General features: G+C 43.9%; 1 pseudogene; it reads left to right on the top strand.

Annotated features, from left to right (window-relative positions):
- The first annotated feature begins 79,199 nt into the window (after positions 1-79,199).
- LOC134612709 (multidrug and toxin extrusion protein 2-like) lies at positions 79,200-212,771 on the top strand (annotated as a pseudogene).
- The last annotated feature ends 56,231 nt before the right edge of the window (positions 212,772-269,002 follow it).

The following is a 269,002-nucleotide window of genomic DNA, read 5'->3' as shown; positions in this document are numbered from 1 at the left end:
TCACACACATCATACACAGCACTCTCACACACATCACATGCAGCACTCTCACACACAGCACTCTCACACACATCATACACAGCACTCTCACACACATCACACTCAGCAGTCTCACACACATCACACTCAGCACTCTCACACATCACACTCAGCACTCTCACACACATCACACACAGCACTCACACACAGCAGACACAGCACTCTGACACACAGCACTGTCACACACATCACACACAGCACTCTCACACACATCACACACAGCACTCTCACACACAGCATCCATCACACACACACATACTGCACACACAGAACCCCCCCCCAACACACTGCACCACACACATACACAATACTTCCAAATATATATATATATATATACATACATACACACACACACACACACACTACACTCTTAACACACACAGTCTGGATCCCCTATACACACACTAGATTCCTAGTAAGCAAACACATACTACACCCCTTAACACACACTTTCTACAAACACTACATCACCTACACACACACACACACACTATAGCCTGTATGCACACACTTGCTATATCCCCTATACACACATTCTCTACAGCCCCTAGCCACATATGCATCACATAACACCACAAACACAACATGACTAAAACTAACCTTATTACACAATACCACACCACAATCAGCTCACTCTACACACACGCAATACCACAAGCAGGCTCCAAACACATGCACAGTACTCTTTCCTGGCATTTTTGTCTCCTGATATCCATTTATAGAGACACCAGAGACAAATTGCAAGGAAAGACAGTGCAAGCATGTTATTAAATTTGCTTGCGCTGTGCAGAACAAATACAGGGCTTTTTTTCTGATGCTAGAGCTCTTCAGAAGAGCTCTGTGCATGGTCTGCCCTGGAAGAGCATTGAACCAACATGCTCACTTTGAGAGGGGGCGTGCTTGTCATTGGTGATGACAAAACACACCTTCTTTGCCCCGCCCCCTTAGTGGGCCGCTGTGATAAAAAAATGCCCGGGCCGAATTTTTCTCCCAGTCCGGCCCTGGTGATATGTATGCTATGTGCTGGCTGTGTGTGACATTTGTAATGGGTGTATTGACTATGTGTGATATATGTGTGTATTGGTTGTGTGATATTTATGCTGGGCTTATTGACTGAGTGTGATGGGTATTTAATTCAGATACAAATATGCATGTAGGCCCATGTATGAATGCTGGTGTATGCTTTTGCTGTGTCGCGTGTACACAGTCTCACAGTCAAATGCACACAGTTATACACATACACTGTCAAATACAGCCACATGCACACTGCCCCAAGCACATAGTCACATACACAGTACAGCTATAGTCAAACACAAAATACAGATATAAAGTCAAACACAGTTACAAGCAGACACACACAGGTACTGGCAGTCACATACACACGTTTAGGGCACGCAGGAGATATTAAACAAGGATATGAGAGTAGTTAACCTATCAGACATCACTCTTACCTCTATCCAAATAGAAGCTCTGATGAGAGGACTCTCTTTTGTCCCAATCCCCCCATTCAACCATTTTGAATGGATTAAGGACGTCAATCTGTTTGGCAGGAGACTAGCCCTACATAAATTCTTTAAACTCAAAGATGAAAAAAGGGCGAAAGAACTGGGATTTAACCTAAGAGAGTACCAATGCTTACAGGAACTGGTCACCTTATTAGAGGACAATGATGATACGGTTATATCTACTCCATACACAAACCTGCGTCCCAAGAGTAAATTTACCCCGAATATAAGAGAGTTCAAGAATATTGACATGTTTGTAGAATCCACCACCAATATGATAAAATTGATCAACACGGATATGCTTACCATGAAACCCAAAGGTAACCTATCCAAGATAGAATGGAAAGCCCTCTGCAGCTTAAAAGAGAATGACAATATCATTATCAAGCCGGCGGATAAAGGCGGTAACATTGTGGTAATGAACAGACCGCACTATGTACAAACAATTGAAAATATCCTCCTGGACAATGAGACCTATAGAGTACTGACCAGTGACCCATCCATCAAATACCAAATGGAGTACAAAAAACTGCTGGATCAGGCATTTGACGATGGCATTTTGACGAAAGAAGAATATGGTAGTATCTTCATAAAATGCCCAACAACCTCAACTTTCTATGGTCTACCTAAAATCCACAAACAATATGAAACACTCACAGCTAGACCCATCGTTTCAGGGTCCAATAATTTCACTAGCAAGGGGAGCATATATGTGGACAAAATTCTTAGACCATATGTAGAAACCTTACCCTCCTACCTCAAGGACACAAAGGATACTCTAAAATACTTGAAATCTTTGACAGTACCAAGAGGGTCAGTACTCTGTAGCCTGGACGTAGAGGGCCTATATTCATCTATCCCACACTCAAGTGGGCTAGACCATGTGGGTTATTTTCTGGAAAAAAGAGGTCCAGAACATGACACCCATACAAAGTTTGTACTAGACCTACTGAAATTCATCTTGACTCACAATTTTTTCTTATTTCAGAACAAATACTACCACCAGGTGCAGGGGACTGCTATGGGGACATCTTGTGCCCCAGCATATGCCAACCTGCACCTGGGTTGGTGGGAAAGTGAGGTTGTGTTCTCTGTACAAAATTCACACTATACGGACCTCATCTATGCATGGAAACGGTACATAGATGATATCCTAGTGATATGGACAGGAACCAGACAAGCCTTTGAAGAATTTGTAGCAATATTGAATGTGAACAATATAAACTTGAAGTTCACCATGGAATTCGGTGATCAAGTCCTCAATTTTCTTGACTGTACATTTACAATATCCGAATCCCTGATGATCAACACTACCCTCTTCCGCAAACCCACTTCGACAAACAACATGCTTAGATGGGAGAGCTATCATCCCACTCCTCTGAAAAGAGGCATTCCAGTGGGACAGTACCTCAGGCTAAGAAGAAATTGTTCATCAACTGAGGATTTCAAGATAAAAGCCAGGATACTAAGAGAAAGATTTAGAGAAAGAGGGTACCCTATAAGATGCCTGAAACAAGCCTACCAAAGGGCACTAGATAGTGACCGTGAAATACTTCTGCAAAACAACAAAAAGAATACGGATAAACAAATCAGATGTATAGCCAACTATGATGCGGGCTGGGAGGAAGCAAAAAAGATCTTAAACCGATTCTGGCCACTCTTGACACAAGACTTACACCTAAGGGATATCATCCCCTCGAGAGTGTCCATCACGGCCAGGAGAGGTAGAAATATTAAAGATATATTAGTACCCAGCCACCTATCTACATCTAGACATACATCTAAGAATTGGCTAACGGTGCAGGGCACATATCAATGTGGGAGGTGCGTAGCATGTGTTTTCATCGCTAAGGGATCTAAACAAATCACTGATTCAACTGATACCACTACTATTCCCATAAAACAATTTTTTAATTGCAATACGTCTGGAATGGTCTACTTACTAACATGTAAATGCGGAATGAAATACGTTGGTAAAACCATACGTCCATTCAAAAAACGAATAATGGAACATGTCCACTCAGTGACATCAAGTAGGGATACCCCAGTAGCCAGACATGTTAGGTCCCAACATATGGACACACCCCGCTGCATCAAATTTGCAGGCATCGAGAAGATCCAGATGGGCAGAAGAGGTGGTGATCTGGACCAGGCCCTCAAAAGAAGGGAATGTTACTGGATCCACAAACTAGACACCTTATCACCCAAAGGACTCAACGAGGGGTTCACATTCACTCCCTTCATTAGTTGAGTGTACCTTAAGGATATCCATAATTGTAAATTTGTAAATATGTAAATATGTATAATTGTATAAAGAGTTTGTCTACTCGTGACATAATTCTACACCTAAGATATATGAGGGTTACAATACTTAACACAAGCTAACTCAAAATGTGATACTTTCTTAACATATAGATTACACTCCCAATTATGCAATAGGGCAGTATAGGAACTAATGGGAACCTACATTAAGTTACTATACAGTCTACAGGATTCTTTTTAGTAACTGTACCCTTAAAAAATGTAATCACGCCCTATCTATACTGCACCTCACTGAACCGTGTGTATAACACATATCTCCAGGACAACCACTATGTAATTATCCTTTTGGTGTATTCCCAGTAAACTGGGTGTTCAAGATATGTATAAGTTTAACACACTATTGGGAGTGTTAGTTATATGTATATGCAGACGCCCTCTATATATATATCTCAGCAATCAATATTATTCCTTCGAATGAGTGCATAGTGTACAGCAAGGATGCTTTACAATCCCACATTTGGGATGTAATCCATCCATCACAATTGATGCACTAGTCGCAAGAAGGATGCCCCGTAACCCCATACCTTTTTAGGTCATGATATAAACTGCATCACATGGTCGGCAGCATCTATACACACCCCCAATGACGTGGATGGGCGGAGCTATGACGCATAGACCGCCCATCCTAATTTTGGCGCGAGTGAATTCGAATAGATGCGCCCTGTGATAGGCTACCAGCCAAAAGTAAAGAGATATAAAAACGAGCGGGCGGCAGTGTCACATTTACCTTTGAGAAAGGCGCTTGCATAGCGCCGAAACGTGCGTTAGGTTATGCTTTTTTAACGATCACCAGCACTTTGTGTGTGTTCACTAGGTGGAGGGAGGTGGATGAGAATATAGGAGACTGATGCTGATATCAGATTAGAGCAATTTGGCGCTTCTCATAGTTAAATGGCCGGGAAGTTTCATTTGGTAACTTCTCAATAGGGGTAACAATGTTATACTTGCTCCTTAAGGCTGTGCTACAGGACTTTTTCTAAGAAATCATTATTTCTGTATGAGTTTTCTAAGATCTATATAAGCGATATACTAACCACTTGGGGGCATTTAGCTCCTTATATGGATAGCTTTTTTTAGATACTAGAGTGAAACTTAGTGGCTCTTCAATAAGAAGCAATAGCATGAATATCAGTTTTTCTTAAGCTTTGCTACTGAATCACTTGGAGAGATCACAAGTTCTAAAGCTCTGCAGAATAATAGATCATTATGAGCTTTCTAAGATCTATATAAACGATATATTAACCATTTGGGGGCATTTAGCTCCATATATGGATACCCTTTCTTAGATACTAGAGTGCAACTCAGTGGCTTTTCAATATAAGCAATAGCATCTCCACTATTTGTCTGAAAACAATATACTAAGCCATCGTTTTGGGCATTTAACCCCTTACATAGACAAGCTAGTCTCAGGCACTGTGGTGAAGCTCAGTATTTTGAAGCAATAGCGATCTATATCACAAGATTTGCTAGTTTTGGATATATATTGATACTCTGTCTAAGGCTTCAATGACTATCTGTATCAATCCTACTAGTAACTAAGTTAACAGGTCTATTTATAAGAGATACTATTTTTGTTCTTATCTCTCCCAAAGGCCTTATAGATCGCTCAAGCTATGATTATTATCTACTTTCTACACTAACCACATGTATAGTTAAAAGAAACCCTTGACTATACGGTTTCAAGCAGTGGACAGTGTAATATTCAATTGCTCACTCCTTTCTCTGATATACATATTACCACCTCCCACTTATTTATTAGATGTGTTAGCATTATTTATAAGTTTCCTTTACTTCTTTTGGGGAATTTGTACCCTATAATAAAGGTGTTTTTTATTTTCAGTCCAAAAAGAGTAGACTCATAGAATCTTTCTTGGTGTCCCTGAGCTCTTTTGGGCTCGGGTCCACCCCCAGTCTCTACACGTTTATATGTATTCAGTCATACACACACAGGTACAGGCAGCCACACACACAGCTACAGGCAGAGAGTGACACACACACACACACACACACACATACACAAACTTACAAATGTTTATCCCCAGTTTTACCCACAGTTACAGGCAGACAGACACACACAGTTACAGGCAGATAGTCTTACACATGCACACAGTTACAGGCACACACACACACAGTGTGCTCGTATGCAAATTGCAATGATGACTCTCTACATCTTACATAATTTATCACAGTATACTTTTTAATAGATCACTTTTATTTCTGTAGCAGCATTTTGCATGTTCATAGGGTCTTTATCCTTATAAATCAATAGACTACCATTCATTTTTATAGCAGTATCCTGCCTGTAAATAGGGTCTTTATTATTAAAAAAATATATATATTTTTATAGCATTTAGCACATTGTGTTTGCACTGTATGACACTAGACACTTTATTGTAATTTTATTATCATTGTGACACACTTTTGTCCACGTAGTAAAACTTATGGACTTTTAGGAGCCCTTATTCTTCAGCACTTTATTCTCTTTACTTGAAATTTTATTATGTGATCATTAGATGGCGCTGTTCCTTTTCATTCTTTTTATGGTGACACGTTCTGCTTTTATTACTTGTTTAGCCACTTTGTGGCACGCTTGGTCACTTTAAGTTATATTTTTTATTTGTTCCGATACAGTTCAGAAATATGTTTGCTAATGTATCCTAGGCACTTTTTGCTATTTGTCCTAGGGTAATGTTTTTAGATTATTCTTTTTGGATGCTAACTCGGAGTATGTTCTTTTTAATCAATTATACTGTTGGTGCCTGTTTACAATTTACCCTATACATGGCTGCTGATAATGAACAAATGATAAATCATTTATATTCATATCTATATTAATATTATGAATGTGTCCATCTCTTGATGATTATGATTATTCATTGTAAATTAAAATAGCACAATGGTTTATTTTTGATAACTTAATTTATGGAATGCTATTTTATGTAGCTATTTATGCATTTATTAGTATGTATTGTATGCCTGAACATATTTCATTGTTGGGCATCTTTTGATTTAGTTTCCACTGTTTCCAGTGAGGTCTTTTTTTTAGTAGTTGTGATCATGTGACTTTTATCCATCAGGCTGAGTGCTAAATTGTTTTTTTATTGTTTAGGCTGGGCACGCGCTTTTGCATCATCACACCCTTGTGGGGTGTCAAGTGACTGCATTGTTTTCAGGTGCTCAGTGGCTTTTTTCCTTAACCTGTAATAAACATATATATGTGGTATTTAAATCAATCAATTATGTAATGTGGTTATTTTCCATTGAGTTTAACCACTTTACATCATTATGGCATATTATTATGCCATAATTATAAGATCTGATGAAGCCGTGAGTACAGCGAAACGCGTCATCACGCAAATTACGCACCACGTGTCACGCACGATTGGAAGCCCCTCCTCCCGGAAGTCGGAATCAGCAATAGCGGCGAAAACAGCGGCGGAATACTAAGGGACTTGTCGACTACCCAAAGTATACACGACCCATTCCGTTTGACTATATACTGTTTGCAGAGGAAGGTGGAGTACTTGTGCTGAGCTGGGCATTAAAATACACGAAAATAATCTTTTGTCCGTGCTGTCTTTTTCCTTAAAAGGAAATATTTGAAGAAGCTGTTACAGTTGGAGCAGGCTTTTACTGCTCTATCTTTGTGAGTGAAAATTTTCTATAAACACCGTATTTATACGTTTTTTAAATAGATTTACACTATTATGTTTTCTTATCTCTCCCTTTTATATGTTCATTGCTAATGGAGAGGACGCATATATGTATGTATAAATTCGTTTAACACTTTAAGTGCACTTTATATATTTTTGCACTTTATCACATATTGCACATTTGCCACTTTTGAGATTTTGGTCTTAAAGACACAGCGCACCTTTATTTGGAATTGTTTTATATTATGCTGTTATGTTGGCATAATACACCGAAACAGTTTGCAGTCATTACTTACCTACACCGGCAATTCCACTCAGGAGCACTGACTGACAACCCAGGCAGTCCCATTGCTGCAAATCTGGCCCAATCACACGGTCGGATTAGTAGTCTGAATATATATATATATATGCCTACATAATATATATGTATTAAGGCCGTTTGGCTTGTAATTGTGGGAGGGGCTTATGTTATTTCATTCACCTATATAAGGTTGCCTTACCTGACTCCATACCGATCGAGGTCAGCTTCTGAATGCACTTCCGGTTCATCCAGTCGCCATTTTGGAATACTTTTTGCTTTATCACGAGGTCTTCTACGCTGAGCTGTGTCCAGGAATCCAGCCGCAGGCTTTTCCGTCCGACCAACTTCTTGCTTCTTTCCATCGCCGCAGATAACGTCCTAGTGACTCGCACACCGTAAGTTGACCTACCCGTTATGCCAGCCAACAGTCCCACGGCATCATTCAGGGGTCAGGTCTTCACTTTACGGTTACGTTCGGTTCTAACAATGCTACACTCTGCATGTACAGGCAATCTGTTTGTATATACAGCTGTTCATTTACACGGCCATTTCGTTCATATCCAGGCTCTATGTATTTAGCCCCGCTCGGGCATTCGTATACTCCCAAACAGGAAACATACTGTAACTCTTAATCAGGCAGACATCTCCGTTCGTGCATTTCAACCGCACGGACGGAATCCATGTGTTCAGTTTCTGAACAGCCTGTGTGTACAACCGAACAGTCATAACATGTGTCCCTATCTAAACTATAGATCTTGCCACACGCAGACTTTTCGTATACTCCCGTATACTAACGGATACATGCTGTATAGATCTTTTTCATGTAAAGCAATTGCCGTTTCGTGCAGTTCAACTGCACGAATGGAAAAACCTTGGGGTTACAATTTCTTTTCTGCAAAAGTGCTAGCATTCACATACTCCCGAACGGACACACTCTGTGCATATGATTTATGTAAAGTAACTGCCAATTTGTGCGGTTAATCGCACGAACGGGCAAAACCTGGGGTAAAACTTGTTTGCATTTTCTTATGTATTACCTGCCTTAAGGGAACAGCTGGTACCTACATATTGCCTAAATCAATCATGCAAGGGCTTCACATACAACCCTAACACAGGACTCATGTTAAATATACTGCATTAAGTACACCAGGCTACAATATTATTCGCCTAAAGCAAAACTCCTGTACGGGCTAAATTGCATGTTTAATTCATAAATGTTACAATACTCCAAGACCAACAGGGGCTCTACCGACACTGCCACCTACAGGTCTGTCAAATACATTGCTAATTTACTGAGATTTTACAAACATCATCTCCACTGACCCCCTACAGGTCAACAACCAAACAGCAACTTTTTACAAACCAATCACTATACTACCAAACTTATATACGTACACATATTCTCATAGAGTAGCCAATAAAATTGCACATATGTAAACGGTATTCCATACATATACAAGTACATACCACACGATGGCTTATCTACACATATATCTCCCCATAACAATACAACGTACACATATAAGGAGATACAACAATTTACTTCTACATACGGTATACAAGGGGTTAAAAAACCTGATACATTTTAAACACCATCATGGCTTCATTGTTAATATATTACACTTGTTAAAAGTATCATACTGCACATAAATTAAGGTAAACTTGGTTTGTGCCAGATTTCTCTATTTTCATACGGTCTCCATCTATTTAGGTTACAGGTACTACTGAAACCTATACGGATTGTCAGGTTTCAAAACCATACTTCCAGGTACGTACACCTGCTTACACAGTATATCCATATCTGATCTCCCACGGATTAGTAATAGCGTACTGGCAGTTAGGGTCATAGGGGCCAATAGTTATTACCCTCCTTGACGTCATATTCCGGCTCCCAGCCTCACTCTGCGGCGCGCGAGGGAGCTGAGCAGACAGCTCAGAGGAAGTGCTCCCTCAACTGCTGCCCGCCAGCGCCCCCCGACCGCCCAGCAGCCAGCCCATCAGCCCGACCCGAATGTCAGTTAGCCGCAAGGCTAACAAGACATTTGCCCTGGGCATTTCGTGGGCGGCGTTTTTTTTTGCCACCCCCTGGAAAATGCCGCCCAAGGCAAATGCCTTGTTTGCCTCTTGGCTAAAACATCCCTGAACACCCCACCTCACACTCGGAAGCATACACCCCTCGGGCCACTCGTGAGCTAACCGCCTCGCATGGTATCATAGAGAGGGCCTCACCTGTCACTCCCCTTCCTAATTTCTGGTTATGGTCACTGAGAGGCCAACATCCTGCCACTACGTTTGGTGGCCACAAAACCCCACGGCGCCAACGCATAGATAGAGCCTCTCAAGCCACTTGGCAACTAGCAGGGCCTCACCAGTCACCAAAAAACCATTAAGCATAATTGTTTTGCCTTACGGCATAGCTAGCAAGCCAGCACTAGACCCCTTGGTTCAAAATAATAATTTCTATCTAATTATTATTTAAGTATATCCCAAGAAGGTGGCGAAGAATTATCTCTTCCTAGCACCCCAGCTAGAAACGAGACACCTTCACGTAGGTGAGATGTTGCCAGTCCAGCATCAATCAAATCCTGTACAATCCCACGCATCACCACCGAGCTAAGGAGGCGACAAATCCCCTACCGTGCCTCGGCATGAAAAGCGGGGTTATTCACACTCCTCTGCACAGCAACGGACAAACGGAGGCAGGGGAAGGCCCCAGCAACACCAACTCGGGTGACATCCAGGTTATGCTGGCCTCGCTTATGAACTCCATGAGCAGGGTTAACGACAGACTGGCTAATCTCGAGGCAGTCACCACAGCCCTCACCAAGGCTGGCCTTCCTGATACCGCACAACCGGCACCAATGTGATGGAAAATAAAACTTAAATGTATGATGAAGTATCTGTGGTGGTCAGATCCAAGGACTCCAGGTTAAACCAGAAACTGAACATCCCTGAATTTGTTTTGGCATTTGATATATTTGGAGATGTCATCTGTGAAGTGTACCCTAATAGAAGGGAAGAATTCAACTGTTACATGCACAAGTCGGTGGACCTGGGAAACAAATATGGTGGTTTGGCTTTTTACGACTACCATAGGTCGTTTTCCACCAAAGTGTCTGGCGCTCTCTACCAGTATGGTACTCGTATCAACTGGAGCAGACTAGATACAGAAATTTTCTGTAGGCACTTCGCAGGTCTCAAAACACGGGCTTGTGCATCCTGCTCCTCTACTACCCACACTACAAATGTTTGTTCAAGCACGGCAGACGACCACAATCAGTCACCTAGCACTAGCAACTCTGGTAGAATTGAAAGAACCACCAGAGTCTAATTGGGTTGTCCCATCATTTTCTTTGGCAAGTCACAGATTTGCAATAATTTCAATGTGGGAACATGTAGTTTTAGTGCATGTAGATTATTGCATATATGTTCAAACTGTTTCAGGGCACATGCAAAAACCATGTGCCCAAATAAAATGTACCCAAAACCGTACATAACGTCTGTTAACATTCATGCTTTCTCATCACTACTGACTAATCACCCATCCAGACATTTGGTAGATTTTCTCATTTCTGGATTTTCAGAGGGGTTCAATACAGGCATCATACATATGCCCACAGGACATCTAGAATGCCCTAACTTACAATCAGCGCAACAGAACCCAACGGCCATAACCACACTCATAGCCCAAGAACTGGCAGAGGGGTTTTTGTTCGGCCCTTCAAAACCCCACCATTTACTGCATGGCGCACAAATCCCATTGGGATTGTCACAGAGAAATCTTCCCTTAAACAGAGACTCATCATAGACCTATCAGCCCCACATACCTCTACTACCCCAAGTCTCAACTCCCTCATTCCCTCCGAAAATTTTTCCCTACAATATGCCTCTATAGACCACGCCATTACAGCCATCACCCAAACAGGGGTCGGAGCCTAGTTAAGTAAGACAGACATTACAAATGCCTTTAAACTACTACCAATCTACCCTACACTCTGGCACTTACATGGTATCAAGTGGGCAGACAACTATTATTTTTTTCTCCCGCTTAACCTTTGGGTCAAAAAGTAGCCCCAGAATCTTCGACACATTTGCAGAAACACTTTGCTGGTTGTTACTAAACATCTCCAGATGCCCCATAGTCATCCATTATCCAGATGACTTTCTGCTGGTCGAAGATAACTCCTTTCCCCCCAAAAGCGTAAAAGAAGCCATTAGTCTGTTTGATCACTCGGGTGTCCCAGTATCCCCTAAGAAAACCAAAGGTCCAGACACCATCATTACATTTCTGGGCATACAACTTGATTCAGCATCCATGCAAGCAAGCTTACCACAAAAGAAAATTACTAACATTCTCAACAGCATCAATCACTACATCATGCTGGGTACTTTCAACCGCAAAGAACTACAATCTCTTCTAGGTTCCTTAAACTTTGCTATGCGCATCATACCACAAGGTCGGGCTTTCATATCCAGACTTCTTTGTCTTTTTTCACATTTCCGACATGACGACCATGGACTGTCCCTAGATATTTAAACCACAGCAGACCTGCACATGTGGAAGAAATTCTTAACCACATGGAATGGTAAAAGCTTTTTCCTCCCAGGATTGTCTGACATGTCACCAACCATATGTTCAGAAACAGCGTCTACCATGGGTTTCGCAGCGATCTTTGGGAACGAATGACTTTGGGGTAGGTGGTTGAAGAAGTCTATGACTTGGAAGGCTTTTTCACAACCTCAGCTCTTTTTGAGATCTACCCCATTGTAGCGGCTGCTGTGGCATGGGGGCATTTATGGTCAGGATTGTCAGTTCGTTGCTACTCAGACAACCAGGCCACATGTCACATCATTAACAAAGGCCGATCATCATCCCTAACAATCATTAGATTTCTCAGGAAACTCACTTGGTTGGCAGCATGTCACAATTTCTTCTTGGTTTGCGTTCATGTTCCAGGCATTTGTAACATAGCAGCTGACAGTCTGTCTCGTTTCAACTTTCAGACTTTTCGTCAAGCACTCCCTTCAGCCGTTAAAGCAGCCACAGCCACCCCTCCCTTCCAACAGCTAACCATGGACTAGAATTAATTAATCTCCCCATAACAATACAACGTACACATATAAGGAGATACAACAATTTACTTCTACATACGGTATACAAGGGGTTAAAAAACCTGATACATTTTAAACACCATCATGGCTTCATTGTTAATATATTACACTCGTTAAAAGTATCATACTGCACATAAATTAAGGTAAACTTGGTTTGTGCCAGATTTCTCTATTTTCATACGGTCTCCATCTATTTAGGTTACAGGTACTACTGAAACCTATACGGATTGTCAGGTTTCAAAACCATACTTCCAGGTACGTACACCTGCTTACACAGTATATCCATATCTGATCTCCCACGGATTAGTAATAGCGTACTGGCAGTTAGGGTCATAGGGGCCAATAGTTATTACCCTCCTTGACGTCATATTCCGGCTCCCAGCCTCACTCTGCGGCGCGCGAGGGAGCTGAGCAGACAGCTCAGAGGAAGTGCTCCCTCAACTGCTGCCCGCCAGCGCCCCCCGACCGCCCAGCAGCCAGCCCATCAGCCCGACCCGAATGTCAGTTAGCCGCAAGGCTAACAAGACATTTGCCCTGGGCATTTCGTGGGCGGCGTTTTTTTTGCCACCCCCTGGAAAATGCCGCCCAAGGCAAATGCCTTGTTTGCCTCTTGGCTAAAACATCCCTGAACACCCCACCTCACACTCGGAAGCATACACCCCTCGGGCCACTCGTGAGCTAACCACCTCGCATGGTATCATAGAGAGGGCCTCACCTGTCACTCCCCTTCCTAATTTCTGGTTATGGTCACTGAGAGGCCAACATCCTGCCACTACGTTTGGTGGCCACAAAACCCCACGGCGCCAACGCATAGATAGAGCCTCTCAAGCCACTTGGCAACTAGCAGGGCCTCACCAGTCACCAAAAAACCATTAAGCATAATTGTTTTGCCTTACGGCATAGCTAGCAAGCCAGCACTAGACCCCTTGGTTCAAAATAATAATTTCTATCTAATTATTATTTAAGTATATCCCAAGAAGGTGGCGAAGAATTATCTCTTCCTAGCACCCCAGCTAGAAACGAGACACCTTCACGTAGGTGAGATGTTGCCAGTCCAGCATCAATCAAATCCTGTACAATCCCACGCATCACCACCGAGCTAAGGAGGCGACAAATCCCCTACCGTGCCTCGGCATGAAAAGCGGGGTTATTCACACTCCTCCGCACAGCAACGGACAAACGGAGGCAGGGGAAGGCCCCAGCAACACCAACTCGGGTGACATCCAGGTTATGCTGGCCTCGCTTATGAACTCCATGAGCAGGGTTAACGACAGACTGGCTAATCTCGAGGCAGTCACCACAGCCCTCACCAAGGCTGGCCTTCCTGATACCGCACAACCGGCACCAACCGAACCTCGGTTCACTGGTACTATTAACTCTTCCGATACTCAGGACGTTAATCCTGCACACATGATCCCAGCACACATTAGAGATACATCCTGGAGGGTAAAGATGTCAACCTAGCATCTCTACTAATTGCCTCCCAGGATGTGATGGAAAATAAAACTTAAATGTATGATGAAGTATCTGTGGTGGTCAGATCCAAGGACTCCAGGTTAAACCAGAAACTGAACATCCCTGAATTTGTTTTGGCATTTGATATATTTGGAGAGGTCATCTGTGAAGTGTACCCTAATAGAAGGGAATAATTCAACTGTTACATGCACAAGTTGGTGGACCTGGGAAACAAATATGGTGGTTTGGCTTTTTACGACTACCATAGGTCGTTTTCCACCAAAGTGTCTGGCGCTCTCTACCAGTATGGTACTCGTATCAACTGGAGCAGACTAGATACAGAAATTTTCTGTAGGCACTTCGCAGGTCTCAAAACACGGGCTTGTGCATCCTGCTCCTCTACTACCCACACTACAAATGTTTGTTCAAGCACGGCAGACGACCACAATCAGTCACCTAGCACTAGCAACTCTGGTAGAATTGAAAGAACCACCAGAGTCTAATTGGGTTGTCCCATCATTTTCTTTGGCAAGTCACAGATTTGCAATAATTTCAATGTGGGAACATGTAGCTTTAGTGCATGTAGATTATTGCATATATGTTCAAACTGTTTCAGGGCACATGCAAAAACCATGTGCCCAAATAAAATGTACCCAAAACCGTACATAACGTCTGTTAACATTCATGCTTTCTCATCACTACTGACTAATCACCCATCCAGACATTTGGTAGATTTTCTCATTTCTGGATTTTCAGAGGGGTTCAATACAGGCATCATACATATGCCCACAGGACATCTAGAATGCCCTAACTTACAATCAGCGCAACAGAACCCAACGGCCATAACCACACTCATAGCCCAAGAACTGGCAGAGGGGTTTTTGTTCGGCCCTTCAAAACCCCACCATTTACTGCATGGCGCACAAATCCCATTGGGATTGTCACAGAGAAATCTTCCCTTAAACAGAGACTCATCATAGACCTATCAGCCCCACATACCTCTACTACCCCAAGTCTCAACTCCCTCATTCCCTCCGAAAATTTTTCCCTACAATATGCCTCTATAGACCACGCCATTACAGCCATCACCCAAACAGGGGTCGGAGCCTAGTTAAGTAAGACAGACATTACAAATGCCTTTAAACTACTACCAATCTACCCTACACTCTGGCACTTACATGGTATCAAGTGGGCAGACAACTATTATTTTTTTCTCCCGCTTAACCTTTGGGTCAAAAAGTAGCCCCAGAATCTTCGACACATTTGCAGAAACACTTTGCTGGTTGTTACTAAACATCTCCAGATGCCCCATAGTCATCCATTATCCAGATGACTTTCTGCTGGTCGAAGATAACTCCTTTCCCCCCAAAAGCGTAAAAGAAGCCATTAGTCTGTTTGATCACTCGGGTGTCCCAGTATCCCCTAAGAAAACCAAAGGTCCAGACACCATCATTACATTTCTGGGCATACAACTTGATTCAGCATCCATGCAAGCAAGCTTACCACAAAAGAAAATTACTAACATTCTCAACAGCATCAATCACTACATCATGCTGGGTACTTTCAACCGCAAAGAACTACAATCTCTTCTAGGTTCCTTAAACTTTGCTATGCGCATCATACCACAAGGTCGGGCTTTCATATCCAGACTTCTTTGTCTTTTTTCACATTTCCGACATGACGACCATGGACTGTCCCTAGATATTTAAACCACAGCAGACCTGCACATGTGGAAGAAATTCTTAACCACATGGAATGGTAAAAGCTTTTTCCTCCCAGGATTGTCTGACATGTCACCAACCATATGTTCAGAAACAGCGTCTACCATGGGTTTCGCAGCGATCTTTGGGAACGAATGACTTTGGGGTAGGTGGTTGAAGAAGTCTATGACTTGGAAGGCTTTTTCACAACCTCAGCTCTTTTTGAGATCTACCCCATTGTAGCGGCTGCTGTGGCATGGGGGCATTTATGGTCAGGATTGTCAGTTCGTTGCTACTCAGACAACCAGGCCACATGTCACATCATTAACAAAGGCCGATCATCATCCCTAACAATCATTAGATTTCTCAGGAAACTCACTTGGTTGGCAGCATGTCACAATTTCTTCTTGGTTTGCGTTCATGTTCCAGGCATTTGTAACATAGCAGCTGACAGTCTGTCTCGTTTCAACTTTCAGACTTTTCGTCAAGCACTCCCTTCAGCCGTTAAAGCAGCCACAGCCACCCCTCCCTTCCAACAGCTAACCATGGACTAGAATTAATTATGCAATATAGCAGAGATCTGTCCAAATTAGCACTATCACACTCGCAAAACATACAACAGAGCCTTCACACTGTTTACAAGATTTCTATCGGACCACGGCATATCACAAGCTTTTGTCATGACATCTATCATAGCCTTCGCTTCTTTTTGCCACCTTAAGTTACACTTATCTTACAACACCATCAAATTATATCTTACAGGCATTCAACATCACATGCTAACCCTCTGGCCTAATACACATAGCTTCATGTCATCTTATCAGATAAAGAACATACTCAGAGGTATTCAGAAATCCGTTCCTCTATGTCCCCTGCAGAGATTACCTATAGATAATACACTTTTCCAGTCATTATCCGACCTATTAGACTCCAAACCTTTCCACTCTACCACTAACTCAGTCATCAAATCTGCAACGTACAGAGCCTTCTACGGTTTCCTCAGGCCAAGAGAATTCACTACTATCACCACCACTCAGACAGACAGATGTCTTCTACGCACACACCTACGCAAACATATGGACCATTACATACTGGCACTACCCCAGTCCAAAACAAGCCAACACACACCTCCAGTGGAAATCACTTATTACCCTACCCACAACAAATAGTGCCCAGTGGCGACTCTAGATTCCTACCTTCTACATACCACATCACTACCATCTCAACACTTATTCGCACTCTGTACTCACTACCAATACTTTTATGAAATACATCACATCCCTGTTAACCATGCTAGGTTTTAACCCTTATACCTACTCGTGCCACTCCTTTCGTATAGAGGCGGCCTCTACAGCATCTAGCGCTAACATCCCAGTGCACATCATTAAATCATTGGGGCGTTGGAAATCATCCGCTCACACGACTTACATACCCAAACCAACACAGGAATTAAGAAATGCTTTCAAAGAAATGTCTGGTTAATTTGTATATATTTGTTGACTGTATTAAATCCTTTTGATTATTCATTTTTGCCCTCTTTAGTTACAGGCCTACCATATCGTCGGTCTCGGCACCCCACAAACCGACTTTGCTCTTTTATACTATCCTACACTCATATTGGAACCTTACTCCATATACGGCTAATTGCCCCTAACACAAGTATTAAGGCCGTTTGGCCTGTAATTGTGGGATGGGTTTAAGTTAATTGATTCACCTATAAAAGGTACTACCTTACCTGACTCCATACCGTTCGAGGTCAGCTTCTGAATGACCCTCCCACCACTCCTCAATTTCAACACTTTCTTTTTCCTTTCATTTTAAATTTTTTACTCCTTGGTGTAGGCCCTCTTTATTTACAGGCCTACCGTATCGTCGGTCTCGGCACACCACAACCAACTTTGCTCTTTTATACTATCCTATGCTCATATTGGAACATTACTCCATATACGGCTAATTGCCCCTAACACAAATGTATATATGTTGGAAGGCCATTTGGCCTGAATTTGTGGGGGGAGTTATGATCCTATATCCTATATAAACCCTGCCCCCCCTACTTACCTTTGTCGTGCGAGCTGTTTGTCTTCATAGTTACCTGCACTTCCGGTCATTGTTCCCACCAGTCCTGCCTCGAACAAACACTCTGTCTTCAGCAGCTCCTGCCGCCGACCTCTGGGCTCGTCCACCGGCTGCCCCGCTTTATTCCTTACTCGTTACCCGGCTTTCTTGCTTCCGGTCACGGGACCGGTATGCACACCTACCCCCGATGCCTATTCCCGACTGGATATTAGGTCCATTAGGGGGTGCACCCCGCCAACAACGCGCACCCCGGAGACGCGGGATCGACCCTCCACGGGGACCAGCGCCCCGCAGGCGTAATGCCCCAGAACCATTAGAGACTCCTTCCCCGGGACCTCTCATCCCGTGGCCCTCACTTCCTGGCCCGGCATTGTCCGCTTTCCGCGCTGCATGACTCCCACTGCCGCCTCCTGTGCTGCACTCTGGAAACACCTCAGCTTCTCAACCAGGGTGGGTAATCTCCTACATTGATACGGGTACAGGGGTTGACACCGCTGATGCCCTCTTTGTTCCGCATGGGCTTTGGGCGGGGATGCTGGGCTCCATTTTTATATATTGCTACCCGCTACTTCATCACATGGACAGAAGTCATAATGCGACCCCCAGACTTTCCTCAAGGGATTCTCACATGTTGGGTGGGAACACGGCTTGGGGGGGGACTGGGGGACTAAGCACAGTACGGAGGAACAGCTGCACATGGCACCCGACCCAAAGCCCACACCCATTGTGGCAGGGGATACATGTAAGACTATTGGGACTGCGGTCTGGAGGGGGCCTGTGGCGGGGTCGTGTCCCGGACCCAAGATGCTCATCATGACCCGTCGGCTATATCACTCACGCATGTATCCCACACTATGACAAACTTTAATGCCTAACTTGTTTCTTTGTTTGTGTTCTATGTCTAGATGCGGTGGTGTACATCCTGCCCGGTAACCACCGTGATCCTGCGGTCCCTGCGGGCAGGATTTGCCTCAATGTTTCTCATTGGTTCACATCCTGCCTGACCCTGCTCCTGGAGGAGGAGGGGGGCGCTAGATAGGGAGTTGGGAGACCGCTGCATTTACGTTATTTGGCACCCATGTCGCCTCTCAGAGGTACCCCGAGAGTTGACATTTGGGGGGCGGGGGGAGGTACGATGGGAGACTGGCCATATTGGGGCTCCTCATGGGAGCAGACACATACGAGACCCGCTTAACAGGATAACTTGAGGACGGAGTAAGCAATGTGGGGATGAGAGGGACGCTGACTAGGGGGGCATGGGATCTCGTGGGGGGAGGGCTGCGGGGAAGCTAACTAGGACCATTATGTAAACGGGTGACAAGCTATCCACGTCTCCGATTGGGAACCTTCTTGAAGGGGGTACTGTTTATCCTGTTATTGCCTGCTATTATTGTTACAACGTTACAGTGCACACATGCCATTTCACAACTTTTTAAAAGGTGGCGTCCTACGGTACTAAGGCCACAGGGGCCTGCGGTGCCGGCGGAGCGGGAACGGTGGGACACACTTAGACACCACATCTACTAGAATAATCCATCCCGGACTGGGGCGGACGTACGGATCCCTCATTAGGGTCGTGCACTTTTCCCGGACGGCGGAGCACCCAGGGGTACACACTCTGGTCTAGTTACCGTGGTGACCCGTGGCTGCTCGTGCCGTCGCATGACTATTCCCTCCTGGTAGACAGGGGACCCCGAGGTGACCCCCTATTCCTTGCATACTCCCGACTCCCGGGGGCACCTCCACTTGGGGAATTAGCCTCTTCCCCATCCTTATTTCCCACTGTGTCGTAAACTCACTCACCCCCCCTCTATTCCTTACTGTTTCTCCTTCTCTCTACGTGACCCCCTCCCGACCTACGTGTCAACTCCACTGACGCCACGCATCACCTACTGGGTATATTAAAGCTACGCACCACCTTGACGCTAACAAAGGCTTTACGACTTCCTACGAACCACTGACCTTGGGGTAGAGAACTGACACGCGACAAATCCCTAAAGGCTACTTTGCTGACTCCTTGTCTCGCCTGGGTGTGCGCCACCGACCCCTCAGCTCCGCTGCACCCCCGGATGCCCTCACCGAGAGTTGGGAGATGCGAGGGGGTATTGGGGGGTAACCACTTTGGAACGAGCGGGGAATCTGAGTGTGCCTGGGGACGCCCACAGAGATGTCTGCACCTTATCATGCTGCCCCCCTACGGGTATTAAGCCTTAACTGCCGGGGCCTGAACGTCCCGGAACGCCGCACACAACTTCTCCGGGACCTACGGAAGGAGCACATCTCGGTGGCCATCCTTCAGGAAACCCATTTCCTGAATGGGTCCACGCCGAAACTGCGGAATCGATATTATATGCACAACTTCTTCAACAATCACTCTACCTCACGTAAGGCTGGGGTAGCCATAATTTTGGCTAATGACTTGGACTTTAAGGAACTGGACATAATGATGGACACACAAGGGAGATTTCTTTTCCTGAAAGGCACCATCGCTGATAAACTCTACACACTGGCTTCGATCTATGTACCAAATACGAACCAGGCGCGCTTCCTGCAAGGGACGGTCCGCAAGCTACGAGGATTCTCTGAGGGAGCACTCATACTCGGGGGTGATTTCAAATCCCCGTTGGAACCCCAGCTGGACGCCTCCACGGGACGTAGTTGTCTACCACACTCCAGCATTCAATCCATATGTAAATCGCTAAACAAACTGGGGCTGTTCGACTGTTGGAGAGCGCTACATCCAGACGTCAAGGACAACACCCATTATTCAGCTCTCCATGATCGCTACTCACGTATCGACTACGTCATGATCCAACAAGAAGGCCTGTCATGCCTCCGCTCTTCTACTATAGGACCCGCGAACTGGTCTGACCACAGCCCAGTGCTGGTGGAATTAGAATCACCACTGTTTAAACCGGCACGCTGGACGTGGCGACTGAACGAGGCCTTGCTCCGAGACCCCGAAGTGGGGGGGGGGGAATCTCGCAGACCCTTGACCAATATTTCCGGGAAAATGACGCGGAAGGCACATTGCCGATCACGATCTGGGAGGCACATAAGGGCGTCCTTCGAGGCACACTCATACGCATAGCCTCCCGCAAGAGAAAAGCAGCTGTGCAAGAGATGACAGAACTCTACAGGACTATCCAGCACCTAGAACTCCAACATAAACGAACGCAACAGGCGACCACTTTTAATGACCTAACAGATGCAAGAAGAAAACTAAGGGATCTCATCACACGCAAATATCACCGCTCACTGCAATACTCAAGAAATGTCTTTTATCTCCACGCTAATAAGGGAGGCAAATACCTGGCTCGCATCCTGAAAGGGGAAAAGCCACGTACTAGAGTGCATAAATTACGCTTGTCTGGAGGGACAACGTCGTAGTTCCCGGAGAAAATAGCGCTCGAATTCCAACATTATTATCAGCAGCTCTACAACATCGCCGCAGCTTCTAACCCTGATGTCGCTGGGATCTCTGGGACGTACCTACAGAATAACGTACGCAAATGAATCAGTTCGGATGCAGCGGCCTTACTGGATGAACCTATCAGCACCGAGGAAGTGGCAGCGGCTCTGAAAAAAGCTAAGAGAGGCAAGGTACCAGGCCCAGACGGGTTCCCAACGGGCTACTACAAGGACTTCTCGGCGTCTCTAACGCCTCGGCTGACAAAAGCCATTAACGCCATCACAGGGGGGGGGCATCTAGGCATGGAGTTACTGGCGGCCACTATCACGGTACTGCTCAAACCGGGGAAGGATCCTGAGAACTGCAGCAGCTACCGACCTATCTCTCTGCTGAACGTGGACACGAAACTCATAACCAAAGTACTGGCCTCCAGAATACAGAGAGTATTGCCTAGTATCATCCATGCAGACCAGACGGGGTTTATCCCCGGGAGAGAAGCAAGGGATAGCACTCTACGCCTGTTCTCGATCCAAGCTAAGGCACGAAAAACGCCGAGAAGGCCTTCGACCAGGTAAACTGGTCATATATGATGGCCACACTGAACTCCATGGGCTTGGGACAAAAGATGTTATCATGGATTGCAGCAGTGTACGACAAGCCCCGTGCCTTAATGGCGCTCTGACCGATAGCTTCGAGATCAATAATGGGACGAGACAGGGCTGCCCCCTCTCCTCTCTCTTATTTGCAATGTCCCTGGAGCCTTTACTACAAGCGGTGAGACAAAATCATGATATTCGCGGATATACTTGGCAGGGAGTGGAACATAAGGTGGCCGCGTATGCTGACGACCTTCTCTTCTTCATCACCAATCCACGAATCACCATACCTTGCCTCTTCGCGGAGCTTGAACACTATGGCAAGATCTCAGGGTTCAAGCTCAACCAATCAAAATGTGAGGTGCTGAATGTGACCTTTCCATCACACGAATACTCTGAACTAAGTGAGAATTTCCCGTTCCAATGGCGCGAGGAAAAGATGAAATATTTGGGTACTTGGGTAACCTTCAACCCCCAGGATGTCTACCGACACAACTTCGCCTCCCTGCTGAGGACTATCACAACAGACTTGGAGAGATGGGCTTACCCACATGTCACCTGGCATGGACGTATAGCGGTTCTCAAAATGAATGTGCTGCCAAGGATCTTATATATGTTTCAAACCATCCCGCTGGCACTGCCAGCAAGCTTCTTCTCGACCTTGAAGTCAGCAATCATACGGTATGTTTGGAGAGGAGAAAGGTCTCGCCTACGACACGAGATACTATGTAAGCCCAGACTCAGAGGGGGCTTAGCGCTCCCCGACTTTCAAAAGTATCACCAAGCTACCGCTTTGCAACACGTCCTGGAGTGGCACGAAACAGAAGATCCGAAGCAATGGGTCACCCTGGACAGGGATGACTCCGGGGCCAAACTTAGGGCGACTGTGTGGCAAGAGAATTTAAGGCGTCGCAGAGGAACGGATGCTGGGGACCCGGTAGCCCAGACGCTGAAAGTGTGTGACTCAATCCGCACGCTGCAGTCGATCTCTCCAAGCCCTAGCCCCATGATCCCAATCACGCACAACACCAGGATTGGAGGAGGCATCCCAGCCAGGGCTTGGTCATTCCTCACAGATGTTGGATATATTCCTATCCGAATGGTATTGGAGGGAAACAAGATACGCCCACTGGAATCCATACTGGATGGACGCTCCAGAACACCCATGATGACCATTCAATAACTGCAATTGGCACACTATTATAACTCTATCCCTCACAAAGAACTCCTCTACAGGGAACTTACATGGTTTGAGGACCTCTGTTACAGAGGCGCCCGACTGGATAGGGCAGTATCCACGCTATACCAACATCTCTTGATAGGTGCTGACGCAAACAACATCTTCAAGGGTCGATGGGAACACCTTTGCGACAGGTCATTCACGATGGCGCAGTGGGACACAGCACTCTTGTGGCAACACAAGAGCTCCTCTAGCTCTTACTACCAAGAGGTCAATTATAAATTGATCTCTATGTGGTATAGAACCCCGGTAGCCCTACAACGGATATACGCAACGATATCCCCGATGTGCTGGAGATGTCAAGAGGCGAGGGGCACCGTATTACACCTGTGGTGGGAATGTCGAGCAATCACACCTAACTGGGAACAAGTTCACACAGAAACCATGGTTATACTAGGCTAAGACACAGAATGGTCGATGGAATTGGTCCTATTGCATATCACCACGCAGTCCATCTCCAGATACAAAAAGTCGATTCTTCGCCACCTATTGAACGCAGCAAAATCCCTCATCCCAGTGTACTGAAAAAAAACTGAAATTCCCACATTACCAGAATGGCTTCATAGAGTGGGGGATATACAGGCAGCAGAAGCCCTACAGGCATCCCTCACGGGGCGATCGACCAGGCACACGGAGATTTGGGGGCCGGGGTTCTTGTACCAATCCAGAGATTGACCAGCAAATAGTGGCGGACTCCTTAGAGGGTAGGGACGGTGGGAACGGTCCCACAGCTGATCCAGTTCGGAGCCAGACTCGGGGCGCACCCTCAGGCGAGATAGACTTCACCATCGGATCGTTTGCCCCAGACGTGAGCTACTTCGCATGTGATTGCGTGCTGGAGCTCGCAAACTAATACGCAACCACAGAACAGGGCGACCAGACTGGTAACCACCTAACCTGATGCTGTCATATACACACCGACACAAGCCATTAAGCTACTACTACCGACCGAGGGAAGCCATTAGTGAATAGGTAGTACACTACCTGCCCACACAACAATTATATGGAGAGGTGGTCGACGTGGAGGAGGGGGCACCTCTACACCCTTACACTCCTATTTCCCCCACTATCTCCTTCTAATCTTTAACTTTGTCTCCCTACGACACAATACCCAAACTAGACAGATATGGCTAACGTTTCTAGCTTGATGATCGGCACTAGCAATAGATGTTTCACGGAATCGGAACAATGATAGCGGGGAACGCAAGGGGATATACGCCTCCAAAATGTTTTAATGTATAACGAATAACCTGGATGTTACCATACCTATAACGCTACCACATTATTTCTTGCATTAATACCTGTTTCATGTTGTAGTACGTACAGTTTGATAACTCTCATATTCTTCTTGTCTTTATTATGTTATATTGCAAGGGCCTGCGTGCCCCACGTGCTTATTGCCTCAACTTAATAAAACAGATGATCCAAAAAACAAACAAACATTTTTACGTTTCTCCTGAGGCCTTATTCAGCCTCCACTGCCTTTTTTACTATCCCCTCCTACCTCCCACATTGGGTTCTAACTTCCCTCCATGTTACTATTATATTAATGTGTTAAATTTGTTTATCATTTCTACATATCATTACTTAGACCTGCACCATGTAGCAGATTCACTACGCCATCAACAAACCAACAGGCTACCAGGTCCCCGACGTTTCAGTATCAGGTATCATTAATCTTACTCACTACAATTACTTTCCTTCTAGGGCCTCACTTTGCCTTCGTATCTTTCACAAGTAATGCACATTTGTGGAAATCCAGGGGCTTGTCTCAAAATATTTGGACCAACGTTCAGGTCCCTCAGCTTACACTGGTTCTTACGCTACAGTTTCGCTGTTACACTTTCCATACGTTCTACATTTTTACACTTGGCATACCAGTGGCACGCCTCAGGCCTGCTAGCATCATTTTACCCCTAGGTTCCTGGACTGGACCTGTTCTTCGCAGTATATATATATATTTACATATATATTGAAGTCGCCCTGAGCATTGTCTAAATATACAGGACAAACACTCAAGGTCAGTATCTACATACGTTACATACTTCCTCTCTAGAGACAAGCCCCGTCAGGTTAGAGAACTGGCTTTCAGGGTTAGGCGCTGGCCCAAGCTTTCCCTAATAATACTGCGGTCCGCGAGGTCTACACCCCCACCTCATATACGGAGGATCAGCCCCACGACCAAATCATAGCTAGCCACCTCGCTCGCTCTTCTTTGGGCTACAGTTAGGGCTTCCCAAGTCACGGCCACACGTTTTGAATCTCTTACTGTCACTGAGAGGCCAACATCCTGCCACTTCGTTTGGTGGCCACAAAATCCCCTTGGCCCAAATCATAGGTAGAGCCTCTCACCGCCACTTGGAAATAGCATGGCCTCACCTGTCACTTAGTCCTAGGTTAATTCTTCACCTCGGCACTAGCTAGCAGGCCAGTTCTCCGGAGGTCTCATCCCCATCTCTACGACACCTTACTTATCCAAATCATTATATATTTTCAGAATGTCACAAGAATCCATCCCAATAATCGGTCTACTGTTGGAAGAAATACCCAGCACATCAGTCAGGCCTGGGTCTCTGAAAAAATCTCTCACCCTTTCTTTGTTCGTTCCCTTCTTTGTTCGTTCTATACATCCATACCCCTCATACAGCCCTATTTCGCCACCCAGCAGCTCAGGACTAACATTAAACACTCTGCTTTCCACTACAATACCTCTACACATGGCCCTCACCAAGCCTTCACTCCATTCGTTTACACATGGCCCACTATGGGCTCTATGCCAATTCCGGCCCCTCATTTGGGCAGTTACGTCAATTTCGGCCCCACATTTGGGCAATTACATACGTCTAATTTCTAATATACAAGGGATAAAGAATACAACCTTTCATACTACATTCCTAATATTAAGCACAACCTCGTTAGGCCCACGCATGTCTTTTCCCTCTCTCGGCACACACCCGAGAACCCGGTACCTATCACTATGCTTTTAACATATCCAGGCTTCTTGGGTCTGTCACAAATTTAACTGTTTAGTCCCTCTTACCACTCTTTCATCCCACGCACTAGACTGGGAAGCGGGCAGAAGGACAAGCGGGGCTGACCATTAATTTCTGGGCAAAGCACGGGCGAGCTATGACTTTAATGCTGGGGTATGCTATTTTCACTACATACAGGGTATCACCCATGCGCTTCATCTGCTCCAGAACTCACACCTAGTCCACATATACAGCCCATCTGTCACCCAAGATACGCCTAACTAGGTCAACATTGACATCCTGGTATACTATCTGCATTTACACCCAGCTGGGCATATGGTAGATTCTGATGCCGTGTTTCTCACAGAGGTCTCACACGGGCCTTGGCGCCCACCCCACGGATACACTCGTGTGCCCTAACCTAATGTCTACATCTATTGACCCACTTATGATGGACCACCTTCTGTCCACAACAATCATATGCGGATTTCACAAACGTCCCTTTCCGGTTTTCACGTTTTCTCATCTTAGTGTAACACTCCCATCGGGGTAGCCATTCATGGTACCCAAAGACGTTTGATCATTGTGGCGAAACCGACCTCGCCACGTGTCCTTGGAGGGGGCTGATTGCCCGCCTCTTGCCTTTGGACTATGGACCAGACTTTATGGGAATGTGATACCCCAGATAGCCATACCATGGAGCCTATTCATATAATGAAAGACTATGGGAAAGACTTTAGCTCCATGGCAATTGTACTGTGTGTTATGTGTAAATGTGACTTTATGTATTTTAAAGTGTTTTATGTTGTTTTGCAACCATGTGGTTAATGGAGTCTGCCTTTAGTCCTGGGTAATTGGATTACTTCTCTAATTAACTCCAGGGCAGAAGGGAGGAAACCAGGGTGCATTGTGGGGATGTTTTTCTGCCAGCCAGAAAGGAACAAAAGATACTTTTAGTAACTTTTGAACCCCTGGTCGGATTCATGCCATTTTTTAATATGTTGTTCCCCTGAATGGATTGATTGTGGATATGTATTTTTATGTGAATGTGATGTATGGTTTTAAAGTTATGAAAGTTGTGTAAAAGTATATTTTACACTGTATGCATAATGGGATTATGTGTCACACTAAGGGGAGGGGATGTGTGGGAGGTAACATCTATGTCATTGGTTCTTTTATGCCTCCCCCTGGGTGTGGCCTGTATGTGTGAGTTGGAAATAAAAGCCAGGCTGGATGAGCCAGTCCAGAGTTCCTGTTTTACCCTCAAAGTGATGTGTCGTCTCATTATTGGGGGGAAGGATTTATGGCATGCTGTTCCAGTTGACTGCTAGGAGTACAAGCCTATTCGTATGGTTCCTATTCAATGGTCTACGGCATTCATATGCTTGGGAGAATTTAAAAGGTTTCCCGGATTCGGTGATTGTGGTGTCTGCCAGAGTGCTTGGAGTCCTCAGGAAGCACTAGGAGCATCCATTAACGGAGGTACCCAGTCGGGGTGCCAGGCGATCCGTTACATTGGTGGCAAGCGGTGGGATGGCGTCCTAGTGCGAGGAGAAGCAGCTCAGAGACACTGGTAACGTTTGGAATTACAAATTGAGGGCAACGCTAGTATCCGTACAGCGCCCCTGGCTACAGCAGGATGGAATCAGCTAGTTTTTGGACAGCGTTCCATGATGAGGAGGAGGAGGCGGCCGTGGACTACAGGGATGCAGACAGAAAGGAAGTCTGGTATGATGCCCTGGAAGACGCCCAGTGGCGGCGAGGTGAGAGTCTCCCCAGTGATGAGCAGCGGCTACAGAAGCGTGTGGCGATGCGCATGTATCTATTGGGAGAGCAGCCCCTGGATGAGTGGGTGACAAGACTAGAGACCCTGGTATGGCGAGAGATCTGGCTAGACAACGCATACCAGGCCCTCTGGTGGCATACCATTCGACTTACCCCCTGGACGGCCGAGCACGACTTACCGGAGGGGGATGATTATGATGGCCCGGGTTTATTATGGGATGCCTTGGAGGACGACATTGATCTTGGCAGCACGGAGGGGTCTAGGTTTTGGGACATCTACGACTACCGGATGGGCATGTATGTCTGGGCTGACGAATGCGAGGTGAGCAAAGACATGACCCACCTGGTAACAAGGGAGTGGGAGCTGGAGCAGGACTACCAACACCTGCTCAGCTTCGTGCAGCTCCAACCTACCCGACAAGCAGAACCAGACCTCATAGACTGGTCCTGGAGAGACCCACAGATGGCAGGTGGAGATGGGATCGAGGTCTCTCTACTGGCCCTACAGGGATGCTGGGCAGTCGGCCCAGATCCCCAGCGGCAGGTTACAGTTCAGAGAGAGGAGCTTGTTACACCCTCTCTCCAGCGGCAGCCTAACCCACCAAGGGGAGACCGTAAGCCCCACACCAGCGCAGATGGGACCGTGGTCTCGGCGCCCAAGTTACAGGGAGCTGAAGGAGCCGTCCTCCCTCCCCAGCGGCAGTGTGATTTGTTGGGAATTGGGAGCCCGATCTCCATTCCCCAGCGGCAGAGTATCCAGCAGGGAATAGAGAGCCCATCCCCCTTTCCCCCACAGCAGGACTCTGTGCTGGGAGGAGAGACAGTCGGTCTCCCTCCGCAGAGACGGGAAGTATGCATGGGAGAGGAGATTGTTACCACCTCTCCCCAGCGGCGGATCATTAATGTACAGGGAATAGAGAGCCCAGTCTCCATTCCCCAGCGGCAGAGTGTTCTAATGGGAGAGGAGCTGGTTACCACCTCTCCCCAGCGGCAGCTTAATGTACCAGGGGGAGACTGTAAGCCCCACACCTGTGCAGATGGGACCGTGGTCTCTGCACTTCCAGCACAGGGGGTAGGGACGGTCGGTCCTGCCCCCCCACAACAGGGCTGTTTAGCCAAAGGGGAGACAGTCTGTCTCCAGCAGCAGAGTTGTGTAACTCAAGGGGAGACAGTCGGTCTCCAGCAGCAGAGCGGTGTAACTCAAGGGGAGACAGTCGGTCTCCAGCAGCAGAGCGGTGTATTTAAAGGGGAGACAGTCTGTCTCCAGCAGCAGAGCTGTGTAACTAAAGGGGAGACAGTCGGTCTCCAGCAGCAGAGCTGTGTAACTCAAGGGGAGACAGTCGGTCTCCAGCAGCAGAGCGGTGTAACTCAAGGGGAGACAGTCGGTCTCCAGCAGCAGAGCGGTGTATTTAAAGGGGAGACAGTCGGTCTCCAGCAACCAGGCTCCAACCAGACTACTCCCGTGGTAGTGCTGGCAACAGGACAGAGTACCGCTGGTCTCTGCCCCCTCAGCAACCTACCAAGGCAGCCTACCAGTCCCCCACACAGCCGTGGTGAGGCACCTGAACCTGGACAAGATTCTCCCTCACCCAGGTGTAGTAACTGTTTATTGTGGGTGGGCTGCTCTGCTGTTTCTGTCTTGTGGGTGGGCTGCTGGACTAACAAGGGCACTGACCGGCAGGAGGTCAAGTACCCTGTTAGTCTGGGGGGTAAAGGGGAGAAGTGTGGCGAAACCGACCTCGCCACGTGTCCTTGGAGGGGGCTGATTGCCCGCCTCTTGCCTTTGGACTATGGACCAGACTTTATGGGAATGTGATACCCCAGATAGCCATACCATGGAGCCTATTCATATAATGAAAGACTATGGGAAAGACTTTAGCTCCATGGCAATTGTACTGTGTGTTATGTGTAAATGTGACTTTATGTATTTTAAAGTGTTTTATGTTGTTTTGCAACCATGTGGTTAATGGAGTCTGCCTTTAGTCCTGGGTAATTGGATTACTTCTCTAATTAACTCCAGGGCAGAAGGGAGGAAACCAGGGTGCATTGTGGGGATGTTTTTCTGCCAGCCAGAAAGGAACAAAAGATACTTTTAGTAACTTTTGAACCCCTGGTCGGATTCATGCCATTTTTTAATATGTTGTTCCCCTGAATGGATTGATTGTGGATATGTATTTTTATGTGAATGTGATGTATGGTTTTAAAGTTATGAAAGTTGTGTAAAAGTATATTTAACACTGTATGCATAATGGGATTATGTGTCACACTAAGGGGAGGGGATGTGTGGGAGGTAACATCTATGTCATTGGTTCTTTTATGCCTCCCCCTGGGTGTGGCCTGTATGTGTGAGTTGGAAATAAAAGCCAGGCTGGATGAGCCAGTCCAGAGTTCCTGTTTTACCCTCAAAGTGATGTGTCGTCTCATTATTGGGGGGAAGGATTTATGGCATGCTGTTCCAGTTGACTGCTAGGAGTACAAGCCTATTCGTATGGTTCCTATTCAATGGTCTACGGCATTCATATGCTTGGGAGAATTTAAAAGGTTTCCCGGATTCGGTGATTGTGGTGTCTGCCAGAGTGCTTGGAGTCCTCAGGAAGCACTAGGAGCATCCATTAACGGAGGTACCCAGTCGGGGTGCCAGGCGATCCGTTACAATCATAGACCTCTTCGCACCGCCCTCTGCAGAAACCCTCTGCTGGCCACTACTAAATATATTCAGGTGTCCATCAGTCATCCACGTTCTGGATACATTTTTGTTGATTTCACGGGTTCACAAACACCTTACAGTATTCAGTGCCCATGCTGTATAAACTTGCATAAAGTGTGTTTTCTTTGAATATTCTTTTGCCCTCTTTTACAGGCCTACTCGTATGTTGGTTTCGGCACACCTCAACCAACTTTGCTTCTCCTTCTACATCCCATTACATATTAGATAAATTCCGAGCACAGGTTGGAAGGCCATTTGGCCTGAATTTGTGGGAGGAGTTATGATCCTATATCCTATATAAACCCTACCCCCCCTACTTACCTTTGTCATGCAAGCTGTTTGTCCCCACCCACCTACACTCATCTATATTAACAATTCACCTTTGTGGGCCCTCTTTTACAGGCCTACTCGTACATTGGTTTCGGCACACCTCAACCAACTTTGCTTCTCCTTCTACATCCCATTACATATTAGATAAATTCCGAGCACAAATATATATATATAGATATATATATATATATATATATATATATATATATATATATATATATATCAAGGAAGGCGCACTCACAGGACTGTAACTGTTTGTATTAAATTAGGTGATTCTACTGCAGATAGAGATGGACTTCAGCAAAGTGGTGAGTGTATAGAAGGTGTCTCTGTGCACAAGACTCATGTTTGAAGCATCTGGGCTCGGATTTGAAGAATTTGGTTTCCAATTTCAACTGTCTGGTGGTGTTCAGTCCTGCTTAAATCTGGAACAAATTCAGACTTACTCGGTGCCTTAATTGCAAAATCGGACAATGTTAAATAATGGGAATAATGTCTGGATATAGCAGTCCAAATGGCCCTGAATGAAGCCAGATAGTTTTGCCTCATTTTGTATGAGGTTATTCAGACTTAAGTAAATAGCCTTGCTAGTCTCACACTAGAATCAAAGACCCAGGTTAGGTAAGAGGAATTTGTCTTTCCTGATACCACAAACCCAAAAAGAAGGTAAATAGGTAGAATTGGTAAAAAAAGGAATATAGTCAGATGACTCCCTCCACTAGTATGCAACACCCTCCTATGGATTCATAAATATTTTAAAGTGTGCAGTGTGTAAGAATTAAAATGGGGTAAACCATTAAAGGAAAACTATAGGGTCAGGAACACAAACATGTATTCCTGACCCTAAAGTATTAAAACCACCACCTCGCCCTCCTGCCCCACCCTTCATCCCTAAATATAGTAAAATCTTACTTGCATTCAAGTCTGCAGCTGCTGCATCTGCCCCTGGCCTACCTGCTTACAGCTGACATCATCAGAAGTGATTATGTGAGACAATCACAATGTGTTCCCATAAGATTGGCTGAGACTATCAATGCATCTCTATGAGGAAAGTTCTGTGTGTGCATGTAGAGGGTGGAGACACTGAATGGCAGTACCGTACAGCGTGTAGCACTGCGCCAGGAAGCACCCCTAGCAGCCATCTGAGGAGTGTCCAGTGGAATTATCCCTAGGCCAGGGGTAGGCAACCTTTTAGCAGCACTGTGCCGATATAGGATTGTGATGTCCCGTAGCGTGCCGATCCTATTTTTTAAATTGAGGTGTGTATGCTGCCGTATTCTGCTTGTGTTATTTTTACTGTAATTGCTTTTTATCATTGTATTTGTGCGTATATGAGCTATTATATTGTATATGTTCATTAGTAGTTAATGGTATCGTGTATGATACATATGAATGTCGGCTGTGTATGAGGGCTGCTTGTGGAATTGTGTGTGGATGGATAAGTCACATTGTGTGTTTAGTAGTGTGTGGGGGCTGTTTGGGGTAATGCATGTGAGAGGCTGCATGTGGGGTTGTGTGCATGTATGTGGATTGTTAGTGGTGTTGCATTTGTGGGGATTGTGTGTATGTTTGTGTGTAGGCTGTTTGTATTATTTGTTTGAGGAAAGGGTTATTCTGCATTTCTGTGTATATCTAGCAGTGTGGGTGGCTTCCCTAGGTTCCAGTGGGGACCAGGCCGGCCAGATATATCTCAAGTATAGGAGCTGCAACAGCAGCGGCAGGCTGCTCTGCTACAGTGTGGATTCCCATTCACAAGTGCTGGGAGGAAGTGATCTATGTGCTGCAATGCTTAAATTGAGGATTGTCCTTCACCATCTCTTCGTATTAGTAGATATCTGAAGTTTTACTGGGACTCCTGATAGGACAGAGCCTGTTTGGCTCTAGCAGCCTTGAGTGCCGTGCAAAGACACCTCGAGTGCCGTGCATGGCACTAGTGCCGTAGGTTGCCTACCCCTGCCCTAGGCCATAATGTAAACGCTGCATTTTCTCTGAAAAGACAGTGTTTACCGCAAATTTCTAAAGGGAATGATTCTACTCACCAGAACAAATACAATAAGTTGCAGTTGTTCTGGTGACTATAGAGTCCCTTTTGTAAAGAGATCTGAAGCTAAGTTCAACATTTATAAGAACAGTCTGAGGATAATTATATACAATGTTGCCATATGGGCTTTTTTATTTTGCGTATGCTATTGGAAAACTCCATAATTGAAAAGATTATATGCAGACCTAGAATGTCCGTGTCTAGACTACGTATAATGGGCAAATTACATTACCAAGAAAATGCAATTCAATATAATAAACAGATACCCTCAATGAACAAATAGACAGAAAAGAGAAAATTACCTTTCAGAAGATATAGGTTAACTAAAGTCATCAGAAACTTCCCCTGCAATCTGTAGCAGTAGGTCCTAAAAGGACTAATACATGACATTGAAAGAAATTAAAAGGAAAGGTAAGTCAGGCAAGATGATAATAGCATTGACTAGAGTGTAGAGCGAGAATAAGTATTGTCTACTAAGTAGTCAAGAAGAAATGTTGACAGCTTTTGTTAAGAGGCAAAAATATAGCCAGAGCTTAAAGTGGAAAGATCAATACAGGTGCAAATCTGCTACTATATCTGCAGTTGCTTTAACAGTGAGATAAGCCTAATGCAAGCTCTATAACAAGCTTGACAGCTTACATACTGCACTCAAATCTGGAATCTGAATCAATTATACTGACTAATATAGGGCACTGGAGTTTTAAGCTACATCATAAATAAAAATTGAATACGTGTCCATATTGTGAGAACAATCCCCCCTCCCACTTGGTGCTATAAGGTGAATTATCATTTTAATTATTTTTTTTAGTAAGGCAATAGTTATCCTCAGACTGGTCTCATAAGTGTTGAACTTGTCTTCAGATATCTTTATTAATTGGTTACTTCACACTCTAAAGTTTTTATTGATCCTAAGGAGGGTGCTGCATACTATTGGAGGATGTCTTCTGACTATCTTATCCTTTTTTCTTCTTCTTTTTTTTCTTTTTGTCCAGCTGATTCCAGGTGCCCAAGATTTATCTTAGCAAGCACGTTTTGGTTTCATTTACAAAATGCCTGCCAATCTCCTATCTCCAACTCATAGTTTTCTCCAGTGTCCCTGCCAGTACAAGCTGATAGATACAGTATAAAGCTAAATATACTCTCACACATTAAAACTAGAAAAGCTACAATTTCTGGGGAAATTGTGTGAAGTGTTCTTGCCTCCACCAGTAGTCTACAACTGGAGTGGGCGGAGTAACTGTTATTATTTATTTATATAGCACATTTAATTGCAACGTTGTTGCCCAAAGTGCTTCACAGTTACATTAAAACATACATTTATAAAAACATTAGCAGGTGTACAAAAGGCCCTGTCTATGACATCACTTGCTGCTCCAGCCTGGCACAGGTCAGAGTATTTTGGCGGTTGCCATCTTCAAACAGTCGTATTTTAAAAACTATAAGTCCTACAGCGAAGAGCTTTATATTGTGAGAATCACAAGACCCAGACCTACATTTTGATGCATAGTATGTCTCTGAAATATTAACAATGAAGGCACAGTCGCAGTTTAGAAATTGCCCTTTAAATTTAAGCTGGCTGGAGTGGAGTTTCAATGGACATTTTTAGTGGCAGCAGGGATAGCTGAACATTTTGATATAAGATTTGTGTAGGTGGGCTAGAAAATGAAGGATTGGTGGCAGTTTAGAAATCATGTCCTGATTTTTCAGCTTTTGCAAGCTCCCACTCTAGTTTTAAACATTTTGCCATTCATTCCTATGGGACCAATTTCGCCACAAGAACGACGATATTCCGGGAACCATTTGGCGAAACGTTCCACAAAGTAATAGCAACCCAATCGGGAACAATCCGCACGTTTTGGTATATTATGGTCTATGTAGTGTAAAAACTGTGGGAGGAGTTAGGGTGGTAAATTTTCTATAATAATAATAATAATAATATATGTGAGATAACAGTATGTGGTCTTGCTATGCAAGAACACTTAATAAACAACCCATTCTATCCTCCACTCAAACACCGACGCAGTGAGGGCAAACATCCAGGATCATTGCAGGTCTTTCCCCTTAACAGTTGAAGTCAAAGTGTCCTGCTTAGAAGTATAGTTGTTGTATTTCTCCTACTTTTGGTCAGTTGTCACTAGATCTGTGCATAAAATTAACATTTAGTGACTGTGAACAAACCATAAATCTTATTTCAGTCACCTCTTGATTGGACAGAGGGTCTGGCTCACATGTTTGGGCAGACTACTTGTCCATTATGTCAAACTAGGCTACTTATTCAGCCCCACTACAAAAAAATGCCTAAAAGAAGTTAAGCAAAAATTGAATGTATCCATTTTTAAGGCACTTGAAAGTGGACACACCTGTATAGAGCTAGGGAAAGATGCACTATAGCATTACGAATATAGGTTTGCATGTATAGATAATTAGTGCAGCTGAAGAAAATTTATTCAAAATAAATTCATTTGCTTGTCCTGATTTCATTGCGATTTTAGAATTTGGTATGTTTGCCTTCTAAGTTTAATGGAATGGTCAGGACCCCTGATGACCTTAGTAATTAAAGGGACTTCTCCTTGGCCTCAAGTGTAATTTGATACTTGGTTAAAAGGTTTGTGAGGGACAGTGGCGTACACATGACCTATGGGGCCCCGGTGCGAAAATTGATCCGTGGGCCCCGCCTGCACGCTTACTCTGCGCGGGCCGGGGCCGCAACACATGGCGGCGGGCACCTGGTCGCAGGGGTTGCAGGGCTGCGACCCCTGCGACTGCGGTATGTACGCCAGTGCATGCAGATGCACACACACACTTAAAGGACCACTACAGACACCCAGATCACATCAGCTCAATGAAGTGGTCTGGGTGTCAGGTCCCTCTAGTTTTAACCCTGCAGCTGAAAGCATAGCAGTTTCAGAGAAACTGCTATGTTTCACTGAGGGTTAATCCAGCCTCTAGTGGCTGTCTCACTGACAGCCGCTAGAGGAGCTTCCGCGATTCTAAGACACTGAACGTCCATAGAAAAGCATTGAGTAATGATTTCCTATGGGTGGTTTGAATGCGCGCACGGCTCTTGCTGTGCATGCGCATTCGGAGCTGAGAGATGGAGGGATCCCCAGCGCTGTGGGGATATTTATGGGATAATAATAGTAAACAGAGAGAATTACCCACTAATTTAATTCTCAGATCCCAAAGAACGTATCGTTATAAGTGAAATGTAAACCATATAATTAAAATCACAAATTGTTATAAAAATAGATAATTTTTATTGTGACATTTTAAATAATAATAATGAGTAACATGCGTAACAATAATCAATGAATATTCAGTATAAAACAATATGCAATACAAAGTGGCAATACGTTTCCTGGTTAATACAGTATAGAATCTATAGCATTAGCTGTCAAGACGATTTACGACTTTCTTTCACAGAGACAAAGAAAGTTTCACGGGGAGAAGAGAATTCCTTAGAGCTGCAGCGTAAAGCCATAAAAACTTTCAGCTGGCAGTTAGAAATAACCCTTTCAATGCTGGCTAGACCTCCTAAGTAATTAAGATCTACTCTTATGTAATTTTAAATAAATTTATATTTAAACAGTCATTAACCACCTCCTTGATCCATCCAATTAAGAGAAAATCTTACTATGTTATATAAGCTGATATTTTAATTAATTTGTCTAACAGATATTTTATCTTATTTTAGAGCAAATCAATACAGCCGGATAAATGTCACGATGTGCTAACATGTGATATGTCACATAAATACATTAATGGCTATTATTAATCCCAGCTGCAGATGGGATGCTATAACCATATATATATTCTTTAGTAATTAAGATTTCTAAATATGAAATCTAATCGTGATTTATTCAGTCATATATCATGCTATTACATGTTTTTTTTTAATTAATTTATATTAATTAATGAATTCAGTATAATTACCAGTAATTAGATATTCTCACCAGATGTTCTCAGGTAGCTTCAGGAACTTGTTTGTCATGGGTCTCTTACTCTGCATTACCCCTCCTGGCTCTGCCTTGATCGATCTCTCAATGCCTCTTTGAATATCAATCTCTCTGAATGCTTGACTTTTTAAAGGGGAAACTTTGTCTGTTCTTCAGTTGCTTATAACCAATCACAACGCTGTAGGTGTGGTTCCCTTCTAGGTAACCATTTTAGTATTTGGACTCTAGATGTCAGTCTTGTCCCACTAAACATACCTATCCAGGAAAGAGTTAACTTTTCCTGGTGGCTATTTTGACGTAATTTACGTTATCTATATGGTGGCTATAATTTTACGTATCCTTTCACTTCAAATGGTCTTCTTGAAATTTCTTCAGACTATGCGTCTCCATTTTCTGTAATAATTCCTAATATGACAGCTTGTGAACTAAATATGAACTTCTACTCACAATGGGACTTTGTACATATAGAAAGTAAAAATTAATTATTTAATCTTCTCTGTCACCAGGGCCGGACTGGCCCACCGGGATACCGGGAAATTTCCCGGTGGGCCGCGGCACCTGGGGGCTGCAGAGGTATGTGCCACCGGGTGGCCGGTCCGGTGGCACACTCAGAGGGGGCCGGCCGCTTTCTAGGCTGGTGCCGTCGGGCCGGGTGGCAGCCTCGCCGGTCCAGCGGCACTTCTAATGCTGAGGACGGAGGAGCATGAAGGAGGAGGGAGGAGCATGTCTCTGTACCATGCTCCCTCGCGGTTCCTGTGCTGGGAATTGTGGGAACCGCGAGGGAGCATGGTACAGAGACATGCTCCTCCCTCCTCCTTCATGCTCCTCCGTCCTCAGCATTAGAAGTGCCGCCGGACCGGCGAGGCTGCCACCCGGCCCGACGGCACCAGCCTAGAAAGTGTCAGGATCGGGACAGGGATCCAACACGCAAAGTACAAACAGGACAGGGTACGTATACCGGACCTTAGTATCAGCCCCTTGTTTGGTCATATTGGTAATAGGTGCAATAATAGAAGAGTAACCCTTAATGAAGCGCCTATAATAATTGGAGAACCCAATAAACCTCTGGATAGCCTTGAGTCCCTTAGGCAATGGCCAATCTAGAATAGACTGGAGTTTGTCAGGATCCATCTTAAAGCCTTCCCCAGAAATCACGTATCCAAGAAAATCTATCTGGGTCTGGTCAAAGCTGCATTTCTCCAATTTGCAGTATAAGCCGTGTAGTAGAAGTTTGTGTAATACCTTTCTGACTTGTCTATGGTGGGTCTCAATCTCTCTAGAGTGTATGAGAATGTCATCCAGGTATACAATAACACAATCCTGTTGAAATTCCCTAAGAACTTCGTTAATTAGATCCTGGAATACTGCCGGTGCGTTACAAAGGCCAAAAGGCCTCATAATGCCCGTAGCGGGTATTAAACGCCGTCTTCCACTCGTGACCTTGTTGAATTCTCACCAAGTTATATGCCCCTCTGAGGTCCAACTTGGTGAAAATCTTAGAACCTTTTAGCCGATCAAAGAGCTCGGTAATCAAGGGGATCGGATAGGCATTCCTAATGGTTATTTTATTCAAACCTCGGTAATCAATACATGGTCTGAGTGAGCCATCCTTCTTTTTAACAAAAAAAAATCCAGCCCCGGCGGGAGAAGAGGATCTCCTAATGAATCCCTTGTCTAAATTCTCCTGAATATATTCCTCTAAAACAGAATTCTCTTTAATGGATAGAGGATATACATTACCCCTGGGGGGCATGGTGCCAGGCAAAAGATTAATTTTACAATCAAAGGTCCTGTGTGGGGGTAGTGTATCAGCGTTCTTCTTATCGAACACTGCTTTCAAGTCTATGTACAGAGGAGGTATCTGTCTCCCTGTAGACTGGGTAGAACTATCTGGTGTGTTAATCATAGCCAATGGAGACACCCTGCGTAAACACCTCTCCTGACAACCCTGGACCCATGAGATTATCTCCCCTAATTCCCAATCGATAATAGGGTTATGTCTCTTTAACCATGGGTAGCCCAGGACTATGGGAACAGAAGGAGATGAAATGAGCATAAGTGATAAGTTCTCCTCGTGTAAGATACCAATAGTTAAGTTAATGGGTATAGTCTCACGAGAGATAACAGGCTCAAGTAAAGGTCTACCATCTATGGCCTCAACGGCCAAGGGTGTATCCCTTAACTGGGATGGGATAGTGTGTTTAGTAGCAAAGACTTGGTCGATAAAATTCTCAGCAGCTCCGGAATCTATCAAGGCCATGGTCTTTAGCATTCCCTTCTCCCACGTTAAAGAAATTGGTAGCAGAAGCCTGTGATCTTTATAATTATGCGTAGAGGACAAAATAGAAACACCCAAGGCCTGTCCTCTAGAGAAACTTAGGTGCGGGCGTTTCCCGAGCGAGTAGGACAATTCAGACGCAAATGACCTCTGGCTCCACAATACATACATAAACCCTCCCTTCTCCTGTACTGCCTCTCCTCTTCAGAGAGGCGAGTATTGCCTATCTGCATAGGTTCAGGATACAGTGAGGTATTGGAATCAGGACTTTGAAATGTAGGGGCTAATTTAAAGGCAGGTCTGAAGTTCCTCTCTCTAGTATTCTGTCTCTCTCTTAAACGCTCATCAATACGAGAAATGAACGAAATTAAGTCCTCTAAATTCTCAGGAAGCTCCCTAGTAGCAACCTCATCAAGGATAATATCTGATAGCCCGTTCAAAAATACATCTATATAAGCCTGCTCATTCCACTTGACTTCTGCCGCCAGAGACCTGAACTCTAGTGCATAATCCACAAGTGTTCGGTTCTCCTGTCTCAGGCGCAACAGTAATCTGGCTGCATTAACCTTCCTACCAGGAGGGTCAAAAGTTCTTCTAAATGCAGCTACAAAGGCATTATAATTATATACCAATGGGTTATCATTCTCCCATAGTGGGTTGGCCCATCTCAGAGCTTTCTCAATGAGTAGGGTGATAATAAATCCAACTTTCGCCCTATCTGTGGGATAGGAGCGAGGTTGTAGTTCGAAGTGGATACTAATCTGGTTCAAAAAACCACGACACTTCTCCGGTGAACCACCATAACGTACAGGTGGGGTAATACGGGAAGAGGCACCTACAGTGGCTACCTCTAGACCAGAACTTACAGGAGAGATGGAAGTAGTACGGATCTCCTCAGGTGGGTTATTGGCACGAGATAATAGCGCCTGTAGTGCTAGTGCCATCTGGTCCATTCTGTGTTCCATGGCGTCAAACCTGGAATCAGAGGGACCAACCTGACTGTTTGTACCTGCAGGATCCATTGGCCCTGTCGTAATGTCAGGATCGGGACAGGGATCCAACACGCAAAGTACAAACAGGACAGGGTACGTATACCGGACCTTAGAATGGCCGGACTAACGTACGGAGAGTAAAGAGAATGGTCAGAAACAAGCCGAGGTCGAGGGAACGAGAGGACAGGTGAGCGAGGAACAAGCCGGGTCAAGGATACCAGAGGAAAACAGAGTAAGTCAAACTAGCCGGGTCGGAACCAAAGGAATAACTGAAAATGCCAGAGCACTGTGTGACTAGACAGGCTAGAACCACGACAGGGCAATGAGTGAATGGGAGAAACAGGTTTAAATACCCTGGTTACAGTGAGTATACCCGCCTCCGACGAGTCCTGAGTGGCTTCCAGTCACTTGAGTGACAGATCGGTCCGGACTGACGTCATGACGTCGGGCAGCGTGCGTGACGTCATAAAATGAGACGGATCCCTCGCGGCCGGCGTGAGAGTGTCTATGAGAGCCGCGAGGGATGGAGGAAGCCGACCTGCTGGAGGAGTAAACTACTAAGTCTCTACCTCTTTCGGAGGTAGAGGCTTCAGGTACCCTGACAGAAAGCGGCCGGCCCCCTCTGACTACTCTCAGGTAAATGGAGGGGATGGGGCACAAGGGGGGAGGGGGGTAATATTGGGGCACAAGGGGGGAGGGGGGTAATATTGGGGCACAAGGGGGAGGGGGGTAATATTGGGGCACACAGGGGGAGGGAGGGTAATATTGGGGCACAGGGGGGTAATATTGGGGCACAAGGGGGGGGGGTAATATTGGGGCACAAGGGGGGGGGTAATATTGGGGCACACGGTGGGAGGGGGGTAATATTGGGGCACAAGGGGGAGGGGGGTAATATTGGGGCACAAGGGGGAGGGGGGGTAATATTGGGGCACAAGGGGGGAGGGGGGTAATATTGGGGCACAAGGGGGAGGGGGGGTAATATTGGGGCACAAGGGGGAGGGGGGGTAATATTGGGGCACAAGGGGGAGGGGGTAATATTGGGGCACAAGGGGGGGTAATATTGGGGCACAAGGGGGGTAATATAAGGGCACAAGGGGGGTAGGGTAATAAAGGGGCACAAGGGGGGGTAATATAGGGGCACAAGGGGGGTAATATAGGGGCACAAGGGGGGGAATATAGGGGCACAAGGGGGGTGTAATATAGAGACACAAGGGGGGGTGTAATATAGAGACACAAGGGGGGGTAATATAGAGACACAAGGGTTGTAATATAGAGACACAAGGGGAGGGGGGAATAAAACAGAGATAGGGAAGAAAGAGACAGTGGGAGAATAGAGAGAGACAGAGAGGGAGGGAGAGCGAGGGAGACACAAGGGTAGAAAGAGATGTTAGAGAGGGAGAGAGAGACAAGGAAAAGGGGGAAAAAGAAACAGAGGGGAAGAGAGATACACAAGGGGAGGGGCGAAAGAGGCAGAGGGGGCAGAGAGTGACTGGGAAGGAGAGGGGAGACATGGACACAGAGGAGCAGTGAGGGGGAGAAAGAAACATAGATGTGTGTGTGTGATCCAGGGGGTGCAACGGGCAATTGCCCTTTCCCCCCCAGGCTGGCACTGTCCAAGCACCATGTGCCTTCACGGACCGGAGGGGAGATCAGAGGTCTCCCTCCCTGTTCTGGAGGCACCATGCAGGCAGCCGGCAAGGGAGGGAGGAAGAGAGGACCCGGGAGCTCAGCCTGCAGCTCCTCCGGGTCCTTCTTGCGCGAGTACAGAGCGTTGCCGCGGTTACAGTGGCAACGCTCCAGCTCTCGCGAGAGTGAACTCTAGCGCTGGAGCAACGGGCTAGAGTTCACTCTCACCACTGCGACCTCTAGCCCCATACACACACCTAGACCCCCCCATACACACATTGCCCCACACACACACACAGGCACCCAAACACACATTGCCCCACACACCCTACACACTGAACCTTTCACACAAACTGCACCCCTCACACATTGCACCACTGCTCCTATACCCTACTACAGCTCCATATGCCAGCAGACCCCAGGTAAGTTGTCAAACTGTTCTTAAACGGTTTGACTACTTACTCTGGGAGCGGGTCCGGGCACTCCTGGCACCATAACCACTACACAGAGCAGTAGTGGTTATTGTGCATGGATTATTTCTTTAAATCTATAAGTGCCCCTCCCGAGATCAGGCTCTGGATCCGCCACTGGTGTGGGTGTATATATATATCTATATCTATATCTATCTATCATGTATATTAATGTGTGTATTAGTTATATATATATATATATATATATATATATATAATTCTGCCTATTATATTTACACATATATTAATGTACATATATATATATATATATATATATATATATATACGTAATACACAGAGAAATGTAATTGATATGTACCATATGTAATGAGCAGATATTGGCCAAGTCTTGTTGCTAGGTGCATACTCCAGCACAATAACATATTTAAAGTGAAGAGCGCACCCACAGGACTTCAAACTAAACAAGATACCGTCATTTTTTACAGTTGTGCCCTACATACATTTACCATTTCAGTCCCATGACCAAGCTTTCCTTAATATATCATGGTAGTTGGACTGAAACATTGGTTATATGCAAAGGCACGTCTGCTTAAAATAAATCTGCACTCTTGGTTTTTTTGAAGCCTATATGTGCTTTTTTTTTTTTTACATTGGAGTAATAATTTTTAATCTTAAATTATCTTTTCTAACGCTGTATTTGCACATTATGCTGGCGTGACGCATTATGGGGCTGGTAAATAATTTTTTTCCAGGGCTGCTTTTAATTCCCAGTCCGGCCCTGTCTGTCACCTATGTCTGGGTTTAGAATTTATTCTATTCCATTAGCATTTTAGACAGTCTGTCCATCCCCCGTTCTCAATGTCTTATCTCTTTGGTTTGAATATACAAGACATTCTTAGCCCTGGCTCAGTTTTAGAGAAAGGATAGAAATTTTGTGTCTTTTGTTAACTTGAAGATAACAAAATGGAGTCTGGTCTGTTTAGATTGACTTCAGAATATATACTTTGTAGTTCTATCATAGCACAAAATGTCTGCCGATATAAATACCCTGACATAACCCCCCTTTAGTGCATATCATAGCCAAGTAATTGAGCTTATGAATAAGCACTATAGAAGTTACAAGACATATTGTGCAATCACATCATTTCTAACATGGGTCCTTGCATGGAATGAACATTTTTGTATATATTTGTACCTGTAAGAGTTTTGAACTTTACACTTAGTACAATCAACCATAATTTCATTATTATCATAACACACCCAATAACAATCTTAATATGGATGAACCAGTCAACACGATCAAAAAGGTCAGTATCTAACTCAGAATATTTAAATGTGTCCACAGAAATGTTATCTTTCTTGATTGACATTTGGATAGTGTGGTTGGGCTTATGGTCCAGCAAGAACTTTAGATTAGGATCTAGAGGGATATCTAGATTCTGGAAGGGATCCACCATCTCAATAGCACTTTCGAGGACGTCAGTGTACACTGGGTATAGCGTAACGTCACCGATGGTGATACGAGAGTCGTGGGGTACCTTGATCAGTGATACAGGTGCTGGTAAGGCAATTACTTTATTAGTCACCTGGTCCCTGCGAAAAACACTCATGTTTTTAAGACCCGTGCTTACCAACCACTTATCTTTCACTAAGATAGCATGTACTAACGCATTACTGTCGTTTTTTGACATAGTTACTTGACATGTTTCAGAGCCATGTTTAAGGTACTCGATCCCACACAAAGCATTGGTAGAATCGTACACAAAAGGTTTTCCATCACATTGGAAATTATTGTCTTTGAATTTTTCACAATCATTCAAAATGGGTATTGAATACCAATCTGGTATCCACGGTTGAAAAGCCAAAACGTCTGGGGTTTGGATTTTTACATGGATATTTTCCTTCCATGTACCAACGTTGTAAATTGTTTTCATTTGAAAAATGTTTTTGGGAGTTACATATGGTATGGCCAATAAAAAGCAAATCTCCATACGTTCCAGGTCAATTAAGAGAGGTAAAGCGCTCCCCATCTCAAAGGCCAGATTTAATTGCATAGGCTCAATTGTTTCTCCATCGACATTGGCAAGCATCGCATGAACAATATCTTTGGATACAAAATACAGAGGTATGTGTCCCCCTGCCAATTCAATCATTCCAGTTTGCACTTTGTCAAGAAAAGCAAGTGTGTGGAACAATATTGGGTCATGCAGAAATAGCTGAAATAAGTCATGACTTTGGTGCAACTCAGTGGATTTGGCAATTAACTCTGAATGCAAATTTGTTGTAACAACTGTGTCTTTCACAATAGTTAACACGTCTTGGAGAAGTGTTCTTTGCTGTTTTATCACCTGATGAATATCGTTAATGTGTTGCTTTAGCGCATAGATTTCCATATCCAGTTTTTGGACAGTAATAGAGTTGGCTTCAGACATTCCAGTTGCGACAACTGCACCGACAGTGGCACAAACTAATGCAACAATTATAGCGGTGAGGAACCTTTTGGGTCGGTTGCTCATCGAAATAGAACTGGATACAAATGGTTTCCGGGCTTGCTCCAAGATGTTTCGCACACGGTCCTGTGCTCTTTGGAGGTGCGTCTGGTACCAAGTCTGTAACTCAGGAAGCTGCATTGATGAAATGTTGTACGCCTTCTCGATGGAAATCTTAGGGTCCAAGCTGACGAACACACGTCGGGTAAGGATCCTCTTCTCTGTCAAGATGAACCCTGGTGTCTCTTGAATCAGGATGCCGGAGGATGGTCCCATCTCTGCGATCAGGTCGGTCCGTAGCTCTTGGCACAGGAGCAGTACGATCCAGAAACACGCCACATCCTTCTTGGACATCTTTCGACAGTCACGGATCAGGAACTCGTTTCAGACTTATCTACTAATGATTCAAGGTTTGTTAAGTATACAAACTTATAACAGTGTTACATCGTTTGGCCTAGGACAACACATTATTATGATTCATCAACATATGTATTCTCTCTAATTCTATTTTTATAACTTCATCCCTCACTACATTTATTACTGACTCCTCAGCAATATGTCTATAGCAGTTAAACAAGCTAGTAACCTGCTTAGAATATAGTTATTGGATGGCAAGGAAATGGTTAATGACATGAACATACATGAGATCATGGCACATCACAACATTTCACATCATACGATACCACGTGAATCAAGCATTCATCCAGGTTAGTCGTTCACCCTTCTGCATCCGAATCCACACCTATAATCCTTAATTGAGATTTAGGATGACAAGCACGCAACTGGTTAATGTGAACCCACTTTTCAATAAAATCACCATCCTTAGGAATTTTTATTTTGTACGCTACTGGGGAAATTTTGTCAATGATGATATATGGCCCTTTCCAAGAAGGTAAAAATTTATTTTCCTTGACTTGATTTCGCGCAAAATTATACAGATAGACTTGATCTGTTATCTCATATTCCTTTTTCGTGGTTTTTAAATCGTAATAGGTCTTAACCCCTGTCGCTGCTTTTTCTAGATTCTTTTGGGCAAAAGCAAACGCATGCTGTAAGTGCTTGCGCAAATCTTCGATATACTGATGCGTAGTGGCAGCATTGATCAAATTATGATCTGAAGTACGATATAGTAAATGCTGTGGTAAAACCATCTTCCTTCCTGTCATCAATTCAAAAGGTGACAATTTGGTAGCAGTGCTAGGTGTAGCTCTAATCGCCATTAAAACTAGGGGCAATTTAATGTCCCAGTCTTTACCAGACTCCTTAACGTACTTCTTCAGAATATTAACGATAGACTGGTTATATCGCTCTACGCCCCCGCTAGACGCAGCGCGGTATGCAATATGTAGCTTTCGTTTAACACCTAGAATATTCCACATCTTAGCCATTACTTCGCTGGTAAAGTGACTACCTCTGTCTGACTCAATTCTTTGAGGCAGACCGAACCTGGAAAAGACATGGTTAATCAACAAAGTGGCGCACACCCGTGTACCGTGTGCGCCACTTTGTTGATTAACCATGTCTTTTCCAGGTTCGGTCTGCCTCAAAGAATTGAGAATTACTTTACAAGGCAAACATTCTATCCACTTTGTGTACATACATGTAACAGTTAACATGTATTTGTTACCTTTTGAAGATCTTGTTACAGGACCTATAAAGTCAATTTGGATATCAGACCAGGGTAATGACACCCCCCTCTTCTGAAGTGGTGCACGATGGGTTGGACCATGGGGTTGATATTGCGGTCAAATCAAGCATCCCTGACAGTATGTCTTAACATCTCTTAACATGTGTGGCCAATATGCATAATCACGCAATATCTCATATGTGATCTTATCACCACGATGCCCAGATGTAGGTGCATCATGTGCTTGTTGGAGCATTAACCCTCGGTATACAGTTGGGACTACCCATTGTTGAATACCATGTTTAGAAGTTCTGACCAGCAACCCATCCATGATACTAAATTGGACTTTATATCTCATCAAGATTCGTAAATCTTCATTATCTTTGCAATCCTCATCTGTGATGGGATTGGCAGTAGGGTCTTCTATATGTTTATAGACTATGCCTATGACAGGATCGTTCTTCTGACTGGTAATCAGGTCCTCACTAGGAGCTTCTTGACTCCATTGCACGACATTTAAGTCGGCATTATCTCTAGCCTGTTGTTTAGTTATGGCTTCAACATGAATTGAACCCGTAAGATCATCAATGTTTAGGGTTTCACCATTGATGGCTGCTTGTTTTGCCAGTGAATCTGCTAAGTCATTACCATCCTTATCAATACCTTCTATCTTAGAATGGCCTTTGGTTTTCTTCCAGTATATGGTTAAACCATGTTCCTTAACCAACTCATCGATTTTACAAAACAATTTCCCATGTTTAACAGGTTTGTTATTGCTTTTCAGCATTTGGTTACGTTTCCAGCTAGGCAGATATTCAACGAAACTGTTGCGAACATAGTTGGAATCAGTTATAATAACAAATTCTGTGATACCATATTCTATTGCCATTTGAATGGTCTTATATACTGCACAGAGTTCGGCTATCTGACTGCTTTTGGGACCAATACTGTATCCTATAGATACATTGGGATAATCACCTATCCAGGCGATTCCGATACCTGCAACTAACTTCCGTTCAGCACCAGCAACGTGGTGATATGAACAACCATCAATGTATACCCACGGTAGTGGTCGACAGTATTCCTCGTCATAAACATTATAAGGGGATATTGCTCTTCTAGGAAGTCATCTCCGGTGTCATTATCATCCAGAGATGGAGCAGTACAGTCATGTAATTCTGCTAAACCTTGGGCAACTGGGCATCTCTTATTATGTTTATAATGGACTCCTATCGGCCATCCCTGTAAGGATAGAGTCCATGCAGTAATCCGACTGTTAGAGAGATTACCGTCTCTAATTATTTCACTCTGCAGATACTGTAGAGGTTGGTGAGCTGTTTCTACAATTATTTTCTCACCTTGGATATAGCTACGAAAAGTTTGTAGTGCCCAGACAGTCGACAATAACGCCTTCTCACACGTGTTGAATTTAACTTCAACAGGTGACAAAGTCTTGCTAGCATATGCAATAACTTTGTTTAAACTGTCCTGCTTCTGATACAGAACAGCACTGATGCTTAAATCGGTATATCCTGTCTCCAGATAGAAGGGTTTACCCCCCTCTGGGTATGCTTAACAGGGTGCCTGAGTGAGCTTCCTCCTCAGTTCACTTACCGCTTGGTCCTGAGGCTGCCCCCAGTTCCAGGTAGTTTCCTTTTTAAGCAGGTGTAAGAGTGGTTTCGTTATTTCTGCATAGTTATCTATAAACTTACGGGAGTAGTTAGTCATACGAAGGAGCGATCTTAATTCCCTGATGTTTGAAGGTGTTTTAGCCTTTAGTACGGCTTCAACCTTCTTCCTCTGGGGATTTAATCCTTCAGAAGTTACCTCATGTCCGAGGAAATTGACATGGGTGCGACACCATTGCGCCTTTTGTAAAGACAGTTTAATCCCTGCCTCTCTTAATTGAGTGAGAACATGTCTAATCTCTATGATATGCTTATCAAAGGAAGTGCTTTTCAGCAAGACATCGTCGACATATGATAACGTTCCTCTCTCGAGTGCGTCAGGCATAGCTTTATGCATGAACACAGCAAATTCATGACTAGAGTTTATGTAACCGAAAGGCATACGGGTCCAGGTATACTGCTGCTTTCCAAATGTGAAGGACAATTTGTATTGGTCTTCATTATGGACTGGTACAGTCCAATATCCCTGCGCACAGTCAATGGCAGTGAATATTTTGGATCCCTGCATTTGTACCAAACAAATCCTGGGAAGATTTCAGGCTGGCCTATCTCATAAGCTTCTTCAAGCCTAGAAGTTAGGTCAGTTCGGTGTTGACTTACCTTTTCTCTTTGGTCGTGATATTCTTGTGATTCCTGCTCATTGAGCGGATGATCGAAGGTGATTGATGCTTCTTCGATTTTACACGAGCCGTCTTCGACGTTGAAGGGATATACAGATAGGATAGTGAATAATCCTTCTGGGGAGGAATGGAATATTTGATCGACAATTTCGTCCTCAGTTAAGTATTCTTCAGGGATGAGGCCTATAATTTGGTTTTGGAAACCAAATGTATAGTACTCAGCATCCAATGCTAGACCTAATAACGTTCCTTTTGGTAAAGTAACACTATTGGGTGTAACATTGTTGACCATTATACAGGTGGGATTCTTACCAATACTTACCATTGGTGTATGCGTTACCACCATCCCTAATTGTTGTATCCTGTTGGATAAACATATTAGGGCATCAGAGTTTTCTAATCTCTGACCCTCCTTGACCTGTAGGGGTAAAAGAAAATTACTTGTCCCTTGTGGAATGGTTATGTCATCAGGAACTTGGATACTTACCGCATATTGGAGTACTTGTCCTGATTTCAGGGCGTTTTCCTCGTGTAGGTATCCACAAGGATTGCCTTTTAACCTTGTCCACAAGTTGGAATTAATCAGGTCAAGGTGTATGGCAAAGCGATGTATGACATCATTGCCAATCTAAACCTGATAGCGAGGTTCGTCTATCACTAGGAATAAATGTTTAACTGTCTTATTTCCAATGGAAATAGATAGTAAACATTTTGCTATCACATTGTGACTCTCTGATTCGCCATCAAGGTTCTGGATCCACCTGTCGTGTGGGGAAGCGTACCTGATCATTTGAGGATTAGCGATTTGTTTTAACAAACTTCTGCTAATATAGCTGTTCTCACTCTTTAAGTCCAGCTTTGCATTCCTATTTCTTCCTAAGTCATTTATCTGAATAGGAAAGAACAAGTTGTTATTAACCCTTTCAATTCTGGCAAGGAATTGAGCATGACCTGCCAGATCTACAGATTCAACATAGTCCCTGTGGAGAGAAATGGTTAAAACATCACCGTCCAGAGAGACATTCTGGATTCTCTCTGGAGCAATTCTTACGGAATGCTCATCTACAGGTGCGATTGCGTCATTCACCTGCAGGATAGTCACGTCAGGTGACTGACTATTCCTAAAATGTACCTCTATCGAGTCAGGTCTTTCCTCTATTACATGGCAGTTACGATCAGATTGTACATGTGATTTCTCATAGGGTATAGGAACCTTAGCTTGTGACCATACAATTCCATTCACACAGTCAATAATTGTGTTAAGTCTTCTGAGTATGTCTATACCCAGAATCAGTCGGTTATAGGGGAGATCTACCACTATCACCGGGTGTCTAAAGGTTTTGTTACCTATTTTAAACTTTAACCAGGTATTGCCAATAACATGAAGTGCATTTCCTCCAACACTCAACAGAGCATTGGGGAAATCTCTTAGCTTCGGCTTATCCGTTGCTAAGTCCATTACCTGCTGGAAGTAGGGGGGGATACTGACACCCTGCACCCGCACCCCTACCCCCCCAAGCACCCCTATCCCCCCAGCAGTACCCCTACCACCCCTTCCCCCCAGCAGTACCCCTACCCCCTACAACAGTACCCCTACCCCCCCAGCACCCCTATCCCCCCAGCAGTACCCCTACCCCCCAGAAGTACCCCTACCCCCCAGCAGTACCCCTTCCCCACCACAACAGTACCCCTACCACCCCCACAACAGTACCCCTACCACCCCCACAACAGTACCCCTACCCCCCAGCACCCATATCCCCCCAGCAGTGCCCCTACCACACCCATTAAAGTTAAGAAGGAGGGGGTTAGAAGGAGGGGGTTAGGAGGAGGGAGGTAGGGGGGGATACTGACACCCCCCAGCAGTACCCCTATCCCCCAAGCACCCCTATCCCCCCAGCAGTACCCCTATCCCCCCAGCAGTTCCCCTACCACCCCCAGCAGTACCCCTTCCCCCCACAGCAGTACCCCTACCACCCCCACAACAGTACCCCTACCCCCAGTACCCCTACCCCCAGCATCCCTGTCCCCCCCGAAGTACCCCTACTCCCCCAGAAGTACCCCCACTCCCCCAGCAGTATCCCTACCCCCACACAGTACCCCTAGCCCCCCAACAGTACCCCTAGCCCCCCAACAGTACCCCTACCCCCCAGCAGTACCCCTACCCCCGCCCAGCACCCCTACCCCCCACACAGCACCCCTACCCCCCACACAGCACCCCTACCCCCCACACAGCACCCCTCTCACACACACATTACCCCTCATACACACACACATACAGCACCCCTCTCACACACACAGCACCCCTCTCACACACACAGCACCCCCCACACACACACAGCACCCCCCACACACACAGCACCCTCCACACACACAGCACCCCCCACACACTTACACAGCACCCCCCACACACTTACACAGCACCCCTCATACACACACACAACACCCACACACACACACACACAGCACCCCCCCACACACAGCACCCCCCCACACACACACAGCACCCCCCACACACACACAGCACCCCCACACACACAGCACCCCCCCACACACAGCACCCCACACACACACACAGCACCCCCCCCACACACACACAGCACCCCCCCACACACACACAGCACCCCCCCCACACACACACACAGCACCCCCCACACACTTACACAGCACCCCTCATACACACACACACACACACACAACACCCACACACACACACACACACACACAGCACCCCTCACACACACAGCACCCCCCCCCCACACACACACACGCACCCCCCCACACACACACGCAATTGCCGTGTTGGCACTTTAAGGAAAAAAAAGTTGGCATGTATTGCGGTTTGGGCACTCGGGCTCAAAAAGGTTCGCCATCACTGGTGTATAGTATACAATTTCATGCACTGACTGACTAGCCATTCTAATGGTAGCTTACAATCATAATCTCTTGCTAGATTCATTTGTATGTTTACTGGCATGGCATGAAAATACAGATCTTTGAAATCTGTGCTTTCATACCTGGGTTTTCTTTGGGCCACGGTGTATGCATTTTTAAGAATTACTAAAAATTCTCTGGGGCTTTGATCTGGATGGCACTTTAAGTTATAAAGCGCCTTCTTTGCAGAAGCAATGGTTTTATACTTACCATATTCCATGATTATTTCATATTTCATCTTGGACCAGGACATTAACTGCATAGCTTGAAGACTTCCTAGATAAACACGGCACATTGAATCAAAGGTCCATGTAATGAACCATTTCTTATGAATGTCATCATACATGCCCAATGAATTCATAGCTCTATCATAATTTTCCAGATGTTCAGATATGTTTCTTGAACCTCTAGAAAATTGTGGGACAGTCTCTCTAAGGAACTTAATAACCTTTGGCGATTCATAAACAGGTGTCATTGATTTATGATCTCTGTTTTCCCTGTGTAAACGTCTATGCGATCTGGCTGCTGGAGAGGAATTAGACCCGTACAACAGTGCAGATGGCATATCAGTCACATGGCCTTCAGAGCAATCACTTTCACTCCCATCACTCTGAGCTTCTCGTTCACTGTCACAATTCTGATCACCATCAGAATCCTGCCAGTGTACAGAACCATGTCTGTTTTCATTCCGATCAACCTGAGTCTGATTCCTTCTGTCAAGTTTGGCCAGGACAGTCTTTTCAAACTGTTCTGCCCAAGATTGCCAAGAATCTACAGGTGTTTTCTTAGAATTACTCACCTCTTTTCTTAGAGACTGTTTTATGAAAACCTGGTCTGGTGTGGGAAAATCATAACAAGGAGGGGATTTATAGATAGTCTTTTCTTGCATTTTTGTGCAACCTTTTGGCACAGAATGATGGCTACCAACCTCACTGCCTGATTTCAGACTCTCCTCTTCTGTAACGAGAATATACCCCTACACGCAGGATCCAGCTAAACAGAAGGCAGAACAGAGGAGAGATACGTCTACCGGACCTTAGAATGGCCGGACTCGACGTATATAGGAGAAGTACAGAGTCAGGAACAATCCGAGGTCAAGGGCACAAAGAGACAGCGTAAACGAGGACAAGCCGGGGTCTGGTACACAGGAAACAGCAAGCCGGCAAACAGAACAGACAAGGATAAAGCGAAAACGAAGTCAGAATACAAAGCCAAGGTCAAGTACGGAGGAACACAACTGAACACAAGAAGCGCTAAAGGGAACTGAGCAGAAACCACGATAGGGCAAGGAACTAAGGGAAAATGGTAAGTATAAATAGGTTCAAAACTAATGTGATTGGCTCCTGTCACTTCCACACCCCCAAAAGGTAAGTGTATGGGGTGTGTGGGATGACAGGGGCCAATGGGAGCCTTTTGGCAATTTAGGCTCCCATTGTCTCTTTAAGAGCGCGCCCGAGACTCGCGGCGCGCTCTTAGATTCAGGCGGGACATGTGACCGCATCTCGCGGTCACTGCCCGCCTTCCTGCCTGAAGCGTCGGAGGAGCCGCGCGCGGCTTGAAGAGAGGACCGCGGCCGGCCCCTGGGAAAGGTGAGTAACGCTACATCTTCATACTCATCCAATTGTGTTTTAAGCTGATTTATTTCCTGTGCACATGTATCCATCAAGGCTTTCATTTCTTTTTCATGATCAGCCTGACGAGTGTTATGCTCAGCAAGTAAATCTTGGTATTTCCCATCTTGAATGCCAAATTGTTCACTGTACATGTCCAGTTTGGTATTCAATACCTTGTTTTCATCTAACGCCTTAAGAAGTGCTGTCATAAAGAAAGGCCAAGAGTGTATTATGAACCCCATTTTTTTCTCTATGTTCTTGTGTTCAGCAATTACTTTAAGATGTGTTAGTATGTGTTCATCAGTTATCATCGTGTGTTTAGCATCCCATTCTATACTTTTCAAACAAACATCACAGCTTAAATCATGTTTATGAATATGGATTAGAGCATTTTTTCTTAGGTCTTCAATTGTTTCACAATTATCTGTTACAGATTTATCGCTGCCGCTGGCCATATTTTATACAGTGATTTAATCTCAATACAAAACTCTTTTCTATATCAAGATTAATATTGCATGAATTACAAATATTATTATTTGTATATGGAATATAATTTCAAATTAAACGATCTCAGCAGCGTGCCTCCAATTTGTGGGGATATTTATGGGATAATAATAGTAAACAGAGAGAATTACCCACTAATTTAATTCTCAGATCCCAAAGAACGTATCGTTATAAGTGAAATGTAAACCATATAATTAAAATCACAAATTGTTATAAAAATAGATAATTTTTATTGTGACATTTTAAATAATAATAATGAGTAACATGCGTAACAATAATCAATGAATATTCAGTATAAAACAATATGCAATACAAAGTGGCAATACGTTTCCTGGTTAATACAGTATAGAATCTATAGCATTAGCTGTCAAGACGATTTACGACTTTCTTTCACAGAGACAAATAAAGTTTCACGGGGAGAAGAGAATTCCTTAGAGCTGCAGCGTAAAGCCATAACAACTTTCAGCTGGCAGTTAGAAATAACCCTTTCAATGCTGGCTAGTCCTCCTAAGTAATTAAGATCTACTCTTATGTAATTTTAAATAAATTTATATTTAAACAGTCATTAACCACCTCCTTGATCCATCCAATTAAGAGAAAATCTTACTATGTTATATAAGCTGATATTTTAATTAATTTGTCTAACAGATATTTTATCTTATTTTAGAGCAAATCAATACAGCTGGATAAATGTCACGATATGCTAACATGTGATGTGTCACATAAATACATTAATGGCTATTATTAATCCCAGCTGCAGATGGGATGCTATAACCATATATATATTCTTTAGTAATTAAGATTTCTAAATATGAAATCTAATCGTGATTTATTCAGTCATATATCATGCTATTAAATTTTTTTTAAATTAATTTATATTAATTAATGAATTCAGTATAATTACCAGTAAATAGATATTCTCACCAGATGTTCTCAGGTAGCTTCAGGAACTTGTTTGTCATGGGTCTCTTTCTCTGCATTACCCCTCCTGGCTCTGCCTTGATCGATCTCTCAATGCCTCTTTGAATATCAATCTCTCTGAATGCTTGACTTTTTTTTTTTTTAAATTCTTTATTTTTGTTGTGCGGGGGGGTTACAGACATATCAAACATACGCCACAATAGCGTGTCACGGTTTGCATATAGAGTAAACAATGGCTTGAAGATTCGCACATTTTTATAAAGTAGGTACGGTTAACTTAACAGTTATTTCAACATAGCGAAAAGTTGCTATAGAGGGTAGCATAGAAATGGCAACCTAGTTTAGTATACTTACAAAAATAACTTAAGGAAACGTGGTTTCTGTGAAATAGCATATGAAAACATATCTAACTTTGCTCCAGGTGTTGTTCTGATGCTATGCGCCTTGTGTGTCTTCTGGACCTAAAGTTAGGTGCGGCTGGTCTTTAAGTGGCTATAAGCTGTATACGGTAAGTTGGTCGGTAGGAGATAGGCTTATATAATATAGTAAAGCAGCCCCTCACAGGGCATCTGTGTTTGCTGTCGCTGTGTGTGGTTGATATAGTGGTTTCATCTCATGTGTATGCCTGTCTTAGTGTGTGGAACTATGGTGGTCTCTCAAGCTATTAGTCGCGCAGGGCGTAATTAACAAGCATTCGGTATCCTATGAGTTAATACCAAGTTTGAGCAATAGAAAAATGGTGAGGCTTGCCCAAAGCTAATACATTCAAGCTATACACTAGATGAAAGCTGGCGTTTGGAGGCTATTAAAAACAATTACAAATTCAAACTCAAAACAAAACAGTAACAGTGTCCGCTTGGTACCAGTGGACCGGGTCATGCCTGCGAGTCCGTGTTCGAGGGTATGCGGTATCGGCAGTCTATGCCTTGGTGTGGTAAGTTGTTCATTGGCAATGCGAAGTGTGGGTAGCGTCCGGCTATACTCGCGTCGTTGGCTGCGTTTGAGGGTGGTCTTGTTGTACCCTGGGTCTCTGGTGTCGTCAGAGGGCTTGGGTTCTTCTGGAGATGGGGCGAGTTCGGGTCATAATAAAGGGTCCAGGCAAAAATAGTAAAGCCGGTCTCTTGGGTGGTATAATAAAGGGTTTTGGGTTTAACGTAAGTTAATATAGGCTGATGGCTTTGTGGGGTACGGTTAGTTGCTGCTCCCTTCAGGTAGTTGCTGTTGCGTATGTATCTGCGGTGCTCCGTCGGGGGACAAACGGTGGGATGTTAGCCGGGTCCCAGGAGTGAGAGGGCTGGTCAGGTTGATTAGCTCGGGTGAGTGCATCCCGGGGGAGCCCCAGGGCCGGTAGTATTGCGGCAGCCTCTTGGAGGGTGGTCACTGTGTGTGGTGTTGCTCCCTGATGCACCAGCAGTGTGCGGGAGAGTCTCCACTGGTAGCGGATGCTGTGCTGCTGGAGAAGTGTCGTGAATGGCCGGAGTGTCTTTCTCCATGCAAGGGTGCTCCCCGAAAGGTCGGCCAACATTGTAAGCTGCATGTTTTCAAAGCGGTAAGGTGTTTGTCCCCTCAGGGCTGTAAGAATTGCATTCTTGTCTGACCTGCTATTAAAACGGACCACCAGGTCTCTGGAGGCGGTTTTCGGGGCTCTGGCGGGTTTGGGGATACGGAATTGGCCTTCGACTGTCATTGCTTTAGCCTGCCTGGGTTGTAATAATGCCCCTATCAGGCGTCTCACTAAGTGTGGGAGTTCAGCCTCCGGTATCTCCTCCGGGACCCCTCTAACCTTTATGTTGTTTTGGCGCCGGGAGTCCTCCTGGGCAGCAAGTCGGCGTTCATGCAGCTGGTTTAGGTGCTGCAGTTCTTGTACTGTGTGTTGGAGCGCGGTTAACTGCTGGGAGTGCTCTGTGGCGGTGTGCTCGATTTTATCAATGCGGCCTGTGAGGCCCTGTAGGTCCCCTCGGATCGTGGCTATGTCTGCTGAAATATGGCTTTGGAGTGCGGCCAGCATCTCCTGCAGGTCTGATTTTGTGACCGGGGACGCCTCTGGGCCCTGTGGTCTTTGTATGGGCCTCTCCGGTACCTGTGGATAGTCTATGTCGGCTCCCAGTGAGTCCTCGTCTGAGAAATCGGAGCATCCTCCTGTGATCGCGGCCATCTTGGGCCCGACATTGCCATGCGCCTGCCGCCAGAGATCTCCGATTGTGAGCCCAGGACTGGCCTTATCGGGTCTGGGCTTTTTCGTTTTCCGACCCATCTTGTTGTAGTCGACTAGGACTGTCTCCCGAAACACCGTGGGTGCCGGTAGGGCGGTTATTTTCCCCGTTTTTAGCTTTCTCGGTGAGGAGCTCTAAAAAGATGCGACCAGTCGCTGCGGCTGTCAGGCTCCGCCCCCCTGAATGCTTGACTTTTAAAGGGGAAACTTTGTCTGTTCATCAGTTGCTTATAACCAATCACAACGCTGTAGGTGTGGTTCCTTTCTAGGTAACCATTTTAGTATTTGGACTCTAGATGGCAGTCTTGTCCCACTAAACATACCTATCCAGGAAAAAACTTTCCTGGATAGGTATTTATGTTATAACGTAAATAACGTCATTTACGTTATCTATATGGTGGCTATAATTTTAAGTATCCTTTCACTTCAAAGGGTCTTCTTGAAATTTCTTCAGACTATGCGTCTCCATTTTCTGTAATAATTCCTAATATGACAGTTTGTGAACTAAATATGAACTTCTACTCACAATGGGACTTTGTACATATAGAAAGTAAAAATTAATTATTTAATCTTCTCTGTCACCTATGTCTGGGTTTAGAATTTATTCTATTCCATTAGCATTTTAGACAGTCTGTCCATCCCCCGTTCTCAATGTCTTATCTCTTTGGTTTGTATATACAAGACATTCATAGCCCTGGCTCAGTTTTAGAGAAAGGATAGAAATTTTGTGTCTTTTGTTAACTTGAAGATAACAAAATGGAGTCTGGTCTGTTTAGATTGACTTCAGAATATATACTTTGTATTTCTATCATAGCACAAAATGTCTGCCGATATAAATACCCTGACAGCGCCAAGGGAATCCGGCGCTGGAGATAGGTAAGTGCTGAAGTCACACACTCTCACGAACAGACGCATACACACTAGCTAACAGACACACACATTTACTGACAGAGACACACTCAGCGACAGACATACATACACACTCACTTACAAAACATACACTCTCACTGACAAACACACACTCACTAACAGAAATCAAACAGACTCACTAACACAAACACACTCAGTAACAGACACACACAGTAACACACTCACTGACACTCACTAGCAGACACACACTCAACAGACACTCAGTGACACTCACAGTAACACTAACACACAGTAACACACACACTAACACTCACAGTAACACTAACACACACAGTAACGGTAACACACACACTAACACTCATAGTAACACACACACTAACACACACAGTAACACTAACACACACTAACACTCACAGTAACACTAACACACACACTAACACTCACAGTAACACACACACTAACACACACAGTAACACTAACACACACACTAACATTCACAGTAACACACACACTAACACTCACAGTAACACTAACACACACACTAACACTCACAGTAACACACACACTAACACTCACAGTAACACTAACACATTTTTTTTTAATTTAATCCCCCCAGCCTCCTTACCTTTTGGAGTGCTGAGGTGATTCCCTGGGGTCCAGTGGTGCTGCTGGGCTCCTGGGGCGCGGTAGGCAGGCTGGCGGGTGCGCGAGGGAGCACTCTCCCCTGAGTGCTTCCTCTTCAGCTCCCTCGCGCGCCGCGTACTGATACCGGCACCGGAAGATGACGTCATCTTCCGGCTCCGGTATCATTGCGGTGCGCGAGGGAGCTGAAGAGGAAGCACTCAGGGGAGAGTGCTCCCTCACGCGCCCGCAGGACCAGCCGGCCGGGTGAAAGCAGGGTCAGCCTCGGGGGGCCCGGAGGTGGCCGGCTCCTGGGCCCCCCCGGAGAAGAGGCTGGCCCAGTGACATACATACCGGGTCGCAGGGTATGTACGCCACTGGTGAGGGACAATGTTTAACTGTTTGTGCACCCACTTTTGTCTCTGTAGTGGCCTAAGCTCCACGTGTGATCTTTTTTGTGCAGCCTGGTCAGCAATGTGTGTCATTTTATCTGTTCATGTGTGTCAAGCTGTGTGTGTCAATGTATGTCTAAAGAGTGTATCTATCTGTGTGCATCTCTGTGTGACAGTGTATGTGAATATATATTTTTGTGGTTATGTGCATCTGTATGTGTGTGGCAATGTATGTGTATATATGAAAATACACCAGCATGCAAACACCAACATCACATAAAAATGCATCCCTACATTCAAATGCTAACTCTTTACACAAATGCAGCCAAGCATTCAAATGGCAACATTAAGCAGCAACAAATCCTTGCATTTCAACACTAACACTGTGCAAAAGAGTAACCTTCAACACTATACATGAGCACACCCCTGGGTTCAAATACTAACACCAACATTACACATCAATACACTCCTGCATTCATCTATATACACAAACATTTACATACACACTCCATACAAAAAGAAGCCTACATTCACACAAAGTCACTGCACACATACAACTCTGGATGGACAAGTAATAGATCTACAGCTGACAAAGCATTGTCGGAGTTTCCCAACAGTTGAGATCCCTATTGGTATCTCTCTTTGACTTATTTCTGCTACCTGGACTTCTCTTGTCAAACCCCAACACCTACTCACAATTCAAGAACCAGAAGATATACATCATAAAAGAGATTGGAGAAGGCTGCTAAAATATAAGGGACAAATTGGCAAGCCTCTACCTGTGGACAGTATTTTTACTCTGTGGTCAATAAATAATTATTTTAAGTTTTTGTTTGGGTTTTTTGGTAAAGAGATGCCCTGTCCCAACCAATAAATTAACTTTTCTGTTCTATTGATAAACTCGCTATGTCTAAATTAATGTATTTGCTGATGCTCATGTAGAGCGTGTCTTGAACTTCTTTTATCTTTGATTGACAAACAAATGGGGTTTTATTACTTTATGATGAAAGTGCTGATTTCTCTCAGAAATCAACACTTTTATAAAGCTTATTTTAAGAAGTACATTTGATAAATTTCCAATTCTCACCACTAAAGCATTTCAGTAAACTTAAGTGCTTTATGTGTGTGGAATGGTCCCTTAAGTAGAATAATAGACTTGGACTTTCCCATTACAACTAATCTGATTAAAGGAATACTCCAGGCATCATAATAACTTAATTTAAGTGACTCCCAATCAAAAACTGGCTTGGAAAGAAACTTACCTTTTCCAAGCCAGTTTAGGAGTCAGTGATTGTCTGACAGCATCAGCTGACCACTCTCAGCCAATCAGTGGTGCTACTGCCCAGCAGCACCCCAAGCTTTCTTAAACTACCTAACTCCAAATATACCAACTGGCGATCTAGCTTAAATTTTACAACCATTTTAGTTGTTATAAATCAATTTTAGGGTGCATTTTTGCTCACCAGACAGGTTAAAAACTGCCTACCTAAGGTTAAAAACTGCCTACCTAAATTTGAGTTATAATCATCCAAAACTACCTTACTTGGGGGTTGGTTAACAGCAAGTAATAGCTGAGATTTTTCATAGATAGGCATTTGTTTATGGGGTGCCTTTGAAGGCACAGTTTAGGAAACTGCTAGGATTCTCCTTTTAGCAAACTACCTAATCACTTTATTTACTGTTTTCTAAACACCTAATTTAAATCTATAGACCCTCTCGTCACTGAACCTGCTTTGATCAAAATTCTGGTTTCAGTACAACTTACTAAGTAACTAAAAGATTCCTATTACATATAGATACAATTTACCTACAGTTATTGTATCAAGTTCAATAGCTGGCATACTTGTGAGTTATATTCCTTCCAATAGCTTATGATAAAAAAAAAAAGAAAATCCCCCGAGGCTCCATAGCGAATTTGTGAGCCTTGTATTGCTATTTTATTACATTTTTAGCAAGCTACTGAGTTTCTCATATTGTTATTGCATTTAAACTCTTTCTGTCTCGTTGAATTGGACTAATATGATATTATCACATTTTAGCAGATTAAGAAATTGATTTACCAGTGGCATACCGAGTCTACTGAATCATTGCTTTATTTAAAGGGACACTATAGTCACCAGTGCAACTGCATGTATTCCTGACCCTATAGTGTTAACACGACCATCTAGCCTCCCCCGGACCCCTCATGCCTCCATAAATATAGTAAAAATCTTACTGTATTCAAGCCAGAAGCTGTAAATCTGCATGCTGTTAGACTCAGGAAAAACAAGCAGTCTGCTGACATGTGATAGCCTGATCCAATCACAGTGCTTCCCCAAAGGATTGGCTGAGACTGACAAGGAGGACGTTTAGGGGCAGAACCAGCATAATTCAAACACAGCCCTTGCCAATCAGCATCTCCTCCTAGAGATGAATTGAATCAATTAATCTCTATGAGGAAAGTTCAGTGTCTGCATGCAGTGGGAGGAGATACTGAATCACAGGATGCTCGTGCACAGCAGATCTGAGTGGATGGAGACATATTATGTCTCCATCAACTCAGAAGTCCCTCTGGTTCACTCTGTGTGACTGCAACTGGAGGTGTTCCGAGCTTTCAATGTAAACACTGTATTTTCTCAGAAAATGCATTGTTTACATGAGAAAGGCTGCAGGGAGCTATACAGGGAGTGCAGAATTATTAGGCAAGTTGTATTTTTGACGATTAATTTTATTATTGAACAACAACCATGTTCTCAATGAACCCAAAAAAACTCATTAATATCAAAGCTGAATATTTTTGGAAGTAGTTTTTAGTTTGTTTTTAGTTATAGCTATTTTAGGTGGATATCTGTGTGTGCAGGTGACTATTACTGTGCATAATTATTAGGCAACTTAACAAAAAACAAATATATACCCATTTCAATTATTTATTTTTACCAGTGAAACCAATATAACATCTCAACATTCACAAATATACATTTCTGACATTCAAAAACATAACAAAAACAAATCAGTGACCAATATAGCCACCTTTCTTTGCAAGGACACTCAAAAGCCTGCCATCCATGGATTCTGTCAGTGTTTTGATCTGTTCACCATCAACATTGCGTGCAGAAGCAACCACAGCCTCCCAGACACTGTTCAGAGAGGTGTACTGTTTTCCCTCCTTGTAAATCTCACATTTGATGATGGACCACAGGTTCTCAATGGGGTTCAGATCAGGTGAACAAGGAGGCCATGTCATTAGATTTTCTTCTTGTATACCCTTTCTTGCCAGCCACGCTGTGGAGTACTTGGACGCGTGTGATGGAGCATTGTCCTGCATGAAAATCATGTTTTTCTTGAAGGATGCAGACTTCTTCCTGTACCACTGCTTGAAGAAGGTGTCTTCCAGAAACTGGGAGTTGAGCTTGACTCCATCCTCAACCCGAAAAGGCCCCACAAGCTCATCTTTGATGATAACAGCCCAAACCAGTACTCCACCTCCACCTTGCTGGCGTCTGAGTCGGACTGGAGCTCTCTGCCCTTTACCAATCCAGCCACGGGCCCATCCATCTGGCCCATCTGACTCAATCTCATTTCATCAGTCCATAAAACCTTAGAAAAATCAGTCTTGAGATATTTCTTGGCCCAGTCTTGACGTTTCAGCTTGTGTGTCTTGTTCAGTGGTGGTTGTCTTTCAGCCTTTCTTACCTTGGCCATGTCTCTGAATATTGCACACCTTGTGCTTTTGGGCACTCCAGTGATGTTGCAGCTCTGAAATATGGCCAAACTGGTGGCAAGTGGCATCTTGGCAGCTGCACGCTTGACTTTTCTCAGTTCATGGGCAGTTATTTTGCGCCTTGGTTTCTCCACACGCTTCTTGCGACCCTGTTGACTATTTTGAATGAAACGCTTGATTGTTCGATGATCACGCTTCAGAAGCTTTGCAATTTTAAGAGTGCTGCATCCCTCTGCAAGATATCTCACTATTTTTGACTTTTCTGAGCCTGTCAAGTCCTTCTTTTGACCCATTTTGCCAAAGGAAAGGAAGTTGCCTAATAATTATGCACACCTGATATAGGGTGTTGATGTCATTAGACCACACCCCTTCTCATTACAGAGATGCACATCACCTAATATGCTTAATTGGTAGTAGGCTTTCGAGCCTATACAGCTTGGAGTAAGACAACATGCATAAAGAGGATGATGTGGTCAAAATACTAATTTGCCTAATAATTCTGCACTCCCTGTAGTTCTCACCTGAACAACCTCATTCAGCTGAAGTTGTTCAGGTGACTATAGTGTCCCTTTAACTCTATACTGCTCTGCCAGATTGGATAAATACAGCACCATCAAATATGAGCAGATCAACACGTAAAATTACTTTTTCAGTAATTTAATTAGGGCTCAATAGTTATATACTAAGTCTCATCTATAAAGAACAAACACTGGAAGGAGATGGATAAAATCCCTCCGCCAGTGTTGTGGTGGTTATAGGATATAGTGGGGCTTGACCCCTGGAAATATATAGAAAGAAATAGGGCTACTGGTTGGCAACTCGAAACCGGATTGCCCTCCAAATAGACCTTATATCCTTATGGTACAGAAAGGCTTGTACTGCAGATACCCACTATGGGGAGTCTTTTCATGCAGTGAGCCAAAACAAAAAACTCTTTAATAATCCCTCTTAAGGAAAAGAAAACAAACTGTGTTATATGTACAAGTGTAAGTTTAAAAGTGAGGACCTAGTGGGGTAAGGATCATAGCTACGCCTGGCTTTACTGTAATGAACACATAAACTAAGGAGATATCAGTGTGGCTTGAAACATATGCCGAATACTCCACTAGAATATTTGTGTCAAAAAGACCAAGGGTACAGAGTATGCAGCAACAGTTGCTAAAACATCCGGTTATAATATGTATCAACTAGTAGAAGCTACAATATGTGCACCCAGAATTCCAAAATGCAAGTACAATAGTACCTAATACATGTTTAAATGTATTCCAGATTAGATATCCCTTATTGTGTGAAAGAAACGGGTACAATTGTAGGGAGTATCAACCTGGAAATAGCTTGAAGGCTGTAGACTGCAATGCAGTATAGAAATATATCTTTGAGCGCTATAGACTTATATCCAGTGCATAAAACAAATTTTCCAGTAGTATCCAGTGCATTTTAAGTATATTCTGAGTACATATCACTTTTTATGTGAGGATACCTGGAGATAGCTAAAGAGCTGTTAGGTTACAATGCAATTCAAAAATGGAGATATACCTTTAAATGCCATAAGTTTATATCCAGTGCAAGAAACAAATCTTGATTTTTAAAGCAAAAGTTATATAGAGACCCATATTAAATCATAAAGAAAGGCATAGTAATGAAATATGTAACCATATGTACAAAGATGCCTAAACAGCTAAATGAGATTTGGGGGTAGGAATCCCTAGCATCTTGTGCATATCATGTACATATATACTTAAGTGGTCTTTAAACAGTGCTCAGGATAATAGAGATGTCACAGCCCCAGAATTGTCCAAACAAAAAGTTAAATTAAAATAGGATGAACCCGCTCATAGAGAGCTGCTCAACGCGCGTTTCGGCGATACACGTCGCCTTTGTCAAGAGCCGTTTGTAGAGTGGACGGCGCCTCTTTTTAAATGAGTCTTAGGACTTCCCACAATATGACGTAAAACTCCCTGTCCAATCGGAGATTCCGTACGGACGGGAGGGGGCGGAGTAATCCCTTTACTAGGTACAAGGTCCAGCTTGCAGTTAACCCTAGTCGGGAAACAAAGTGCCGGTATAGAACACACCAATGACTCGGACACTACAGAAAACTGCAAGGGATTGATTGTTCTCCTGGAAAATCCCAAAAGATAGCAATACTAAGACACTGTTATGAGTCAATAGAGATAAAGGACGTCCTGAATAAACGGAACTAGTACTTAAGGGAGGCTGGAATAATCCAGTATATAAACCAGAGTACAACGAATCCAGTTATTATATAGGACAATATTTTTGCTATGCCATGATAAGGGACCGAACTGGAAGTTCTAAATATGTATAAAAAAAGAGGCGAAAATGGACATTTATAAAAAGATAAACAAATGTTCATTATAAGTTGAAAGAAGTAATAAGCTTCTAACATACAGAGAAAAACAGAGAATTTGTTGGGATGAACGTGTTGTGTTGACATGTATTATTAAAGGGTTAATAACTTAACCTTGGGTAGGTGAAAAGGGGGGGGGGGGTTTGTCGACCAAACATCTTTTAGATATACATACGAAATATTTACATAGTATTTACAAAGTAAATTTTGCAAATTTTGCAAAATGACCTGGCAGGATATTTGAATTGGTATTGTTTAGATAAATGGGGCGAAGGAAAAACCTTCATTGAGACCTTTTGGGTGTAATGTTTTAAGTTGGAAAATCCAAAAACTTTCCCGTTGTCTCAGAAAACGGTCGTAATTGCCCCTGCGTCTATCTTGCCCCTGCGTCTATCTCTGTATGTTAGAAGCTTATTACCGTATATACTCAAGTATAAGCCGACCCGAATATAAGCCGAGGCCCCTAATTTTTCCCCAAAAAACTGGGAAAACTTATTGACTCGAGTATAAGACTAGGGTGGGAAATGCAGCAGCTACTGGTAAATTTCTAAATAAAATTAGATCCTAAAAAAAATATATTAATTGAATATTTATTTACAGTGTGTGTATAATGAATGCAGTGTGTGCGTATGAGTGCAGCGTGTGTGTGTATGAGTGCAGCGTGTGTGTATGAGTGCAGCGTGTGTGTGTATGAGTGCAGCGTGTGTGTATGAGTGCAGCGTGTGTGTATGAGTGCAGCGTGTGTGTATGAGTGCAGCGTGTGTGTATGAGTGCAGCGTGTGTGTGTATGAGTGCAGCGTGTGTGTGTGTATGAGTGCAGCGTGTGTGTGTATGAGTGCAGCGTGTGTGTGTATGAGTGCAGCGTGTGTGTGTATGAATGCAGTGTGTGTATGAATGCAGTGTGTGTATGAATGCAGTGTATGAATGCAGTGTGTGCAGGGCCGGTGCAAGGATATTTGCCCCCCCCCATATGTCCTGACCTCCCCTCCTCCTCCCTCCTCCCTCAGTGGTCCTTACCTCCCCACCCCCGTGTTCCTTCACCCCCCTCCCCCAGTGGTCCTGACTCACCCCTCCCCTAGTGGTCCTTACCCTCCCCTCCCCTAGTGGTCCTTACTTCCCCCTCCCCTCCCCTAGTGGTCCTTACTTCCCCCCCCCTCCCCTAGTGGTCCTTATCCCCCCCTCCCTCCCCTAGTGGTCCTTATCCCCCCCTCCCTCCCCTAGTGGTCCTTATCCCCCCCTCCCTCCCATAGTGGTCCTTATCTCCCCCTCCCTCCCCTAGTGGTCCTTATCCCCCCCCTCCCTCCCATAGTGGTCCTTATCCCCCCCTCCCTCCCATAGTGGTCCTTATCCCCCCCTCCCTCCCATAGTGGTCCTTATCCCCCTCCCTCCCATAGTGGTCCTTATCCCCCCCCCCTCCCATAGTGGTCCTTATCCCCCCCTCCCTCCCATAGTGTTCCTTTTCTCCCCCCTCCCTCCCATAGTGGTCCTTATCCCACCCCCCTCCCTCCGATAGTGGTCCTTATCCCCCCTCCCTTCCATAGTGGTCCTTATCCCCCCCCTCCCTCCCATAGTGGTCCTTATCACCCCCCCTCCCTCCCATAGTGGTCCTTATCCCCCCCCTCCCTCCCATAGCGGTCCTTATCCCCCCCCTCCCTCCCATAGCGGTCCTTATCCCACCCCCTCCCTCCCATAGTGGTCCTTATCCCACCCCCTCCCTCCCATAGTGGTCCTTATACCCCCCCCTCCCACAGTGGTCCTTATACCCCCTTTTTTTTATTATTATTATTTTTATTATTATTATTATTTTTTTTTATTATTATTTCTTATTTTATTTATATTTGTATTTATTTTTCGTCCCCCCTCCCTGCTTGATACATGGCAGGGAGGGGGGCTCTCCTTCCCTGGTGGTCCAGTGGCAGTTCAGTGGGGGGGAGAGGGGGGCTGGCAGAGCTGTAACTTATCTGTTCTGCAGCTCCTGTCAGCTCTCTCCTCCTCTGCGCCGTCCGTGCAGCTCCCTCTGTCAGCTCCCAGTGTAAGTCTCGCGAGAGCCGCGGCTCTCGCGAGATTTACACTGGGAGCTGACCGAGGTGCTGAACGGACGGCGCGGAGGAGGAGAGAGCTGACAGGAGCTGCAGAACAGGTAAGTTACAGCTCTGCCAGCCCCCCTCTCCCCCAGTCTGTATTATGGCAATGCAAATTGCCATAATACAGACCTTGACTCGAGTATAAGCCGAGTTGGGGTTTTTCAGCCCAAAAAATGGGCTGAAAAACTCGGCTTATACTCGAGTATATACGGTACTTCTTTCAACTTATAATGAACATTTGTTTATCTTTTTATAAATGTCCATTTTCGCCTCTTTTTTTATACATATTTAGAACTTCCAGTTCGGTCCCTTATCATGGCATAGCAAAAATATTGTCCTATATAATAACTGGATTCGTTGTACTCTGGTTTATATACTGGATTATTCCAGCCTCCCTTAAGTACTAGTTCCGTTTATTCAGGACGTCCTTTATCTCTATTGACTCATAATAGTGTCTTAGTATTGCTATCTTTTGGGATTTTCCAGGAGAACAATCAATCCCTTGCAGTTTTCTGTAGTGTCCGAGTCATTGGTGTGATCTATACCGGCACTTTGTTTCCCGACTAGGGTTAACTGCAAGCTGGACCTTGTACCTAGTAAAGGGATTACTCCGCCCCCTCCCGTCCGTACGGAATCTCCGATTGGACAGGGAGTTTTACGTCATATTGTGGGAAGTCCTAAGACTCATTTAAAAAGAGGCGCCGTCCACTCTACAAACGGCTCTTGACAAAGGCGACGTGTATCGCCGAAACGCGCGTTGAGCAGCTCTCTATGAGCGGGTTCATCCTATTTTAATTTAACTTTTTGTTTGGACAATTCTGGGGCTGTGACATCTCTATTATCCTGAGCACTGTTTAAAGACCACTTAAGTATATATGTACATGATATGCACAAGATGCTAGGGATTCCTACCCCCAAATCTCATTTAGCTGTTTAGGCATCTTTGTACATATGGTTACATATTTCATTACTATGCCTTTCTTTATGATTTAATATGGGTCTCTATATACCTTTTGCTTTAAAAATCAAGATTTGTTTCTTGCACTGGATATAAACTTATGGCATTTAAAGGTATATCTCCATTTTTGAATTGCATTGTAACCTAACAGCTCTTTAGCTATCTCCAGGTATCCTCACATAAAAAGTGATATGTACTCAGAATATACTTAAAATGCACTGGATACTACTGGAAAATTTGTTTTATGCACTGGATATAAGTCTATAGCGCTCAAAGATATATTTCTATACTGCATTGCAGTCTACAGCCTTCAAGCTATTTCCAGGTTGATACTCCCTACAATTGTACCCGTTTCTTTCACACAATAAGGGATATCTAATCTGGAATACATTTAAACATGTATTAGGTACTATTGTACTTGCATTTTGGAATTCTGGGTGCACATATTGTAGCTTCTACTAGTTGATACATATTATAACCGGATGTTTTAGCAACTGTTGCTGCATACTCTGTACCCTTGGTCTTTTTGACACAAATATTCTAGTGGAGTATTCGGCATATGTTTCAAGCCACACTGATATCTCCTTAGTTTATGTGTTCATTACAGTAAAGCCAGGCGTAGCTATGATCCTTACCCCACTAGGTCCTCACTTTTAAACTTACACTTGTACATATAACACAGTTTGTTTTCTTTTCCTTAAGAGGGATTATTAAAGAGTTTTTTGTTTTGGCTCACTGCATGAAAAGACTCCCCATAGTGGGTATCTGCAGTACAAGCCTTTCTGTACCATAAGGATATAAGGTCTATTTGGAGGGCAATCCGGTTTCGAGTTGCCAACCAGTAGCCCTATTTCTTTCTAAGTCTCATCTATACTAAGACACAATAACATGATATTAAAGGATCACTATAGTGCCAGGAAAACATACTCGTTTTCCTGGCACTATAGTGCCCTGAGGGTGTCCCCACCCTCAGGGTCCCCCTCCCGCCGGGCTCTATGGGGAGGAAGGGGTTAAACTTACCTCTTTCTCCAGCTCTGGGCGGGGAGCTCTCCTCCTCCTCTCTGCCTCCTCGGCTGAATTCGCATGCGCGGCAAGAGCCGCGCGCGCATTCAGCCAGTCTCATAGGAAAGCATTTACAATGCTTTCCTATGGCCGCTGGCGTCTTCTCACTGTGATTTTCACAGTGAGAAGCACGCAAGCGCCTCTAGCGGCTGTCAATGAGACAGCCACTAGAGGCTGGATTAACCCTAATATAAACATAGCAGTTTCTCTGAAACTGCTATGTTTATATAAAAAGGGTTAATCCTAGCTGGACCAGGCACCCAGACCACTTCATTAAGCTGAAGTGGTCTGGGTGCCTATAGTGGTCCTTTAAGTCTTATCATACTTTCACTTTGTCTAACTATTTCTGTTCTGTCTGATTGGACTAAATATTATATCATATATGTAGAGCAAAAATAACGGGGTGCAAGAGTATACTGAGAACGGGCAACAGCTGGTTTTAGCTCATCTTGTGCCATTACAGAAAGAACATCTCTGAAACATATAAGATTGGTCCCACCCATACGGGCAGTCCAGATCCAAAATGCCAGCAAGTTCCCTCTGCACTAGAGACACAGCAACCCCAGACGATAATTTCAGCCTTGTAAGGTATCATCAGTGAAGCATAGCTGATATCTCTCATGGGCACCATGAGCAAGGGGTCCACCTCTGGATAACCCTTTAAGATTATGGAGCGCCTAAAGAATGGGGCGCAAGAGTATAGTTAAAATGGGGGTAAGAGTAGGTAAAGTGCCCTGCAAACAAATGTGGATAGGGAAATCATTTAAAATAACATAAAATACCTAAAAATTGAAAATACAGCTGAGCCATAAAATAGCACTAGATGGAATCTTTGATTTTAGCTTTGGAAGAACATAAATCAAAATCGAAAGCATGGCTGTCTGGAGGATTATCCATTTGAGAGAAGGTTGGAGTGCAGAGTATTCTCTTTCATTGTTCAAACTGAGCTCAACTCCTGATGCATGGAGAAAAGGCCATCACAAGCCTCTGCTATTGTGTACATAGTTTATACTACGTGACCCATAGGTTGAGGAGGCGGTGACCGTGGCGGTGTAGGTGGAAGCGGCGGTGGAGGAGGAGGAAGTAGCCAACACGTTTTTGTTTTTTTTTAAATTGGGGTAGCCCCCAAAATATTGGGACATATAAAAAAGAAAACAAAGAAGAAGTGCACTTGAGTATAACAATGACTGGGTGAGGCCGGTATAAATGTCTATTCTGCACAAGGTACAGACAAGTCTTGTGCTTCCACTGAGCCCCGCTGTCAGTTGGGAATGCCCTCAGCAGCATGTCCTTGTAATGGGGATCCAGCAGGGTGGCCACCCAGTAATCAGCACAAGTTAGAATGTGGGCAACTTGGCAGTCGTTGCGCAGGCACTGCAGCATGTAGTCCCTCATGTGTGCCAGGCTGCCCAGAGGCAAGAACAAGCTGTCCTCTGTGGGAGGTGTATCGTCTGTGTCCTCCGTATCCCCCCAGCCACGCTCCAATGATGCCCACGAGCTGCGTTGGGTGCCACCCTGCTGTGAACACGTTTCCTCCTCCTCGTCCTCATCATCCTCCTCCTCATCCTCCAGAACTGTGCCCTGGCTGGACAATTGTGTACCTGGCCTATGCTGGTGCAGGAACCCACCCTCCAAGCCACTTGTGAATGACTGGCCTGATAACCATGGAAATTACCCCTCTTCCTCCTCCTCTACCTGCTGTGCCGCATCCTCTTCCATCATCAGCCGAAGCATTTTTTCAAGGAGACATAGAAGCGGGATAGTAAGGCTGAGAACGGCATCATCGGCACTGGCCATGTTAGTGGAGTACTCGAAACAGTGCAAAATGGCACACAGGTCTCGCATGGAGGCCCACTCATTGGTGGTGAAGTGGTGCTGTTCCGCAGAGCGACTGACCCGTGCGTGCTGCATCTGAAACTCCACTTTTGCCTGTTGCTGCTCACACAGTCTCTCCAGCATGTGCAATGTGGAGTTTCACCTTGTGAGCACAACGCATATGAGGCGGTGAGCGGGAAGGCCGAAGTTACGCTGCAGCACAGACAGGCGAGCAACAGCAGGGTGAGAACGCCGACAGCGCGCACAGACGGCCCGCACTTTCTTCAGCAGCTCTGATATATCTGGGTAGTTTTTCAGGAATTTCTGCACCACTAAATTCAGCACATGCGCCAGGCAAGGGATGTGCGTCAAACCGGCTAGGCCCAGAGCTGCTTTCACCCATTATCACAAACCACCAGGCCGGGCTTGAGGCTAAGTGGCAACAACCACTCATTGGTCTGTTGTTCCATGCCCGTCCACAGCTCCTGCGCGGTGTGGGTTTTTTCCCCCAAACATCTGAGTTTTAAAACAGCCTGCTGTCGTTTTCCCCTGGCTGTGCTGAAGTTGGTGGTGAAGGTGTTACGCAGATGGAGTTGCGCAGTGCACACCTGATTTTGTCCGCCAATTGGTTTTGCAGGGAAGGGATGGCTCGCCTGGAAAAGTAGTGGCGGCTGGGAACCACGTACTATGGGACAGCCACCACCATCAGGTATTTAAAACTGTCCGTCTCCACCAGACGGAATGACAGCATTTCAAAGGCCACGGATTTTGAAATGCTGGCATTCAGGGCCAGGGATCGCGTGTGGCTAGGGGGGTACTTCCTCTTTCTCTCCAGTGTTTGGGAGATGGACAGCTGAACACTTCCATGGGACAGTGTGGAGATGCTTGGGACGGTGGCGAACGTAATGGCGTTGCTGCCACATCCTCTGTTTGCAGGGTGGCAGGTGCCGCTGTGACTCCAGAGGCTTAGACAGCAGCAGAAGAGGAATCAGGAGGGGCCTGAGACATTTCCTGGTTTTTGAGGTGCTTACTCCACTGCAGCTCGTGCTTTGCATGTAGATGCCTGGTCATGTAGGTTGTGCTCAGGTATAGCATGTTTATGCCTCGCTTAAGGCTCTGATTGCACAGCGTGCAAACCACTCATGTCTTGTCGTCAGCACATTGTCTGATGAACTGCCACGCCAGGGAACTCCTTGGAGCTGACTTTTGGTGTGCTCGGTCCCTGGGTGCACTGGGCAGTAGCAGGCGTACCGTCTAGGGGACGGCCGCTCCGCTTTTGCACCCTGCTCCCTTTTATGCTGTGCTGGTGCCTCTGTGCGAACAACCACCGCCTCTTCCTCCAAACTGCACACGTCACTTGCATGACCTTCATTCCATGTGTGGTCTAGGACCTCATCATCCTCCACATCATCTTCCACCCACTCCTCAACCCTGCCCTCCTTGCCGGTCTGAACACTGCAGAAAGCCACAGTAGTTGGCACCTGTGTTTCATCATCATCATCAGAGACGTGCTGCGGTGGTCCTTGCATGTCCACATCCTGACACATAAGTGGTTGTGCATCAGTGCACTCAATCTCTTCCACTTCTGGGGCAGGGGTAGGTGGATGGCCCACAGAAACTCCGCCAGCAGAGTCATCAAAAAGCATAAGAGACTGCTACATGACTTGTGGGTCAGACTGCTTGGCTGATTTGCAAGGGGGTGAGGTGAAAGACAGATGGCCATGGGCTGCAGGTGCCAACTCTGAGCTTTCAGCAGGGGACCGGGTCGGAGACAATGTGCAGGAACTGGAGGCACTGTCAGCCATCCAATCTACTATCACCTGTACTTGTTCTTGCCTCACCATTCGTAGAGCAGCATTCGGGCCTACCATATAACGCTGAAGGTTCTGTCGCGTACTTGCACCTGAGGAAGGTGTTTCACTTGTGCATGTAGCTGGCACAGATCGACCACGTCCTCTCCTTGCAACAGGAGCTCCACCAACACCAGCAGCACCACGACCAGGGCCACGTCCCTTATTTGACGCTCTCCTCATTCTTTGCGTTCACCCACCAAACTAACAGATGGTTTATGTCAGGCGACAATGTACTATTTAGCAGCCAAAAAATTTTAATGTTTAAAACTGCTATGTCACAGCACTATTTGACAGTTCTATTTGACTCTCAGATATGAAGTGCAGGCACCAAATTGACTATTTAGCACCTAAAGAATTAGAATTTTTACAACTGCAATGTAAGCACAATATTTGACAGTTCTATTTGACTCTCAGATATGAAGTGCACCGCAGGCCGCAAATGTACTATTTAGCAGCCAAAAAAATTAAATGTTTAAAACTGCTATGTCACAGCAGTATTTGATGCTTCTATTTGACTCTCAGATATGAAGAGCATGCCCCAAATTTACTATTTAGCAGTTTAGCACCAAAACAATTAGAATTTTTACAACTGCGTTGTAACCACAGTATTTGACGCTTCTATTTGACTCTCAGATATGAAGTGCAGGCCCCAAATTTACTATTTAGCAGATTAGCACCCAGCAAATAAGAATGTTAACAACTGCGCTGTAACCGCAGTATTTGACGCTTCTAATGACTCTCAGATATGAAGAGCACGCCTCAAATGTACTATTTAGCAGTTTTGTAGATTGTGCTCTGTGGTTTCCAAGGTGAGTTGATCTATCCATCTTAGAGACTCGTTGGTACGCTTTCTTGAGGATTCTGTTTGTGTACCCTGTTGTTTAAAACAAATTTGTAGTTTTTGCTTCTTTGAAGAAAGATTCCTCACTTGAGCAATTTCTCTTGGCCCTCAGATACTGCCCATTTGAAATTCCAGCCTTAAGTTTATAGGGGTGGTGGCGGTTCCAATGGGGAAGGCTATTACAGGAGGTGGGTTTTTCATGTACAGTTTTGTTTCTATCTCATCATCAGGTGCCAGTTTGATCGTAAGGTCCAGAAATTCAACTTTTTCTTTACTGATAACATAAGTTAGTTGTAAACCAAGTATTGTTAGTATTGAGTTTGGATACCATTTCCTCAAACAGTGATATTGAACCTGTCCAGAATAGGAGGATATCGTCTATGTAACAATGCCAACTTAGAATTAATTAATTAAACTTAATTGATAATGTTTCTTTAAGAACTGTGGTATCCCACCAGCCCAAATATAGGTTGGCATAACTAGGGGCACAAGCAGTACCCATCACTGTGCCCCTAGTTTGCAGATAGTATGTACCATTAAAAACAAAATAGTTGTGGCTAAGTATGAATTCTAAAAGTTCCATGAGAAAAGATCTTTGTGTACTTGTGAATTTTGAGATTTTTTCAGAAAACATTGAGTTGCCCTTAGACCAATGTTATGTGAAATATTATTGTATAGCGAAACAACATCAAGACTTGCTAAAAAGGTATATGGTGGAACAGTTCATTTTTCCACTTCTAAGCTGCCCTACATCGGCATAAAAAACATAGTAATATTACATTGGTTACATTAATATTATGCCAATTTTCTGCCTAATTACAAATACCTGATAATACAGAGAGGACTTCAATCAGCGTGTTATATTTTATTTAATTCATACATTTAATTGTATAATCAAATAAAGTTAAGTTTTACTTAGTTTTTATTTTTCTATTCTTTTCTTCTCACATTAAGAAGATACACTTATTGTTTTTTACTTTTTTTTTTCACAATTTGATTATCATTTTATATATTTTACACTGAATGGTTTTCTTAGCCCCTTAAGGACCAAACTTCTGGAATAAAAGGGAATCATGGCATGTCACACGTGTCATGTGTCCTTAAGGGGTTAAACGTAGCATAATAGGGAAATTTATAACCCCTGAGAGGCAGAAAGGCCAAAATTGGGTTGTGGCGGTAGGCCCACCAAAGGGCGTTTAAAGCTTATGAAGTGAAGGTCTAGTGAGAGCTGTGTAGAGGAGTAGAAGGCTGAGAGAGCTGTTTGCAATTTATGGGTAGCTGGATGGTCACGTAGGTGCAGTTTGATAAGTAGCGGATGTATGAAATGATAGGATGTGGGTTGATTAATGGCTGTTCACCTGTGGAGCAGTTGCAATTCACACATAGTGAAGCAAAATGGCGGACCTGCTCCATATCATAGCATGTATATAACCAACTTTACCTGCGAGAGGTCCATAATGACAGGACAATTAATTAGAGATGATAATGATGAGCCATTTGAGTTACATGGTACCACTGATCACAACACATGTAAATGTCCTAAAATGGTAGTCGCAGTAGGTTGCCCACTGATGGCCGTATGAAGCATATGATGTGGAGGGCCAAGTAAGGGCCTAATATAAATGTAAATGTGTGAGGTCCTTCATCTCTCGTGGGTTCTTCTTAATTCCACTTTACATGAAGATTGGCCACCATATTCATTACTGTGCATTATACATGGAGCCAAGGGTGGGCTTCAAAGTCAGTGAGTTACTTGCACACTTCTTTGGAGCCGTTGTCTATCCACTGTATTTAGAGTGTGCATAAATATTTATAATTTTTAAAAATTAATTAATTTATTTATTTATTTTTCAAGACAATTTTTGCATGAAAAGTTGTATTTTTTTCATACTTGTTTTGTTAGCTTTTAAATGGAGTTAAATGAATGTTTAAAATGTTTGAGAAGACCGCTTGCAATTTAGTATGGTTATTGGTGACACCCAAGTGGCAGACCTGGTTTGTGGCATGTCTTTATTTGAAGTTCAACAATAACATACTTAGATGAGGGACGTATATATGGCCGTATAACCATAGAACAGACATAAATATGACCAACATAATTTTAAAGAATGCTTGACTAGACCTGTGCTGATCCCAGAAAGGGCAATGTAAGTAGTGACGGACAGTGAAATAAGACAGAGTGTTAGCAGGCAGTACCATAAATGCTAATCACATGTAAAGGCCCAAGTTACATAAATTTAGACCATCAGTTGCAGCACCTAGCTATATAATTATAAACAATGCAGGTCCAAAGAGTGCCATGAATACCCTGAGGGCAGACATACTGATTACCTAAAAGTTGGTGAACATAATTACCAAATGTTAATCTGCTCAAAGCTGTCAAGTATAATCAAGGCTGTGTGAGCCGACAATAATAAGTTGCAATCATGAAAAACTGAATATGGCACAGCATTTATTATAACTTAAAATGTAGGCTGACTAACTGAATTGCATATGATGAAATACGATATGGCTTACTAAGTTCGAATACAGTAAGTAGAGTGCATGAACAGAATTGAGGTATCACTGTGATGCTATGAATGAATATGAACTGAACTGCAGTGCCACTATAGTTAATGAAAGGCTGAACGTGGGCTGAATACATGTTGAATGTCAGTGATAGTGTGGCCCAACGTGGGTTGAACAAACAAACCTACTGTTTTGTTGTAAGAAATAAAACAAGAACAGCAACAGCAAAAGCTGCCACGATGCCCCATGAGCTTTGAGGGAGGCGGTTGTTTTTACTCTAGTGAGATAAAATGAATACTTGCGTAGGCCTCACATGGCCAAGACCAGCTTGTTGGAGTTCAGGTAATTTGTGTTGACCTTTGAACCGGAAATAGATGGTTCAGTACTGAACCAGGAAGTATCTGCCTATCTTTGCAATTTATACACCTGAATGAAAAAAATAAAGACTGTGTTCGAAATCCATTTATAGAAAACAAATCAGACAAATTTTTTGAGAATCTGATCAATATAACTTCTGACTGTCAACTAACTCAAAAATGTCATGAAATTTCTCTTGTTGCTTTTTGGGGTGATTCACACAAAGGATACCCAGAATTGTTGCAGCTGGCAAGTTCTGCTGCTGTTCACCAGCATACACTTGTGTGAAACTAGATTCCTGTTTTACTCTGCAACAAAAAGGTAGTATCAAAACCGACCTGCTGCAACTGCAGAAATGTGAATACAATTGTCAATAATTAAACCAGATGCAAGAAGAATTTGCCAAAATTAATTGCTCATTAAAAGGTTAGTGCTGCGGCACAAATTTTTCTATTTTGGTTTCCACAATGTTGGTACACTATGTCAAAGGTTTCAAATGGAAAAAAAAATTTGGAAACCCCTGGCCTAAATAACCTGCATATTCTATAAAGGGAGCTCGCTGCCCTAAGCCAATAAAAATACATGTAACTATGTGAAAAAAAATCTATGCTGCTCTAACTAGTTTTAACATGAATGATTTATTGTATGCTACCTAGCTCCAGCAGCACTGCATAAAATGCTTGTGGGCATATAGAATTATATTGTCAAGAATGCAATTTCTGTAAGACTGATCTGAATCTGATACTAATTGAGCTATGACACTGTCCTACTAATCTGGGTGGTGAGCAGAAACCAACATATGCTTCATTATAAATACATACCTCCAGGCCCGGACTAGCCATCGGGCACACCGGGCAAATGCCCGGTGGGCCGCGGTGGCCATGGGCCGAGGCCGGCAGGGGAAGTCCCAGGATCTCCCCTGCCGGTCTATGCAGGGCCGGCACTATCTGAGCGCCGGCCCCGCTGTTTTCAATGAAGGGCCGGTGAGGAGATAAGAGATCTCCCTCACCGGCCCCCTTGGAGAGACCTGCGGCTGGGGAGGGAGGGAGAGGACCCGGCAGAGCTCTATCTTGCAGCTCCGCCGGGTTCCTCTTGCGAGATCCGGCACGTTGCCATGGCAACGACTGGATCTCGCGAGAGTGAACTCTAGCCTCGCAGGCTAGAGTTCACTCACCCACTGGACCACCAGGGATTCTGTGACTGAAACCCCCTTCCCACTCACCCCGTGCCGGTCCCCCCCTCCCAGGTTTAAGGTAAGAAGGGAGGGGGGGTATTATCACTGCTTAGTGTTTTTATTTGTTTATACACAATCCATTCTAGCATTCACACACAGCACTCTCACACCCATCACACACAGCACCCTTACACACAGCACACACAGCACTCTCACACCCATCACACACAGCACCCTTACACCCATCACACACAGCACTCTCACACCCATCACACACAGCACCCTTACACACAGCAAACATAGCACTCTCACACACAGCACTCTCACACCCATCACACACAGCACCCTTACACACAGCACTCTCACACACAGCACTCTCACACCCATCACACACAGCACCCTTACACACAGCACCCTTACACACAGCACTCACACACAGCACTCTCACACACAGCACTCTCACACCCATCACACACAGCACTCTCACACACAGCACTCTCACACCCATCACACACAGCACCCTCACACACAGCACTCTCACACCAATCACACACAGCACCCTCGCACACATCACACACAGCACAATCCACAATTATATCCACAATTGGACTACAGGGTACACTTTTTATGGTCCCCAGATCAGGTTATCATAGCTACCTCTGAGCCCACTTTTGCTGTATATAGTGTACATATTCAATAGCCCATTCCTATTGCACATATTTTGAGCATTCCCTTTAATATAATTGCTGTCAGTGAATGAGCAATTGGTTACCCAGGTTTCCCCAGAAGAAGCCACGGTTGATTTGGATAGGTTAGCCCCTATTATTATTTTTTCACAGTCTAAATGCTCACAGCATTTGACTTAGGCACCTATCCATGTGTAGCTTTAGTTCATCTACTAACAATTGCTAGATGTCATTGTTTCTATCACACACAATAGATGACACGTTATTGTCTCCTTATAAGTTTTTAGGATCAGAATTCTAATAAAAGTAGATTTTTAGTCACACTACAGAATTGTAAATTATAACACAGATCCCATAGGGACCTTTTCCGTGACCCCTGGCGGTTGTTCTTTCCCTCCAGGGATCATTCGCTCTATAGTTTATCACACATTTGTGAGGGTTACCCCCTGTTTTGTTCCCTACACACACCCACTGGTTCCCTTAGGGGCACCAGTATACTCTTCAGTTTGAGAGGGGGCGTGTTTGTCATTAATGATGACAAATTACACCCTCTCTGCCCCGCCCCCTTCTTAGTGGGCCACTGTAATAAAAAAATGCCCGGGCCGAATTATTTTCCCAGTCCGGCCCTGCATACCTCTATTGCAAGTATACTGACTGCATGTGAGTGACGCTTGTAGTACTACGGAGCAGATACAAAATTCTAGACACTCCTCACCCTCAGGCTGCTTTCTACAGTCCTGATCAACTTGAACTGCTGCGTGCAGAGTCTCAGTCTCTATAGAGTACCAGTCTGAGAGCCCAAGCACGTTCTATGGATGGGTTCTATAGAATCTGGGGAATAAGAACCTGGAATACTGTTAGGATTTAGAATGACGGAAGAGAAGACTCAGAGCGATGGGGACCGGCAGCCCCTGGAGGAGAGCTCGCTTCTCAGGGGTAAGTCCAGCTGGATCCCCCGGTGTCTCCGCCGAATGTTGCCTCCTGGTTTTCTGGATGAAATGAAGCAGCAGTGCGCGCTGGCTGGACCTGTGGTAAGTAGGAGAATAATTCCAGATATAGTAATATAGAGGTTAAATGCAAACAAGATCGGAGCATTTTTAATTTATTGCACACTGTGACCAGCGTGCTTTATTTCCCGGAGTAACCAATAACACGTTTCTTAAGTTTACTGTAAGAACAGGCTACTTCCTTTACATTTCAGAAGTGTTTGATCCCTAAATTGTGCCCTGCAACCTATCACTTTTATAAGTATAAAAAATATTATGCTTGTGATTTGCCTTGCAGAATTTAGAACACGATTTCGATTTGTCGATGTATTGATTTATTTTTAAACATATCATACCAAAATGTGTTTTAGTGATTTTTTAATTTTGGGTCAAAATATCCATTTTGGAAAATTTCTCATTATTTAAGCCTATATTTAGCAGGTACGTTTTCAATTCACTGCAGATTGCTAATTACTTAGTGAATAAACCACTTTGTGCCATGTATGTGCAAATACAGACAGGAAAAATCTGGTGTCCTTCATATACACAGTGGTTGTGTAATGCAGGGCTCAGCTGCCCACAATGTGTCCCATTTAAGTCTTCTTTGCCCCTGTGTGCCCATTGTACTTCTTCACAATGTGGTTGAGGATGAAAATTGTAAGTGATGTTTATTACTAGATCAAAAACATTTCAATAATTTCTGACATTTGTATTATATGTTTTATGGTATTTTAAAAAAAAATGTTTACTTACATTTTAGTTTCTTTGATTAGAAATGCCAATTTGTGTGCTAACTTGTGTGCCTGCATATGAATGTCTCTGTGCATGTAGCAAAGAATATTTGTGAGTGTGTAAAAGTGTATGTGGGAGAGTGTGTATATTGCATGTCTGCAAGTGTGGATTGGGACCCTGCAAAATGGTTTTCTAACACTGACAGTGAATGCCATGCTTATACTGCTGTTTAAAAGACTGTCAGTGATGTCAATGAAAAAATGTAGGCAACCAAAGTAACTTAACACCATCAGCATGCCTCTAGCTTAAATGTGTGCATAACTTTAACTGAACTTTTACAGATGAAGTATCTTGGAATCTGGTGCATCTGCCTCCAGTCCCATTGCAGGGATAAAAATATTCATTTTTACGTAGACATATTGTCAATTCTCAAATAAGGTATTAAGATATATTTTTATAAAATTATTTCAGCAGGAAGATCATATTCTTAAATCAGTACAGGATGCTAAGTGATGCAAGTGGCCCTAACCTCATAGCAGTGCCAGGACAAGACAAGTGAGAGGTAATTCAGTCCTTTCCCATTAGTAAAATTGTGGTAGAAGTGCTGAGAAGACAGCAAGAAAGCTCCTCTCCCTGAATATTATTAAAGGAGCTAAATTAATGGCTCTAGACGAACCGATCACAACACACGAAATAGCATGGGCCCTTAAAACGGCTAAACCAGGCAAGAGCCCAGGACCGGATGGTCTAACCATACGGTACTACAAGACCTACTCAGAGCTCCTTATCCCACGCCTCCTAGCGGCTCTTAACGCGATCCGCGATGGGACACAAATCCCGACACAAACCCTAGAGGCGAACATCGCCTTAATCCCCAAAGATGGGAAAGACCCTGAACTATGCACCAATTATCGGTCAATTTCTCTGCTCAACTGTGACCTGAAACTTTTCACTAAAATACTCTCATAGAGACTAAAGTCCTTCCTCCCGGACTTGATACATGGGGATCAAGTGGGTTTCACCCCGTACAGAGAGGCGAGAGACAACATGATCAGGGCACTAACCCTAATCCACACCGCAACGTCCAGAAATGAAGGCCTTCTCCTGCTCTCTGTCACGATTTGGGGAACCCAACACGCTAACACACACACACACACAGAAAAGGTGCAGTACCGGACCTTGGAGTGGCCGGGCTAAGCACACACATAATAGTCAGGAGACAAGCCGAGTAAGGGGAACCAGAAGACAGAATAACGAGAAACAAGCCGAGGTCAAAGGGTAGGAGAAAGTCACAAAGTCAGATAAACAAGCCAGAGAGTACGTAACCAGAAAACACAGGTTCAGTATCAATACTAGCAAGCAAAGACCACAACAGGGCACTGAGAGACAGAAAAGGTAAGTATTTATATCCTTATCTTAATTCTGATTGGATAACTTCCGATCAGAATTAACAATCACACATGGGGGATATCCATACTCCCCACTGTGATTGTTGCGCTGTAGCTTTAACGCCGGGTCACGTGAGTGACCCCGGCGTTCTGATATCAGTGCCGGCTCCTAGACATGCTGCCGCTGGGAGGAGGAGAGGAGGACGCGAACGGCGTGTCAAGGGGAGAGGACGCCGCTCGCTGACCGGTAAGAGGAGAGGGGACCGCGGGCGGCGACGGACCGAGGGTGAGTGCTGCGAGAGGATTGCAGCCTCCCCTCACAGCTGCCCGCGGAGCCCTGACACTCTCTACAGATGCGGAGAAGGCCTTCGACAGGATTTCCTGGGATTTCATGTTCCAGGTGCTGGAGGGGCTTGGGATGGGGCCATTTATGATGGCCTGGATCAGAGCGCTACACTCAAGCCCCACAGCGCGAGTCTGCGTAAACGGAGCCTTCACCGACCCCTTCCCGATAAAGAACGGGACCCGACAGGGCTGCCCCCTCTCACCCCTCCTCTTTGTGCTGGTACTGGAACCGTTCATGAACTCAATCAGAAACAACCCGCTTATCCCGAGACTAGAGATAGAGACGCGAAAACATTCAGTAGCAGCATACGCAGACGATTTATTGTTCTTCGTAACCGAACCAAATAACGCGATGCCAGCAATACTGCAGGAATTTGACGCATATGGAGAGCTTTCGAATTTCAAAATCAACTTCTCTAAGTCCACGATACTTAACATATCAATACCGGCGCGCGAGGTGGCGACACTGAAAAGGGACCTCCCGTTCCAGTGGTCAGACACCTCTATACGGTATCTGGGGGCGACGATCACGAAAGATCTCACCCAGATGTACGAGGCCAACTTTCACCCGCTGCTGCAAACAATCCAGAAGGAACTCAAGGACTGGGGGCAGGTGCGACTCTCGTGGTTCGGTAGGGTAGGTGTTCTTAAAATGAACATATTGCCGCGGGTGTTGTACCTGTTCCAGGCCATCCCCTGCGCCATCCCGGAGGCCTTCTTCACCTCCCTCAGAACCATGGCCCTCCGGTTTGCCTGGCAGAATCTGAAAGCGAGAATAAAACACGATGTGCTCACTCTCCCGAAAGAAAAAGGAGGGCTCGCCCTCCCAGACTTTAGGGGTTATTATAGAGCCACACATATCCAGCGAATAGCGGAGTGGACCAAGCCGGGGGTTGCTAAACCCTGGAAAGACATAGAGGCAGCACAGGTGGGTAGACCCATCTCTGTCCTCCCCTGGCTAGACCACCTGCAAGGCAGACAATTGGCGGCCCCACACCCTCTTATCAAAGCGACCATGCAGGTGTGGCACAAGCTAGCCACACCACTCTCACTCACCACCACACCATCCCCGCTGCTTCCACTAACCCACAACGACTCCTTCCCCCTAGGGAAGGAACCGAAGTCGCTAGCCCGTCTATTGGGACGGGAGATCCCACGAATATACCACGCTACCACCAACGGCAAACTCAGGACCTTGGAAGACATGACAGGGAGCACCAACAACCCATTCATGCTACAGTTCAGATACACACAATTACAAATGTTCACACACACAATCCTTCAATCACATAACACCTCCAGACCACTGACCCCATTCGAAGACATCTGTGTGGATCCAAATCCCCTAGTCAAGGGACTCTCCACGCTCTATGGCATGCTCATGCAGATGAGGAGACAACCACCCCCAAGTAGGGAAATGGGAGGTAGCGTTAGGCGCTACATTCACACCTGCCCAATGGGACCAGATATGCACCCTCACACTACACTGCGCACCGTCTAGCGGGATGCAGGAAACTGCCTACAAAATACTAGCACTATGGTACCGCACCCCGCAACAAACACACAGGTATGACCCCGTGTCTGATGACGTATGCTGGAGATGCACGAACCAAACAGGCACCTATCTCCACATATGGTGGGATTGCCCACTCATTCAACCATACTGGGAGGCCATATATAGGATCATCAAGAGATTCACTGACACCCCACCGCCAAAAAACCCTGCCACATTCCTTATTCACCACACCACGACAAAGGTATCAGCATACAAGAAATCCCTCACAATTAGGATACTTAACGTGGCTAAAAGCCTCATCCCCATCTACTGGAAAAAACAATCCGCCCCATCACTGGGGACCTGGTACCAACGCATGGAGGAACTCAGAGCACTGGAGGAGCTCTCCCTATTGGCAGAAGGGAAAACACAGACATACCAGGCGATTTGGACACACTGGATAGTAACTACCGCATGCCCTGACTTCCAGGACTTGCTACACTGACCGTGACGGCACGGACTGAACTATTGACGAACTGGAAAACGGAAAGGATAAATAAATAAATAAATAAATAAATGGGGGAAAAAAAACAAACATAAAACATCCAACTCTCCCCCCTCCCCCCCCCTTTTCCCCCTCTCCCCCCCCAGGTGGGCCAGGGCGCGGCAGCGAACAAAGGCAAAAGATGAGATTAGATGTTAAGACGCCACAGACAGGCAGGCTTGTGCACAAGATGCGGGACACATGACACCCATGAAGACAGATAATGGGAAAAGGGGGGGAAACCAATCGCACCGACAACAATTGGGAAAAAGCCACCAGATGGAAAACCTTGAGGTCACAAACTAGAGTGCCACATACACGGGGTTACAGGACACTAATAGGGGACCACTGGGCATAGAGCGGTTCACGCAGCACTCACCGCGCACAGACCCTGAGAGGGTGGACACACCATCACTATCCCCCATCCCCCACGATAACCGACACCTACCCTTAGCAGACAGAACACCACTAGGGACTACCGGGACGACTAATGGGACTGGGCATTGTGCCCTCTGGGGGACCCAGAATTACGCCCAGGGGCGGACTGAGAACCCTCAGGGCCCCCGGGCAAAATAAATCAAGGGCCCCCTTACATGCCCCACCCACGTTGCCGCAAGCCCCACCCTTGCCCCGCCTCCAGCCACACAATCTTTAGACACAAGGAACAAAAGTGCAATATGTTCTAAACAAGTGTCATTTAATTAACGAATGCAAAAACCAAACTGTGCAAAATAAATAACAAATGCACAAACAAAGACAATTGCATAGTTCTACAACATCTGGGTATCTACCTTTTGGGCACACCTGCTATAAACTATACAACATCCAGTACACTCACTCAGAAGCTTAAAAGTTTTTAAAAATATAATTGTTTTTAAAAAAAACACAGGAATGAAACAAAAATAGAGGTACTCTAGCTACAGTATACAATCATCTGCCTCAGCTTGTCACAAAGTCAATGTGTCCCATAATGTAAGCTCATTTAAGAGACTGCAGATTCCAGGTTTCATATATATGTGCTCCGTGAATGTTATAGGTGATTTTATATTTTTTTTATTTTATATTTTTCTAACAAAAGTTACTGTAATGCATGGCTTTATAAATTTGTTTGGAATCTAGGAGTCAACTAAAAAGTTAGGAGCCAGTCTTTTTTAAACGAAGAAAGCTTCATTTTGAACATGAAAAACACAATTCTTAAGGGGACGCTATAGTCACCAGAACCACTGCAACTTAATGTAGTTGTTCTGGTATCTGTAGCATGTCCTTGCAGGATTTTTAATGTAAAGACTACCTTTTCAGAGAAAAGACCGTGTTTACATTGCTGTCTTGGGACGCCTCTTGTGGCAGTCACTCACGCTTAGTTTCAGCCTCTGCATGGAGGCGCTGAATGTTCCCAATAGAGATGCATTGATGCTGATTGGCGCAGAACAGCCTTTTCTGCACATGCGCAATATCCTCCTAAAGCCTATGGGAAAGCATTGACTTAAAGATTGATGATATCCGCCATGGAGGAAGGACCAGCCATAGGGTCGGGACCAGCTGCGGCAAAACAGGCAAAGCGTAAGAAAAAAGGTGAGTAAAAACACATGGCGACCTGGGATTTGTCGAGCCCTGCTCTAATAGAAAAATACATTAAGTGTATAAATGCACTGAAGCACAGAGAAGCTCCCCTAAGGAGATTCTTATCCCTGAAATTCCTTGATCCCACAACAATGGACAAACAGCAGGAAGTGAAGTAGACTGATCTACAGGGACCTGGAGAGGGGTATATCTAACAGAGACCCTCTCAGTGTCTTTTAGAGAGTGTGTTAGAAAGAATCTCCTCCAGGCCCCATTAGAGACTACAATGGAGTCTAATAGGCTTGGAAGAGGGTCTTTCTAGCAGATGCTATCTCAGTGTCCTTCAGAGAGTGTGTTCGAAAGAATCCCCTCCAGGCCCCATTAGAGACTACAATGGAGTCTAATGGAGCCTGGAGGGGGGGTTTCTCCAACACTCTGGTTCCTATTCACAATACAGCAACACAACATAGCTCGCTGATACCTAGGCCAAGTTGGCTCCTCTTACCTCAATTACGGTTGCTGGTTGGCAGGGTGTGGGCTTGGTGGCTGCGGCTGGCAGGCTGTGGGCTTGCTGGCTCCGGCTGGCAGGCTGTGGGCTTGCTGGCAGGCTGTGGGCTTGCTGGCTCCGGCTGGCAGGCTGCACCTGGCAGGCTGTGTGCCTACTGGCTTTGGCTGGCAGGCTGTGTTGTTGCTGGCTGTAGGCCTGTGGCTTGCTGGCAGGCTGTGGGCTTGCTATAGGCAGGCTGGCTGGCAGCCTGTAGTGGCCGGCTGCTGGGCTGTGGGTGCCTGTGGCCGGCTGCTGGGCTGTGGCCGGCTGCTGGCCTGTGGGCGGCTGACCTATGGGCGGCTGGGCTGCTGACCTATGGGCGGCTGGGCTGCTGACCTATGGGCGGTTGGGCCGCTGACCTATGGGCGGCTGGGCTGCTGGCCTGTGGGCCGGCTGGCTTGTGGTGGCCGGCTGGCTTGTGGTGGCCGGCTGGCGGCCTGTGGTGGCCGGCTGCAGGGCTGTGGGTGCCTGTGACCGGCTGCTGGGTTGTGGCTGGCTGCTGTGGCCGACCTGTCGCCGGCTGCTGGCCTGTCAGTGGCTGGGTAGTTGGCCTGGGGCCTGTGGCTGGCTGGCTAGTTGGCCTGGGGCCTGTGGCTGGCTGGCTAGTTGGCCTGGGGCCTGTGGCTGGCTGGCTAGTTGGCCTGGGGCCTGTGGCTGGCTGGCTAGTTGGCCTGGGGCCTGTGGCTGGCTGGCTAGTTGGCCTGGGGCCTGTGGCTGGCTGGCTAGGTGGCCTGGGGCCGGCTGGCCTGGGGCCTGTGGCTGGCCGGCTAGTTGGCCTGGGGTCTGGGGCTGGCTGGCCTGGGGTCTGGGGCTGGCTGGCCTGTGGCTGGCTGGCTGAGGCCTGTGGCTTGCTGGCTGGGGCCTGGGGCTTGCTGGCTGGGGCCTGTGGCTTGCTGGCTGGCCTGGGGCCTGTGGCTTGCTGGCTGGCCTGGGGCCTGTGGCTTGCTGGCTGGCCTGGGGCCTGTGGCTTGCTGGCTGGCCTGGGGCCTGTGGCTTGCTGGCTGGCCTGGGGCCTGTGGCTGGGGCCCTGTGGCTGGGGCCTGGGGCCCTGTGGCTGTGGCCTGGGGCCCTGTGGCTGGGGCCCTGTGGCTGGGGCCTGGGGCCCTGTGGCTGGGGCCCTGTGGCTGGGGCCTGGGGCCCTGGGGCCCTTTGGCTGGGGCCCTGTGGCTGGGGCCCTGTGGCTTGGGCCCTGGGGCCCTGTGGCTGGGGCTGGCCTGGGGCCCTGTGCCTGTGGCCCTGTGCCTGGGGCCCTGTGCCTGGGGCCCTGTGCCTGGGGCCTTGTGCCTGGGGCCCTGTGGCTGGGGCCTGGGGCCCTGTGGCTGGGGCCTGGGGGTCTGTGGCTGGCCTGGGGCCCTGTGGCTGGGGCCCTGTGGCTGGGGCCCTGTGCCTGGGGCCCTGTGGCTGGGGCCTGGGGCCCTGTGGCTGGGGCTGGCCTGGGGCCCTGTGGCTGGGGCCTTGTGCCTGGGGCCCTGTGGCTGGGGCCTGGGGCCCTGTGGCTGGGGCCCTGTGGCTGGGGCCTGGGGCCCTGTGGCTGGGGCCCTGTGGCTGGGGCCTGGGGCCCTGTGGATGGGGCCTGGGGCCCTGTGGCTGGGGCCTGGGGCCCTGTGGCTGGGGCCTGGGGGTCTGTGGCTGGGGCCGGGGGGTCTGTGGCTGACCTGGCTGGTTGCTGGTTGCTGGGCCTGGGATGTGAAGAAGATGGCCGTCCCCTCATTTTTGTAGTGTGGATTCCGGTCCCGTGCAGGCGGCGCCCGTCGACGTCATCGCGTCACGTAGTGACGTCGACGCGCCTCCGCGCACAGGACCGGGCCCCTCCTCCTCCTCCTCCTCCTCCTCCTGATACAGCGCCGGGCCCGGGCCCCGATCTCCCCGATCTCCACACACTGAATAACTTTGCAGCCGTGCACATTATGTGCACGGCTGCGGCGGGCCCCCCTCCCGGCCGGGCCCTCGGACCACGTCCGAAGTGCCCGACCGGTCAGTCCGCCCCTGATTACGCCTGTCTTGTCACACACACATCAGGACCCGTGGGGTCACTATAGATGAAACATGTTTGCTTACGGGTGAACCCTGATGAGACAACATGTCTCATACATGCTTAGACATGCGTGCCCACAATGTTTGATACCCCCCCCCGGCTACCCTGACAAGTACTACTGTTAAGAAATGGGACCTGCGAGTCCAGTGCATCACGGTATACAATGAAACACTGTGACCTGTGCATCACCGATGTCTGCATGTATATAAACGTATTGGTTCTCGCACACTTTTAGTCGCTTTAAAAATGACCGATGGGACCTGCGAGTCCACACAGTGGTTTCTTTCTTTTAATGGTATTCTAGACAAGAAAATTCTCAATAAAAAGATATTTACAAAAATAATTAATGGCTCTTGCTGCAAATAATTTTGTTGGTACCGAATATCAACTTCCACCAATATATTCTACTAATTTTAAGTAGACTATGACATATATTTCCGGGCACAGATCTAAGAGTATAGGAACCACATGACTTATGATAACCCTAGCCTTAAAGGGACACTATAGTCACCAGAACAACTACAGCTTATTGAATTTGTTCTTGTGAGTAGAATCATTACCTTCAGGCTTTTTGCTGTAAACACTGTCTTTTCAGAGAAAAAGCAGTGTTTATATTACAGCCTAGTGATAACTTCACTAGCCACTCCTCAGATGGCTAAAATGCATCCAAACATTCAGTATTTCCTCCCTCTGCGTGCAGACACTGAACTTTCCTCATAGAGACTAATTGATTCAATTCATCTCTATGAGGAGATGCTGATTGGCCAGGGCTGTGTTTGAATCATGCTGGCTCTGCCCCTGATCTGCCTCTTTGTCAGTCTCAGCCAATCCCATTGTGATTGGGTCAGGCTACCACTTCTGATGATGTCAGCAGACTGCTTTTTTTTTTTTTAAGCAAACATCAAGCAGTTCTACAGCTTCTGGCTTGAATACAGTAAGATGTTGCTATATTTATGGGGGCTAGATGGTGGTTTTAACACAAAATTCTATTACTTAAATATAAAATACATAGCACTGTTTCAGCATTTTATTAGGCTATTGATTAATTTTAATTTTGTTTGGTTAACTTTAAAATATCACTAACATTTTGCCACAATAAAACAATGGGTGCAAAATTACAACGTTAAAAAAAAGTATTCTCTCACACAATGTCTGTAAACACCTGTTGTAACTATTCCTATTTTGATTGTCAAAATGGTATTTAATAACAAAAATATATGAATTTGCTTGAATAGCTATATGTTGTAACATTTACATTATGATAACATTATACAAATATATTCGGGGCCAATACAAACCATTGTGTGGAAATCTATTTACAAACCGGACTTTACATAGGACACGAGGTCATGCGTTTAGAATAGAAGAAAGAAGATTTCGTCTAAGGCAAAGGAAAGGTTTTTTTTACTGTAAGAACAATCAGGATGTGGAATTCTCTGCCTGAAGAAGTGGTTTTATCAGAGTCCATACAGATGTTCAAACAGCTACTAGATGCATACTTGCAAAAACAGAATATTCAAGGATATAATCTTTCAATGTAGGGTAATAACTGCTTGATCCAAGGATAAATCTGACTGCCATTCTGGGGTCAAGAAGGATTTTTTTTCCTAGCTTGTTGCAAAATTGGAGGTGCTTCAAACTGGTTTTTGTTTGCCTTCTTTTGGATCAACAGTAAAAAACATATGTGAGGAAGGCTGAACTTGATGGACGCAAGTCTCTTTTCAGCTATGTAACTATGTAACTATGTAACTATGTAATTCAAGTTTTAAATGATCACTTAAGACTGATCCTTTGCATTTTATTGTCTATGCTGTGTCTAGTCCTTGTGCCATTGTCAGTAACAAAGCTGTAACTCACGTTTTTCAAGTCACTACGTTTTTCAAGTCACTAGTATGTCACACACGTATTATTTGCATTCCTTTCTACCACCATATACTGTTGGAATAGTGATATATTATATATTTCATTATACAATTGTGCTCAAAAGTGTGCATACCCTGGCAGAAATTGTGAAATGTTGGCATTGATTTTGAAAATATGACTGATCATGCAAAGTAATAATAATATTACTTTTATTGAAGGATAGTGATCATATAAAGCCATTTTTTATCACATAATTGTTTGCCTCTTTTTAAAATCATAATGATAACAGAAATCATCCAAATGGCCCTGATCAAAAGTTTACATACCCTTGAATGTTTGGTCTTGTAGCAGACAAACAAGGTCACACACACAGATTAAAATGACAATCAAAGGTTAATTTTCCACATATGTGGGTTTTTAAATTGCAATTAGTGTCTGTATATAAATAGTCAATGCGTTTGTTAGCTCTCACGTGGGTGCACTGGGCAGGCTAGATACTGAGCCATGGGGAGCAGAAAAGAACTGTCAAAAGACCTGCGTAACAAGGTAATGGAACTTTATAAACATGAAAAGGATATAACAAGATATCGATAGCCTTGAAAATGCCAGTCAGTACTCTTCAATCACTTATTAAGAAGTGTAAAATTTGGGGATCTCTTGATACCAACCCAAGGTTAGACCAAGAAAGATTTCAGCCACAACTGCCAGAAGAATTGTTCGGAATACAAAAAAAAACCCAACCAAAGGTAACCTCAGGAGAAATACAGGCTGCTCTGGAAAAAGAAGGTGTGGTTGTTTCAAGGAGCACAATATGACGATACTTGAACAAAAATGAGCTGCATGTTTGAGTTGCCAGAAAGAAGCCTTTACTGTGCAATGCCACAAAAAAGCCTGGTTACAATATGCCCGACGACACTTTGACACGCCTCCCAGCTTCTGGCACACTGTAATTTGGAGTGGCAAAACCAAAATAGAGCTTTATGGTCATAACCATAAGCGTTATGTTTGGAGTGGGATCAACAAGGCCTCTAGTGAAAAGAATACCATCTACACTGTGAAGCATTCTGGTGGCTCACTGATGTTTTGGTGGCATGTGAACTCTAAAGGCATGGGGAATCTTGTGACAAATGATCGCAAGATGAATACAGCATGTTATCAGAAAATACTGGCAGACAATTTGCATTCTTCTGCACGAAGGCTGCACATGGGATGCTCTTGGACTTTCAAGTATGACAATGACCCTAAGCACAAGGCCAACTTGACCCTCCAGTGGTTACAGCAGAAAAAGGTGAAGGTTCTGGAGGGGCCATCACAGTGTCCTGACCTTAATATCATTGAGCCTATCTGGAGAAATCTCAAACATGCGGTTCATGCAAGATGACCCAGGACTTTGCATGACCTGGCATTTTACCAAGATGAATTGGCAACTATACCACCTTCAAGAATTAAGGGCCTCATAGACAACTATTACAAAAGACTGCACACTGTCATTGATGCTAAAGGGGACAATACACAATATTAAGAACATAGGGTATGCAGACTTTTAAACAGAGGTCATTTCATTTTTGTATTTGTTGCCATGTTTTGCTTTGTGATTGTGCCATTCTATTATTACCTACAGTTGAATATGAATCACATAAGAAATAAAAGAAATGTGTTTTGCCTGCTCACTCGTGTTTTCTTTAAAAATGGTACATATATTAACAATTCTCCAAGGGTATGAAAACTTTTGAGCTCAGTTGTATGTATATTGGAAGGGTTAATGGTATTTTAGTGATAAAAAGTAAGATTAAATATTTGGCATTGCATTTCTTGAAAAGTCAAATTGGATTTTTTTCAATCTTAAGTATAATTATCCAAATTTTGCAATTTATATATAAATGTTTTAAATACAGATTTCTAAATAGATTTCTTATCCCTTTTGTATAATTATGGATAACTTCCTTTGCATTCTAAGCTAATTATTCAGATCTAACAAAATTAAGAGGGATAATAAATAGGAGATCTAAAATGAGAGTGGAGAGAATGAAAAGCAGAGGTAAAATTTAAATATAGAAAAAAAAGTTGGATTTGGATGAAAGAGAGATGAGGGAGAATAAAAGAAATGTGAAATTAGGTAGAAAAATAATCTCTCCCCTTCCCCAATATTGATCTCCAACCCCCAATTATCTTATTCCATCCCCCATTGTGTTTCCCCAGCTATCCAATATTACTTTCCCATTCCCACTATTATTTCCCTCAGCACCCACAGTTAACTCTGTATTTCACGAATCATGGCTGAGCTGTCAGCTCGTATCTTTTATCAGCAGTCTAACCACCTGCGACAGGCGTCAGAGAGAAATGGATACAGAAACTGCTTCCATCAGCTCGTGGGTTTAAGCATACACAGGAAGGAGACAGACTGACAGCTCACCTGCATTGCAGAATAGTTTGGTGGCAAGATTTAGTATAGAAATGGTTAACTAATTACTGATTGCTTGTGAACTCTGCAACTGGCCTACCCATCTTCTAGTAGGTTGTGGGCTTGATTCATATGGTCTTTAGAAAACATGCGGGCTTTCTGTTTCAATAATCCAAATATAGAGGGCCCAAGGGGCAGATGCTAGAGAATATAGAACCCTGGGAAATTATTAATTTGCCCTTAAGTGAACATGCCCCTAGCAATTAGGATTGGGAAATACGTTCTTGATAACTGGAGATGAAATGGAAGTTAAAATTAAGAGTGGCAATTAAAAAAAAACTGAAGGATGGCAAGATGGAATTTGGGAATAAATGAATGATGGTAGCTATATAAGTAATTTTTAATATTGTATCTATCTGTGATATATACGATGAAAGTAGATAATTGTGTGTGTATAGGTGTGAGTAGAGTAAAATCTTACGAGGAAAAGAGAGTGTTTGCATGTGGAAAGTATATCTGATATGCACATTGTCTTATGTGGCATCTGCAGGAAGAATGCCTTTGTTGGTATAGTGTACCAAAGATTAACCTGGTAACTGGTTTGGAAAACAAGCTTATGGGAGTGCAGAATGCAGTAAAATGACTGTGTTTGAGTATATGGTAGGGTATGAAGGATAAAGATGCTGATGGGAGTTTTGCATATATGGTAGAATATTCTGATATTCTGGAACCAATACAAAATCACATAATCTTGTATTTTCTTGTTTTAGTTCCTGGGTCAAACATTGGTATTTTTTGTGAGTATTGTAAGCTCCATGTTCTGCGGACATTTGGGCAAGATCGAGTTGGATTCAGTTACACTTGCTGTTGCTGTAAGTATCTATTTTTAGCTAAGATTCTGAATTTACAAGATGGGTCTAGAATCAGATCAAGCATGTCAAACTCAAAGGCTTGCACAGGCCACATAAACAAGGTTTAAGTTTATGTGGGCCACCAAAAAAACAAAACCTTACATTTTCATCAAAGCATAGGTTTGTTTTGAAAAATACAGTATAAAAAAAAAACATCCCCCTCTACTAAACCCCAGTCCCCCCGCCCGTACTAAATCTCAGTCGCCCCCCCCCCCTGTACTAAATCCCAGTCCCCCATCTGTACTAATTCACAGTCCCCCCCTATACTAAATTCCAGTCCACCCTTTATACTAAATCCCAGCACCCCCTCTATACTAAATCCCAGCACCCTCCTCTATACTAAATCCCAGCACCCCCTCTACTAAACCCCAGCCATTGTTTAAAAAAAAACAAAAAAAACAATATTAGCCAACAAGCTGACTTCACTCACATTGCCGCTGCCAATATGCGACTCCGGAGTCCAGCCTCTGGTATACCCCCAATGACGCGTTCACATCCTGTGCCAAACGGATCTTCCCCTACTCCTTGAAAACCTGTGAAGGGGGAGCATGTTGACATCACGTCAGAATGCAATATGGCGTTGCCTGCCTCTGTGCACCTCCAAGTCCTCCACTGTCCAGCAGCGGCCATCGCAACACTGACCAACACACACTGACACATACACACAGACACACTCAAGACGACTAACGCTCTGGCGGATTCCTTCCCCTAGCCCTGCACAGTCTGATGGCTCCTTCACATCGCAAGAACCTGACATAAGAGAAATACTCAGACAGCTGCTCTTGCTGGGTAAGCTAGAATCATTTCAAGTAAAACTGGATACGCTGGGCTCAGTCATCCACCAAATAGGCCGCAGATTAACAGAACTGGAAGAAGAGAGGGACATGACCCACTTCTAGATTCTACAATTATCCTCGATGCTTGAGACGCAATCGCAGTTCCTGACATCTATCCAACTCTCCATGGATGACCTCGATAATAGAGGTCGCCGGAATAACCTCTGGATATGCGGATTGTCTGAAACACGATATGAGGACCTATTTGCAACTCTCATGGAGCTCTTCACCATACTACTAGGAGAACCCAGCGATACTCCTATCGCCTTTGACAGGGCTCACAGATCTCTTAGACCATGGAGTTCGGCTAAAGAAGCACCATAGACGAAATCTGTCGCGTTCACTACCTCACAGTAAAGGATCATATACTGCAAGCTCTGAGAGTCACAACACCCCCTTGCAACTCCACAGCAACACAATACAAATATATCCAGACCTATCCTGGCTCACACTCCAAGCCAGAAGAGCACTCAAAGCCATCTCTGAACAACTCCGAAACCGCAATTTAATAAAAAAAATGGAGCTTTCCTTTCGCACTCACTGTTAACCACAAGGGCAATACTCACAAGTTACAAACTTTTGACTTATACAACGCATACAGTGAGTTAAAAAAGTATTTGATCCCCTGCTGATTTTGAACATTTCCCCACTGACAAAGAAATGATTAGTCTATAATGTTAAGGTAGATGTATTTTAACATTGAGAGACAGAATAAAAAAAAATAAAAAAAAAGAGAGAAAGAAAAACGCATATCAAAAAAGTTATAAAAGGATTTGCATGTCAATGAGTGGAATACGTATTTGACTCCTTCGACTTAGTACTTGGTGGGAAAACACCAAGCTAAGGGTTCAAGTTACTAATGTTGACAAATCACAGAGGTCAGACGTTTCTTGTAGTTGGCCACCAGGTTTGCACACATATCAGGAGGGATTTTGTCCCACTTCTCTTTGCAGATCCTCTCCAAGTCATTAAGGTTTCGAGGCTGACGTTTAGCAACTCGAACCTTCTGCTCCCTCTACAGATTTTCTATGGGATTAAGGTCTGGAGACTGGCTGGGCCACTCCATGACCTTAATGTGCTTCTTATTGAGCCATCCCTTTGTTACCTTGTCTGTGTGTTTTGGGTCATAGTCATGCTGGAATACCCATCCACAACCCATTTTCAATGCCCTGGCTGATGGAAGGAGGTTCTTACCTAAGATTTGACGGTACATGGCACCATCCATCATCCCTTTGATGCGGTGCAGTTGTCTTGTCCCCTCAGCAGAGAAACATCCCCAAAGCATAATGTTTCCACTGCATTCCTCCTCCTCCAAACAAGGTTGTTGAGTTGGTGCCAAAGAGCTAAATTTTGGTCTCATCTGACCACAACACTTTCACCCAGTTCTCCTCTGAATCATTCAGATGTTCACTGGCAAACTTCAGATGGGCCTGTACATGTGCTGGCTTGAGCAGGCGGACCTTTGTGGGCACTGCAGGATTTCAGTCCTTCACGGCGTAGTGTGTTACCAATGGTTTTCTTGCTGACTATGCCTTGAGATCATTCACAGGCTCCGCAAGCATAGTTCTGGGCTTATCACCATTTCTGGGTTCCTCACCATTCTCATGATCATTGAAACTCCAAGAAATGAGATCTCGCATGGAGCAGCAGACCGAGGGAGACTGACAGTTATTTTGTGTTTCTTTCATTTGCGAATAATCGCATCAACTGTAGTCACCTTCTCACCAAACTGCTTGGCAATGGTCTTGTAGCCCATTCCAGCCTTGTGTAGGTCTACAAACATGTCCTTGACATCCTTGTACAGCTCTTTGGTCTTGGCCATGGTGGAGAGTTTGGAATCTGAATAATTAAATGTTTCTGTGGGCAGTTGTCTTTTATATAGGTAACTCGTTGAAATTAGGAGCACTCCCTTTTAGAGAGTGCTCTTAATCTCAGCTCGTTACTTGTATAAAAGACAGCTGGGAGCCAGAAATCTTGCTGATTGATAGGGAATCAAATACTCATTTTACTCATTGACTTGCAAATCAAATTTTTTTTTTTTTTGACATGCGTGTCTCTGGATTTTTTTCCTTTTTTTATTCCGTCTCTCACTGTTAAAATACACCTACCATTAAAATGATAGACTGATCATTTCTTTGTCAGTGGACAAACATTCAAAATCAGCAGGGGATCAAATACTTTTTTCCCTCACTGTAATTTCCGAGTCTATAGGAACAGATTTTGTGCATTGTACGCTGTGATGGTAGTAGTTTATATCACAGACCAGTATTCCCTTTTTCCACATAAAAGAATATCCTAAATAATCCACAGGAATGAATAGCTCTGGTAACACGAAATAATCCAAACATGAGCCAAGGCTTAATGCTGGAACAAGACTTTACTGGAAGTAACAACAACAGGTATTCAAGCTACAGTTTCTTTTATGCCCTGCTCCCCTGCAGGGGAGGGACACACACGTTATCTACAGTAGCCAATAAGACAGAGGTTACAGCCCACACAAAATCCTCCCCTCTGCATGTGATTCAATTATCTTATACAATAGAAGATGCAATTATCACAGGCAGGAAAAATACAGTTTTTACAGCATATTCATAACTAAAATATACATCACATTCACATAAAAAATAATATATTCACAATCAATCCATTCAGGGGAACAACATATCCAAAAATGGCATGAATCAGACCAGGGGTTCAGAAGTTAGTAAAGTATCTTTTGGGGCCTGGCTGGCAGCATGGCTATCTGGCCCAAACCGGTTTTACAGAGCCCTCTATCCTAGAGACAATGGGGAAAATAATCCAATTATATCCAGGGATAGAGGCAGACTCCATTGAGCACATGTTACCAGTAAAACACAAAAGGATACAAAAATACATAACTCCTATCATACTGAATTGAACTGGCCAAATCTCCCAGGGTCCATAGTCACAGGGCAAGAAGCGGGCAAGCAGTCCTCTCCAGGCACAAGTGGCAAAGGGCACTTCATCACAGTAATAAATCCATGAATAAAGTAGCAGGGAGGGAAAGTACCGAATGAATGGAGGGTGATTCTTCACATACGCTTCCTAGACCTAAGGACTGTGAACAAGCTGACCCGATCCTGGGCATACTTTTCCCTCCCTTTCAGTAAAACCTATCACCAAGTCATGCATCTACCTATCCTTCGACCAAGCAGGGATAGAACTGAACACATATAAATAATGCCTTCACTTGTACGGCCACAGCTGAATTGCCAGATCAAGAACCACTGGGTATCTAACAACACCCTTACGGTCATATGATTTGAAGTGATGCTTTGATTTTTATATACATTTTCATGGATATTTGTATGGCTACCATACATTAACCTGCCGTACCTCGATTGCAGTAATATAGGCTGCGGTTGGTGGGCACTCACTAATGACCAAGTAGAGATTACCCTCTCTCCCCCTTTGCCCCCCCAGGATCACAGGAACAGACGAATACACCTGGAGACACTCCTACACGCAGAAGAGTCTCCCCTCCATATTCCTAGACAACTTACGCAATAGTAATATAGAACTGATAAATCCCTACTCCACCACCCACACATATGTGGACGTGATAGCCCTCATAATCTCCCTAACGAAATCATATCTATACTCAGGATTCACCCTGAATCGAGTATCGTTTATTACTATTTCCCTGCTTTCCAAACCAGGGAAAGACCCTACAAGCTACGGTAGTTATAGACCCATTTCACTAATAAATATAGACCTCACAATTTTCACAAAAATCCTGGCAATAGATTGAAAACACTGCTTCTGGGACTAGTCCACCCAGATCAGTCGGGCTTCATGCCAGACTGGGAGGCCAAAAATAACACCAGTAAACTCATAAATCTGATGCACTGGGTGAGGAAGACCAAGATGCCAAATGCTTTACTCAGTGTCGATGCTGAAAAAAGGAACTAAATAGGGTGGATTCGTCCCTGTTGCTAGCAATGATACAATGCATGGGCTTCAGTCCACACTGGACTAACTGGTTGAGGGCTGTATACTCATTGCCCCTCCCTCCCCCCCCCCCGCCCACTTGCATATTAATGGACAACTTTCCAGTCCAGTTAAAATCTCTAATGGCACGAGACTGGGGTATCCCCTGTCCCCTCTCAAATTTATACTATTGCTTGAACTGTTCTTGCAGGGTATCAGGGACAACCCACAAATCCGAGGCTTTCAATGAAGGGGGAAGAGTACAAGGTCACATTTGCGGATGATCTTCTATTCATAATCTCTGACTCATTAAACACACTCCCACATATCCTGAAGGAAATGGATACGTAAGGCTAACCTATCCAAATGTGAATTAATGCTGCTAAACACCTCCCCAGACACCGAAACTTCATTGAAACAACACTTCAATTTTCATGGGCAAACACAGACATCAAATATATAGGGGTGTAATCCCGCAGGATTGATCGCTTGTATGAGCGTAACTTCCACCCGCTACTAACTGCAATTGCAAAAGACCTAAAGACATGGCACAAACCAAAATTTGGCTGGTTCTGCAGACTCAACATCCTTAAAATGAACGTGCTACCCCGCTTACTGTAGTTCTTCAAAACAATCCCCATAGTGCTCCAGAAAGTATTCTTTAACCCCTTAAGGACACATGACGTGTGACATGTCATGATTCCCTTTTATTCCAGAAGTTTGGTCCTTAAGGGGTTAAAGGAACACTATAGTCACCTAAATTACTTTAGCTAAATAAAGCAGTTTTAGTGTATAGATCATTCCCCTGCAATTTCACTGCTCAATTCACTGTCATTTGGAGTTAAATCACTTTGTTTCTGTTTATGCAGCCCTAGCCACACCTCCCCTGGCTATGATTGACAGAGCCTGCATGAAAAAAAAAAACTGGTTTCACTTTCAAACAGATGTAATTTACCTTAAATAATCAATCTCTAAATTGAACTTTAATCACATACAGGAGGCTCTTGCAGGGTCTAGCGAGCTATTAACATAGCAGGGGATAAGAAAATCTTAATTAAACAGAACTTGCAATAAAGAAAGCCTAAATAGGGCTCTCTTTACAGGAAGGGTGTATGGAAGGCTGTGCAAGTCACATGCAGGGAGGTGTGACTAGGGTTCATAAACATAGGGATTTAACTCCTAAATGGCAGAGGATTGAGCAGTGAGGCTGCAGGGGCATGTTCTATACACCAAAACTGCTTCATTAAGCTAAAGTTGTTCAGGTGACTATAGTGTCCCTTTAACACCACTAGGAAAATTCTCACATTGTTCCTCTGGTCATATCAACACCCACGCCTTGCATATTCACTTCTCACTAGACCACAAACAGAAGGGGGACTAGGACTTGCCAGGATGTATGAGTGTACAGAGGCACACTCGACCTACGAATGTGTCAGGATTGAAGTATCTTTCCTCAAGGTCCCCATCTATACAATCCCGTGGCACAAGTCTGGCCACTCGTTTGTTTGGCACAAACACCCAAACATGTCCGCCATGCTCATAGTCTGGTAATCCATTAGACAATCTAAATACTTGTCCCCCTACCCCTCCCCTATGTACCCGCTCACACACAACCCTCTTCCAAGAGTGGTTGTCGGGTAAAAAGTACCAGCTCTATCACACTACACCTCCTCTCATGCTTCAAACAGTATTACAAAAGAATGGAATTAAACTATTATCCCAAATTCTCACATGACAACCCCACACAGGCAACCAACATCTTGAATACCCACAACTGGTCCACTTTCTTCAATGCATCAAACCTAAAGGCAACATAGATCCCACCAAATATGAACAGCTGTGCCTACAACACTGAAAAATAAACTTCTTTCCTCCATGCATGACCTACTTTTATCGACCCAAACACAGGTTCTCCCACACTTCACAGAGAAGTGGTCAGAGAAATTACAAACACCACACCGAGCCAGTGGAAAACGATATTCCTACAGGCACACAAGGCTTCCACGAATCTTGTCACTCAGGAAAGTAATTGCAATTGCCTCACGCGCTGACATTACACCCCAGCAAAAATTCACAAACTGCTTAATATGACAACAGATGAGTGTTGGAGATGCCACTAAGCCAACGCACACACATCACACATATGGTGGCAATGCCCCACAATCCATACATTTTGGATCACACACACTCATACAGGCAATCACTTCATCGAAAATCTTGTTCTCGCCAGACTAGATCCTGTACCTCTCACCCCACACAGACCTAAGGACACACAGGTCCAAGTTGATCACTCAGCTACTCATTGCAGCAAATCAACTCATTCTGGCCCATTGAAAACAGGCATTCCACCCCTGGTAAGGGATTGGATACAAAGGGTATAAAAAGTAAAACAAAATGCATAGGTATATCAAGGTTAGCATTAACAACACTGTTATACCTGTTACCCTACTCAGAAAAACCTGTTTAGTAGTCAGTAGATAATACTTTTTCGTTACTACACCATGGGTTGTACAATTTGCCACGTTTGCTATACATCAGAAGTATGGATTCAATGTCTCATCTAATATATAACGTGTACCACATATATTGTGCCTAGACGAACCCTGTTAGCACATATTGTTGTTCAGATCTTGAATGAGACATCTTCTATTTCTGTAACGCAAATCAATGATATGTACAAATGAATGTTACCTTGTTTATGTGTCATTATATGTAATCACAAGTGAAAAACAAATTAAAAACAATATATATAAAAACCTATTGTGTTTTTCAGTTTGGAATGCCCAGTTAATTATAGTAATTTAGGATAAAAGTGGGATGTTGCTTGGAGTCTACATTAAAATATTTTTTTTATTTTTTTTTAAAGTCAAGATGTGCATGCTGAAGTTAGTGCATTTCAGGAGTTGTAGGAAGAAAGAATCAGATCAGTTTGTTGCAAGAGTGTGTAGATAAATAATCACATGCTGGGTAGGAATGGATAACCCCCCCAGCCTGCAAAATACCATAGGAAGCCACAGAGATTACTGGATTTCTTTCTATTTCCTTGTGTCTCAATTTGAATTGAACATTTTACCATGGACACCGACTACCATGGTGTCCTAACCAAGATTCAAACCTGGGTTTCCCAGTTCTTAGGCAGTGCCGTCACCCCTAACATAACCAGCTGACAGTAAGGACAGTGTTTGGGGTAAGCTAAACATCTTACATTGGTAATTTTGTAAAACTGTCATGTAACACATTTTTGTCTTAAAATCTTTTTGTGTTCTGTGTCCTTCTTGCAGTGCAGAATTCCTGATATATGCATGTAGGTTAAATCCATTCTGAGTTAAGTTTATCAACAAACATAAATTACACTGTGGTATTAATCATCAGGGTGTGTGGCCATTCCAAAAGGCATAGATTTATTAGCAGGGTATGGAAATATGGAGCAAGCTTTAAAGCTTTGAGAAATGGCATGGAATGTAACCTTTCTTCCCAATTTCAGGTCATTAACGTAATTGGCGTATCAGTTGGTACTGGATTGTCTGCAGCATGTGATACTCTTATATCTCAGGTATGATTACAGAGGAACTTGATATATATTTTGTTGTATAACTTCCTGAATATATTTGGATTTAATAGCTGTATATGAAAGATATAGCACCATCATGCAGATATAGCACCATCAAGCATTATTTAAATAACACAAATTATTTAAATTTTTAACCATTATACCAATGGCTCTTCATAGTTTTCTGACAGGGACCTTAGATTGGTATCTGATTTTTCAATGTTAAAATTAGATCAGAGATTTATTCTTTAAAGGACAACTGTCATCACATTTTGACTTCTCGTTTTTTAAAAGATTATTATATTTAACCCCTTAAGGACCAAACTTCTGGAATAAAAGGGAATCATGACGTGTCAGACATGTCATGTGTCCTTAAGGGGTTAATAAAGGTTAATAATATTTTGTAAATTTATGTACATTGGTTTTTATTTTAAGAAAATGTCACTTTTTTTTTATCTGGGGGAACAGCCATGTTGTGTCACACTCTATGTCAGAGGTAGGCAACCTACGGCACTAGTGCCATGCACGGCACTCGAGGTGTCTTTGCACGGCACTCAAGGCTGCTAGAGACAAATAGGCTCTGGCCTATCAGGAGTCCCAGTAAAACTTCAGATATCTGTTAATCCGAAAAGGTGGTGAAGGACAATCCTCAATTTATGCATTGCAGCACGTAGAGGAAGTGATCTTATATCACTTCCTCACAGCCCTTGTGAATAGGAATCCACACTGTAGTAGAGCAGCTCGCAGTTGCTGTTGCAGCTCCTGTCCTTGACATATACCTGGCCGGTCTGGTCCCCACTGGAACCCAGGGAAGCCACCCAGACTGCTAGATATACACAGGAATGCAGAATCCTGCATTCCTGTGTAATCCCTCATACAAATAGTATGGACAGCCCACACACAAACATACACATAATCTGCATAAACGCAACACCACTAACAATCCACATACATGCACACAACCCCACATGCAGTCTCTCACATGCAATACCTCAAACAGCCCCCACACATACTACCAAACACACAATGTGACATATCCATTCACACAATTCCACAAGCAGCCCCCATACACAACTCACATTCATATGTATCATATACAATACCATAAACTACTCATGAACATATACAATATAATAGCTAATATACGCAGGGCCGTCTTTAACGTGGGGCAAACTGGGCAGCTGCACCGTGAGCCCCGCTGGCCTCAACTATTTCTAACCCCCGGGCGGTAATCCGCACACTAAGGAGGCCCACCGGGTGGCCTGTGCACAAAGGGCCACCCGGTGGGCTTCTGTCAGCAGGGTCCCGGTGGCGCACTTAGGCGCTTTAACAGTGCGAGCGGGCCCCTTGCTTTTTGGCAACAGGCTGGGAGGAAGTGACGGCCGTGCATCACTTCCTCCCACAAAGAGAGGAGCGTGCGGGAAAGAAGAGTAGGCAGAGTGGAGGGGGGCTGGCCGAGAGAGCCAGACCCCAACTCCCAACACCTTCAGCCACCAGCAGGAAAGGTAGGAAACTGGAGGGTGGGTTGAAAATTGTAATTTTTGTGTGTGTCAGTATATCTGTATGTGTGTATGTCTGTGTCAGTATGTCTGTCAGTGTGTGTGTTAGTATGTCTGTGTGTGTCAGTATGTGTGTGTCGGTATATCTGTGTGTGTCAGTATATCTGTGTGTGTCAGTATGTCAGTGTGTGTGTGTCAGCATGTCTGTGTCAGCATGTCTGTGTCAGTATGTCTGTCTGTGTGTGTGTCAGTATATCTGTGTGTCAGTATATCTGTGTATGTGTCAGTATGTTTGTGTGTCAGTATATCTGTGTGTGTCAGCATGTCTGTGTGTGTGTGTGTGTTAGTATGTCTGTGTGTGTGTGTGTCAGTAAATCTGTGTCAGTATATCTGTGTGTGCAGGGGCGGACTGACCACTCGGGCAGATCGGTCATGGACCGAGGGCCCGAGGCAGTCAGGGGCCCGGCAGGCTGCACTAACATGCTCTGGCTGGGGAGATCAGATCACAGATCTCCCCAGCCAGAAACAAACAGAATTACACATATTCTAGGGATAGGTTGCTCCTGCTTTCTGTTTCCCCCCTCCACTCCCACCTTCTGAGACCTGGCAGTGATCCTGCTGCTCCTGCCAGGTCTCCTCCATTCAATGACTGCGGAGCTCGTGTGAGGGGGAAGAGGCGGGGCCGAAAGAGGGGAAGTTACATCACTTCCTGTCCTGCAGAATCTGCTGAACCCAGGCGGACAGCAGGTAAGTAAATATTACTTTTTTTAAAGCTAATATCCCCCTTCACCCATCCCAGCCCTGTGCCCCCCTTCACCCATCCCAGCCCTGTGCCCCCCTTCACCCATCCCAGCCCTGTGCCCCCCTTCACCCATCCCAGCCCTGTGCCCCCCTTCACCCATCCCAGCCCCTGTGCCCCCCTTCACCCATCCCAGCCCTGTGCCCCCCTTCACCCATCCCAGCCCCTGTGCCCCCCTTCACCCAGCCCCGTGCCCCCCTTCACCCATCCCAGCCCCTGTGCCCCCCTTCACCCATCCCAGCCCCTGTGCCCCCCTTCACCCATCCCAGCCCCTGTGCCCCCCTTCACCCATCCCAGCCCCGTGCCCCCCTTCACCCATCCCAGCCCCGTGCCCCCCTTCACCCATCCCAGCCCCTTTCACCCATCCCAGCCCTGTGCCCCCTTCACCCATCCCAGCCCCTGTGCCCCCTTCACCCATCTCAGCCCCAGTGCCCCCTTTTTACAATCCCAGCCCTGTGCCCCCTTTATCCATCCCAGCCCCTGTACTCCTTTATCCATCCCAGTCCCTGTACCCACCTTTTCCTATCCCAGCCCCTGTGCCCCCTTTACCCATCCCAGGCCCTGTTCCCCCTTCACCCATAATACCACCTGTGCCCCCTTCACCCATTCCAGTCACTATGCCCCTTTATCCATCTGAGCCCCCTTTCACAGCCCCTCTGCCCTCTTTATCCATCTGAGCCCCTATGCCCCTTCCCCCACCACAGCCCCTATGCCCCTTTACCATCCCAGATCCCACTCCCCCTTAACCCACTACAGCCCTATCACTCTCATTCCTATCCTTCCCTGTACCCACCACAGCCTCTTTGCCTTCTTGTACACTCCTCAGCCTCTCTCTCTCCCTGTGCCCAGCTCACCCCTATGCCTTCCTGCACCCACTACAGTCGTCATCACTCTCGTCCCTATCCCTCCATGCACTTACTACAGCCCCTATCCCTCACTGCTCCCACTGCAGCCGCTATCCCCCCACCGTCCGTATGCCCCCTGCACCTACTATAGCCCATATCCCCCTTCATGCACTGCAGTCACTATCCACACACATACTGAAGCCTCTGTATCTCCCCCACACAGTAGAGCCTCTAGTATCATACAAACATACACTACAGTCCCAGTATCCGCTAGCTGCCTACTAAACCCCCTATCCCACACACACACACACACACACACACAACAGCCCCTATCCAGACACTCTCTGCAACACAACCAGCCCTCTCCACTAACATACGACACTGCAAACAGCTCCATACACACACACAAACCCACAAGGAACCTCACTGTATGCACGTAATCCCACAAACAGCATTCCCACACATTCAATACCACATGCAGCCTCCCTACACAAACATTACAACAGGCATCCTCAGCATGGCAATACTGCATACAGCCAGGGGAGGGCTGGCAGCCTTAGGCCTGGGGGGCAAAACCAGTCAAGAGGCCCATTGCGCCACCAAATCAGTTCACCATCCATGCCCACCTTTTCCTGGTTTTATAACGGATATTGATGTTATGCTAATCAGTAGCTCTTTGCCATACCCGCTCCTTCACGGCTCTGACTTTCAATGTTGTCAGAGCACAGGCTGAGAATCTCTGAGCCTGTGCTCTGACTCACTAACTGAGCGCTGGAACCACGAGGGAGAGGATATGATCTGACTGCACCTACTGCTGGTGCGCACCAGTGGACCACCAGCAAATCGTTTAAATTAAATATGCTGGTGTACCCAACTTGTGAGCTGTGTTGGCCGCCGGGCGCCTCTGTTGTCATGGCACCCTGCGTGACCGCACAGCTTGCCCACCCCAACGGCTGGCCCTGCTGACACACACTGATGTTACTTAGACATCCCTCAATATTAATAGAGATGAGAGTAAACACCAATAAACTGTGGAAACAGAGCTGATCCCCCCAAATTTATAAAGGTTTGCTTAGAGGGTTTATTCAAGATTAAATCATGCCTCCTCCTCTCTCCCCCATGCGCTGCTCTGTAGGCTGGGAGGAAGTGAAGAGTAATCACAGTCTCCCAGCCAGGGCCGGACTGGGATAAAAATTCGGCCCGGGCATTTTTTTTATCACAGCGGCCCACTAAGAAGGGGGCGGGGCAGAGAGGGTGTGTTTTGTCATCACTAACGACAAACACGCCCCCTCTCAAAGTGCAGGCCAGGGCAGACCATGCGCAGAGCTCTGCTAAAGAGCTCTAGCATGAGAAAAAATCCCTGTATTAGTTCTGCACAGTGCAAGCAAATTTAATAACATGCTTGCACTGTGTTTCCTTGCAACTTGTCTCTGGTGTCTCTATAAATGGATACCAGGAGACAAAAAGGCCAGGAAAGAGTATTGTGCATGTGTTTGGAGCCTGCTTGTGGTATTGTGTGTGTGTATAGAGTGAGCCGATTGTGGTGTGGTATTATGTAAAAAGGTCGGTTTTAGTCGTGTTGTGTTTGTGGTGTAATGTAATGCATATGTGGCTAGGGGCTGTAGAGAATGTGTGTATAGGGGATGTAGCAAGTGTGTGTGTGTGTGTGTATAGGTGATGCAGTGTTTGTAGAGAGTGTGTGTTTAGGGGTGTAGTATGTGTTTGCTTACAAGGAATCTAGTGTGTGTATAGGGGATCCAGAGTGTGTATGTCAGGAATGTAGTGTGTGTGTGTGTATATATATATATATATATATATATATATATATATATATGTATGTATACATATATGTATGTACATATGTTTGGAAGTATTGTGTATGTGTGTGGTGCAGTGTGTTGGGGAGGTTCTGTGTGTATGTGAGGGGTGCAGCATGTGTTTATGATGGATGCTGTGTGTGATGTGTGTGAGGGTGCTGTGTATGATGTGTTTTGTGATAGTGCTGATTGTGATGTGTGTGTGAGTGCGATGTGAGTGAGAGTGCCGAGTGTGATAGTGCTGTGGATAATGTGTGTGAGGTGTGAGGGTGCTGTGTGTGAGGGTGCCGAGTGTGATAGTGCTGTGTGTGATGTGTTTTGTGATAGTGCTGAGTTTGATGTGTGTGAGAGAGTGCCGAGTGTGATAGTGCTGAGTGTGATGTGTGTGTGAGTGCCGAGTGTGATAGTGCTGTGTATGATGTGTGTGATAGTGCTGAGTGTGATGTGTGTGTGAGTGCTGAGTGTGATAGTGCTGTGTATGATGTGTGTGATAGTGCTGAGTGTGATAGTGCTGTGGATGATGTGTGTGAGTACTGAGGGTGATGTGTGTGAGGGTGCCGAGTGTGATAGTGCTGTGGATGATGTGTCTGAGAGTGATGAGGGTGATAGTGCTGTGGATGATGTGTCTGAGAGTGCTGAGGGTGATAGTGCTGTGGATGATGTGTGTGAGAGTGCTGAGGGTGATAGTGCTGTGGATGATGTGTGTGAGAGTGCTGAGGGTGATAGTGCTGTGGATGATGTGTGTGAGAGTGCTGAGGGTGATAGTGCTGTGGATGATGTGTCTGAGAGTGCTGAGGGTGATGTGTGTGAGAGTGCTGAGGGTGATAGTGCTGTGAATGATGTGTGTGAGAGTGCTGAGGGTGATAGTGCTGTGGATGATGTGTGTGATAGTGCTGAGGGTGATGTGTGTGATAGTGCTGTGGATGATGTGTGTGATAGTGCTGAGGGTGATGTGTGTGAGTGCTGTGTGTGAGAGTGCTGTGTGTAAATGTTATGGATTGTGTTTTGTGGTAAATATACAAATAAATAAATCTAAGCAGGCATTATGTCCCCCCCCCCTCCCTTCTTACCTTTTAGCCTGGGAGGGGGGGACCGGCATGGTGGTATCTGGGAGGGGGTTCAGTCACTCGCCCAGCATCCCTGGTGGTCCTCGTGGTGAGTGAACTCTAGCCTGCAGGCTAGAGTTCACTCTCGCGAGATCCGGTCGTTGCCATGGCAACGCGCCGGATCTCGCGAGAGGAACCCGGCGGAGCTGCAAGATAGAGCTCCGCCGGGTCCTCTCTCTCCCTCCCTTCCTCCCCAGCCGCAGGTCTATGAAAGTGGGCCGGTGAGGGAGATCTTTGATCTCCCCACCGGCCCGTCGTGGCAAACAGCGGGGCCGGCGCTCGGATAGTGCCGGCCCTGCAAAGACCGGCAGGGGAGATCCTGGGACCTTCCCCTGCCGGCCTCGGCCCATGGCCACCGCGGCCCACCGGGCATTTGCCCGGTGTGCCCGATGGCCAGTCCGGGCCTGCTCCCAGCACAACGCCACCTGTGGCTGCATGGGGAACAGCTGTTTAATGTAATGCTTGCAGGACGGCCAGCTGCCGCAGAACCTCTTTGTTTCCGTCTCTGCAAAGGGCTCCAGGCACTGCTTTTTGTGAGTGTGAGCCACTGTAAATTAGGGGCAGAGGGCACTTGCACTGCGGTCAAGACGGGCCTGGGCAGGAGGAGAGTGCAGTGCAATCAGTGCACTCCCCTCCTGTGGGTCACCAGTAGACTGGTGCAGCTGCCCAGGATCAGAGCCGGTGCAAGGATTTTTGCCGCCCGAGACAAAATAAAAATTTGCCGCCCCCCCCCCCCCATGTGACATCACAATGCCCCATCCATATGATCTGCCATATGAACTAACGCCAGTGCTGCACACAGTGTGTGTTTACATTAAAAAGCCTGCAGGGACCAGCTATAGACACCAGAACCACTTCATTAAGCTATAGTGTCCCTTTAATGTGAGGTAAATTATAGATTAGTGTCACTAATAATATACTAGATTGCCTACTTACAATTAGATAAGGATGAAGATGGGCTGCAGTTTGGCTCCACTGGTCTGGTGTAGAACAGGACCTCTGGAGGCTGTTTGCAACTGTGGTCACAAAATTCAACGTTCTGGGAGAATTGGAAGCAGCTCCATTTTTTGGGGGCCTCTTACACAGCTCAAGGTCTGGGCCCCAGTGCCTGACGGTGAGTATGCCCATAAGGCCCACTCATAAGTCCACTTATTTGTTCCACCCACCCATGAGCTCGCTCACAGGGAGTGGAGTGTGTATGGGATGTGTTATGTGTTATCTAATATGTGTGCTTATGGTATGTAGTGTATAGGGATACCAGTTTGTGCAGGTGATGCAGTGTGTTTGTGTGTAGTGGAAGCAGTGTGTATTTGTGTATAAGGGATGTATTATGTGTTTCTGGTTGTGTGTGAGGGATGCATTGTGTGAATCTGTGTTTGTATGCATAAGGGATGCAAGGTGTGTGTCTGTATGTGTGCGCATTGAGTGTAAGAGATGCATTGTGTTTCTGTGTGTATGTAAGAAACAGTGTGTGTGTTTGCATGTGTGTAAGGGTTTGCATTGTATGTTTCTGTGTATGTGTGCAAATGATGCATTGTCTTTGTGTGTAAGGGTTGCATTGTGTGTGTGTGTAATGGATGCATTGTGTGTTTCTCTGTGTGTAAGGGAAGCATGTTCTGTTTCTGTGTATGTATAGGGATGCATTGTGTGTTTCTGTGTATGTATAGGGATGCATTGTGTATTTCTGTGTATGTATAGGGGTGCATTGTGTGTTTCTGTGTATGTATAGGGATGCATTGTGTGTGTGTGTGTGCGCGTAGTGTTAAAGAGCTCCCTGTCTTGCCCCCTGTCCTATAGAGCTGCCCCTTCTGTCCGTTAGAGCTCTACCCTGCCCCTTAGTGGTCTCTCCTCTCCCCCACCCTCCCCTAGCAGTCTCTTCTCACACTCACCCACCCTCCCTGTGCTCTTCTCATCCCCCCTCCACCCTCCCTGTGTTCTTCTCACTCCTCCCTCTGTGTGTTCTCACCCCCCCTGTGTTCTTCTTACCCCCCCTACTCCCTGTGTTCTTCTTACTCCCCCCCCCTTGTTCTTCTTACCCCCTTCTTCTTATTACTCCCCCCTTCTTCTTCTTAACCCTCCTACTTCTTCTTACCCCCTCTTCTTCTTCTTACCCCCTCCTTCTTCTTACCCTTCTTCTTCTTACCCCCCTTCTTCTTTTTACCCCCTTCTTCTTCTTACCCCCCTTTTTCTTCTTACTCCCCCCTCTTCTTCTTACCCCCCTCTTCTTCTTACCCCCTTCTTCTAATTACTCCCCACTCTTGTTCTTACTCCCCCCTTCTTCTTCTTACCCCCCTATTTTTCTTATCTCCCCTCCTTCTTACTTCCCCCTTCTTCTTACTCCCCCCCTCTTATTATCCCCCCTCCCCTCTTCTTACTCCCTCTCTTCCCTCTTCTTACTCCCTCTCTTCCCTCTTCTTACTCCCCCTCCCCTCTTACTCCCCCCTCCCCTCTTCTTACTCCCCCCTTCTTCTTACTCTCCCCCCCTCCCCTCTTCTTACTCCCCCCTCCCCTCCCCTCACTCCCCCCTCCCCTCCCCTCTTCTTACTCTCCCCCTCTCCCCTTTTTACTCTCCCCCCTCCCCTCTTCTTACTCCCCCCCTCCCCTCTTCTTACTCCCCCCTCCCCTCTTCTTACTCCCCCCTCCCCTCTTCTTACTCCCCCCCTCCCCTCTTCTTACTCCCCCCCTCCCCTCTTCTTACTCCCCCCTCCCCTCTTCTTACTCCCCCCCTCCCCTCTTCTTACTCCCCCCCTCCCCTCTTCTTACTCCCCCCTCCCCTCTTCTTACTCCCCCCTCCCCTCTTCTTACTCCCCCCTCCCCTCTTCTTACTCCCCCCCTCCCCTCTTCTTACTCCCCCCCTCCCCTCTTCTTACTCCCCCCCTCCCCTCTTCTTACTCCCCCCTCCCCTCTTCTTACTCCCCCCTCCCCTCTTCTTACTCCCCCCCCTCCCCTCTTCTTACTCCACACCCCTCCCCTCTTCTTACTCTCTCCCCCCCTCCCCTCTTCTTACTCTCTCCCCCCCTCCCCTCTTCTTACTCTCTCCCCCCCTCCCCTCTTCTTACTCTCTCCCCCCCCCCCTTCTTCTTACCCCCTCCCCTGTAGGTGGCCGAGATGCACTCCGGTCCGCGGTCCCGGCCGGAGTGATAGGAAGGTGCTCAGTGTGCACCTTCCTGTCAGTCCGGCCGGGTACAGGAAACAGAAACTCCTGTTCCGCGCGGAACAGGAGTTTCTGTTTCCTGTACCCGGCCGGACTGACAGGAAGTGCACACTCAGTGTGCACCTTCCCATCACTCCGGCCGGGACCGCGGACCGGAGTGCAACTCGGCCACCTACAGGGGAGGGGAGGGAGGGGAGAAGCAGCTGCAGCCGTCTGAGCGCTCTTTACAGAGCGCTCGGCGGCTGCAGCATTTAAAGGGCCGGCCCGCCGCGGCCGGTCCTAAAATAATTTCGGGCGGCCTGGGGGGCAATTGCCTCCCTGCCCCCCGGCCCAGCCCGCCCCTGCATACAGCCTCCTTATACACACACACACACACACACACATATCACAAGAGGCATCCCCAGCATGGCAATACTGCATACAGCCTCCTTATACATACAAACGCAATTATTACAATTACTTATATAGCACCAATATATTCTGCAGCGCAGTACAATAGGTAAAACAAGTCAAACAATTAATTCTAATTCAACATGTTGACATACAGGAACACAAGCAGCACCCCACACATGCAACCACACAAGTAGCCTTGGAGGCTGCTTGTATAGTTGAACATGTGGGGTATGCTGCTTGTGATGTCACCAACAAACACAGAGGAAGTGTTTAATTAAATTTGCTTTATGTCTTTATTTTAATGGGGGGGGGGGAGCGTAAGGCAAGCTATTAAGGGGTACTCCACTCAAAAACAATGTTTTATGAAAACACTGTTTTTGGTTGGATTAACCCTTTAAAGTATATCTGACCCTGTTTGGGGGACGCCATGACTCACACAGCCATGCTGGGTAGCGCGCACATATCTGTATGACAGCTGCACAAAGACCTTGCACCGGGAGGGGGGCCCTTGATCTCCTATTGACCGAGGGCCCTATAAGTTGTCAGTCCGCCCCTGTGTGTGTGTGTGTGCGTGTCAGTATGTCAGTATGTCTGTGTGTGTGTGTTTCAGTGTGTATATATCTCTGTGTGCGTGTATATGTGCATACATCTCAGCATTCACACATTAACACTACACACAAATACACCCCTACATTCAAATTTCAACACTACGTACAAACACATGTCTGTGTTACACACCAAAATTATATGTAAATACACCCCTGCATTCAAAAACCAACACTACACAAATACATGCTTGCAGTCACGCCAACACCACATATTCCATACAAAAACCTGTTTACATTCAAACACACAAAAACCGCTAAGTGCTAAGACCTGGGAACATGGGTAAATGGTAGAGCCCCAGCACTCAATGCATTACTGGAGTTGCACGACAGATGGGGATCTACCTGTTAATCACTCGTGCAACAGGGAGGCCCAAATAAATTCTTGCACCTCTCTACTTTAGGTCCGCCACTGCGTTGAGGTGGAGGACGTGATAGCACGCCTGGGGAGGGGGGACATGGTCCAGGGGGCCCCAAACAAATGCTTTGCCCAGGGTCCAGTCAATATTAAAGACGGCTTTGCATATACGCACAAATACAACGATACAAAGCAATTACAGTAAAAATAACACAAGCAGGATATGGCAGCATACACACCTCATTTAAAAAAAAAAAATAGGACCGGCACGCTACGGGACATCACAATCCTATATCGGCACAGTGCTGCTAAAAGGTTGCCTACCCCTGCTCTATGTTATTGACCAACTGCTGTTCAACCTAGGGTGCCTGCTGCTGTGATTTCTCCTTTTCCAGCAATCACCTTAGTTTCTAAAGCAATTGTATTGTGTGTAATGGGGACTGCTTGTGGTATTTGTGTCCACACAAAATAAGGTATGAGGAACTGGATGAAAAAATCCAGATATAGCAAAAAAACATCAGAAAAAAATAGTACTCACAAATGCAGCAAAGCCTCTCACTGCTGCTCAAACAGTGACAATCCACAGTACAAATCAAACAAATAGAGGCTTCGCAAAATGTTGCTATGTGCACAAACAAAGTGCTACCAAAATTTATTGGAGGACAAAATAATAAACAAACGTTTCGGGTACAACCCTTTCTCAATGCACAATTTTTCAATACCATGTGGTATTTGCGTGTTGCGTTTATGGTAGGGCTGTGTTTCATGTGTGGGAGGTGGCCTGGTGGCATAGTTGATTCCCTGGTAGCTCAGTGGGCTGCTGGTGCTGCAAAACCTCTGGTTTGAGAAACATGGCTCCTGCTCTATGATTGCCTCACAGAAAACCAGAACTGCAATGAACCACGGACCACCAGGAAAGGATTTCTAAAGATCCACTGGTGAAGATGAACCCTAAAGGTATACCAGCAACAGCAACCTGATATCTTAACATAATTGCAATGGAGTTGTCATCTTGGTCAGAGTGTTCCTCAGGCCTAAACAGGCAGAGATTCAGCAGATTCTCAAGTTAGTGAGTGAATGTACAGAGTATGTGGGGCATTTGTTTCTTTTTTAACATGTGTTGTATTGAAAATATTGCATTTACAAATCCTACAGCTTGGAAATTACTTGCTTTGTAAGAGGTTCTTGAACTAAAAGTGTACAGCCAAGTAGAGCAGACTTAATGACTCCCAATATTTGATTAAACGAGAAGCACATTGAAGATTTTGAAAAAAATATTTGGAAAATACAAAACATACAGCCAGACTTAATAGTAAAATGCAGATATTTTTAAGTCTCCATGGATGGAGAGATGATCATACAATGAAACAAACAACATAAGGATATCTATAAAATGCATAGATCTGAGTATAATACAGAGATAATCATACCACAATCAGAGCTGAGAAAAAAATAGAGATGTAATACATTGGATGCTGGGAACAACACAAAGATATCTATACAATACACAGCGCTGGATAGACTACAGAGATACCTATAAAATAAGCAGGGCTGAATAAAATACTAAGATACAATACACAGAGGTGGTAAAATAAGGAGATACTCGTGATTATCCCACACAGCCAGGATCACAGTGATGGATTACACAGAGCTTTAATACAGAGATCCCCACACAGTACATGTCTCTGTATAATGTTACATCTCTCTCTCTGTCTTTCTTCCTAGCCCTCTCTTAGCTCTCTCTCTCTAATGATCACATCTTCAGCAGTGCTATTTTAGCTTTAGTTTTCTATTAAATATTGCTGCTATTGTGAAACATGTCAGCTACTCAAATAGCTCTCAGCACACAGTGTGCACATGGTTAAAGCATCAAGATACTGATAGACTCCAACCATTTCAGCTACTCCTTACTCACCATTAGCTCTCAGCACACAGTGTACACAGGGTTAAAGCAGCAGGATACTGATATCCTTCTTACCTTTGCAGCAGGAAATATAATTAAACTGCAGTGGTAATGTGTAGCCAAGAAGTAGCTGACATCAGTGGCGTACCTACCACGGTCGCAGGGGCCGCAGCTGCGACCGGGCCCCTCACTGCAGGGGGCCCGGCCACAGCCATGACCCCTACGACCATGGGCCGCCTAGATGCTGCCCCCTCTGTGTTCCCCCCGTTCATAGGGGGACCCAAGAGGTGGCCCGCTGACCACCTAATAGACCCCCCCAGCCTGCGGCAGAGTCTTCTTTATGCCATTTGAGAAATCCTATATTGGTGAAACACATAATGGTTATTTTATATTGTGTATTTTTGATCACTTAAAGTTTTTTGGTTACTTTACTGTGCCAATTCTCTTTTTATTGCATTTCTATGCAATTTTACTATTTTTATTTTCCTGGCTTTTTACTGCTGTTCCTGAACTTAAAAAAATCCGATGTGGGGATCATACCGCCAACACCTTATTAACAGAGCAGTGTTTCTGCTCTATGCCTGTGAGTAATATTTTATTTACTTTTACTCAGTTTTATCCAATTGAGAGCACTATTGTCGCCTCTTTTTATTACCTATTGGAGCTGTGGATGACCAGACGGTGCTGACAGACGCATTATCTTCACATATCCCGTAAGCGGGGATTATATCGCTGTACGCCCCTTACACCAGAACTAGCCATAGCTCTTTTAAATGTGAGTTCTCTACCTCCTATGACTATTTTACTCTTTGGATTTTAGACTTATTGCACTATTGGCTGCCCTTGTCTCTCTTTTTTTTTCTATATATATGAACACCCTGAGACACTAGGACGAACCCACCCCCATTGAAGAGTCTACTTATCCACATTCCATCAAGCACTCTCCCTCTAGTGAGACTCTTTTGGACTAGTTTACGTTATCCTATCTCTCTACTAGCGCAGCCCTACCCTATTTTTTGTATTGTTTTATCTATTTGTTGAAGTATTTAAGGGGTCTCCTTCATTTGGGTTTCTACCCATCCACATATTGTCTGTTAATTAGCGCTGATTTCCTGTTGTATTTTGTGCATTCATTTTAATCGCTTTAGCTTGTTTATATGGCATTAGTTCGGCAAGGAGCCATCTGATGTAGTGCGGCATTTCATCCACGCTTACATCTGTAGGGATGCCCCTTAATATGTTGTGGCATCTTCTCTGATCCTTCAGTATCTCTGCTCGGGTGTGCGTAGTTCGCTGAGCCCGTTAGATCTCCTCCAATTTATTCTCCTTTGAGGTCAGCCTAGAGTCTTGAGCACTTGTTGTGGTTTCCAGCAGTGTGATTCTAGTGGTGAAACTTTCGATGGAGGGCTTAAATTGTGAGATGTCTGCAGCTATACCTGTGCGTAGTTCTCCCAGCATAGTTTTGAGAGCAGCCGCTATCATCGGCTCCTGATCTTCTGCAGGATTTCCCCCAGGCATTGTGCCATAGGCTGTGCCTGCTTCTGTGTCCTCTATAAAATCCTCTGATGAGAAAAATAAGCCTTCATCAGGCAGCGCCATTTTGGGCCATGCAGCCTGATGCGGGCGCTGAAGGAGATTGCTGATATCCCAGCTATTCTGCGTCTTTTCTGCCCTGGATTTTTTTAGTTTTGCGGCCCATGGTCGTTAATACCGACCCAGGGGTAAGTTCCACTCCATCCGGGTGAATAGTATAGCAGAAATCTGCAATTTTCCGTTGTTTCTCAGCAGAGCGCATTAAGCTTGCGACTGCTCTGTTCCGTTGCTGGCTCCGCCCCCCATATGTGTAAGCTTTTATATGCTTCAGGTGCACTATGGGAAAGTGTGACTTGAACTAAGTAAAATTATAAAATTCTTAAATTATTTTCGTAAAAAAAAACAAAAAAACTGCGTAGCTTTCACTGATTACTGTTATGCAGAACACATTTTATAGTGGATGATGTATTTCTATCTCGTTAATTAAGAATGCTCTACCATTTAATTGTTGCCATTAGTGGAGAAATGTGTAAAAGATTCACACAGAAAAGTGGGGAAAAGTTCCATGGTGATTTTTCCACTTTATAGAATGTTCCCTCCTTTGGGGAAACATTTAACTCTTTAACATTTAACTTAACTTTTTTTTTTTAAATTTCCTCATAAAAGATCATTACGTTAAAGAAAAAGTTACTAATTTCTGGTACCTGTAATATTACTAATTATTAGTAAATGAGAGATTGTTAGATTTAAAAAAAAAAAGAAGTAATTATCTAAAAGGTATCCTGTCTGTCTGTCTTCATATGACTGTAACCAATAATTAGTTTTTTTTTATCAAATTTCAATTATTGCTTTTTTTCTTTCATTTCATTCCTTTCAGACATATGGAAGTAAGAACTTGAAACGCATTGGGACTATTTTACAGAGAGGGATTATCATTCTAATGCTGTTCTGTTTCCCCTGTTGGGCCATCTTCATTAATATTGAACACATCCTTCTGCTCTTCAAACACAACCCGGACATTGCCAGGTTAACAATGCAATAATTTTTCTTTTGTGACACATCACATTTGTTTCACACTTTACAATCCAGTTGTGGCAAGACAAATAGTGCATTTTGACAAGTTTATTGTATTTCTGTGACTAAATATGTTGGGGCATTTCATATTGGGTATTTATCTTCATAACTCCTTTGTTTATTGTTTACATTTTTTTAGGATTAACCCCTTAAGGACTGGACTTTTTTTGCGATGTTGTACATTTGCGACCAGGCATCTTTTTACACTTTTGTGGTGTTTGTGTTTAGCTGTAATTTTCCGCTCTCTCATTTACTGTTCATATACAAATTATATATTGTTTTTTTCAGGACAAAAGGGGCTTTCTTTACATACCATTATTTATATAATCTCATGTAATTTAATTTTTAAAAAATGAAAAAATATGATGAAAAATTGAAAAAAATACATGTTTTTTGACTTTTATGTGAAAAATCTTTTATTCATCTACAAAAGCGAATGAAAAAAACTGCTAAATAGATTCAAAATTTTGTCCTGAGTTTAAAAATACCCAGTGTTTACATGCTTTTTGCTATTTTTTTGCATGTTATAGGGCTATAAGTACAAGTAGGATATTGCGGTTTCAAAACATATATTTTTAAAATTTATCAATAGTGACATTGTAACACTATTATCTGTCATAAATCGCTGAATAACACCCCACATGTACATATTTTTTTTAAAGTAGACAACCCAGGGTATTCAATATGGGGTATGTCCAGACTTTTTTAGTAGCCACTTCGTCGCAAACACTGGCCAAAGTTAGCGTTCATATTTGTTTGTGTGTGAAAAAAGTAAAAAACTAAATTGAACGCTAATTTTGGCCAGTGTTTGTGACCAAGTGGTTACTAAAAAAGACTGGTCATACCCCATTTGCAATACCTTGGGTTGTCTTCTTTCGCAAATGGTATGCCATCATGGGGGTAATTCTCATTCCTGGGCTACCATACGCTCTCAAAGGCAACGTAACCAACCTGGTCATTTTCAATGTAAAAATATTTGACCCATATATTTGACCCTGTAACTTTCAAAAACGCTATAAAACCTGTACATGGGGGGTACTGTTATACTCAGGAGACTTTGCTGAACACAAATATTAGTGTTTCAAAACTGGAAAATGTATCACAACAATTATATCATCAGTAAACGTGCTGTTTATGTGTGAAAAATGCAAAAAAAGTCACTTTCACTGACAATATCATCGCTGTGATATGTTTTACTGTTTTGAATCACTAATATTTGTGTTCAGCAAAGTCTCCCGAGTAAAACAGTACCCCCCATGTACAGGTTTTAGGGTGTCGTAGAACGTTACAGGGTAAAATACAGTGCTAGCAAATTAAATTCTCTAGACTTTTGGCCTGGGTTGGCAGGCAGGTCCCTTAAATTGCAATCAATAAAATAACTTAATTATGTAAAAATATTACATAAATACGCACGTAGAATTTAAATATATATGCATATGTATATATTTGAAGTCTACGTGTATATTTATATAATTATTTATGTCATTTTGTATATGGACATATGAATAGTTCGTATTCTTTTTATTTATTTATATATACATAGATATATATACAATTTCATTCTAAGTGTATTTTGATATAAATATATATATATTAATATCAAAATACAGTTAGAATAACATTTCGTATAGATATATAATTTTTTTTTAATTTTTATTATTATTTTTAATTTTTTTAATTTAATTTAAATTATTTATTATTCGTATTTTATAATAATATATATATACAATATATATATAGTTATTATATATATTATATATATACGTGTGTAAATTAATTATAAGTGTATTTTTATATTAATATATGTACATATTAATATAAAAATACACTTAGCATGGCATTATATATATGATATATAGACATATATTATATAGGTATAATATATGTCTATATATCATATATATATACACATATATAATAATATTTTTTTTTTATTACCTTTCACTTTAAATTTTTTTATGATTTTACAGTTGCAGGGAGACTGCCTGTCAGCACAGACAGTCCCCCTGCAGGCAGAGTCTAGGACACCTATTGTGACCATGTGGTCGCCCTGTTGGGCGATCACATGGCCCCAGGGGTCCTAATCCGCCATGGGGAGACTGTCTGGGCTGCAGGCAGTCTCCCCACAACGGGAGCAACGCCGATCGCCGCCGGGGGAACGACGGCGATCGGGTAAGTACATTTTAAATTTAGGACGGTTCAGGACCGTCGTCGGTCGGCAACGCAAAAATGCCGATGACGGTCCTGAACCGTCTTGCGTCCTTAAGGGGTTAATTTATTAAGTGAGAATTTAAAGTGAATATCAAATTTAAAGGAAACATAAACGAACTAGAAAAAGTATCTAAGCAATCCGTGCTTCCAAGTCTGCCTTTGGTCTTAAATTTTAAATTTACTAACAGTTCACTTTGAAATCTCATTTTAGTAAGTAACCCCGAGAGTGCCAAGGCATCTGCTGCCTGGCTCATAGGAAATGTAACTCTGTAACTCCTTAAAAAAAGAAAAAAACACAAACTTTTAGATGCAGAGATAAGAAGGAAAAAAAAAACTTAGTCACACACACACACACACACACACAGTTACAGGCAGACATTCCCAAAAGAGTGACTGTCTCCCTGAGTCTGTGTGCGACTGTCGGTGACTGTGTTTGTGTGACTGTCTGCCTGTAACTGTGTGTGGGTGACTGCCTGTATCTGTGAGTCTGTGTGTGACTGTTTGCTTGTAACTGTGTGTGTCTGCCTGTAAATGTGTGTGTGACTGACTGCCTGTGACTGTGTTTCTGTGAATGTCTGCCTGAAACTATGTGTGTGACTGCCTGTAGCTATTACTTTCTGACACAACACCACGGGGCCATGCATGTGTGAACTATGTACTGCCATGGCAGCCCTACACCTCGCACACCCCTAAAGCTGGCCCTGCCTCCAAGACTTTCTATATAAGTTCTGCTACTTATCCTGATCAGTTGCAAGACTCCTTTTCATGCAAAGTGCCTTAGATCAGTAGCCAAATTTCTGCCCAGTTACATTGTGAACAGTTTTTTGAAAATTTAACAAACAGGTCACAAGCAAGTTTTATTTGCATGACAATTATTTCAGTTGAGGCAATTCAGTAATTGCCAGATTTTGATAAAATCTATTCTAGAGAACATAACTGTATTCCGACTGCAATGGCAATTCTAATATTTACTAAAGCTAAGTCCAGTCGGAATTCAATCAGGCCAACAAAATTGGCAACAATCTGCAAGATGCTTTAGTGTGTGGTTTAAAATCTGTGCTTCCACATTAGAAAGCTATAAGAAGTATTGGATGCAAAATATGTACAAAGTTGCAATTTTAAACTAGATTGGGAAAGAGTACATCCACCAGGATGCACATTTAAAAGTTATCGTTCACTTGCTTTTATTCAAACAAACAAGAGTTTGAAGTACTATTGCCTGCTGGCAACAGCAGCATGGACTACTGCTCACTGTAAATAAAAACTAGCAACTTTTTTGTGTGACTTATACACCCCATCCCATGGGAATGGGGATAGACAGATGACAAAAAAAACAAACCCTTCGGGTGACTTGCTTAAAGCAGCACTGTCACCCCCTCTACCTCCACTCCAAAATGAGTATTTCATAAAGATAGAGTCTTATTATTATTATTATTAGTGCTACTACTGTTATTATTGCCATTTATATAGTGCCACCAGATTCTGTAGCGCTTTACAATATTATGAGAGGGGGGTTTAACTAACAATAGGACACTTACAAGAAAACTTAGAGGAACGATAGGTTGAAGAGGACCAACTTTACACTGTGACCTTACATACAAATAGATACTAACTTTACACTGTGTGACCTTACATACAAATAGATACTAACTTTACACTGTGTGACCTTACATACAAATAGATACTAACTTTACACTGTGTGACCTTACATACAAATAGATACTAACTTTACACTGTGTGACCTTACATACAAATAGATACTAACTTTACACTGTGTGACCTTACATACAAATAGATACTAACTTTACACTGTGTGACCTTACATACAAATAGATACTAACTTTACACTGTGTGGCCTTACATACAAATAGATACTAACTTTACACTGTGTGACCTTACATACAAATAGATACTAACTTTACACTGTGTGACCTTACATACAAATAGATACTAACTTTACAATGTGTGTCCTTACTTGGATACTTATTATTTGCTTTGATTTCTTACCTCCACTTGAAAAAGCCTTTTAAGGTGAAACACGTTGTGGTTTTTATCTGGAAATTTTATTATGTATGAATAAAGGTATTTTGGTTACTTCCTGTGCCATTTTACTCTTTTTTATTCTACATTTTTTTTAAAATTCTTTATTTTATTGTGCAAGAATTAACATACATGCATGTAATGCCACGACAGCATCAACAAGCTTAATAACACAGAGTGAAACGTATGTGACATTTGAGATAGCTGCACATTTTTGTTTTATGGATCAAGATCAATACGTAGTGTGAGTATAACCATTGAGCGTTCTGAAAAATGAGTAGTCAACTAGTTAAACATATATGGTCTACATTTTATTTTTGTTACTATTTTATTATTTTTATCCTCTACTGCCTGGCACCTGATTTTATTTCCAGTGAACATTACTTCCCAGCAATTTCCTCGGTGGAGATTGTTCCACCCACGCCCTATCCATAGAGCAGTTTTCTTGCTGGAACAAGTGAGTAAAATATTCGCTATATATATATTCCTGGTATTTTAAACTGTGAGCACTATTTGTCATTCATTTTGATATTTTATGGTCCTCACCCAACTGAAAAGCTATATTCACGTATCCTTTAAAGTGGGGATTGTACCACTGCACACTATCTATACTGGAGTTAGTTCTAGCTCCATAAAACGTAAGGATATCTATTTTATACTCTCCCTACCAGTACATACTGCACCATCATCTCCTTTCTTTTTCCATATATGGATCCACTGCTGATTATCTCTGACATCCCCATAGAAGAATCCTTTAAAACCTCCGGATATCACCCCTGGCTAATGTACATTTGCATCCATATTGGAATATTAGTTTTGGACTTTTCCTACCTCTGGTATTTCCTGTACCTTAGGTATTTCTACTCTGTGGCTCTACCTCTTCTGTTGTTTTTACTTTGTTTACTGTCTCCATTAGCGGGGAAGAGGGATCCCTACTTTTGGGGTTAGATGCCTCCCAATCAGGGCCGGATTAACATAGGGGATGATGGAGCTGCAGCTCCAGGCTCAGGCCCATGGAATAGGCCCATTTAAAAAAAATATATATATATATATTTTTTTTTTTTACTCTTTTTTGTTTTGTGTTTTCCACACTACTCTTAGGTTTGCCACCTGGCTGGTATTTTACTGGCACAGCCGGTATTTGAGTCTGCCTGGCCGTGCCGGTATTGCAGTAATACCGGCAATACAAATGCAGGTAATTTTCTTAGTATAAACGGACATTACTCTGCAATACCAGCACCGGCCAGGGGTCACTGTGTGGGGAGAGTAGGGGTCACTGTGTGGGGAGAGAGGCAGGGATAGGAAGTTACAGCATATCCCTGCCTCTCTCTACTACTCACTGATCCATGGGGGAGCAGCTACACAGCACAGAGAGTCCAGACAGCAGCTCTACGGCTCAGGTGAGGGATAGGGTGAAAGGCTGCAGGGAGACCTGGGGACACTAAGATACTTGGGGACACTGGAAAACATGGGGACACTGAGACACTAGGGGGCACTGTGAGACATGGGGACGCTGAGACACATGGGGACGCTGTGAGACATAGGGACATTGGGAGAAACTGAGACATTGGGACACGGAGATTCTAGGAACACAGTGTCCCCATGTCCCCCAGCCAGTGTCCCCATGTCCCCCAGCCAGTGTCCCTAGTGGCTCAGTGTCCCCTGGCTCTCAGTTACCCCATATCTCTGTATCCCTATAGACTCAGAGTCCCTATGTCTCCCAGTGTCCCCATGTCTCCCAGCCAGTGTCCTCAGTGTCCCCATGTCTCCCAGTGTCCACAAGTCTCCCAGTGTCCCCAATTGTCCCCAGGTTTCTGTGTCCCCATGTCTCACTGTGTCCCCTTGTATCCGTGTGACACACTGTGACATGGGGACACTGGGAAAATGGAGACACTGAGACACTGGGAGACTAGGGGACTGGGCTACATGGGGACACTGACACTGTGATACATAGGGACACTGAGACACTGGGTGACTTGCGAGACTGGGAGACAGGGAGACACTGGGAGCAATTCCTCTATACAGCAGAATCAAACTGTGAGTAGTTTGTTGGTGATTTTACAGAATTTTGTCTTATGTCACTCCTTGTGATTTACATCATGTGATGTCACGCATAACTAATTAAAGGGACACTATAGTCATCTGAACAACTTTAGCTTAATGAAGCAGTTTTGGTGGATAGAACATGCCCCTGCAGCCTCACTGCTCAATCCTCTGCCATTTAGGAGTTAAATCCCTTTGTTTATGAACCCTAGTCACACCTCCTTGCATGTGACTTGCACAGCCTTCCATAAAAACGTCCTTTAAAGAGAGCCCTATTTAGGCTTTCTTTATTGCAAGTTCTGTTTAATTAAGATTTTCTGATCCCCTGCTATGTTAATAGCTTGCTAGACCCTGCAAGAGCCTCCTGTATGTGATTAAAGTTCAATTTAGAAATTGAGATACAATTATTTAAGGTAAATTACATCTGTTTGAAAGTGAAACCAGTTTTTTTTTCATGCAGGCTCTGTCAATCATAGCCAGGGGAGGTGTGGCTAGGGCTGCATAAACAGAAACAAAGTGATTTAACTCCTAAATGACAGTGAACTGAGCAGTGAAATTGCAGGGGACTGATCTATACACTAAAACTGTTTTATTTAGCTAAAGTAATTTAGGTGACTATAGTGTTCCTTTAATAATACAAATGATTAAGGCTGGTATTTTGTTCCCCAAGAAAGGTGGCAACCCTAACTACTCTTCACATACTCTTGCTTATAGGAACACTATAGGGTCAGGAACACAATAATGTATTTCTGACCCTATAATGTAAAAACCACCATCTAGCCCCCCTGGCCCCTTCTTGCCTCCCTAAATATAGTCAAATCTTACTTGTATTCTGTAGTCTGCAGCTGCTGGCTCTGCCTCTGAACTGACTCTGTCTGCTGACATCATCAGAAGTGGTGGTCTGAGCAAACTGCAATGCTTCCCCATAGGATTGGCTGAGACTGTCAACTAGGCAGAGCCAGCACAAGTCAAACATAGTCCTGGCCAATCAGCATCTCCTCATAAAGATAAATTGAATCAATGCATCTCTATGAAGAAAGTTCAGTGTATGTATGCAGAGGGTGGAGACACTGAACGACAGTGCTGCACACTAGGCAGTACTGCCCCAGGAAGCACCTCTAAGAAGCAGCCATCTAAGGAGTGGCCAGTGGAGTTATTTTCTCTGAAAAGACAGTGTTTACTGCAAAAAGTCTAAAGGGAATGATTCTACTTACCAGAACAAATACAATAATCTGTAGTTGTCCTGGTGACTATAGTGTCCCTTTAAGTTTGGAAGTTTAAGAGGGATGTATGGCAACAAAACTTGTGTGGACTGGCTGACAATAAAATTAGGTAATTAGGTAATGCAGACTTTGGTTTCTCTAACACTGTGGCATGTCCCCTTTCTTCTACACTCACTATATACACCTTTACTCTGTCCCAGACTATATACCAGGAACTTCTGCCTGCTAGTAAGATGATAAGGAGACAAGTGGACATGTGAGTGCTAGGGGACAGTCCTTAGAAAGCGTGGAGTAGGTGCATCATTTGATGCATTTATGTCAAGCTCTGGGTGCTGCCTGCATAGTATGTCCTTAGTTGGACAGCATTCATACCAGGCTGGCCTTCCACTTCTTTGGACCGACATGCCCCATTTTTGGGCATGTTCACCCCTTTTGGCAGGTCTGGTCATGTGATTTGCGTCAGTGGCACACCCTTTTACCCTTCCCTTTGACTTCCTGCTTCACTGGACACTGCTGTTAGGGGTTCTGGATTTACTTGAAAGATGAAAGCATAAATTAGAGAGAGATTAGCATAGAGTATGTGTTTTTATATAGCTGCATCCTTTGAGTTTCCCTCCAACACTATCTCCATCAGATACATGACGCTTGGGAGGTAGGACTGTTTTAGTGTTTTTGGTCGATAAGATTCTGTAATTAGGCCCATCATAATTGTCAGCTCCAGGCCCTCTGGGCTCTTAATCTGGCCCTGCTCCCAATATATTATTTCTAGCAGGTGTTGTCAGCCCTGTCCCTTTCTCTATATCTCTTATTTCTCTGCTAGTGCCCTAATCATTATGCCAAATAACATGTATTTATGACAGGACGGGTTTACATCCATTTGATTAGGGTGTTATTGAGTATATTAATACCTTTTTCTATTATTCTCTTATTTTAAAATCATACAAAATTCAATAAAGGTTATGTTATAATATTTACTTTTCAAGCTGCCTTTTGCTTAAATTGTTATTAGTAAGTCATCATTTAAAATGTTGAGAGGTATGCTGATATTGTTGCTGACCATGTGCATCCATTTATGATCACGGTCTACTCCTGTTCTAATGGATATGTCAAGCACAATCAATGTGCAAAAGCCACATTATCTTGGGATGGATCTCTTAACATGACAATGAGATCAGTGTACCCCAACTGGCTGACAATAAAATTGCCAATCCAAATTAACTAGATCTGAAAAAACAGAGCACCTATGAGATGTGGTGGAGTCTGAGATATTCAGCAACATACACCAGACTCTGTAAGGAATGTTTCCTGCACCTTGTTCAGTTTGTTCCATTGGAAATTTACTATTCTGGAGGCAAAGATGAAGGTGGTGTTCCTACATAGTAATAGAAAGATATAGATGATATGTATATGGAGAAGATATTATTGTTTAAGTTTGAGCTTATTTCTAACCTGTAGTAATGAAAAACAAACCTTTAATACAGAGGTAGGCAACTCCAGATGTTGTTGACTACATCTCTCATAATGCTGGCAAAGCACCAGGGGAGATGTGGTCCAGAACATCAGATTGCAGTCCCCTGCTTTTGTATATGATTTATAAATATAATGTCTCTAATGTCTTTTTAGGTTAACACAGACATATGTGTTGATTTACATACCAGCTCTTCCGGTAAGTTCATTTGCATACCTCCTAGTTGTCCCTATTTAGGAGGGACTGTCCTTATTTTCCAAATACATCTGCCCCCAGTTTCTATCCTAATCCTCTTTTTTTGTAGGAGCTCAGCATTAGCAATAATACTCAAAGTAATGTGTCTTTAAACTACAATAAATGTGTTAACAATTTATGCAACTAAAATATAATTTAGAACAAGGACTAAGTATCTTATTTACACAGACTGATTTCCTATGAGGAAGTCACCTAATTTTTCTCAGGACAACCTCCCCTTGACCACACCTTCATTTACACTCCTAAAATGAAAATGATAGTTTCAAATATTGGTATGTGTACAATGTCCTTGGTGGTGTTTATATTTAAACAGAGGGAGGGGAAACGGTGCTCATGATATTTATAACATGTCTCAGTTGTCACTGTAGCAAAGGATTCACGGGAAACATAGTGGCCACATCAACACTGTGATACATTCTGAGAAAAACAGAATGCACTGGTGAGCCCTGCTATAAAAAAAATGGCCTGGTTGACCACAGAAAACAGCAGTGGTGGATGATCGTAGGATTCTTTCCATGGTAAACAGAAACCCCTTCACAGCATCCTGCTAAATAAAGAACACTCTCTCGGAGGTAGGCATATCATTAACCAAGTCCACCATAAAGAGAAGACTACACTACAAGATGCAAACCATTCAAAAGCCTCAAGAATACAACGGCCAGATTAGACTTTGCCAAAAACATCTAAAATAAATGCAGCCCAGTTCTGGAACAGAATTTTTTGGACAGATAAAACTAATATCAAGCTGTACCAGAATGATTTAAAAAAGTATAGAGAAGGCTTGGAAAAGCTCTGGAGCATACAACATCATCTGTAAAACACAATAGAAGCAGCAAGATGGCATGGGTATGCATGGCTTCCAATGGCACTGGATCACTAGTGTCTATTGATGATGTGACAGAAGACAGAAGCAGTTGGATGAATTTTGAAGTGTATAGGGATATATTGTCTGCTCAGATTCAGCCAAATTCAGTGAAGTTGATTGTATGGCTTTTTACTTTACAGATGGACAATGACCTAACACATTATGTGAAAGCAACCCAGGTGTTTTTAAGGCAAAGAAGTGAAATATTCTTTAATTGCAGCGCCAATCACCTCATCTCGAGCTGATCTAGCATACGTTTCACTTGCTGTAAACAAAACTAAAGGCAGAGAGACCAGTCTGCAAAGAATTCTCGACAAAGTATTAAAAATTTACATTTTATTTATGATTGTGTTACATTTGTCCAATTACATTTGAGCCCCTGCAATAAGGAGACTGTGAATGGTTGCAATTCATAAGCGTTTCATACAATATTTTTGTTAAAGCTGAAAGTCTGCACTTCAATTGCATCTCAATCGTTTCATTTTCACTCTAGTGTGGTGGCGTACAGAGGAAAAATTGTTAAAATTATGTCCAAATATTTACGGACCTAATTGTATGACTCTGTGTGATTACATTTGTTATATTTTATTGTTATTTCAGGCTGCATTTCTGTTCCAGTTGCTGTTGCGTTATTTACAAAACCAAGTATGTATTTGCCCACCTGGGACAACATATTTCTTACCACAGCATGTTTATTGAGATTCAAATCTTATGCTTTACTACCACCTCCACACACACATGCACACACACACACACATACATATAAACATTTTTACATCACTAACTCTTTTACAGTTTGGTGGTTCAATGTGTGTAAATGCAAGGGTGTATTTGTCTGTAGCACATCAGCAGGGCCGGACTGGGATAAAAATTCGGCCCGGGCATTTTTTTATCACAGCGGCCCACTAAGAAGGGGCGGTGCAGAGAGGGTGTGTTTTGTCGTCACTAACGACAAACACGCCCCCTTCTCAAAGTGCAGGCCAGGGCAGACCATGCGCAGAGCTCTGCTAAAGAGCTCTAGCATGAGAAAAAAGCCCTGTATTTGTTCTGCACAGTGCAAGCAAATTTGATAAAAATGTTCATTCAACATTCAATGAGCAAAATGCTTTTGGCAAAAAAACAAAGCATCTAAATGCCTAGTGCAGCCTCCTAACAGGCATTCTGTTCTTGCTTTAGGGAGTACTTCTAGTTCAGAAATACTTTTAGCTAGCCTCTCAAGCACTCAAGAAAGACATCATGGGGTTCAGGCCATGCACTGTTAAGCACTATTAAGGGACCAGACAAGCATTGTGGGCCACTAACATCCTTGCAAGTAAGGGATGATGACCACTGTGGAGGTGATGACCTAGCACCTTACTCACAGGAGCAACAGGGATCAAGATAATTAGATAATAGTCTAATAATAATCTTCCCCCCACAGAGTCATAGGCGTTCGCAGCCTATTGCTTAAGGGTGTGCACCCTAAAGCACAAACACACATGCCACATATATATACAGTAGTGTGTGTGTATGTATGTATATATATATATATATATATATATATATAAAAGAATTGAAGACAGGAGCACTCTCTGGGATTTTTCAAATTTGTATTAATAAGTAATCACCACCTCTACATCAACGTTTCGACCCATCTGGGCCTTTATCAAGACAATGACAGTGCCAAAACAATGCCTATATATACAGGAAAACTAAATGTATAACTTACCCCATCTGTGCGAAAAGTTTTCTATCCACTTCCGTGTTCCGTGATTGTGCGCATGCGTATGAACGTGTATCCGTGCGTACTGACGTGATCAAAGTGCGACCCGGTGCGTCTGCGTGTGAACGTGCAATCGTGCGTGCTGACATCATAATAACGTGCACCGGACACCTTCTGTGTCTAAACAACCGTTCCCATGGATACACCTCCGTGACATGTATGTTACAAGGAGGAAAAACACTACTATGTCCAGAATAGACCAGCCAAGTATTCTGTAAAACAATACCTCAAGGACTATATACCATGCCATAAGTTACTCATGCTCAAATAATGACTAAACAACTAACCTTAGTCCTAAAATTAACCTAGATAGTGTGACATACGTACCACCATACTATAGATCAAAATCTAAAATGGCCAAACAAAATGTGTATATATAACCATAACCACACTAAATCCTGAATGTAAGCCAGTGTCCACGTAAATCAGTGTACAGTGTATGTACATAAACCAATGATGTATATAAGAAGTGTTGCAAAAGTTTATGTGTATGTAACTAAACCCACATTAAATCCTAAATATGAGCCTATGTGTCCCATGTGAATGTGTGTACAGTGTATGTGCAAAAACTAATAGTGTTTAAAAATGTGGTGCACCCAATAAAATCAGTGACAATCAAAATAAGTGCCCCACACCCCCAGTGACCATCCAGTGTGCCCCTCTGGAGCCCATCCCCATTCAACCATAGTGAGTGGCAGTGTCCAGGTCTAATAAAATAACAAAAGCCAGATGTAACAGTCATACAGCAAATCATAAATATATAAACACTCACTCTACAAAATCCAACATATACAGACTAAGTCTATCCTGCCATCCTACTGACTGATGTTGAATCACTAACAGAAGGTAATATATTAAATCATACGCTGTCCTACATCTAGGACTGCGCTACATGAGAATGCAGTAACTGTGCATATTAATGAGTATCTGCCATTAAACAACCATTTTATCAACGAGTATCCAAAAATGAACTAAACGATATATACTCATTGAGCCCTCTGGGCTGAACAGTGTCCAATTGTCTGATCCAAAATGTCTCTCTCTGTAATAACAATCTGGAACGATCTCCACCTCTGGGTAAAACCGGTATTCTGTCTATTGCCATAAATTTGAGTGTGGGCAACCTATGATTATATTGCAGGAAATGTTTCGCCACCGGTTTTTCGGTCTTTCCATCTCGAAATGCTGTTGTGATGGCCGATCTATGCCCTCTGATCCTATCCCTTAGAGTCAAATCCGTTTTGCCAACGTAAAACAAACCACAAGGACACGAAATTAAATATACCACATGATCTGTCAAACATGTAATATAATGCGATATTTTGTAGCGCCTGCCAGAATGCGGATGACCAAAAGACGAGCCAGTGAGCATGTGTCCACATGTAACACAGCCTGGACAGCGAAAACATCCCTTTCTCTCTGATATGATAGGAACCAATTTGTCTCGTGGTAGATCCGTTCTCATCAACAAATCCTTAAGGTTCCTATTTCTGACGTGCGATACTCTGGGGGTATTGGAAAAAATCGTGCTAAGGGTTGTGTCCATGGACAGAACATTCCAATGTTTTCTAATGCTTCTAGGGGTGTGGGGCACTTATTTTGATTGTCACTGATTTTATTGGGTGCACCACATTTTTAAACACTATTAGTTTTTGCACATACACTGTACACACATTCACATGGGACACATAGGCTCATATTTAGGATTTAATGTGGGTTTAGTTACATACACATAAACTTTTGCAACACTTCTTATATACATCATTGGTTTATGTACATACACTGTACACTGATTTACGTGGACACTGGCTTACATTCAGGATTTAGTGTGGTTATGGTTATATATACACATTTTGTTTGGCCATTTTAGATTTTGATCTATAGTATGGTGGTACGTATGTCACACTATCTAGGTTAATTTTAGGACTAAGGTTAGTTGTTTAGTCATTATTTGAGCATGAGTAACTTATGGCATGGTATATAGTCCTTGAGGTATTGTTTTACAGAATACTTGGCTGGTCTATTCTGGACATAGTAGTGTTTTTCCTCCTTGTAACATACATGTCACGGAGGTGTATCCATGGGAACGGTTGTTTAGACACAGAAGGTGTCCGGTGCACGTTATTATGATGTCAGCACGCACGATTGCACGTTCACACGCAGACGCACCGGGTCGCACTTTGATCACGTCAGTACGCACGGATACACGTTCATACGCATGCGCACAATCACGGAACACGGAAGTGGATAGAAAACTTTTCGCACAGATGGGGTAAGTTATACATTTAGTTTTCCTGTATATATAGGCATTGTTTTGGCACTGTCATTGTCTTGATAAAGGCCCAGATGGGTCGAAACGTTGATGTAGAGGTGGTGATTACTTATTAATACAAATTTGAAAAATCCCAGAGAGTGCTCCTGTCTTCAATTCTTTTACATGTCTGCTGGGATGCACCCGGGTATGTGTCTGTGGATTACTACTATTGGAGGTTGAGTGCCAGAGGTTGGATCTTGTTTTATATATTATAGTGTGCTAGCAACACACTCTCTGCGCACCGCCAAGGTTTTTGACTACATTTTTGGTTATATTTTACCTATTTTTGTGATTAGTTCTTGGAACTTTATCAAGTGTTTTGGTGTTGTTACATGGAGGATTTTTTGTCAAGGGCGGGAGCCCTTTTAGATACGGCTGAGACACTACAGATTTCTGAGGCAGAAGCTGAGCATATTTTGTAGCCGAAATCAACTGATGAACTGAAACATGTGGATTCAATTAGAGATATTTACAATGAACTCATCAAGCTTAAAAGGAGGGAAGTGGATCTAGATCTTCATGGGACATTCATCTCAGACTATTACAGATCCAAGAGGATCCCTAGAGGTTTCAGGGTGCGCAATGCTCCAACGATTGGGAGGCCCAATCCTGAGTTCTGTAGGAAGTGGGCTAGTATAGCCAACAAATGTGCCCTGGATTGGATGATCATCACAGTGGAAGAAGTGAAGAGTGAACTGGCGGTGGTGAAGGAATCTATTAACAAGGTCGAGTCATCTAATACTCCTTTGCTCACAGCGGCATCATCCGCACAGCAATTGATTAAATTACAGGACGAGATCATGAGGTACAGAAACGATTTAATCAAGTTTAAAAAACAGAAGTTGGAAAGGGTGAATCATGACTACACACATCATCAAGTGTATCACTGGTTGAGTGGTGAGAGACGTAGACCACACTTTATGCGACAGAAATCAAAAATTAGAAAACCACAGTTTATGTCAATCGACACCAGTTCCGCTGAGTCCCAGTCTGAAACAGAAGGCATGGAAAAGGGAAGACTAGCTAGAGTTAATGCGAGACAGGAGTCGGCGCAGACTTTTTTAGGTGGCGATCAACACCCCAACGACCCTCCCAGAATACCAACAACTATGTACACAAGAGGAAACACAGACCCCGACCTATCAGACGGGGACAGAGAGGGAAGATCCATAAAGCTACGATCCAAACCCCCAATAAAGAAGAAATGAATCCAGTTTTCAATTTGTCTACTAAACAACTAACTGCTGACCATACTAGGATTTTATCCAAGGGGCTTACCTTTGTACCATCTTCTAAACCGGACAAATTTGAGTTGGAGGTAGAACTATTTAAGATGAACAGGACACTGAATCTCAATGTCTCTAGGGATTTATGGGGACAGAAAGAGAAACACCCGTTTAAACTCAAGAACACTTGGGAACCCAAAACCGCACAATCTTCGATTAAAACATTTGGGCAATTACTCCGGCATGATGTAGAACAAACTCTTAAACACCACAAGATGAACGGAGACAATTTGACTAAAGAAGAAAGAATTGCGTTGAAGGACTTGAGAGATGACACCAATATCACGATTAGACCAGCGGACAAAGGTGGTGCTATCGTCATACAGGATTATACAGATTATAGGGCAGAGGTGTTGAACCAGTTGAGTGACGATAACACATACAAATCACTTACCTATGATCCAACCACGCTCATACTCAACAAACTACGAGCGCTGGTGGAGCGGGGCATGATGGCAGGTTGGTTGGACGAATACACAGGAGCCTTTTTGGTGAATGACCATCCTAAAATACCGGTGGTATACACCCTACCGAAGGTGCACAAGGATCCAGTAAAACCACCTGGGAGGCCTATCGTCTCGGCCCGCGGAGGGGTATTAGAACCCCTTGCTAAGTTTGTGGACCATCATCTGAAGCCCAGTATTGAGGATATTCCGACCTGCCTGAGGGACACGCAGGATTTTATTTCCAGAGTTTGCAGATTGACGTTACCAGACACTCCTGTGATTTTTGCAACGATTGATGTGAAGAGTCTCTTCACAGTTATACCTCACAAAATGGGAATTGAGGCCATACGAATATGGCTAAGCGAAGGCAATAAATATCAGGGTCCACCTATTGAATTTTTGGTGGAGTGTTTAGAATTTCTGTTATATCATAATTATTTTAGGTTTGAAAAGACCTTCTATATGCAACTCAGGGGAACGGCGATGGGATCAGCCATCGCACCATCGTACGCCAATTGTTTCATGCACATTTACGAAAGAAGTAACATTCTACATACATTTGGCTCACAAATTGTGGCTTATTATAGGTTTGTGGATGACATCTTCATGATATGGTCTGGCTCAGAGGGTGAACTTATATCTATGATAAATGCATTGAATCATGAGGAATCTCCAATTAATCTGACCCTAAACTTTGACGTAGACAAAATCCAATTTTTGGATGTGGAGGTATATACGGTCAATAAGCAGATTGGTCATCGCCTATACAAAAAACCGGCTGACCGGAATACCTTGCTGCATTTCACTAGTTGTCATCCTCCGGCATTAAAAAAGTCCTTACCAATTTCCCAATTTCTCAGGGTGATGAGAAACAACTCGGACGACTCTACACGAGATCTACAAATAGAGAACATGCATCAAGCCTTCCTGGAGAGAGGGTATCGGAAGCAGGTTTTGAGGAAGGCTTTAGATCGTGCCTATGAAATTTTTGGACAAGGCACTTCTCGTACGGTAAGGACCCAGATCACTATACCTATGAGATTCCACTCGGCCAGTGATGACATCACTAGAAGCATTAGAAAACATTGGAATGTTCTGTCCACGGACACAACCCTTAGCACGATTTTTTCCAATACCCCCAGAGTATCGCACGTCAGAAATAGGAACCTTAAGGATTTGTTGATGAGAACGGATCTACCACGAGACAAATTGGTTCCTATCATATCAGAGAGAAAGGGATGTTTTCGCTGTCCAGGCTGTGTTACATGTGGACACATGCTCACTGGCTCGTCTTTTGGTCATCCGCATTCTGGCAGGCGCTACAAAATATCGCATTATATTACATGTTTGACAGATCATGTGGTATATTTAATTTCGTGTCCTTGTGGTTTGTTTTACGTTGGCAAAACGGATTTGACTCTAAGGGATAGGATCAGAGGGCATAGATCGGCCATCACAACAGCATTTCGAGATGGAAAGACCGAAAAACCGGTGGCGAAACATTTCCTGCAATATAATCATAGGTTGCCCACACTCAAATTTATGGCAATAGACAGAATACCGGTTTTACCCAGAGGTGGAGATCGTTCCAGATTGTTATTACAGAGAGAGACATTTTGGATCAGACAATTGGACACTGTTCAGCCCAGAGGGCTCAATGAGTATATATCGTTTAGTTCATTTTTGGATACTCGTTGATAAAATGGTTGTTTAATGGCAGATACTCATTAATATGCACAGTTACTGCATTCTCATGTAGCGCAGTCCTAGATGTAGGACAGCGTATGATTTAATATATTACCTTCTGTTAGTGATTCAACATCAGTCAGTAGGATGGCAGGATAGACTTAGTCTGTATATGTTGGATTTTGTAGAGTGAGTGTTTATATATTTATGATTTGCTGTATGACTGTTACATCTGGCTTTTGTTATTTTATTAGACCTGGACACTGCCACTCACTATGGTTGAATGGGGATGGGCTCCAGAGGGGCACACTGGATGGTCACTGGGGGTGTGGGGCACTTATTTTGATTGTCACTGATTTTATTGGGTGCACCACATTTTTAAACACTATTAGTTTTTGCACATACACTGTACACACATTCACATGGGACACATAGGCTCATATTTAGGATTTAATGTGGGTTTAGTTACATACACATAAACTTTTGCAACACTTCTTATATACATCATTGGTTTATGTACATACACTGTACACTGATTTACGTGGACACTGGCTTACATTCAGGATTTAGTGTGGTTATGGTTATATATACACATTTTGTTTGGCCATTTTAGATTTTGATCTATAGTATGGTGGTACGTATGTCACACTATCTAGGTTAATTTTAGGACTAAGGTTAGTTGTTTAGTCATTATTTGAGCATGAGTAACTTATGGCATGGTATATAGTCCTTGAGGTATTGTTTTACAGAATACTTGGCTGGTCTATTCTGGACATAGTAGTGTTTTTCCTCCTTGTAACATACATGTCACGGAGGTGTATCCATGGGAACGGTTGTTTAGACACAGAAGGTGTCCGGTGCACGTTATTATGATGTCAGCACGCACGATTGCACGTTCACACGCAGACGCACCGGGTCGCACTTTGATCACGTCAGTACGCACGGATACACGTTCATACGCATGCGCACAATCACGGAACACGGAAGTGGATAGAAAACTTTTCGCACAGATGGGGTAAGTTATACATTTAGTTTTCCTGTATATATAGGCATTGTTTTGGCACTGTCATTGTCTTGATAAAGGCCCAGATGGGTCGAAACGTTGATGTAGAGGTGGTGATTACTTATTAATACAAATTTGAAAAATCCCAGAGAGTGCTCCTGTCTTCAATTCTTTTACATGTCTGCTGGGATGCACCCGGGTATGTGTCTGTGGATTACTACTATTGGAGGTTGAGTGCCAGAGGTTGGATCTTGTTTTATATATATATATATATATATATATATATATATATATATATATATATATATATATATATATGTATAAATATATATATATATACACACATACACACACACACACACACACACTACTGTGTGTGTGTAGGGGCTGTGTGTGTGGACGCTGTGTGTGCGGGCACTGTGTGTGTGGGCGCTGTGTGTGTGGGTGCTGTGTGTGTAGGGTGCTGTGTGTGTTTGTTTGTGAGGGTGGTGTGTGTAAGGGTGCTGTGTGTGTGTGTGCAAGGGTGCTGTGTGTGTGTGTATGTAAGGGTGCTGTGTGTGTGAGGGCACTGTGTGTGTGTGAGGGTGCTGTTAGTGTGTGTGTGCGTGTGTGTGTGTGTGTGTGTGTAAGAGTGCTGTGTGTGAGGTTGCTGTGTGTGTGTTTGTGAGTGTGTGTAAAGGTGCTGTGTGTGTGTGAGGGTGCTGTTAGTGTGTGTGTGTGTGTGTGTGTGTGTATGTGTAAGGGTGCTGTGTGTGTAAGGGTGCTATGTGTGAGGGTGCTGTTAGTGTGTGCTGTGTGTGTGTATGTGTGAGGGTGCTGTATGTGTGAGGGTGCTGTTAGTGTGTGCTGTGTGTGTGTATGTGTGAGGGTACTGTTAGTGTGAGGGTGCTGTATGTGTGAGGGTGCTGTATGTGTGAGGGTGCTGTTAATGTGTGTGTGTATGTGTAAGGGTGCTGTTAAAGTGTGAGGGTGCTGTGTAAAGGTCCTGTGTGTGTGCTGTTTGTGTGTATTGTGTGAGGGTGAGGGGGCGTTTAGTTAATATCCCCCCTCCCTACTTACCTTTTGTAGAGAGGGTGGACCGTGCTTCGGCCATCCCTGGTGGTCCAGTGGTGAGTAAACTCTAGCCGGCGAACTGTTCGGGACATCTCTATTTGTAATTACTTTTGTCTATATGCAACCAATTATGTATTAAAATTGTGTAAAATTATTTGATCAGGATTTAAATTTTGCTAGATTTGCTAGGTACCTCTATAAGTTTTAATAATCTTTTTTTTTTTTATTTCTAGTATTCCATGTATCAACATATAAATGGTAAAATATTGAGTTCAAATATGTTACCTGGTATTTACAGGACTAACCACCAAGCTATCACATATTTGTTATGTTATTTATTTGTAATTATTTTTGTCTATATGCAACAAATTATGTATTGAAATTGATTTATTTTTCTTATTACATTTTAGGGCATAATATGGCCACAGGTGTTTATTGGTATTGCCGTAAATATCATTAATGTTATTATCAATGCCATCTTCCTTTTTATCCTAAATCTTGGGGTTGTGTAAGTAATTTTATATTTGAAATATATTAAAGTTATTATTTGAATATATTGTCAACAATAGCCTATTTATAAGCTTGTTGTTTTTTTTTTTTTTTTTTGTGAATTAAGTTTTATTCAGATTTTCAAGAATACATTTGCAAACAACAATAAAAGTAAACGTCTCAAATGTGGTTCGGTGAAACACGCAGGTTTCCAACAAATGGCAGATACAGGTTATGGAGCACATTGTTAGCGAATCTGAGGTGTCGGTATAATAAAGCAGGGAAACGCGCAGGTTTCCAGGTCGAAACATGTGTAGTTAAGCTTTCAATGGCATACCTGGAGTCTGCTGTATCCTGGTCCGGCTGCGTGGCCCGCAGGTCCACCCGGGAAGGGGGGTGGGGGGGGGGGGGGGGGGGGGGAGGGATGGGAGAAAAAATTAAGGGGGGGGATTCCTCAGCGTTTGAGAGAGCGTCCTCCCTGCCCTATAGGTTTGTGTGGTCCTTCGTCTCTGTCAGGGCTAGAATTGTCGTGTGAACTTCTGTCAGTGGTAGCTTCATGTGTGACGTGCGCTGTCTTTTCGGTCATTCCTTGTCACCCCTACCCATTGTCTCGGGTCATGTTCCCATTGGTGTCTACTCAGTCTGTGATAAGTGTCTGGAAGTCGGGTTTCGTCGTGGTCAGTATCCAGTGTGTCCAGGTCGTCATATACGACTGTTCCCTCCCCTCTGCGTGTGAGGTGAGTTCCTCTAGCGCCCTGAGCTCTTCCATGCGCTTAAACCAGGCCGACACAGGTGGTGGGGTCTTTTGTTTCCAGTATAGGGGAATGAGGCTCTTGGCTGTGTTTAAAATCCTGATCGTTAGGGATTTTTTGTAAGCTGAGCTACGGGTGGGGGTGTGGTGTAGGAGGAAGGCTGCTGGGTCTAAGTGGGGGGGAGTATCAGAAAATTTGGTGATGATCGTGTGGATCGCTGCCCAGTAAGGTCTTATCAAGGGGCATGTCCACCAGATATGGAAGAGGGTGCCTAGGGCTTTCTCACATCTCCAACAGTTATTGGTGGCGGTTGGATCGTAGGAGTGGGTGACCAATGGCGTGCGGTACCAGCGAGACAGTACTTTATAGGCCGTTTCTTGTGTGCTACTGGATGTTGAACAGTGAAGGGACAGGGTACAGATCTTTTCCCATTGGGCTGGCGAGAGTGTAATTCCCAGGTCGGTTTCCCATTTACTCATGAAGCTCGGTGGGGGAAGTCTCCTTGCGTCCATGAGGAGGCTGTAAAGAGTGGACAGTCCCCTGGCCAGTGGGCTTGGGTCATGGCAGAGCCTTTCAAAGTCCGTGAGCGTCCTGTGAGCATGGATGTCTTTGGTGATTGTTAGTAGGTAGGCGGATAGTTGTTTGTACCTGAACTGTACCATGAACGTCGGTCTCTCTACGGGCATCAGGGACTCAAGAGTCCGTATCGTGCCATTGGTGGTAGCGTGGCAGAGTCTAGGTAGCGAGTTTCCTAACATTTGTTGGAACGGGCCTGCGTCCAGTCCAGGTGGGAAGGCGTCATTATGTGTCAGGGGTAAGAGTGGTGAAATGGGCGTGGTGAGGGAGGAGGGTATCCCCACTTTATGCCAAACCATTAAGGTCGCTCTAATTAGCCGGTGTAGGTTAGCCAGCTGTCTGCCCTGGTGGTGGTCTAGCCACGGTAGGAGCCCTATTGGTCTGGATATTTGGTCTGACTCTATTTCTTTCCATAACTTGTGGACCTCCGATTTGGACCATTCCATCACCCTCTGGAGATGGGTTGCTTTGTAATAGACCTGGAAGTCTGGGAGGGCCAGGCCGCCCTTCCGTTTTGGTAAAGTGAGAGTGTCGTGTTTGACCCGTGCCTGTAGGTTGTGCCATGTGAATCTGAGTGCCATGGAGCGCAGTGTTGAGAAGTATGCCTCAGGTATGTGGATTGGTAGTGTCTGGAACAAGTAGAGCAGCCTGGGTAGAATGTTCATTTTTAACACTCCAATGCGTCCAAACCAGGAGAGACGGACTTTGGTCCATTCCTCCAGGTCTCTGCGTATTGTGGTTAGGAGGGGTTGAAAATTAGCGGTGTATATTTGTGACAGGTCTCTTGGTATGGAGGTGCCTAAGTATCTTATAGTAGTGTCAGACCATTGGAATGGGAGCGTGTGTTTCAGGGCTTCAACTCTATTGGGTGGGATCGAGACATTCAGAACCGAAGATTTGGCGAGGTTAACCTTGAAATTCGATAGTTGGCCGTAGAGCTGGAACTCTGCCATGATTGCTGGCATTGATGTTTCAGGCCGGGTGACATAAAACAGCAGGTCATCTGCAAAGGCAGCCACTACGTGTCTCGTCCGTCCTATTTGTATCCCACTTATGGCTTGGTTGTCCCGGACAGAGTTAAGAAAGGGCTCCAGTGCCAGTACAAACAGCAATGGGGACAAGGGGCATCCCTGTCTTGTGCCGTTCCGGATGGGGAACGGGTTTGTGAACAACCCGTTCACGCATACCCTTGCTGTGGGTTTAGAGTACAGTGCTCGTATCCAGCTCATCATGTGCGGGCCCAGACCTATCGCTTCCAATACCGCCAGCATGTAGCCCCAATCTATGCGGTCGAAGGCCTTCTCCGCGTCTGTGGAGAGCAAGAGGAGGCCTTCCCGACCGTCTTGTGCCCTGTGGATGAGATCTAGTGTCCTGATAGTGTTGTCTCTTGCTTCTCTCTGGGGCGTGAACCCTGCCTGGTCCCTATGTATGAGATCAGGGAGGTAGTTTTGTAGTCTGCGGGCCAGTATTTTTGTGAAGAGTTTAAGGTCACAATTTAGTAGGGAGATAGGTCTGTAGCTTGCACAGAGTTCCGGGTTTTTACCTTCCTTTGGGATTAGGGAGATGTTGGCCTCTAGAGTCTGCGTAGGTAGGCTGGCTCCGTCACGTAAGGTGTTAAGGGCAGTCAGGAGATGTGGGGATAATACGTCGGCAAATTTTTTATAGTATCTAGAGGGGAGACCGTCAGGGCCCGGGCATTTGCCCAATTTCGACTCTTTTATGGCCCAGGCTAGCTCGCGAGGTGTGATCGGTTCGTCAAGGGCATTCGTAGCTTCCCTGGGAAGTCGGTTATGTATGCGTGTGTGTAGGTATTGTCTAGTCTCTGATGAGGCGTCACCTTGGCGCGGTGGTTCCCTGTCGGGGTGTATGGCATAAAGCTCCGCATAGTATTCCCGTATAGCCTCCGCCATGTCTCCCGGGAGTTGTTTCAGTCGTCCGTCTTTGTCTCGAATTTTAGGTATGTAGGATTCTGCTCTCTTTTTGGCAATCATACGGGCTAGCAAGGTCCCGCATTTGTTGGCATGTGTGTGAAAGAAGGCTTTGGTGCGCAGGTGTGCCCTTTGGTGGTAGGCATTCAGGATGGATGCTAGTTCCCTGCGTAGTGTCAGTAGCTTGGCACCATCGCTCTGGAGCCGTGTAAGTTTGTGTCTTGCTTCCACCACCTGTATTTCCGTGATTATGGTCGCCAGTCTGGCAGCCTTTGCTTTTTTCATGGCTGCGCTTTTAGCTATGAAGTAGCCTCGTATAACGCATTTGTGGGCCTCCCACACGCAGAGGGGTGTCACATCTGGGGTAACATTGTCAGTGAAGTATTGAGTAAGTGTGGTTCGGGATTCCGTGGTTACTGTTAGGTCGTTAAGTAGGGCTTCGTTCAGTCGCCAGTTGCTGCACGTCGGCTTATAGAGGGGAGACGTCAGCGTCATGGTGAGTGGTGCGTGGTCTGACCATGTCGCGGTTCCGATCGTCACAGACTTAACATCTGTCAGGTAGTAGTGTTGTAGGAAAAAGTAGTCCAGTCTGGAGTACGTCTTGTTCGGATTAGAATAAAAGGTGAAGTCTCTGTCGTCAGGGTGTGTCGCTCTCCAACAGTCGGTCAGGCGTTGGTCTCTAAGGGTTTTGTTGATAGTAGTCAACACATGTCTGGGTATCGTCGAGGTGCCCGTAGAGGTGTCTAGGCTCGGTTGTAGGGCCACATTAAGGTCTCCTCCCATGATCAGACAACCCTCCGTAAAGGCCATGATGGCTTTCAGTGATTTAGTTATAAAGCGGTGTTGCGCAGTGTTAGGAGCATACAGGTTTGCTAGCGTGTACGTACGGTCAGCTATCGTTCCCTTAATGCATATATACCTTCCCCAGTCATCTTTCAGGGTTGCTGTGGGAGTGAAATGTAGGGATTTATGAAGGAGGATGGCCGTGCCTTTGGATTTCCCTAAGGGGTTGTTGCTGAGGTAGCATTGGGCGAACCTTTTGTCAGTCATTCTAGGTGTCAGACCTTCCTTGAAATGCGTCTCCTGTATGAATACTATGTGGGCTCTTTGGCTGTGAAAGTGGCGGAGCGCCTGTGATCGTTTCTCGGGTTGGTTAAGGCCCTTGGCGTTAATAGAGATAATGTTGATGTCTGCTCTGGCTAGCGGTTTCGGGGTCTGCATGACGGAGTTCCTGTGGACCACTCCGGGAGGGGTGGTGTGGGCAGATAAGTGGTGGGCCTACGGGTTGCAGTACTACTCCGGTGTTGGGTGGGTACAGGGGAGGAGCGTGTCGGAGGTACAGGGAAAGGGTGTTACCTGGACGGGTGGTCCTCAATAAGGCCCCTTCTCGAGTCCCCACGCGGGCACCGCAGCCGGACTTTGAGTGCCTAGGAGTAGGTACAGAGACAAAATAAAATAAACACTATGTAAACAATAAGTAAACAATAAACAATTAACAACAATATACAAAGTAATGGCTCGGGTGTAGGCCGAGGTGGAGTCGTCCCGTCCGTACTAGCGGTGCGGTCGAGTCCCCTTGCCTTTCTTCCAGACACCCCGACCAGGTGGGAACGTGGCCTACTGGTTACTAAATGCCTCTCGGATATACCCGGTCCCTCTCCGGGGTCCCGGTTCAGAGAGGTGAGAGGAAAGGGTAAAAACGAGAAAGGAAACGAGGTGTTTCCCGTGGGGTCACCTATAGCGGTGACAACGAAAAAAGAAAAACTCCCACGTGGAAGGCCTCTCTGACTACCCCCTACCCGCCCCGCCCAAAAAATATACTCTAGCCCCTAGGTTATCCGTGATCTTGTGAGTGGGGTATCTTAAAGATTATGTGTGTCGTATGGGCCAGGCTTCGAGCCTTGTGAGTTGTGAGAGTGTGTGTGTGTGCATCATGGCGTGTCAGGTTGTGTGGCGTGTCGTGGTGTGGCCTTGAGCTCTAGCGGCAGGCGTGTGTGTGGTGGCTGTGACCCCTTCCTGCCTACCCTTCCTCATGGTATATACCCATCTTCTTCAATAAAGGGGGAGGTTGGACCCTCCGAAAAAGACCCTATATCTCCGTTACTGGTAGTCACAAAATGTCGGTGGCACCGAGTCTCCACGTCTCTGCGGCTCATGGTTGGTGGTGTAGCAATGTCAATCCCTCCATGGCAGCGCAGCTGGTGAAAAGAATGTTCCCCATCCGAGTGGTAGTCGGGGCATAGCGTGAGCCGCAGAGTCGTCAAATCCCCCGTTTCAGCCCCCCACCCAAAAGTGAAACAAGAGCGGGAGTCCGGCAGTTCAGTGTGGTGTGTGGGATACCTTATGGGAAGCTCCCCAGCGGGTCATAGTTCATAGGCAGGTACTTCAAACTGTGGGACTCAGAGTCTCTCGGGGGCCGCGGAACTCAACGAGTGTTGCCGGCTGGTCGCGCCGTCTCCATTCTGGATCTGGTTCTTCTTTGTGGCAGCGGGTCGTCTCGTGCCGGCCTCGGTGGGCCAACGTAGAAGTCTAGCGGGTCCGGCCAAGGCATGTTGAAGGGTGGTAGCTGGAGCTCGATAGTGAGATCTTGCAGGTCCTGTTGGTTGCGTACCGGCATGGGACCGTTAGGAGTGTGAGCAATTAGGCCGGTCGGGAAAGTCCATCGGTATCTCACCTTCTGAGCCGTCAGGGCTCGAGTGAGGGGATTCAGGGCCCTGCGGTAGCCCAAAGTGGCCGGGCAAAGATCAGGAAATATCTGGATAGGGCGATCCTCATGGGTGATGGATCCCGCATTGCGAGCCGCCTGTAGTATGTCTTCTTTGAGGGAGAAGATAGTTAAGCAGCATATCACATCTCTTGGCGGCGCTCCTTCAGGGCCTCTGGGTCTTAGTGCCCTGTGTGCACGGACAAAGTCAATCGGCGTGTCCGTAGGACGGCCTAGAAGGTCGTTAAATAAGATGGTAAGTGTGTCAGTGAGCCGGGTTGAGGGTTCTTCGCCTTCAGGTAGGCCTCGGATCCGCAGGTTATTTCTGCGGCCCCTGTTGTCGAGATCTTCTACATGGCGCGCCATGGCTTGCAAGTGGGTAGTGTGGCTGTGAAGCGTGGACTCTGTGGTGGTGTGGGCCACAGTGAGGTTGTCCTGTTCCTCTTCCAGCCGCGCCATGCGGTCCGCCATACCCTGCATGTCTGCTCTCATCAGTTGAAGGTCGGCCCGGATCGAGGCATGGAGGGCTGATGTGGCTTGGGTCAGGTCAGCTCTGGTAGGCAGTGCTCTCAGCAGGGCCATCCAGTCTGTCGGCGGGTGTTCTGTGGGTTCTCCACTCGCGTCACCGGCCTGGGAGTTCGGGCTCATGGATGAGGCCTCCGAGTACAGGAAGGCCTCAGCGGAGGCCTGGGATGATGGGTCCGGCTGTGTGGTCATATATTGCCTGACCGATGCCTGGATTGCAGGTGGGCGGGTGGCCGCTGGTTTGGGGGTACCCCCAGCCTTAGTGTGTTTCCCCATATTTGCGTTTGGGGCAGCTTTCTAACGATTTGCAGGGCGAGTACGGAGGAGCTCAGAGATCAGGCAGCCATTCCGCTCCGCTGCTAGGCCACGCCCCCCGCTTGTTGTTTTTTAAGTCACATGGATGTCATGTGATCTAATAAAGATGTGTTGAATTCCAAGTACCATAAGTACTACAACGTATTGCAGGTTCCTATGTTTAAAATCCTTCCATTTGCAATAAGTTTGATAAAAATTAAGATTTCCTGACCTAACTCATATCTTAAAGATATCATAATTAGGGAATTCACTACCTCACTTATCAGCCAAAATTATTTACTGAAGGAGCATGTATTTTAAAGTCGCAACATTCAGTTAGTGATTGTGTGCATTAAGATAGAGGTAGAAACAACATATAACATCCATTAGGCATGTGCATGGGGAAAATATTCGGCTCGGTATTCCGAAATTCGGGACTTCATCAATTCGGGACTTCGACACTTCGGCATTTCGGGACTTTTGTTGCAGCCGCTTGGTAGATAACTCCCTAATTCCCACGGTATTAGGGAGTTATCTACCAAAAGGCTGAAAGACCTAAATTGGTCTTTCAGCCAATTTTACTAATACTAAGTAAAAATTACTTAGTTTTAGTAAATTGTGCCCCTACTCGCTATACCGCGAGTAGGGGCATGTCTATTAAACAGTGAGCAGCCTGTGGCTGCTCATTGTTAAAAAAATAAATAAAAAGGGTCCACCCTCGCTGAGCGGGTGGGGGCCCTAAAGTAAAAAAAGGGGGGAGGACCTATTGTCCTCCCCACCGGCCCCCACCCCTGAGTGGCGGTGGGGGTCCTAAATAAAAATTTTGGGGGGGGACTTAATGTCCTCCCCCATGGCCCCCACCCTTAAGCGGCGGGTGGAGGCCCTAAATACAAATTGTGGGGACCTAATTTCCTCACCCCTGGCCCCCACCCCTGAGCGGTGGGTGGGAGCCCTAAACAAGAATAAGGGAGGGGACCTATTGTCCTCCCCCCGGCCCCCACCCCTGAGCGGTGGGTGGGGGCCCTAAATAAAAATGAGGGGACACCTAATGTCCTCACCGCTGGCCCCACCCCTGAGCGTCGGGTGGGGGCCCTAAATACAAATGGGGGGGACCTATTGTCCTCCCCCTGGCCCCCACCTCTGAGCGGAATAAGGGGGGGGGGCTAATGTTCGCCCCCTGGCCCCCACCCCTGAGCGGTGGGTGGGGGCCCTAAACAAGAATAAGGGAGGTAACCTAATGTCCTCCCCCCTGGCCCCCACCCCTGAGCGGCGGGTGGGGGCCCTAAATACAAATGGGGGGACCTATTGTCCTCCCCCTGGCCCCCACCCACCGCTCAGGGGTGGGGGCCCTAAACAAGAATAAGGGGGGGACCTATTGTCCTCCCCCTGGCCCCCACCCCTGAGCGGTGGGTGGGGGCCCAAAATGAAAATGTAACCCCCCTCCCCCCAGGTGACATGGGGTCACCCAAAAAAATAAAAAAAATAAGAGGGTCCCCCCTCGCTGAGCGGGTGGGGGCCCTAAAGTAAAAAAGGGGGAGGACCTATTGTCCTCCCCACTGGCCCCCACCCTGAGCGGTGGGTGGGGGCCCTAAACAAGAATAAGGGGGGGACCTATTGTCCTCCCCCTGGCCCCCACCCCTGAGCGGCGGGTGGGGGCCCTAAATACAAATTGGGGGGGACCTAATTTCCTCCCCCCTGGCCCCCACCCCTGAGCGGCGGGTGGGGGCCCTAAATACAAACTGGGGGGGACCTATTGTCCTCCCCTCTGGCCCCCACCCCTGAGCGGCGGGTGGGGGCCCTAAATACAAATGGGGGGACCTAATGTCCTCCCCCTGGCCCCCACCCCTGAGCCGTGGGTGGGGGCCCTAAATACAAATTGGGGGGGGGACCTATTGTCCTCCCCCTGGCCCCCACCCCTGAGCGGTGGGTGGGGACCCTAAATGAAAATGTAACCACCCTTCCGCCAGGTGACATGGGGTCCCCCCAAAAAAATTAAATATTAAAAGAGGGTCCCTCCTCGCTGAGCGGGTGGGGGCCCTAAAGTAAAAAAGGGGGGAGGACCTATTGTCCTCCCCACTGGCAACCACTCTGAGCGGTGGGTGGGGGCCCTAAACAAGAATAAGGGGTGGACCTATTGTTCTCCCCCCTGGCCCCCACCCCTGAGCGGCGGGTGGGGGCCCTAAATACAAACTGGGGGGACCTATTGTCCTCCCCCCTGGCCCCCACCCCTGAGCGGTGGGTGGGAGCCCTAAATGAAAATGTATCCCCCCTCCCCCCAAGGTGACTAGGGGCCCCAAACCCCCTCCCCCAAAAAATAAACTCCTACCTACCCCCCTCATTTTTTTTATTATTTTTTTTATTGCGTCGGTTATTATGGATTTTTCTTTGGCCTTTTTTGGGGCTGAAAAAAGAAGATTTTAGAAGAAAGAAAACATTGAATGGTAAGTTTATTTTTATTTTTACAGGTATTTAGTTAAAGGTCCCCTCTCATAATTTTTAGGGTGAGGGGGGTAGGTAGGAGTTTATTTTTTGGGGGAGGGGCTGACTAGGGGTTTGGGGCCCCTAGTCACCTTGGGGGAGGGCGGTTAAATATGTATTTAGGGCCCCCACCCGCCGCTCAGGGGTGGGGGCCAGCGGGGAGGACATTAGGTGTCTCCCCCCAATTTTTATTTAGGACCCCCACCCACCGATCAGGGGGGGGCCAGGAGGGGAGGACATTAGGTCCCCCCCCTTATTTTTGTTTAGGGCCCCCACCCACCCCTCAGGGGTGGGGGCCAGGAGGGAGGACATTAGGTCCCCCCCCCAATTTGTGTTTAGGGCCCCCACCCACCGCTCAGGGGTGGTGGCCAGGGGGGAGGACATTAGGTCCCCCCCTTATTCTTGTTTAGGGACCCCACCCACCGCTCAGGGGTGGGGGCCATGGGGGAGGACATTAGGTGTCTCCCCCCTTTTTTTTACTTTAGGGCCCCCACCCGCCGCTCAGGGGTGGGGGCCGGGGGGGGGGGGAATAGGACCCTTTTTCTTTTTTTCTTTACAGTGAGCAGCCACAGGCTGCTCACTGTTTAATAGACATGCCCCTTCTCGCGGTATAGCGAGTAGGGGCATAATTTACTAATACTAAGTAATCTTTCAGCCTTTTAGTAGATAGCTCCCTAATACCGTGGGAATTGAGGAGTTATCTACTTATTCATTCCTGTCATTACATTGACTGGCCAAGTAACTTACATTTTATATGAATGCATGTTACTTGATTGTTGTAAGTGTTGCAAACGCTTACAGCTGAATCTTGTCTATGTTTGTATACTTTTTATTTGAAATTGTATACAGTGTAACTTTCTTTTTCTTTCACTGGGTAAGTATATTAGTAGTTAGGCAATACTGTGCTTCGGAACTTCGGAACTTCGGCCACTTCAGCAATTCGGCACTTCAAAACTACTACACTTCGGAAATTCGGTAATTTCGGCTCTTCGGGGCTTCGAAAATTTAGCACTTTGGCACTGTCAGGGTGGCGGTCCGGTGCCCGGGACCCAGACACTATCCGGGCGGCGGTGCAGGACCGGGACCCAGTATGCCTGATGTTTAGAGTAGGAGTCACAGTGTGGAGGTGGATTAGCAGGGTCTGGTGCAGGGTAACCGCACGCCCCCTGGTGTTGAGCACAAGCGATTGTGCAGCCACATACCAAGACCCTGAATCAGCTTCAGCGGATACCAGGAACTAGGAGCTTGGAAATTAAGCAGACCTCCCAGTAGCTGAATAGGGAGGCTCTGCAGCAAGAATGTATCCAGTACTAGAAACAAAGCAAGACTAGAGATAGGCACCAAACATGAAAACAAGACAGAACTAATAGAACCCAGAACCAGAGAAAGATAGTAAGCTAAACCCAGAACATATACACAAGACATGAGGAAAACATGAACATAACATGGGCATGACTGGACAGGACTGTACATGGACTGGGTATACAAACTAAAACAAGACAAGATAACATAGGCAAAACAAGAGGAGAAATAACTAAGTACTACATATGGAAATCATGGGGATTTTGTCACACTATATGATCATACATTGCATAAGCCTGTCAACAACGCCAATGTACCCCATATCTGGCAGGTCCTACACTGCCTAATGTATGTGAAAACATCCAAAGAATACATATATAGCACTTACCTGCAAGAAAGGGCAGAAGCCGTGAGCAGCTGCCTGCAGGACACTGAAACAAAAAGGAATGATGGAAAACAAACGGGTGTGGCAACATAAAACAAACATTTAAATGAATCCAAGAGACTGGGAAATCCAGGGACGGACTATAGGAATGAACCCAGAAATCCCAGCTTAAAGAAAACCAGACATAGAATAGAAAACCAAAAAAACAAGAAAAACTAAACAAGAATTGTAACAAGAGTACTGGATACCAGAAGCCATTGCCAGACATCTCCACAGAACAGAGAAGGACGTGACAGGCACTTCGGCAATTCAACTATTCGGACATTCGGAAGCACCCGAATGTCCAAATTAACCGAAATTCGGCTGAATTTTAATTCGGACTGAAACGAATTGCACATGTCTAACATCCATTGAGTCTCTGTCATTCCATAAAATACCACCTGTTACGGTTACTCCCAGGCTAGCTGGAAGCTGGACCGCTTGGATAGTCTGGATCCCAGCTTGGAGAGAGAGAGAAGCCGCTTTAGCTCGATATCCAGAAGGATCCTGTAAGTGTAGAACAATCCCACTAGCTATTTTACAGATAGGATATTCTTTCCCCACAAAACGATTCGAGGATGCGATTTGAAGGTCAAACAAGAACTGGTTTTAATGGCACACAAGGATCGGTATTTATGCAAAATCTCAGGTCCAGGGACAGCCCCCTCTGGACCTGATGGGATACAGGTATAACACAAGGAATATACCAATGGGAATGCAATGTATCATTTGAATTTGCTACCGCCCAGCTTGGAGATAATGAATCCAACGGTTACAGTAATACAATTATCTCCAAGCGCCCAAAACCCACGTTTATTTTACACACAGAAAACAGATTAAAAATACATAACACTAACAGTTTAATAGATATTTTGGTACTTTCACCACTCATTTTGTAGCTCCAGTCTGTGTGCACTAGTTCACCGAATAGCGACTCAAACTCACGAACCTGCTGCTGTATTTCGTCGAGAGAAAGTCTGTTCGTGTATTTGTGTCGCAGGCTGAAAATGGCGGCCATGTTTTTAGGTGCAACAATAGGCAGCCGGACCTTGGCGTCAACTCGTGGAACTAATAACGGCCAGAGTTGTGCCCGAATCCCCGCTGTCTGGCTGGATGTGGTCGCTGTTCGGTATACAAAGTTAGCCCTCCGTGAAGGGGCACTTAGCCTGCGGTTAACCGCAACGTTCTACATTCTAATTGAGGCCACACGCCAGATTGAAGGTGGTCCCCGTTCGTGCCTCTTTCGATAGTTTGACCATCGGTAGATAAGGCATGAACGGATATATACTGGGGCCATCAATTAGCCTGCGGTTAACCGCAAACCGCAACTCCCTGTGTGATCAATTGGTGGCACACGCTCTCAGCCGGGTGGTCGACCGTTCGGTAGTTTGAGAGGTGACCGGGGTTAAGTGGCGGCACACGCCAGGAGCCGGGTGGTCGGTTGTTCATTTGACGAACCGGGGTATATATAATCCATTCGGGAGAGGGTGCAGCATTCAAGTACCGAAGCCATAGTGTCACAAAATAGTCAATATAATCCGGGTTTGTAACAGTTTTGTAACACCTCCAAACTGAAACCTTCTTATGCCGTCCAATGGGCTCTAGAGTCTAATAGGTTCCTTGTGTTTATTTGGTAGTAGCAGAAAAGTTAATGATACTTGGGCTACAAGGAAATGGTTAATGGTGAGTTAGTAAAGCTAATGTTTGTAAAATTACGAACTACACACTTATTTTAATTTTCTGTCACCTGTTAACCAATTACTTTGTTTACAGGTTTAATAGTAGTACTAGGAGCTCTTCCATTGACTGCTGCAGGGATTATTCTACTAGTCCACGTGATTATTATTATTTTTCCATAGAAATCTACAAAGCATGTATGCATTTTTAGGTATAAAAAGTATGTTAAGAGTGACATCACATTCCTGTATGCTCATTCATACCCTTCATACATTGATTGACTGAAAAGCTTCTAGAGAAATATTTTACTCTTCTTTTATTAACAAATGTTTTTGTATAATCTTTATAATGCAATAAAAATACATAAGCAACCCCATCCTGGAGGATAGTGCAAGTAAGGCAGTGTGGAAGCTGTAATGGTTGCCACAGTGCTGGAGCAAAGGTGACCCTGAATGGTTTATATATTGTATTTAAAGGATCACTATAGTGTCAGGAAAACAAAACGGTTTTCCTGACACAATAGTGCCCTGAGGGTGCCCCCACCCTCAGGATTCCCCTCCCATAGCGCTGAAGGGGTTAAAACACCTTCAAGGACAGCACCTTCAGCTCCCTGGGGGGAGATGTTACGCCCCCCAACAGTGCAGATGGGACCGTAGTCTCTGCACTTGCAGCACAAGGGGTAAGGATGGTCGGTCCTGTCCCCCAGCCACAGAACGGTGTATCCAGATGGACAGTCGGTCTCCCCCTCCAGCAACCAGGCTCCAACCAGGCTACTTCCGTGGTAGTGCTGGCACCAGGGCAGAGTACTGCTGGTCTCTGCCCACTCAGCAACCCACCAAGGCAGTCTACCAGCCCCCCGCACAGCCGTGGCGAGGCACCTGGACATGGACAAAGTTCTCCTCTACTCAGGTGTAGTAACCAGTTATTGTGGGTGGGCTCTACTGCTGTTTCTGTTTTGTGGGTGGGTTGCTGGACTAACCAGGGCACTGACCGGCAGGAGGTCAGATACCCTGTTATTCTAGATGGTAAAGGGGAGAAATGTGGCGAAACCGACCTCGCCACGTGTCCTTGGAGGGGGCTGCTTGCCCGCCTCTTGCCTTTGGACTATGGACCCGACTTTATGTGAATGTGTTAACCCAGATAGCTATGCCATGGAGCCCATTTGTGTAGTTAAAGACTTCGGCTCCATGGCAATTGAACTGTGTGAATAGGATCTCAGCGCTATTTGGTAGTTTTGTGCGCTCAGATCCCATGTATAAAATGTGACTTTGTGTATTTTATTGTATTTTAATGCTTTGTGCTCACCATGTGCATAATGGAGTCTTGTCTCTGTCCTGGGAGATAATTGAATTACTTCTCAATTATCTCCAGGATAGAAGTCTCTGAAACTGGTCTGGGCCGGAAAGCCATGCTGGCAGGGGGTTTTAAAAGATACTTTACTAACTTTTGAACCCCTGGTCTGATTAATGCCATTTTTTAATATGTTGTTCCCCTGAATGGATTGATTGTGAATATGTAATTTATGTGAATGTGATGTATGGTTTTAGAGTTATGAAAGTTGGGTAAAAAGTATGTTTTAACTGTATGTGTAATTGAGTTTCCTCTCAGGATAAGGGGAGGGAATATGTGGGATGTAACTGATATGTGATTGGTTGTTTTATACCTCCCTGTGGGCGGTCCTGTATATGAAAAGACTGTAATAAAAACCAGGCTGGGTGTGCCAGCACAGGAATTCCTGTTTTAACCCTCAAAGTGAAGTGTTGTCTCATTCTTGGGGGGAATTTGACTGTATGCCGATTGCCAGGAGTGTAAGCTGTTCGTAGGGCTTTTCCTGTTCGGCTGCTTCCAGGGTTCGTGTGTCTCTGGTTCGGGAGTTGGTGAATACGTGCAGTTTGGAGTTCGGGAGGTTGGTGATTGCAGTAGCTGCTGGTCTATCTGGAAAGGGATTATCGCCTAACGGTTTTTATCCTGCTGTGGGCGAAACGGTCCGTTACAATGTTATTAATAGTCTCCGACTTTTCCAGAAGTAGAGGAGCGAGCTACTTTGGGGATAAACCATTTGTTAACATTTAACTCCATTTAAACATTTAACTTAAGATAGGATAGTGTCCAAGATGTCAAATTATGATAAATATTCATTTAGATTAGGTTGCTATGATGCCTGGAATGTTTCTTTTATATGCATTTAATACTTTTTTTGTTTTCTAATTAAAATGGTTATTGGAAATATTTCAATAAAATATCAATACATAGTAGTGAAAAAAGCATAGCCATGTTTACATAAAATATTTCTCCAGTTTAACCCCTTAAGGACTGAGCCAAGCTGTACATCAAAACAAAGTGTCAACAAACCACAGAATTTGACTATATATCTGTTCAACAATAATTTACCTCTTTCATACTAAGTGCACCCACACCTTTATATAATTTTGTTCAGGAGCTTTCATTTCATATCAAACATTCATATATGGAACTCCATTTTATATGATGAAAATCTAAAAACGTTTAAAAAATTAAGACATTTTGTTATTTTTCAAGTTCTACTTGGCATTTTAACTGTTAATGTCAGAATACTGTTTGCTTTTACTGCAATAAAACATACATATTTATATTCAGAAATGTCTCTCGAGTGAAGCAGTAACCCCCATGTACAGGTTTTATGGGGTTTTGGAAAGTTACAGGATCAAATATACGGCTTGCCGATTAATTTTTTTTCTACATTGAAATTTGCCAGATTGTTTTGCTGTGCCTAGGTTGCCTCTGAGACCGTATGGCAGCCCAGAAATGAACATTTGAAAAAAGTAGACATCCCAGGGTATTCAAAATGGGTTATGCCCAGTCTTTTGTTGTAGCCACTTGGGCACAAACCCTAGCCAAAGTTAGTATTCAGGTATTTTTTTTTTTTGCATGTTTCACATAAAAACTGTACTTTCACTGATAATATTATTGTAAGTATATATTTTACTGCCCTGAAACACTCCTAGTTCTGTCCAGTGATGCCTCACGAGCATCATGGTACCCTCCCATGTATATGTTTTATGGGGTTTGGAAAGTTACAGGGTCAAATATATGGCTTGTCCATTTATGTTTTTACACATTGAAATTTGGCAGTGATTTTCTGGGCCTATATCGCCTTTGAGAGAGTATGGCAGCCTGGGTAATAACATTTCCACTATTATGGCATTCCATTTTCAAAAGTAGGCAAGCCAGAGTATTCCAAATGGCATAATTTTAGATGTTTGGTCTAGCCATTTTATCAGAAATAACGGGCCCACATAGTGGTTATAGTTTTATTTGTGCTTTTCCACAGTGATGAACTCACTTTTCACAGGACATTTCATATTCCTGATATGAGTTATTGCAACAAAGCCTCACTATTTTAATTTAACATTGTATCCTGAATGTAAAAGTACCCCCATGTACCAGATTTTCTATTTTGTGGGTAAGTCACGGGGACAAAAATATTACATGTCCACTTCAAAGTCGGAAATTTGGCAAAGTGATTTTCTGTGCCTAAGTGGCTTTTCAGAGAGTATGGCAGCCTGGGTAATAACATTTACACCATTATGGCATACCATTTGCAAAAGTAGGTAAACCAGAGTATTCCAAATGGCATAATTTGAGATGTTTGGTCTAGCCATTTTAACAGAAATGCAGGGCCCAGATATTTTTACTTTTATATTTGTCTTTTTATACACATGAATTTCATTTTCACAGGAAATGTTATAATCCTGATATTAGTTAGTGCAATAAAACCTCAGTATTTTGATTTAACACTGTCTTCTGAAGATGACAGTATATGTACCAATTTTCCAGGTTTTTATTATATCACAGTAATAGAACAGTACCCCCACATACTTTGATCTGAAGGCAGAGAGAAGCAGAGAGATCTTTGATCTCACACAGATAGTTACTGTGTGAAAAGTAAATTTTCTTTGTGAAAATGGCAAACAGCAATTTTCCAAAATACTTTTCCTCAGAGAATGACAATCATCATTTAGGGAGCAATTTGAGCATATTGTCTGAGGAAGAAATCCAGGCTTTGCTCAATGATTGCTTAAACAAGGCATTGCCTAATGTGATATTCACAGGCAGGGCCATCTTTAATACAGATTGGACCATGGGCAAGCATTTGCTTGGGCCCTCTAGTCCCCTTTGCCCATTAATAACTATCACAGTCACTGTGTCTGAGTGTAAGTCTGACAGTGAGTGTCTCTGTGTTCAAATGTATGTCTCTGTGACCATGTGTTTGTGTCTGGGGCCATATATGTGTGCGGTAACTGTTTGCAATGTGTTGTGTTTGTATGGGGGACTGCCTATGGTCTTTGTGCATTGTGTTTATGGCGCAGCTATGTTTCATGACTGTGTGCGTATGATGAGTGTCTTCAGGGGGTGACTGTGACAGGGAGAGAAAAAAGGGGTAACTGTGGAAAGGTGAGTGTGACAGAGCCAGAGAAGTGAATACCACAGTAAAAGGGGCCCGGTCTGGGGGAATTTTAAAAGGACCACGGGCAAATTGTTGCAGGCTGAAGGTGCAGCTCCTTTTGGCCCCCCAGGAATAAGTGGGCCCGGGGCAGCTACCCCTTTTGCCCCTTGTTAAAGATGGCCCTGTTCACAGGTTTGCTCACTCTGTAGGATTCCATGCAGGTCTACTTGGAGCTGCCGAACCTAAATAAGTTGCACATTCCACCTTGCTATAAACTATTTAGGTATTGGATTCTGATAACACCAATATGTAACATTTGGTACTTTGTTTCTAATTTCTTCATGTTTTTTCCATATACTGAAGGGCATGAAAGAAAGAGAGCATGGAAGAGCCTTGTATATATTGTACTTTGATGTGATTAGCTTTTCTAGCAATTTATTGCAAGTTTATGGGTGCTTTATTTTTCAAGTTTTCAAGTTTCAAGTTTTCAAGTTTTCTTTTAAATTACAAGGTTATTCACTAAGGTGAAAAGTGTCTGGAAATAAAATTGAATTCAAAGTCAATGTCAAATGTAAAGCCAAAATAACCAAACTGGAAGCATGACTAACTAACTTGGAGAGCTTTTATTATTGTTTGTTTGGGTATTTTGGCCTTGAAATTAGTTTGAATTCCCAAGAATTCTCACTTTAGTGAATAACTCCGTTATTGTTTTGCTGCAAGTAACAAACAGTAACATAATTTTTACATTTTGTCCTAAAATATTTCTGTTTTCTTTAAGTAAAGGTTAGAAAAATATATAATTTTAATTCTCTACATTGATTACATCACAATTGGTATATAGTCTGCCCTACGTTGAAAGTAATGCTGGTATAAGGCATCATCAGCATTATAGACCACTTTAAAATACACTATACTTGCATTTTATAAAATACTAAAGTAATTAGTTTTAGAGATGCTAGTATTTCTGTGATATCATTTTATCTTTGTATACAACCATTTAAAGCATGCTGCTTTTTTTCTTTATTTTACATTTATTATAGTGAGCTCATATTTGATCTCAGTACTCCTATTCTACAAGTGTAACTTTAAAAATAGATCAAATGCAGAAATTATCTTGGTATATCATTTAATAGCAATATATTGTGTATAAACATCTATATACAAAAGTAGTTGAAATTAGTGAGCAGCGACTTGATAACGTCCACAGGTTCAATAAGATATAAAATAGAAAAATAGGACAAAAAGGAGGGAATATAGTGTAGTCAGTAGATACCTCTAGTGTGGCAAAAATGAAGAAAAACACTTACACTGTTTGGAGATGAATTCCCACTTGTGGATATAGGTCTGTAGTCTTGGTCCAATAGGGAATGGTTCAAATATGTTATACAAGCAGAAATACTAATATAGTGTAGTATGTCAGATATCCAGAATAGTGAATATAAGGTTTGGACTGGAATGATCCCTACTCTTGGATATATGTGCGGCCTTCTCTGTGAATATTTGAATAGGTTAAAAACCTCACCGTGGTTTATAAAACAGATAATAAAATATAGCGTACACTGTGTTGTTGAAATAAGATAAAATAACAGGAAAATATTTTTGCTCAATCCAAACGCATAACTGGCATGTTCTTCATCAAGGAAAAATATGCCCCAATGTCAGGATAATAAAAAGGTCCACAGATGATTATTAAGCATAATCTTTAGTAGAAAGATAGTAATAAAAATAATAAAATGGAACACAACATGTTTCATCCAATAATTAGGCTTTTTCAAGTGTTGCTTTTGCTTTTATACAAGGGTCCATGGGTTGAAAATGTGAAAATAACGGTCACTTGATGTCATAGGTCATGTGATTGTTTTTTAATAAACTTAATAACAAATTAAAATACTTAAAAATACTATGGGGATAAAAAGGGAAGCAACAAGGACGTATAGTTAAAAAATTAGGTCTATTTGGCTTTAAAAAAACTAAAACATTAGTCATTGGTGGTGTAGTAAGATGGTGGCCGCACTCCCAAGAAAGGGTGTATATATATATATAATTATTATTTATATCCTGTATGAAATATGAAAACAAAGTTTTTGTGTTTGTTTGTTTTTACAGGGGCTCAGCATGGGCAAATACAATTTCTCAAATATCAATGCCTTTACTACTTTTCATCTACCTATGGGCAAAAAAGCTGCATATAGAGACATGGGCTGGTATGAACTATATTAATATTCACTGATGCGGTTATATATAGATTTTGTTTTTATTTCAGTCTTGCATGAGATTTTTTTCTCTATTTCTTATCATTTTGTGCAATCAATGAAATGTTATAATTGATTTAATTTTATGTACCACGTGTTATTCTGATTCATATTTGTAATTATTAACCATCCATTACCATTCAGTGATTAGTTTACTAGAGCCTAACATTATTTTTTTCTGACGATGCAGTACATTTATGCCAACATAATTACAAGTTAGTATTTGTCTGCCACTATGCCAGAATTGAAAAGCTTTTGATTAACATGAAAAACCATTACATATTTGCTAGATGATGGTTGCAGTTTCCCATGTGTAAATCCTACATTAGTGGGACCAGGCATAGCATTATGGCAGCAAGCAGCAAATACTTTGTGGCTCTAATGCTTTCTCCTGGTGTCATGCAAACACTGAGTACGTTGCAGAAAAAAAGCTCATGCCAGAAGTGGCGTGTTATAATATACTTGGAATTCACCTTGTAAGATGAGTTTTCTGACTCCCAAGTGTAACTTTTTTTCTGTTAACTAGTAAATCAAGCAGTTAGTCTGCATTAATACCATTTCCTCCTGTGTGGTCTGCAATCCCATATATGTTGGGAAAGTCCCAGTTACAGGGTCCCAATTTATTTTCCTGGTGTAAAGCATCTGGAAGCATCTTCAGTTCAGTTGGTTGGCTTGCCTCTTTTTGTGAAGACTGGAAATTGTGGGCATCACCAGAGATGCAAATCACATCACTGACAAGGACCCCTTTCAGGTTCACCCATTCTGTCCTATCTTATAGGCATTGTTAGGGCTTCAAGCCAAATTACATTTTAGCCCAGATCCTTTACTTGGAAACATACTAGTGCTTTTAGCTTATTTTATATCAGCTCAATCAAAGCTGTTGTCCAAAGTCAAAGAACAAAGCATTTTAGTTTGTAATTCGACGAGCTAGTAGAAGGGAGGGAGCAGAGGGGGCATAAGCTGATAAAGACGCAAAGGGATGACAGAACAATAAAATAATTGGGAACGAAGAAGAGAGTAGTAAAGGGATTAAAGGGTTATGTTTGGAATTCGCATTGGATATGGCCTTGCATTTTGCTTTTGGATGAAAGCCTCTGTATGTTTTGGAACCTAGAAACACCCCTGTTCCTGACTGAATAATTTATGTTTACCTTTTGTTATACTAGAGTAGTGCATTTGTAATCTGTACTCTCGTTTCCTTTTGCTTTTACTTTCTTTGCAGGTTGGTCAAAAGACTGCTTCCAAGAATGGGGGATTTTTATACGTCTGTCAATTCCTAGCATGTTAATGATGTGTATAAAATGGTGGAGCTTCCAAATTGGAACATTTTTGGTCGGTTAGTTTACAATGTTTTTTTCTTTTTTTGCAAATCTGTTGTTGCTACTGTAGATAATGAGTTAATATGGATAACGAGTTATATTACACTTATTGAATGAATATGAATACAATTCTAACAATAGGTTGGCTAGGTCTTCAAAATACTGTATTTGGCAGAAGAACTTTTTCTTTCCTTGGCAATTCAGATTTCTATTTCACTTTAGGCCTGGTCAGTGTGGTGGAACTTGGAGCACAATCCATAATTGTGGTATTGGCAACAGCATCTGCAATGGTAAGATATTTAAGTAAAGTGGATAAAATATTATATATAATGATAAAATGTAAACCTATCTCCTTTTAGTAAGCAAAATTATAGAACAGTTTTATTTTCCTTAGTTTTGGAATTGCCCAGGACCTAAGAGTAAATTTGATGACATCTCTAATATATAATGACTTATGCCCCAAGCTGACCCCACATGCTTTGCCTTGGTTCAAGTTTTGACAACCTCGGACTAGACCCCACACTGTCTCATAATATATTCACTGAGGACACTGAGACAAAAAGGACACTGAGAGACATGGGGATACTGAGATACTAGGGACACTGGCTGGGAGACATAAGGGCACTGGAAGTGCCCCATATCTCCCTGTGTCTCCATGTCTCTCAGTGTTCCCTAGTGTCTCATTATCCCCATATCTCCCAGTGTCCCCTAGTGTTTGTATCCCCATGTCTCCCAGTGTCCCTTAGAGTCTGTGTCTCCATGTGTCCCAATGTTACTAGGACACTAGGTGTCACGTTTAAACATTTGTTATGAAGGAACACAACTGCAGATTTCTTATAGTTTGAATATTTATTATAAAAAGTAGAAGATATTGTGACGTTAAGTCCAATTTACAGGTACTGTAGCTTTAATTAGTAAACGATAACTGAAGTCCACAATTACAGGCACTGTAGCTTTAAGTAGTAAACGATAACTGAAGTCCACAATTACAGGCACTGTAGCTTTAAGTAGTAAACGATAACTGAAGTCCACAATTACAGGCACTGTAGCTTTAAGTAGTAAACGATAACTGAAGTCCACAATTAGAGGCACTGTAGCTTTAAGTAGTAAACGATAACTGAAGTCCACAATTACAGGCACTGTAGCTTTAAGTAGTAAACGATAACTGAAGTCCACAATTACAGGCACTGTAGCTTTAAGTAGTAAACGATAACTGAAGTCCACAATTACAGGCACTGTAGCTTTAAGTAGTAAACGGTAGTAATTAGCAGACACTGAATCAGAAAGAGTCTCTTAGTAGTATTAACGAATTAGGTGATAAGAAGTTACAATAGCTGTTCCATAGCATTTAACTGAAGCAAGACAGATGCAGCTAACTTGTATAGTGAATGAGTTAAAGATAGCTGTAACTGGGTTGTTTTATAGAAGGACTTTGGAGACAGGAAATAACGGCTTTGAGATGTAACGCTTATCACAGAGGTTTTACTTAGCTTCCGGCACATAGAACACTGTTTCCCGAGATCTCCTCAGAGGCGGTTATCATAAGTGAAGAGAGTTCAGCTTTAGTCGTGGATGAGGAGAGGTGAAGGGAACTTGAAGTGTCTTCCAGTCCGGTCCGGTAACAGAAGGCTTTCACAACGAAGTTGTAGCCGGTTCGTGAGTACGGAACGTAGTTCAATAATCCAGCGTCGATCAGCTGGTGCGGTCGGATTAAATAAGGAGACCGTGTCATAAAGGGGTGTGGCTAGGCTCCGTGGAACCAGGAAGTAAGAGGATACCATAGTTAAGGCATGACACTAGGGGACATTGAGAGACATTGGGACTCTGTGAGTCTTGGGGACACTGAGATACTGGGTCAGACATGGGGACACTGGGATACATGGGCACTCTGGGAGGCTAGGGACACAGACACTAGGGACACTGAGAGACACCAGGCACACTGGGATACACCAGGCACACTGAGAGACACCAGGGACACTGAGAGACACCAAGGACACTGAGAGACACGGGGACACTGAGACACTAGAGACACTGGCTGGGAGACATGGGGACACTGAGAGACTAGGGGCCACTGGGAGACATGGGACCACTGTGTCCCTAGTGTCTCAGGGTCCCTATGTCTCTCAGTATCTAAATGTCTCAGCGTCCCCAAGTCTCTCAACGTCCCCATGTCTCGCAGGCTTGAAACTGCTGTCTGGACTCTCTGTACTGCTCTCCCGTGGATCAGTGAGTAGAGAGAGACAGGGAGGGAGATGCTGTAACTTCGTATCCCTGCCTCTCTCCACACAACTAGCGACCCCTACTGTCCGGCGCTGGTATTGCAGAATAATCTCTGTTTATACTGAGACAGACATTTGTATTGCCGGTATTACTGCAATACCGGCACCGGCTAGGCAGCCTCAAATACCTGAGAAATACCTGGAAACCATAAGAAATACTTCTGAGAATTACCTGGCAACCCTAAAAGTAGTGTGTGTGTAAAAAAAAAAACAAAAAAAGAAAAACTTTTTTTTTTCTTTAAATCAATGGGCCTATTCCATGGGCCTGGGCCTGGGCCTGGAGCTGCAGCTCCATCAGCCTCTATGTTAATAGAGGCCCTGTTCGGTATATGGGGCTTACCAAACGGATTGTAGTTACTGAACAGTTGGACCACCCGCAAGTGGAGTGTGCAGCCCATTAACCTCCCTGACTTCTGTTTAACCGCAACTTAATTGGTGGTCGGCTGGGTGGTCGCCGTTTTACATGCAAACACATGGCGGCGGCCATCTTTAGCCGAAAACACATGCAGGGGTGTATGGTTGTCGAGTGCATCGAACTATAATCGGACACTCGACAGCGCAAATACAGCTGGGACTTCCATCTCTACATATGTTTGACTGGATTCGTATGGGAAGAGCGGCATTCGGTATTTTGACTGTATTAAGTATTCCCGAAAGAGGAACTGAATTCATGGAACTCTTTTGGGCAGGAGCCTCGTGTGTGCTCGGTCAAAATATACTTTCATGGAAATCCTGAAACCCTCAACCGATCTGGGTGATTTTTGAATATGTTGGTCACCCAGATCGGGGCTGTAACTTTTGTGGGGTTTCCATGGGTTTTAAGGATACTTTCGGGGTACTGCTGAAATGTGTGTTTTTGTGCCTGGAGATAATTAAGTTAGTACAGTTCCTGATCCAATAACCTCACAGGCACAGGGGAGGGATTGTCTCATTTTGTATGGGAGTGTTCAGGACCTGAGAGCCAATGTAATCGCATGTATGTTTTTACTGTAGTCTACTCTTAGGTGCAGGGGGGAGTGCCCCTTGCATGGGGAACTTGCATAAAAGGCCAGTTGTGACTACCAATAACCAGTTCTACTTCACCCTCAACACAGAGCCTCGTCTTGTGATTGTAGGGAACAGCTATACCAGCTATATCACTAGCTCTTGTAAGAGCTCTCCTGCTATACTCTCTGGGCTAGGAGAGGTCTACGTACTGGGAGCTGGATCCCTGACTTGGGTCCAGAGTGAGTGGAGGATGGCGAGACCCCAGCCAAGCTGTTACGCTGGAAGTGGGGACTACGGTGCTGATGGTGTCTGGTGCAGTGCTTGTGGTACACGGTAAGCACTAAGGAAGCAGCGATTGGCGGAAGCACCCAGTCGGGGTGCCAGGCGGTCCGTGAAATCTGGTGGCCGCGGTGGGATGGCTTACTAGTGCAAGGAGAAGCATCCTGGAGACACCGTTCTTGGATTTATAATTGAGGGCAACGCTAGTACCCGTACAGCGCCCCTGGCTACAGCAGTATGGAACCAGCTAGCTCCCAGACAGCGGTCCTATACGAGGAGGATGGCCCAGACTCGATGGATGCAGCCTGGAAGGAAGTCTGGTATGAGGTCCTTGGGGGTATACAGCATCGGCGGGGCAAGAGTCTCCTAAGCAAGGAGCAGCAGCTACAGATGCGAGTGGCGATGTGGATGCCTCTCCTGGGAGAGCAGCCTCTGGATGAGTGGGTGACAGAACTCAAGAGCCTGGTATGGAAGGAGAGTTGGTAAATTTGCATGTGTAAATTAACGTTTCTACCACACCATGGTCTTTATCAAGATCTTGATCTTACTTTACAGGAATTATAGAGTAAGGCTGTATATGCAGGGGAGGTGTTTCTAGTACTGCATAAACAAAGTAAATAAACTTCTAAATGGCAGCGAATCAAACAGTGACAGTATAGGGGAATGCTCTTTATACCAAAACTGCTTCTTTAAAAAAGTTGTCTTGGTGTTTCGAGTGTCCCTTTAACACGTAAGCATTTTGTATGGCTCTTTTCAATTGGTCCACATTTCAGTATATAAGTTAGATAGATATTAAGTATTGAAAAAAATCTGTTCTGTTTTGTATATTATCCATTCTTAGATTGATTTAAAGGGACACTATATTCACCAGAACAACTACAGCTTACTGCATTTGTTCTGGTGAGTAGAATAATTACCTTCAGGCTTTTTGCTGTAAACACTGTCTTTTCGGAGAAAATGCAGTGTTTACATTACAGCCTAGTGATAACTTCACTGGCCACTTCTCAGATAGCTGTTAGAGATCCTTCCTGGGTCATGGCTGCCTAAAATGCATCCAAACATTCAGTATCTCCTCCCTCTGCATGCAGACACTGAACTTTCCTCATAGAGATTCATTGATTCAATTCATGTCTATGAGCAGATGCTGATTGGCCAGGGCTGTGTTTAAATTGTGCTGGCTCTGCCTCTTTGTCCGTCTGAGCCAATCCTATGGGGAAGCATTGTGATTGGATCAGGCTACCACTTCTGATGATTTAGGCAAACAGCATGCAGAGTTACAGATTCAGGCTTGAATACAGTAAGATTTTGCTATATTTATGGAGGCATTAGGGGGCCAGGAGGGCTAGATGGTGGTTTTAACACTAAAGGGTCAGGGATACATGTTTGTGTTCCTGACCCTATAGTAATCCTTTAATCTCACTGTAAAGAATTTGGTATAGTAATAATAAAAAAAAAAAACTTGTTTTGTGTTAATTAAAAAAAGAAATAATAATTTTCCATCAGATATCCAGGGCCTTTGCTGTGTCTGCCAGTGTGAGAATAGGAACCGCTTTGGGAGCTGGTGATACCGAGCAAGCCAAAATAGCCTGGAAAGCTAAGAGGTAAGAGATAAGTACCTAGTTGACATTAAATATGGCTAATAAAGGATTAAAGGGAACTTGTCATGATTTACCTTACCCTCCACTCCTGTGCTTCATTGTCCTTACATAATACTTATGTAACACCCCCTGCTGTTCTGCCTTCGCTCCTCACAGTCTTTTTATTGATGACACCTCCTCATGCAGGGCAAACCACCTCCATGGTACCGACATGCTGGCTTCATTGCTAACATGGCGGCATCTGAATAGAATAAAGACACTCATGCTGTGCCTATACTCATTAGCCAGTGCTAACAGCATCAGCTATGGAGTTTCCATTGCAACCACAGCAGCACTGTACCTGTCATGCACTGAGAGCAGAAGAACCGCCTGTGAGAGATCTCTTCTGCTCTCCCTTATCAATCAATAAGTAGACTACTCTATGCCAAAGAAATTCCTATTTTTAAAAAATATATATTTAAAAGAAAAATATACCGGTAACTGCAAAAATGAAATTATAAATCAAATTTCAAAAGAGAAAAAGTAGTTTAGGGCATGACAGGTTCTCTTTTAAGTATTATTTATCTTAAAAATTTCCATTCTCTTTACATTTAAATACATTTTATGAACTTTACATTGAATGAAATAATACATTTTCTCAGTTATTCTCATTTTTTAGCAAACAAAATATACACAAGGTGTATAGTTGTGTAGGCGCTTCCAACTTAAAATAGACAATAAAAGTAAGTGTGACAGAAAGGTGTAATCCCTTAACACCTAAAGGTAAAGTGAAACAATTAAAATAATTCACACCCACTTAGAAAAATATACAGAGTAAAAAGGATATACCACCTATTGCAGATATAGATATGGTGGTTACATCTGTAAAACAAATGAGACATACATAGTGTTTTCCATATAGGTAAAAACAAACAATTGTATCATATGAGGATTGAACTCACAAGGATGGAGCCTCTTAGGCTCTATGTACTTCGCTCTCGGGTGCCTATTCAGGCTTTCGATAATTTTCAGTTGAAGACCCAGACTCCACGAATTCAAGAGTAAATAAGGGTTTATTAATTGATAAAATATTATATTAAAATATTAATAATATAGGACAAAAATAGGCAGATATATGTATAAAATACAGCGTGGTATGGTACTGCAATAATGGCCAAAATTAAAAGCAGCAAAGCACCACAGCATATACACAAAATAACAATACCGCCAAATGAAAGTCCCAGTAAAAAGTCCAGTAAAGTGCAAACGCGTTTCAGCCCTAGATAGGGCCTTCCTCAGTGCTAAATTCCTGGAGAACCTTCAGGGCTTAAGTAGCCCCCTTGATAAGTCCAACTGCATCCAGCTGTGCTTCAGAAATCCCGCCAGCCATATCACTTCCGGTTTTGGAAAAAAAAAAAATATTTTTTTTTTATTATTTAAAAAACATGTGACTTCCGGTTGGATGCGGTCATGTGATGTATTTGTGTTCCACCATGCGTTCCACACTCGGGCATGGTGGAATTGACTACAGAAAGTGTTCATATTGAAAGAGGGCATTTGCCCAAACAAATAATACAATAATATAGTAGAATAAATAAACAAATTGAGTAAGCTGTGAATAAATAAATCGGAATAGAAATATAAAATACAAAATATTTGTTAATATAGGTACATATAAAACATCATATATAAAATAGAAGAAATGTAACTCAGGGGGATGTGGAAGGGAGAGGAAACGTCCTAGAAGAAAAGATATTAATATAAAAATGTAAATATAATATTTAAAAAATATATAAAATATTATATTATAAAAAATGGACTAACTCAAAATCTATGTTGAGACCTTTAGGGCACATAGTGTCCAAAGTGAAAATCCATTTACCCTCTAACTTACTAAGTTCTCGGACATTATCCTCTCCTCTCCAATTCATCCGCTTCTTCCCAATAACCATAAAACTTAAGAGAGAAGTGTCACCATTATGAAATTCAATAAAATGTGCTGACACACTATGTTTAGTGTATCCCCTCCGTATGTTCCCCATGTGCTCCATAATGCGAGTTTTTAGGCTTCTAGTGGTCATGCCGACATACTGGAGCCCACAGGGACACCAGAGGAGATACACCACATTAGTGGAGTGGCATGTGACAACATCACGTATTTTAAAACTAGTTCCTGTAACATTGGATTTAAACGTGCTCTGTGTATCTTTCTTAAAAGTAGTATTCTTGCACGGTAAGCACATTTTACATGGATAAAAACCTGGTCTTTGGTTAAAAACATTCTTGTCTCCCTGTTTGCAATTAATAAAGCTTTTAACCAAGTGATCTTTAATATTTTTAGCCCCTTTAAAAATAACCTTCGGTTTCTCACCTATGATATCTTTAAGATCCCCATCCGTTTTTAAAATATGCCAGTGTTTATTCACTATGTGTTTAATTTGTTTAGAGTTGATATTATAATCCAAAATTAAAGGTACATACTCGTTATCCCTACTTATTGTATCTTTCTTTGGTTTAGGTTTTAATACCTCAACTCTATCCATGTTCTTCACTTGTTGAATCTGTTCTTTCAGGACTGTAGGATCATAATGTTTCTCTTTAAAAAATGACGTCAATGTGTTTGCTTGGTTATCAAATTGATGGGGATCTGTACAGTTCCTCAGCATTCTTATATATTGTCCTTTTGGCATGTTGTTGATCCAAGGGGCATAATGGCAACTGGTTGTGTCAATGTAACTATTGACGTCAACCAGTTTAAAAAACGTTTTGGTTTTAATACAAGAATCCTCTATATAGATAACCAGGTCTAAAAAATTTACATGGGAGGTACTATATTCACTGGTTAGAGTGATATTTCTAGAATTGTTATTTAAAAATTGAAAAAATGAAGTAAGGTGCTGTTCTCCCCCCCTCCAAATAAAAAAAATATCATCTATGTACCTGCGATAGAGGACCAAGTTCGCACTCCAAGGTACATCCTCTGAGAGGAAAGATTCCTCCCAGAAGGACATAAACAAATTTGCATAACCCGGTGCGAACTTGGTCCCCATCGCATTCCCAATCAGTTGTAAAAAATAAGAACCCTCAAACCAAAAGAAATTATTCTGTAAAATGAGTAAAATGCCCTCTATAATAAAATCTCTTTGGGTTTCTGGAACTAAACTATCTGATAAAAAGTGTCTAACTGAGTCACATCCTAGGTCATGTTTAATAATAGTATACAAACTATTAACATCGCAAGTTACTAATATGTGACCCTCCTCCCATGTTATATTTTGTAACTCTCTGATGAGATGGGAGGAGTCCTTAAGATAGGTAGGACGTGAAGTGACTATAGGTTGTAACAATCTGTCTATGTATTCAGACAGTCGACTCAATAGGGAATTAACCCCAGCCACTATCGGTCTGCCTGGTGGGTTAACCTTATCTTTATGGATTTTGGGGAGGGTATAAAAAACAGGGATTTTAGAAGTTTTAACATTCAAGTAATCATATTCATCTTTATTTAGAATTTTTTGTGTGCGTCCTTTCTCTATTAGTTTAAAATATTTATCCTTAATAGACTCCATAGGGTTACCCGGCAACTTTAAATAAGTGTTCGAGTCCCCCAGTTGTCTATAGATCTCTTTAACGTAGTCTTCCCTATTTTGAATAACCACAGCCCCCCCCCTTATCGGCAGGTTTTATAATAATTTGGTCATCTTTGCTTAATTCCCTAAGGGCTCTTTTCTCTATCGGTCGAAGGTTGTTCTCACGTCTTCCATATTTATTTTTGGGGATTTTTTTAATGTCCTCTATGACTAATCTCTCGAAGACCTCCATAGCACCACTGGAATGGTACTTAGGAAAAAATTTCGATTTATTCTTTAGTTTAGTATGTACCATATCATCATTCACATCTTGGTTATCTTTAAAATCTTTTTGAGGGTGTTTTAAAAAAAAAATTCTTTAAACACAGCTTACGATTAAACTTCTGTAAATCTATAAATGAGTTAAAAGCATCATTAGAACACGTAGGGGCAAATTTCAATCCCTTACTTAATACTCTGAGTTGATCTTCAGTAAAAGTTTTGTTGGATAAGTTAACTACACCTAAGTGTTTGTCTTTCCTCTCTTCCTCTCCTTTAAAGGGTCTTCCACTTCTAATTCCCCTTCTTCTTTTTTAAACTGGTTGACGTCAATAGTTACATTGACACAACCAGTTGCCATTATGCCCCTTGGATCAACAACATGCCAAAAGGACAATATATAAGAATGCTGAGGAACTGTACAGATCCCCATCAATTTGATAACCAAGCAAACACATTGACGTCATTTTTTAAAGAGAAACATTATGATCCTACAGTCCTGAAAGAACAGATTCAACAAGTGAAGAACATGGATAGAGTTGAGGTATTAAAACCTAAACCAAAGAAAGATACAATGAGTAGGGATAACGAGTATGTACCTTTAATTTTGGATTATAATATCAACTCTAAACAAATTAAACACATAGTGAATAAACACTGGCATATTTTAAAAACGGATGGGGATCTTAAAGATATCATAGGTGAGAAACCGAAGGTTATTTTTAAAGGGGCTAAAAATATTAAAGATCACTTGGTTAAAAGCTTTATTAATTGCAAACAGGGAGACAAGAATGTTTTTAACCAAAGACCAGGTTTTTATCCATGTAAAATGTGCTTACCGTGCAAGAATACTACTTTTAAGAAAGATACACAGAGCACGTTTAAATCCAATGTTACAGGAACTAGTTTTAAAATACGTGATGTTGTCACATGCCACTCCACTAATGTGGTGTATCTCCTCTGGTGTCCCTGTGGGCTCCAGTATGTCGGCATGACCACTAGAAGCCTAAAAACTCGCATTATGGAGCACATGGGGAACATACGGAGGGGATACACTAAACATAGTGTGTCAGCACATTTTATTGAATTTCATAATGGTGACACTTCTCTCTTAAGTTTTATGGTTATTGGGAAGAAGCGGATGAATTGTAGAGGAGAGGATAATGTCCGAGAACTTAGTAAGTTAGAGGGTAAATGGATTTTCACTTTGGACACTATGTGCCCTAAAGGTCTCAACATAGATTTTATATATTTTTTAAATATTATATTTACATTTTTATATTAATATCTTTTCTTCTAGGACGTTTCCTCTCCCTTCCACATCCCCCTGAGTTACATTTCTTCTATTTTATATATGATGTTTTATATGTACCTATATTAACAAATATTTTGTATTTTATATTTCTATTCCGATTTATTTATTCACAGCTTACTCAATTTGTTTATTTATTCTACTATATTATTGTATTATTTGTTTGGGCAAATGCTCTCTTTCAATATGAACACTTTCTGTAGTCAATTCCACCATGCCCGAGTGTGGAACGCATGGTGGAACACAAATACATCACATGACCGCATCCAACCGGAAGTCACATGTTTTTTAAATAAAAAAAATAATAAAAAAAAAAAATGTTTTTTTTTTCCAAAACCGGAAGTGATATGGCTGGTGGGATTTCTGAAGCACAGCTGGATGCAGTTGGACTTATCAAGGGGGCTACTTAAGCCCTGAAGGTTCTCCAGGAATTTAGCACTGAGGAAGGCCCTATCTAGGGCTGAAACGCGTTTGCACTTTACTGGACTTTTTACTGGGACTTTCATTTGGCGGTATTGTTATTTTGTGTATATGCTGTGGTGCTTTGCTGCTTTTAATTTTGGCCATTATTGCAGTACCATACCACGCTGTATTTTATACATATATCTGCCTATTTTTGTCCTATATTATTAATATTTTAATATAATATTTTATCAATTAATAAACCCTTATTTACTCTTGAATTCGTGGAGTCTGGGTCTTCAACTGAAAATTATCGAAAGCCTGAATAGGCACCCGAGAGCGAAGTACATAGAGCCTAAGAGGCTCCATCCTTGTGAGTTCAATCCTCATATGATACAATTGTTTGTTTTTACCTATATGGAAAACACTATGTATGTCTCATTTGTTTTACAGATGTAACCACCATATCTATATCTGCAATAGGTGGTATATCCTTTTTACTCTGTATATTTTTCTAAGTGGGTGTGAATTATTTTAATTGATTCTCATTTTTTAATAGGAAAATGTTGTTTTCCCGAGTCATTTTGTTTGAAAATAACCATTTTCGGCCAAATATCATTCATTCAAATCCAAACAAACAAAAAATGTGAGCAAAAATGGGACAATTAGTGTACTGCAAGTTATATACAGAATATAAATATTATATCAATGTTTTACACTGCACTTATCTCTTTCAGTCATTTGGTTCAAAGATCAAGTGACAAAAGGAGGGGATAAAAGGGGGTCTGTAAAAGTCATCTATATTTATTAAATATAAAATATATAAATTAAGATTTGTTTTTTTTTTAACTGTTCTTCCTTTTTTTCTCTCTACTGGTCACTTTTCACTTGATTTATAAATAAAATCAACATTTAGTGGCTGTCCCCTAGCCATCGAGTATCTTTTTTTATTCTTCCAAATCATAACTCAAACGAAGATCCTGTCTACAATAAATTAATTGAACTCATTATGATCTTTTTGTACTCTTGAGTTTTAATTGCTCAAGATTATCACTAGATGCAGTCTTAACATGTGGTCTGTTTATCTCCCATCTCTTTCTCTTGATGCCAAAAATACTTTTCACAAACTGACTTGGTCTTTTTATCACATTCAAGTTAGAGCATATGAATTGTTATTTTTTTTTGCCAAAGGCCTACTGGTCAGATTTCTATACTGGTAAAATTTACCTCTATGTAGGTTATTATGTTTAATTTTGATATGTTTTTCCTGCTAAGTTGGTGCATGTAATGTTTGGTTAAAATATTAACAATCACAGTTTTATTAATGTATTTAATGTTGTATCATCTTGATTCTCAGTGTTGTTTTATCTGGTGACCGGTATTTTCTGGACTGGGCTGAAAGATTATGTTGCATCCATATTTACCTCACACAGGTTGGTCATGCCTAAACTATAGCAAATACTTGTATGTAATAAAAATATTTTTAGCTTATTTTGACATGCAGTATGATCAAAGAATTTTACATTCCTCAGGAATAAGGATATAAGATATAAATGGCTGTTTCCGACGGCAATTATGGTCTTCTTTAAGGATAAACCACATACTTTCAGAGACAATCTGGCACTAAAACAGAAGATGATAAGTTTGGAACTCATCCCTTAGTCAAATCAAATTCTCCCTTCTCCTTTTTTTTTTTTTTTTTTTTTTTTCACTGGAAAAGGTGTTAAAAGGTTTTGGCACGGCGTATGAGTCACTCACTCAGGCATACAATGTCTATAAAAATAGAAGTCTATATAATTACAGACTGCCATACAGCACATATAGAGTAACAATGGTGGATTTGCATATATATTCACGTATGGGAATATGAGCACAAAGTATAAGTCGCATTTAATCTATAGCATAAAGTATAAGTTACACTTATTGCTACACTATAAAATGTATATGTGTAGCAAGGAATGAATTAAGTTAGTCTCACAATTGACACAACCTAATGATGATTTGTATATATAGCAACATAAGTGATATGAACATAAAGTATAAGCTACACTCTATAAATACACTAAAAAACGCATATGAATAGTAAGGAACGAATGAAACGTGTTTCACAATTGACACAAGTATGATGATTTGTATATAGAGTGTATATAGCATAAGCTACACTAATGGACACATTTTAAAATGAATATGTATAGAATGGAACGAGCGAAGTGTACATGCATAGAAAGGAACGAACGAGTGAGTTACACAACGGATAAAAGCTCACAATTATATAAAAGGAGGAGAAGGGAGACTATAGAGCAAGACAAGAGCCAGGGAAAGGAGTATTAGAGGACAAAACAGGAGGATAGAACTGCTCGAGGAAATACAAAAGAGGAAAAAGGGGAAAAAGAAAAGGGGAAAGAAAGGGAAAAAGGGGAAGATATATAATAGAGGGGGGATAGATTTTGTGCAGGATAACGAAAGAATACAACTAAGCCTTCAGAGACAGACTTGACAAAAAAGAAAGGGAAAGGGAAATGAAAAGGAGAAGGCAGAAAAGGGAAGGAGAAGGGAAGGGGATGGAAGGAAGCAGATAAAAGAGAAGAGAGAGAGGGAAAAGAAGGGCAGAACAATACGAAAGTTAGAGGGACCATAACAAAGAACAAAAGGCCCACTTTCCTGGTCCAGGGTCCTGCGACGGCAGCAGGGTTAAATATGAAGACTATCCAGAGTACTTCATATTATGGTTTTAATGAGGCATTAGTAAGTTGGAGTTCCACTATGGGGTCCAAATTTATAGGACCGACCGGTGGGAGTATGAATGAGGTTGTGTGTCGGATACTACGTGAGGGGAGGATAGAGGGGTCGAGGGTGTGGGGTGAGCTGCGGTAATATGTCATTAAATATACTAACTATTAACGCAAGGGGCTTAAATTCAGGTCAGAAAAGAGGATACCTGTATAAATTACTGTCTGACAACAAAACAGATATTGGTTTCGTCCAAGAAACTCACTGGTCTAACCTAAAGCCCAAACTATGGAATTATAAAAAATTCCCAGTGGTTCATAGATCCAACCTGGTGGGTAAGGGCAAGAAAAGAGGGGTGGCAATCTTTTTTTCAGGTAGATTAAAATACGAGCTGATACACGAGGAGACCGACCCGGGTGGTAGGTTCCTTATAGTGATTGTTCGCATTAATGATATTTTGTATACCCTGGTAAACGTCTATGCTCCAAACCAATCCCCATATAGGTTTTTGGGAAATTTGATGCAAAAGATAGACCGCGTGTCGTCTGGTAGCTTAATTATAGGTGGGGATTTTAACTGCATTTTAGATGATAAAACAGATAGGAATAGAAGCAAGTCCGCTTACATAGAAGGTAAGCAAAGAACAGGCTTATCAAAGATGCAGACTATTATGGCAAAAAACTGTTTATATGATGCTTGGAGAACGTCTAATCCAGACGCAAGAGATTATACGTTTTTCTCACACGTTCACCAGACATATACTAGAATTGATTATTATTTGGTAAAACCTGAAGTTCTGGAGCGAGTTAAGAAAGTGTCAATTGGACCAATAACATGGTCCGACCATGCCCCTGTAAGTTTAGTCATAAAAAACAACCCTGAATATAAATCTAGAGATAAATGGAGACTTAATGAAAATCTATTAAAATCAGAAATCAGTGTAGACGCATTACGTACTCAATCTAAAGAATTTTTTGAAAGTAACGACTCAGGGGACGTCTCCAATGCCATGCTATGGTGCACCTTTAAATCATATATTAGAGGATGCCTCATAAAAATGGGTGCTACTATAAAAAAACAGAAAGGAAAAGAGCTTAATGAGCTTTACATCGAGCTGGCAAAACAAGAACGGCTACACAAATCTACCATAGACCATAATATCTTGGAGGGCATTAAAGAGATTAGGGAAAAAATATTAATTAGAACTCAAGAAAGGATTGACAAAGCCATGTTAACTCTAAAACAGAGCTGGTACTACGGAAATAATAAAATAGGGAAAAGTCTTTCAAATAAATTAAAAAACAAAAATAAACTTCAATCTATAAATTATATAACCGTCGGAAGCAAAAAAATTATCTCTCCAACTCAAATTGCTAAAGCATTCGAAGACTATTATAAAAACTTATATAATATAAAATTTGATGAGCCATCCGAGGGTGAAACAAAACAGTTTTTGGAGAAATTAAGTTTGCCAACCATATCAAGGGAGAAATTAAGCCAACTAAATGCTCCTTTTTCCATTCAGGAGATTAGCAATACCATTAAAGTTCTAACAGCAGGCAAAGCACCAGGCCCAGACGGCTTTTCTTTAATTTTCTATAAAAAACTAAGTGGCATAATCTCTCCATATTTATTAAGAACATTTGAAGATCTCGCTAACCATAAAGCCATTCCAACGGAACTATTCCAGGCCACCATAATACCAATCCCTAAGTCAGATAAGGACCCTACGTATACCTCAAACTACAGACCAATTTCTCTCATAAATCTAGATATCAAGATATATTCAAGAATTCTGGCTGACAGATTAAAACAAATTATACCCAATATTGTACATAGAGATCAGAGTGGATTTGTAGAGGGCAGGGGCACATCTGATAATATTAGGAAACTACTGAATGTCCTATACCATGCAGATCAAAGCTTGTCTCCCTTTGCGGTGGTTACCCTCGATGCCGAGAAGGCCTTCGATCGGGTCAACTGGAAGTACATGGAAGAAGTACTGGGGGCCTTCGGCATCGAGGGTTTCTTCAAGGAGAGCACACTGGCGCTATATAAGGATCCGCAGGCAAAAGTATCAGGACATATGTTTCAATCAAATTGGTTCCCTATTAGAAATGGGACGCGACAGGGATGCCCTTTGGCACCCCTGCTATATATCCTGTCCATAGAACCGCTGGCAGCCGCGATCAGACAGAACGTAGACATCAGCGGGTTAAAGGTGAATAAGATCGAGAATAAAATTGCATTATATGCAGATGATGTCCTACTGACCCTGGCAGATCCTACCAGATCTATCCCAGCCGTATTTCGGCTTATCAACGAATTTGGTACACATTCGGGTTATAAAATAAATATAAAGAAAACACAGATTCTGTTAAAAGGCCTGAGTGGACCAGGTCTAGATAAACTTAAAAAAGATTTTAAATGCGACTGGGAAACAAATAACATAAAATACTTAGGGGTAAAATTTTCTCTAGATTATAGAGAAACTGGAGAACTTAACTACACTGATATTTCCACCTATTTCAGGAACACCTTAAAAAATTGGCAGGGATTGGAACTCTCTTGGTTGGGTAGGATCGAAGCAGTAAACTTTTATCTCCTTCCTAAGTTGACATACCTATTTAGTAATCTCCCGCTGAGGGTGACATACCAGACGATACGCGGTCTCCAAAGGCAACTATCAAATTATATCTGGCAAGATAGGAGACCTAGAGTCTCACTGGAAATACTACAGAGGGACTGGAAAGAAGGGGGGATCCGTTTCCCAGATATACAGAAATTATATATGAACAATATGGTGGCACACCTAATTAAGTGTGACAACTACACAACGGCTAGACCAAATTGGTTAGACATTGAAAAATTTGATCTTGGCGGTTTGGAACCTCTATCACTCTGGTGGTGCGACAGTGAATTTTTAAAAAATATAAGTTCTAGCAACCCAATGAATAATACAATGATTTATATCGTAAAGCACTTGAAAAAGAAATATGGAACAAAACATATATCATTAAACGCCCCACTAACAATCTTAAAATTCTATATAAAGGACATAAATATACAAGAATGGGAAAATGGTGGCGTAGAAAGAATAGCGGAACTTTTAAATAATAATAAAATGCTGCCATTCCCAACACTACAAGCCAAACACAATCTCCCAGCGAAGGAAATTTTTAACTATTTAAGAATAAAATCCTTCACTATGGGGAAGGATTTCTCGGAAAGCTCCCCAATGGACCAATTTATAGCATCTCACTATAAAAAAAAAATCGCTTCCAGATACAATCAATTTGCAAGAAGCCAAAGGCAAATAGACAAAGCGCCAGCAATGCATAAATGGGAGCAAGAACTTGATTTTTCATCCTCAGTGGAGGATTGGCTGTTGGGCCTACAAGCAGTAAAAAGATACATACACGGGGTGAATATACAGGAAGTGTACTTTAAATTAGTATACCGTTGGTACCTGGTCCCTACTCGTCTTCACAGATTTCAACCCACACTCCTACCAGATTGCTGGAGATGCGGTAGGGAGCTGGGTTCATTCTCCCACATCTGGTGGGACTGTGAGGAGCTGAAACCAGTGAAATCAATTGTAGTGGAACTGGCAGACTCTATGTTTGACGTTCGGACTGAGATTACCCCTCAAATGTTCCTGTTCCACTTAGACCTTCCAAAAAGCAATACAAAAGTAAAAATCCTTTGGATTCACATTTGTATGGCAATAAAAATAGTTATGGCCAGGAACTGGAGACAAATGGGCGGGTTAAAATGGCAGGAGATATGTATACAAATGGAATACCAACGCAACATGGAAGCTGGGATAGCCAAGATATCTAGAGAAAAATATAATGAAGTCTGGGCCCCTTGGGTTAGATTTATCAACCGCAATATAACCCCCCCCCCCCCCCCCCCCCACAGAGATAGCTATCCGTAGATGAGAGAATGGGTAGGAGGTATGGTTAAGGTTATGGAGATATGTATGTCTGTATGAATGTAAGGATGTAAGTTGCAAGATACAGCAGAATACTGTTCAATGAAGATGCTTACTAATGCAAGGTTTGACTGGTACTTGTGATTGTTGTTTGTTTGCCATTGGAAAATGGTTTCTTGTGCCGTGTTTGAGGGCTGTACAGTTGTGGGCTGTGTCGTCACTTGAATGAATTTGTTTTGGAAGAGGAAAGGATTGAAAGTAAAGATTTATATATGGAAAAAAAAAAGAATTTTACATTCACATTGTCATGACAAACTACATGGTTGTTTACGCTTTGGCCATATCATATAATAAAAATCTATTTTTTTTTTTTGTTAAAAATGTATACATTGTGCCAGTGATACCGGAGAAACTGACGGAAGCCAAGCACAGAGAAGTGGACACAGGTTTCTTCAGGAAGGAAGAGATTCTTTATTCGATTCACCGACCGGGGCTCAGAGGGACTAATGTCACCAAAATACAGCAAGATCTGAGCCCAGAACTGACTGTGTAAATGCATGATATAGACATATAGCTCCTCCTATAGTTAACTCTACCCACATATACTCTTTACACAATCAGCTGAACAAAGCCTAACTTCCCTTACCTGTTAGACCACATGGCTCACCCAGAACAATGGAGGAGGGGAAGTGTTTTCAGTTTCTGCATTCCTGCATTTGCTCAATACAGTGTTGATTGTATCTTAGCTACGTGTAACTAACTAACTGATACAACATTTACACATATGCCACATGGCAATCTTGTCCTAGTAAATTTATTTTTACTGAGATTCCACCACATTCCCCCCTTTGATGCTTCTGATATTTCACAATTTCAGATGCATCACTTAACCATAGTTTGCTTACACCTCAGGTTGCCATGAATCAGAACAGACCTCGTAAGCATCTTAGCATCCTTACAAATTCCTTTAGCACTCCTCATTCTGATTCTCTCTGGGCTAAGGGTTCATACTTGCAAACAGCCATTACATGCGCAGCTGGTTTCCTTTCTGTCGTGCTCTCTATGACACTCTGTATGGACCTAATTACCAATGGAACCAAACATGGTAGAAAGAGACACACTATAATCAACATGACTCCTCCTACCAATGTCTTGATCCCTCCAAGCTGCTCGTACCTACTTCCAAACCAACTACTAGAATTGTACCCGTTCCAGGCTTAAGTCGGTACATGCGTCAGTTTAGCCATGTGGCTTGTGAGATCAGCCACTGCCTGCCCTTCATCATCTATGTGCAGACAACAGTTGCTGAGATTGAACTTTCCACATACACCTCCTTCTATTTGCACTGGAAGTGAATGGAGGACTTTATCAACAGCCCAACTGGTTTACCTGGTAAGAAGGCTATGTGCTTTACAGAGGAATCCATAATTGCCTAATGGTAGAATGAGGCTTGAATCCCTGTATTAGAATACAATAACACTTCATGGGCATACAGTTTTGCTGTTAACCAGTTCCCTCACATATTACATCCCTCCTATTGGCAATGAAGCGCGCTAAGGTAGCCAGTGCCACTCATTATCTTCCCAGCTACCTACATTCAAGGATGCTAGCTTCTTTTTATGATTCACATCATAAACTTTAACTCTCAAGGTCTCTCCTGTTTCAATTGGCAACAAGAAGAAGGATGGTTTGAGCATACCTAATACACATGCCCCTTCCCAGTCCTGTGGTAACTCCGAATAGGCTTTCTTACCACAGATCCAGTACAAATTTGCTGGGGCTTTCCAACTAGATGTAGCAGATAGGTCAAACCACACATCCTTTAAATTGGTATAAATTGCAAACGGATTAGGTGGTTCTGAGACATTTGAAGCTGACCACCAAGTTGTATCTTTTGTACTATCATTATAAGCTTTTTGCCCTAGACAAGTTAGTTCTCCTACAGATGTGTTAAACATTATTCCTTTTCTTGCTATGCAAACATAACCTATAATGGAGGTCTTTAATCGCCACTCAAATTTACCTCTAACACTCATTTGATAATCGGCTTGAGAAGATATTAACTGTTCAACTGTCTCAGAACCGGAATACATTACCTCCTTTGCTTCCCATGGCCATTGGTCTCCCATGTTAGTACCTCCACACACATAGCAGTTGGTTACATTAAGACTACCATCAATGTTTTCGGCTAGATCTATAAATACGTTTTTAGCGTTATGGGGGATCTTATTTTCTACACTCATCTCTTCATAAAAAGAATGGAAAACCTGATGAGTTTGGGATGCTACGGTATCGGTCTCTATCCCTATAAATAATATTGTCCCAGGATCTAAACCCGTCCCATATATTTGGAACCCAAATAAGTTACCGAACCAAATCTAAAAATTGTTCAGGATTATTTATGAGTATATGGATTGGGTTGCATTCCCTAGACTTACAATATGGCTTTGTAGGCAACTTAGTAACAATCATATCCTTATTTGCTGTCTGTCCCCAAGTTGCCCACCCAACACAAGACCAATATGGACAATAATTATAATCCCTATCTGGGCATTTTGAGCTTACGTACTTATTTTTACTACTGGGACAAATATACTTATCGTTAGACCCATATGTTCTCTCCCACTTAAGATCCCCGCATACATTCCACGGTTTTCTACCACTTGATATCGCCTTACATGCATCAAATAGCAGAACACCCGAAGAATGTATGGTTTCTAATACAGTTTTATTTATTAAGGTCCCCTGTGGATCTCCATTCCTGAGGGTCAACCAAATTGTACGGGGTTGATACTCCGGATTGAAGCACTTAGGTTCTCCTACTCCTAAATGGCATACACTATATTCTATACCTAGATATATACACCTAGACACATCACCTTTACACTCATATTGTGAATGCCAAATTAGGGTCTGGGAAATATGATTACCTGTCTTAGTAGTCTTAATGCAAACCTCACAGCTAGGAGTGTCGGTACCTCTACCTTCCTGAATATAAAAAGACACAAAAATATACATTATCAAAAGCACTTCTTTCGACGTCTTCATCCTCAGTCTTCGTCCGTGCGATGGCACCTCAGCTTCCAGGTTGTAAGGGCTGCAGGGAATGGAGTTCTGCTCGTCTTCACAGGGGTCCATTCGAGACTTTCCTGGCTTTTAATAACACTTTGGTGAGCGGACAGGCGTTATTATGGCCGTAAAAAACACTCACTTGTAGATCTTTGTTGATGTTCCCTTTTAACAATATTATCTTCGCAAAAAACACTTTTAATCCAACTCGGTCACACGCTTCAACTGGATCTTGCAAGGATTCTCTGGATCTATGGTAGCTTGTCAGGAATCTGCCGCTGTTTTTTTTTTTTACCCTAGAGTGATGAATCCACGGAGTCACTTCTACAACCTTTACAACTGTTGGGGTAGATAAAAGAACAACATAGGGACCTCTCCACTTGGAACCTAATGGAACAGTGTTCCATTCTTTTATCCACACTTGATCCACTGGATGGTAAGAATGAACAGGTGGATAAATATTCACAGGTACTTTACACACTTATCCACATAGTTTTGTATATTTTCCTTAGCCCTCTATAATATATGGTACTAACTAAGGCTAACAGGATACGCTCCAAGCTTTAATTCAATGTGTATTGGTGGAATATTGCGAGCAAGTCCTGGAGGATTATTCTCTGTTCATATTCTTGAAATGTCAAATAAGGATTCATCACTCTTAGGGTCTGTATTTTTTATTATAGAGTAGAAGTGCCTTTCTTCTTCCCTTTGCACCGATACTGATATTATGCCTGGTGATCTATTAAACTTCAGAGACGTTGATCCGTTGGGTTTAAAAGTTATCTGGGCTTGAAGCTTTAATAATAGATCTCGTCCTAGAAGCTGAACTGGACACTCCAGCATATACAGGAACTGGTGCTTAACCAAATGGCCTCCTAGAATACAAGTATGACTCCTGAGAATTGGTCTAGCAGCGCTTTTCCCAGTAGCTCCTATCATAATTATAGTCTTCCTGAAGGAGGAGCAACTAGGTTAGTTACCACAGAGTACTCAGCACCAGTGTCAATCATGAAAGATCTCCTCTTTCCCTCTATTGATACATCGACCATAGGCTGCACTCGGCTAAAGGGGGATGGAGCCCAGTCGGTATCAATAGTCTTCCATGACAGTGTCAGCCAGACCGACAAAATCTCTTTCTTCTCTATCCCTTAATCTCTAGGTAGGGGAATAGTATCTACTTCCCTGAACACATCCTCTGTTACTACTGTCATTTCCTCCAAGACTTTCTCTATAGCCACCTCTGTAACCATCTCGTAACCTTCTCTCTTGTCTTATCTATAACTTGCTTTATATTCCCTCTGTGGGCAGTCACTTTTCCAATATCCTTCCTCTCTACAATACGCACAGTGATTCCTACTTCCTCCCTTACTCAGGCTATTCTCAACTCCTCTATTCACCTCCCTGTTCATATACACCTGACTTGCAATTTCCATTAACTGTGATATGGACATTCCTACAAATCCCTTTAACTTTAGCAATTTTCTTTTGATATCACCTTGGGTCTGGCTGACAAATGCTGAGTTGTTCATTCGAGAGTTTTCAGGGGCCTCTGGATTAAAAGGAGTATATAATCTATATGACTCCAGCAATCTCTCATAGAAAGCATTAGGTGACTCGTCTGCTTTCGTAAAGGAATTATGGGTCTTCCAATTAAACAGATCAGTCATGGTGAACAGGACATAAACAAATACAGGGTCTGCCAACTGTAATTGACCATTAATATCAATGTGTGGGGGACCAGGGGTAAGATGCAGTGGCATTTGTAAATGTCAAAGTTGGAGGGCACCGGTCATTTGTCAGGTTAGGGTGGGACTTAGATAGGGTTGTTTAGTCATAGGTTCCAGTCGGGGAGTGGTGAGGTAGGTGGAAATGGATAAATTAATTTTACTGGTCAGTAACTCGGTTAACAAAATGTTTCGGACAGGGCTAGGAGGAGCCTGACCAGTAACAAAAAATGGTAAAAGTGTATTCCAGCATCCTATACCATTGACCATTTCATCCAGTTGTATTTCAAAACTAATTTACTGTTACTAAAGGCACACAAGGCTCAGTAATTATAGTGTTATGTCAGTGGTTATGGTGTTTTCAGTGATTATGGTATTATCAGTGGTTATGGTGTTTTCAGTAGTTATGGTGTTTTCAGCGGTTATGGTGTTTTCAGTGGTTATGGTATTATCAGTGGTTATGGTGTTTTCAGTGGTTATGGTGTTTTCAGTGGTTATGGTGTTTTCAGTGGTTATGGTATTATCAGTGGTTATGGTGTTTTCAGTGGTTATGGTATTATCAGTGGTTATGGTGTTTTGTAATTGCTGAGAATTATCTGATTTCAGTGGATTCAGTTACTGTTATTAAGAATTCTCCTCACAATTTTGACTGCTAATAATAAAACTGAATACAAAGAACCAGTTGGGGGGGTAGGTAGGCACAGAAATAGGAGGGGACAGGCATCTGAGAGCCAGAGACAATTAGAGCACAGGGGGACATACCAGCTGCACCAGTTTTTGCTAAAGAATTTAGTTGAGGGATGGTCAGATGGGTCAGATTCCATTGGGGATGGATAGACTAGTTTTGATAACCATCTAGTAACACAAACTGTGTTAACAGTCAAAAACTGGTCATTCTCTACTACATAAGGTAGTCCCCAAACTCACACACATTATATCCCTTTTTAAAGTTATTTAGCATACATTCTAAGGGATCAACAATCTTTAAATTCCGGCGCTGCCATACTTAGCAACGGAGCGTCTAATTCAAAGAAACACAACAAACACACCTCTAACAGTCACACTCGTTTCCCTGGCAACAGCACCATGTGGCACAGTTACTAGGTCAAACTCATACAACAAAACATACAGGGAATTCCCGTACACACACAGCTGTTACACCAGTCACTAAGTAACTAATACTGTGCCCTTTGGCGAAACTATACAGTCACCGACGCTATTATTCCCTATATCTGAATTACCCGTCTATAACATACCCCAGTAACATCGTCTTTACAAACAGTAGAGTACAATTTAAGGTCACAATACAATTATTAGTGGTTATGGTGTTAGACATGCAATAGACGACAATTATTAGTACTTATATACAGTGTCAGTAAATATACAGGGTTATGGTACCGTGCACTATAATACAGCAACACACTATTAACACTCTCGCTAGACGGCAGAGCTCACGCTATCTAGCAAGATATACACGTTACTAAACAATCTTTATCACATATACAATTCCCAACTAATCTATTGGCCAGTACCTTGATGGACTACCTAAAACTATCTACATCCGTTTTGGTTAGCCACACTGCCCAAGCACCACATATAGCGAGCTAGAGGACCGAATTTACACAGACGCCTCTTAGTCGATTACTCTATCAAAAATTAGTGGGTTCCAAATTTACACGCCTTCCCACTTAGCCAAGATAGGTTGAGAGCTAGCAAACCGAATTTACACAGACGCCGCTTAGTCTCCCGGTCCCTCCGACCTAGCGAACAAAATATACACCCTAGAACGCTAGTCTAGACAAGACACCGGTGTCCGGCTAGGGCTATTTACACCAGAACCCCGCCTGACTAACCAAATCAAACGGTCTTACTAAAGAGCATTCGATTGAGCGGTGCGCCTTCGCTCCTTCCCTCCGACAGAGGGGGCAGATTCCATACACAATTCAAACCCCTTATGGGCCTACCGCACAATCGGTATACCCCTAGTGGGTCCGCCGTCTAAAACAGCAGTCGTCTTACCTCCTCGTTCCTGAACCTGGGTTCACACTCATCGACGGGGACACCCCAGCACTTACTACGTAGAGGCCGATGATCTCCTGGACAACAGACCAGTGGCGCCGAGACGAAGGGAGGTCCACGCAGAAGTTCAGGGGTGCAGCCGTAGAGAACGTGGGCAAAGATAGACCGTCTCACGCCTCTGCTTCTCAGCTACCGTTGAACGATGAGCTTCCCGGCCCAATGCACCAAATGATACCGGAGAAACTGACGGAAGCCAAGCACAGAGAAGTGGACACAGGTTTCTTCAGGAAGGAAGAGATTCTTTATTCGATTCACCGACCGGGGCTCAGAGGGACTAATGTCACCAAAATACAGCAAGATCTGAGCCCAGAACTGACTGTGTAAATGCATGATATAGACATATAGCTCCTCCTATAGTTAACTCTACCCACATATACTCTTTACACAATCAGCTGAACAAAGCCTAACTTCCCTTACCTGTTAGACCACATGGCTCACCCAGAACAATGGAGGAGGGGAAGTGTTTTCAGTTTCTGCATTTCTGCATTTGCTCAATACAGTGTTGATTGTATCTTAGCTACGTGTAACTAACTAACTGATACAACATTTACACATATGCCACATGGCAATCTTGTCCTAGTAAATTTATTTTTACTGAGATTCCACCACACCAGTTTTAACAGAGTACTGTCATTTTTTTTAGGAACACTGAGAGTCTTCTGGTGTTTGAGTCAAATTGTTTCCATGGGTCCTCTGGGTAACTGCAGTCCAGCCCCTCTTTGCAGATAATCGTCTAGGGAAGTTTTCCTTCTCTATTATATATGTAAATTTGCCCATATTTAGACAGAATTCATTGGCATTTGGCTCACACTGTGAGCTGGCACTCCTCAACCAATAAATACCATCCAAACACACAGATGTTGAAGTAGGAATTTTCACTAGCAATATCTGTGTAAAGGAGTCTGACTAAGAGAGTAAATGGTATTCCGTTTGAAACAGCATTAGGGGGTTCTGCTTGAGTGTCCCTTTAGTATGTAGCCAGTCCTCTATACATGCCGCACACTCATACTGCTTTGTTATACGTCATAATGCATATGTACAGTGTGGCGGAACCAGCCTTGCCACTGGGCATTGGAGAAGACTGATTGCCAGCCTCCTGCCAGGTGACTATGACCCCTGGGATGTATTGCCTGCTCTCCTGTACTGCTGAGGATTGCTACCAACTAGGTGGATTTGGCTATGGAGCTTGTGTACTGCCCTCTGTTGGTAGCAACAGTAATATGCACTACCTGAATAGCAAGACTGGTCATTTGCATATTCGGGTAGATTTTCATATCGCTAATTATGCATGCAGGAGAGACATTTTGTGTTAATTATGGTCTTCCCCACTCATTTATAAATATGTAATTATGTTATAAGTCACTGTATGTTGCCTGCTATGATTTGACTGTTTGTAACTTTATTGAGTTTTCACAGCAATGTTAATGTAATGACCATATGGGCTAGTCCCAAGTAAAATAAAGTTTTAGACAGTTCTACTTCTCCCCAGACAAGGCGCTACTGTACCGCCATGCAGAGAAGGTAGTGGCCGGATCTATTCCTATACCTTTTAAACAATTAATTGTTCCCCGGAAATCTAGATTAGAATTGCTACGCATCTCCCCAGCGCCTGAAAGTATGTATGGGAGAGGAGCTTGTTACCCCGTCTCCCCAGCGGCTGAAAGTATGTATGGGAGAGGAGCTTGTTATCCCCTCTCCCCAGCGGCAGCTTAGCCCACCAAGCGGAGACAGTAAGCTCCACAACAGTGCAGATGGGACCGTGGTCTCTACACATGCACAACCGGGGGTAGGGACAGTCGGTCCTGTCCACCAGCAGCAAGGCTGTTTAGCCAAAGGGGAGACAGTCGGACTCGCCTCCAGCAACAGGGCTGTGTGAGATTTTCGTGCGGTGGAGGCGGGGCTTAGCGTGCGGTGGGGCAGAGCTAAAATGCTGTCTAATTGCTGCAGGGGAAGCAAGAAGGAGTCTCTGCTTCCCCCAAGAACCAGAATCCAGGAGCTGCACTGCCTGTCTGCCTCCACAAGGAACAGAGGTAACTATATGATTGTCTGCTTGTGTGTGTCTGTGTGTTTGACTGTCTGCCTGTGTGTGTGTGACTGTCTGCCTGTGTTTGTGACTCTCTGTGTGTGTGACTGTGTGTGTGTGACTGTCTGCCTGTGTGTGAATGTGTGTGTGTGACTGTCTGTGTTTGTAACTGTCTGTGTGTGTGACTGTCTGCGTGTGTGTGTGACTGTCTGCCTGTGTGTGTGACTGTCTGTGTGTGTGTGTGACTGTGTGTGTGTGACTGTCTGCCTGTGTGTGACTGTCTGTGTGTGTGTGTGACTGTCTGTGTGTGTGTGTGACTGCCTGTGTGTGTGACTGCCTGTGTGTGTGTGTGTGTGACTGTCTGCCTGTGTGTGTGACTGTCTGTGTTTTTACAGTCTGCCTGTGTATGTGACTGTCTGTGTGTGTGTGACTGTCTGCCTGTGTGTGTGACTGTGTGTGCGACTGTCTGTGTGTGTGTGTGTGTGTGACTGTCTATGTGTGTGTGACTGTCTGCCTGTGTGTGTGTGACTGTGTGTGTGACTGTCTGTGTGTTTGTGTGTGACTGTCTGCCTGTGTGTGTGTGGCTGTCTGCCTGTGTGTGTGACTGTCTGTGTGTAGCTGTCAGCCTGTGTGTGTGTGTGTGTGCGTGGCTGTCTGCCAGTGTGTGTGTCACTGTGTGTGTGTGTGCCTGTCTGCCTCTGTGTTTGTCTGTCTGCCTGTGTGTTTGTGTGTGACTGCCTGCCTGTGTGTGTGTGTGGCTGCCTACCTGTGTGTGTTTGTGTGTGTGTGTGTGTGTGTGGCTGTCTGCCTGTGTGTGTGTGTGTGTGGGTGGCAGGGTGTGTGGGAAGGGGGAAGGAGGGGGGGACGGGAAAGGGGGGGGCGCTGTGAAGATTTTTCGCACAGGGCGCCTAAAGGCTAAGGCCGGCCCTGGCTGTGTGTCCAAAGGGGAGACAGTCGGTCTCCCCCTCAAGCAGCATCCCAAGCGAGGAGCCTTGTGGCAAAACTAGCCACTTAAGAATGTATTTTTATTTAATGGGATGCTATCCCTTTAAGACTGTTAGAACCAAGTGAATACCTGTACCTGTATATTGTGCGAACGAGAGCATTCGTATGCTGGTGGCAGGAAAGCCACCAGCATTCATACAGTAGTTTCACGAACAGTGAATTTCAACACTGTTCGCGAAACGAACAAACTACCGAATGGTAGACCACACACAGGAGGTTGTGTGGTTCTCATTAAGTATTGCAATAATGTATCCTTCGGTAGTTATTGAAATTCAGGGTGGCCGCCGTTCTTCTGGCCAGGTATCTCACAGGATGTGAGACGATATTGTCAGACCTGTGATACCTGCCAGAGGTTAGGGAACAGGGGAGACCGATACAAAGCCCGGCTCCGTTCCCTACCCATAATTGAGGAACCCTTCAGTAGGGTGGCAGTGGATATAATAGGACCCCTAGCAAAACCCAGTCCCTCTGGCAAGAAATATGTCTTAACCGTGGTGGACTACGCCATCAGATACCCAGAGGCAGTGGCCTTAGCGAATGTGCACGTGGAAACAGTAGCAGATGCCCTGATGCGAATATTCTCCCGCGTGGGATTTCCCTGGGAGATTATTTTGGATAGGGGCACTCAATTCACCGCCGAAGTCACACACCAGCTCTGGAAGATATGTGGGGTACAACAGATCTTGAACTCCGCCTATCACCCCCAGTCCAATGGGCTCTGTGAATGATTTAACGGAACACTCAAACAGATGATTCGTACGTTCATAGCCACTCAGAAAGACTGGGAAAGGTTCCTACCCCACTTACTTTTTGCATATAGGGAACTACTCCAAGAGTCCACCGGGTTCTCCCCATTTGAACTGCTATTCGTGAGGAGAGTGAGGGGCCCCCTTGATTTAATCCGAGAACACTGGGAGGGGGAAAGGACCATTAATGGTACACCCATCGTACCCTATGTACTGGAGTTTAGGGAACGCTTGGAGGCTCTGACCCAGACCGTACGCGACAACCTCCAGGCGGCCCAACAATGACAGTGCAGATGGTACGATAAGGGAGCCAGGGACCGCAGCTTTCAAGTTGGGCAAAAATTATTAATCTTACGACCAGTCCACAAGGACAAGCTGCAGGCTTCCTTGCAGGGCCCATACAAGGTGGTAGAACAGATATGTGATACCACCTATGTGATCGGTCCAGCCACAGGCGCATGAGGCAAACGCATGCTCCATGTGAATATGCTCAAGCCATACCATGAGCGTACCGAAGAGGTAACCGTGATCTGCGCGCCTGCTACTGAGGACTTTGATAATCTACCTCTCCCAGACCTCCTAGACCAAGAGGGCCGGAACGGAGACCTGGGAGAAGTATATTTAGGGGAGCGGCTAAGTTCTCAGGAATGAACGCAAGTCCAAAAATTAATCAGGAAAAAGGGGCCACCTTTTCCAATCTACCCGGGTACACCCCATTGGCCACTCACAAAGTGGAAACCCTAGAACAGACCCCTCTCCGCCAACCTCCTTACCGCCAACCTCCTAACCTCTTTACCTCTCCTTACCTGAATCCGTAAAAGAAAGCATGCATAAGGAGATTGATGAGATGTTACATTTAGGGGTGATTGAACACTCTGACAGCCTCTGGGCCTCCCCAGTAGTTCTAGTTCCCTTGAAACGGGACGACCCGTTTCTGTGTAGACTACCGGAGGCTCAACGACAAAACGATCTCTGACGCTTACCCTATGCCCCGGATAGACAAGCTCCTAGATAAAATGGCCAGGGGCCAGTACCTCACCACAATAGATTTGTGTAAGGGGTACTGGCAAATTCTGCTAGCCGAGGATGCCATCCCCAAGTCAGCGTTTGTCACCCTGTTTGGCCTGTACCAGTTTAAGGTCATGCCCTTCGGGATGAAAAACGCTCCGGCTACCTTTCAGAGGATGGTAGATCGGCTACTGGATGGGTTTCAGGAGTATGCTTGCACCTATCTAGATGATATAGCCATTTTCAGCTGCTCCTGGCCCGAACACCTGACCCACATAGGAGCCGTACTAGAGCGGATTAGGGAGGCGGGATTGACCCTCAAACCCAGTAAGTGCCACATAGGGATGGCAGAGGTTCTTAACCTAGGACACAGGGTAGACCTTTAAGACTGTTAGAACCAAGTGAATACCTGTACCTGTATATTGTGCGAACGAGAGCATTCGTATGACACCAGCATTCATACAGTAGTTTCACGAACAGTGAATTTCAACACTGTTCGTGAAACGAACAAACTACCGAATGGGAGACCACACACAGGAGGTTGTGTGGCTCCCATTAAGTATTGCAACAATGTATCGTTCGGTAGTTATTGAGATTCAGGGTGGCCGCCGTTCGGCTACCAACAACATGGCGGTCGGCCATCTTGGATTCTTTGTTAGCCCAGCGGTATTTGGTCGTCGAGTGCCTGGAACTAAAATCGGCTACTCGACGGCACGAATGCCGCTGGACTTCCAGGCCATTCGGGAGTACCGGTCCTTCGGTAGTTTGTTCCCCTATATGCATTCGATACTTAAGGTGAATGTAAAATAACATGTGTTTCGTGCGGCATTTGGTTATTTATGCTGGGATCTGAGCGGTACTTTCACGAAATGTGTGCTCAGACCCCAGCTATCTACCGAACTGTCATTCGGCAATATAGGATGAATAATGTGAAAGTTGTGTATTTTTGTGTGAAATGCCAGTTCTGCTGCACGGAGGGATAATCCACTTAACTGGATATTCTAGTGGGAGTATCCCTCTCGTGCAGCAGTGCATGATGGGAGAAATGTTGTTAAGTTCCCCATGTAGTCCCCTACTCTACAACCCCTGTAATGTCAGTAGGGAAACCCCTTGCATGGGCAACCACATAAATACTGTGACCTGTGATTAAAAGCTCAGTTGACCCCCAGCCTATGTGTCGTCTAGTTCTTTTTTTTTTTAGGTTTTTATTGTTTTTTACAATTATGAGTATAACATTGATAGCGCAAGGGTACAATACGTGCGGTAAGGCAGCGTTGGAAGTTTAAGTAACAAATAACAGGTTACAATTAGCGGATTTCAAATGCTACGGTAAGGTTCAGCATGTAGCTACAGTGTGTCACTGAATATTTTCGGTCTTAACATTACCATATTTGTAACGCATTAAAATCTAAACAAGATTATTTCGACGGTAGTGGATGAGCAGAACTAATGTAATCGAGTTCACATTTGTATGTCTGTCCACTTAAACGGACGTAATGGTTACATGCCTCATCGTCCCCTTATTGAACCATAGCAAAAAGCTCCTGTTACTGACGGGGAGAGTTAGGGCCTAGCTTGCTGCAAGCTTCCATTCGTTTTAGGTATGTGACAGTCTGCTATGGATGTCTGTCTTGGATGTCGGGTTTTCGCATTCTTTCTGTACGTCCGATGGAGATGGGTCTGGTCTACCTGGTCGTTTGGCTGTAATGTCGGTTCCGTCTTAAGTCGGGTTCATGGGTATGTCTTGGGTGTAATGAAGGTGTCCCATGGTTCCCATGTCTTGATGAATTTCCCATAGTTTCCTAGTTTAGCATGTGTAAGTGCTTCCATCTGCTTAATGTCCTCTACTCTCGAAAACCACTCTCTGATTGACGGGGGTTTTGGTTGTTTCCAGGATTTAGGTATCAGTTGAGAGGCTGCCATGGCTAAGTGGTTAAAGAGGAGGGTTTCGGCTTTTGCGAGTCCCTGTGGGGCTAGAAGGAAGATGTAGTGGTCTGGTGTCATAGGGAAGTTGGCGTGAAAGAGTGTTTGTATGATAGTGTGGATTCTATTCCAGAACTTGGATATAATCGGGCATTGCCACCAGATATGAGCATGATGTGCGTCTGTATGTGTGCATCTCCAGCATGGGTCGGAAGTCGTGTTGTGTATTTTATGGATTTGTGTTGGTGTGTAGTGCCACCTGGCTATACGTTTAAGTTGCTTTCTTGTGCTGACAGAGAAGTGGTAGAGTTGTGCGCCGTTTTGAGAATAGTACGCCATTGTTGTTGTGTGAAGTTTGTTTTGAATTCATCTGCCCATTTTATGGTATAGTTTGGGAGGTTTGTGTCTTGTATTTCCCTGATCTTATATTCTTGTTTATTAATTGTTAGCCCTCGTATGTGTTTATTGTCTCTGATCCCCTGGAGAAAGGGTTCTAAAACTAAAATGAAGAGTCCCATTCGTGTCCCATTCGAGATGCAGGGATAAGAAGTTACAGCATCTCCCTCCCTGTCTCTCTCTACTCACTGATCCACGGGGGAGCAGCACAGAGAGTGTGCCTGGGAGATTACCTGTGCCTGGGAGATTATTGGATCAGGAACTGTACTAACTTAAATGTCTCCAGGCACAAAAACACACATTTCAGCAGTACCCCGAAAGTATCCTTAAAACCCATGGAAACCCCACAAAAGTTACAGCCCCGATCTGGGTGACCAACATATTCAAAAATCACCCAGATCGGTTGAGGGTTTCAGGATTTCCAAGAAAGTCATATTTTGACCGAGCACACACGAGGCTCCTGCCCAAAAGAGTTCCATGAATTCAGTTCCTCTTTCGGGAATACTTAATACAGTCAAAATACCGAATGCCGCTCTTCCCATACGAATCCAGTCAAACATATGTAGAGATGGAAGTCCCAGCTGTATTTGCGCTGTCGAGTGTCCGATTATAGTTCGATGCACTCGACAACCATACACCCCTGCATATGTTTGCGGCTAAAGATGGCCGCCGCCACGTGTTTGCATGTAAAACGGCGACCACCCAGCCAACCACCAATTAAGTTGCAGTTAAACAGAAGTCAGGGAGGTTAATGGGCTGCACACTCCACTTGCGGGTGGTCCAACTGTTCAGTAACTACAATCCGTTTGGTAAGCCCCATATACCGAATAGGGCCGGATTAACATAGAGGCTGATGGAGCTGCAGCTCCAGGCCCAGGCCCATGGACTAGGCCCATTGATTTAAAGTTTTTCTTTTTTTGTTTTTTTTTTACACACACCCTACTTTTATGGTTGCTAGGTATTTCTCAGAAGTATTTCTTATGGTTTCCAGGTATTTCTCAGTTATTTGAGGCTGCCTAGTATAAATGTACAAATGTCTGTCTCTGTATAAACAGAGATTATTCTGCAATACCAGCACCGGCCAGTAGGGGTCGCTGTTTGTGTGTAGAGAGGCAGGGATAAGAAGTTACAGCATCTCCCTCCCTGTCTCTCTCTACTCACTGATCCACGGGGGAGCAGCACAGAGAGTCCAGACAGCAGCTTCAAGCCTTCTAGACATGGGGACGATGAGAGACTTGGGGACACTGAGACATTTGGACACTGGGAGACATAGGGACCCTGAGACACAAGGGACACAGTGGTCCCATGTCTTACAGTGGCCCATAGTCTCTCAGTGTCCCCATGTCTCCCAGCCAGTGTCTCTAGTGTCTCAGTGCCCCTATGTCTCCCAGTGTCCCTGGTATATCTCAGTGTCCCCATGTCTCCCAGTGTGCCTGGTGTCTCTCAGTGTCCCTAGTGTATGTGTCCCTAGTCTCCTAGAGTGCCCTAGTCTCTCAGTGTCCCCATGTATCTCAGTGTCCCCAAGACTCACAGTGTCCCCTTGTGTCCTAGTGTCCTAGTGACAATGGGACACATGGAGACACAGACTCTAAGGGACACTGGGAGACATGGGGATACAAACACAGACTCTAAGGGACACTGGGAGATATGGGGATAATGAGACACTAGGGGACACTGAGAGACATGGAGACACAGGGAGATATGGGGCACTTCCAGTGTCCCCATGTCTCCCAGCCAGTGTCCCTAGTATCTCAGTATCCCCATGTCTCTCAGTGTCCTTAGTGTCTCAGTGTCCCCTAGTCTCTCAGAATCCCCTAGTCTCCCAGTGTTCCCATGTCTCACAGTGCCCCCACGTGTCTCAGTGTCCCCTAGTATAAAAGAAAAAAATCTCAGGCACACACTGATAGATTTAAGCAGGTTTATTGGACACCGCATTGTTTTGACCTGTACCCAGGTCTTTATTAAGTCTCCAGTGCCCCCTATATATCACAGTATCCCCTATGTATCACAGTATCTCAGTGTCCCCATGTCTCCCAGTGTCCCAATGTCTCTCAATGTCCCCCAGTGTCCTAGTGACATGGGAGCACTGGGAGACATGGGGACACAGACACTAATGGACTGGGAGACACAGACATGCCCCCTTTTTGTGTATGTTTGCCCCTTTCGGCAGTTCTTGTTATGTGATTAGTGTCAGTGGCCCACCCTTTTACCCCATCCATAGACTTCCTACTTTACTGGACACTGCTGTTAAGGGGTATGGGTTTACTTGAAAGATGAAAGCGTGAGATTAACATAGGGTATGTGTTTTCTAATAGCTGCATCTTATGAGTTTCCCTCCAGCACCATCTCCATCAGATACATGACGCTTAGGAGGTAGGACAGTATTAGTGTTTTTGGTCAATAAGATTTTGTAATTAGGCCCATCATAATTGTCAGCACCAGGCCCACTGGGCTCTTAATCTGGCCCTGAATACTACTGTGATGTCCCTGCATGCAATCACATCACCTGCTGTATTGTGGGAGCTGTAGTCTCCCAGCGTGTACTATAGAGCTAGTAACTTCACACCGTAGCACAGGGAGGAATCATAAGTGTGTTTTTCTCCTCAGAGAACATTTTAAACATCAAATACCAAAATTGTTCTATTTGATGTTTAAAATATTGATTTCAGGGCGTGTGGTTTGTCCATCAACCCTAATGGCCGCATGCTGCATCCCGCCCACGCGCTCTATAATTAGCACATATCAGCAGCAACACGACCCTAATTTGCCACGAGTCACCTCACCATGTCTGGTACCGGCTCTGGAGCTGAACCGCTGCTCATGAAGAAGGGAGAGAGAGGGGATTCCTGCAATGCCGTGATGGATCTGTTCGTGGCCTCCTGCGCGCTTCAGGCCTCGCACAATGGCCGCCACACAAGCCCACGTTGCTCGCAGTCCCCTGCATCTGTGCAGAAAGTGAAGCACAGGACAGCCCTGGCGAAACCTCCCAGTTCCTCCAGGAACTCTCGGCGGTGAAAAATTATCTGGCTGGGGAGTAAAAGCTAAAAATCCAAGCTTTAGGTGCACACACCTCTGACCTGGAACACGGCATGGAAACAGTGGTGAGAGCACAGAATACAGCAACTGGATAGTTTAGAGATGCAGGTGGAGGACCTCTAAAACCATTCCAGGCGCACTAATCTGCACATAAGAGGCCTCCCAGAATCTCTCAATAAAGGGCCTTTAGCATTATTTTTGATCATATATAATTTGTTCAACACACAACTGTGGTCTCAGACAGTCTCGCGAGCAAAAATGGCTATGCGTCTGCTGCTTGGGCGGGATCCTTTTAGCCCATCCCCAATTTGGCCCACTCAGGATACACACCCTAACACATCCCTATGGATACACCAACATTACTACATCGCCCAGGCACCTACAATGAAATGGGAAGGTAAATGGGAAGGTAAATAGCTGGGGGAGAGGCCACTTCCCCAACAAAAGGAGGTGAAGGGGGAAAAGAAGAAGGAATAAAAACCTGTATCAGGCTGACATATGGTACCCCGGGGAGTGGGGGGCAGGCAGTGGGCGAGAGATGAGGGGCACGGTCACCACTGTCCACTTGCAGGGATACCCATTCCTCGCCCTGCGGCATTCACGGATACACCTCACACCAACATTTGCACCACCTTCCAATGTCACAGGAAGAACCTATTCACCATCCTACGGGATGGTCCCCCACGAGATCACTCCTTTTCTACTAAACTCATACTGAAATGGTGACATGTCATATATTGCGGGTCATGCGCATTGTAGCACAGTGGATTGGGGATATGAGCTGCCGCCCTGTAGTGGGAACAATGAGATTCTGACCGGGGAGGCTTGCACCCCCAGACTGCTTTGGCAATCCATAAGACCAGACTGGTCGTTTTCATTGTTTATACACCTCTGTTCTGAGGTTATGTATTTTCTGTTATGTTATGTTTTCCTTTTTCTTTTTTGGTATCTCCCCACGGCACGGGGAACTTTCAGGCTTCTTGTACACTTGCCCTATACAAACGTTAATACCCTTAATTGTTTAATAATCTATTACTCTGAGTATCAATAATGAATATTTTTTTAAACTGAGCATTCACTTGATTAGCACAATTACATTCTTTTGCATTTCAAAATGTTGTTTGTTATGTTTTTATGTTCATCTAGTAGCCATATTATTAAAGGATTACTCCAAGCATCATAACCACTGTAGCCCACTGTAGGGGTTTTGGTGCCAGGAATACCCTAACCTGGTTCCCTGGTTATGATGCAAGCCGTTTAGCAATGGTTTAGCCCCTTACCTGAGTCCATGCCAAGCTCTGATGCTTCCTGGTGGTCCAGTGATAAACTTTCGAATTCTACAAAGCTGCAGAAGCCAAAAGTGATGGCAGTAACATTTTATTGACTGAGAGCATCATGTTGACCACTCTAAAACAATTAATGCAATTCTGTGGAATAAACGTTGCACAGAATTGATCCCAAAGACACTGCTTGAGGTGGGTTTACACCTACGGCAGCAGAATGGGATTCAATTAGGTATATACTGCATTTTAGCAAAATGCTGCACATGCAGACTTCAAATCACTGAAGTGGTCATGGTGCTTGGAGTAACCCTTTAATAGTTAAGGAACATAAAACACAATATTTCTTATGTATTATTTTTTGCTTTGTTTTAGAGAAACTGGAATCCTGGTATCACAGCTCATGCTAATATTTGCTCCGTTTAATGTATTTGATGGTATTGCTGTAAGTATGAATTCATGCACTATGATTAGAATACGTAAATAAAAAAGAATGACATAATACTTGCTAATATTGCTTATTATTTTAGTACACCTCTGGAGGGATATTAAGAGGATCTGGAAAACAGTTGATTGGAGCAGTGCTGAATGCAGTTGGCTATTGCATCATTGGATTACCTGTGGGAATATCACTGATGTTTGCTACAAAACTTGGTGTAATAGGTAGGCTCTGTGACTGCTGCATATTTCATAATGCTATACCTCCAACAAGTCCCTATGTAGGAGGACAGTCCCTGTTTTCTATTCTAATGTCCCTCTGTTAAATGTAGCTTGGTTGGAATCGATCGTCAACGTTAAATCTTCTTAATTTCTTATTCTCTTCAGTTGATTGATATATATGTCTTTTGTATATATAGTCTTGGGCCAAATTTGCTCGCCACATTAATATATGTCTATATTAATGAAAAGTACTAATACGCAATCTGACTTACGGTCTCTTCAGGTTTATTCTTAGTTACTGATACATAATAAAACAACAAAGGATGTTACAGGATAATAAACATTCAACAGCAGATGGTAATTGCTGGACTCCTGACGGGAGAGTTACATCTTGTACAGGAAAGAGAACCAAGAGCCAAGAGACCTTGTGTCTCTTTGTTCAGTTACTATATAGAAGTGCCATAATGACGTCAGACTATAACTCTAGCCATATAAGGACAAAACCCCCAAATCCACATTCTAGAGCTCTCATACAAAGAAAACCTTGTGACATACCACACATCCATATATAATCCACACATCCATATATAATCAATAGAAACATAGAATATGCAATATTTGTCAATCCACACATCCATATATGTCAATCCACACATCCATATATAATCAATAGAAACATAGAATATGCAATATTTTACACCTTCTTTTCTAGGAACTCTATATTGTTTGTGTGTCAGGTCCCACCGATATAAATGTTCAGGTCAGTAACTGCTAGCGATAATTATTCCCCGCTCCCTGCCTTTACCTACTGCCAGCAAGGGGAACATTACACTTCCTGATGGTCCAGTGGCTTTTTATTCCTCCATCCCTGCCTTTTATCTGTGGCCAGGGAGAGGGACATTTTAATCCCAGTGGCTTTGTGCAGGCCGCTAGGGGGTTTCACATTGTAGAAGGGGTGGCTGGGATCCAGCACACACTATCTTCTTTTTCTGGCTGATCCTCTTTCCAACTCTTGCAAGCCTGATTTGTCACATGGGAGCTTGCAAGATTTGCAGAGAAGAGCTTAACATAGCATGCGCTGGGCATCAACTGCCACCGATAATGATATTTGCCATAATGCTAAATATCGGCCTATAATATCGGCCAAGAAGAAAGAATCACAGGCACTCCGAATTCAAGCCACAGGCAGTTTTATTGCAACAAAATGCAACGCAACGTTTCAACCGTAAAGGTCTTTTTCAGGCATAATCTTTTCTCTGCCCCCTCTTAAAACAGACTCTGCATCTTTTTGGGGGATTCTGCTTTGCAGCAGTAGGGGGAATTTTAAAAATAAAATGTGTAGGGTAGCGGAGTAGTAGGGGTTAATCCACAGTATCTCCGCTGGTAGTCAGGATAAGCAGGTAAAACACAGGTAGCGTAGTAATACTCCCTTCCTCCCAATAACTAGACGACACATAGCTTGGAGGTCAACTGTAAGGGGTTTCCCAAGTCACATTCCAGGGATTGTACAATAGTGGACTACATGGGAGACTGAGCTTACAGGCGGATTTCCCATCGTACACTGCTGTACCAGAGAGATAATTACCCCAGAATGCACTGTGAATGGGATTATCTTCTGGTACAGAAAATACAATCTTTTACATTAAAATCCATAACTTCGGCAATTCCCCTCATATTTCACCGAATGACCCCTCATTAGATTGCAGGGATCAATCAGTACAATATACCGAAGTACCGCTCTGATCCCTGCGGAAACAACCGAATGCGGCTTACAATATACATTCATACGAACTGGGTCTTGACAGAGAAAACTCACAAATGGGTTTAATTTCCCCATTCCCCAGATTACGAATGCTATGGAAGTTCAGCGGTGTTTGAAAATCAAGTGACCGATTTCGGTTCCAGGCACTCGACGACACTGCTGAAATCTAACAAAGCAAAGATGGCCGCCACCACATGTTCGGTATACGAACGGCGGCCACACACAGAACACTGATTAAATGTAGCGGTACTTACCTTATCCGGGGGCCGGACGCGGTCCTCTCTTCAAGCCGCGCGCGGTCCTGCGGCTGCACGAGCCGCGCGCGGCTCGTCCGACTGTTCAGACAGGAAGGCGGGCAGTGACCGCGAGAAGCGGTCACGTGTCCCGCCTGCAGCTAAGAGCGCGCCGCGAATCTCGGGCGCGCTCTTAAAGAGACAGTGGGAGCCTAAATTGCAAAAAGGCTCCCATTGGCTCCTGTCATGCCAATCACCCCATACACTTACCTGTTGGGGGAGTGGAAGTGACAGGAGCCAATCACATTAGTTTGAAGGCTACTTATACTTACCCTTTTCCCTTAGTTCCTTGCCCTATCGTGGTTTCTGCTACAGTTCCCTTTAGTGCTTGTTGTGTTCAGTTGTGTTTCTCCGTATTTGACCTTGGCTTTGTATTCTGACTTCGTTTTCGCCTTATCCTATTCTGTACTGTTTGCCGGCTTGCTGATTCCTGTGTACCAGTCCCCGGCTAGTTTTCGTTTACGCTGTCTCTTTGTGCCCTTGACCTCGGATCGTTCCTGACTCTGTCTTATCCTATTACGTCGAGTCCGGCCACTCTAAGGTCCGGTAGACGCATCTCTCCTCTGTACTGTCTTCTGTTAGGCTGGATCCTGCGTGTAGGGGTATATACTCGTTACATTACGATAGGGCCATGGACCCCGCAGATTTAGCTCAACAGATGGCGACCCATGAGGCTAGATTTGTAGAGCAGGATCACCGTATGGATCAAATAGCTCAGGCTCTCCAGACGCTCTTAACTAGAACCATTCCAGCAACCGCACCTAACCCTCCTGCACCCCTGCTTCCTGAAGTATCGACTATGCCTAACGCTACAGCACATTTAACGCCTCCTCCTAGGTACGGAGGGGATTCTAAGACATGCAGAGGGTTCATTAACCAAATAGAGTTTCATTTTGAAATGTATCCACGTTCATTTCCCACAGAGAGGTCTAAAGTTGGATTCTTTATGCACCAACTTACCGACAAAGCACTTGAATGGGCAAACCCTATTTGGGAGGCTAATGGACCTATGGTGCATAACTTTCACAGTTTCCTAACAGCTTTTCGCAGAACTTTTGATACTATGAAAAGGTCTAAGAATGCCGCTAGAGCATTAATGAGGGTTAAACAGGGTTCTAGGTCTGTGGCTGATTACGCTATACAGTTTCGTACCCTTGCCTCACAGGTCGATTGGACCAATAATGGGTTAACTACGGCCTTCATGGAAGGTTTATCAGACTCTATATTGGATGAGGTAGCAGCTAAGGAGCTTCCTATTGCCTTAGAGGACCTTATTGACTACCTCATCGATATAGATAATAGGATTCGTGACAGGCTCTATACTAAGAACAGGAATAGACGTTTTGTTACACCTATTCAACCCAGAGTTAATATACCGGAGAGTGTTAAAGTACCTGAAGAGGAACCTATGCAATTAGGGGTTGCCAAACTCTCAGATACTGAGAAATTACATAGGAGAAGGGAGGGACTCTGCCTATATTGTGGTAAGAGAGACCATATGGTAAAGGAGTGTCCTCTGCTCCCGGAAAACTCTCGCACCTAAGACCTTATAGGGGACTGGCCTTGGGTGTGATTTCTAAGTCTCCTACATTGCCTCCTAACCGATTGCTTCTCCCTGTTTCTTTACATATGGGAGAGAGTTGTATAGTTGAAAACATAGACGCCCTGGTTGATTCTGGGGCAGCCGAGAACTTTATAGACTCTGGTTTTGTAAAGAGAAACAATATTCCCATCAGAGAGAAGGAGATACCCTTGGCCGTTGAGGCCATAGATGGTAGACCATTGATATCTCCTGTTGTTACTCACGAGACTGCACCGCTACACATGTACACAGGGGTTCTACACTATGAAACCATTCGGTGCCTGGTACTATACCTCCTAAGGGCAGGGTGTACCCCCTATCGGTTCAAGAAAACCGTGTCATGGAGGAATACATTAAAGAGTCATTAGACAAGGGATTTATTAGAAGATCCTCTTCTCCGGCTGGAGCGGGGTTCTTCTTTGTATCAAAGAAAGAAGGTGATTTAAGACCTTGCATTGATTATAGAGGTCTTAACAAGATCACCATCAAAAATGCTTACCCTATACCTCTAATAACAGAATTGTTTGACAGGCTCAAACATGCTACGGTATTCACCAAATTGGATCTTAGGGGAGCATACAATTTGATACGTATTAAAAAGGACCACGAATGGAAGACAGCCTTTAACACTCGGTCAGGTCATTATGAGTATACCGTCATGCCATTTGGGCTTTGCAATGCCCCAGCAGTGTTCCAAGAATTTATTAATGATGTCTTAAGGGACTTTATTCATTCATTTGTTATTGTGTACTTGGATGACATTTTAATATATTCTACAGACATTCACACTCATCACAGACATGTTACGACAGTTCTGAAGACCCTTCTTGCTAATGGTCTTTATTGCAAATTAGAAAAATGTCTATTCGACCAGTCCGAGGTCCAGTTTCTAGGGTATTTGATTTCCGCCGAGGGTTTTCGGATGGATCCCCAGAAGCTCGCTGCAGTCATAGAATGGCCTCTGCCGCAAGGTCTGAAAGCCATCCAGCGTTTTCTGGGTTTCTCTAATTATTATAGACGTTTTATCAAAGGTTTTTCGTCTATAGTAGCGCCTATTACTCGTATGACTAAAAAGGATGGCAATACACGTGTCTGGTCTACTGAGGCACTTCAGGCTTTTGACTTTCTTAAAACTACGTTCGCCTCTGCCCCTATTTTACAGCATCCTGTCCCCTCATTGCCATATATACTTGAGGTTGATGCTTCCGATATAGGGGTAGGTGCTGTCTTATCCCAAAGAGAGTCTCCTGACAAGCCATTGCATCCTTGTGGCTTCTTTTCTAAACAAATGTCCAAGGCAGAGAGGAATTATGATGTGGGTAATCGCGAACTCCTTGCTATCATTTTAGCACTCAAAGAATGGAGACATTTGCTAGAAGGAACTAAGGATCCTATTCTCATATTTACAGATCATAAGAACCTATCCTACCTTAGCGAAGCTAAAAGATTGTCTTCAAGGCAGGCTAGGTGGTCACTGTTCTTGTCTCATTTTAATTATATAATCACCTATAGGCCAGGTGACCGGAACACCAAAGCGGACGCTCTGTCCAGACAATTCGAGACTATTGACAAACAGGAGATTGATGTCACTCCTGTCATTCCCCCAGACAGGATAATAGCAACTACTATATTGTCTATTTCCTCGTCCCTCTTGCAGGCCATACAAGCGAAACAAGGCATGGCACCCAGCGAGAGGCCTAATGATAAATTGTTCGTTGACATTCCCGAGAGACGGGATATTCTGTCACTTTATCACGATACTAAGACTGCTGGACATCCTGGTATTTCCAAAACAGTGTCAGCCGTTTCTCGGTATTTCTGGTGGGATACCTTACGTAAGGATGTTACTGACTATATAAGTGCTTGTACTACTTGTGCATGTATGAAAACTTCTCGTAGAGTTCCTTGTGGGCTGTTGCACCCGTTGCCCGTTCCCGAGAGACCTTGGTCTAATCTATCAATGGATTTTATTGTTGAATTACCCCCTTCGAATGGTAACACAGTCATCCTAATGATAGTAGATCGGTTTTCCAAAATGGCTCACTTTGTGTCTCTTCGCAAGTTGCCCACTTCCAAGGAATTGGCTCTTATCTTCGCTAGGGAAGTGTTTCGATTACATGGTATTCCCTTATCTATTGTATCCGATAGGGGTAGCCAATTTGTTTCCAGGTTCTGGAAAGCCTTTTGTTCGGAGATGGGTATTTCCCTCTCATTTTCTTCCGCTTACCATCCCCAGTCTAATGGAGCTGCTGAACGTGCCAACCAGTCTCTTGAGCAGTACCTCCGTTGTTTTGTGTCTCACCATCAGGACAATTGGTCTGACCTGCTTCCTTGGGCTGAATTTGCTCGGAATAATGCCACTCATGATTCTTCCGGCAAAAGCCCTTTTTACGTTGTCTATGGCCAGCATCCCGTTGTTCTTCCGGCTGCATTCTCCTCACAGGGCATGCCAGTTCTGGATGAGCATTTGGCTGGTTTGCGTAATACTTGGGAGCAGGTTCAGCGTTCTTTGGTGGACTCTGCTGCCCGCCAGAAGGCTCAGGCTGACAAGCATCGCAGAGCGGCTCCTTCCTATGTTGTGGGGGACAGGGTTTTGCTTTCCACACGGAATATTCGCCTCCGGGTGCCTTCTATGAAATTGGCTCCCCGCTTCATTGGTCCTTATCGCATTATACATAAGGTTAATCCCGTTTCTTATGCCTTGGGTCTGCCTAAGAATCTGCGTATACCCAATGTATTTCACACCTCTTTGTTGAAGCCTTACGTACGCAACCGCTATACCCGGCATACTCCCCCTCCCCCTCCTGTCTCTGTGGAGGGTCATGAGGAGTTCGAAGTATCTGCTGTTATTGACTCTCGTTTTCTCAGGGGTCGGCTTCAGTACTTGGTACATTGGAAGGGTTATGGGCCTGAGGAGCGCAGTTGGATTTCTGCGGATGCTGTTCATGCTCCCCGCCTTGTGCGTTCTTTCCATTCGCGTTTTCCTGCCAGGCCTGGTCCTGCCCGCCCGGAGGGCGTGTCCTCAGGGGGGGGTACTGTAGCGGTACTTACCTTATCCGGGGGCCGGATGCGGTCCTCTCTTCAAGCCGCGCGCGGTCCTGCGGCTGCACGAGCCGCGCGCGGCTCGTCCGACTGTTCAGACAGGAAGGCGGGCAGTGACCGCGAGAAGCGGTCACGTGTCCCGCCTGCAGCTAAGAGCGCGCCGCGAATCTCGGGCGCGCTCTTAAAGAGACAGTGGGAGCCTAAATTGCAAAAAGGCTCCCATTGGCTCCTGTCATGCCAATCACCCCATACACTTACCTGTTGGGGGAGTGGAAGTGACAGGAGCCAATCACATTAGTTTGAAGGCTACTTATACTTACCCTTTTCCCTTAGTTCCTTGCCCTATCGTGGTTTCTGCTACAGTTCCCTTTAGTGCTTGTTGTGTTCAGTTGTGTTTCTCCGTATTTGACCTTGGCTTTGTATTCTGACTTCGTTTTCGCCTTATCCTATTCTGTACTGTTTGCCGGCTTGCTGATTCCTGTGTACCAGTCCCCGGCTAGTTTTCGTTTACGCTGTCTCTTTGTGCCCTTGACCTCGGATCGTTCCTGACTCTGTCTTATCCTATTACGTCGAGTCCGGCCACTCTAAGGTCCGGTAGACGCATCTCTCCTCTGTACTGTCTTCTGTTAGGCTGGATCCTGCGTGTAGGGGTATATACTCGTTACATTAAAGGATGGACACAATGTTTCGGTTTATTAATGAGCAGCATACGACCTTCTGGGGTGGTCTCTTATTCGGTATTTTGTTCGTTTCACGAACAGGGTTGGAGTCCCCTGTTCGTGAAACTTGAAACATCGGGTTAGTGGTATGCGTGCGCTGAAACACACAAATACATAGGAACATTAGGTGAAACCTGGATATGCAGATACATTTAACAGGGGTTAGTTTTCTCCTGGATGTAGACACAAGGGAAACAACAGTCAGGCATATATATGCATAATAGTCTGTAAGTGGCTAGGTTTGCCAAAATGCTCCCCCAGAACCAAGCTGGCATACACAGTCTGATCCCAACGGACCAGCTTGGGGATGTCCGGAGGAGTACTCACAGATCACTTTTCAAGTTCAGTTTGTCTGGATAACCCATCGGCGTTGCCATTCTGTTTTCCCGGGTGGTAGTGGATGGTAAAATCAAAAGGCTGCAGCGCCAAACTCCAGCACAGCAGCCTTGCATTGTCTCCTGACACCCGGTTCAGCCACACCAACAGGTTGTGATCTGTGAGTAGTGAGAATGTTTTTTGTTTTTTTTCATGTAAATAGGGTTGCAGCTTTTTGAGGGCCCACACCACGGCAAGGCATTCTTTTTCGATGGCGGCGTAGCTTACTTCTCAGAGTAAAAGTTTTCTGCTTAAGTAAGCTATGGGATGCTTGCCGCCATCTGCTCCGACTTGGCTCAGCACTGCTCCCAATCCAAACATAGAAGCGTCTGTATGGACGAGAAAGCGTTTAGTTGGATCAGGAGCGGCAAGTATGTGTTTGTATGCAGGGCCGCCAGCAGGGGGTGACAACCATGACGTGTAGCGGCGGAACTGCAGTTGCACCGGGCACACGCTGATGGGGCCTATAGGGTGGCCCACACACTTGGCCACCCGATGGGCCCTATATCATCAGGGGCCCGGTCAGCGCTGCAGCCGTGTAATAGGGCGACCGGGCCCCTTAAAAAAAAAAAAACGCAGCCGCCACGCAAGTGATCACTCCGTGTGGGAGGAGAGCCAGCGTGGATTTAAAGAGGGAGAGCCACGCTGACTCCCATCAGCCCCAGCCACCCTCCTGCAAAGACAAGGTAAAAAACAGGAGGGTGGCTGAAAAATGAGCTATGTGTGCGTGTGTCTGTCTGTATGTATGTATATATGTATGTCTGCATGTCATTATGAATGTATGTATGCATGTCTGTCTGTATGAATGTGTCAGTATGTATGAATGTATGTCTGTCTGTCTGTATGTATGTATGCCATTATCAATGTATGTCTGTATGTCATTGTGAATGTATGTCTGTGTGTGTGTGTGTATGTATGTCTGTATGTATGTATATATGTATGTCAGTATGAATGTATGTCATTATGAATGTATGCGTGTGTGTATGGATTTCAGTGTCTGTATGCATGTATGTCAGTACGCATGTCTGTATGTATGCATGTATGTCAGTATGAATGTATTTCTGTATGTCATTATGAATGTGTGTATGGATGTCAGTGTCTGTATGTATGCATGTCTGTATGTATATATGTATGAATGTATGTGTGTATGTATGTATGTCAGTATGTATGTATGTGTCTGTATGTCCTTATGCATGTGTGTCTGTATGTATGTTAGTATGTGTCTGTCTAAGAAGAAAAAAAAAAAGCTTGAAAAAAGACCTTTCCGGTCGAAACGTTGCGTTGCATTCTGTCATAATAAATCTGCCTGCGGCTTGAAGTTGGAGTGCCTGTGAGTTTTTTCTTCTTGGATTATTGTACTGGGATTGCTGGTCCTGCTCTGGAGCACCCTTGGCCGTTGGGATTGAGTGCGGTTCTCATCACTTACTCTGCTCAATAGTATGTGTCTGTCTGTCACTATGTATGCCTGTGTGTCTGTATATGTGTGTATGTCTCAGTATTTGTGTGTCATTATGTATGCCTATATGCGTGTATGTCTGTTTCAGTATGTGTGTCTGTTAGTATGCATCTGTGTGTGTGTGTGTATCTGTGCCCTTTTGTATTAGTGTGTGTGTTTGTGTCTGTGTGTGTATTCCTGTGGATAGGATTTGGAGGCGGTCCCCCGGGGGCCCAGACCCTGAGCGGAGTTAGGGGTCTGGTGGCGGCCCTGTTTGTATGTGTGTCTGTCAAAGAGTGTGTGTGTCAGTATGTATCAGTGTGTTTGTATGTGCCTGTGTGTGTGTATCTGAGTGTGCAAGTGTGTGTATGTCACTCTGTGTATCTGAGTGTGTGTGTGTATTTGTGAGTCAAGATGTGTGTGTCAGTGTGTATCTGAGTGTAAAGGTGTGTGTCAGTGTGTATATGTGTGCCAGTGTGTGTGTATATCTGTGTGTCAGATACATATACAAACTGACACAGAGATACATACACACTGGCGCATACAAACACCGATATACACACCTTGACACACACCGGCACATACAAACACAGATACACGCACCTTGACACACACCGGCACATACAAACACAGATACACACACCTTGACACACAGATACATACACACACACACACACGCACACTGTGTCAAGGTGTGTGTATCTGTGTGCCACTATCTGCCAGTGTGTGTATTTGTGTGTCAGATTCATACACACTGGCACATACAAACACAGATACAAACACCTTGATACACACACACACACATACAAACACAGATACACACACTTTAAAAACATACACGCACCTTGACACACAGATACATACATACATACGCACACAGATACACACTTTGTGTCAAGGTGTGTATCTGTGTCAATGTATTTGTGTGCCACTATCTGTGTGTCAGATTCATACACACCGGCACATACATACACAAATACACACACCTTGACACACAGATACACACACCTTGACACACAGATACATACATACATACACACACACACACAGATACACACTGCGTGTCAAGGTGTGTGTATCTGTCAGTGTGTGTATCTGTGTGCCACTATCTGCCAGTGTGTGTATCTGTGTGTCAGATTCAAACACACTGGCACATACAAACACAGGCACACACTGACACACAGACACACACACACACCTTGATACACAGACACATACAAACACAGATACACACACTTTGACACACATATACACACACTTTGACACACAGATACACAAACACAAACACACACAGATACACACTGTGTGTGTATCTATGTGCCAGTGTGTGTGTGTGTATCAGATATACAACTGGCACACACAAGCACAGATATACACATATACACACCTTGATACACAGACACATACAAACACAGATACACACACTTTGACACACATATACACACACTTTGACACACAGATACACAAACACAAACACACACAGATACACACTGTGTGTGTATCTATGTGCCAATGTGTGTGTGTGTGTATCAGATATACAACTGGCACACACACGCACAGATATACACATATACACACCTTGACACACACCGTCACATTAAAAAAAAAAATGGCGCAATTGTAATTTTTTTTTCGGGGGTGGGTGGGGTTCCACGATGTTGATACACTATGTTAAAGGGTTCCACAGGAAAAATTTATTGGGAACCCCTGGTCTAGGGCAAGCAATAATATCAGTAATAAAGTACAATAATTCAGTCATAAAGTACAATAATTGTGCTTACAAATCAATATGTGTAAATGAGATAAATGTTGTCTTTTTCTAAATTATAATTCATTTGCAGAAATTGTTATTAGTAAAGTGCCTAGAAATTCTGCCTACACCCAGTCATAACCCTAAAATTAAAATGTTTGTCTTTGTCCATTTGAAATGTTGGAAGGTATGTAATTCAGAAAAATATTACTGCTAGGGGAAATAATCAGAAACATCAAATGTGTTATTTTTGGTGACTAGACAGTGTTTACTGCCACTATAAACACTTGATTCTTAATGTAATGTGTAGTTACATCCAATCCTAATAATACTGTTTACATCATACATCCATTGAATGTATCAATTATATGCTTTCTTTTCAAGGTCTTTGGTCTGGAATGATTATCTGTGTCTTTGTGCAATCCATTCTTGTTATGATATATATTATTCGAATAAATTGGAACAAAGCATATGAAGAGGTAATGATATGGCACACATAAAAATTGCAAATGTTACAAGACTACCAAAAATAAAACAAAAACATAGGACCTTACGAAAAGTGCACCATATGGCCTCAGTGTGACCAAACTCACCAATGCTTAAAAGTAGCCGTACATTCCTGAGTCTCACAGCAATTCCTTAGCAGGAGGTAAATGGAGGTACATGCTAATTTCCTTTGCCCCTCTAATTTAAGACTCCTTTACTGTGTTAATTCCCTTTTATGCATTTAAATGTTTCTATTATATCCCCCTGTCTCGTCTTTCCACCAAGCTATACATATATACAAATATATAGCTATGCATGCTCTATATTTTGAATGAGCATACTGTCTTAAGATCATTCTCAATGGATATAATTTTTTTTCTCATTTTTAAATAGGCTCAGTTTCGGGCAGGAATACGATTTTTAAATGAAGCTGAATCCTTTAAAGATGGATCCATTGGTGCTACTGGCCTAACGATAATTGGTATGTGCTGTGAACATTAATTTGTATACATGCAGTTGTTCACTGTGCATTTTTTAACCACTTAAAGACCAAAGTTCTGGAATAAAAGGGAATCATGACATGTCACACATGTCATGTGTCCTTAAGGGGTTAAACTAAATATCTTGTCATTGCGTGGCAAGCATTATATTCTATGACAAATAATTACTTTTCATTTTGTCAAATGTTGATAATCCATTTGGTCAGCATGTATCTAATACATTTTGCTTTTTCACCTTTCACAGCAGAGTAGAATGTAAGTGTTTTTAGCTATTACAATGGTATAAATATGGCAACAATAACCACAACTAAAGATAATTTCTAAATCCCTTAAGGATGATGAGCTTGTTAGTCTACATAGAAATTATCCACCAGTAGGGTCAGTATACTTAGCAAGTATTAGTATAAGTTTTCAAGATACATGAATAATCAAATAGCTTTTTAGCAACAAAAAGTTAGATTAATTTCCAAAGTAGTTGCATGCAAAATTACAGATAATTCCTACAGAATTTAATTGTTATTTTATAGATACAGATTTTAGCAATGTTATAGCTCAATTTTAGAAATCTATTACACCCAGAATGTAACACAGAGATAGCAACATAGCTCCAAGTCCTAAAAACTAGATGCTGACAGGCAGTTACAATCACACAGATAATTAACTCCCTCACTGCTGGCTACAATTCTCACAGGCTTAACACTGCAAACAAGGTATACAATGTTTCTCACACAAATAGTCCAAAAGAACATTTCTAAGTTTTCACTGCATATATTTTCTGATTAAATATTAACTATCTCTAAATTCAGAAGGTCAGTATTTCTGGATAATAGCTCGATATGCTAAACCTGACCATTTACTAGTGAATTTATATTATTCTCACATTCAGCTGCATCTTGAATTTCAAATAATATAAAATTCCCTCAGCTAAATATAATCCCAAAAGTTAGAAATCTGATCTGATCAGCATTATCCAGGTATATGTTTGCTTTTAGTAAAAATGTATTAAATGAATCAAATTAAACCAGCATATTTACCAGTTTTCTTGGTAGAAAATGTTACAGGTTGTTATGGGTATAATACCATCAATGGGGAATGCAAGTAAGTGTTTACATAGAGAAAAAGTAGGAAAGTAGAATAGTTCAGCTAGCAAAGGAATTTAACTAAGTCCCAGCTCAGTTGGACTGATGATGCTTTGATGATCTCCTGAATCCCCAATTTCTGAATCTTACATCTGACCTCTAAATCTGACTCTTTAACAGTGTCCTGTTCTCATTTTTAAAGAATTCCTTATCTTGAATTTCTTTACATCACCAATTTAAAGTGACTGATGGGATTAGGTGGGTGTACCTTCTTCTAATGATTGTCTTCTAGACATTCATCAAATGGCATTGTAGCATCGCAATAAACTTTCATTACAAATTCCAACTACCACTTTGTCTAAGGGGTTAATTAAAATTTGTGATGCAAATGACGTCAAAATGTCTTATTCACTGTGACCACTATTTACGGGACTAGAGATAAATAGTCTATCAGATAAACATCATACTAACATTCTGAAAAACATCAATAAAATAAAGCAAAAAAACTTTATTGATTATGGATCTCTTCGAAAAAAACTCACAAACATGGAAAAAAGTGCTTATAGTGAATCGGTGTAGGCGTATGAGTACTAAATCTGCCAGCTTTTTGCCAGCATTAAATGCAATATTGAAAAAAGTGGGATGTAGTATAATTATAATATAAACAGAGCATTTAACCCTTCATGGCTGGGAGGTAAGCATAAATAGACAGAGATTGCGATTCATTATTATTATTATTATTGCCATTTATATAGCGCCAACAGATTCCGTAGCGCTTTACAATATTATGAGAGGGGGGATTTAACTATAAATAGGACAATTACAATAAACTTACAGGAACAATAGGTTGGAGAGGACCCTGCTAAAATGAGCTTACATTCTATAAGAGGTGGGGTGTAAAACACAATAGCACAGGAGTTTGCAATCAAATAAGGTGGGCTGCCCTTTAGGAGAGAGCAAGAGACAGGTATGTGAGGTAGAGGTTAGTCTGGGAGGCATAAGCTCATAAACTCTCCAAAGAGATGGGTTTTAAGGCACTTCTTAAAAGATGCAAGACTAGGGGAGAGTCTGATGTCGGTAGGCAGGCTATTCCATAGGAAGGGAGCCGCCCGCGAGAAGTCCTGCAAGCCTGAGTTGGCCGTACAGGTGCGAACAACTGACAGGAGGTGGTCACGGGCAGAGCAGAGAGACTGAGAAGGGACATACCTATGGATTTGTGAAGAGATATAAGAGTACTAGAGTTGTTCAGTGCTTTATAGGTGTGAATTAGTACCTTGAATTGACTCCTATAGCATACAGGAAGCCAATGTAAGGCCTGACAGAGGGGTGAGGTGTGAGAGAACCGACTAGAGCGGAAAATAAGTCTGGCAGCAGTGTTTATTATGGACTGTTGCGGTGCAGTACAGCTTTTAGGAAGACCAATCAAGAGAGGGTTACAATAATCCATGCAGGAAATTACTAGAGCATGGACAAGCTCCTTGGTAGCATCTTGCGTAAGCAAGGGGCAGATGCGGGATATGTTTTTAAGATATGTTTCATAACGCCTAAAGTAAACATTCAGTGTTCCTGGAAACAATAGACTGCCATCTGTCTAGTATTTGATAGTAACAACATAATAATATTTCTGGTATGCTGGACTCAATCCCGGAAAAAGTATAAAGCAGCTGTGTGTAGCCGATTTACAGCTGTATTGTGATTATACTACATCCCACTTTTTTAATATTGCATTTAACGCTGGCAGGTTTAGTACCCATGTTTGTGAGTTTTATTTTAGAAGAGATCCATAATCATCAATAAAGTATTTTTATTTATTTTTTTATTGACAATTCTCAGAATGTTAGTATGATGTTTATCTGATAGACTATTTGTCTCTAGTCCCGTATATAGTGGTCATTCATATTGACTTAAAGGTTTCCATAAGGCTATTCTTTGAGCTTAAAGAAAATTTCAAAGCATTTAAAGTACTTTAGCATACTGAAATGCTTTAATATTGAATAGTGTGCCTGTGACGGAGCTCCAGTACTCTGACCGAGTACCTCCACCAAATCCATTTCCTCGTAACTATCAGGGAACCTGGAGCACATCCGACCTAGTTGCCAAGGCTTGACCGCGACCCTTGAGGACCTTGTCCACCCTGGACCAGGCTACTAGGATTATAGCCCTGGACACCCTTTTTATCAGCAGAGCAGTAATCAGAGCTCTTTTCCCAAACACTAAGATGACACTTGGTGAAGGTTAAACCAACAACTAACTTTAATATAAATAGCACAAATATTTATTTCAACGCCAGATGACACTTGGAGCCATAAATATGTGTGCTATGTATAGTAAAGTTAGTTGTTGGTTTAACCTTCCCCAACAGCCTAATTTACATACAATAAGGTGAATAGAGCACTATAGTACAAGGAAGGGTGGGGCCAGACAATAGCAAGGACTAAGAACCAAATGGGAGATTGAGGAGGGAAAGGGCAGCTAGTTTACACTGGTCTGGCAGTATATCTGGGACAATGGGACAATGCCCTGCTGGGGAAACAATAGGACAGGAAAATAGGGGAGGGGGAAAGGCACAGACAATCAATGCATTCAATATGCCCTGTACCAATACTGGGCACAGGGTGCCAAAACACAAGAGAAATCCGGGGACCCACACATAGTGTCTGTCTTTCATCCCCAGTGATGGTGACTACTGTCACAGTGCCCTCTTTTTTTAATTTCATAAAAAATTTAAATTTAAATTAAATAGAACTTGGCACATTTAGAAATTAACCTTGTTACACACCCCTGACTGTCAATCAGAGAACTGATCCTGCTACTTCCTGGTTGTTTAGCTCAGTGGAGCTAAACTCAAGAGGCTGGCAGTAGCGCAGAGCACCTGCTTTGCAAAGACTTCTCATAGAGCTGCATTGGGAAGTAAGCGATTGAACAACCACAGAAAATCTGGTCGGGGTTAGAAGGGGAGGGCTTGTAAAGGCTGCAGACAAGAGAATTGCAGGTTTTGAAAGATTTTTTTAGATATAACTCCAGTGAAAAAAGTGCACTAGTACATGCATGCATGCATGTTTTCATTGGGGTTATCTACTAAATTGTTAAACAAAAATGCTTTGGAGTTTTCCATTAAGTCACTATATGCAGGATGGCTCGTAACATTTACCCTTGGGCTAGCAATTGGGCTAGCCCCTGCCTGACATTAATTATGTTGGCATCCTAAATTAAAGGACCACTCTAGGCACCCAGACCACTTCAGCTTAATGAAGTGGTCTGGGTGCCAGGTCCAGCTAGGGTTAACCCATTTTTTGTTTATATGTTTATAAATGGGTTAAGCCTTCCCCCAAATCCTCTAGTGGCTGTCTCATTGAAAGCCGCTAGAGGCGCTTGCGTGATTCTCACTGTGAAAATCACAGTGAGAGCACGCAAGCGTCCATAGGAAAGCATTGTAAATGCTTTCCTATGCGAACGTCTGAATGCGCGCGCAGCTCTTGCCGTGCGTGCGCATTCAGCCGACGGGGCGGAACGGAGGAGGATCGGAGGCAGAGAGCTCCCCGCCCAGCGCTGGAAAAAGGTAAGTTTTACCCCTTTTCCCCTTTCCAGAGCCGGGCAGGAGGGGGGCCCTGAGGGTGGGGGCACTCTCAGGGCACTATAGTGCCAGGAAAACAAGTATGTTTTCCTGGCACTATAGTGGTCCTTTAATGAGTATGTAGAGGAAGACCATAATTATCAACAGGGCCATCTTTAACGCAGGGCAAATGGGGCAGCTGCCTCGGACCAAGTTACACCAGGGGGGCAGCTGCACAGGGGCCCCGCTGTCCGCACCAAGAGCGGGGCCAATGTTATTGCAGCTCTGCTGTTATTGAGGCTGCACCTGGGCTCACACACTAAGGGAGCCCACGAGTTGCCCATAAACTACCCGGTGAGAATGTTTCAGCAGGGGCCTGGTTGTGCACTGTGGCCCTTTAACTGCATGACCGGGCGCATTAACGGCAGCATGGGAGGAAGTGACGGCCGCAAGTCACTTCCTCCCACAAAGACGATGAGCCACGCAGGAGGGAGGCAGAGCAAGGAGGCAATGTCGAGAGGGGGGAGGGGAGCAAGGATAGCCAGACCCCAACTCCCAAGCATCCCAGCCAGCACATTGGACCCCAGGAAAGGTACCTGCAAAGGTGGCTTCTAGAGTGTAAAGTTTTTGTGTGTGTGTGTGTCTCAATATGTCTGTCACTGTGTGTGTGTGTGTGTGTGTGTGTCAATATGTCTGTCACAAGATGTGTCAGTATGTCTGTGTCAATATGTCTGTCACAGTGTCAGTGTGTCTATGTGCATGTCAGTCTCTGTGCGTCAATATGTGTGTATATATGTGTACATAGCTGTATCAGTATGTATATCTGTGTGTGTATCTGCATGTGTGTCAGGATGTGTATATCTGTGTGTCTGCATGTGTTCAGTGTGTGTTTGTGTGTTTTGGCAGTACATGCATACATCTCAGCATTCAAACTCCAACACTACACACAAATACACCCCTGCATTCAAACTTCAACAGTACATACAAACACACCTCTTTGTTAAACACCAAAATGTTATATAAACACACCCCTGCATTCAAAAACCAACACTACACATAAATTAATGCTTGCATTCAAATGCCATCTCCACATATAAACACACCCCTACATTCACACAAACATGCTTACATTTAAACACAAAAACAGTACCCAGTGCTAAATAAATCCCTGCATGCATGGGAAAATGGTAGAAACCCAGCTGTCATGACAGTTGGAGTTGCACGACAGATGGGTATATACCTTTTGGCCACCCTGGCATATGGGGCCCAAAAAAATGAATGTAACAGAACCCTCTCTACTTTATGTCTGCCTCTGTGTTTGTGTGTGTGTGTGTGTGTGTGTGTGTTGGGGGAGGAGAGGGCTGGGGGGTGAGGGGGGGCTTGATTGCATGCCCTGGGTCCAATCAATATTAAAGACTGCCCTGATTATCAACACATTTTGGCTACCCCTAGGAAATGCTATCTTAATATGATATTTTCATATTTTTTTAAATAGCAATTTTTTTTCATTATTCCCCTTTTATAACATATGCATTTTGCCATTTTATAGGTGACCTGAAAGCTTCTGATCATAAACATTATGGGATGAATGCTACAGAAGGGATTATGCTACAAGATATTGCTGCTGGTGACAAATACATAGACAAGCACAAACATGCCTTCACTGAGGCTACAAACGTTGTTGGAGAAGTTCTCTCTGTGAAGCAACTGTTTCTTCGGCGTGGTATGGTTATTATTACAGCTGTAGCTACATTAGTTATTGGTGTACTAGTAAATCTTCTGATTGGTAATGGATAAAATTATTAACTTATTTATTCTCTAGAAGACCATTTTCAACTGCACTGTCATGTCATTGTGACGAGGGAATATTTCACTAAATTATTATCAAGGCGGTATTATTTTTGGAACAGAGGAACAAAGACCATGTAACACATTTAATTTAATGTGAAATAAAAAACAATCTAACCAACCAAGGAAACTACATTTCTGTGATGACAATATATATTATTATATATCATATTACATATTGTTACATAGCTGAAAAGAGACGTGTCCATCAAGTTAAAACATTCTCACATTTGTTTTTGCTGTTCATTCAAAAGAAGGTAGAACACCCAGTCTGAAGCACTTCCAATTGTACAACATACTAGGAAAAAAAATTCCTTCTTGACCCCAGAATGGCAGTCAGATATCTCCTTGGATCAAGAAGTTATTACCTCACTAATAAAAAAAACTATATCCCTGTAAATGTATGTTTTTGCAAGTATTTATCCAATTGCTATTTAAACATCTGTATAAACTCTGATAAAACCACCTCTTCAGGCAGAGAATTCCATATCCTTAATGTTTAATATTTTCATCCTGAGAATTAATGCCCCTATTTATACATGACAATACCTTACTGACTTTAGCAATTGCTGGTTGACATTGAATATTGTTTTCTAAAAAATGGGTCGCAAGAGAATACTGAGAACGGGCAGCAACTGAAATAGCCTGCCCTTCGGTCGGTCACCGCTCAGTTCTCAAGCTGTTTTTTGCTCATCTTGTGCCATTACAGAGAGAACTTCTCTGAAACATATCAGACTGGTCCCACCCATACGGGCAGTCCAGATCCGAAATGCCAGCAAGTTCCCTCTGCACGAGAGACACAGCAACCCCAGACGATCGTTTCAGCCTTGTAAGGCATCATCAGTGAGGCATAGCTGATGTCTCCCTAGGCACCGTGAGCAAGGGGTCCACGTCTGGATTATCCCTTAAACTTGTGGAGAGTAAAAAATGGGTCGCAAGAGAATACTGAGAACGGGCAGCAACTGAAATAGCCTGCCCTTCGGTCGGTCACCACTCAGTTCTCAAGCTGTTTTTTGCTCATCTTGTGCCATTACAGAGAGAACTTCTCTGAAACATATCAGACTGGTCCCACCCATACGGGCAGTCCAGATCCGAAATGCCAGCAAGTTCCCTCTGCACGAGAGACACAGCAACCCCAGACGATCGTTTCAGCCTTGTAAGGCATCATCAGTGAGGCATAGCTGATGTCTCCTTAGGCACCGTGAGCAAGGGGTCCACGTCTGGATTATCCCTTAAACTTGTGGAGAGTAAAAAATGGGTCGCAAGAGAATACTGAGAACGGGCAGCAACTGAAATAGCCTGCCCTTCGGTCGGTCACCGCTCAGTTCTCAAGCTGTTTTTTGCTCATCTTGTGCCATTACAGAGAGAACTTCTCTGAAACATATCAGACTGGTCCCACCCATACGGGCAGTCCAGATCCGAAATGCCAGCAAGTTCCCTCTGCACGAGAGACACAGCAACCCCAGACGATCGTTTCAGCCTTGTAAGGCATCATCAGTGAGGCATAGCTGATGTCTCCCTAGGCACCGTGAGCAAGGGGTCCACGTCTGGATTATCCCTTAAACTTGTGGAGAGTAAAAAATGGGTCGCAAGAGAATACTGAGAACGGGCAGCAACTGAAATAGCCTGCCCTTCGGTCGGTCACCGCTCAGTTCTCAAGCTGTTTTTTGCTCATCTTGTGCCATTACAGAGAGAACTTCTCTGAAACATATCAGACTGGTCCCACCCATACGGGCAGTCCAGATCCGAAATGCCAGCAAGTTCCCTCTGCACGAGAGACACAGCAACCCCAGACGATCGTTTCAGCCTTGTAAGGCATCATCAGTGAGGCATAGCTGATGTCTCCTTAGGCACCGTGAGCAAGGGGTCCACGTCTGGATTATCCCTTAAACTTGTGGAGAGTAAAAAATGGGTCGCAAGAGAATACTGAGAACGGGCAGCAACTGAAATAGCCTGCCCTTCGGTCGGTCACCGCTCAGTTCTCAAGCTGTTTTTTGCTCATCTTGTGCCATTACAGAGAGAACTTCTCTGAAACATATCAGACTGGTCCCACCCATACGGGCAGTCCAGATCCGAAATGCCAGCAAGTTCCCTCTGCACGAGAGACACAGCAACCCCAGACGATCGTTTCAGCCTTGTAAGGCATCATCAGTGAGGCATAGCTGATGTCTCCCTAGGCACCGTGAGCAAGGGGTCCACGTCTGGATTATCCCTTAAACTTGTGGAGAGTAAAAAATGGGTCGCAAGAGAATACTGAGAACGGGCAGCAACTGAAATAGCCTGCCCTTCGGTCGGTCACCGCTCAGTTCTCAAGCTGTTTTTTGCTCATCTTGTGCCATTACAGAGAGAACTTCTCTGAAACATATCAGACTGGTCCCACCCATACGGGCAGTCCAGATCCGAAATGCCAGCAAGTTCCCTCTGCACGAGAGACACAGCAACCCCAGACGATCGTTTCAGCCTTGTAAGGCATCATCAGTGAGGCAGAGCTGATGTCTCCTTAGGCACCGTGAGCAAGGGGTCCACGTCTGGATTATCCCTTAAACTTGTGGAGAGTAAAAAATGGGTCGCAAGAGAATACTGAGAACGGGCAGCAACTGAAATAGCCTGCCCTTCGGTCGGTCACCGCTCAGTTCTCAAGCTGTTTTTTTGCTCATCTTGTGCCATTACAGAGAGAACTTCTCTGAAACATATCAGACTGGTCCCACCCATACGGGCAGTCCAGATCCGAAATGCCAGCAAGTTCACTCTGCACGAGAGACACAGCAACCCCAGACGATCGTTTCAGCCTTGTAAGGCATCATCAGTGAGGCATAGCTGATGTCTCCCTAGGCACCGTGAGCAAGGGGTCCACGTCTGGATTATCCCTTAAACTTGTGGAGAGTAAAAAATGGGTCGCAAGAGAATACTGAGAACGGGCAGCAACTGAAATAGCCTGCCCTTCGGTCGGTCACCGCTCAGTTCTCAAGCTGTTTTTTGCTCATCTTGTGCCATTACAGAGAGAACTTCTCTGAAACATATCAGACTGGTCCCACCCATACGGGCAGTCCAGATCCGAAATGCCAGCAAGTTCCCTCTGCACGAGAGACACAGCAACCCCAGACGATCGTTTCAGCCTTGTAAGGCATCATCAGTGAGGCATAGCTGATGTCTCCCTAGGCACCGTGAGCAAGGGGTCCACGTCTGGATTATCCCTTAAACTTGTGGAGAGTAAAAAATGGGTCGCAAGAGAATACTGAGAACGGGCAGCAACTGAAATAGCCTGCCCTTCGGTCGGTCACCGCTCAGTTCTCAAGCTGTTTTTTGCTCATCTTGTGCCATTACAGAGAGAACTTCTCTGAAACATATCAGACTGGTCCCACCCATACGGGCAGTCCAGATCCGAAATGCCAGCAAGTTCCCTCTGCACGAGAGACACAGCAACCCCAGACGATCGTTTCAGCCTTGTAAGGCATCATCAGTGAGGCATAGCTGATGTCTCCCTAGGCACCGTGAGCAAGGGGTCCACGTCTGGATTATCCCTTAAACTTGCGGAGAGTAAAAAATGGGTCGCAAGAGAATACTGAGAACGGGCAGCAACTGAAATAGCCTGCCCTTCGGTCGGTCACCGCTCAGTTCTCAAGCTGTTTTTTGCTCATCTTGTGCCATTACAGAGAGAACTTCTCTGAAACATATCAGACTGGTCCCACCCATACGGGCAGTCCAGATCCGAAATGCCAGCAAGTTCCCTCTGCACGAGAGACACAGCAACCCCAGACGATCGTTTCAGCCTTGTAAGGCATCATCAGTGAGGCATAGCTGATGTCTCCCTAGGCACCGTGAGCAAGGGGGTCCACGTCTGGATTATCCCTTAAACTTGTGGAGAGTAAAAAATGGGTCGCAAGAGAATACTGAGAACGGGCAGCAACTGAAATAGCCTGCCCTTCGGTCGGTCACCGCTCAGTTCTCAAGCTGTTTTTTGCTCATCTTGTGCCATTACAGAGAGAACTTCTCTGAAACATATCAGACTGGTCCCACCCATACGGGCAGTCCAGATCCGAAATGCCAGCAAGTTCCCTCTGCACGAGAGACACAGCAACCCCAGACGATCGTTTCAGCCTTGTAAGGCATCATCAGTGAGGCATAGCTGATGTCTCCCTAGGCACCGTGAGCAAGGGGTCCACGTCTGGATTATCCCTTAAACTTGTGGAGAGTAAAAAATGGGTCGCAAGAGAATACTGAGAACGGGCAGCAACTGAAATAGCCTGCCCTTCGGTCGGTCACCGCTCAGTTCTCAAGCTGTTTTTTGCTCATCTTGTGCCATTACAGAGAGAACTTCTCTGAAACATATCAGACTGGTCCTACCCATACGGGCAGTCCAGATCCGAAATGCCAGCAAGTTCCCTCTGCACGAGAGACACAGCAACCCCAGACGATCGTTTCAGCCTTGTAAGGCATCATCAGTGAGGCATAGCTGATGTCTCCCTAGGCACCGTGAGCAAGGGGTCCACGTCTGGATTATCCCTTAAACTTGTGGAGAGTAAAAAATGGGTCGCAAGAGAATACTGAGAACGGGCAGCAACTGAAATAGCCTGCCCTTCGGTCGGTCACCGCTCAGTTCTCAAGCTGTTTTTTGCTCATCTTGTGCCATTACAGAGAGAACTTCTCTGAAACATATCAGACTGGTCCCACCCATACGGGCAGTCCAGATCCGAAATGCCAGCAAGTTCCCTCTGCACGAGAGACACAGCAACCCCAGACGATCGTTTCAGCCTTGTAAGGCATCATCAGTGAGTTTATTGTCTGAAACTATTCCCAAATCCTTTTCATGTGTTATTCCTAATTAACTGCTGTTTAGGGGTATGTTTCTTGTGCATTCTTTACCCCGAAGTGCATAACTTTGCATTTTTCTACTTAAAATGTCATCTGCCCAGCCCCGCAGTCTAATCTAGATCCCTCTGCAGCAATGCAAAATCCTGCTCACATTGTTTTACTTTGCAGAGTTTTGTGTCATCTCTCAACACAAGAGAAGCAGTCCCAAAACAGAACTCTAAGGGACACCACACACCACATTTGTCCAGCTTAAAATTTTGCCTTTAATGACTACTCTCTGTACTCTATCTTTAAGCCAATACTCTTTAATCCAAGAACAAGAATTTTAATCTACACCTATTTCTTTTAGTTTAAACACTAACCTATTATGAGGAACCGTTTCAAATGCCTTGACAAAATCTAAGTAGATTACATCAACTGCAACACCCTGATCTATACTTCTACTTACTTCTTCGTAGAATGGACCTACAGAAAATAAGCTCACATGTCTATAATTTTGAGGCAAAGATGTTGAACACTTTTTTACATATAGGAACCAGATTAGACTCCTCCAATCCTCAAGTACAATTCCTGAAAGAAAAGAATCTTGAAAGATTAAATATAGAGGTTCACTTATTTTTACACTTAGCTCCTTAAGTACTCATGGGTCAATACAGTTAGGACCCAGAGCTTTGCTTACATTATTTTTCTTTAACTGCTGTATCACCTGCTATCGAGTCATCCAATCACAATTTTTCTGCTAGTTTTTTTTTGCAGAAATCATATGCATATCTCTTACCACAGGGTCCACTTTAACATATACAGAGGAAAAGTAATTACTTAAAATTCCTGCCTTTTCCTGGTCTTCCTTAGCTAACACACTAATCTATGTTTTCAGTGTACCTACTGTTTCATTTTTTTTTTAATTTATGTACTTTTTTTTGGTTTTACGTTCTTTGGCTATTAATTTCTCAATTTCTAGCTGAGCCCTTCTAATTTCCTTTTTGCATGCATTATTGGCTTCTTTATATCTAATATAGGATGCCTCTGATTTGTCTGATTGAAATCCTTTAAATGCCCTTTTCTTATTTTTAATCTCTTGTTTCACTTCCCTACTATACCACATTGGTTTCAATCTTTTTTTTTTATATTTATTACCCAGCGTTTCATACTGAGAAATGTTCATTTCTAATATTTTTTTAAGATATTCCATTTATCCTCAGTGGTTATTTTCACTAAAGAGTTTATGCAAAGCAATATGTTGTAAAGCTACCCTTACTTTATTTAAATTGGCATTTTTAACCCCTTAAGGACCAAACTTCTGGAATAAAAGGGAATCATGACGTGTCACACACGTCATGTGTCCTTAAGGGGTTAAAATGATATGTTTTAGTATAACCCATGTGCTTTTGCTTTTTTGAGTTTATTTCAAAGGACACCATATTGTGAGCACTATTTCCCAAGCGCTCCCCTACTTGAAAGTTGGTAAAAAAAAAACATAAATAAGTATCAACATTACTTGTTATAACCAGATCCAGACAAGCGTCCTTTCTAGTTGGTGCTTGTATCAATAATGATATGAATAAATAATTCAATTGGTTTCTCATAATTTTAAATTATGATCTTAAATTTAGATGCTATTACCTAACCCTATGGTAATACAAACTGAAGAAAGAAGAACAGTTACAAATTTGAAGAGAATCCGGTTACTGACATTGGTGTCTAACAAACGCAATGACAAGCTTTGAAGCAAACGGTAGAAATACATACATCAACGAGAAGGAAAGAGCAGGGGTCAAAATGAATCATCCAAAGAGAATGGAATTTCTATGCAGTGTACATGGATCCAGTTTCTGAATTTTAATTAAAGGACCACTATAGTGCCCTGAGGGTGCCCCCACCCTCAGGGTCCGACTCCCGTGGCGCTGAAGGGGGAGGAAGGGGTTAATCCCTTACCTATTTTCCAGCACTGGGCTCCCTCGGCGCTAGGACTCTCCTCCCTTTTCTTCCGTCATCTGCTGAATGCGGATGCGCGGCAAGAGCCGCGCGCCCATTCAGCCAGTCCATAGGAAAGCATTCTTAATGCTTTCCTATGGACGATGGCGTCTTCTCACTGTGAAAATCACAGTGAGAAGTGCGGAAGCGCCTCTAGTGGCTGTCAATGAGACAGCCACTAGAGGCTGAATTAACCCATAGGTAAACATAGCAGTTTCTGTGAAACTGCTATGTTTACAGCAAAAATGGTTAAACCTAGATGGACCTGGCACCCAGACCACTTCATTAAGCTGAAGTGGTCTGGGTGCCTATAGTGGTCCTTTAAGATCCATGAAGGGCATGGGATTGTGTTATTATTTTTTTAATACATTTGTTGTATCTTCTTATGCAACTCTTTGTTGGGTGGGAAGATTAAAGGAGCACTATAGTGCCAGGAAAACAAACTTGTTTTCCTGGCACTATAGGCTCATTAGGTCCCCCTCCCCCCCACCCTCAGGGCCCCCCTCCCGCTGGGCTGAATGGGTTAAAACTCCTTCAGCCACTTATCCTTCTCCAGCGCCGGGCTCCCTCTGTGCTGGGGAACTTTCCACCCCCTGCCGACGTCAGATCCGATTGCACATGCGAGGCAAGAGCCGCGCGCTCATTCAAATAGCCCATATGAAAGCATTATTCAATGCTTTTCTATGGACATCCAGCGTCTTCTCACTGTGATTTTCACAGTGAGAATCACGGAAGCGCCTCTAGCGGCTGTCAATGAGACAGCCACTAGAGGCTGGATTAACCCTCAGTGAAACATAGCAGTTTCTCTGAAACTGCTATGTTTTTAGCTGCAGGGTTAAAACTAGAGGGACCTAGCACCCAGACCACTTCATTGAGCTGAAGTGGTCTGGGTGCCTATAGTGGTCCTTTAAAAGGAAATTGATTAGTTCGTACCAGCTAAATAGAATTAGTGCACAAGCCTCGTATATTATAAAAAATCAACTAAAGAAGAAAAACCTGTGCAAGGCTAGGATTCAAACTACAGAGAGTGTGGATTACCTGGTGAAATCTCAATGCTTGTCTTACCAGTCAGCCAGACTGTTTGGAATATTGCCATATTGCACCCACATTGCATTTCATGGCTCTGCAAGTTATACAGTGCACTCCACTAATAATGTCACACCTGGTAAAAATGTGAGAAAAAAAGGCTGTGAAAATTTTTTTTACTTATTGTTTAACTTTTTGTTAAAAGAATACACAAAAAATACTCTGCTCTCATGGATATCAAACAATTTCAAACAGAACACAGGTTTATTAAAAAATAAAAAAATATATTTTTAAACAGATGTGTGAAATAATTATTGTGCTACCTCCCTTTCCCAAGATTACAGTTCTGAGTCTTCTCCTATAATGCCTGAGGTTGTATAATACATGGTAATGGATCTGAGACCATTCCTCCATACAGAATCTCTCCAGATATTTATTTTTTCCAGGTTGACTCCTCTTCACTTCAAGTACAATTCCTAAAAGAATAGAATCTTGAAAGATTAAATATAGAGGTTTACTTATTTCTTCACTTCACCTCTCTGGTTTTCTATGGGGTTCAAGTCAGAGGACTTTGATTTTCTGGTCATTAATCCATTTATGTGTTGATTTTGATGTATGTTTTGGATTATTTGGATTATCACCATATTTAACAGTGGTCATGATGTTGTTTTCCATATGACTACTTCTCTTTGAGCGCCAAACCCACCTAGATGTTTATTACTAAAAAGCTTTATTTTGGTTCATCTGATCATAGAACCGGATCCCATTTGACGTTACAGTAATGTCTTGCAAACTAAGATGAGTTTGTTTTTGGATGAGAGGAGAGGGATTTTAATTGAAACCTTTCCAAACAACTTGTTGTGATGTAGGTGACATCAGATTGTAGTTTTGGAGACTCTCTGGCCCCAAGATGCAACTAACATCTGCAATTCTCCAGCTGTGATCCTTGGAGATTTCCTCACAGTGCATTGAGACAGTATGGACACATGCCCTCTCCCAGGGTGATTCATAACATTTCCATTTGACTGGAACTTCTTAATTATTGCCCAGATGGTGAAAATGGATAACAATTAGTTATAATGTGCCAACATATTCTACAGCCCTGTACAAAGGGTAAACAAGACAAACGCCAAATTCTAACAAAATAATCTTACAATCATAAAGGCATACGCTAGCCATCAAATCAGCTTAACTTAATTAAGTAGTTTTGATGTAAAGATCATGCCCTGCACTCTGACTACTTAATTCTCTGCCATTTAGGAGTTAAATCACTTGTTTTTCTCTATGTGGTTCTAGCCACGCCTCCCTTGGGCGTGATTCACACAGCCTGCATGAAAAATTGGTTTCGTTTTTAATTAGATCTCAACTTTTTTGAGGCTGTGTGGCTAAGTGATGAATTATAGCAACACCTGATTTAATAAAATATCAGTCTGTGTGATGAATTATAACATCACCTGATTTAATATAATATCAGTATATGAAACCAATAACATGAACAGCATTTGTAACTTCCATCTGTTTTATGACTGTTCAGCACTCTCTGCTTGCAGCACTACTTGTGCATTACTTAGGGGTATATCTAAAAACAGGTTGCAAAAGCTGCAGACCTGCATGCTGAAATGCTTTATGTGTGTGGAGTGTTCCCTTAATTGTGTGGTAGTAGTTGGCAACAGGTCCAAAAACAAATGCATGTGCATTAGACACCGCTTGTCGAGGGACAGAGGGGGTGGATCATCGACCGTCTCCGAGGGACATCAGTGCTGGAAAAAGGTAAACAAATAAAGTTTTTAACCCTTTATTTACCAGGGAGGTGGGGGATGTAAGGGAGAGGGGAGGCAGGGGGAGCGGTAGTGCCAGGAATACAGAATACAGCCAGAATGCTACTGTACATAATTGATGAAAAAAATATGAAATGATTCCTTAATTTTAAGATGAGTGCTGCAATGACATAAAATGTAAGGTTTAAATAATTGTTAATGTTTGTTTTACCTATGCAAAATAGGTCCATCGGAGTCCATGACTCCAGCTGCCATGATGTGTAGCTCCCATCAGGTATTGCCAAAAACTGTGTTACAGAAGGAGTGTTAATGGCATGTGCTACCTTGTGGTTCATAAGTTGAAGGTTATTGTGCCAACCATGTTACTAGTCTGAATTGGCATATGTGGTATCCATGCCAACCACTTAACTCTAATAAGCTTTATACATCTGGTTAAATAGGAGAGATGGCTGAGGTAATCAGCAAAAGTTACAAGAAATAAGAATGGAAGTGGAGTCTCCCATAGCCGCTCAATTTGCAACAAGTCGTAACAAAAAGAAAACCATTTAAATAATGATTTGTAAAGCTTAGCATTATAATTCTATGAGAAAAAAATATATATTTGCTTGTTAAAGAATTAATCATGATGTAAAAATGGAAACTTTATAAATTGAGAGGAAAAGCTTGAGGTTCCTAGTAGGGGTTTGTTAAAAGGTCTCTCATTTAAGGGCCCAAAATTATTCTGATGGTTTACTAAAAACCCTTACACTTTCTGTACTCAATCTCTAATTAGCACACAGTAAAGCTACAAAATCACCACTACTGGCGGCGGAGCCTGGCTTCTCATGGAGAAAGACGTGTGTGCCATTTGCTTTCTCTCCCCAGAGTTATTAATCTGCACCAATCTGTACTCTACCCTGTGTATCCAATCTAATTTTGAACAATACAATACAGCCTACAACCCCATTAGCCTTTTAGCCATGGGGGGTACAAAAAAAAGAAAAGGATCAAACACCTTTTGTGGCATCCTTAGTCCGGACCACGCGTGAGCTGGGGTGGCCATCTTCACCCAGGGCCGGTGCAAGGATTCTTGCCGCCCTAGGCAACAATACATTTTGACGCCCCCTCATGAATGTAACTACATTCCCTCAGATGTTTATTTACTAAACTCTGAATTACACTAAAGAGACATTTAGGGAAAAAGGCACACTATTAAAGGGAAACTATAGTGCCAGGAAAACAAACTTGTTATCCTGGCACTACAGGGAGTGCAGAATTATTAGGCAAGTTGTATTTTTGAGGATTAATTTTATTATTGAACAACAACCATGTTCTCAATGAACCCAAAAAACTCATTAATATCAAAGCTGAATATTTTTGGAAGTAGTTTTTAGTTTGTTTTTAGTTATAGCTATTTCTGTGTGTGCAGGTGACTATTACTGTGCATAATTATTAGGCAACTTAACAAAAAACAAATATATACCCATTTCAATTATTTATTTTTACCAGTGAAACCAATATAACATCTCAACATACATTTATATATACATTTCTGACATTCAAAAACAAAACAAAAACAAATCCGTGACCAATATAGCCACCTTTCTTTGCAAGGACACTCAAAAGCCTGCCATCCATGGATTCTGTCAGTGTTTTGATCTGTTAACCATCAACATTGCGTGCAGCAGCAACCACAGCCTCCCAGACACTGTTCAGAGAGGTGTACTGTTTTCCCTCCTTGTAAATCTCACATTTGATGATGGACCACAGGTTCTCAATGGGGTTCAGATCAGGTGAACAAGGAGGCCATGTCATTAGATTTTCTTCTTTTATACCCTTTCTTGCCAGCCACGCTGTGGAGTACTTGGACGCGTGTGATGGAGCATTGTCCTGCATGAAAATCATGTTTTTCTTGAAGGATGCAGACTTCTTCCTGTACCACTGCTTGAAGAAGGTGTCTTCCAGAAACTGGCAGTAGGACTGGGAGTTGAGCTTGACTCCATCCTCAACCCGAAAAGGCCCCACAAGCTCATCTTTGATGATACCAGCCCAAACCAGTACTCCACCTCCACCTTGCTGGCGTCTGAGTCGGACTGGAGCTCTCTGCCCTTTACCAATCCAGCCACGGGCCCATCCATCTGGCCCATCAAGACTCACTCTCATTTCATCAGTCCATAAAACCTTAGAAAAATCAGTCTTGAGATATTTCTTGGCCCAGTCTTGACGTTTCAGCTTGTGTGTCTTGTTCAGTGGTGGTCGTCTTTCAGCCTTTCTTACCTTGGCCATGTCTCTGAGTATTGCACAACTTGTGCTTTTGGGCACTCCAGTGATGTTGCAGCTCTGAAATATGGCCAAACTGGTGGCAAGTGGCATCTTGGCAGCTGCACGCTTGACTATTCTCAGTTCATGGGCAGTTATTTTGCGCCTTGGTTTCTCCACACGCTTCTTGCGACCCTGTTGACTATTTTGAATGAAATGCTTGATTGTTCGATGATCACGCTTCAGAAGCTTTGCAATTTTAAGAGTGCTGCATCCCTCTGCAAGATATCTCACTATTTTTGACTTTTCTGAGCCTGTCAAGTCCTTCTTTTGACCCATTTTGCCAAAGGAAAGGAAGTTGCCTAATAATTATGATATAGGGTGTTGATGTCATTAGACCACACCCCTTCTCATTACAGAGATGCACATCACCTAATATGCTTAATTGGTAGTAGGCTTTCGAGCCTATACAGCTTGGAGTAAGACAACATGCATAAAGAGGATGATGTGGTCAAAATACTAATTTGCCTAATAATTCTGCACTCCCTGTATAGCTTCCCCCTCCGTCAAGCGCATCCCCCCTCGTGGTGCAGCAGGTTTTAAAACCCCTTCTGTCTCTTACCTGGGTCCAGCCAGTGTATTTTGTGCTGGCTTGGGTCCGCCTTCGCTCCTCAATGGCCGCGCTCGCAGTGGTATTTCCATGACTGGACGTCCCCATGCATAGCCACTAGAGGAGTTAACCCTGAACGGTAATTATTGAAGTTTCTTAAAAAAATGCAATAATTACCTTTGCAATGTCACTTACACAATCTCACTAATACACACACTCTGTCACTGGCATATCCACTTACACATTCTAACTCTAACTTACACACTCTAATACATACACATTCTCACTGACTTACACATTGCCACTTGCACACTCTCACTGACATACACAGTGTCACTTACACACTCTCACTAACACACAATGTCACCTACACACTCTCACTAATACACACACTCTAACTTACACACTCTCACTGGCATACACATTGTCAGTTACACACTCTAACACTACACATTGTCACTTACATATACTCACTAACAGTGTCACTTGCACACTATCCCTAACACACACACCCAGAGTCACTTGCACACTCTCCCTAACACACACACACAGAATCACGTGCACACTCTCACTAACACCCACAAAAATCATTTGCACACTCTCACTAACACACATTGTCACTTACACACTCTCACTAACACACACAGTGTCACCTATACACTCTCACTAATACACACACTCTCACTGGCATGCACATTGTCAGTTACACACTCTAACACCACACAGTGTCACTTACACATACTCACTAACAGTGGCACTTGCACACTCTCCCTAACACACAAATAATCCCAAAGGTATAGAAATCTAAATGTGGGATAACAATATTAGTACAACAACATATGTGACAAAAACCACACTTATTAATAACAAAGCTGGATATTAGTGTGTCACAGAAACTTAAAATATATATGCACAAAAAAAGATAAAATGGGGGGGCGTGGCCTGACCGCGGCGAGAGATGGCCGCTTAAGCAGAGAGCTCTGCACCCTGACCGGCACAAAACGCCCAGCAACACGCAACAAACCCGACCAAATCCCCCAAAAAATACCTGGGGCACCAGCGGGAACGATCCGGAGATGGCACAGCAAAAAAAGACCGGCAAAAAACAAAGGGAAAGCACCCCATCTGTGGCCGACCTCCTCCAAACGCCAAGACCCAAAGATGGCGGCGGACACGTGAGCGCGGACTCCCCGAGCTCCCCGGGTAACAGAGACCGAGCAACCCAGCCACATCAGGCCACTACAGCGGATATTATGCAATCACTAGCTGAAGTTAAACATTACCTCGCTGGAGAGATAGAACGGTCGGCGAGGGAAGTTAAAGCAGAAATCCAGACAGTGGGGCAGCGTACAGAGGCACTAGAATGGAGGATGGATCATGTGGTTGCGGCCCACAACGAAACTGCCTCTGCCACCAACACCCTAATTACAAAAGTGGCTGAACTAGAAGCAGAATTAGAAGATGCCTCCAACAGATCACGTAGAAACAACCTGAGAATAAAGGGCCTGCCAGAAAGGGTAAGAGACACAGACATCCAAAAGGTGCTCACAGATCTGTTCAGGGCACACCTACCAGCTATCCCTGATTACCTGTGGACTATAGATAGGGCACACAGGGCGCTTAGAGCCCGGGGTCCCCCCAATGGCCCACCCAGAGACGTAATCATGCGGTGGCATTTCTTCTCCACCAAGGAAGCCGTTATTAAGAGTGCCAGACATCACACATACTCTTTTGAAGGTGCCACGCTGCAATTATACCAAGATATAGCGCCTGCCACACTAGCTAGGCGCAGGGAATGGAGGCCCATTGCAGACCTCGTCCGAGCCAAAGGCCTCAAATTCGCCTGGGGGCACCCCTTTAAGATGCTTGTATTCAACGGGCCGCGGCCAGCCGTTCTACTACCCTCGGTGGACCCCAAGGCCTTCCTTCGGGAGTTAGGCATCGAGGTCCCGGTGGACTTCCACATCCCCCAGAGGGGCACCCAAGCAATGGGCTTGATACCCAGAGACGGCGCAGCTCTAGAAGGCAACGCACCCTAACAGTCGCGCAGCTCAACCCTCTTTCCACTGTGCGACAACATCGTGCAATAGTGGGGACTACAAAACCCCTAACATAGAATCTCTTGGAGATCCACCTGACAAAAAGTTAAAGTAAAGTTATACGACAGCTGTCCTGGACATTCCACACTGCCACACCAAGAACTAGATAGGAATAAATAGACACTGCACTTGACGTCCCTTCAACGAAACAACAAAGAAACGAAAGCAACGCAAACCCCCCCCCCCCCAAAATTTTTTTTAGTTAAATTAAATTAAATAAAAATAAATAAATAAATAAATAAACAAAAAAAAACAAAAAAAAAACGGAGAGAAACGTACAAAAACAACAAATATGAATGACAACTCCACCCAATACAATCCAAGCCATAAAGGCAATCACAGAATGGACTAGCGCGACCGGCTACGACAAACGCGCAAAAACCCGACAGCCAGACCGAAAGATAAGGAACACCGAAAGCTGAATTAACGGCGAAAGGCAGAAGAGGGCAACCGACGATCCAGAAGAGATCCATCGCCGGAGAGAGAACACAGCCGCAGTAAAATCTATACACTCGACAGGACTTTGCCACCCACCCTGAGCGCAAAGACCCATCAGTCCTATGGACTTAGGTCACCTGTTACACTGCCGGGGCGGAACCTAGAACGCGGTACCCACCATCTACCTGACCAGATACGCAAGTTTTATACCTTATGTCGTATACTGCAAATTTCACTGTTGTGGGCCAATCGGGATTTAGATAAGGTTAGAAAGTACACAGAAGGGGGCACACAGGCATATACATCCCATCTCATAACCGAACCGAAAAGGGACTCTGACACCAACACACACATTAAGTTACACGACACTACAGCCTCACTGGGAGAGAGACAGAGGAAGACGACACTAGTAGGCACACGATAGACCACATGAATCACCCCCTCCCTCCTTAGGGGTGTACGGGAACACACGGGCCCTAGGGCCCAAATGGCAGTAAGATGGAAGGCTGGGACAGGAATTTAATCCTTCATGTAAATTACACAGTGGAGATAGCTGGGAAATTGTAGACTCTGTAGACAGAAAGAGGTTTAACTAAATGTTTTTATGGCACCTATGTTTTATTCTATGTCTGGATTACTACTGTATATAATGTTGTTGGATAAAAATGTATATGTCTGAACACACACACACGACCTGAAACACAGACGTTCTTGGGATTTGAGTCAAGGGTAAAGATAACCCTGCTCATAGTGCCGATGTCGGGGTGCTCGGCGACTGACCGCCCCCTCCGTGCCCAAATATTTTGCCGCGGAGCGGGTGGCCATCCCCCGAGATACCCGGCAAAGTTAGATAAGACCGGGGAATTCCCCAGCACCCCCTAACCAAGGTAGTTCTCCCTACTACCTCCCCCTGACTGCACCTCTCCACTGCCCCCCCCCTTTTTCCCACCAAATCCTATCCCCCCTCCCTCCCCCCTCACCGGCCCAGCCCGGCACAAAGCCCAGGGCCCCAGAAACCCAAGGGACCTCCAGGAGGTCACCCTAACACCAAGGCTCGAAGGGGCGCACGGCGGGTAGGTATCGGAACCAAAGCATCAAGGCCAATAGAGACCTAACAGTAACATATAACATGGCGACACTGAAAATTACTTCCCTGAACGTTAATGGCCTAAACACACCAACTAAACGACGTCTGTTAATGAGGGAATTAAAAAGACAAAAAACTGACATAGCATTTGTCCAAGAGTCACACCTCCTGCGCTCAGCCCGGATCCAACTAACGGACCACCTATACACTAGGGCATACTCCTCCAGGGCATTGGTAAAGAAAAACGGAGTAGAAATACTCATGCATAAAAAATGCCCCTTCGTCACCCAGACGACGAGCACAGACACTATGGGCAGGTACATCATCCTCACGGGGACGATACACGCCACCACATACCACCTGATCAACGTATACGCACCCAACCAGCCAGACCCAGATTTTTGGGAGCGACTTCACACGATAGTCCACGCTTTACCGTACGGAATCATAGTCATGGGGGGAGACCTAAACGCTACACCCTGCCCCACAGTAGACCGTAGTACCCCGACTGGCGGACAAAGGACGCAGAACACGAGGGGCCAAGACAAACTCCTCACCCAATTTATACAGAAGACGAAACTACTCGACTCCTGGAGGCTGCGCAACCCGGGACAGAGGGACTACACCTTCTTCTCGGCAGCGCACTCCACATACTCCCGTATAGACATGTTCCTGGTCAATCAGACCGGGATACCATGGGTACAGTCTGCGCGCATCAATCTTATTACATGGTCGGACCACGCAGATGTAGAAATTACTCTCAGACTCCCAGGTCCTAAACCTCCATGGAAGTGGCGACTGAATAGCTCGCTCATAAAAGATCCAGAGATTGAGACACTTATACAGGGCGAACTCTCGACCTATTTCGACGACAACGACGACCCGGACTTGACGCAATCCACGATATGGGCCGCTCATAAGGCGGTGCTAAGGGGCATCTTCATCAAACTTGCAACCCGTCGGAAGAAGCAAAGGGCAGAAACCCTCTTTAGGCTCCAAAAGGAGCTGAGAATGGCAGAAGCCAGACATAAACAATCCCCTACGACACAGGGACTACAAGACCTTAGGGATCTCCGACATCAAATTAGAGCCGCAGCAGTAGAGGACCTGGGGCGAGACCTAGTCCGTAAGAAACGCCTCTACTACGAACGCTCCAACAAGATGGACACCCTACTAGCCAGGGCACTAAACCCCAAGCCCCACTTCCAAACCATAACAGCGATTAGAGACAAAAGGGGGCAGATCACCCAGAACCCTACGGAGATTAACCAGATCTTCACGGAATTCCTCGCGCACATCTACAACCACTCCCCAGACCAAAACAGCAACAATAGGGATTACACACAGGCGGTAGCCGATTACGTAGCAAACACACACATGCCGGAACTGAACCCGGAGGCCCTACACACCTTGGGGGCGCCCATAGAGGAGGAGGAGATAGACAAGGCGATTACGGCCCTCAAAGGTAACAAAGCCCCAGGACCGGACGGTTTCGACGGCTCCTACTATAAACTGTTTAGGGAAACGCTGACGCCAAAACTGGCGAAAGTGTACGCCGAATGGATGGAAGGTGGACACCCCAACCCGGAAATGCTCACAGCAGATATAGCACTGATACCCAAACCAGGAAGGGACCCGACAGAAGCGGCAAACTACAGACCCATTTCCCTAATCAACTTTGACGTAAAAATCTTTGCAAAAATACTGGCGACGCGATTGAACCCCCTACTGGGCACTCTGGTCCACCCGGACCAGGTTGGCTTTGTGCCGTCACGACAGCTGTATGAAAACACCAGGAGAGGGGCGGACGTCATATGGTGGGCGGTGAGGACCCGGACGCCTTCTCTGATCCTATCTTTGGACGCGGAGAAGGCGTTCGATAGGGTGCAATGGCACTACCTCTTCGCATTGCTCGACCGACTACACATGCCAGAAACATTTGTTAAAGGAGTGAGAGCCCTGTACACTGAACCGAGGGCACAGACTAATGTACCGGGAACGGCCCCGACCCCATTTGCGCCCGCTAACGGCACCAGACAAGGCTGCCCCCTTTCCCCCCTGTTGTTCGTCCTCTCGTTGGAACCTCTCCTGCAGAGAATAAGGGAGGACAGGCACATATCAGGCATACAAGCAGGGGGGGAAGAATTCAAAGTCTCCGCATACGCGGACGATGTCCTGGTCACTCTCACCAATCCAAGGGAGTCCCTGCCCCGACTGGTGGCACTCCTGGAGGATTACGGGAGTGTCTCGGGTTACAAGATTAACCTAGACAAATCTGTGGCCATGCCTATAGAAATGGACACGGAGGGGATTAACTACATCAAAAACACCCACCCTCTCAGATTCACTAGAACAGACATTAAATACCTTGGAGTCAAACTCACTGCGGACCCGGAGAAACTATATAGCGCCAATTACACGCCCGCTATCCAGGCACTCAGCCGTGATCTGGACAAATGGCATGAAAAGCCCATATCGTGGATTGGAAGATTGCACGCAATCAAAATGACACTGCTCCCACGACTGTTGTTTCTATTCCAGGCCCTACCGACTAAAGTGACTAAACAAGACCTACAGACGCTTCAGAGGCATATAGATGACTTTATCTGGGCACGGAAGAGGCACAGGATCGCTCGACTAGTCCTGTACAGACCAAAAACGAGGGGCGGGCTGGGACTCCCAAACCTATACCTATACTACCTGGCGGCTCAACTGGCCCAAATAATAGCATGGCACACACCGGAGGGTTCACATAGGTGGGTAGACCTGGAGACGAAACTAATGAGTACAGACCTCCCACAGTTCTGGATATGGGTGCCCAAAAAAGACAGACCTCCACTACGCACCACTTGCCCGGCAATCCTTAACTCCATAAGGATCTGGGATCTCACGGCCATTAAATATGCATTAAAACACACACCCTCACCGCTAACTCCGTATCTACGGAACAAAGCATTTGAGCCCGGGCTGAGCGCACGAGACTTTAGGGGGATAGAAAACACAGGTATACAAAGATACGGGCATATGTACGACGGAGACTCCTTTAAAACCTTCGACACTTTAAAAACCATGGCACCCTTAACAACTAGGGACTTCTTCCGATACGTACAACTACGTGACTTCGCCAAAAACCCTGTTGTAAAAAAAGCAGCCCAGACCCCAATGACATTTTACGAGCAACTATGTAATACGGAAAGGATTCAAAAGGGTCTGATCACGGCCATTTATGCGCAACTCAGCGCCCCGGAAAGGGGAGCTACTGACCCCAGTTACATACACCAATGGGAAGCAGACCTGGGGGGGGCCATAGAGGGAGAGGACTGGGTAGATATATGGGAGGCGACGGCTAAAACGTCGATCTGTGTAACGCAACAAGAACAATAAGGGATGCGGAGGTAAAGGTACCTTCCTTCACATGTGGTGGGAATGCCCTGAAGTAACCAATTACTGGAAGAGAATCCAGTCGCTGATGACAGATGTTCTCACACGCCCCATTGACTTAGACCCATGGGCGATCCTATTGTCCCGACCAACAGACGGCCTCCTTAGGAAAGAACAACAACTGCTGAACAAACTCACCCTGGCAGCAAGGAGAGCCCTTGCACAGGTATGGCTGAAACCCACGGTCCCCACTGACAATGACGTAATAGTTAAAATCAAAGACACATACCTGATGGACAAACTTACAGCCCAAATACGAAACACAGAAAAAACATTCCAAAAAATCTGGCAACCATGGGAGGCATACACTTCAGACTGAGACCACTCAGATTGATCAGGGGACCAGACGAGAGCTGAGACCAGTGCCCGCCGGGCGCCCCGACGACTCATAACCCTATCCCTCTTCCCCCCCTCACTCCATCCCACAGTCCCGTCCAACACCCCCCCCCTTCTCCCATCTCACCAGATACGAGATACACTAGAACAGACAGACAAACCGACCTTCACGACTACCTGAATGCTAAAGGGAGTCACCCAGAGCAACCCAATTGGGCAATAAACTAAGGTTATCTAGCGCAGAACACTTAAGGCTATGATAGCCCACGATGGCACTTAGACAAACTCAAGCACAGGACCCGACAGGCGGTCCTCCGGGGACCCACCCCACGTCAGAGACGAACACCACAAACAGGCTGCTGACACCTCCAAGGTGATCGCCCCCTCAGGGGAGATCGCCTGACGAGGACACAGCTGCACATGACCAAAGGGGTCTGACCCACGAGGCGTCCGCTGCCAAGACAAATTGAAGCCAAGCTAGACGCTCTAACACACACAACCGGTACACACCAATGAGAACCGCTCTGAGTGAGACACACACGACCACAACAATGTTGACCCTGAAGCGCGGACACCCGAACCGCACAAAACTTGTAAGGTTTTAAAAGAAAAGTTAATTTGCCAAGTATTGCATTGACTGGACTCAATTTATGTTCATGTTCGAACACAGGGCCTAAAGTGCCCTACAATTTTAAAATTTAAAAACAACACCGAACGGCGCTAAGAAATTATATATGCTGTACACACTTATTTGTTTCTATGTAAAAAAGAAATGTACTATATGTCAATGATCGGCCCCTGCGTGGGCCTTCTACTGTTTTTGAGCCGCATTCGGTGTTGACACAAAAATAAAGAATTTAAAAAAAAAAAAAAAGATAAAATGTGGGGGACAAATTAAATAGTACTAGTGTTAAAAATAAAAGGTGTTAAATTAAATCCTAGTAAGAGCATAGTGAGTATACAAAAATAAGTGATGAAAGCAATTAACCCCTTAAGGACACATGCCATGTGTGACATGTCACGATTCCCTTTTATTCCAGCAGTTTGGTCCTTAAGGGGTTAAAGGGACACTATAGTCACCTGAACAACTTTAGCTTAATGAAGCAGTTTTGGTGTATAGAACATGCACCTGCAGCCTCACTGCTCAATCCTCTGCCATTTAGGAGTTAAATCCCTTTGTTTATGAACCCTAGTCACACCTCCCTGCATGTGACTTGCACAGCCTTCCATAAACACTTTCTGTAAAGAGAGCCCTATTTATTGCAAGTTCTGTTTAATTAAGATTTTCGTATCCCCCGCTATGTTATTAGCTTGCTAGACCCTGCAAGAGCTTCCTGTATGTGATTAAAGTTCAATTTAGAGATTGAGATAAAAAACAATTTAAGGTAAATTACATCTGTTTGAAGTGAAACCAGTTTTTTTTCATGCAGGCTCTGTCAATCATAGCCAGGGGAGGTGTGGCTAGGGCTGCATAAACAGAAACAAAGTGATTTAACTCCTAAATGACAGTGAATTGAGCAGTGAAATTGCAGGGGAATAATCTATACACTAAAACTGCTTTATTTAGCTAAAGTAATTTAGGTGACTATAGTGTTCCTTTAAAAACAGTGTTAAAACTAAACAATTAACGTGTTGGTGCTAAATTTAATTTAACACCTTTTACTTTTAACACTAGTACTATTTAATTTGTCTCCCACATTTTAGCGTAGGACCCACCGATATTGGGGTACTTTGAAAGTAGTGGTGGGCTTAACAACATATGGCCATATGGTGGAACCAAATCCCCATATTTATTCTTAGATAGGCATTTTAGTAGCCTTCTGTGTTATATTTTTTGTAGTCTGCCGCAACTATTTATTTTCTCATTTATGAAGTTTGGTCACTGCGGCAGCACCTTTCATGCAAAATGCAGGTCTCGGGTGTGCCCCCAATCCTTTCACTCTGTCACCCCATCACACTATGTCACCCCATCACACTGTCACCCCCTCTTACTCTGTCACCCCTTCACACTATGTCACCCCCTCTTATTCTTTCACCCCCCTCTCACTCTGTCATCCCCCTCTTACTTTGTCACCCCCTCACCCTGTCACTCACTCTGTCACCCCCCTGCCTTGATTTTTATTTGGAAGAATCTAATAGAATCTTAAACGATATTTCCACCTACCAGAAACTGAACTATAATCCTAATTCTCTTTTTAACAAAGAACTAGAGAATTTGTTAAATTCTGGCAAAGAGAAAGAGATCATTGACAATAAATTTTTTTCATATTTGTTTTTAAAGGCTCCCAGAATCCCCACGTTTTATTTTCTCCCTAAAGTCCACAAATCAGCCACCCACCCTCCAGGGAGACCCATTATTAGTGGGATCAACTCAGTAACGTCAAAGTTATCAGAGTTTATTGACTTCCATTTACAAAAATATGCCCAAAGGGCAAAGTCTTATTTAAAGGACACCAAAAGCTTGATTCAAGAACTAGAAAGTTTGGAGTGGAAAGATGGCTATATATGGGCAACGGTGGATGTTACGTCCCTGTACACCATAATCGAACATCAATTGGGTCTACTAGCAGTCAAAGAAGCCCTTGAGACCGATTTAGAACTCTCAGCTGATTTATGTCAATTTTTACTTGAAAGCATAAATTTTATCCTTACTCATAATTTTTTTCTTTTTAATGAGGATTTTTATCTGCAACTTAAAGGAACAGCCATGGGCACCAAGTTCGCGCCGAGTTATGCGAATATTTTTTTAGATTTTTGGGAAAATCTTTTTATTTGGAACAATAACCCATTCGGCGCGAGCTTGGTGCTGTGGAGAAGATATATAGATGACATTTTAATCATTTGGAGAGGCGATGTTTTATCCTTGGAAAACTTTTTTACTTATATTAATGCCAATCCATTTTCTCTGATTTTTACTCCCACTATGAGTCGAAAAGAGATCAATTTTTTAGATCTTACTATTTATATTGAGGATCTTAGGATCAAAACAAAAACCTTTTTTAAACCAACAGATGCAAATGGTTTTATCAATACAGAAAGTGGTCACCACCCCCCTTGGCTAAAAAGCGTTCCCCGCAGCCAATTTTCTCGACTGCGGAGGAACTGCACAGATCAGCACAATTTCTTAGATCAAGCGCAAATTCTCAAAGATAAATTTTTAGAAAAAGGTTATACCGAGAATTTTATCAACAAGGAAATTATGAAGGCTCATAATTCCAAAAGGGATGACTTTTTATCTAATAAATCGGCGCGCCCCACAGCTAACAAATTTGCCTTTTCTTTCAATACTCAGTATAACACCCATGCGAAGAAAATGAAACATATTTTAAATAAACATTGGCCTCTGTTATTGGAAGATGAATTTTTAAAGACTGAACTTCCTCGAGCCCCACAAGTCATCTTTAAAAAAGGCAAGAACTTTAAGAACCTCTTAGCACCCAGCACTTTTAAGAACTATGCCAAACCGATCCAACAAAATGAGGGCTTTTTTACATGTGGTGCTTGTAAAAGCTGTGAAAAAATCTCGAAGAAGACTCTAAATTTCACTAGTACAGTGACAGGCCAAAGTTTTAAAATTAGGGGACACATTACGTGCAACACAAGTAATACAGTTTATCTTTTAAAATGTGGATGTGGAGTCCAATATGTGGGTAGAACCACTAGACCTGTTAAAATACGATTTTTACCTGGGTGGAATACGCAGACCTACACAGAACGACATAACCCTTCCCCCCCCCCCCCCTCCCGGCAGCAGAGCCCACCCCACCCCGGGAAAGGTGCACCTACAACTGCCCAGAAATAGGCCCCCCTACACCAGCACCGGCTAGAGAATGAACTCAGACCTCCCGTAGTGAACCCCATGAGGCAAGAACCCAACGCACAGACCCACATACCCCACAGCATGGGTCTCTTCCCCCCCTCCCCTCTGCCCCCTCTTTTTTTTCCTTTTTGCCTTTCTTCTTTTCTTTTCTCTTCTCCTACCTAACCACTTCTCCAAACTTCTTTGCTCTACTGAATAATGATCAACGAACATGTAATGAGCACAAGTTTAATACGAGTTGAACGACAAAATGTTGAAAATGTCAGGTGATGGGAGTGCTGGTCGGCACCCACGCAAACCGACTGTGAAGATACCCACACTAAAGTCTATATTGACTTCTGCGTAAGCAACGAAACAATGACTTGTAACAACAAAAATGTATACGTATTGGACGGTTTCTGCGCAAACCGGTCCAACTGCACAAGACGTGTTCTCGCATTTTCTGACAAACCTAAAATAAAGAATTAAAAAAAAAAAAAATACGATTTTTAGAACACAGGAATAATATCAGAAAGAAAATTACCACCCATTCAGTTCCTTTACATTGATACAGGTGCCCTAGCTTTAGTTTCCACAATTTTAACTGTACTCCGATTGAAAAAGTTACTTTAGACCAAAGAGGTGGTGATTTATTACTTAAATTGAGGCAAAGAGAGGGGTTTTGGATCCATACCCTCAATACTATGCAACCTGAGGGTATGAACATCGATTTTGATATAGTATGTTTTTTATGATTTGTATGATATTTTTCTGTGACATGTAGGTAGTTTTACTATGATGAGATTATATACCCATTTGTTTTTACGGTTCTTTTTTTATATTATATACAGCATCTTTTATTTAATTTTATGTTTTGTATGGGTAATATGTTCCGATGATATTAACTTTTGTTTTATCCCATTTTTCTTAATGAATTCTGGTGCTATCCATTTCCTCCGCGAGGTCACTCCCACCCGAGCACTGGAACGCATTTGCGTTCCAGCAGAGTGTGAGGAGAGGAGTTTCTCGCGAGAGGCTGGTTCTGAGCAGCCTATTGGCCATGCAGATGCACCTTTGATAGGCGGCCGTGGAACACGTGACTGCCTCTGATTGGCTGACGGAAAAGACTTGTTTCTCGGCGGGACATTTAAAAGAGTGGAAGATCATGGAGTGTACTTCACCAGCCGGATGCCCCTGACGAAGTCTAAGGACGAAACGCGTAGGGCGGCAGGAATACTTTACATTACGGACTTTTAATTTTGTATTTTAAAGTTTTATTTTGTTCGTGCTTCTTCCATCTGGGTTCCTGTATTTCCACCTTGGGATCCATCGAGAAGTTGGCAACGATATTTGATGGGCTTTTAACTTTCTGGCATTTTGTAAGTGCATACAATAAAGTGTTTCCTATATCCTTAAAGTGGTACACTATGTTCTTTTATTTTTCCCTTTAAGTGAATCCTTGGGAAAAAGAAAATTCTATTGATCCTCCTGTCTACGTTCAATGAGATTATACTGGGAGATTTTTATTATACATTTGTGTTTCTTCTGAAGATGTTGAGGAATCTTCATACTCCCTTATAATATTTGGGTAATTTCTTTTATTGTATACATACCCACTTGTGTTTATCCACTGGTTCATTGTGTATAAGGTGTATACTTTTTTTGCCCCTCTTACTCTGTCATCATCCTGTCACCGCCTCTCACCCCATCACCCCCTCTTACTTTGTCTCCCCCTCTTACTCTGTCACACCCCTTCACCTCTTCACCCCCTCTTACTCTCTCACCCCTCCTTACTCTGTCAATAGTGATGTCCCGAACAGTTCGCTGGCGAACATCGCTTGTTCGCGTTCGCCCCGGAAGGCGAACATATGTGCTGTTCGGTCCGCCCCCTATTCGTCATCATTGAGTAAACTTTGACCCTGTACCTCACAGTCAGCAGACACATTCCAGTCAATCAGCAGCAGACCCTCCCTCCCAGACCATCCCACCTCCTGGACAGCATCCATTTTACATTCATTGTGAAGCTGCATTCTTAGTGAGAGGAGGGACAGTGTAGCTGCTGCTGATTTGATAGGGAAATTGATAGCTAGGCTAGTGTATTCAGTGTCCACTACAGTCCTAAAGGACTCATCTGATCTCTGCTGTAATGACAGCACCCCAAAAAGCCCTTTTTAGGGCTAGAACATCAGTCTGCTTTTTTTTTTATTTTTCTGTGTAATGTAATTGCAGTTGCCTGCCTGCCAGCCTGTGTGTCAGGCTCACATCATATACTGTGCCCACTTGCCCAGTTCCACCACTCACTCACTGGTGTCACAATAGCTTGCATTTAAAAAAAACAAAAACTTTTTCGACTGTAATATAATAGCAGTCAGTTTCCTTCACGAGTGTGCATTTCAGGGCCTGCCCAGTGCCACCACTCACTCATATCTGGTGTCCCAATAGCTTGCATTTAAAAAAAACAGAACTTTTTTGACTGTAATATAATAGCAGTCAGTTTCCTTCATGCGTGTGCGTTTCGGGGCCTGCCAGGGCACAGTGTCACACCAGTGCAGTACATTTAAAAATAAAATAAAATTTTGACTGTAATAGATTGAATAGCAGTTAGTTGTCTGCAAGCGTCTGTGTCAGGCCTACAGCGTCTACTCTGCCAACTTCTGCCACTGCACAGTGCTACTCATATCTGTTGTCACAGTAGTTTGCATGCATAGTACCACTAATCGAAAAAAAAATGATAGGCACAGGCAGGCCACCCCGCAGGGGCAGTCGTGGTCGTGGTGCTGTGATTCCCTTTGGCCCTAGAATAATGCCCAGTGTTCAGAGGCCACGTACCCTGAACTTGAAAAGTTCTGAGGACATAGTTGACTGGCTAACACAGGACACCCAATCTTCTACAGCTTCCGCTCGGAACCTTGACGCACCATCCTCCTCCAGCTTAGCTTCGGGCACCTCTCAAGTTACCACTCGCCCGCCTGCCGCCACCACCAACACTAGCACCACAGCCGCTTCACTTGGTATGTCAGAGGAGTTATTTACACATCAGTTGGAAGAAATGAGTGATGCGCAACCATTATTGCCAGAGGATGTAGATAACAGGGATATGTCTCAGTCAGGCAGCATTACACAGGTACGGTGTGATGATGATGATGTTGTACCCGCTGCTGTTTCCTTTGCTGAGTTTTCAGATACAAGTGAAGCGGTTGATGATGACAATGCGTCTGTGGATGTCACGTGGGTACCCGCTAGAAGAGAAGAACAGGGGGAAAGTTCAGATGGGGAGACAGAGAGGAGGAGGAGGAGATGAGTTGGAAGCAGTGGGAGGTCGTCGCAAGGAGCTAGTGGCACAGTCAGACAGCATGAATCGGCACCCGGGGTCAGCCAGACAGCACGCTAATCAACGCATGCTGTTGCCACCACCAGAATGCCGTCATTGCAGAGCTCAGCAGTGTGGCATTTTTTTTGTGTGTCTGCCTCTGACAACAGCGATGCCATTTGCAACCTGTGCCAAAAGAAACTGAGTCGTGGGAAGTCCAACACCCACCTAGGTACAACTGCTTTGCGAAGGCACATGATCGCACATCACAAACGCCTATGGGACAAACACATGAGTACAAGCAGCACACAAACTCAAAGCGCCATCCTCCTCCTGGTCCAGCATCTTCAGCCACGTTAACCACTGCTGCCCTCCTTGCCCCCTCTCAACCATCCGCCCCTCCGTCTCTCGCCTTGAGCAGTTCCTGCTCATCTGCCCACAGTCAGGTGTCTGTCAAGGACATGTTTGAGCATAAGAAGCCAATGTCACAAAGTCACCCCCTTGCCCGGCGTCTGACAGCTGGCTTGACTGAACTCTTAGCCCGCCAGCTTTTACCATACAAGCTGGTGGAGTCTGAGGCATTGAAAAAATGTTTAGCTATTGGGACACCGCAGTGGAAGGTACACAGACGAAATTTCTTTGCACAAAAGGCAATCCCCAACCTGTACTCGATTGTGCAAAAGGAAGTAATGGCATGTCTGGCACACAGTGTTGGGGCAAGGGTCCATCTGACCACTGATACCTGGTCTGCAAAGCATGGTCAGGGCAGGTATATCACCTACACTGCGCATTGGGTAAACCTGCTGACGGCTGCCAAGCATGGAATGCGTGCCTCTGCGGAGGAGTTGGTGACACCGCCACGACTTGCAGGCAGGCCTGCTGCCACCTCCTCTACTCCTCCTACTCCATCCTCTTCCATAACCTCCTCGGCTGAGTCCTCTTCTGCTGCTGCGTCTTGCTCCACATCAACGGCACCCCCCCAGCTCCCCAGGTACTGTTCCACATCCCGGATACGGCAGTGTCACGCTGTCTTGGGGTTGACTTGCCTGAAAGCAGAGAGTCACACCGGACCAGCACTCCTGTCCGCCCTGAATGCACAGGTGGATAAATGGCTGACTCTGCACCAACTGGAGATCGGCAAAGTGGTTTGTGACAACGGAAGAAATTTGTTGGCGGCATTGCATTTGGGAAAGTTGACACATGTGCCGTGCATGGCACATGTGTGTAATCTGATCGTACAATGCTTTGTGCATAAGTACCCAGGCTTTCAGGACGTCCTTAAGCAGGCCAGGAAGGTGTGTGGCCATTTCAGGCGTTCCTACACGGCCATGGCGCACTTTTCCGATATCCAGCGGCGAAACAACATGCCAGTGTGAGGCGATTGACTTGCGACAGCCCGACACGTTGGAATTCAACACTCCTAATGTTCGACCACCTGCTCCAACAAGAAAAAGCCGTTAACGAGTATTTGTATGACTGGGGTGCTAGGACAGCCTCTGCGGAGCTGGGAATTTTTTTGCCACGTTACTGGCGCTCAAGCGCAATGCCTGTAGGCTCATGCGTCCTTTTGAGGAGGTGACAAACCTAGTCAGTCGCACCGAAGGCACCATCAGCGACATCATACCATTTGTTTTCTTCCTGGAGCGTGCCCTGCGAAGAGTGCTGGATCAGGCCGTAGGTGAGCGTGAAGAGGAAGAGTTGTGGTCACCATCACCACCAGAAACAGCCTTATCAGCATTGCTTGCTGGACCTGCAGCAACGCTGGAAGAGGATTGTGAAGAAGAGGAGTCAGAGGAGGAATGTGGCTTTGAGGAGGAGGAATAAGACCAACCACAACAGGCATCCCAGGGTGCTCGTTGTCACCTATCTGAAACCCGTGGTGTTGTACGTGGCTGGGGGGAAGAACATACCTTCAGAGAGATCACTGAGGACGAGGAACAGGACATGAGTAGCTCGGCATCCAACCTTGTGCAAATGGGGTCTTTCATGCTGTCGTGCCTGTTGAGGGACCCTCGTATAAAAAGGCTGAAGGAGAACGACCTGTACTGGGTGTCCACGCTACTAGACCCCCGGTATAAGCAGAAAGTGCCTGAAATGTTACCGAATTACGGCAAGTCGGAAAGGATGCAGCAGTTCCAAAATCAATTAAAAAGTATGCTTTACACAGCGTATAAGGGTGATGTCACAGCACAACGGGAATCTAACAGGGGAAGAGGTGAAAGTAATCCTCCTCCTCCCACGACCACGCCGGCAAGGACAGGACGCTTTACAGACGTGTTTTGATGGAGGACATGCGGAGCTTTTTAAGTCCTACGCATCGCCACAGCCCTTCGGGGTCCACCCTCAGAGAACGACTCGACCGACAGGTAGCAGACTACCTCGCCTTAACTGCAGATATCGACACTCTGAGGAGCGATAAACCCCTTGACTACTGGGTGTGCAGGCTTGACCTGTGGCCTGAGCTATCCCAATTTGCGATAGAACTTCTGGCCTGCCCCGCTTCAAGTGTCCTGTCAGAAAGGACCTTCAGTGCAGCAGGAGGTATTTTCACTGAGAAGAGAAGTCGCCTAGGTCAAAAAAGTCTAGATTACCTCACCTTTATTAAGATGAATGAGGGATGGATCCCGAAGGGACTGACAGTGGGCGATACATTCGACCAAAAAAGGCCTGATGAGGGGGACGTAACAGGGTGTCGCGGCTGCCGGCCCGCCGCATGATATTTAAATCCCTAGCTCACCCCAGTACCTTGCCCTGTCGTGGTTTCCTGTTCCTGGTTTCCTGAGAGTGCTTTATCATTGTGAATCTGATTTCCTGGTATCCTGATCTTGGCTTTTCCCTGGTTATTCTGAATTCTGGTTTCCCTGACTTGGCTTGTGTAAACGGTATTGTGTATTTTCTGGCTTCCTTGACCTCGGCTTTCCCTTTGACCATTCTCTGTCTCTAGCGTATTAGTCTGCCATTCTAAGGTCCGGCTTACGCTCTGTCCTTTTATTTTCCTTTTCTTGCCTATGTATATGTTTCTACGTGCTGGACCACACTAGTAGTGGTGACATTGGGATTAAACTGATAAGAATAGTACTACTTAACAAACCACTCCTATCTGGTGGCACATTAGATTGCACGCGCAGTGTCCCAAATTTGAAGTAGGAGGACCGACCAAGCATCTTTTTCCATCTCCCGGTTCCTAAAATCGATGCCTTATATAAACGTCCCCTGATAGGGGACGTAACAGAGATTAAACTGATAAGAATAGTACTACTTAACGCACCACTCCTATCTGGTGGCACATTAGATTGCACGCGCAGTGCCCCAAATTTGAAGTAGGAGGGCCGACCAAGCATCTTTTTCCATCTCCCGGTTCCTAAAATCGATGCCTTATATACACGTCCCCTGATAGGGGACGTAACAGGGATTAAACTGATTAGAATAGTACTACTTAACACACCACTCCTATCTGGTGGCACATTAGATTGCACGCGCAGTGCCCCAAATTTGAAGTAGGAGGACCGACCAAGCATCTTTTTCCATCTCCCGGTTCCTAAAATCGATGCCATTGTAACCCTGTAACCCTTTTTTTGCCCTTTTTTGCCCTGCTCCTGGCAACAAGCCGTAGCTAGCAGCAGTTACACCTTTTTCTGTGGCTGACAGGGATCCTGAGCCTCCGTTATAGTTGGGAGATCGGGACATCTTGTTCTGACGCAGTGCCTCCACTCAGTGCAACTTCTATTTATGGGGAACCCACCCCACTGAGTAGATGAGTACCCTCCACTTAATACCTCAGAGACATGAAATAAATACAGACATGGAAATACACACTGTATTGTGGTTAAAGAGATAAACATATAACAGCCACATATAACAACGCAGTTCCTGGCTAATGTTAAACACAGTCACAAGAGTCTTTAGCAGCAGGAATGCAGACAACAAACTTCTCTTGATAACATTCTCTTGATACATCTGAACAGTTAAACTTCTAGGTACCTGCAGGTAAATTATGTGCACAACGTTGGGGCCCTTAGGTGTAGGTAGCGCTACCCAGGTACAGTTATAAGGGAGAATCCTGAAGCAATCTACATCTACATAACTACATCTGAACAGTTAAACTTCTAGGTACCTGCAGGTAAATTATGTGCACAACGTTGGGGCCCTTAGGTGTAGGTAGCGCTACCCAGGTACAGTTATAAGGGAGAATCCTGAAGCAATCTCTGGAGACAGTACCTTTGAGTGACTTCTGTAACTGCAGATATTTCCAGAGAGATCCAGCAGAATGTAGGACAGCAGTAGAACAGCAATGGCAATCCTTTCTCTTCCTTCAGCTGACAGGATGCAAGAGCTCATTCACACTCCTGCAGAAAGTAGCAGAATCTGCAGGGAGTTGAACATAAAATGGCAGTCTTCTAATTCTCCTAGCAGAGCAGTAAACAGTCTCCAACTTCTTGTAGTTGCAGTGCATTAGCCTTCCCTTGTTATTATCTCACTGTCCCAGCAGTAATAGACCATATAAACAGGTAGGAACACACTTTCTTTATAGCAGACTCAGAGAACATGGCTTCTCAGCTGTCCTCTTCTTCCTGCCATCCTAGCCCCTCCTCCTCACAAGACAGGGCAAATGGCAAAGTTCAATATCTCAAAACTTAAAGTAAAAACAGTAAAATATAGCAGTCTGTTACATCCTCCCCTCTGTAGAATCCTTGCCTTCCACATCCTAGCCCCTCCCTCTCACACTATGTCACCTCTCTTCTCACATACTGTCACCTCTCTTCTCACACACTGTCACCACTCTCCACACACACTGACACCACTCTCCGCACACACACTGGCACCTCCTCCATGCACATTGTCACCCCTCCACACACATTGTCACCCCACTCCATACATGCTGTCACTCCCTCCAAACACACGGGCACCACTCTCTGCACACACGAGCACCACTCTGCGCACTCAGTGCCAAAGGCCACAGGCAGTACACAAACATACACATGCTCAGAGAAACATAAATACAGACACACACTCTCAGGCACACTCAGGTAGACAATGCAAAGATGTATACAGAGACAAGCTCTCTATATCCAGTGCTGCAAGCTCCCCCTTCAATATATCTACAGCTTCTTATTCACACACAAGTCAACTGCTATTTTTTTTCAATAATGGTGTTAGTGGGGGCCTCGTGTATGAGTTTTGCCTAAGGCCTCGCCAAGTCTAGAGCCGCCACTGGTAAACCGTATCTGTCCTTTCAGATTTAAAACTATAATGTACCCCATTTCTGATTTGTTGTGTGCTTCTACAGCTCAAACACATTTTGCACCTATAGAACCATGTGAGTTTCCCAAAACAATTCTTCACAATATGCTTCAGTTTCTCCTTCAAATAGCTATTAACTAGAGAGCTTTTAAAATCTGGGGCTCCCCTGAAGGTAGTGTGTGGTTTCTCAGGCAATGCTCCACCTAACTCCCTGTCGGCTTTAAGGATTGGCCAGAATTTATTAATTGTGCGTTTGACAGACCTATGCTGAGTATTATAGTCGAACACCAAAATATCACTGGGGGTAATTTGATTCTCAGAACTATCCTTATATAGTAGCTCTACCTATGTTCTCTCTTTGACCTCATGCCAGGCATTCTCTAAAATATCCTTGGGATACTGCTTTTCTCTAAATGTATCCAGTCATTCCTGAGCTTGTGTATAGAATATTCTCTCCTCTGTACAATTAAACCTAACTCTAAGAAGTTATCCCTGCGGGATATTGTTGAGCCATGGAGAGTAATGTTCATTACTATACATAACATAGCCATTGGTGTCTACCTTCTTAAAGAACGTCATTGTTTTAAATGTTTCCTTTTCCACATAAATCTTTAAATCTAAGAAGTAAATTTCCAAGTGGACTTATATTACTAGTCAGTTGTATGTCCCAGTCATTGTCATTAAGAAAGTGAAAAAATTCTCTAAAAGAATCCTCAGTCCCCTCCCAAATAAAAAACATATTGTTGCTATAGCGACGATAGGCCAGTACATGTGCACCCAAGTCATGATCTCCATAGACAAAGGTCTCTTCCCAATGTGCCATAAAGATATTAGCATAGCTAATACGTACCGCCCATCGCTGTCCCCCTACGTTGTAAATAAAATGAAGAGTCAAACCAAAAATAGTTATTATGTAATGACCAACTAATACAGTCAATTAAAAAATAAATTTGGGATCGAAGTAAAGATTAATCTTTGGTTAAAAAAAATTTAACAGCCAAACATCCTTTTTCATGGGGTATGCACCTGTACAATGAAGTGACATCACATGTAATAAGCAAATATTCTTTACTCCAAGGGAAATCTTTCACATTTTTCAGTATGTCCATAGTGTCTTTTAAGAGGGATTTAGTTTTGACCACAATTGGCTGCAGAAAGGAATTTCCAGATTTTACTATTAACATGACATAAAGTCATGATTTTATTAAAGACACGGAGGCGAGTATTATGCATAACTCTTTCTTTATTTCCTCAGCAGCAAAGATCGAGGGGTGGCGAAGGTCGTCAGGGTCAAACAGGGCGTCAAACAATACTTTACTATCCCCAGTGGGGCCTTGTACTTGACCCTTAGTAGTGGCAGAGGATCCCGAGGGGGTCACACCCGTAGGGGGTAAATCCTCACCCGAATCTCCCTCATGATAGGAGTCATAATCCATAGCGTCAGACTCATTCTCCACACTCTGGTCGGTATCCGACCCATCATCCAGGGCTCTAGCCCGTTTCCACAATCTAGCCTTTTTAGCCCGGCCAGGGGCTCTTTTGCGCGTGGGAGGCGCGCCTTCTGTGACCGCGTCAAGCGAGTCCAACATGGCAGGTATAACCTGCATCGAGGAGTGGGAGCTGACGTGTTTCGCCTTAGCCCTTGCCTTACGGGCCCCAGGCATGGCGGGGGCCGGCGGGGGGGACCCATCACCCAGGGGGGAGGGAGACGCCAAGGAGGGCAAAAGCAGGTAGGAGAACAATGAAAAATGCGCTGTCAGGTGTGCCCAGGGGACCCAGGGGACTGCAGAGGCGGGCAGCAGGCTGACCGCGAGCCGCAGGGAGTAGTAGGACCGGCCGCGAGTAAACTCCGCCTCCAAGATGGCCGCCGCACGTGGAAGCCGGCGGGTATCGCTCGCGGCCAGGACACACTGGGGGAAGGGGCGCGTGCACCTTACCCATGCGGCACGGAGGTCGCGAGAGCGAGGGACATGTAGCCGCGATCGGCAAGAGCAGACCGCGGCAAAGAGCCGCCCACAAACTGCGCGCGAGCACCCAGAAGGGAAGCCAGACGCAGGGGAAAGCAAGGGAGGGAATCCCCTCCGCGGGGAAAACAGAAACTGAAAAGGGAAAACCCACTAGGCACACCACAGGAGATAAACAGAACACAGTAAATACACAGTAATAATAATCAAGTGTGTAAATAGCAATAAAAGAGCAATAAATGATGAAACATGCAGAGCAAGATTAAGGTACTTAGCTGGTCTGAGGAAGCAGCAAAGAAAGAGGGGGATTGTGGGAGACACAGGCCTTATATAGTCACTTCCTCTGTTATGTGATTGGTTGCCTGTGTATCTATACTGTTTTTTCTTTCATTTTAACAATATTTATATTCCTCTATCTTTGTTGCTGAGGAAATAAAGAAAGAGTTATGCATAATATGAGCCTCCGTGTCTTTAATAAAATCTATATACTTAGATAAATTGTATGATATTGACATAATCCCAGACACTATGGGCCTTGCAGGGGGATTTTCCAAATCCTTTTGCACCTTTAGAAAGATATAAAAAAAACTGGAGTTTTGGGGAATATATAATCATAAATAATCATGTGCTTTCTGTGATAAGATGCCTTGCAATTTTCCTCTGTGCAAAAGTTGCATCAATGTCTTTCTAATGTTGCTTAAAGGATTATCAGTTAATTTTTCATAAACATCCTGATCATTTTACTGTCGCTTACATTCTGTCTAGTATTTTGTTGTGTCCATCACCACCAAGCTTTCGCCCTTATCTGCGGGCTTGATGATGATTTGTTCATCCCTTTACTCCAAGGGAAATCTTTCACATTTTTCAGTATGTCCATAGTGTCTTTTAAGAGGGATTTAGTTTTGACCACAATTGGCTGCAGAAAGGAATTTCCAGATTTTACTATTAACATGACGTAAAGTCATGATTTTATTAAAGACACGGAGGCGAGTATTATGCATAACTCTTTCTTTATTTCCTCAGCAGCAAAGATCGAGGGGTGGGAAGGTCGTCAGGGTCAAACAGGGCGTCAAACAAGCCCCAGTGGGGCCTTGTACTTGACCCTTAGTAGTGGCAGAGGATCCCGAGGGGGTCACACCCGTAGGGGGTAAATCCTCACCCGAATCTCCCTCATGATAGGAGTCATAATCCATAGCGTCAGACTCATTCTCCACACTCTGGTCGGTATCCGACCCATCATCCAGGGCTCTAGCCCGTTTCCACAATCTAGCCTTTTTAGCCCGGCCAGGGGCTCTTTTGCGCGTGGGAGGCGCGCCTTCTGTGACCGCGTCAAGCGAGTCCAACATGGCAGGTATAACCTGCATCGAGGAGTGGGAGCTGACGTGTTTCGCCTTAGCCCTTGCCTTACGGGCCCCAGGCATGGCGGGGGCCGGCGGGGGGGACCCATCACCCAGGGGGAAGGGAGCCACCAAGGAGGGCAAAAGCATATTCTGCAGAGACTGGGAGAACGATGTGGACACCGCTCCCATGGCAGAGGCAAAGGCCCTCTGCAAGGATGATGCCATAGTGGCATCCAAGAGGGTTTGGAATTCTTGGGAAGCTACATTACCCTCAGGAACATCTTGATTAAACGTGTCAGGAAGGCCCTCTTGCCCCTCATCCCTGTCCTGCATAATGGCAGGGAAAGTACTCACAGATGCAGTAGGGGAAAAACGATTTGCAGTGACCAGAAGAGCAACAGGGTTGAGTAACCCACAGGTAGGAGAACAATGAAACATGCGCTGTCAGGTGTGCCCAGGGGACCCAGGGGACTGCAGAGGCGGGCAGCAGGCTGACCGCGAGCCGCAGGGAGTAGAAGGACCGGCCGCGAGTAAACTCCGCCTCCAAGATGGCCGCCGCACGTGGAAGCCAGCGGGTATCGCTCGCGGCCAGGACACACTGGGGGAAGGGGCGCGTGCACCTTACCCATGCGGCACGGAGGTCGCGAGAGCGAGGGACATGTAGCCGCGATCGGCAAGAGCAGACCGCGGCAAACAGCCGCCCACAAACTGCGCGCGAGCACCCAGAAGGGAAGCCAGACGCAGGGGAAAGCAAGGGAGGGAATCCCCTCCGCGGGGAAAACAGAAACTGAAAAGGGAAAACCCACTAGGCACACCACAGGAGATAAACAGAACACAGTAAATACACAGTAATAATAATCAAGTGTGTAAATAGCAATAAAAGAGCAATAAATGATGAAACATGCAGAGCAAGATTAAGGTACTTAGCTGGTCTGAGGAAGCAGCAAAGAAAGAGGGGGATTGTGGGAGACACAGGCCTTATATAGTCACTTCCTCTGTTATGTGATTGGTTGCCTGTGTATCTATACTGTTTTTTCTTTCATTTTAACAATATTTATATTCCTCTATCTTTGCTGCTGAGGAAATAAAGAAAAAGTTATGCATAATATGAGCCTCCGTGTCTTTAATAAAATCTATATACTTAGATAAATTGTATGATATTGACATAATCCCAGACACTATGGGCCTTGCAGGGGGATTTTCCAAATCCTTTTGCACCTTTAGAAAGATATAAAAAAAACAGGAGTTTTGGGGAATATATAATCATAAATAATCATATGCTTTCTGTGATAAGATGCCTTGCAATTTTCCTCTGTGCAAAAGTTGCATCAATGTCTTTCTAATGTTGCTTAACCCCTTAACGCCGTTACGGCGTGCTATGCCGTCACGGGTTAAGTGGGCTTTAACGCCGTTATGACGGCATAGCACGCCGTAACGGCTTGCAGCCCCAGGAGGTAAGTTATACTTACCTCCGCCGCGATCCGCTTCGGGAGGACTGCCTCACAGCCCAGGCAGCCCTCCCACGGCAAATGAGGCCCCCGGGGGCCATGTGATCGCTCTCAAAGAGCGATCACATGGCCCCCTATAGCTGGCTGTGGATATGCCAGCAGGGGGACTGTTTGAAATATCAGACAGTCCCCCTGCTGGTGGGAAGAATTAAAAAAAATAATTAGACATGTGTAAAAATAAAATAAATGCATTTTTATATATATATAATATGTACATCTATTATATATATATATATAATATATATACATATTATATATATGTAACGTCAAACAGAGTGTATTTTAATATTAATATAAGTATATATATTAATATTAAAATACACTTAGAATGACATTACATATATATAATATGTATATATATTATATATATAATAGATGTACATATATATATTATATATAAATACGTATAATTAAAATAATAAATAAATTAAATAATAAAATAAATAAATAAAATATTGAAACAAAATTTAATATAAATTATATATGCATATGTAATTTCATTCTAACTGTATTTTGTAATTAATATATATATATCGGTAACAAAATACACTTAGAATGACATTCTATATATATCTATCTATATATAAAATGCAAATAACCGCAAATATATATATATATATAGATAAATACATATAATTACATAAAAGATTACATCAGTATACACGTAGAATTTAAATACCTATAAATGCATATATATTAAAATTCTACATGTATATTTAAATCATCTTTTAACGTAATTATGTGATTTGATTAATTAAAATTTGATTGACATGCATGACAACACAGGGAGAAAGTGCAGAGAATTTAATTTGCAAGCACTATATTTGACCCTGTAACTCTCCAAGACACCATAAAACCTGTACATAGGGGGTACTGTTTTACCCGGGAGACTTCGCTGAACTCAAATATTCGTGTTTCAAACTGGTAAATTGTATTACAACGATGATATTTTAAGTAAAAGTGACGTTTTTTGCATTTTTTACAAGCGAACTGCACTTTTATGGTCTATATTATTGTTGTAATATGTTTTACTGTTTTAAAACACTAATATTTGTGTTTAGTGAAGTCTCCCGAGAATAACAGTACCCCCCATGTACAGGTTTTATGGTGTTTTGGAACGTTAGAGAGTCACATATAAGGCTTGCATTTCATTTTTTTCACATTGAAATTTGCCAGATTGGTTATGTTGCCTTTGAGAGCGTATGGTAGCCCAGGAATGAGAATTACCCCCATGATGGCATACCATTTGCAAAAGTAGACAACCCGAGGTATTGCAAGTGGGGTATGTCCAGTCTTTCTTAGTAGCCACTTAGTCACAAACACTGGCCAAATATTCGTTTTTTGCTTTTTTCACACAAAAACAAATATGAACGCTAACTTTGGCCAGTGTTTGTGACTAAGTGGCTACTAAAAAAGACTAAACATACCCCACTTTCAATACCTTGGCTTGTCTACTTTTTCAAATGGTATGCCATTATGGGGGTAATTCTCATTCCTGGGCTACCACACCGTCTCAAAGGTAACATTACCAATCTGGCAAATTTCAATTTGAAAATGTAATGTTCTATATTTGACCCTGTAACTTTCCAAAACAACATAAAACCTGTTAATGGGGGGTACTGTTGTACTCGTGAGACATCGCTGATTACAAATATGTGCATTTTTTTGCAGTAAAACCTAACAGTATTATGACATTCACAGTTAAAATGTCAGACGGAAATGCAAATTTAAAAAAAAATCTTATTTTCTCACATTTTTTTTACTTTTATTCATAATAAATGATGTTCCATATATGAATAGTTAATGATAGATTAAAGCCCTGTTTCTCCTGAACAAAATGATATATAATAAGTGTGGGTGCATATAATTTGAAAGAGGGGAACTACGGGTGAACAGACACATAGCGCAAATTCCAGTTTTTGTTTACGTTTTGTTTTGATCAGAACGTGCACTATTGACTCCGTCCTGAAGGGGTTAAAGGATTATCAGTCAATTTTTCATAAACATCCTGATCATTTTACTGTCGCTTACATTCTGTCTAGTATTTTGTTGTGTCCATCACCACCAAGCTTTCGCCCTTATCTGCGGGCTTGATGATGTTCATTTTCTCTTAGTCCCTTGAGTGCCTTCCTTTCACCACCTGTAAGGTTGCAGCTTCTATAATTAGATTTGATTTTCTTGAACTCATTTGTTACTGCCATCTCAAATGTCTTGATGGTACCTTTAAAATAACTGGGATAAAATTTTGATCTGTTGTGTAGTTGAGAATGTTTAAATTGGTCTTCACTGGGGACTATAAGGTTACTTTCATTTTTAGTGTTAAAAAAAAAATTCTACAAAGTTTTCTACTATATTTTAAGATGTCAATATTTGACAAAAAAAATGATTAAACATTTTTGATGGTGCAAACTTCAGGCCTTTATTGAGAACCTTAATCTTGTCATTAGTTAATGTATATGCAGATATATCATTAATGCCAATGGGGGTTATTGGTTGTACCTCACTTATTTTCTGGTGTTTCCCTTCTCTACATCCTCGAAGCTTGTGTTGTTCTTTTGGTTGGAAAATCTTTCCTCATCGGTGTGTTGTCTAAAAAATGTGTCCCATTTCCTCCAGTTAAAGCTTGAAATCTATTGTGGTGTATGGTGATGGTGGAGTTCCTATACTCTCTTTGAGTGTCATAATTTCTATTATAGTTTCCATTGTCTCTCCTTATGGGATTAGGTCCCCTACCTCTTCTTTTTCAGGATAGGTAATACAGTGGCATGTTTAAGGTCAGCAGGAACAGTGCAAGAAGAGAGAGAGCAGTTAAAGATGTGTGTTAGGGTAGGCACAAGACAAGGGGAGAGAGATCTGATGAGGTGAGATGGGACAGGATCGAGCGGGCAAGTGGTGGGGCGAGAGGAACGGAGAAGCGCAGCCACCTCTTGTTCAGTAGCTGGGGAGAAAGTCTGGAGGGTAGGGAAAGCATGATTTACGTGTGGTTGAGTAAGAGAATGGCAAGGAGGGGAGAATTGTTTCCTTAGCTGTTCAATCTTGTCAGTAAAGTAACATGCAAAGCTATCAGCTGTAAGGTTAGTTTGGGGGGTGGCCACAGCAGGGCGGAGAAGGGAATTAAAGGTGTCAAAGAGATGTCTGGGATTACGGGAGCATGAACTAATGAGAGAGGAAAAGTAGGACTGTTTGGCGAGGGCGAGGGCTGATTTTGGTCTCTTTCCAGCAGATGTCTACTGTCATAATTAAAGAGTGGAGCACACTGGGTGCATGGGCCCTGATCCTGTAACAAACTGGATAATCCACCACTTCACAAACATTTAATTTTAGTGGGGAATTTCACAGACTGTGTTTTTCCCTCTACTATAATATGCTACTGTTCCTGGGTAAAACCAGTGGTGTATGATGGTTTTGTGCTGCTCTAGGCGTGACAAAACTCAGCTCCCACCTCCCCCTTCTTAATTTCACTTCCTGTTAAAAACCATACACACTCACTGACAGGCAGACACACACACTCACATTCACTGACAGACACACGCATCCACAGACAGACACACTAACTGACACTCATTCACTGACAGATACACATGCACACTCACTGACAAGATACATACATACTTACTGACACGCACACACACACTGTGACACACATATACTCACCGACAGACACACACTGACAAAAACACACATACACACTCACTGACAGACACACACATTCACTAACAGACATACACACACTCTCAGTGAGAGACACACATACACCCTGTTCCAAATTATTATGCAAATTATATTTTTCTCATTTACCTAAATAATTGATGTAAATAACAGTCAGCATATTTCTCATGTTATCAACTATTAAGAGTACAATTCAAATTTTATTGAACAAACCTCCTAATGATAACAGTATTTTTTTTAAACATAAAAAACGTACAATGCACTGTTCCAAAATATTACGCACAGTAAGTTTCAAAACACTTTATAGGTTGTAAAGAACTGAAAATTGTCATTTGTTGTGTTTGCAGCATATTTACTGAAATCAAAAGCTATTTCAATCAAACTTATAACAACATTTTAACTTTTTAAATATTTTAACAGGTCACGTTACATTTTAACATAGGACCCCTTATTTGATAGCAGCTTCACAAGTCTTGCATCCATTGAACTTATGAGTTTTTGGACAGTTTCTGCTTGAATTTGTTTGCAAGATGTCAGAATAGCCTCCCAGAGCTGCTGTTTGGATGTAAACTGCCTCCCACCCTCATAGATCTTTTGCTTGAGGATGCTCCAAAGGTTCTCAATAGAACTGAGGTCAGGGGAGGCTGGAGGCCACACCATGACTTTCTCTCCTTTTATCCCCAAGACAGCCATTGATGCAGAGGTATTCTTTGCAGCATGAGATGGTGCATTGTCATGCATGAAGATGATTTTATTACGGAAAGCATAGTTCTTCCTTCTGTACCAGGGAAGAAAATGGTCAGTCAGAAACTCCACATACTTTGCAGAGGTCATCTTTACACCTTCGGGGACCCTAAAGGGGCCGACCAGCTCTTTTCCCATGATTCCGGCCGAAAACATGACTCCACCACCGCCTTGCTGACGTCACAGCCTTGGTGGAACAGGGTGGCCGTCCACCAACCATCCACTACTCCATCCATCTGGACCATCCAGGGTTGCACGGCACTCATCAGTGAACAGGACTGTTTGAAAATTAGTCTTCATGTATTTTTCTGCCCAATGCAGCCGTTTCTGCTTGTGAGCATTGGTTAGTGGTGGCCGAATAGAAGGTTTATGCACATTTGCAAGACTCTGGAGGACTCTACACCTTGATGTCTGTGGGACTCCAGAGGCAACAGCAGCTTCAAATATCTGTTTGCTGCTATATAATGGTATTTTAGCAGCTGCTCTCTTGATCCGATGTATGGATCTGGCAGATATCTTCCTCAATGTGCCTTCATCTGCATGAACCAGTCTGTGCTCTGAATCAGCAAAAAATCTCTTAATAGTGAGATGATCACATCGTGAAATATCTAATGTTTTGATACCTCGTCCAAGGCATTGAACTATTTCACTCTTTTCGGCAGCAGAGAGATCCTTTTTCTTCCCCATATTGCATGAAAATCGTGCTCTGTTTAATAATGTGGAACACCCTCCTTTAGTAGTTTTTTCCTTAAATTGGGCTCACCTGGCAATCTAATTATCACAGGTGTCTGAGATTGTTTTCAGTGATCAAAAGAGCTCTGAGACACAATGCCATCCATGAGTTAAACGGAAAAACAAAATATTTAATCTTTGTGACACTTAACCCCTTAAGGACGTATGACATATGATGGAAAGGGGTTAAATAGAATTTGCATAATAATTTGGAACAGGGTGTACAAACACTGACAGACAAATACATTCACTAACAGACATACGCAATCTCACTGACACACTAACCCCTTTAGACGCTGGACGGAAATTTTCCGTCATTGCAGCACTCCCCTTAAGGACGCTGGACGGAAAATTTCCGTCCAAAATGAAAATTAACCCCTGATTGCCACAATCGCGGCAATCGTGGGGTTAATCTTCCTGTAGTGTGTCTTCATATCGGAGGCACACTACCATGGGCAGTTTCACTGATTCAGCCCATGTGATCGCTCTGACCGGGAGTCAGAGTGATCACACGTGCTGCAGTGAAACCCAATCTGTTTCCCTGCAGCTCCGTGTGAGCTGTGAACAGCAGAGAGACAGATCGGTGCTGATCTGTCTCTGGCTGTAAAAAAAAAGTGTTAGTAACAAAATCCCACCCCCCCTCACCTCTTTCAAATAAAATTTAACCCCTTCCCTGCCCTTTGATCACTTCCTGCAGTGATCAAAATACAGATCACAGTATTTCACTGTGATATGATTTTTTTCTTTTAACCCCTGAGGGTTAACTTTAATTGTTTTGTAATCCTCAGGGGTTAAATGTATTTAATTAATTCATTTAAATATTTTAAAATATTTATTTATTTAGCTAAGGTGGGTAGAAGTTAGTGGGGAAATTGGGGGATTTACGGTTAGGCTAGTTAGGGGTTAAAAGTAAAAAAAAACAATAAAAAGTGAAAAAAACTTTTGAAAAGTTTAAACAAAGTTTTAAAATAGTCAAATAAGTTGTTAAAAGCTAAATAAAACTTTTTAAACGTTAAAAAAAACTTTTAAAAAGTTAAAAAAAATGTTTAAAAAAGGGGGAAAATGCGTATTACTGCCACACTTGGTACAGGCTAGCGAAAAAAATGATACCACGGTAAGGTTTCAAATATGCCTTTTTAAACACCGTGGGGTGTCTTCTTTAGGAAATGGTATGCCTTTGTGAAGTAAATGGAAAACACAACCTATTAAAAAAATTCCAAAGTGGGGCATGGACCCAGCGTAAAAATTCTACCTTGAATGGCTGTGTCTCAAATGGGCCCCTTCAACGTTGTCATATACCTGGTAAAGGTACATACGGGGGTATTGCTGTACTCAGATGACAAAGCGGAGCAACATATGATGTATTATACTGCTGTAACACATATAAGGTTTGCAAAATATATTTTACAAACTCATTGAGTATGTCAAAAAAGCATATAAAAAGCGGATTACCACTACACTTGGTATAAGCTAGCGGAAAAATTATTTCACGCTAAGGGTTAAAATACATCTTTTGAAATACCCTAGGGTGTCTTCTTTAAGAAATGGTATGCCTGTATGGGGTAGCTGGAATAATGAACCTACAAACAAACCTCCAAAGTGGGGTATGGACACAGCGTAAAAATGTAAAGTTTGACAAAACCTGCAATGGCTGTGTCTGAAATGTGCCCCTTCAACGTCCCCATATAACTGGCAAAGGTACATACGGGGGTATTGCTGTACTCAGACAACATAGCTGAGCAACATATAAAGTATTATAAAGCCGTAGCACACATAAGGTTTGCAAAATATACAGTACAAACTCACTGTGTGTCAAAAAGGCAGAAAAAAATGCTTTTTACCACTGCACTTGATACAAGCTAACGGAAAAATTATCCCACGCTAAGGTTCAAAATTTGCCATTTGAAATACCCTTGGGTGTCTTCTTTAAGAAATAGTATGCCTTTTTGGGGTAATTGGAAAAAGCAGCCTGCTAACATATTTAAAAATAGAATACGGACCCATTAAAACTCTCCATGTAAATTCACACTTAAAAACCTGAACTTATCACATCTCTTTCACAGCACTGTAACTTCACAAAATAGTGTCTGGGTCATACATTGGGCATATTGTTTTACTCAGAAGAGGTAACTGATCATACTTAGGGGGAATTTATGACAGTGGCACTTATCAAATGTAAGAAATACCCAGCGAAAAGGCAACATGTATGTAAAAAAATATATATTTTTTTTTCTCACCGCAAAATTTGAAATAAATTGGTGAAAACATGGTGGCAAGTTAAGGTATAATATATGCCTAATAACATACCCTGGAGTGGAAAAAAGCGTTTTTCTTGTTTTGGCCACATTATTTTGCATCTTTTTTGTAATAAATGAGAATTTATACATGCATAGGTCACATTATAGGTCAAATTAAAGCCCTTTTTGTTGTCTAAAAAACGGTATATAATATGTGTTGGTACAATAAATGAGAGAGATGCAAATTGCAGTTGAACGCAAACAGCAAAAAATTCAAAAATTGCTTGTGTCCTTAAGGGTATGTCCAGCTTCTGAAGCTGTGTCCTTAAGGGGCTAACACACTTACATTTTTTTATTATTTGCTTACATTTCGGTGTTATTTTGGTGGATTCTTCCCTGGGGTCCAGTGGGGCTGGCAGGGCAATGCAGGTGGTCTGACGGTTGGTCGGAAAGGCAGACGCACAGTTCAGGCAGGCAGTGAGGGAGCTCTAATCCTAGTCCTCAGCTCCCTCACACACCTTTTAGTGATGACGCAGTGATGTCATATTCTGGCTCCGGCAGGACACGTGAGGGAGCAGGGAAGAGCTCAGGGAAGAGTGCACCCTCGCTGCCCACCTCCCACATCAGTGCATGCCAGCCCCTGGAGGTTCCTGAAGTGACCAGCCAGCCAGATCCTAGGCCCCCCATAACAAGAGGCATCTGCCGGGGTGTTTGGGGGACAGATTTGTTTGCCGCCCCTCAAAGTGCCGCCCAAGGCAAATGCTTTGTCAGCCTCACTGTAAATACACCGCTGGGTGCAGCATTACCCCACATGTAGACCAGATTTGTAAAATGTTATTGGGTCTAATTATAGATGTGCTAATTTCAATTTTCCTATTTCCAATTTTAACCAATAGATTTACTGAGTCCATATCTATTTTGGGGCAAAAAAGGTCCTCAAATGCATTCTATCATGACATGCCATTTGCAAAACACACCTTTGGCTGAATAGAATAGAATAGAATAGAATAGAGACTGTTCCCCCTACTTAGGGTCACTATGTGCCTTTTTTTTGGTTTGGTTTTTGAAGCCACAGTGCAGCACCAGAGGGCCGAAAAATTAGGCATGAAAAATTGATGTTTGTTTCCCAGGCAGAAAATACACCGCTGGGTGCAGCATTACCCCACATGTAGACCAGATTTGTAAAATGTTATTGGGTCTAATTATAGATGTGCTAATTTCAATTTTCCTATTTCCAATTTTAACCAATAGATTTACTGAGTCCATATCTATTTTGGGGCAAAAAAGGTCCTCAAATGCATTCTATCATGACATGCCATTTGCAAAACACACCTTTGGCTGAATAGAATAGAATAGAATAGAATAGAATAGAGACTGTTCCCCCTACTTAGGGTCACTATGTGCCTTTTTTTTGGTTTGGTTTTTGAAGCCACAGTGCAGCACCAGAGGGCCGAAAAATTAGGCATGAAAAATTGATGTTTGTTTCCCAGGCAGAAAGTGCCCTAAAACATTGGGGCTTGAACCCTAGTTAGTGGCGGATAAGTTAGGCAAGTCAACCGGAATTCAGAGCTAAAATACAGCAGCGTGTGGACCATTTTCAGCCCAAGGCAGCTCAACTCATCAGGCCTTTTTTAGTAGAATGTATGGCCCACTGTCAGTCCCTTCGGGATCCATCCCTCATTCATCTTAATAAAGGTGAGGTAATCTAGACTTTTTTGACCTAGGCGACTTCTCTTCTCAGTGAAAATACCTCCTGCTGCACTGAAGGTCCTTTCTGACAGGACACTTGAAGCGGGGCAGGCCAGAAGTTCTATCGCAAATTGGGATGGCTCAGGCCACAGGTCAAGCCTGCACACCCAGTAGTCAAGGGGTTCATCGCTCCTCAGAGTGTCGATATCTGCAGTTAAGGCGAGGTAGTCTGCTACCTGTCGGTCGAGTCGTTCTCTGAGGGTGGATCCCGAAGGGCTGTGGCGATGCGTAGGACTTAAAAAGCTCCGCATGTCCTCCATCAACAACACATCTTTAAAGCATCCTGTCCTTGCCGGCGTGGTCGTGGGAGGAGGAGGATGACTTCCACCTCTACCCCTGTTAGATTCCCGTTGTGCTGTGACATCACCCTTATACGCTGTGTAAAGCATACTTTTTAATTTATTTTGCAAATGCTGCATCCTTTCCGACTTGTAGTAATTCGGTAACATTTCTGCCACTTTCTGCTTATACCGGGGGTCTAGTAGCGTGGACACCCAGTACAGGTCGTTCTCCTTCAGCCTTTTTATACGAGGGTCCCTCAACAGGCACGACAGCATGAAAGACCCCATTTGCACAAGGTTGGATGCCAAGCTATTCATTTCCCGTTGTCAGGGTACCTGTAGTCTCTACCTCAGAGGAGGTGAGAGACTTAGACGTTTATCCTCCCAGAGGGGTTGTTTCTTCCGTTCCTCGCGGTCCTCTCGGCCATTTACAAGCCGACCGCGAGGGATCCACTTCCTTATATGACGCGACGCTCAGTAGTCGACGTCATGACGCCAACCCGGGTCGACCTGTCAGTCAAGTCCCGAGCACTAATCAGGACTCGTCGGGGGCGTGATTACCCTCTAGACTCAAGGTATAAAATAAGGCTTTCGGCATCTGCTCATTGCCCTGTCGTGGTTCTAGCCTGTCTAGTATTCTAGTTGTCTCTTTGGTTCTGACCCGGCTTGTTTGTACTACCCTGTTTATCTCTGTTACCCTTTGACTCGGCTTGTCTCTCGCTTACCTGTCCTCTCGTTCCCTCGACCTCGGCTTGTCCCTAGACTATTCTCTACTTACTCCTTACGTTAAGTCCGGCCATTCTAAGGTCCGGTATACGTACCTACCACCTGTTTGTACTCTGCGTGTTGGATCCCTGTCCCGTTCCTCCTCCTCAGTGATGTCAATGAAGGTATGTTCTTCCCCGCAGCCACGTACAACACCACGGGTACCAGATAGGTGACAACGAGCACCCTGGGATGCCTGTTGTGGTTGGTCTTCCTCCTCCTCCTCAAAGCCACATTCCTCCTCTGACTCCTCTTCCTCACAATCCTCTTCCAGCGTTGCTGCAGGTCCAGCAAGCGATGCTGATAAGGCTGTTTCTGGTGGTAATGGTGACCACAACTCTTCCTCTTCCTCTTCACGCTCATCTACGGCCTGATCCAGCACTCTTCGCAGGGCACGCTCCAGGAAGAAAACAAATGGTATAATGTTGCTGATGGTGCCTTCGGTGCGACTGACTAGGTTTGTCACCTCCTCAAAAGGACGCATGAGCCTAGAGGCATTGCGCATGAGCGTCCAGTAACGTGGCAAAAAAATTCCCAGCTCCCCAGAGGCTGTCCTAGCACCCTGGTCATACAAATATTCATTAACAGCTTTTTCTTGTTGGAGCAGGTGGTCGAACATTAGGAGTGTTGAATTCCAACGTGTCGGGCTGTCGCAAATCAAGCGCCTCACTGGCATGTTGTTTCGCCGCTGGATATTGGCAAAGTGCGCCATGGCCGTGTAGGAACGCCTGAAATGGCCACACACCTTCCTGGCCTGCTTCAGGACATCCTGTAAGCCTGTGTACTTATGCACAAAGCGTTGTACGATCAGATTACACACATGTGCCATGCACGGCACATGTGTCAACTTGCCCAACTTCAATGCCCCAACATATTTTCCGTTGTCACAAACCACTTTGCCGATATCCAGTTGCTGCGGAGTCAGCCACTTTTCCACCTGTGCGTTCAGGGTGGACAGGAGTGCTTGACCGGTGTGACTCTCTGCTTTCAAGCAAGTCAAACCCAAGACGGCGTGACACTGCCGTATCCGGGATGTGGAATAGTACCTGGGGAGTTGGGGGGGTGCTGTTGATGTGGAGCAAGACGCAGCAGCAGAAGAGGACTCAGCCGAGGAGGTTATGGAAGAGGATGGAGTAGGAGGAGTAGAGGAGGTGGCAGCAGGCCTGCCTGCAAGTCGTGGCGGTGTCACCAACTCCTCTGCAGAGCCACGCATTACATGCTTGGCAGCCGTCAGCAGGTTTACCCAATGCGCAGTGTAGGTGATATACCTGCCCTGACCATGCTTTGCAGACCAGGTATCAGTGGTCAGATGGACCCTTGCCCCATCACTGTGTGCCAGACATGCCATTACTTCCTTTTGCACAATCGAGTGCAGGTTGGGGATTGCCTTTTGTGAATAGAAATTTTGTCTGTTTACCTTCCACTGCGGTGTCCCAATAGCTACAAATTTTTTGAACGCCTCAGACTCCACCAGCTTGTATGGTAAAAGCTGGTGGGCTAATAGTTCGGACAAGCCAGCTGTCAGACGCTGGGCAAGGGGGTGACTTTCTGACATTGGCTTCTTACGCTCAAACATGTCCTTGACAGACACCTGACTGTGGGCAGATGAGCGGGAACTGCTCAAAGCGGGAGACGGAGTGGCGGATGGTTGAGAGGGGGCAAGGAGGACAGCAGTGGTTGACGTGGCTGAAGATGCTGGACCAGGAGGAGGATGGCGGCTTTGGGTTTCCGTGCTGCTTGTACTCATGTGTTTGTCCCATAGGCGTTTGTGATGTGCGATCATGTGCCTACGCAAAGCAGTTGTAACTAGGTGGGTGTTGGACTTCCCACGACTCAGTTTCTTTTGGCACAGGTTGCAAATGGCATCGCTGTTGTCAGAGGCAGACACACACAAAAAATGCCACACTGCTGAGCTCTGCAATGACGGCATTCTGGTGGTGGACACAGCATGCGTTGATTGGCGTGCTGCCGGGCTGACCCCGGGTGCCGATGCATGCTGTCTGACTGTGCCACTAGCTCCTTGCGACGACCTCCCCCTGCTTCCAACTCGTCTCCTCCTCCTCCTCTCTGTCTCCCCATCTGAACTTTCGTCCTGTTCTTCTTCTTGCGGAACGGGCACCCACGTGACATCCATGGACGCATCGTCATCATCAACCGCTTCACTTGTATCTGACAACTCAGCAAAGGAAGCAGCAGTGGGTACAACATCATCATCATCACACCGTACGTCCATGTGTGTAATGCTGCCTGCCTGATACATATCCCTGTTATCTACATCCTCTGGCAATAATGGTTGCGCATCCCTCATTTCTTCAAACGGATGTGTGAATAACTCCTCTGACATACCAAGTGAAGCGGCTGTAGTGCTAGTTTTGGTGGTGGTGGCAGGCGGGTGAGTGGTATCTTGAGAGGTGCCCGAAGCTAAGCTGGAGGAGGATGGTGCGTCAAGGTTCCGAGCGGAAGCTGTAGAAGATTGGGTGTCCTGTGTTAGCCAGTCAACTATGTCCTCAGAACTTTTCAAGTTCAGGGTACGTGGCCTCTGAAAACTGGTCATTATTCTAGGGCCAAGATGAATCACAGCACCACAACCACGATGCCCCCTGCGGGGTGGCCTGCCTCTGCCTGTCATTTTTTTTTGGATTAGTGGTACTATGCGTGCAAGCTACTGTGAGACCAGATATGAGTGGCACTGTGCAGTGGCAGAGGTTGGCAGAGTACACGCTGTAGGCCTGACACACCCGCTTGAAGACAACTAACTGTTATTCAATCTATAACAGGGAAAAAAGTTTTTTCTTTGTAAAGGCACGCTATAGAGACACCAGATATGAGTGGCAAAGTACACTTGCAGAGGTTGGAAGAGCACACGCTGAAGGCCTGACACCCAGACGCTTGCAGACAACTAACTGCTATTAGCTTACAGTGAAAAACTTTTTTTCTTTGTAAAGGCACGCTATAGAGACACCAGATATGAGTGGCAAAGTACACTTGCAGAGGTTGGCAGAGTACACGCTGAAGGCCTGACACCCGCTTGAAGACAACTAACTGCTATTCAATCTATAACAGTGAAAAACATTTTTTTGTTTTTAAATGCACGCTATTGTGACACCAGATATGAGTGGCACTGTGCAGTGGCAGAGGTTGGCAGAGTACACGCTGTAGGTCTGACACACCCGCTTGAAGACAACTTACTGCTATTCAATCTATAACAGTGAAACAAGTTTTTTCTTTGTAAAGGCACGCTATAGAGACACCAGATATGAGTGTCAAAGTACACTTGCAGAGGTTGGCAGAGTACACGCTGAAGGCCTGACACCCGCTTAAAGACAACTAACTGCTGTTCAATCTATAGCAGTGAAAAAATGTTTTGTTTTTAAATGTCAAGCTTAAGCTATTGTGACACCAGATATGAGTGATGGCACTGGGCAAGTGGGCACAGTATCCACTGTGTGCCTGACACAGAAGCTGGCAGACAACTAACTACTATTCAATCTATAACAGTGAAAAATTATTTTTGTTTTTAAAGGCACGCTATTGTCACACCAGATATGAGTGGCAAAGTGGACTGGCAGAGGTTGGCAGAGTACACGCTGAAGGCCTGACACTCGCTTGAAGGACACGAACTGCTATTATCTTACAGTGAAAAACTTTTTTAGTTTTTAGAGGCACGCTATAGTCACACCAGATATGAGTGGCAAAGTGCACTTGCTGAGGTTGGCAGAGTACACGCTGAAGGCCTGACACCCAGACGCTTGCAGACAACTAACTGCTATTAGCTTAAAGTGAAAAACTTTTTTTCTTTTTAAAGGCACGCTATAGTCACACCAGATATGAGTGGCAAAGTGCACTTGCTGAGGTTGGCAGAGTACACGCTGAAGGCCTGACACCCAGACGCTTGCAGACAACTAACTGCTATTAGCTTACAGTGAAAAACGTTTTTGTTTTTAAAGGCACGCTATAGTCACACCAGATATGAGTGGCAAAGTGCACTTGCTAAGGTTGGCAGAGTACACGCTGAAGGATAGCTGTATGTGAAGGATAGCATAAAATCTAGCCTAATAAAGGTTAGTGAGACGAACATAGAGTCCATTTGGGTTACGTTAGAATTTGGTAATCACACAGTCATTCGTGTAGGTGTGATTTATAGGCCCCCAGGACAAATTGAAGAGTTAGATAATCTACTAGTTGAAGAAATAGCTAAAATGACAATGAAGGGGGAAGTTATCATCATGGGTGACTTTAATCTTCCTGATGTGAATTGGAAAACAAAAATAGCTACTTGTGCCAGAAGCACACATATTCTAAACTCCCTACTGGGATTGTCTCTAAAACAAGTCGTTGAGGAGCCAACTCGTGAAGAGGCCATACTAGATTTAGTGTTAACAAATGGAGATTTGGTATCAGATATTACTGTAGGTGAAAGTTTAGGATTCAGTGATCATCAGTCAGTGTGGTTTAATATAAGAACAGTGACTGAGTCACACCACACAAAAACAAAAGTTTTAGACTTTAGAAAAACAGACTTTTCTAAAATTAGAATATGTGTAAAGGAGTCATTATCAGACTGGACCAACTTAAATGGAGTCCAAAAGAATGGGATTATTTAAAAGCTGCACTACTGAAGGCAACAGAAAATTGCATTAGGCTTGTCAGTAAAAGCAAAAAATTCAAGAAACTGTGGTACTCCGCAGATGTGGCCAAAATAGTAAAAAACAAAAAGTTAGCATTTAGTAATTATAAAAAAACCCAGAGTGAGGAAGAAAGAATGACCTATAAGATTAGGCAGAAAGAGGCTAAGCAAGTTATAAGAGCTTCCAAATCACACACAGAAGAGAAAATAGCACAGTCAGTAAAAAAGGGGGACAAAACTTTTTTTAGATACATAAATGAGAAAAGAAAAGTAAAACAAGGATTAGTTAGATTAAAAACAAAAGAAGGAAGGTATGTAGATGAGGATAAAGGTCTAGCTGACTGCCTCAATGAATATTTTTGTTCGGTATTTACAGCTGAAAATGAAGGAAAGGGACCTCCGTTAAGAAAAAGGATAAATGAGTCATTTAGTACACGTGAGTTTACAGAGGAAGAGGTTCTATTTCAACTGTCAAAAGTAAAGACAAATAAGTCAATGGGACCTGATGGAATACACCCAAAGCTATTAAAAGAGCTTAGTGGTGTACTAGCAAAACCATTAATAGATTTATTTAACCAATCATTGTTAACAAGAGTAGTCCCAGAAGATTGGAAGTTAGCCAATGTTGTGCCCATTCACAAGAAAGGTAATAGGGAGGAGTCGGGCAACTATAGGCCAGTAAGCCTTACTTCAGTAGTGGGGAAAGTGATGGAAACCATGTTAAAGGATAGGATTGTTGAACATCTAAAAACACATGGATTTCAAGATCAGAGACAACATGGGTTTACTTCAGGGAGATCATGCCAAACTAATCTTATTGATTTTTTTGATTGGGTAACTAAAATTATAGATCAGGGTGGTGCAGTAGACATTGCTTACCTAGATTTCAGTAAGGCTTTTGACACTGTTGCACATAGAAGGCTTATCAATAAACTGCAATCTTTGAGTTTGGATTCCAATATTGTTGAATGGGTAAGGCAGTGGCTGAGTGACAGGCAACAGAGGGTTGTAGTCAATGGAGTATATTCGAAGCTTGGGCTTGTCACCAGTGGGGTACCTCAGGGATCTGTACTTGGACCCATTCGCTTTAATATTTTTATTAGTGATATTGCAGAAGGTCTTGATGGTAAGGTGTGTCTTTTTGCGGATGATACTAAGATATGTAACAGGGTTGATGTTCCAGGAGGGATAAGCCAAATGGCAAGTGATTTAGGTAAACTAGAAAAATGGTCAGAGTTGTGGCAACTGACATTTAATGTGGATAAGTGCAAGATAATGCATCTTGGACGTAAGAACCCAAGGGCAGAGTACAGAATATTTGATAGAGTCCTAACCTCAACATCTGAGGAAAGGGATTTAGGGGTGATTATTTCTGAGGACTTAAAGGTAGGCAGACAATGTAATAGAGCAGCAGGAAATGCTAGCAGAATGCTTGGTTGTATAGGGAGAGGTATTAGCAGTAGACAGAGGGAAGTGCTCATGCCATTGTACAGAACACTGGTGAGACCTCACTTGGAGTATTGTACGCAGTACTGGAGACCATATCTTCAGAAGGATATTGATACCTTAGAGAGAGTTCAAAGAAGGGCTACTAAACTGGTTCATGGATTGCAGGATAAAACTTACCAGGAAAGGTTAAAGGATCTTAACATGTATAGCTTGGAGGAAAGACGAGACGGGGGGATATGATAGAAACATTTAAATACATAAAGGGAATCAACACAGTAAAGGAGGTAGAAAAACTACCATAACAAGAGGACATAGTCTTAAATTAGAGGGACAAAGGTTTAAAAATAATATCAGGAAGTATTACTTTACTGAGAGGGTAGTGGATGCATGGAATAGCCTTCCAGCTGAAGTGGTAGAGGTTAACACAGTAAAGGAGTTTAAGCATGCGTGGGATAGGCATAAGACTATCCTAATTATAAGATAAGGCCAGGGACTAATGAAAGTATTTAGAAAACTGGGCAGACTAGATGGGCCGAATGGTTCTTATCTGCCGTCACATTCTATGTTTCTATGTTTCTATGAAGGCCTGACACCCAGACGCTTGCAGACAACTAACTGCTATTAGCTTACAGTGAAAAACTTTTTTTGTTTTTGAAGGCACGCTATAGTCACACCAGATATGAGTGGCAAAGTGCACTTGCTGAGGTTGGCAGAGTACACGCTGAAGGCCTGACACCCAGACGCTTGCAGACAACTAACTGCTATTAGCTTACAGTGAAAAACCTTTTTTGTTTTTAAAGGCACGCTATAGTCACACCAGATATGAGTGGCAAAGTGCACTTGCTGAGGATGGCAGAGTACACGCTGAAGGCCTGACACCCAGACGCTTGCAGACAACTAACTGCTATTAGCTTACAGTGAAAAACGTTTTTGTTTTTAAAGGCACGCTATAGTCACACCAGATATGAATGGCAAAGTGCACTTGCTGAGGTTGGAAGAGTACACGCTGAAGGCCTGACACCCGCTTGAAGACAACTAACTGCTATTCAATCTATAACAGTGAAAAAAGTTTTTTGTTTTTAAATGTCAAGCTTAAGCTATTGTGACACCAGATATGAGTCACTAACTGAAACGTTTAAAGAAAATCTTCCCAGAGTCATCAGTCAGATGCTGGAAATGTAATATTAATGAAAGCAACTTAATCCATAGCTGGTGGCATTGCAGACCTATAAATAAATTCTGGAAAGAGGTAACTAATGTAATATATAAATTAATGGAAATAAAATTAGTTATTAAGCCAGAAGTGATTCCATTAAACTTGCACTGGCCAAAAATTACAAAAAAAAAATATTAATGATAATTCTACATATAACTACAGCAGCTAAACTAATGTTAGCACGAAACTGGAAAACATTTACAATACCATGCACTCAAGAATTAATATCTCAAGTCATATGGCAAGCAAGAATGGAAAAGGCATCCTGGTGAATTTAGGAAACAGATACATCCAAACAGAAGACTGAGATACATGGATATGTAAAATGGAAATGATAACCTAACAAATACCATCATGGTTACTTTACCCCCCTTCTGATTCATGCAATAATAAAATCAGGTATAGCTAAGGTCCAAACTAAATGAGCCAAGGGCCAGAAAAGAGGAGGGAAGGAAAAAAAGAAGATAAAGATCTCAACCCCCAAACGGGCAGAAAAAAACTGAATATTAAAATAAGTAAAATACACTGAGCATAAGATGCTCTTCCTCTCTCTTTCTCCAAAGAAAAGGGATAAAGTAAAACGATAGATAAGAATATCTAATAAAATCAACAAGGGGAGGGGGGGGAGGAATGGGAATTTGGGGGGGGTCACAGGGAATTTAAATAGGATTGCACGTGATATTCATGAAGACTAAAGTACCATGGCCTGAAATATAGAAACACTAGCAAAACTATAGAAGGCAGGTACATGTCTAAAATAAAAAAAGCAAAAAAATAAAAGAAATCCCACCGGAAATAAATGAAGACATATAGAAAGTCCCTAAACCGGTCGTTAGAATGGTCAGATAATAGAATAATAATATTCAAGGAGAGTCAGAAAGAGCCAAGGTCAAGGGAAGCCAGAGATACACTAATACGAGAGACAAAAGCCGAGTCAGGGAAGCCAGAAATTCACAAGGCCAGTAACAAAGTCGAGTCATGGGAGCCAGAAAACAGAGTAGTCGAGAGCAAGCAGGTCAAAACTAATCAATACCAAAAGGGACAAAATAAATGCATTATAGGGACACTAGTAACACTAGGAACCACAACAGGGCACTGTATTTTGAACATACTGGGATTTTATATGTTTGGGGTCGTAGTAAGCATAACCACGCCCCCAAAACGTGTGTGTGCTGGGCTCTATTACTTAGAGCACCTGTGACGTCATGACGCCGGCACGTGTGCGTCACATCACAAATATTATTGTGAGGAGTTTCTTACATAATGAAGTGACAACCAGTCATACCAACATACAGATGTAGACCCTGCAACCAAATTTAGCAAAATCATAGAGAAGACAATGAGGGAAAGTCTCAAGAAGGCTTCCTTAATCAATCACTTTTTGATTTTTTTGTTGCAAAGATTTCCAATATGTCTTATGATTTACACGTTGCAACAGGTACTTGAAAATGCAGTGACACCATCGGGGAGACCTATTGTGTAGGCCATTGGCAGCTTACTCTAGCCTACTGCACAATGGTTAGACCATAACTTTAAAGCTCTGGTGCAGAACTTGCGAACTTGTGCTAGGGCCACCCTGGATTTGATCTCTAGAATAAAAGACACGAGAATACCGAAAGAGGGCTCTCTGTTGCTCACCGCTGACATTAGCATCTTATATACAGTTATTGCATTGCAGGGGGCTTTCAAGCAAATAGAGTAATTCTAATTAACTGATTGATTGAGAGGACCACATACCCTATTGAAATTATACTGCAATTGTTACACTTGGCCTTAACCCCAAATTATATTTGTGTTTAGAATTAATTTTATATCAAACTTAGGGTTACATCCAAGGGGTCAGCAATGGTCCCCATGTACGCCAACTCGTTTATGTATAGGAACAGATAGTTTCATTTGCTTTTGTCACCCACATACATGTCAACAATACAGAATTCAACATCAAATTACATGTACCACTATTTTTGTTGTATATAAATTGCAGTGTCTATGTGATTTGTCCTATGTGAGCAAAATGGTGAACGGCCTACGGGAATGTGTTATGGGTCATTGATCATTGACTCGGATAACAGAAAGGGATGGTGAGATGGCTCCTTCGTTTTCCAAACATTTTTATCAAGCTGGATACTCTCTTTCCATATATAAACTGATGTGACTTGATTGTTTTCCGCCATTACCAAGGCGTGGTGAGAAGGAACTTCTGAAGCAGGAGGCATACTTTACACTCGATAAGATGTTCCTGTGAGGCTTAAATGGAAGGAAATAACCCTCCCCATTGTTATCTGGACAATATATCATGTATATTGGGTACAATTTGATATATGGCTAGTTAGTACTCTGTTAGACTAGCC

This window comes from Pelobates fuscus, chromosome 1, assembly GCF_036172605.1.
Source record: "Pelobates fuscus isolate aPelFus1 chromosome 1, aPelFus1.pri, whole genome shotgun sequence".
Taxonomy (NCBI): Eukaryota; Metazoa; Chordata; class Amphibia; order Anura; family Pelobatidae; genus Pelobates; species Pelobates fuscus.
This window is presented reverse-complemented; position numbering and strand designations above follow the sequence as displayed.